The 287,725-nt window shown below is 44.9% G+C and overlaps 5 protein-coding genes and 1 long non-coding RNA gene across 20 annotated transcripts in view; 5 read left to right on the forward strand and 1 right to left on the reverse strand.

The window, feature by feature from the left end:
• Nucleotides 1–946: 946 nt before the first annotated feature.
• LOC127034206 (uncharacterized) lies at nt 947–2,405 on the reverse strand. Its single transcript, XR_007769327.1, has 3 exons — nt 2,239–2,405; nt 1,787–1,852; nt 947–1,023 (listed from the first exon to the last, which is right to left on the reverse strand). It is a non-coding gene; the product is annotated as an uncharacterized LOC127034206 (long non-coding RNA).
• Nucleotides 2,406–2,422: 17 nt separating this feature from the next.
• LOC127034204 (metallothionein) lies at nt 2,423–7,945 on the forward strand. 4 transcript variants are annotated; one of them, XM_050922807.1, is made up of 3 exons: nt 2,423–2,532; nt 6,446–6,841; nt 7,728–7,945. In XM_050922807.1, the coding sequence occupies exons 2-3, from the start codon at nt 6,742–6,744 to the stop codon at nt 7,820–7,822; spliced, it is 195 nt and encodes a 64-aa protein (XP_050778764.1). In that variant the 5' UTR covers nt 2,423–2,532; nt 6,446–6,741; the 3' UTR covers nt 7,823–7,945. The 4 variants fall into 4 exon arrangements, with proteins under 4 accessions (XP_050778764.1, XP_050778768.1, XP_050778767.1 ...); XM_050922811.1 differs by having other exon boundaries at nt 6,776–6,841; XM_050922810.1 differs by lacking the exon at nt 2,423–2,532 and having other exon boundaries at nt 5,729–6,581; nt 6,776–6,841.
• A 24,268-nt stretch (nt 7,946–32,213) lies between these two features.
• On the forward strand, nt 32,214–161,570 carry NUP93 (nucleoporin 93). 9 transcript variants are annotated; one of them, XM_050922766.1, is made up of 23 exons: nt 32,214–32,280; nt 44,032–44,249; nt 49,295–49,430; nt 108,078–108,164; nt 115,897–115,959; nt 119,122–119,250; nt 131,608–131,682; nt 134,180–134,269; nt 136,506–136,645; nt 139,625–139,757; nt 142,031–142,188; nt 144,767–144,932; nt 145,822–145,915; nt 147,006–147,197; nt 147,473–147,599; nt 147,714–147,786; nt 148,164–148,208; nt 149,003–149,119; nt 149,807–149,925; nt 152,227–152,344; nt 152,708–152,791; nt 154,737–154,865; nt 161,342–161,570. In XM_050922766.1, exons 2-23 carry the CDS (start codon nt 44,071–44,073, stop codon nt 161,450–161,452), a joined length of 2,565 nt encoding a protein of 854 aa, XP_050778723.1. In that variant the 5' UTR covers nt 32,214–32,280; nt 44,032–44,070; the 3' UTR covers nt 161,453–161,570. The 9 variants fall into 9 exon arrangements, with proteins under 9 accessions (XP_050778723.1, XP_050778725.1, XP_050778724.1 ...); XM_050922768.1 differs by having other exon boundaries at nt 32,262–32,280; nt 44,057–44,249; XM_050922767.1 differs by lacking the exon at nt 32,214–32,280 and adding an exon at nt 32,488–32,642.
• Nucleotides 161,571–186,667: 25,097 nt separating this feature from the next.
• On the forward strand, nt 186,668–229,334 carry SLC12A3 (solute carrier family 12 member 3). Of its 2 annotated transcripts, none has more exons than XM_050922763.1 (26): nt 186,668–186,967; nt 188,800–188,946; nt 192,251–192,326; nt 192,936–193,031; nt 195,241–195,380; nt 196,313–196,423; nt 197,223–197,334; nt 199,555–199,685; nt 201,403–201,487; nt 202,293–202,447; nt 203,937–204,044; nt 204,999–205,122; nt 206,678–206,779; nt 207,469–207,624; nt 208,020–208,119; nt 208,611–208,722; nt 211,557–211,697; nt 212,319–212,425; nt 214,578–214,660; nt 216,156–216,233; nt 216,722–216,823; nt 218,717–218,828; nt 220,293–220,379; nt 226,489–226,624; nt 227,417–227,484; nt 229,193–229,334. In XM_050922763.1, the coding sequence occupies exons 1-26, from the start codon at nt 186,668–186,670 to the stop codon at nt 229,332–229,334; spliced, it is 3,111 nt and encodes a 1,036-aa protein (XP_050778720.1). The 2 variants fall into 2 exon arrangements, with proteins under 2 accessions (XP_050778720.1, XP_050778721.1); XM_050922764.1 differs by having other exon boundaries at nt 216,156–216,206.
• A 14,162-nt stretch (nt 229,335–243,496) lies between these two features.
• HERPUD1 (homocysteine inducible ER protein with ubiquitin like domain 1) lies at nt 243,497–256,258 on the forward strand. Of its 2 annotated transcripts, none has more exons than XM_050922793.1 (8): nt 243,497–243,651; nt 247,325–247,402; nt 247,517–247,588; nt 249,380–249,513; nt 250,372–250,491; nt 251,049–251,387; nt 253,112–253,217; nt 254,398–256,258. In XM_050922793.1, the coding sequence occupies exons 1-8, from the start codon at nt 243,523–243,525 to the stop codon at nt 254,563–254,565; spliced, it is 1,146 nt and encodes a 381-aa protein (XP_050778750.1). In that variant the 5' UTR covers nt 243,497–243,522; the 3' UTR covers nt 254,566–256,258. The 2 variants fall into 2 exon arrangements, with proteins under 2 accessions (XP_050778750.1, XP_050778749.1); XM_050922792.1 differs by having other exon boundaries at nt 243,498–243,651; nt 247,514–247,588.
• Nucleotides 256,259–269,573: 13,315 nt separating this feature from the next.
• CETP (cholesteryl ester transfer protein) overlaps nt 269,574–287,725 on the forward strand; it is an 18,154-nt gene continuing 2 nt past the window's right edge. The window contains exons 1-16 of one of the 2 annotated variants that reach the window (XM_050922782.1): nt 269,574–269,764; nt 271,577–271,691; nt 273,505–273,639; nt 275,147–275,217; nt 278,088–278,175; nt 278,306–278,375; nt 278,929–278,989; nt 281,267–281,358; nt 282,945–283,124; nt 284,390–284,440; nt 285,012–285,179; nt 285,920–285,987; nt 286,115–286,157; nt 286,262–286,331; nt 287,321–287,406; nt 287,517–287,725. The exon at nt 287,517–287,725 is cut by the window's right edge and continues 2 nt beyond it. In XM_050922782.1, the coding sequence (XP_050778739.1) occupies nt 269,638–269,764; nt 271,577–271,691; nt 273,505–273,639; nt 275,147–275,217; nt 278,088–278,175; nt 278,306–278,375; nt 278,929–278,989; nt 281,267–281,358; nt 282,945–283,124; nt 284,390–284,440; nt 285,012–285,179; nt 285,920–285,987; nt 286,115–286,157; nt 286,262–286,331; nt 287,321–287,406; nt 287,517–287,591 (1,500 nt within the window). In that variant the 5' untranslated portion in view covers nt 269,574–269,637 and the 3' untranslated portion in view covers nt 287,592–287,725. The remainder of the gene's footprint in view (nt 269,765–271,576; nt 271,692–273,504; nt 273,640–275,146; nt 275,218–278,087; nt 278,176–278,305; nt 278,376–278,928; nt 278,990–281,266; nt 281,359–282,944; nt 283,125–284,389; nt 284,441–285,011; nt 285,180–285,919; nt 285,988–286,114; nt 286,158–286,261; nt 286,332–287,320; nt 287,407–287,516) is intronic. The other variant, XR_007769323.1, reaches the window with a different exon arrangement.

The following is a 287,725-nucleotide window of genomic DNA, read 5'->3' on the forward strand; positions in this document are numbered from 1 at the left end:
TGTTGCTGCCAACTCAGAGGGGAAGAAGGGTTACACTTGTATTGAGCAGTAACCCTTTGAGCTAGTTTTCCAGACCCGAAGACGAGCTCTGTGTAAGCCTGAAAGCTTGTCTCTCACTGACAGAAGTTTGGCCTATAAAAGATAATACCTTATCCACCTTTTCAGGGCCTTCTCTCTCATCTAGCCCCCAGCAGGATCTTCTGTCAAAGGGAGCGCCAATCCTTCCTAGGGCCCATCAGACAGATGGGTGACTTCTGGGGAGTGAGAGGCACACAGCCCCTGCCTAGCCTAGTTGCTAGGCAACCGAGCAAACTCAGCTGGGCCCAATGAGCCTTTTACAAATGGTTGTGCTTCCTGATTGGGCAGAGGAGCCAGCAGCCTGGTACTTGAGCCCAGCAGTGGCAGCAGTACAGTGATGGCTCATTGTATATCACACCCATAGCTGTACTTGCCCTGCTCCAGCTCTTTACTCCTGGATGTGTCAGTGTAGTCACTGTCTTCCTAGCTCTGGTGCTTTGCTTGGTTCTTTGACTCTGGCTTTACTGGGGGATCAGTACCTGGATCCACACTTGCCATTGCTCTGAACTGCTGCTACAACCATTACACAAGGTCCTGCTCCACCCAGGAGGCAGGCTGCCTAGGCTCCAGGAGCTTGTAGTAAGTAATGAGTCCCAAGGCTCTCACTAACGTCCATGATAGATGGGCAGCTATAACCCTAAGCAGAAGTTACTGAGAATAATCCCTAACCCTGTACAGTTATTAGTTCTGCAAACTGAAATCAGTGACTAACGTATGAATACACCAGACATTCTATTTCTCAAGTAAAGCCTTTATTTTCATTCCTCACACTCATAGTTGAACAACAATCACTGTAGGAACACAGCTTTTTTGCAGACAAATAGTCACAGGAGCACAGAAGATGTCCATTTCAGTGACAGCAGCTGCATTTCTTGGATGCTGGCTCTTTGCAGACACAGCCCTTGGCACAATTATTGCATCCAGCTGGGCAACAGGAGCAACAGCCTGAAAAAAATCAAGACAAAATTACTGGAGATGCTGGAGGAAAAACAAAAACCAAACAACCCTCCCCCATAAGAATTTTAGGAAGTTCAACATGGATGAGACAAGGTGCAAAACCATGCTGTGAACTGGACCTTATTAAATATTAAAACATCTCAGTTGTACTGTTAATATGTATTCCTCAAAGACTTCACATAAAAGTCAAGATTGGACAATCCTGGGTCATTTCCCACCTTAATATAGGTCAGAATCCTTTATCTGACTCCGTTTTGGTAAGAACACAGAGTGTATGAAAAACAAACAACTGGTTGGTGTTGGAAAGAAGTTTTTACAAATTATACTTATGGAAAGGACACGGATTCCACCTTTCAGGCCCACCCTTTGAAAATAAGTATACAGTTTAACAGATGTCCTGTTCCAGCAAAGCGCCTGCTTATCTTAAAGCATATGCTTAAATCCATCCCCATTCAGCAAATCACTTGCAGCCTGATCCAAGATCCCACTGAAATGAAAGGTAAGACTCACATTCCTTTCTATGGGCTTTGCAGCAGGCCCATAAAGCACAGCCCTAACTCCCACGGACTAAAAGTTAAGCACACGCGTAATTGTTTTGCTAAAGTCAGGGCCAGAAATTCTAGCTTCTCCATTCCAGCTTCCATTCTGCTGCCATGGAAGCCAGTGACAAAACCCTCATTCATCTCAGTCTCAGCAAGACAGGCAACTCCTTTGCGGACAAAGCATTTTTAAAGGGGGGGAAAATACTCACTCTTTTGGCAAGAGGTGCAGCTGCAGTTTTTGCATTTGCAAGAGCCAGCACAGGTACAGGAGCCACCTTGTAGACAAAGAGAGATTGAGGGGAAATGAGCATCACAACTGGACTAAAAGCAAGAGGACAATCAGCAGGCAAGAGGAGAATTGTATCACCAGCATGAAAAAAAAAAAACCCCAACAACAGGGAACGTCAATAGACAGACCATGGGAGAAATTTGGACCTCTGGGCGTTTTTTAACAGACCACTCAGTCTTTTTATTAACTTATTGTTACCATTACTGTATTCTTTTCTCTTCAGTCTGCTCCTTGAATAAGAAATTTGGACCTTGACTAAAAAATTATTCATTACCACTGATCAACAGGTTTCATCTCAGTCAGTTGCTTCCCACTGCTCCGCTAAGTATAAGTTACCTCCAGGTTATCCCTTGGTTTGAATTTTTCAGTTACCTGGATGTTACAAAAGTCACGGCAGAATCTTTTCCCCGCGCAATGAAACTATATTTGAAAGTTGCCTAAAAGCTGATTCCCACCGCTGGAAAAGGAGATTTACAAGCCAGCCCAGAGCGCTAAGGTAAACACACGTGACATTTAAACCAGGGAGCCTGGTTCGCAGGATCTAGTCACGGTGATTTCACAGCAGCCCCGGGGGAAAAGCCAGCGTCCCTCCCGGCTGCCCAGATCTTCCCCGCTGACTCCAGACAAGGAGGGTGGCCGAGCCCCGTGAGAACCCCCCACAGCAGGGTCCGTGCGTCTGTGCAGCGGGGAGGCGTCACTCACCGGTCGCGCAAGGACAGTCCTGGGGATCCATCGCTCAGTCGGTTGCTGCAGCAGCTGCTCAGGCACAGGGAAGATCAGAGGAGCGGCGAGGTTTGGAGCGGGGCTGCCGCTGCCTCCTATTTATCCCGGCGCAGGAGCGAGAGCGAGCGCAAAACCCCCACCCCCGCCAGCCCTGCACACCGGCCCCGAAACAGTAAACAAGGCTGGGCGCTGCCGGCGGGTCCTATCACTGCACAGAGCCGCCGTCCCGAGTGCCTTGCGCAGTGCTGGGGGTGCCCCGCACGGACCCCGCGCCGCGCGCAGTGTCGCGTGCAAACCCGCCCCTCCCGAGTGCATTGCGCAGTGCTGGGGGGTGTCCCGCACAGACCCCGCTCCGCGCGCAGTGTCGCGTAGAAACCCGCCCCTCTCGAGTGCATTGCGCAGTGCTGGGGGTGCTCCGCACAGACCTCGCGCTGCGTGCACTGCCGTGCACTGCCGCGTGCAAGCCCGCCCCTCCCGAGTGCATTGCGCAGTGCTGGAGGTGCCCCGCACAGACCCCGCGCTGCGTGCAGACCTGCCCCTCCCGAGTGCCTTTTACAAATGGTTGTGCTTCCTGATTGGGCAGAGGAGCCAGCAGCCTGGTACTTGAGCCCAGCAGTGGCAGCAGTACAGTGATGGCTCATTGTATATCACACCCATAGCTGTACTTGCCCTGCTCCAGCTTTTTACTCCTGGATGTGTCAGTGTAGTCACTGTCTTCCTAGCTCTGATGCTTTGCTTGGTTCTTTGACTCTGGCTTTACTGGGGGATCAGTACCTGGATTTACACTTGCCATTGCTCTGAACTGCTGCTACAACCATTAGGCAAGGTCTTGCTCCACCCAGGAGGTAGGCTGCCTAGGCTCCAGGAGCTTGTAGTAAGTTGGTAGCATGTGTATAGGACCTTTTGAGTTTTTTATAGTTTCCTTGTAGTATTTTCAAATTAATCTCCTTGCTTAGAAAGAGCTGTGTGGTAATGTATAACTGCTATAAATTAGAGCTGCTCATCTTTGGAGACTTCAAAATGCAGACACTAGGCTGTCTAGGGATATCCTAGGGTAGGCAGGGAACTGTACAGCCTGGAAATATCCTGCTCAGGAGAGAGTGAGCGATGGGCCTCCAGCCAAGAGGTGAGAGCTGAGGAGCTGGGAGCCTGGGAGGATACAGGGCAGGAATACAGGTGCAGTTGCTCTGAATGGTGACAAGGCTCCCTTAGGGGAATAGAACTGGAGGAACCCCCCTGGGACTTGGCTGTGTTGATAAAGGATTTGTTGTTGCTACAGTGCAATATTTCTTTACCCTTATCTCGCACTAGGCCTCTTCAGAGTGCTTTAAATGCATGCCCTTAATTGTAATCACTATGTGGGCAGTGGAGTAAACACAGGGCTACAGTCTGGCCTCATCTATACCCAGGTGATCCCATTGACGTCTGTCTGTCTGATCATCTGCATCCAACCGCTTCTGCTGTACAAACACTGGGGGATGTAGTGGGGTTGCACGGATGTAACAAGCCAGATTTTCTTTGTTTCTAAAGGGCTTGGTTACAATGGACTTGATATTTCTGCATGTGACCAGGTCCTGCTTGAAGCTACTGCAGCTGGTGACTCTCCCTGTATGATAGGAGGTGTCCACATTGGTGTGTCCTGCTGTAACAGATTCCCACTCATCTGCCACAGAGACCTGTCATAATTGACCATCTTTCTAATGGTCGTGCCAGGCTAGATCATCCCCTCACTTCCCCAAGCAGAGGGATAGTTTCCCCATTCCATCCCTTCTGAGCAACTTCTGGCTACCTCCCAACCTGCTGTACCAAAGGGGTAAAGGAATTTCCTCAGTGGTTCTCCCACCCTCTGGGGTTTTCTTTGCATTTCCCTGCAGGTTCTCTTTGCCCCAGCAACAGCCCTGTTAGTGGGGGGCCCTGAGGCTGAACAGGGAAAACTGACGATGGGGTGGTGGCTCAGGGAGAGCAGGCCTTAGTCTCACCTAGGCTGAGACCTTCATGCTGCCTGTGGTGGGCGGAGGGGAGGCTAAAAGTAGGAAAGGGAAGGAGGTGGAGGAAGCTGCAGTTGACAGCTGATATTGATGTTCAGAATGACTTGTAACCTCCAAGGCCTGCAGGGACCACTGGGATCATCTAGTCTGACCTAGTGTGTGAACTGCCACCCAATAATTTTTGAACCAGAGCCTATTTCACCCCCAACCTCCTAGCTTGATTTTTAAAAAGCTGTCAGAGATGGTGAATCCCCCCAGGCCCTTGGGAATGAACTGTTCCAATGGGGGTTAACCCATGCTGTTACAAACACATGCCTTGTTTCCAGTCTGAATGTGTCTGGCTTCAACTGCCAGCCATTGGCTCATGCTAGCCCTCGGTCGGCGGGGAGAGGGGTATGGTACAGTGGGGGTTCAGCCATTTTCCTGGGCTTGCCTGCCAGTGAGTCCAGCAGCACTGACTGCCCTGATGATCAACTTCATGTATCTTAAGGTACTTGAGGCCCTAACTGGAAAAAGATGAGGCCAAGCCTGCTTTTAAGGGACTGCTGCCCCCCAGGTCCTAGGCTAGGGTTTTGTAGCAGTTGCTCTGATGTCAGGAGACGGTGCAGCTCCCAGAGGGAGGCAAAGGAGCCAGCAGGGGCCGCCAGGCGGCTTACTAGTTCCCAGCGGGCGCAATGCCCCGCTGTGCCCGGCTAGCCCCGGGGCACGTGGGGAAGGGTCGCGTCCCCGCTCCCCCCGCAACCCGGCCTGGGGAGTCCAGCGCCGTGTGCGGCCCGGCGCCTCTCCCCGCACACGCGCCGCTGCGCACGGGCCCGGGAGCGCCCGAGTCACGCAGGTCGGCCGAGCCCTGGCTTTGCGCACAGACCTGCAGACCCGCTGCCGGGGCTCAGGCCGCAGCTTCCGCCCCGGGACACGTCGGGCAGGGGAGCGATCGCTGCAGGACGCTCCTCCTTCTGTGCCCTGGGTGGGACGGGCTAAGCCTGAAAGGAGGGGCACTGCGTGGGGGTGCACACAGCGCCCTGATCGGTCTGTGCGGGCACAGCACCGTCGTGCAATGCATTGGAGGGGAGGGACGGGAGGTTGCACAAAGTGCCTTGGTCGGTCTGTGTCGACACAGCACCGTCGTGCAATGCACTGGAGGGGGAGGGGGTTGCACACAGTGCCGTGGTCGGTCTGTGCGGACACAGCACCGTGCAATGCATGGGGGTGGGAGGGGGATTGCACAGAACATCGTGCAATAGATTGGGAGGTTGCACACAGAGCCCTGGTTGGTCTGTGCTGACACAGCACCCTCGTGCAATGCACTCGGTGTGTTTCGAGGACCGTGTGCAGGGCTCGCGGAGATTTTGCGCTCGCCCCTCCGCTGGGGTAAATAGGAGGCAGCGGTAGCTGCTGAGCCAAACTCTCCTCTGATCCCTGAGTCTCCCTCTGACTGAGCAGCTTGAAGGAGCCAAGCGAGCGATGGATCCCCAGGACTGTCCTTGTGCTACCAGTGAGTGACTCCTCCCCGCTGCCGGGCTGCACAAACCCTGCTCCAAGCTGCCGGGGGGGGGGGGGGGCGCAGAGGGGTTCTTCTTAGACTGGTTGGAGAGGCCACCTCTCAGTCTGTGCCAGGACTAAGCCCCAGGACCTCTAGGCTTGGCAGTTCATAGCCCTGGCATCTGTGATCTTGCTGCATCAGTTATGGATGTAAAACAATTGCTTGAGCCCTTGCACCTGTTGCATTACAAATTAAACACCGGGCAGGGCCTCTGTTTTTTCCCTCACTGGGAAACTGCCACCGGCATTGCATGCAATCAGCATGGGCAGGGGAAAGAATCTCTAGCTCTTGGAGTGACTCTGGCTTTTCCCTCTGGGCTATGAAATAGATCATGGAAACCAAACTCCCAGACTTAAATGTCCCCTGGTCTTACCCTGGCAAGGCGGGCTCTATTTAAATATCCCATAAGTGGGCCGAGTATGTCTTAAAATACCCTTTTTTCACAGAGTGAGAAGATTCTTCAGGTAACCTTTTTTTTTCTTTTTTGCAAAGATCCAGGTAACAGGAAAAAACAATGCAAATTGAATCATGGGGTAGGATGGAGCTTTGGAACTTTGTATAACATAAAAATGATGGTTGATAAAATTCTCCTTTTGGTGTCTGACCCAGTGTTCTAGTTAAACAATGTCGATGAGCTCTCCTTTTTCTATCCCCCAAGGTGGCATGTGTGGCTGTACTGGTAGTTGCAAATGCAAAAATTGTAAATGTGGATCTTGCAAAAAAAGTGAGTAGATTTTTTTTTAACTCTGATAATGTGGGTTAGATTGAAGTATTTTGACACTTTCATAACATATAAGCTGTAATTTCTTTGGAAATGGTATTGCTGAGGCACTGGGGACCCAGTGAGATGTAATCAGGTTGTTTCCAGTGTGTTGTGGGAGCAGCAAGAGTGGTGAAGAGGAGCCCAAAGTTTCAGGGCCACATTCTGCTCTGTTACTCCAGTTTAAAAGGAGAGGAACTACTCTGAAGTCAATAGATACTCTGGTTATAGGACCCCAGGCAGCAAAGCACTTAAGCATGTGCTTACTGAATTGGGGCCTTGCAAAGGAATGGCCGAGAGCAGAATTAGACCTTCATGGGACTTAATTCTGAAAGGCCCTTGGCACCTACATTAAGATGTTCTTTTAAATGCCAGGTGGGTATAGACCAGGGAGACGTATGCCATGTACAGTATTCTTTCCTCTACTAGATACGGATCACAAGGGCGGGGGGGAAACCACCACAATCAAGACATCTTCCATACGTTGCATTTCCTGAGATTCTAGAGCAGTGGTCCCCAGCCTTTTTTGTCTGGCGGGCGCCAGACGACGAGCCACGGAGGACCGTGGCGATAGACGAGCATCCGCCGAAATGCCACCGACAAGTGGCAACGTCAATAGGCGTCGCTGCCGACAAGCAGTATCATCCAGAGGCACCAGCATTTCGGCGGCGACGCCACTGGATGACACTGCTTGTCGGCGGCATTTCGGCGGGTGCTTGTCCACCGGCCAGTATGTGGGCGCACTTAGATGCCCCGGCAGGTGCCAGCATCGCGTTGGGGACCCCTGTTCTAGAGACTGCAACATCTTTGTTGCTGTCAATAAGCTCTCTTTTATTTTTATTTTGTTTAGGCTGCTGCTCCTGTTGCCCAGCTGGATGCAATAATTGTGCCAAGGGCTGTGTCTGCAAAGAGCCAGCATCCAAGAAATGCAGCTGCTGTCACTGAAATGGACATCTTCTGTGTTCCTGTGACTATTTGTATGTAAAAGAGCAGTGTTCCTACAGTGATGATTGTTGTAGAACTATGAGTGTGAGGAATGAAAATAAAGGCTTTACTTGAGAAATAGAATGTCTGGTGTATTCATACGTTAGTCACTGATTTCAGTTTGCAGAACTAATAACTGTACAGGGTTAGGGATTATTCTCAGTAACTTCTGCTTAGGGTTATAGCTGCCCATCTATCATGGGCATTAATGAGAGCCTTGGGACTAAAGCATCCATGACATAGTGTCTGCTCATGTAAGGCCTCATCTTCGGTCTAGCGCTGTAACTCTTACACTGGGAAGTGTCTTGTGATTTATTTATCTATTTATTTATTTTTGGACAATTTCCCTCCCCTCTTCAGATGGAGCAGAAGTACCTGCAATTTGTGACCTCAAAGGGAACTGCAGACTATCAGGCACGTACAACTTACACCAGCCTCACAAAAATTCTACTCGGCTAGGGTGAGGGATACATATTAAGAGTGGGTGACTTGGTTTTGTGCCTCAGTTAGTAACAATTTTATAGAGTGTGCCTTAGTCTGACATGTGTCTGGTCTTTCCTTAGCAGTGCTTCACAACAAAATACAGCCAGTATTTCAGACAAAATTGTAATTTGCAAAAGATGACTTAACCTATCACCCCTATCTTGCAAAGGGGATTCCCTGCAAAGAGGTCTTGACAGGATTGGGACCTATAGCTATGTGTGTGTAGCTCCTGGATGGTCAAGAGCTTTACCAGGTTTCTTCTTAGCTTCTTTGAATCACTCACCATTGTGGATATTTCTTTTGTTTGTCTTGGAGGGTGAGGCAAAATTCTTGAGCATTAGAACATGTGGCTGTCGATCAGAGGTGGTGCTAGCCCATTGGTGACCCTAAGCAGGAATATTTTGGCCCCCTCACAACCGATGGGGGGGCCCCCTTTAGCTGTTCAGGGCCCTAAGCAATTGCTTAGTCTACTTATGCCTAGCACAGGCTCTCAGTAGCTAACACATCTTCTGTATTGTGTACAGGGTCTCCACATTCAGAATAGACAATGCATATTGTGTGAATATTAAGGGAAAGTGCACAGTGGGGTCCTGACTTTTAATTGGAGTTACTAGGTGCAACCAGAATACCAATGACAGTTCAAATGATTCATCTCACCTCAAAATGAAGACCTGATTAAGAGCTGATAAACAGACCTGGATGGGTATGAGTCGCCCAACAGGGATTAATCCTCTGACTATCAGGGAAGTAACTCCTGGGTGGGAAAGGACAGGCAGGCTCTACACGCTTGGTCATAAGGTAACAATTTTAAATTAAAGTTTTGAGGCCTTGATCCTGCACCCAGGCACATGTTTTAACCCCCTCCTCCCTGCATAAGTCTGCCGGATTTGGGGCCTCACATTTAACCCGTGAACCTCTTCATTCCCAATGTGCAGTCTGTCATGCTTAAAGCTGCCTATGCGTCATAGGAAGCCATGGCTTTGTCCCCACAAGTATAATCTTAATTTCCTTTTTTTTTCAGAAAAGGAAAATCCTGCCACAGTATTTTAATTACACGTTTTCATTAGAAGGACATTTGAATAGCTGCCCTTAATAGTTTAAATGTATTTAAAGAGACCCACCAGTGTTTCATTACATTGGTTGCTATGCCTCATGTTGATAAAATGTGGTGAATCTTTACATTGGATGGTCTGATAAATCTGTCTAAGAATATTTTCCTACAAGGGGTAGTTTTCTATGGCTTAAACAACACAAACCGAAATAGGCTGGGTTTTGTCACAGAAATCCTGGTTGTGACAACCTATTTCTTTAGTCATAAGTACACCTAACTAGCTGTAAGATGCAGCTTGATAAACTTATGAATGGGATATATGAAGGGATTGCCTGAAATGGCCAGGGACTGGACTTCATGGACTAGAAAGGACTTTCTAGTCCTATGTTCCTCAATGATCTAGGCACAGCATCTTTGCAAGGGGTATATTAGACCTCTGTTTTGCTGTGCCCACTACTTTTGTCCTCCACTCAGTAACAAAATGACCACTGACAATGGCCGGTAGCCTTCAGGCTCGGCTTTGCTTGCACTGATTTATAGAACTTTAAATCACATTCATGATTTTTACCCATTGCCGTAAGCTGACTCTGAGGGCACATTTGTGTCCATTTTACCTATTCACTTCCATATCGCTGCAGCCCCTGCTGCTCTTAGTAGTCAAAAGAGCTGCTGCTTGGAGTATTGTACCTTGTTCATTTGGAGTGGCTTTTGTTCAGCAACCAATCGGTACAATTTCCAGTGTTAAGTGAAGCGTAAATATGTTTCCTGATGGGTGTTAGAGCTTAGTGGCTAAGAGCAGCTTCTTGATTGCACATGCTCAGCACAGCTTCAAGGGGCGAAAAATCCCAATAGGAATAAGCCAAAGATGTCTCTGTAGCCATTCCTGGAGTCATGTTCGGGAAGGATTTGCCCGTTTTTAGGAGGGGAAGGATGGGCTTGTGATTTGAAGCATAGGACAGGTAGTCAGCAGACTTGGATTTGACCACTGATGAGCTTTGCAACCTCAGGCAAATCCTTTAATTAATTTGCGTGAATCTCACATTTGGAAAACAAGGCTAATGATGTATGTTGGAGGCTTAAATAATTAACGTTGGAGATCCTTGGATGGAGGGTGTGGGAGAAATGCAAATCGCTGTTACACTAAGTGGTGGCTATTCCCGTAACAGCCGCTGCATCCGTTGTGCTGTCTTGTTTGTTTCCTCTGCCTTCATGTTTTGGTTCCTGTTTTTTGTAAGAGCTGGTGAATGTACGGCATAGAATCTCCAGCAGCAATAGAAAAGTGCTGGCTTTTTGTCCCACCACCGCTCTACAGTACATAGCTTCTGCGACCCAAGAGCGCGAGTGGCTGGCCTTGAAGCCTTTTAAAAATCCGCTCGGAACAGAACATCCAGTGTTGGAGCACTTCAGTAAATGCAGGTTGGAAAACTGAGCTGAGGGAAGAAATAGTAGGTGATGAAGCTGATTCCATTCCCGGCATGTGCAGGGGGCTTGGCTTTCCAGTGGGTATCACTTTGGTCCCTGCAGGAAGGAAACATAAGGAGAGGGGAAGTGGTTTAATAGGGATATTCCAGAAGGATTAATTCACTCTGTTGCAAAGGGATAGAATCATGGGCCGGCAGAGCACTTAAGGACAGGCTTAACGTTGAATACGCGAGTGGTACACGTGGCTTCAACAGGGCTTATAGTTAAACACATGCTTGAGGCCAAGTCTGTACTACAAAGCTTTGTTGAACTAGCTTTGCCATTTAAGGGTGTGAAAACACACACCCCCCGCCTCCACCAAGCTCTGTGTTTCACAACCTTCTTGTGCTCAGGGCCTATCCGTAAGTGTAATAGGAGTAATAGGGGTGCGGAGAAATGTCCTGTTGTGATCCAGTGCATGGGGATTGGGGAGGGATGGCCTGTCTCAACCCAATAAAGAGGTGAGGAGGTCAGGTCCTGTGCCAGGGGGGCTTAGTGCCCACCCTACAGTCACCCCCTAGGGGTACCTCCTTCAGCTACAGTCCCCTGGGGCTGGCTGGGCTCAGCTTGGCTTTCTGCTGGGGGACCAGCTGGGCCAAATTTGTGAGTGGTGTTGCGACCTGATGCATGGGGTTGCAGCGCCACTCACTCGAATTTGACCTGTTTGTCCCTCTCCCATCATTGTGGCGGCTGAGCCAAACTTGAGCGGCGCTGTGATCCCAGAGGTTATTATGCTCAGAGCTGGCAGCTGTGCCCACCCATCCCATAGAACCTGCTATGTGACGCGTTGAAACCTTGTGGGGGCCCAATTTGGGGAAAATGTTGAGAAGCTGTCTTAGCTGATGTAGCTATGCCAGCCCAAACCCCCAGGGCAGACGCAGCTTAGGGAAGAGGGCTTCGGTCAGCCGTGCTAATGTTGCTCACGGAGGTGGTGTCAATATACCTGAAGAATTCCTCCTCCTCTAGACATACACTGCGACTACATTAGGTGGCTCTGCTGATCTAGCCATACCGCTAAAGCTAGGGCCCTACCCAATTCACGGTCCGTTTTGGTCAATTTCCCAGTCAAAGGATTTTAAAAATTGTAAATTTAATGATTTCAGCTATTTAAATGTGAAATGTCATGGTGGTGTAAATGTAGGTGTCCTAATCCAAAAAGGAGTTTGTGTGTATGTGTGGGGTAATAGGGGAGTGGATTGTGGTACTGCTACACTTACTTCTGCCTTCAGAGCTGGGCAGCTGGAGAGCGGTGGCTGCTAACGGGGAGCCCAGCTCTGAAGGCAGAGCTGTCGCCAGCAGCAGCGCAGAAGTAAGCGTGTCATGGGATGGTATTGCCACCCTTACTTCTACGCTTCTGGCGGGGCACTGCCCTCAGAGCTGGGCACCTGGCCAACAACCGCTGCTCTCCAGCTGCCCAGCTCTACGGGCAGCAATGCAGAAGAAAAGGTGGCAATACAATGACCCCGCTGCAACTCCCATTTGAGTCAGGACCCCCAATTTGAGAAATGTTGATCTCCCCCATGAAATCTGTATAGTATAGGGGAAAAGCACAGAAGACCAGATTTCACGGTCCATGATGCATTTTTCATGGCCGGGAATTTGGTAGGACCACAGTGCTTTGCTGGTCCGGGCCTTGAATTGTTAACGGGGAGGCTTTAATTGCAGTTTTTCTCTAAATGACTGTAAGATGCCTATTGTCTCTCAAGGACTCCCGCTCCAATTTACTCAGTTTACAAGTTGTGTATCTCTCTGAAGTGCCACACAGCCTCCCTTAACCAACCGAAATGTATGTGTCTTCTGCACATTTTGCTACCTCTCTGATCGCTCTCCCAGATTATAATGAATATATTAAGCAACACCAGTCCTGGGTACAGAGCCCTGGAGCAGCCTGCTGTTGATCTTTTGCCAGGATGAAAACTGAGCTTTTCATTTATTCCTACTCTTTGTTTTCTGTTTCGTAGCCAGTTTCTGATCCATGACAGAACTTTGCCTCAGCCGAGGACTAGTCAGTTTCCTTGGTAGCCTCTTCTTGGAGCCTTTTTGAAAATCCAAAGAAATTTTATATCAACCTGTTCTCCTTTAGCCACTATTTTGTTGACAGGCTTAAAGAACTCTTATAGATTAGTGAAGCATGATTTTCTTTGGCAGAGTCTGTCATTTCATGTTCATGCAGAGCAGAGTGTCTCAAGTTCTTGGTTCTGAGGCCAAATTCTGTCTTAAATTATTCCCAGGGACTGGGATATACATGTAAGACTCTATATTCCCCTTAGCCCACAGCATTTTCCACTGCTGTCACTGGGAGGTGTGCAGAGAGATCAACCATGAGGGCTGGAAATTTACTTTGCTTTTTCAGTGAAAGCCAAGATTCTGATCAATCTGAATATGTCCTGTGGAGCCACATCAAGTGGGGAGGATCTGGCAAATATGCCACCCCAATCTAGAAATCTGATAACTCTGGTTGAAATGAGAATTAAAATTAATATAGACAGGACAGAAGTAATGCTCACTGGGGTCTGTGATTCTCAGGATCACCTCTAGTGCCTTTTCAAAGATAGCAACACCACTGGCTGCTGTCCAGTCCTCCAGGACAGAAGTGGATTTTAACGAGAGATTGCGTATCTTTAGTTAGCCCATCAACCAGTTCATTCTAAAGACCCTTCAGGACTGCTGGGTGTATACATCCTGGTGACTTGGGGATTGATCTAGTTCTTATTGAAGTCAATGGCAAAGTTCAGCTTGACTTCAGTGACACAGCATTATTGGCCCCTTGTCTGCACGTTAATTTATGAATGTGTCTGGCGCCTTCTCTCTTGACGCCGGGCTCTCTGACGGTGCACCCGAAAAGGGCAGGGTGAATGAAGTGGTTGAGCTGCTGACAAAAATAGATCCACAAAAAGGGAGAGGAAAAGAGACTGCAGAGGGAGGACAGCAGGGCCCTTCTGTTGTTTTTAACTCTTTAGAGTAAGCTTGCTGCCTCTTTCTCAGCATATCTGCCACTAGCAAGGGAAATGTTAGGCAAAAGTGACTGTAAGTCTTTGCTGCCACCTGGCTGTCCTTCCCTTCATCTCAACACTGCCAGCATTCCCTGCTGAGGCCCATATTAGACTCTCCCTTCCCAGAGCCAGCCTGACCACCCACCAGGAGTAAACCTGTTTGCTGTGAACTGCAGGAGAATGTGGCCTTGTGGCATAAGGGGACTAAAAAGTCAAGGGACTTGGTTAAACATTGTGTAGTGGTGGCAGGACCTTCATCATAGCCACGGCTTTAATCCAGTTAAGGAACATCTAAACCAGGGCCCCTGTGGCAGAAAATCTGACCACAAGGAGGTTGTATTGGAGGAAAGCAGCAGCAATCCACTCTCCATCCAGGGTCCTGGAGGACCAGCTGGAGAGGGACATGGCTAGGATGGGAACACAGGAATTGGATCAGACCCAAAGTCCGTCTATGGAAGGATGGGGTGAATGCATGTACTCTGCACATCCCTAGTACAGATTTAACCCGCAGGGCTGCTAGGAGCTCTTCTCCTGAGGAACCCCCAAGCAAGGGCAAAGATAGTAATGCTGCCTGCTGTTCCTAGGGTGATTCCCGCCTAGGGACTGGGCCAGATAACTGCTTGTGCCAGCAGATCTGAATTCAGCTCTAGATCTCAGCATGTGTTCTGAGCAGGGTCAGCATCTTCCATGCTGTCTAGCCACGTTACAACCAGATCCAACCACAACTAGACGTGTACCCTGACTATCAATGTTTAACTGAGGGCACCTGGGTAGAGCTCACACTGGCGAGGCGGGGACTGGAACTGTCTGTGGCTACAATAGCCCATTCCTGCCATAGGAGCTAGAACAAGATTCTCAAAGCCCAGAGCAGATCACGTGAAATTTTCTAGCAGCCCAACTCACTGGGTAAGTACGTCTAGACTGCAATAAAAACCCTGCAACATGGCCTGGGTCAGCTGATTTGGGCTCGTGGGACTGGGCCTAGGGGCTATAAAACCGCAGTGTAGACGTTCGGGCTTGGGGTGGAACTGTGAGGGGTCTCAGAGCATGGGCCCCCGCACAAAGGTCTATACGGCTATTTGTAGCCCTGCGACTCAAGCCCCATGAGCTCTGAGTCTCGGTGCTATGGGTTTTTTATGGCAGTGGAGACATACCCACTGTGGCCTTGAAGGCTTTAGCACCATAATCCCAGCTGTGCGTACACTTCGCTGCGAGAAGCAGCTGTGACTTGGCTGAATGTATTTATTTATTGGGGTGTTTCACATGCTCCTATCCCAGGATCTAGGCATCTGCACAATTGAGATTCGATACAAACTCATACGGACCAGTTCAAACTGGACATTGTGTGCTACCCCTTTAAGGGACAGGTTAGAGCTTCTGACCAGAACTGCCTGGGCAAAGTCAAGAAGCACCCTGCCTCGTCCTGGGGCTATATGTAAAAACAGGGAAAGGAAACTGAGCAAGGCAAGAGAGAGAGGAGATTAGAAGTCATGCTGGCTGGGAGGAGTTGCAGGTCCCATGATCCTGGCCTGAGCTGGGTTTTAGATACTATCTGTTTGGTTACTGACTCACAGGTCTGAGGTAAGGGCTTTTTGGATTTGATTAAACTGCTCCTTCCCAACCTGATGCCTAAGAGAAAGGCAGAAAACCTGCCTGCCTCGTAGAACCCTAAGGGAACTAGAAACACAGCGGTTTGGGGATGTTGTGGAGGCCTTAAAGGGCTTGGTTTGGTTTAGTTGGTTGGATTTTGGCCTCCCATTCTTGGATCCTAGGTACCTTTCTATGACAAAGCCTTCCCAAGCCACTGAGCCCAGCAGGAGTAAAGAGAAACTCTCCCTCTGTTTCCTTTTATACATCCCTTTCCACCCACCCTGTCCACCAAAGGAACATCCCTCCTCTAGTGTGTATTTCTATTGCAGAATATATGGTACATCTAGTAGCCATGCAGGTGATGTCTTTCCACAATCAGCTTTCCATGAGAATGACTTAGAGACCTAATGTAGGGGTCAGATTGTGAGAATCTTTTAGTTGACTTCAGTGTGTTTGGATTAGTCCCGAAGAACGAGTCAAGAAAGAACACAAGTAAAGTCTGTGTGAGAGAACACACAGTGGGGCTGGCTCTGCTGACAGTTACATCTGTTTGATATCATGAGTTATGTCAAATCAGTAGAATATACGTCAGGGTAAAAGTGGGATAAGTGGGATTAGAATCAGTCCATAGATATGAGTAGGCACTGAATGCAAAAAGCCTGTCTCTGCCGACAGCAGACTCCTTTGAGATTTAACAGTGCAGTACACAGAAATCAAAACAACAGCTGACTGCATACATGTGGCACTGCAGAATTATGTTATTACTTTGATAGTGATAAATACTTGGGAGGCATTAAGATACTGTGATAATCTAGTCAGATACACTGGTAAGAGGCCCTGCAGTACATTGCTCCACCTAGAGAGTTAAGGATGCAGAAGCAGCCTTGGTTTGGCATTTCTAAGTTTATCCATTTAACCTTAATGTCATTTGGCCATAATCTGGGGATTTTTCAACAAGATATCAATCTGCATGTCTAACTACTGAGCTTACGGATTCACAATTCAACCAGAAACAGAACAAGACAGAAGCGCCCTTCCATGTGTGACTGGAAGTTGATTTTAAGGCTGTAAAAAAGAAGTAAATCAAAAAAGGGGGGGGGAAGGATGAGTGGTTTTGACAGATTAATGGGGCTTGTGCAGGAGCCCAGAAAGAAGATTTGATGAAGTAGAAAGGCAAAGATGCCATTATGAGAGGAGAATATTTAGTTATCTTGTGATTGACTTATCATCAGTGATTGATAACCAAGCAGTGAAAGGAGGAAAGCTGCCTCAGCCCCGTTGCTTCCGTTCTCGTCTGTCTGCTTAAAATGCAGCACCCGAGGGCACAAATTTGGCGCTGGCATACATATGGTTAACGTATTGGGCTCTGATCCCGTAGTGAGCTCTGCGGAGAAAGGCCTTTGAGCCAAGCCCCAATGCCACCTATGATGCTCATTGCGGGAGTGGGCCTGGTAGCTGTTGTTACAGGCCTGTGCTTAGAGAAGCTTGTTGTAGTGCTGAGCTATAAAGCCGTGCTCCGCTTTCGACGGCAGAGGGTGTTAGCTGATGATTCGGCTGCTGACTTGCTCGCTTTTGAAAGGACTCCATTGTTCCTGTGGTAGCGGTCTGTAAGTTTGCAGTGTCACGGCTGCAGTCTCTAGTGTCTGGGCCATTGTTGTTATCTTGCCTATTGATAATATTAATTCAAAGGGGAGTTTTCATTTCTAGAGCTTTAAAATTCCTGATTCCCCTGATGCTGGGGACACAACTCAGCCAAAGGGGTGGGGTGAAATCCAAGGGGCTCGTACCCTACACCAGCCTCCAAACCCAAGCTCTGAGCATTCCCTCTGCAGCGTTGGGAGTTTGGCCATTAGTAGGAGCAGAACTGGTTCCATTGTGGAGTGTAGAAGCTACAGGCAGATGTTCCTACTGCAGCAAAACCCATCAGGCTACATTCAGCAGACAGCAACACCAGTGTAAATCTGGAATAATTCCATCACTGTGGGGACGGGGGCTGGCACCTGTGTAAACCGGAGCAAAATCTGGCCCATAGTCCATTCTTCAGATGTTCTGAAATGAAAACAGAACAAACTGGGGTGCTTGATTCAAACATTAACAACTGCGCACATGTAGTAGACAAAGGCTCCAGGGGCTCACGTGCCATTATTTATGTTAGGACCTAGTGTAAGTCATGCATGCTTTTTAAAAATAATAATAAAAAAAGAGTTACGCTGAGATAATGGAAAGTTTAAGTTCTCCAGAGAAAGCAGAGTAAGGCAAGCCAAATCCTAAAAACCTTCCATCTTTTATTTTTTTAAATGTTGGTATTTTTATTTATAACCAACACCAGGTAACTTATAAGCATGGCAGGATAAGTAGAAAGAGCCACATCTACTCTCAGGGTGCCATTTACCCCAGTGCAGGTTGGGGTGAAGGGGTGATTGAGCAAAGACTTTTCAGCCATCTTGGTGTCCTCAGGATTTGGAGCCGCTCTAGGAGCGGAAATAGCCCCATCTTAAAGTGGAGCAGCCGCTGACATGCTCTAATTTCCAGCATCCTCCCAGGAGCTGCTTGTGGGCTGCTCTGCAATCTGGAGCAGCCTAGACGCTCCATACACTTGAGAGACTCCCTTGCATGGCTTCGGCACTGGGGCTTGTGAGGCAATGTAGGGCAGCTTATGTTTGGGAGTGGAGGTGAGACAATCTCCCCCAAGGTTTATACCCCACTTAAATCCTCATAATGGGGCTTAGATGGGACTTAAGTGGCTCATAGGCTGGGACTCTGCACTGGCTGGGTTCCACCACCCCCAAAGGGAGCTCCCAGCCATTCAGCTGCCAAATAATTTGCTAAAAGAGAACCTTCCAGTCCTGCTAGTGGAGATGGTTGCACCTTTGGATCCAGGCTTGGACTGCATTCAGGCTGCAGAGCTTCTGGCTTGGGGCTGTCTGGCTCAAAGCAGAGCCGAGCTTTCTGGAGTGTCCCACATGAGTGCTCCTGCTCTTGGGTTATCCAAAATGAGAAGGCTTGGAAGAAATTTCCCCACATCTCCTCCTTTAGGAGATTTATCTCTAGCCACGTTTTATTCTTCCTGCCCAATTCCAGTTAACAATGACGTCTCCTGGGGTTACAGCTTGCACCCCTATGCGGAAAGCCTGCACAAGGTCTGTGCACCAAACTTATGCCCTATTTTGAGGACTTGTACCTATGCCTTGTGCTGCCCTTTGCACAGGTGAATTTCACTCAGCCCTTAAAGGGCCTGTGCAATATTCTCTAAAGCTGGACAGCATCCCTTCTCCTCACTGTACTCCAGAGTGGAGTGGGCTGTTAAAGCCTCCTGGGTCCTGGCGGAGTCCACTGATTTTCCAAAAGATATAGCTGTCCCATGGCCCCTGGATAATTGCCACTGTACTAGGCTTGTCGTGTCAACCATGAGATGACTACCACCAGCTAGTGCAACTCTATCAGGGAATTGTGTGAGAAAGAGAATGTGTCTCCTCCAGTTTTCAGCCCAGGAGAAGCACACAACAAGGTGTTTTCCTTGTCCCAGCTTTGTCTGCTGGAGGAGCGGGAGGAGCACCAATAGGGAACAGTGTCTAGTGTGCTGAGGGCAGCAGGCTCAGGAAACTCTCCCCACTCCTGAGCAGATCGTTTTGTTCATTGAAAAAACATGGGGAGGGTCAACTAGCAGCCTCCCCTTTTCCTTGCTCTTTTGCAGACACGCTCCGTTCCGCTGTTGAAATGAACACGGATTTCTAGATGCTGCGCCGTTAGCATCTCTGCAGCAGAGCCCAGCAATATTCGTGTACAGCCACTGCAGCTTAAACAGTTATGTCAATGTGCTGTTCACATGCAGCAATGTACAATAAAGACAGTGCTGCCCCACCACAGAAATACTCCCTTAACAAACCGGGCTGGATTCTGATTGCACTGACTCCGGTACAAATCCTGACTAACTTCAGGATTACTCTGGCTTGTGCTGGGGGCAGAATCTAGCCCCCAGTCTCTGGAAAGTGTCTCTTCAGTGGAGAGTTGCTACAGTAGAACAAAAAAACTCCAGAGTTCTGGGAACCAAGGTACAGCAGGCCCCTGGCTAATTTAAAAAGACAAAAATCTATTTCCCATTGATTATAATCGTGGGTTCTACATTTCCCCCACGTCTCTGACGTCACTGCACAGCTTCATGGTAATTGCTTTGGAACAGGCAGTTGGAAATAAAGCTCTGGGCTTGCAGACTCCTGCACAGCGAGCCCTGCAAAAGAACAGGCCAGACGTGCCGAAATCAAATAGTCCTCCAGGAGCATTAGGCCGACTCAGATACTTGGCCTGCTCCATGTTAGAAGACGATAACGTGGCACCGACCAGTCTAGGACTCTAAAAGCCCTGTTTTCGTTAGCCCCACCTTCAGAGCCACCTGTTCGCAGGGTGAAAGCAGAACCCCAGTGAGGGGAAGGAATAGATTCCTTGTCTCATCGCGCTGGAGTGCACTGGCTAGTGCTTTCAGCTGCATTCTTCTGTGCCAGAAGAACTGCCAGGAGGATGCTCTGGCCTGGCAGATCTGGACTGGATCTAGACTGTTCTCAGTGGTACCAGATGACAGAATAAGGAGTAATGGTCTCAAGTTGCAGTGAGGGAGGTTTAGGTTGGATATTAGGAAACACTATTTCACTATGAGGGTGGTGAAGCACTGGAATGGGTTCCTTAGGGAGGTGGTGGAATCTCCATCCTTAGAGGTTTTTAAGGTCAGGCTTGACAAAGCCCTGGCTGGGATGATTTAGTTTGGTGTTGGTCCTGCTTTGAGTGGGGGTTGAACTAGGTGACCTCCTGAGGTCCCTTCCAACCCTAATCTTCTACGAGTCTATGATTCTATGATGGATTCTGCTTTCCACTGCACTGATGTAAATCCGGCCCCACTCCACTGGTATCAATAGAGAAACTCTGGGTTTACACTGATGCTATTATCTCCACATAGGGTGACCATGTTGTCACAATAAAAAGTGACAAAACTTTTGTGGAAATGTTTTTTTAGAATAATAAACTTCACATTGTCACAGGGTGTCTGGCCCCTTTGAGGCAATGGGTCCAGCCCCACTTGAGCTTCACTTGTTTTCTGTCCCAGGTGGCGAACGTCATTGCAGTCAGATGGGAGGTAGATCATGTGGCTAAATCAGACCCAGGCCCGGGGATAAAAGAGAAGCCATCAGAGAGCCAAGGGAGGAGAGAACGAGCAGGCAGACAACTCTAAGGAGGCCTTTCGGCCTATGGGGAAAGGACAGAATTAAAGGGGGCCAGCGCGGAGAACATGCTTGAGGGCTGGCATTAGCCTGAGTTAACATCACAGGTCACAGAAGGAGGGCTTTGAGATTCCGCCCGAGGAGGGGGAATCTGTGGGAAATGGCCTACACAGGCCCCAGAGGAGGGCTGTGAGACCCCTGAATCCAGGGGGCACAAGGGCTAGACTTGAGGGGCTAAAGCAGGGATCAGCAACCTTTGGCACGAGGCCCATCAGGGTAAGCACCCTGGCAGGGCCAGGACGGTTTGTTTACCTGCTGTATCCACAGGATTGGCTGATCGTGGCTACCACTGGCTGCGATTCACTGTTCCAGGCCAATGGGGGCTGCGGGAATTGGCAGCCTGCACATCCCTCAGCCCGCGCCGCTTCCCGCAGCCCCCATTGTCCTGGAGCGGCGAACTGCGGACAGTGGGAGCCGCGATCAGCTGAACTTGCAGATGCGGCAGGTAAACAAACCATCCCGGCCCGCCAGGGGCTTACCCTGATGGGCCGCATGCCAAAGGTTGCCGATCCTTGGGCTGAAGAGTAATCAGTATGCTGTAAGAGACTTCATAAATTAGATGCTTCACAGGGAATTGCAGTTTAAAAGATTCTGGAAGTGACGGCTTCCAGTAGCCAGCCAGGGGAATAGAGGGCCATGTGCACAAGGGGGCATGGAGAGGGATGGTTGACTGGCTCATAAAAATGCCAAAAAAATCTTAAAACAATTAGTGTTCTGGTGTCACTCCTGCCAGCTTCTGAATCATCAATGACATGCATATTTCTTAGAGAGAACTTTCCCCAGTTACTCAGTGTCCTGAATGAGTTAATCATGAGTCACTGAACAATGTCATGAACGTTCACTTTCAGCAAAAGAACGGCTTAGGTACTATCTCCACTCATTCGACTTTTCTCCTCCATCCAAGCCCTAGTCATTACACCGAACAATCATTCTGCTGGACTCTTAGATACCATTAAACAGAGCAAATTCTATTATGTTCTGTAGTTAAAAAAAAAAAATCTAACTATGACAGTCTGTACCCCTATGTTCACTCCTTTTACAGGACTATAATGAATTTTGTACAAAGTATGCTTTGTGAGGTATCATTTGAAAATTGATAATTTGCCGACCATTACTGTCCTGTTAAAAAGTGTGGCAATATTGTATGTAAAAATATAAGATTCTACTGTATGACATTACTAAGACAGGTTCCAAGTCTGGGGAGCAGTCACAATCCAGTTTCTCAGAGGCAAAAGACTAGCCGATGCCTCAGCCAGGTGTCAACAAAATCAAATGGACCATCATCTGGTTAAGTGGACATTTTTTGGCAGGAAGGAGGGTGTGGGTGAAAAATCTACATCTTGACAAAGAAACAGCTTGGGGTTTTCATCCACACAGACTTTCTGTCTCCTCAACCTCAGCTGAAGAAGACGCCCCAAATTATCTCTTCCTTTCTCTCTACCCATGGCATCAACAGCACTTTGGATTCACTTAACTTGTTAAGTTAGGCAGTAGTCGTGTTTTACTTTTATTTTCTTGTAATCAGTTCTGACTTTTATGCCCCATCACTTGTAGTCACTTAAAATCTATCCTTCTGTAGTTAATAAACTTGTTTTACGGTTTTATCTAAACCAATGTGTTTGGACTGAAGTGTTCGGGAAACTCCATTTGGCATAACGAGATTCGTGCATGTCATTTTCTACTAATAAAATTATGGACTTTAGATGAGCTTGTATTGTCCAGGACAGAGCTGCCCAGTATGAGATGTACATTTTTGGGGAGAGTCTGGGACTAGTAATTTGCTGGTGTTGTTCTGCAGTGTAATTCAAGTGTTACTGGCTAAAGCAGTCATTCAATATAGCTGGAATAATTTACATGCTGGAGGCTGTGTGTGAGCAGCCCCGGAGTGGTAGCTCTCACAGAAAAGCAGTGAGAGAATTATGGGGACACAGCTGTTCATCGGTCCAGATTGTACCCTGCATAATGTCACAGTAATATATTGAGTGATGGAATTAAAACCAGAACTTTCAGGCATCCCTAACTATGATACTGGGGCATCACATGGAAAACCAGTACTTGATCAGTAACACTGATCTCAGGTACCTTTTGGCCCCCATTACTATCATATCTGAGCACCTCCCAATCTGTAACATATTTAGCAGACTGAGAACTGAGGCACAGAGGGGAAAATGTGTAAAAGTATCTAAATAACTTAAGGGCAGGAGCCTAGATCCCATTTTCAGAAGTCACTTTGGCTCCTAAGTGCTCAAGTCACTTTTATAAATGGTGATTAGGCTCCAAATCACTGAAGAGCTTTTGCATGCTATTCCGCCTAAGTGACTTGCCCATGGTCACACAGGAAGTCTGTGGCGGAGCAGGGAATGGAACCTGACTCTCCCAAGCCCCAGGCTAGTGCCCTAACCACTGGATCATCCTACCTTTCTTACATCACTTAGTTTCTCTGCCTCAGTTTCCCACCTGTAAAATGGGGTGGGTCTCAGTTCCCTCCGGCAGAGGGGTGTTGAGGATAAATACGTTAAAGACTGAGATGCTCATAAACTGCAGTAATGGGGGTCATATATGTACCTTACACAGCTGAGGCTTGCAGATAGCTGCACTTTGGCTACCTCTGCACAGATACATGCATGGGAATAAATATATAAGTGAAGCGTTTGGAAAGGTGGCACTTGAGAAAAAGAAGATTGTAGCCAGTTCCATGTCACTGCTACAAATCAGCCCAAGCATCATCCTCTCACTGTGTTTGCAAAAATGGCCACTAGCTGAACCATTTGTTTTCCAAGAGGCAGCAGAGTCACGTTCACTTCTATCTAGCCTTTAGGACAGCAGCAGAGCTGGCTTTACTTTGCAATGAAGCCAAGTGTCAGGAAAAGATTCCTTCTCTTTCAAGGATGCAAATGACTTTGGCAGGACATGAGGAATGTGGCCAAGGGAAGCACAGCTCCGTTGCTGCTAATCATTCTTATGTCTCATGGGTACAGAGGATGACAATCTGGAGATGACGTTTCTATTGGGCCGGGCACCAGGCAAGTGGTCAGTAGGTGGGCAAAGGTAAACTTGGCTAGACACTATATAGTGGGCAGGCCTGGCACTGAGACAGAAGAAGAAGGCCTCAGTCTTGCTCCCTCTGACATTGGCAAGAGTTTTGCCATTGGTCTCAGTGGGAGCAGGATCAGAGCCCAGGCCAGCAAGAGGAGGAATGGAATGGATCAGCCAATGTGGGCACAACACCCTACGTCATGTCAACACATTATAAAATTATTCCCATCAGTGCTATGATTCGCTCGGCAGAATAATCAAACAGGTGGGAGCCTAGTGCAAAGAAGTCTCTCGTGGTTCCAGGACTTATACCACTGTTAGTTAAGCCAGCTGAAAAGTAGGTTAATGCAGGATGTTCATGGAAGATGTAGCTATGCTAGGGCTCCCGCTGATCTAACACCAAAAGGAACTGTTTTTGTGAAGACAAGTGTAGACAAGTCTCAAATGCCCACCCTCCCAACCGCTTGCTCTCAATTGTCTTTTCAACTCTGCCAGAAACTCCTGGGTGCCAAAACTGGCTCTGGGTCCCTCTTTTTGAGAAATCGGAGCCATATTTGGCCTGAATCCATCCCAGTGCGGATAAAACATTTGGCCACTGCCCAACTATTTTTCAGGCCGGAAAATGACACTGGCAGGGACAATTAATCATTCTATTCAGAAATTCTGAACTGAGATCTTTCACTTGTAATAATTTCTGCAGAGTCCGTTCCAACAGCTCATTAGAGCTAAAAGAGCTCTAAGTTGTAACTACCAGCCTAGGCAAAAAGTTTGTAACTAGGTGCCATTGTCATTATCAGGGACATTTATTCTGTATTGAAGGATTTTCTTAATCTTTGATTTCATATTTTTTTAATTTGCCTGGATTCACTCCTAGGCTATGTCTAGGGAGCTGCACCTGTAGCCAAACTTTTGGAAGATGAGCAGTGAATGTGAAATGCTGATTGTCTGCAGAAATATTATTTGGGAGGAGGTGGATGTTTGGCCCTAATCTGTAATATTTTGGAGGAAGAAGGGTGGGTCCCATCATGTGTGGTCCTGAGCATTTCAGTTATACTGTACATGCATGTGTGGGGGTTTGTCAACACAGCAAAGAAAAACCTGTGCCAGCTGGCTCAGGCTCGGACTGTTTCATTGCTGCGTAGGCTTCTGGGCTTGGGTTGGAGCCCAAGCTCTGAGACCCATCCACCCCAACCTGAAAGTCAACACAGCAATGAAACTTCCCTGTAGCCCAAGTCAGCTGGCACGGGCCAGCTGCAGGTTCTTCTTTGCAATGTAGACAAAGTATGTCTTCCTGTGGGTAGAGGCATAGCTGGCTTATCTTTGGTGGATAGGATAACTGCTGAGGGTCTATTTTCACTAATTGCTATATTTTGATATGAGAGAGAAGGGAAAAGGGGACTGATATGAATTTTGTATTGTTGTTTTGTCTTTTAATGACAAATCTTTTCCTGCAATATAGCTCTAACACGTATGCTTGGAACTGCTAATTACATTTTTCTGTCAAAGTCTCACCACACTGATTCTTTCCTTTAATTTTTATGCCTTGCATTCAGTTAGGAAGCAGCGAATTATATGCAGTGAACAACTAATCCGACAAACTTAACTCCCTTCTTTTTGTGTGTGAATGGTCTGCAAAGACTCTGATTTTTGCAGAGACTTTCTTCATTCAAAATGATTTGATGAATGGCTCACCTAAATGCTCACAACCTAGTTGCTCTGGGTGTTTGCTATTTGGAATTTGCTGTTTGCAAGGTGTATATGATTACCTAAGTCACGTTGTTTCTTGATCCAACTCCTCCCAGACCCATAAATAACTCTCAAAATGGCCACATGTACGTTCCCTGAATGCTCATGCAAAGTAGTCTTTGGCACAAAGACCTGTCTTTTTTCTGTTTGTAAACTGCCTAGCACAGTGTCCTTCCAATCGCCCTTCTAACATTACCGTACACCTCAGAAACATAGCAGATGGTGGAAGTTCAAACAGGAGGCTGAATGCATTTCACCAGTGTTGTTTGAGAAGGATCTTGAGAATTAATTGGAGACATCGTGCAACCGAAATGGTAGTGTTGCGCTGCATGGGTCAGCGGACTATGGACTCAATAATCACACAGGGATGGCTATGGTGGTTTGGCCATGTCATCAAGCTACCTCATGGCAGGAGCACAAGGTATGTCTTAGGTTGGATTCCACCTGGAAGGAAGGGAAGGACCTATCACCATGGCCAGTGCAAGGATGTTTCACGCCCTAGGCGAAACTTCCACCTTGCGCCTCCCCCGCGGCAGCTCCCCACTCCCCACTCTCAGCCCTGAGGCACCCCACCCCAGCTCACCCCTGCCCCGCCTCCTCCCCAAGCACGCCGTGGCTGCTTCACTTCTCCCACCTCCCAGGCTTGCGGTGCCAATCAGCTTAGGCGCTGCAAGCCTGGGAGGTGGGAGAAGTGAAGCGGCCATGGTGTGCTCATGGAGGAGGCGGGGCAGGGGTGAGTTGGGGCGGGGAGTTCCCCTGCATGCTGCCCCCTCCTTACTTGCTGCAGGCAGCCCTCCCTGTGCTCCCCTGCTCCAGCTCACTCTACCTAAATGCCAGCGGTGACCGGGGCAATCAAAGATCTGGCCGCCACGGTCGCTGCTGAAGAAAATGGCGCCCCCAAAATGCCAGCATCTAGGTTGCCTAAATGGTTGCACCGGCCCTGCCTATCACAGGACAATCAAAAAGAATGTGCCCACCATGGAAACTACTTACAATGGAGTCAAACATCTTGCTCTGGACAGACAGCAGTCAGAAAAACTGCTTGCCCCATTTGCCACTAGATAGAAATGTTAAGCTAAGCTCAGCTAGCACAATGGGTCCTGGCTCATGGCTGGGATTTGTGCTATTGCAATATAAATAATAACATATACATACGCACAGGAAGGTTCGCAACACTCATTCATAATTTATTCTCGCAAATAAAATGTTGACATGAAAAGTGATGCGGAAGGGTCGTAAAGGCTGAAGTGAATTTGTGGGGTTTATGCAAACGAATTTTACTGGGCACTTCTTTTACATTATTCGCCCAGCCCTACTACCGATAATGCCCAGGCTTATTAGTATTTTGACAAGCATTCCAGCACTCATGTCATGAAACATCTGTGTTCTTTACTCATACATCTGTAACACCTATGGACAATGGGCACTGTAGAGTGGGAAACGTCAACTCAAACTTGCCTTGTTTGTAGCACAACCGTCATGTTATTCAGACAAACTTAAATACATGAATTAAGTATCTTAACACCAACACCCTTTATATGTGTCAACTTCTATTTTTATCAAGCTGGTGGATTGATCACAGTTTTGGCATCTGTCTTAAATGGGCTATCTTGATTATCACTACAAAAGTTTTTTTTCTCCTGCTGACAATAGCTCATCTTAATTAATTAGCCTTTTAGAGTTGGTAGGGGAACTCCCACCTTCTCATGGTCTTTGTGTGTGTGTATATATATATATATCTCCTCACTATATGTACCATTCTATGCATCCGATGAAGTGGGCTGTAGCCCACGAAAGCTTATGCTCAGATAAATTTCTTAGTCTCTAAGGTGCCACAAGTACTCCTGTTAGTTTTGGCATCATCATATATGGAGCTGCAGTGTGGCAAAATATAGTGCATGAGTATGTCATTCCTGACACTGGAACAACATCGCTAGGCAGAATCATGCATGACAACAGCAATGCTATGGTTACAATGCAGGAAAGGCTTGATTCTGTCCTCTCTTGCAAAAAGTCAAATTTCCATTGACAACAGTATAACTGAGGCAAACCTGGGTATACGTACAGAGAGGAATAACGGCTTCTGCTTTGCAATGTAGACATACAATTCAGGTTTTATTTTGTACAGTGCTTTTCATCCAAATTGCATCAAAACTCCTCCCAGAATCACTGTCACTAATACAATGCCAGAATTAAATCATAAAGGCCTCACAGAATCAGGTCCTAGGAATTGCTATTAGTGTTTTTATTATTACCCTGAGTTTGTTCCCATTCTTGACTCTTGCAGAGGGATTGTCTTTTTGTCATCACCAATAATTACAAAAAAAATAAATCATAAGATCCCGTGATGCATCAATCAGGGTTAATCCTTGTTAAAAATTCCCCACTTTGTTATGAAGTGTGCTATGAACTATTAGCCTGGCTGGCTGGTCCCTTCATCCCAGTAGTGCAGCAATTTAGTGGCACTGGATTTCTATATGCCCTGACCCAGAAGTGGCTCTGAGCTCACAACTCCCACTGGAGACAGTGGGAGTTCTATATGTGGAGTGGCTGCGAGATTGGGCCTGTAGATAGTATAAAATCAACTATCCTGCAAGAAGAAAAGATCTACGCTAAGTGTAACTTTATCCCCTAGAAGCAGAATGGGATAAAGGCCTGTGCGCTCTCCTTTCTTTTTTCATATTACATCTCATTGTAAAGCAACATGCTTATCTCTGAATTTGAGTTCTCCTGGGTGATTAGTATTTGTTGTCCTTGGGCTTGCCTGATGCAGGATTTGTGCTGGAAGGAGGCACTGAAAACCCTAATGAAGAGAAGTCCACATGGAGAAGAGTTTGCAGCAGCAAATGGCCCCTGTAATTCCCACGTCACTGGAAGAGCTGTAGCCAGTTGATGCAGTTCCCAAAGTGGGCATTGCGGGCTATTGGCTGTACTGATGTAGCCGTCCCACAGCTGCCTCTGCCACTGGCTTTGCTCTGGAGTTCCTGTGGAAATTAAAACTGCCATCCCTGATGGAGCCCCTGAAGAAGATATTAATTATGATTATTGCTAATGTTTATTATTGGAGTTCCTAGAGACCAACCAACAAAACAGGGAATCAAACGGAAGATGAAATTCAATGTTGGTAAATGCAAAGTGATGCACATTGGAAAACATAATCCCAACTACATGTGTGAAATGATGGGATCTAAATTAACTGTAACCACTCAAGAGAGAGATCTTAGAGTCATTGTGGATAGTTATATAGTGGATATAATGCCACTATATAAATCTGTGATACAACCATCCCTTGAATGCTCCATGCAGTTCTGGACTCCCCATCTCAAAAAAGATACATAATTGGAAAAAGTACAGAGAAAGGCAACAAAAATGATGAGGGGTATGGAACAGCTTCTGTATGAGGCAAGATTACAAAGACTGGGACTGTTCAGCTTGGAAAGGAGATGATTAAGGTGTGTGTGTGTGGGGGGGATATGATAGAGATTTATGCAATCATGACTGGTGTGGAGAAAGTGGATAAGGAAAGGTTATTTATCTCTTTGCATAACACAAGTACCAGGGGTCACCCAATGAAATTAACCGGCAGCAGGTTTAAAACAAACATAAGGAAGTACTTCATCACACAAGACACAGCCAACCTGTGCAACTCTTTACCAGAGAATGTAGTGAAGGCCAAAAGTATAACTGGGTTCAGAAAATAATTAGGTAAGTTCATGGAGGATAGACCCATCAATGGCTATTAGCCAAGAAGCTCAGAGCGGCAACACCATGCTCTGGATGTCCCTAAGCCTCTGAGTGCAAGAAGCTGAGACTGGGTGACTCATTAATTGCCCTATTCTGTTCATTCCCTCTTATGATCTGGCATTGGCCACTGTCAGAAGACAGGATACTGAGCTAGATGGACCACTGACAGTTTTTATGTGTATGTAACCAAGACTGGGGCCCCATTGTGCTAGGTGCTGGACAAGCAGAGTAGTGAAAACACTGATAGCTTTCCCCTCTGGGTGAGTTCCCCCTGGGAGGCAGCAGTCCCTGCTATCTCAGAGAGGGACAATTTGCAACTCTACACACCAGCAGGGTTGAATCAAACTCTGTGCTGGTGGGGTGGGATCATATATAGTGGAGGGTTTTTGAAAACAAGTAGCTTTACAAAGAATGGGGCGATCCCTAGGCCTGAAGGTCTGGTTACTGACTTTGCATCAAGAAGGCACAGTGCCTATGGGAATGCATGCAGTACCCTTGTATTAGGTCATCTTTGCTGACAGCCACAGAAGGGGGCAGTCACACCCCTGCCCTCAAGCAGAGTGCCCTTATGGGCCCCAATCCCCAAGGTGCATAGTGTCACCTGCAAAAGATACTAAATTGCCTTCAACTCCAATGGGAGTCGAGAGCACTTAGTACCTTGCAGAATCAGGACCAGGGAGCTCAGTGACTAAGTTGGCCCTATGCTGGGATGCCAGGAAGGATACTTTTTGTAGCATCTCCCTCACTTTGCAAACCTGTGCCAATTTAGTCCATACTAAAGGCCTGGGGTCATGGTTGGATCTTGCAGGAAAAAGGAACTGTATAAAACAAAACATAACTAACCAACCAACTAACCAAACCCCAACCTGGCAGCCTCCCATTCTAATCAAGTTGGTTGAAAGAACAATCTTCTACTCAAGGACAGACTAGCCCTGTATATTCCTTGTGTTTCCTGTAATCTTGCAAATCACCACTGTGCAATCTTTAAGGGACTGTAGAGAAAAGAAAGAAGATGGTGAGGAAAAAAAAATTCTCCGCTTACTACTATCTCTGTCCTAGACAGCTGGTATTTTGAACTAGGATGCTGGATCCAGTGTCCTTGAAGGCCAGTGTCTGATGCTGGCATTATGAATGTCAGACACCAGACGATCACGCAGCTCCATGTCACCAGTGAGGCAGACAGCATGAAACAAATCCAGATGGCAAGGTAAGAAACTACTAGGCAGCAGGGTAGGAGAGCTGTTCTCTGGCTGCCTTTTAAATAATGTTGCTGATCTTTCAACAAAAGCACTTAAAAGCCTTCAAACAAGCAGGGCCTTTACCCCTTTGCCCTCTGGCAGCAGCCAAAACCAGTAAAATGAGAGTGGGAGAAACCACTCCTGGAGGATTTGTTAGTGCTAGCAAGGAGTATAGTGCGTATCTGGAGGGAGGAAGGGGGAAGGAATCACTCTCTTCTACTCTCTTGCATGGCAATTTGAGTTCTTTGTGATTTCACATGCCACAACAGAGCATCATTAACTCTCACATTGTTAAATTAAGACAGTTAATATGCCTGGATGCCATAATCTTTAGACGCTTTATTGTAATATGCTTTTAATCCCCACCCTTGTTTACTCCTTTCTGTGTGGATTTCAGTGCCAAAATCACTACGCAGTAATCTGATATATTTGAATCTCCTAGCTGTATTCAAATGGAAGATGTTTACAGAGTAAATTCGGGATGGGGTTATGCTGGCATAAGGGGACCTGCACAGCCTCCAAATCGGGCAGCACAGGCTAGGAAGTGGGCGTGGCTAGGGCAGGGGACTAATTCAGTACTTGTCTCCGGGTAGCTTCAGCTAGATCAGCTTCCTTAGAGTCCTAGCTGTACAACAAGACTGCTCATCTCCCCAGCAGAAACCTGCAGCAACAGGGTAGTGATGGCACCACCGCTGCCCATCCTCTGAATGAATCCATACTGGGATAACTTACATCTCCCTGCAGCAGCCCTAAGGGATGTGGCCTGAGACCTGGAAAGTGTATAAATGGGCATTTTTGTTAATTGTTGCCCCCAAAGCAAACTGAACACAAATAAGAAACTGGGGCCCAAATCCTGCCAGCAGTATAGGGAAGTGAAAGTTGCACCTTGGTCCAGCCTCTCCCCATATAACAGGTGGGGTGATGAATGCTGGTAGAAAGCAGATGTTGTTTTCAGGGTCATTCTCTTGTCTTCATCTGTCAACCTAGCTACCGTTTCTCAGAAAGGTGGATTACCAGCCCAATAGGAGAAGCCCTCCTGTTGGCATCAGCAGTGTCTACACTGAAGCACTACAGCAGCAGGGCTATAGTGTGTTAATTGTAGCCAAGCCCTCACACGGGCATAAACCGGGTAACGCTGTTGCTGTCACTGTAGCACCCTGCTGTTAGGCAGGGAACCATGTTCCTCGTCTGCCTAGTGACTGCAGGCCTGGGCCCAGCTCTCAGGACTCTGCCCAGACAGCGACCCTGGGTCTGCACCTGCCTTTGGTTTTCCTTTAGTTCATTTCACTCCCTCCTGGGCACGTCCCATTCGGATTTGCCTTTCCCTGCTCGATCCCGCACGGTGAAGCTGGAGATCACAACGGCCGGGCGGGTGGGCCTTGCTGGGGGCGAGCCCAGGTGCTCCAGCTCGGTGTCTGTACAGCGCCTGGCACCGTGGTGCTGAGGCACCTCCCCGCCCAGCCCCACCAGCGACCTGGTGCCCCGGGCTGCAATTGGGGCAGGGACTAGGCCAGAGGCATCCGCCCGCTCCCACTGGTTGGGGGGGGTGTCAGGCCCCCACTGGGCTCTGCCCCGGGCCCACCCCACCTAGTTCCCTGAGGGGATCCCCGGCGCCCTGCACCAGGAGGGCGCCCCCTGCCCGGCCCTCTGGAGAGACGAGCCCGCCCCTGCCCGTGTCTCTCTCCACGCCTCTCAATAAAGTTTTGAGCGGACGGCGGTGGCGCGGGGACCGCTGGGAGATCGGCGGCTCCTCCAATCAGCGGGCGCGGCGCGGAGGAGCGAGTGCCGCTGCGGAAGGAGGCGGCAGGTAGGAGCGGGCCTGGGCCGGCGGGCACGGGCGTCCCGTGATCCTCCGCGAGCTCCCCCGCCCCCACGCTCAGGGTCCCCGCCGAGCTGTGCGGGGGGAGGCGCGGCTCCCCCTGGGGTGGCTGCGGCGCAGCCCGGGGCGCCCCCTGGCGGCGAGGCCGGTGTAGCGGCCCGGCCCGGCCCGGCCCGCCGCACGTGTGGTGCAGGCGTGGCGAGGGGCCCGCCGCTGGGCAAAGCCGGCTGCCCTTGAGCGCCCGGGGACTGTGCTAGGGGAGGCAGCCGCGTCTAGTGGCTGGAGCTCTCTGAGCCCTGCCTGGCCTTGGGGACGTTACTTAACTGCTCCGTGCCTCAGTTTCCCCACAGGTAAAGTGTGTGGGGCGAGGGGGGGGAAGCAGCGTTGTGAAGTGCTTTGAGGTAACCAGCGGGTAACTACGGCGTCAGTGCCAGATACCCTAAATCCTCGGGCTTCTCTGGCGAGTCTTCCCCATCCCACCACTAGCTCTGCCTGCCCTCTCCAAACACGCTCTGTCTAAGGGGGTGTCTGCCCAAGGAGGGTTGACGACTTCTGCTTTGTGGTGTTAATCATTTTCTCCTGTCAGATGAATGAACTTTAACATAGTCGGGCATGTATCTAGTACCCTTCGTCCTGGAAGTTTCTCACAGCTGAGATTTTTCAAAGGAGCCTAAAGGAGTTAAGCACCCAAATTCAGTGGGAATCGAGTGCCAGAATTCCCTAGGCTCCTCAGAGATTCCTGCCCAAAGTGCTTTATGCATATTTATGCAAGCAATGCACATGGATTCCTTCATCCGCTACTGACTGCAGCCCTCTCTGGGGTGGTTCATTGTGGTATTTGCTTAATACTGTAGAGGGACGCTATGTAGCCACTTAGGCTAGGATGTGCAGAAACAGTATTGCATCTAACTGAAACTCCGTTTGGGAATTTAAGTAGGTAGAATCTGAGGTGGCACTGAGCATTCTGTCTTAGGTGCTTGGTTGGCTGGTTCTTGCCCACATGGGGAGGGTCACACATCGCCATATGTGGGAGTGAGGGAAGGAATTTCCCCCCAGCTCAAATTGCTAGTGACTTGGGTGGTTTTTTTGCCTCTGCAGTGTGAGGGATGGGGTCGCTTGTCAGGTGTACCTGGGTATATCTCACTTAATCATTTCCCTGCTGTTGTGGAGGCCTTGAGCATTGGTGCACGTGAGTCCTGCTATTCTCTGCCTGAGACACATAACAGTCTTGTCACTTGTGGGCTGCAATACTTTGCTGTAATTTTGGTTGTTGGATTTAGTGTGTGGGGATGGGGGGGAGGTGGCCTGTGATGGACAGCAGGTCTACCTAGATGATCTGATGGTCCCTTCCGGCCTTGAATTCTGACTCTAATAGTCTGAATTGGACTCCTCTTGTGAAAAGTGATATGAGATCTTTAATTATCACAAATGCCCAAGATCTCTGTTTAAAATCTCTTCTGAAACACTGTTGTCAGCTGCACATTTCCCTATAACACCATGTGAGAATATTTGGTTTGTTACTGACTCGGAGGCAAGAATGTACCCTGATGAACATGTAATTGTTCTTTGGTGATATCACATCCAGTTACTGCCCCATTCTATCGCTGCCTTAACATGTAGGCTCTGGTGAGAATGCAGTGTTCAGGTCACGTGACATGATAGTTGCCAAGTAACATTTTTAAATTCAGTGTGCTCTGTTAGAGAGACATTTGGAACAGCAGAAATGGGATTGTGTACAGTATCTGGTAAATTGTACTTCAGCAAATAGTCTTTTTGATGCCTACTGTGTACAGGGCAACTCTCTTTGGATGCCTAGACTGAGTCCTGAAATAAAAACCTAAATGAAAGTAACATGTAAGATTCAGCTTTTTTTCAGGCAAAAGCTGGCTATAGTGATAAGTAGGGTTCTACCAAGTTCACAGTCCATTTTGATCAATTTCATGGCCAGAGGGATTTAAAATTCATCCCTTTCACATTTTCAGGTGTTTACATTTGAAATTTCATGGTGTTGGGTCCCAAACCAAAAAGTATCCAGAGGTGAGTCTAACCTCCTCCTTGTCCCCCTGCAGGTGAAGGACAAGTCTTGTCCCTCCCCAGCCTGGTGGGGGCTCGCAGCTAGGAGACCCCTAGCAGGGGTGCTCCTAGCAGCAAGGGGGAGATCAGATTTCACAGGGAAGTGCTTATTTCGCAGTCCATGACACATTTTTCATAGTCATGAAATTAGTAGGGTCCTAGTGAGAAGCCGAGTTGACCTTACAGCTTCAGGTTCTCCATGTGAGACATACCTGCCCAAATTGTGGCTTCTGGCCCCATATGGCTTGACAGACGCTATTGTTTCCTACCAGTGATTTCCCACTTACTTCTATTGTTCTTTGGGTCGATGACCTATCAGTACAGAAAGGATACAGGGGAAAATAAATGTTACATGAAAAATATCCCAGGTGCAGGGTTTTTATGTAAAATTAAAAAAAAAATGTGATCAGTTTGTTTTGGTCTCCCTTATTTTTCTCTGTATCTTCTATTTCCTGCTTCTGTTTTCTTTCCAGCGGGTTGGGATATGACCTTTCAACAGCTGGTACTTCTTGGCCACTTCTCAGGCGTGGCCAGCCAATTGGGCCACTAGCTTTGCTGAATCTTTCTAAACAGGATCCTCTCCATGTTATAGCTCTGATCTTTACAGGGCTGCAGCACAGAGTGATAATATGATTGTAACATTGGCCTTGGCTACACTTGAGAGTTACAGTGCTGTTGATGGCTTTGTAGAGCTGTAACTTACTCCCTGTCCACACTGGCAAGGCACATACAGTGCTGTATCTCCGTGGTTACAGCGCTGCTTGTACTCCACCTCCCCGAGAGGAATAAAGAGTATAGTGCTGCTCCTGCAGCGCTGGGATGCCAGTGTAAACAGGGAATAATCGTAGTGCGCTGTGACTGACCTCAAGAAGCTTCCCATTATCCTTTTAAGTGAAGGTTCCGCTCTTTGTTTTGTTGTGAACTCCGGGCTCCGGAGCCGCTTATCAAAAAAACAAACATAGCTCCTGTTTGCTGTGAATGAGCAGAGGCAGGGGAGCTCCCTTTGGAATGCCCACAGCTAGTGTTTGCTTGAAGAGAGGGGGAGGGAGGGGGCTTGAGGAGAGAAGCAGCGCAGTGGGAGAGGTGGTGGGGTCCGTTTCTGCGAGGCTGCTTATCTGATCTGTGAGGAAAAAAAAAGCTGCTGTTTGCTTTCAGTGAGTGAGAGAAAGGGGCTGGGGGAGAGGGTCGGAACTTGCAAGGCAGGTGTCGGAACTTGCAAGGCAGGGAGCTAACATAGTGTCGGCTCCAAAAAGCCACACTCTCTCTCCCCCATGCTCCCTGTCACACTCCACTTCCCCCCTCCCCTCTTTTTGAAAAGCACGTTGCAGCCACTTGAATGCTGGGATAGCTGTCCATAATGCACTGCTCCCAAAGCTGCTGCAGATGTGGCCACGACAGTGCGCTGGTAGCTGTCAGTGTGGCCAGACTGCAGCGCTTTCCCTACTCAGCTGTACAAAAACAGGTTTAACTCCCAGCGCTGTACAGCTGCAAGTGTAGCCATACCCATTTTTTGGTCCCATCTACACAGGCAAGGCAAAAACTCTTATAACATAGTTGGGGTGCTCTTGTGTTAAAAACTGCACCACGAGTTCATGAGCAATTGCTGTCTAGACAGCTGCTAATGTGGAATGATGAGTGCCCCGCATGGCATGATATTGTCCTCCTCTTATACCTGGGGGAGAAGAGGACAGAATTTTTAAGTCCCCTCCTTAGGCATGTTGTAGTTTTATAAGTCACCCTGAGGTTCTGCTCTGTTGTGACTGAGCCTGCTTCCCTCCTGGTTCAGTCATCATGGTAGAATTACTCCTGCTGGTTTTCTGCACCACTGTGCAATGCAGAATTTGCACAGAATTAATGTTCCCTGTAGAATTTTATTTTTTCACACAATTTGCGAGTTCTCCCCAGCGCATCCACCTGTGTCTTTCACAGGCGGCTGGGGCTCCCACTCTGAGCCCAGGTAGCTGAGGCTGACAGTGGGAGTGTGATTATATTGTGTTATTTTAACAAATAAAATATGCAGAATTTTGCAGAATTTTAAAATGTGTGCAGAATTTGTAATGTTTGGTGCAGAATTCCCCCAAGAGTATAGAATGTGAGTTTCTACTGCCTGACTTTCCAACAGAGGTAATGTCACAGTGGTATCTAAATCTTCCTTGTAGTACCCTCTGTCAGTTCAGAGAGTGGAGAGAGTTTTGATCTCCTCCAAGGTTTTTCAGAAACAAAATTAAATACTTGATGTAATCAATTTTCCATGTAGCAAAGGTTAATGGAGGGGTGTCCCAACAACCTGTGCTAGGATCAGGTACCATTTAATATATTTATTGAGGAATTGGAAAAGAGGGTGAATGATGAGGTTGCAACATTGACAGATGACAATTATTTAGGATAGCTAAGGCTAGGGAAGTCTGTGAGGAACTTCAAAGTTAGATGGCAGATGAAAGTCAATGTTGACAAATGCAAGGTAATACACATTGAAAGGAATAATTTGAAATACTCAGACACATTGCTGGATCCTAAATTAAATAATGAAGGGTAGAGAGAACATAAGTCGAGTGCACTTACTTACCCTTTCTCATAATACAAGAACAAGGGAGTATTAAATGAAACTGAAAGGCAACACGTTTGAAACTGATGGAAGGAAATTATTTTATGCCGTGCATAACTGACCTATGGAACTCATGGCTACAGGAAATCAATGAAACCAAGAGCTTAGTAGCAGTCATTGGAAGATTAGACTTTTATATGGATAAATATATATCCACAGTTAAAATAGATAGTTTTTGGCCCAGATGTTCTTAATCCTAACTGGTAACTTTTAGAAACTGAAAAAGGTGCACGTTACAGATATTTTTGCCCTCATTTGAAGCATTTGGTACTGACCACTGTTGGATACAGGATATTGGACTAGATGAATCATTGATCTGATCTAGTATGGCAGTTCCTATGTTCCTAGATGATATTTATTTTTTATCTACTGATATCTCACTTCATCCTGATGTGTTCAGTACTTGGAAGTATTCTCAAACTGGATATTTGTCGTGTTTTTAATTCTTGGGAGAGGGGGAGTTCCTTTGGCTGAAAATACCCAGCTGACTTGTGGTTTCAGCAGACCATTTCCATTTGTTGTACTCTAATTTCAAGGTGCTTTACTTTAAAATACATTTGGAACTCTGTTTAGTTTCAGGCCCTGACCTGCAATTTATACTCATGCAAAATGCTTGAAGCCTGCAGAATGGAGTTTTTACATATTGATCTTTTGGATTCTCCTTCAGCTTTCAAAAACAAATTATAGGTGCTGGGGAAAAATTGTCTGCTTAAGGGAAAACCATAAAATGAATATTTATATAGAAAACCCATTGTATATCAAAATATGCAAAACATAAAAATAGACTGGCAATCAAAAATACTAAACAAGGTTATTTTACAGATAAGAACGACCATACAGAGTCAGACCAAAGGTCCATCAAGCCCAGTATCCTGCCCTCTGACAGTGGCTGATGGCAGGTGCCCCAAAGGGAATGAACAGAGAGGTTATCGTCAAGTGGTCCATCCCCTGTCGCCCAGTCCCAGCTTCTGGCAAACAGAGGCTAGAGACACCTTTCCTGCCCATCCTGGCCAATAGCCATAGATGGACCTATCCTCCATGCATTTATCTAGAGCCCTTTTGAACCCTGTTATAGCACTGGCCTTCACATCAGCCTCTGGCAAGGAGTTTGAGAGGTTGACAGTGTGTTGCATGGAAAAAATACTTTCTTGTGTTCGTTTTAAACCTGCTACCTATTAACTTCATTTGGTGGCCACTTGTTCTTGTATTATGAGGAGTAAATAACACTCCCTTATTTACTTTCTCTAGGCCACTCATGATTTTAGCTTGCAGCTTTCAGGTTCCAGGTTGTTTGTATGTAGAAACAGTAATGCAAGAAATTCTGGTAGATGTTGAAAATCTGGGGTAATTTTTTTGTTTTGTTTTTTTACCCTCCTTCCTGCCAACCGACTTGAAGTATTTACCAGGCACTTTCTATCCAGAGGCTAGCATAGAAGATAAAGAGGGTAGAGTGGGAAGTTCCAGCTGTGAGGAGAGGGTGTTAGAATTCATGCCAAAGTGCTGTCCTGAGTCCAGGTCGGAAGGTCCTTTCTACCCCCTCACTTGTACTTTCAGAGTCCTGACTGCTGCAAGGGAAAGATGACTCTGCAACTCTGCCTCATTCTCATCCTTGTGGGTTTTTTTTAATATCTTCTTTCCCCACATGATTTTCTCTAGTTCCTAACTCTGCTGCTGATAGCTTATTTAGGACCAACAGTGTGAAATTGACCTGATTTTTGTCTCTTTCCCCACTGTTTGGATTCTGAGTAGAAGCCCTGAAACTGACCCAGACATGTCGATTTCACATTGCTGAGCTCTCAGAGCCGCAGTAGCTGAAACTGTCTTGTGGGAACTAGAGCAGCATTAGATTTATTCATGTTCACATCACATTTGAAAGAATATCTTTGCTAGATTTTTTTTTTTAAATAGAAGAATGAACTTTAATGGCTTATAGTCCTCTGTTCTCCAGTGAAAGTTTCTTGCAGGTCAGCCATGTGGGTGACTGTTTTTCAAACTCTGAGTTTTAATGTCCAACTCAAGAGTCAGGTACTTGTGCTTTATCTGTTACATTTATCTGTTTAAGAACCTTTTCCAGTAATAAAGGAATTTAATTTTTTGGCCCATATTACTCAAAGCTAATTTAATTAGATGACATAAGCCTTTCAGTATTTGAAAGATAACAGACACTGTTCACACATTTGAATATTTAAACTTTTAAATCTTTTTAAAGCCAGTTCAATAAAATATTCAGCGTGGCTATATTTGGAATACAGTAATTACAACATTCTTCATAAGACACTGTATCCATCTTCTTGAGGAGACTTCATTTTTTAATAGCAAACCATCACTGAAAATACTCTGTGTGGAGTTAGCAAACCAGTCATCATCTCTTATGGGCTCCTTTAGCCTTACTTTCAGTCAACTAATACAATCTTTGGAGTTTATTCTTGGTTTCAGAATGTCAGAGAAACGTTAAAATTTGAGTTTTATTGGACATGGGATAGTAGTTTAATGCAGCATCATCTATTGATGTTGTTTTCCAGAAGAGCTGTGCCTATCCTGGCTTTTAGCCCACGGTCGATCTGGCTTCACAGAAGTTAGTTTAATTTCTTCTGTCTGCATTTTCTTTCCCTTAGGTGTCAGTTGTTGCTCTTTCCCCAGCCAGACATGAAAATCTGCCATCATTCCGCTCCTTATTGTAGTAGCAGTTCCCATCTTGAACAGCAGCATTAAGAGTCAGACTGCAGTCTCTTGAATGCAGTAAATTCTGTCGGTGTAAAGACTATCTTCTCTGTGCTGCTGTTCTGTCTAACCATTTTAATGTTGTTGTTAGGAAAAAAGCCATTTGCTGATCATTCTCTAGATGAGTAGTGAGTTGTCATTACCACAGATTTATTATAACCACAGTTAGTTTAGTGTGTATGGTTAATATAACTCCTGTTTATTCCAGATTTACCTAAACTGATCTCTGGTTTCACAGTTTGTTGAAATGGTCCCATGTCTGAAAATTTATGGAACAAACCCTGCATGGTGTTGATACTGAGTCTGTGGCTAAAAGTGCAGGTTTGGGAGCTGTTTTACACTGCACTGACTCTTCATGCTTTTGGTTTCAGTGCTCTCTGAGAAGTTAGCTCCTGCTTATGCTGCTGGCTTTTTATCTAGGCAGTTAATGAGAAAGGGAAGTGGACCGGATCAAATCAGATCAAACTAAATTCTGTGCTATTCTTGCAGTCAGCGCCACACATGCTGCTCCCTCAGAAACTGACATTAGCAGTCTTAACTGTATGGGAGTGTGGTTATTCTGGTCACTGTCTGCTAACAGAGGCTGCTTCTGGCAGCCGAGCACAGATCTGTGCCAAGGGGAAGCAGTTCACAAGTAAACACTGAAAAGATGTCCTATACTGCATTGCAGGGCATGAAATTGCCTTTCTTCCACTGGCCTGCTAATCTTATCTAACAAATCCAGTACAAACTATCCAGTCTGGTTTGTTGGCCAGCATAAACCTGATTGCCACCGGTATCCCCACACAGTTTGGTAGCTAGCCAGCAGTGGGTGGAGAATGTTTACATGAGCCCTAATGTCTGGAAGCAGGCTATTAGTTTGTGTTGTGGTATCTGTGCAAAATAATAGTATGAAATGTTCTTGGATTCTTTTTTTTATTAACTGCATGTGTCTGAATCACTGAACATAATACTTTTAAGCAAACTCCTACCCAGATAGTGCTAAATAGTTCTCTTAGCACTGGTAACAGTGGTGCTTAGCCACAGTGATGAAACTGGATGCCTTGCAAATATAAAATCAATTCCATTCGAATTCTTGGATTTCTTTTCTGTTGCTCTGTATGTCTTAAGCAGAGGATTTTTAAAATATATTTTTGAGAGCTAAAATGTTACCTTTTACTTGTGCACTCCCTCACTCTCTTCTTACCCTCCTTGTCAGTTCATGATGATTTCACCTTAGACTGATGATCGATGGAAATCATGTGATTGCCAGGATGTACTGGATATATTCAACATCACAGAAGGTGGTTGTCTATGTGGATGTACTGGACGATAGGGCAGGAGGTAGTTTTTGGCGCTTCCCTCCTACCTGGTTGAAAGGCTCATATGCTCCCTTTTTTTTTTTTTTTTTTCTTTTTTCTGCTGCTTTGATCATTCCTCCCTCCTTTATAGGTATAAATTACTTAATTGTGATCTGACTGTGCTAATCACATATCTGTTGAACAACTGAAACTGCAGTAAAAGAAATACAAATGCATCTGCTCAAGGGAACATTTTGTAAGAAGTTCAGTCTCTTTTGGGGATGCTGAGATGTTTAAACTGTAGGCATTTTCCTTCTATAAAATAGTCCTGTTTTCACACTGGACTCATTTGCCTGTTTGTTGTTCAAATAAGCAAGTAAAATTACTTCTCATTACTCTCTTGCAACGTATTTGTGTTAAAGGATCACAGTTAATGCCATAGACCGTAGTTTGTCTCCTCCGGTTACTTAAAAAGAAAGAAAGCACGCTAACTTCTCTTCTGTGTAGGGACATTTTAAAATCCTGGCTAAAGGAGATGATTTGGAGAGGGGGGACATTTTAAGGGCTTACACCAAAGTTCAGATTTGGTTTAGGGAGGATCCCAGTTTGTGGATCTGTGCATTGAGGGTGATATGAGTTTAGGGCATTTCTCCCCTATCTTCTCCTCTGTTTGAGTTCAGGAATCAGCTGGATTTGTGGCTTCCGTGTAAGGAGAATAATTCTTGGAAGTTTGTGACCTCTATTTAGAGGACTTTTTTAAGATGGCAAAAAGAAAGTTGGCTTCTGCAAAGGACAATATCCATGCTTTGAGAATTGAGTCATAGTGAAAGACGTGGTGCCATTTTATTTGCCAGTGCCCTCTCTAGGGACACTCCTTTGTCTCACTTGTATGTCTATGCTGCAAAAAAGAACAACCACCGCCACCCCTGTGTTCCTAATTCAGGTTAGCTAACCCACGTTAGCAAACTTAGGTTAAAATAGTAGTGATGGCATGGCAGCTGTGCTTTTAACTCAGTTTAGCAGATCAAATTCAGCTCCAGCATAGGCTTATAATCAAGCTGCTAACCAGGTTAAGAACAGACCTTGTTCTTTTTTTTTTTTTTTTTTTTTTTATTTTACAGTGTAGATGTACCCTTGCTGAGAAGAATTTCAGAAATATTTTTGTTTTTGCTATACTTGGAATGCTGCAAAAGTATTTTCAAGTAAGGGTAATGATGAGATTGGGGCAGGGTGGTGGTGCGGAATGCTCTGGAAGTTCTATTATTGTTGTTTATAGGATCATGTCAAGATATACGAAATGTCTGGATGCTGTAACTTGTTTTGGGGGGTTATTGATTCATTTGGAAAAAACAAAAAAGCAGATGAGAACTAATTAGTCAGTTCCCAGAAGATTATTATGATGCTGATTCTGCATTAGAGTGATACCTTTTGTGTGTTGTACTAATTTGTCTAATGCTGAATGTTCAGCACTGGTTCACATCAGCGTTTGTACTGGTCCAGTTTCACTTTCAGTATCCTCTGCAGGTAGCATGGTCATCTTTGCACTTTGCATCAGCACTCTGCACATTGGAAAATCTTGTTTACTGAATGCTGATCATTACAAATAGTTTTAAAATAATACATCGTTCCTGTTCTGGGTCATCAGGCCTTCATGTAAGCGTGGCCACATAGACTCATAGACACACATTCTCTGCTGGGAGAAACAAGTCCATTAATTAGCTTCTGCTTTTCTCCTTTTTTTTTTTTTTCTTTTTCTTCAGACTTCTAAGTTTATTGGTTGCATGGGAGGGTTAGGTGGATATTATTTATTGTTGCTAATGAGTTAGACACATAAATCCCTTGCATTAAATGGAAAAGAAATCCCATTTATAGGTGATATCTGCAGAGCTACATCAAGTTACACCTTTATTATGCCTGTTCCTACTTCATCTTGGGTTGAAAACAGCTGTTCTGATATTTAATTCTTGTCAAACACGTTAAAGTTCAGGAACTCTAAGCTGCTGCAATTTTTAGAAGTCGGTGTACTTCTCTAGAGCAACTTTTTATCTTATGTTCGGCCTTGGGCACTCTTTGAACAATCTGTGAATCAGAAAAATATTCTGCTGCTTCAGTCTTGGTATCTTGCCTCATCCTGCACAGGGCTATCTTTCCAGGTTTGCCAGGAGCGAAGGTCAAATTTTCCAGACTTAGGTGCCTAAAAGTTAACTGAAATAAGTGGCTTGAATTTACAGAGATGCTGTGCATGTGCAGCTCCCATTATCTTGACTGTGAATTTAATGGCTGCATGAGCCTAATTTTAGGCTCCCAAGTTTGGATGTTTGAACTCTTGTCTTTCGTTAATATGAGTTTCCTTGCTGAAACTAGAAGAGGCCTTTCACACATCGATCCCTACATTCCCAGCCCTTTTTAGAAATCACTTCTGAATTCAGATTTATGTGATGCTTTAGTAACCCCATCAGTTACAGCAGGTTTGTTATAGACACACTTTATACTGTCCATTTCCTCCAAATGATCCATTCTACCTTCAATGTATGTATGTAATTTTTATTAACACTAATGAAAGTTTCCCATATGCACTGAGGGAAAACTGTATACCCTTCACGATAGAACAGCCTGTTCATATTTCTTCCATCTATGGAATTAGTGATGCATGGCTTTATATGTTTTCCTGAAAGGTTAAAATAAAAAAGAAAATTATATGCAGGTTGAAACATAAGTAGTTTAAACTCAAGACCGAATTAATACCAAATCCTTCACTTGGACAGTTGTGCCTTCTGTTCACTTCTACCTCCATATATTTTAATTAGCTATGGTACTCCATTAGACTAAGTATGTAAACCTGCACGAATAACCTCATCTTTACTAGGCAATTGCCTGTCTTAAGAGACCACTTTAAAGTATCCTTAAGATTTACAGCAGTTTGGGGTGATCTATACTGTGATTATTCTGTACTCAACAACCAATTACGGCACCCTGAGAACAGGTGTTACTGGAATCAATGAGGGATCTTTTACTTGTTTTGTCAAGCGAGTCTGTCTCTCTCTCTCTCTCTCTCCTTAGGGGTTTCTGTGTGTGTCTTGTATAGAACTGGCATTACACATGGACTCTGAAGGGTTTGGAGAACTTCTCCAGCAAGCAGAACAGCTTGCAGCTGAGACAGAGGGCACCTCTGAACTTCCTCATGTAGAACGCAACCTCCAGGAGATCCAGCAGGCCGGAGAGCGTCTGCGGTCTCGGACTCTGACCCGCACGTCGCAGGAGACCGCCGATGTCAAGGCGTAAGTACTTGGGTTTTTGAGACTCTGTTTTGAGCTAGGAATGCTGAAGAAACAGTCTGTTAGCTCATTTAATTCCTCTTGAAAACCTAATGTATTTAAAGATCTTGCAATGGAGCTGTGAACTACTTTGGGTAGAAGCTAGGAAGACTCCCGTGTCTGTAAAGATCTACACATACCTCCTACTTGTGCTGTACAAATACTGCTTTCGATGGTGGTAATTTGATAGGTATGACTGAGTCTCACCAATGGTCTCTTACCTTTTATGTGCCTCCATTTATAACATGTCACTTGATATCCCTCAGTCCCCCCCAAATCTCTTGTCTCTGCCTACCAGGAATCAGGACACACACACAAAAATACGGTCAATAATTGTGTCTTTGTAAAGACCTGCTTCATGTTTAATTTGCGTTAGGATTTCCCAGACTTTAAATCCAGACCAGACCTTCTGCAAAGGTACATGCTGCATCTTAAATGTAGCTATCTGATTAAAAGAATACAGTTTGTCTCAAAATTTTTGTGTGAAGTCTAAACGAGTTACTAAAACGCGACCCCATGCCACCCTGGGTGTTGGGCTACCTGCGATCGCCCAAGGACAAGCTGCCAACCTGCTCTGAACTGCACATTTGAAAATAGGGAGGGAGTATGGCCTTCGGGATCAAGTGTTGGACTGGGACTCTGGAGATCAGGATTCTGTTCCTGGTTCTGCAACTAACTCCCTGTGTGACCGTGCCCAAGTCACTTGATCTCTCTGAGCCTCTGTAAAATTAGGATAATGACACTGCCCTGCATCACAAGGGAATTTTGAGGATAAACGGGTTCATGTTTTTATGAAGTGCTTAGATATGACCGTGTAGGGCCCTATCAGAAGACAAATAGGTTATCTGACTGGCACCTCTGGCTTCAGGTTGAAAATGAAACCTGGTCTCAGTTCCCTTACAGATAGTACAGTCTGTAGCTGTGCCTTCAAATGCAGTCTGGTAAGAGTGCATGTGCAGTTAGCCATTTGCACTCTTCCTAATGTGGAGTCTGGGGGTAAACAGCTGAGTGGAGCTGGAGGAGAAATTTAACACTGTCAGCTGGATGGGCAAATAATTTAATTTCTACTGCTACTAAGGCAGTAACTCAGAAGCAGTAAAACTCAGGTGGGAGGCTGAGGGTATTGTCCACCTCAGGTTAGATGTCGAGATCCGTGAGTGGACATCAGATTTTTAAGTGTAAGTCAGATCAGCAACTTGTGCGCTGGGAAGTAAGGAGTTACTTTGAGTTTTGGTTGTCCTTAGTTGCTAGCTGATAGGATTTTTCCTAGTCTACTTAAGAGAATGCTCCATTCATGTTAAGAACTCTCTGTTCTTGCATTCCATGTTTCGACACTGATGTTCTCTGGCAGAAATGTGTTCTGGAAAGTGAGGGGGTTCTGAACTTTTATTTAGAAAGGACAAAGGATCTCCATTAGGCTAAAGCCTTGTTTTTTCATGACTCGCAGGCAGTCTGTTTTAAGTTGTGCTTTTTCTGATGGTCAAGAGGCTCTGTTAAAGAGCCATGCCTCAAAGTCGAATGGTTACCTGGTTAGGTTAGTGGTCAGAGTGAAAGGTGAATGTCTGCATCTTGGATGGAGTGGGCTGAAGCCTTGATTGAGGAGAAATGTGGAGCAGCCACATGGCTTATTCCAACACTTTCACCCTGCTCTGCCGGTGAGATTTCCGTTCCTTGCCTATGGCTTTGTTTGGCATAAGTATCGTTGAACCTTCAGCAGGAGAATGAGGTCACTTCCTTTATGCCACTTGGCATGTCATTGTGGCATAGTAGGCTCCACCCAAGGATTGAGAAAGAGATGTGACGTACAGTGGGATAAAACAACTTGTAATTTGGTTCATAAAATCATAGGACTGGAAGAGACCTCAAGAGGTCATCTAGTCCAGTCCCCGGCACTCACGGCAGGACTAAGTATTATCTAGACCAGGGGTTTTCAAACTCCATTGCACTGCCACCCCCTTCTGACAACAAAAAATACTTCATAACCCCAGGAGAGGGGACTGAAGCTTGAGTCCACCCAAGCCCCACTGCCTGGGTTGGGGGGCCAAAGCCTGAGCCCTACCACTTTGGGCAGGAGGCCAAAGCTGAGTCTTCAGCCCCAGGCAGGGGCCTGCAACCTGAGTCCTGCCACCCAGGGCTGAAGCCCTCAGACTTTGGTTTTGGCCCTGGACAGTGGGGCTCAGACTTTGGCCCTGGGCCCCAGCAAATCTAAGCCGGCCCTGGCGACCTCATTCAAATGGGATCCCGACCCACAGTTTGAGAACCACTGATCTAGACCATCCCTGACGAGTGTTTGTGTAAGCTGCTCTTATAAATCTCCAATGATGGAGTTTCCACAACCTGCCTAGGCAATTTATTCCAGTGCTTAACCACCCTGACAGGAAGATTTTCCTAATGTTCAATCTGAACTTCGCTTGCTGCAATTTAAGCCTGTTGCTTCTTGTCCTACTCTCAGAGGTTAAGAAGAACAAATTTTCTCCCTTCTCCTTGTAACAACCTTTTATGTACTCGAAAACTGGTATCATGTCCCCTCTGCCTTCTCTTCTCCTGACTAAACAAACCCAGTATTTTTCAATCTTCCCTCATAGGTAGGGCCCTACCTATATTTCAGGGCGTTAAACAACGAAACGTGAAATAAGCCCTTCCCTGTGAAATCTGATCTCCCTCGTGCTGCTGGGAGTGTCCCAGCCGCTGGCTTCTAACTGCGAGCCCCAGCCAGGCTGGGGAGGGACAAGACTTCTGTGCTGCCTTCAGAGTCCAGCAGGGGGAGCATCAAGAGGTGGATCTGATTCCCACCAACCCCAACTCCCCTCCTGCTCCCCAGAGCAGCCATGCAGGGGAAGAGCAAGTCCTGTCTCTCCCCAGCCTGTCTGGGACTCACAGCCCACCTCTGAAGGCAGCACAGAAGTCAAGGTGTTAATCCCGTGACTCCCCTACAACTGGCTTGTGACCCCCACCCCCTTCTCCCACAACCCTCTTTTGAGTTGGGTCCCCCATAGTTACGACACTGTGAAATTGAGATTTAAACTTCTGAAACCATGAAATTTACCAATGTTTCAAATCCTAGGGCTGTGAAATTGACCAGAATGGCTCCTGAATGTGGTAGGGCTCTACTCATAGGTTGTGTTTTCTAGACCTTTAATGATTTTTGTTGCTTTTCTCTGGACTTTCTCCAATTTGTCCACATCTTTCTTGAAATATGGCGCCCAGAACTGGACACAATACTCCAGCTGAGGCCTAATTAGCCCGAGTAGGGCGGAAGAATTACTTCTTGTGTCTTGCTTACAATACTCCTGCTAATACATCCTAGAATATGTTTGCTTTTTTGCAACAGTGTTACATTGTTGACTTCTATTTAGGTGATGATCCACTATGATTCCCAGATTTCTGTCTGCAGTACTCCTTCCTAGGCAGTCATTTCCCATTTTGTTTGTGTGCAAATGATTGTTTCTTTCTAAGCGGAGTACTTTGCATTTGTCCTTATTGAATTTCATCTTATTTACTTCAGACCATTTCTCCAGTTTGTCCAGATCATTTTGAATTTTAATCCTATCCTCCAAAGCACTTGCAACTCCTCCCTGCTTGCCATTGTCTGCAAAGTTTATCAGTGTACTCTCTATGCCATTATCTAAATCATTGATGAAGATATTGAACAGAACTGGACCCAGATCTGATCTCTGCGAGACCCCGCTCGTTATGCCCTTCCAGCTTGACTGTGAATCACTGATAACAGGTTTCCAAACAGTTATGCACCCACCTTATAGTAGCTCCATCTAGGTTGTATTTCCCCAGTTTGTTTATGAGAAGGTCATGCGAGACAATATCAAAAGCCTTAATAAAGTCGAGATATACCACATCTATCACTTCCCCCCCCTTTCCACAAGGCTTGTTACCCTGTCAAAGAAAGCTATTAGGTTGGTTTGACTACTATTCCACCATTTTTTCTGTTATCCCTAGAATATCTGATTTCACTTCCTGCTCCAGTATTTCTAGTTCCTCTGTTTTGTTACCCAGACTCCTTGCATTGGTATACAAACATCTTAGTTGTTTCTGCTTGGCTTTGCCCAGATTCCTCACCTGAGGTACAGTCATTCTACTGCCAGTATCGCCTACCTGACTGTTAGCTTCATTGGTACTGGCACTGTTATTTCGTCTTAATGCCCATTCTCCTACCCACTACTGTTCCTTTCTCCATTGCTGTACACTTTCTCTCTCAATTTTTTCCTCCTGGTCAATATTAGAATTAGGCGTGGAGATTGCATGAGCATGTCTCAACCATTTCCCCAAGTTCCTGGTTTAAAACTCTGTCCTTATCCCCTCCTCTTTCCCACATTCCACATCCTTCCTGTCTTGCCCAATGTATGAATCCATTGCTCATGTTATTTTAGAGGCAAATTGCATAGGCAGCTCTAGAAGGAAGGGGGAGGGAAGGGGCGGATCAGGTTGTGGTTTGCTGGGGTGATTGATTCTCTTTGCCCTTCGCTTTCTACTGAGGAGGAGGCATGCAGTATAGTGTAAGGGAATTTGGAAAGATGTGGGCGGGCGAAGAGGGAAAGAGATGATCAGGGCAGACAGAATTACTGGTAAGTAATTATTTTCCACTCAAAGGCTGGATAGAAGAAAATGCTGAAACTTTGAGTGACCAATGTATTCTTCTGCAGAGCCACCATTTAAATCAGAGTGCAGTATTCTGTTCTGGAAATGGCACTAAGTTACCAAGGTGCTTTAGAATTGTTACAAATGGAACGATTTGACAGCTGTCCCCTCCTGCAATAGGCAATGAGAATAGCATTAATTTAACAAGGGAGATTCTTTTCACATCTTTTCAGGGCTGATAATACTGGATGTTACAGCTTTACAGGTATGTGTGTCCTGGGTTTGATGTAACAAGAGAGAAACTTCTTTCTCTCTACGTCCACTGATCTAAATATTTGAACTCCAGATTTTTTTCCAGAGATATTAAAAGTATCTTTATCTGTTTAATACCAATTTTCTCTTCTTCCCCTATACAGATCTGTTCTTCTTGGGTCCAAAGGGCTTGACATATCCCATATCTCTCAGCGGCTGGAGAGTCTTAGTGCAGTCACTACATTTGAGCCCCTTGAGCCTGTGAAGGACACTGACATACAGGTAAGAGCAATCTGTGACGTACAGGTTATTTACACTCTTCCGACAAATAATTGGTGTTTGTGGGGGTTTTTAATCCAAGCTCTTCTAAGACAGGCAGTTGCGGAAGCATTCTTGCCTTGTGTTTTGCTTCCTGGCAAGGTGAAGCACAAAGCAAAGAATACCATGCAGTCAAAAACCTAGCTGGAAAGATTTTGGGGTTAGGTTTTGGATGAGGTGGTAGGTCTCTATCTGTTTTGCAAACCTGGATAGTAGTGGGCTATCCCTCCCTTCTAGCTTTTAGACCTTTCTTGTGTTTTGGGTGGATGAACTCATGGTGATTCACTCAATAATTTTAAGTGATTGGTTTTAGGGGGGCAGCTTTTTTCTCAGTCAAGCCAGCTATAGGGGGAGCAAGTAGCCTTTTTTCTTGTAAATTATGTTCTGTATTGCAGATCTTTTAATTGTGAGACATTGTCCTATTGATAAGCTTACATGCCATGTTTCCTGCTTTTGATCACAGTTTGATTTAGTTTATCTATTTTTGCTGTAAATCACCTTTGCAGCATATAGCTAGTCTCCAGCATCTTAAGGGTTACTAGTTCGATGGTTTTAAATGTGACTTGTTTTGTGATGATCTTCTTTTCGTCTTGTATTAGTTGCCTGCGTTATTAGACTAACTTTAATAGTACTGCTGTTTCTAGCACTGAGAAGAAAACTGCAGGGTTAATGACTCAGTTAAGAGCTTGTTAGCTGTGGATCTGTAAGTTTTGAGAAGATATGAATGGAGCTCGTCTTACTTTCTGTTTAATGATTTAGAGGGTTATCCTCATCTTCTGCTGGTATACAGATAATAAAGGATATCTAGAAGGGTATGAGCCCTCATGGTTCAGGATATTGGCCAATCTCTACTGGAGCTGTAGGCTGCTGACCTATCTTCCCAGCCCACGAAAGACTAAAGCTACCCCCACAAGTCTGTCTAAGCTTTCAGAGCACAGTTTTCTTTTTCAAATGCAGTAGAACCCCATTTATCCAAGCATTCATTATCTGGCTCTCCGTATTAACTGAACCAGGTGGTAGGGGTCAGGTTGGCCATTCTCCCGTTTAGCCAGATTTTTGATGATCTGATCTGGCCCCTGTCCCAAATAGATTGGATAGTTGGGGTTCCACTGTATAAAGCTTGTAAAGTAACAAAAGGTTATTCCCCTGATGAAGGCAGGCTACAGGGTCCCAGAAGCTTTTCCTTTTGTGCGTTTCTCTCCTGCTTCAGGGTCAGCCAAACAGGATCTAGGCTGCTTCCCACAGCTCTCCTTAGCTGGGCTCTTTGAGCCTCTTATATGAATCCCCTGATCCTTCTCAGCTGGATCTGAGTATTGAAGAGGACTGGCTGCCCCCAACCCCGTATAAGGGCAGACCACCCTGTTGTTACAGGGAGTTAGAAGGAAACTTTTCCTGGGGACACATTAGCTCCTCTGCCTACTGCAGGGGTTCTTGCACATTATCTGAAATAGCTGGTATTGGCCACTGTCCGAGGCAGGGTACTGGGCTAGATGGATCACTGGTCAGATCCAGTCTGGTGATTCGTATGTCCTCAAATTAACGTCTGCAAAGCAGTATTTGTGTGTATGAACAGCTCTAGACAAATTTCTATATAATCTGATTCCTTGTTGATATGACACTTTGTTCCTCCTCACCCTCTAGCTGTTCCTACTGTTTTCCCCCCTCCCCCCACCCCCCGGAAGATTTTGCCACTCTTTCTCAGAAGAAGGTTAGCAGGCCCGGGAGATCTATTGCATGATCATAGGGTGATAGCTTTTACTGCTGCTCACTTTTTTATTTGAATTTTATTTTATTCATTTGTTCCAGTTTCTGATATCTTTTATTACGATTTATTAAACTTACTAGATGTCTTTCTTGACCCCAGTCCATCTAGCTTTTTGCAAGAGCGCTTCTTCCTTTTTACATCTAGATTTACTGTAACTATATTCTTTTTTGATTTTGGGCCGGATGGATTTGATTTAAATCACTAGTCAGGAAGACTTGATTTAATCATAGATTTCTACATAAAAGTGCATTCTTGTTGGTTGTTATAACCTTAATACATATTCGTCACAACTCAGAGATGTAGGTTTCATTTTTAGAAGGTATACACAATACATTTTTTAAAGGGATTTATTTTGAAAACTTTTCAGTTTAGTTTTACAACTATATCAGAAAATGATTGTTTGGTTATTTCATTTACCAAAGGTAATTGAAGCAGATATGTATGAAGTCATTTGGAGGTGAACCATCTCCTATTCAACAGGTTAATCATTAATATTTGGAGGATTTTCTTGCCTTGCTGTATTAGGAGGAGAACATCACTGGACAGACATTTAAATTGTTTTATTTAACTAATACAACAATGTTATGTATTCTGGATTTTTTTCTTCAACAGCAAACATATAATATTTTAACAAAACAAGCATATGAATTTTTGAATTTAGTTAAACATTCAAGTTTTTTAAAATCAGGTTTGTTTTTGTTAAAATGACTATTGGGGAGGGGAGGCTCAGTGGTTTGAGCATTGGCCTGCTAAACCCAGGGTTGTGAGTTCAATCCTTGAGGAGGCCATTTAGGGATCTGGGACAAAAATCTGTCTGGGGATTTGAGCAGGGGGTTGGACTAGATGAATCCTCCTGAAGTCCCTTCCAACCCTTGTATTCTTTGATTGCTCACCTCTATTATTTATTTATTAACAGAAAAAATATTTTAAACAAGCATGTTACGTCTGGAGACACAAAGGCACAGTTGGAGAACTGCAAAACTAAGCATCTCTGATGGTATCTTCTAGACTGAGCACTGAGTCCCATTGGGTAGATGGAAATATTAACCTAAATCTATACAGAAGCCCCTGGAACCCCATAAAATTGGTTCCCTAATTCATGAACTATTGGAACATTATTAGCAAAACTTTTTTCTTAAACATTACATGACTATATTGTCTCCTACTATAGAATTAGAATTTATAATCTGTATCCCATGATGAAATATTTTGAGCCATAATGTATCTTAATTAAAACTATATTTAGATAGGTTTTTTCCTCAAAAAGCATTTTATTAAAAAATATGATTTAAATAATTTTTTTTTTAAATCATTGATTTTTATCCACCCTGATTTTGGGTGTCTGTCCTTTCTTGTTTAAGAGTACAGTACACAATCTTGCTGTAGATTCTCAACCCCCTAGCAGTAGCGCTAAAAAAACTTTTTTGTTTCCAAGCTGTTTGGGTACATGGGCCAAATGTTGCCATTTATTTTTCATCCTCTGATAAATCAAGATTGACATGCATAATATTTCTTTCTATTTTACCAAAACAACTTTAAGGTTTTCAGCAATCTGGTTTCTACCAAATCGCAAGGTCTCCTCAATAGGAGGGTTATTTGATATTGTTAATCAAATGCTCCTTCTAGTTTCAATTTTTTTTTTTTTTTTTGGTGTCTGAGGCCTCACACCCAAGCTTTCAGTCTTGAATCTTTCTTCACAGATGACTGCCAGCAAAAATATATAAATTAAATAAATCGGTGATCTAAAACAGGAAGCATGACAATATTCCTGGTTTTGTGTGATTTTTACAGACACAAGGGAGCTTCAGGGCTCTGCCCTTAGTCTCCTTATTGTTCAACTTCAATTTAATACAGGCACAAGGGTTTTCAGTATTTTGTGCAGGTTTGCAGGACATCATCCTCTGCTTTGTCTGAGGACATTTGCAGTCACATCTCAAGCTGTCTGGCTGATGTTGACAATTGTCTGTATCTGAAAATACCTACTCAGAATATAGACAAGGCTTTGCTCTTGTCTGTAGGTCTCAGTACACAGATGTCAGCAATAGCATCTGGTTCTCTGAGAGAAATTTTTATCAAGGTTTTACCCAGGGCAAGAGATCCTGGGTCTGTATGCCTCTGGTTATCCTTTGCCTGCCATGTTAGTTCTGTTAAGTCATGTAGGTTTTACTTGCTTGTTTGTTATTTTAGACAAAAGCTCCTGGTATTGGACCAAAGCTTTAGTAGTATTTTGACCTGATGGTTGTGACAGTCTTTTTGCTGGTTTGGCTGCTTCTTTAGAAGCCTAGTGGTCATTTAGAATCTTTTTGCTCTTTTAGGGTCGCATTACACCATGTTACTTAGCCCTGGTCTACATGGGGGGGAATCAGTCTAAGTTATGCAGTTTCAGCTACGTGAATAACGTAGCTGAAGTCAACATACTTAGATCTTCTTACCGTGGTGTCTTCACTGCAGTAAGTCGACGGCTGACTCTTCCCCCGTCGACTCTGCCTGCGCTTCTCACCAAGCTGGAGTGCAGGAGTTAACGGGAGAGCGCTCGGGAGTCAATTTATCGCATCTAGACTACACGCGATACATTGATCCCTGCTGGATCGATCGCTGCCCGCCGATCTGGCAGGTATTGTAGACATCCCTTTGGTAGTATTCTATTCTGTGAGTTGCCCCATTTTGCTCAGTGAGTGGACTAATATGCAAGTTAAGGAATCAAGAGCAGCAGAATCTGGCTCACTCTGTCATTCCTCTAATTACCCCATTATTTTACAGTTACACTGGTTACTCTGGAAATGGATAGATAAGTAGGTTTTAATGTTGAGGGGGCAAGTGTTTGTCTTGTACAGCACTGAGCATGTGGATAGCACTCAACGACCACTATTCATAGTGTATTTTAACAATAAAAACTTCTACTCCAAATAATTTGTACGACTTCAGTTCAGATTTATCTTTGCCGACTTCCTTTGACCTAAGGCTACATCTACACTGGAGGTGTAAATTCCAGCACAGGAAAGCATATACATGGGCACCTTGATTGAGCTGTCATGCTGAACGTAGCTGTGGCTTAAGTACGTACCTGGGATCTCAAACAGGATTGTGCAGCTCACCCATACCGTTGTGTCTATGCTGCTGTTCGATCAAACCTAGCATGTCTACATCTACCTGAACTGGAAGTTACGCCTCCAGCTGTGGTGTAGAAGTACCCTAATTGTCCTTTCTTGGTTCCTTTTTCTTTGCATTCTCTAGACACCGAGGCGTTGTGCACGCTACATAGGCTCTGCCAATGCAGCTGTAGTGGTACAGCTATACTGCAGAGCCCTCTAGTGTGGATGCAGTGTATGTCCACAGGAGGAGGAGGAGTTCTGCCAGCATAGTAACACCACCTTCCCCATGGATGTTAGCTCTGCCAACGAAAGCCGTCTTCTGTCAGCATAGCTGAGTCTTCACTGGCGTTTTTGCTGGCATAGGTATGTCGGTTAGGGGTATAGTTTCTTCACACCCCTCACTCACTCAGCTATACGAACAAAACTTCATAGTGTAGACCCCGCCTGAGCTTTTGCACTCTTAACCATATTTAGAGCAAGCATTTGCCAGGCACTTACAATTCTAGTTACTATTTCTTCGGTGGCAGCAAAATGTGACTGGCACGCTGCATTTGGTACTGTTGTCTGCTGATGCACCTCGCATTGCAGGAGTGGGGGTAATCTTTGGGGAGGCACACCAGATCTGATCTCCAGCCATTCTTCATTGTTGCCGCTTAGACTAGGGTTTTAAAGAATATTTTTAAAAATTATCTGTTATGAATTTTAGGCCAGTGCTAGATATAAATCCAGTCAAAGCTTCCTGCACAGGAAATTACTGTGCACTCTTACATCTTTTCCATGCATAGCACCATAGAGAAAATTTTCCGGGCCCTATAAGAGAAAAATAACCTTTGTCTCCTGCCACTTTATTTAAGCCTCTCAGGTTTTTAAGCTCTTTTGCCTAAATTATTGACTTATTTTCTTCCTGTCTTCTTGTGTTGCAGTGCTAGTGTTCTGTAAGTGGGCAGCATGGAGAGATTAGTCTAGCTGATTTCTCTAATGAAGGCTCTCTGCAATGCTGACTGATTCCAGCAAATTTCTGTTTCCTGTAGACAGAATGGAACGCAAAAGGGAAAGACAACAGAAGGAGGGTCTTGGGGGGATGGAGGGGGGACAGGCCTATAAACCTAGTGTCTTGAGTGGCTCAAAAAGTGTGAGAACCCAGGATTTCAACTTATTGGCAACCTTGCCCTATTTAGATAATTAGCAGAGTGTCTTTCTATGCTGAGCCCATTTTATACTGTACTCTTTAGTGCTGACTACAGAGAGGTGCATCAGATTGGGTCTCAATCAATTACCTGAATTATTTATCAGTAATAAAATGTAGATGACTTGTTCATAAAAGGGATTAGTCCGGGAAAGTCTCATACTAGAGTAGTTGGCTGGAAAACTTCTAATAAAGATTCTAGATTCCTGGCACATAGATGCAAGAATTTTTTTCCGCATATTTTAGAAATAACTGTGTTAAATTTTGTAGAGGAAAGATAGTTTGCACATTCATTCATTCACAGCTTACAACATACAAGCTAAGATCCTGGTGTTACAGCTGCTTGTGTCCAGACAGCTCTGTGGGTGTCACTTAAGTCAATGTGCAAGTGAAGTAGCATGTGTGCTTGGACCCAGCTGCAGAAATGGGGCTTCATTTGTATCTCCTAAGTCAGAGTTCGGCAACCTTTCGGAAGTGCTGTGCCGAGTCTTCATTTACTCACTCTAATTTAAGGTTTCGCGTGCCAGTAACACATTTTAATCTTTTTAGAAGGTCTCTTTCTATAAGTCTATAATATATAACTAAACTATTGTTGTATGGAAAGTAAATACGGTTTTTAAAATGTTTAAGGAGCTTCATTTAAAATTAAATTAAAATGCAGAGTCCCCCGGACCGGTGGCCAGGATCCAGGCAGTGTGAGTGTCACTGAAAATCAGCTTGCGTGCCGCCTTCGGCACATATGCCATAGGTTGCCTATCCCTATCCTAAGTGATTACAAACATTGTGACAGATAAAAGCAAGGGGCTTTGTGTCTTCTGTATTGTTACATGTGGTGCAATATGCATAGGCTTAGCAGAATTCAGTTTTGATTTTTTTTATCATTTCATGGCTAGTATTGATGTTTATTTTTAAGCATTTGTTTATCAATTTAAATTTTCGTAATTACACAAAATTTGGTTTTAAGCATTCCCTCTCCCCCCGCCCCCATTTATCAGTATAAATTTTCACACTTGCGGGAAATTACGTATGGAGGGGTTAGACAACAATTCTTTAATGACAACAGACATTGAGATTCAAAAATTCAAAGCTTTATAACCATTAAAACACACATTTTCAACATCTCATGTCAAATTAGACAATGTAAATAATCTTAAAACAAACTCAAGTTCTTAAGCAGCATTTTTTTAAGCTCTTCTTATCTGTAAACGTATAATTGTCAATGGAAATTTTTTTTGTTGGTTTGTGTGTGTATGATGAAATTGACGTTTACTGACATTAACCTATAAATATCTGATCCTTCCATGCCTTAATATGCAGTGTCATACTCTGGTATTAAATCACTATGATTTCTAGACCAGTGGTTTAAAAAATCTTCTGGATTGACCCACAAGTCTACTTGTTTTTATGTGTGAGCACAAGAGCTGTGATACAACCATTGGAAATGTGCAACTCCCACATTTAGAGCCTGAGCCAACTCCCAGTGAAGTCAATGAAAAGACTCCTATGGATGTTGAATTGGGGCCTCTATAAAATACAACTGTTCTAACTGCTTAGAAAATGTTGGGTGAAATCCTAGCTCCATGAAAGCCCGTGCGAGTTTTGCCTTTGCCTTCACTGGGGCCAGGATTTCATCATTTTATTTGAGGGCCTGATCCTGCGTTCCTGATTCAGGCAAAACTACCATTGGAAGTTTATTTTGTTTTATTTATCTTTACTTATTTACTAGGGTAGATCTTTAAAAATCCAAATACCTCAAGTCAATAGGAGTTTTGTCTGAATGAAGACTGCAGGATTAGGCCTTAAATTTATCCGAATAGCAACTGAATATGACCAAAATTAATTATCTTGGATATTTTGAGGGTTTTTTTATTACCATAGGTTTTCTATCCATGATTGTGACATTAACAAAAAAAACACAGTAATTTTGAGGTAGCATTGTCTCCCCAAACCCTTAAACCAGGGAAATAAAACATACTTCTTGTGGTTTCAGTGGCTGAAATCTTGATAACATTCAGGCAGTGAGTTTTTTTGTTTTGTTTTGTTTTTTTTATGATGATGAACATTTTATACTTTGATAGAGTAACTAAAAGCAAGCTTTTTAAATGGAAACACACTGCCACAGACTTAAAGGGGCAACCTCAAGTTCTGTTTACCCTCCATTCTTTGCATCACCTTAGCCTGAAAATGCATGATTCCTCCTACAGATTTTGTCCTTCTCCATTTGCCAAACATGGATTTTTTTTTCCCCATCAATTTTAATGGAGCTTGAAATTAACATAGCTTCTTTTTTTTTTGTAGTTTCCTTGTTTGCCCCAATCGATGTTGCCTGTACAACTGTGGGGACCTTTTACCTATTGCAGAGCCAGTGGCGAGAGCACAAGGGCAAAGTCCCCTGCTTTGGTTATGTAGGGTCAGTTGGTCGATTTCTCCCTGATCCCCATTATCTTCAGGAGAAATAGGTTACAAGAAAGTGTAATGATGGCTGCAGAATTTTTAAAATGTTGCAGAAATGCCAGACTTTGAAAATGATGTCCCTCGATGGTAGTCTTGTTCAGTTACAATCAATGCATGAAGTTTACCCCAAAGGCCAAACCCTACTTGGTTAAGCAGTCCTATTAATTTCAAGTAGGATTGCATATGGACAGATAAAAGAGAAGATAAACATCCAGATAATAAAATGTGGCCAAAGGCAGTTTAACACGATAAAGGGAAAGGTGGAGAAGTGGAATTAATTTCTGACATGCAGCAGTTGATTTTTGCAGTACAATCTGGAAGTGCATTCAGAGTGAGGCGATTGGGGCACCCTTTGAAATATAAATAACATAAAAGAATGCAGAAATCTCTTCCACCTCAGAACTGGAGCAGGGAGTTTCCCCGATGTATCTTAGTAAAACCAAATTAAATAAAAATCTTTGTGGGGGGGAGGGATAGCTCAGTGGTTTGAGCATTGGCCTGCTAAACCTAGGGTTGTGAGTTCAATTCTTGAGGGGGCCATTTGGGGATTGGTCCTGCTTTGAGCAGGGAGTTGGACTAGATGATCTCCTGAGGTCCCTTCCAACCCTAATAATCTATGATTCTATGAAATCCCATGGCCAGCAGCAGAATAGAAATATCTCAGTGAGTACAACAAGAATACAATAGTTATCTGTGAGTGGCATAGCTTCATGGCTTGCAGTCTTCACCAGGTGGTTGGGGGGATAATTAGCTAGCTCTGTTAATATCCTGCCAGTACTTGGTCTTTCAGTTTGTGTCTCTGAATCACTAGATTGGCTGTTTGTCAAGTGTTTATTTAGTCAAGTCTTCCAAAGACCCTTGGCAATAGAAAATCAGTTGGCGTGTGATAATCAAAGATGGTACTGAAGAGTGCAGGGGATGCTCATTCATTGTCCTGTGAAAGATATGTAATCAGTTGCTCCTTGCTTCCTTTGGCTGTGATGCGAGTGCTGAATAGCATCATGTAGCAGGAAACAGAGTAAATTGTTAATACAATTTTCCCACTTGGTACTTTGTCCACTCCATAGTTTACACACAAACAGCAGTTTCTCCCACTTCTTATTAGTGATTTAATAACACAGGACTGTGGTGAAATCTAAATTACTAAGACTTTATTACTTTTACAAAATAGACTGCAGTACATTTAGTAGTAGACTGTGTAATATGAAGCATTATCAGTAGTTTAAACTACACTCATCGCGTGAATTAGCAGAGTGCATTATTTCTGTTCTTTTGATGCTCTACATGCTAATTCACAAAACAGAATAATTGGCAATTGGTCTCCCAGTTCCGCATGTGAAGTAGTATGGTTCTAGAGAGTGGCTTCTCAAGCCGGGGATTTGAAACACATCCAGGAAAGTCATGGCCATCCTTTTTATTTTATTTTATGGCTAGATTGAAAGACCCAAATCTACTGAAGAGATGTTCTGAAACTTTATCAGTGCTAATATGATGTCACAGTATGGGGAAAAAGTAGAGAACCATTGTTGTAGTATATATACCTGTCTGATGCATTTAAATTCTACTGCCTACTAGTGTATTCTTATAGCTCCTGTATGCTCAACTCAGATGGTTTTTGTTTGTCTCAGACAGATAGTACGGTAGGCTTAAAAAACATTTTTAAATTGAGGTTGAATATTGGGTCTTAACGCTTGGTTTTGCCCCTCTTTTACTTTGGCTGAGGGTACTGCACAACTATAATGCGCTCGTTGAAGATTTTGCTTATCGCTCCCCATGTTGCGGCACTCTTCATCTGAAGATCGAACACCTCTAGGAGGTAGGTGAGGGAAATAGAGATCGCTTCTCCCATTGTTGAAATGCAGCCACCTCTAGAGTAGTGTGTGAAAGCTGTTTAACCCCTCACAGCAACACTAATCAACCATTTAAAACACCACATGCAGAGGGAATCTAGGATGGCAGAATATAATTATCTGAGTTAGAATGACCCAGGTGACAGACTTCTCCTCTTGCAAAAAGTGCTAGGGGATCATTAGTGATCCCAAGACCTTGGCATAACATCTTACCAGAAATACAGCATTTCTAGCAGCTCAGTTCCTCCTCATACTATGCTGGAGCATTAATTGGGCCCTGAGCAATTCTTGTTCGCCAAGTATTGTACTAACTACTGACCTAGCTAACATCAACTTAACATGCAAATAAACTATTAGAATCTATGCTTGTGCAGTGCAGGGAAAGCGTAGCTGCCCTATTTCATCAATAAGATCATAGAAATAGAACATCTGTAAGAAGATGCAATATTTTAGACAGGTTCCTGAAATCTGGCAACTTCAGCTTCTTCCATGTATAGCCTGTAACAGCAATTACTCTGGTTCAAGGGACCTATTGATTTTTAGGCTCAGAATGTAGTTTTCTGAACCGTCAATCAGTTTTGTTTTGTAAAACATTGATGCTTCCATGAATTTTGAAAAGAAAACCTTGAAGACAGTGACTTTATCAGGGTGGATTTTAGGGTTCCCCAGCAGCTGTTTGCAGCCAGGATGCAAAAGCTTTGTGCTAGTGAGCAGGAACTTGACAGGGGAAACGGAGTATAAACAAAAGTGAAACAGACTGCTCTCTTCGCCGTATCTGAGCTTAGAGAAATGGAAAACGTGAAGAACATTAATGACCAAAAAAAAAAATTTCTAAAATATCATCTAAGCTCTTGTTAATAACAAAGGGAATACATCTTGTTTTCAGACACATATGGAATTTTTAACCTGAGGGTCCCCAAAAGCACAAATATCACTTTCTTTCATGGAAACAAAAATGGTAAATAAACATGGATGCTTTGGGCTCTAATTCAGGAGCTAAACTTGGTTCATGGTCATGCATAAGTACAGTAGTGCTGCTTCTCTTAGGTGGAAGCAGCTTCTCAGTCCCAGTGCATTATAATGACCAAAGTATAGCAATGGATTGATAGATTTCACGGAGACACACTCTCAAGGTTGTTGGGTCTAAACTTGAACATTTACCTGCTTTGATCAGGCATAATTCTTCAGTCCTTACTCTTCAAATGGAAGAACTAAATGAAACTGTAGGGAAATTTTCCACACACCATGAAAAGCTTATGCTGACTTTCCTGAGATGAGCCTGTGAAATTTCATGGGGAGCAGGGGAGTGGTTTGAACGTATGGCTTACATTTATAATGGGAAGCCAGCTACAATCTTAACTATGTTGTTTTAATTCAATTCTTGTTGGTTTGCAGCAGTGCTTAGAGGTCCCAACTAAGGTCAGGCCTCATAGCGCTAGGTGCTGTATCAAAAACAAGAGTCAGTCCTTATCCTGAAGAGTTTTTGTAAATTGAGTAGACCAGACAAAGAAAGACCAGGCTACAGAAAGAATTAAGTCCATTTTAGAGTTGAGGAACTGAGGCACAGAGAGATTTAGGTCTGGATTTTTAAAGGTATTTAGTCATTGCTGTCCTCAGTGTTTCAACGGCTAAATCTCATTTCAAAAAGGGATTTTGGCACTGAAGAGCCAAAATCCCATTGACAGTCACTTTGGAAAATGGCATGTAACCATGTAACTCACTCAGACTTGGCAACACTGAGTTAAGCAATGCCCAAATACTCTTAGAAATCTGGGTACAAGTCACTTGCACAGTGAGTCTGTGGCTGAGATGGAAATTGAACTCAAATCTCTTGTGCTCTAATCACAAGTCCATCCTTCTGCTCCAGCTTTCCCCTGGTATAGAGTGGTAGCATGGTTTAAGTGTGAGGCTGAGTGTGAAGAACTTTGGAGTTGTGCTCTCCACTCAGCCACTAATTCTTTCATGGAGAATCACTGAGCCTCTCCACATTCCCCTCCAGTGGAAGGGGGATAAATACCGTCATGCTGTGTGGAGTGGTGGCAGTCTCAGGTCAAACTGTCAGAGAACAGATCAGACTACCCAAACTGGTGGCATATTCTATAATTAGATTTCACCATGCCAGTAATAAACGTGAGCTCACTACACCAGTCTTGCCATCGATTCACAGTCCCTGTTAAGCTCTCCATTCAATCTTACTGCCCAAACTGGCTTTTGTGATAAAAGGTTATTGAAACCAAAAAGCACATTACATTAGGTTTCTCCCAATTCCGAAGGAGCAGCCACTTACTCCATGTCAATAGATACTACAGATATCTCACCAAAGACAACCTGAAAGCAAGTTTCTTTAGTAAACTAACTAAAGAGTTATGAGCTGCAAAAAGAAATGAGTTAGTGAGAGGTAAATACATTAACAAATGAGTCAAAGTTTGTAATGATAGCAGAGATGTAGTAATCCGCCAGTCTCCAAAAGTCTTTGGAGATCACTGTCCACTTATTTCGTAACTCCTCCCCTGCTAAAATCAAAACTGTCCAGAGATACAGGATTGTTCCAAGGGTTCATTTTTACAGCGGTTCTCCCCGAAAGCAGTCTGTCAAGCGTTCCCATTGCAGCAGAGGTCTGTAAATTTCCCATTGTTGAATGCAACATCCATGCTTTGAAGTTAGCATGCTTCTCATTTGCAGTTCTAAGGCTACAGTCCTGATATGCCTCTATCATATCCCCCCTTAGTTGTCTCGGTTCCAAGATGAAAAGTCCCGCTTTTATTAATCTCTCCTCATATGGAAGCTGTTCCATACGCCTAATAATTTTTGTTGCCCTTTTCTGAACCTTTTCCATTTCTAATATACTGTTTCTGAGATGGGGTGACCAGAACTACATGCGGTATTCAAGATGTGGGAGTACCATGGCTTTACATAGCGGCATTATGATATTTACTGTTTTATAATCTGTCCCTTTCCTAATGATTCCAGTATTGTTAGCTTTTTTTTGATTGCCGCTGCATATTGAGCAGATGTTTTCAGAGAACTATTCACAATGACGCCGAAGATTTTTCTTGAGTGTTAACAGCTAATTTAGAACCCATCGTTTCGTTTGTTTAACTGGGATTCTATTTTTCAATATGCATTACTTTGCATTTATCAACATTGAATTTCATCTGCCATTTTGCTGCCCAGTCACACAGTTTTGCGAGATTTCTTTGTAAATTTTGCAGTCTGCTTTGGACTTAAGTATCTTGAGTAATTTTGTATCATCTGCAATCTTTGCAACCTCACTATTTGCCCCTTTTTCCGGATCATTTGTGAATGTTGAACAGCGCTGGTCCCAGTGCAGATCCCTGGGGAACACCACTATTTACTTCTCTCCATTATGAAAACTGATAATTTATTCCTGCCTTTTGTTTTCTGTCTTTTAACCAGTTACTGATCCATGAGAGGACCTTCTCTCTTATCCCATGACTGCTTACTTTTCTTAAGAGCTTTTGATTAGGGATCTTGCCAAAGGCTTTCTGAAAGTCCAAGTACTCTATATCCACTGGTCACCCTTGTCCACACGTTTATTGACTCCCTCAAAGAATTCTAATAGATTGGTGAGGCATGATTTCCCTTTACAGAAACTGTGTTAATTCTTCTCCACAAGTTATGTTCATCTGTGTGTCTGATAATTGTGCTGTTAGTATAGTTCCAGTCAATTTTCCTGGTACTTCAGTTAGGTTTACTGCCCGGTGAGTGCCATGATCACTTCTGAAGCCTTTTTAAAAAACAGGTGTCATGTCAGTTTCTATACCTGTTGGAGGATAGCTAATTTAAGTGTTGGGTTAGACACCACAGTTAGTAGTTCTGTAGTTGCATATTTGAGTTCCTTCAGACCCCTTGGGTGAATACCATCTGATCCTGGTGACTTTTTACTGCTTACTTTATTAATTTGGCCTGCGAGAGGATTTGACTTCCAAATTTTAAACAATTTCCTTTTGCCTCTAACTGCTTCTTTTACTCTGTTTAGCCATGGTGACCTTTTTTTGGTCCTCTCACTGTTTTTTTTAAATGTGGGGTATACGTTTAATTTGAGCCTCTATTATGGTGTTTTTAAAAAGTTCTGTGCAGCTTGCAGGCATTTCACTCTTGTGACTGTTCCTTTTAACTAGCTTTGTTGTTTTTGTGTAGTTCCCCTTTCTGAAGCTAAATGTTCCTGTGATGGCCTTCTTTGGTATTATCCCCTAAAGGATGTTAAATTTTTAATTTATATTATGGTTGCTATTACCGAGCGGTTCAATTATATTCTCCTCTTTGACTAGATCCTTTGCTCCACTTAGGGTAAATCAAGAATTGTCTTTCCCTTTGTGAGTTCTAGGACTAGCTGCTCTGAGAACCAGCCATTAATGGTGTCTAGAAACAATATCTCTGCATCCCATCCTGAGGTGACATGTACCCAGTCAATATGAGGGTAGTCCCCCGCCCCCATTACTAAGTTTTCTATTTCTATAGCCCCTCTAATCTCCTGGAGCATTTCCCATCACCATTCGGTCAGCTGGTCAGTAGTATATTCCTGCTGTACTACTCTTATTACTCAAGCATTGAATTTTTATCCATAGAGAGCCTATGGTACAGTTAGAGTCATTTGAGATTTTTACTCTATTTGACTCAGCTTTCTTTCACATATAGTGCCACACCCCCACCAGCACGATCTACTCTATCATTCCTGTATATTTTGTACTCTGGTATTACCACGTCCCATTTATTGTCATCGTTCTACCAAGTTTTTGTGATGCCTATCATATCAATATCATCATGGGAGCCTCATTGGCTCTCAAAGCACTGTCCAAAGGGTAAGTGTCATTATCCCCGTTTTACAGGTGAGAGAACTGAGTCCGTGCCTTTTTACCTTTTTTAATTTTATTTTCTTGGTACCGAGTCTGTGTGGTTCACAAACAGCATTGAACTCAGGGCCGTTTCTCTCCCACAAAGCTGCTCACCAGAGCTGTTACAGAAACCTGCAGTAGCTTCAGCTCTCAAACTATGATTAATATTAAACCTTTTCAAACCAGCTCATTTACTCTGAAGATACTCAATTCATGAATTCCACTGATTTGTTTGATTTACTTGTCTGGGAGAGGCCACAGGTACAATGTTATGTATGTCTGCTTCTCCATCCAGTCTGTAGTAATTAGCTATATTGACTGCTTTTCAAAGTCTTACTTCTAGGCATCACTAGCCTCTACTTTAAAATGATCACTAACTAACAAGGGTAAAGGCTTTCAGAGGTCTCCACAACCATTTGAGTTCAAACTGGTAAAACAATTCAGTTTCCCAAGCATAATGGCACCTGAAATCTCTGGAGTATACAGACAAAACCCAGGGTGCTTGGATGTGGACATACATTTTCCAGCTTTCTACTGGAGAACAGAGAGAATCGAGCTGAGCCTTAGTCAGGGAGTGGGGCTGTCAGGAAGGCCAAGGCTTTATAAAGCAGTGAGCAAGCGACCAGGGAGCTTTGTGAACAGGAGCCGCTAACAGGCAGTTTCGAGAGGAAGTTTGGAAGGGGAGTGGGAAGGGGGTGAGGTACACTTGTTGTTCTTTAAAACCTTTAAACTAAACTATAATAAAATCATCTTGATTTAAACAAATACCCTATCATTAACTTAGGTAGCTGTAGGAGAGAATGCAGGCAGAAGCCCAGCAGCAAAGTGGGGGCTATCTTGTTTATTTCGCTCAGTGTAGCATATATGATTACCTGCCCTGTGAGTGAGTGGTGTATGTGTGCATTCGGTGCAAGGAGCTCCTGGCCCTCAGAGACCACGTATGGGCTTTGGAGGCCAAGGTGGTGGAACTGGAGGAGCTAAGGGAAGCACAGAGGTATGTTGATGAGATTTTCTGGGACACTGTAGATTTATCTTACCTCCGATCAGGCAGCCCCTGCACTGTTAAGGAGGATGAAAGCCTCAGGGAAGGAGAGCAGTCAACGGGAGCAGAGGGAAATCTTCCCATAGTTGGGACCCTTCTTCCAGATTATGTTGGGGTATCCTCTTGCACTGAGGTTACCTCTCCAGGGGAGGGAACTCCAGTCATTAGGAAAAGGCAGGTGTTAGTAATGGGAGATTTGATCATTAGAAACAGATAGCTGGGTTTGTGATGACCAGGAGAACCGTAATGTCACTTGCCTGCGTGGTGTGAAGGTTGCAGATCTCTCGAGGCATCTTGATAGACTTGTGTGTAGTGCTGGGGAGGAGCCGGTGGTTGTGGTACGTGTAGGTACCAATGACATAGGGAAGGGTAGGAGAGACATCCTAAAGGCCAAATTTAGGCTTCTAGGAAAGAGACTGAAATCCAGGACCTCTATGGTAGCATTCTCAGAAATGCTTCCAGTCCCATGCACAAGGCCAGGTAGGCAGGCAGAGCTTCAGATTCTTAATGTGTGGATGAGACAATAGTGTAGAGAGGAAGGGTTTAGATTTATTAGGAACTGGGGAAACTTTTGGGATAGGGGAAGCCTATACAGGAAGGATGGGCTCCACTTAAACCAAAGTGGATCCAGACTGTTGGCACTTAAGTTTGCAGAGCAGTTTTTAAACTAAGAGATGAGGGAAAACCGATTGCTGCAGCGGAGCACGTGGGTGGGACAGAGACTTCTCTTAGAGGAGAGTCTATTGATAGAGATTCTCTAGGTTTTAGTCAGGAGGAGAGGATGGAAGAGGATAAAGTATGGGCCAGATCAGACAAGAAACATTCACATAAAAAAGAATCTGAAACATCAGAAAAGGGCAAACACATAAACAGTGACAAGTTTTTAAAGTGCTTGTACACAAATGCTAGAAGTCTAAATAATAAGATGGGTGAACTAGAGTGCCTCATGTTAAAGGAGGATATTGATATAATAGGCATCACAGAAACCTGGTGGAGTGAGGACAATCAATGGGGGACAGTTGTTCTGGGGTACAAAATATATTGGAAGGACAGAACAGGTCGTGCGGGGGTGGGATGGGGGAGTGAAACTATATGTGAAAGAAAATGTAGAATCAAATGAAGTATAAATCTTAAATGAATCCACATGTTCCATAGAATCTCTATGGATAGTAATTCCATGCTCTAAAAAGAATATAACATTAGGGATCTATTATCGACCACCTGACCAGGACAGTGATAGTGACGATGAAATGCTAAGGAAGATTAGAGAGGCTATCAAAATAAAGAACTCAACAATAGTGGGGGATTTCAATTATCCCCATATTGACTGGGTGCATGTCACCTCAAGACGAAATGCAGAGACAAAATTTCTCAATACTTTAAATGACTGCTTCTTATGAGTTCCTGTACCAGCTGCTACAAGGGGAGAGGCAGTTCTCGATTTAGTCCTGAGTGGAACGCAGGATCTGGTTCACGAAGTAACTCTAAGAGGACTGCTTGGAAATAGTGACCATAATATAACAACATTTAACATTACTATGGTAGGAAGAACACCTCAACAGCCAAACACTGTGGCATTTAATTTCAGAAAGGGGAACTATGCAAAAATGAGGAGGTTAGTTAAATGGAAATTAAAAGGTACAGTGCATAGAGTGAAATCCCTGCAGGCTGCATGGACATTTTCAAAGACACCATAATAGAGGCCCAACTTAAATGTATACCCCAAATTAAAAAACACAGTAAAAGAACTAAAATAGAGTCACTGTGGCTTAACAACCATGTAAAAGAAGCAATGAGAGATAAAAAGGCTTCTTTTAAAAAGTGGAGGTCAGATCCTAGTGAGGTAAATAGAAAGGAGCATAAACTCTGCCAAATTAAGTGTAAAAATGTAATAAGGAAAGCCAAAAAGGAGTTTGAAGAACTGCTAGCCAAAAACTCAAAAGGTAATAACAAAATGTTTAAGTACATCAGAAGCAGGAAGCCTGCTAAACAACCAGTGGGGCCCCGGGACGATTGAGATACAAAAGGAGCACTTAAAGATGATGAAGTCATTGCAGAGAAATTAAATGAATTCTTTGCTTCAATCTTCATGGCTGAGGATATTAGGGAGATTCCCAAACCTGAGCCGTCCTTTGTAGGTGACAACTCTGAGGAACTGTCACAGACTGAAGTGTCACTAGAGGAGGTTTTGAAATTAATTGATAAACTTAACAGTAATAAGTCACTGGGACCAGATGGGATTCACCCCAAGAGTTCTGAAAGAACTCAAATGTGAAATTGCAGAACTGTTAACTATAGTTTGTAACCGGTCCTTTAAATCAGTTTCTGTACCCAGTGACTGGAAGATAGCTAATGTAACGCCAGTATTTTAAAACAACTAGAGGTGATCTCGGCAATTACACACCGCTAAGTCTAACATCAGTGCTGGTCAAATTAATTGAAACAATAGTAAAGAATAAAATTGTCAGGACACATAGAAGAACATAAATTATTGGGCAAAAGTCAGCGTGGTTTCTGTAAAGGAAAATTGTGTCTTACTAATCTGTTAGAGTTCTTTTAAGGGGTCAACAAACGTGGATAAGGGGGATCAAGTGAACATAGTGTACTTAGATTTCCAAAAAGCCCTTGACAAGGTCCCTCACCAAAGGCTCTTACGTAAATTAAGCTGTCATGGGATAAGACGGAAGATCCTATCATGGATTGAGAACTGGTTAAAAGACAGGGAACAAAGGGTAGGAATTAATGGTAAATTCTCAGAATGGAGAGGGGTAACTAGTGGTGTTTCCCAAGGGTCAGTCCTAGGACCAATCCTATTCAATTTATTCATAAATGATCTGGAGAAAGGGGCAAACAGTGAGGTGGCAAAGTCTGCAGATGATACTAAACTGCTTAAGATAGTTAAGACCAAAGCAGACTGTGAAGAACTTCAAAAAGATCTCACAAAACTAAGTGGTTGGGCAACAAAATGACAAATGAAATTTAATGTGGATAAATGTAAAGTAATGCACATTGGAAAAATTAACCCCAACTATACATACAATATGATGGGGGCTAATTTAGCTACAACTAATCAGGAAAGAGATCTTGGAGTCATCATGGCTAGTTCTCTGAAGACATCCACGCAGTGTGCAGCGGCGGTCAAAAAAGCAAACAGGATGTTAGGAATCATTAAAAAAAGGATAGAGAATATGATGGAGAATATCTTATTGCTCTTATATAAATGCATGGTACTCCCACATCTTGAATACTGCATACAGATGTGGTCTCCTCATCTCAAAAAAGACATACTGGCACTAGAAAAGTTTCAGAGAATGGCAACTAAAATGATTAGGGGTTTGGAATGGATCCCATATGAAGAGAGATTAAAGAGGCTTGGACTTTTCAGCTTGGAAGAGAGGAGGCTAAGGGGGGATATGATAGAGGTATATAAAATCGTGAGTGGTGTGGAGAACGTGAATAAGGAAAAGTTATTTATTTGTTCCCATAATGTAAGAACTAGAGGCCACCAAATGAAATTAATGGGCAGCAGGTTTAAAACAAACAAAAGGAAGTTCTTCACACAGTGACAGTCAACCTGTGGAACTCCTTGCCTGAGGAGATTGTGAAGGCCAGGACTACAACAGGGTTTAAAAGAGAACTAGATAAATTCCTAGAGGTTAAGTCCATTAATGGCTATTAGCCAGGATGGGTAAGGAATGGTGTCCCTAGCCTCTGTTTGTCAGAGGGTGAAGATGGATGGCAGGAGAGACATCACTTGATCATTACCTGTTAGGTTCATCCCTCTGGGGCACCTGGCATTGGCTGCTGTCGGTAGACAGGATACTGGGCTGGATGGACCTTTTGTTTGACCCAGTATGGCCATTCTTATGTTCTTATGAGCCCACCTTTATCACTCCCCCCCAAGCCCAGGCCCCCTAAGGCAAATCACACTCTTCCTAAGGTGGATCTATTTAGCTCATTCAGTTGTGTCCTGGCGAGCTGTGTTCTCACCCCTGTACCCTATTTCCCTCCTCTTTTCCAGCCCCTCCTTGTATGGCTGTCCCCTCTTCTTTTCTCATCCCTTCTCTCTCTTCCATTTTGTAGTTCTTAGACTCACCCACACTCATTCCCATTGCTTTCCATGTTCAGTTCCATGATTCCTCCCTTCTCTCTATTCTTCATAATATATGATGTAGCTACATTGTGGCCATCAGTAGGTTATTTATTAACATGGAGCTAGATCAGATGCTGTGAAAACAGATGCTGCTGCTGCTGCAAACTTCCTCTTCTGTTTGTTTTCCTTATTAACCTTTCATGTCTGTCATGGTCTACAGAAATTTAGGGGAGCCCTAACTAGGAATTCATGTATATCTATTGACACATTGTTTCTCAGCAAGCAGGTATTCTGTGCTTAAAACAAAAAACCTATGCTTGAATTTGAATTGCATTTCAAGAGTTTGAACTTAGCTGGAACAATGTTTATATCAAGCCTATCAACCATAGTGGCGTGGGAAACTTAGAAAAGTGAGAGTTTTAAAACATCAATTTGGCAGCCTTGCTAAATTTTAAAGGTGATTATGTGAGATGCTTCCTTTTTCCTTTTTAAAATGAAAGCTACATTTCTAGCAGTTGTGGTTGTGAAGAAAAGCTTGAAAACGTGACCAGAGAGCCTCTGAAACTAAAGGTACACAAAAAGAACCCTGAATTAATTTTTGTAATCTTGTGGGTTTTTTATTTATTTTATTTTATTTTTAAATCAGACTCAGATTCCGGGGGGGCCTGACTCATGGTTTATGAATATGTGGGATTGGCAGTATTGAGTTTGAGTCAAGGTAGGGACTGGCATTAGCTGGAACCATGTTTAACATAGGAATTGCCATATTGGAACAGACCTGCGGTTTATTTAGAACAGTATCCTGTCTCTGACAGTGGCCAGTTGCAAGAGCCTCAGAGGAAGGGGTAAGAACCCTGCAGTGCACAGATGTGTAGTCATCTGCTCCCTTTGTCAGGTCTAATAGGTAGTTTGGTTTAAGCCCTAGAGTATGAGGTTTGATGTCCCTTCCACAATTTTTTGTCATCATTAATTCTGGATATGCTCGATTATCTATAGAAATGTTCTATTCCGTTTTGATCCTGCTAAATTTTTGGCCTCAACGACTTCCTGTGGCAGTGAGTTCTACATTGCCATATTGTGCAAAAAAAAAAAAAATCCCTTTATCCATTTTGAATTTTTGCCACCTTTTAATTTAATTGAATGTCTCCTGGTTCTTCTGTTACGAGACAGGGAGAACAGATGTTTCTGATCTACTTTCTAATTATTTTATAGGCCTTTATGCTCTCCCCAATAAACCCAGTCTTTTCAATCTCTCTTCATATGAGGAGTTTTTTATTTTTTGTAGGTCTTTGACCATTTTTGTCATCTCTTTTGTTCTGCTATGTCCTTTTTGAGATGGGGTAACCATTACTGCACATTGTATTCCAGCTGAAGCCCCACCATTTACTTTTTGATAGACTGAAGTCCCGCAAAACAAAAACGTAGTCTAAAACTGAAAATGGTAATAGTTGGCTGAAGATTTGATTCTTATCTTAGGTGAGTGGGTGTGTGCAGGTGGGAATGTCATACTGCATTTTGAAAAGTTGTCTGCTCTGAATGCGTTTGGAATCATCAAGATTCTTCAGACTTGATTCTAATATATAGAAAGAGAAGCAGAAAAGAGATTTCCAAACAGAAAAGGGGGCGGGGGGGGGGGGGGTAGAAACAGCATTGCAATGAGATGTGTGAGACATATCTACAAATCCTCTTGACAGTAATTGATTTTGCCTGCTATGGGTTACCATATAAGTCTGATGAAACATTTGTTATTTCTTTCCTCTTCTGCCCTGAGGCTTGTAACTGAAAATGGCATGTTTGAACTCTTTTACTCTGTCTGTTAAATAGTTACAAGAAGCTGAAAGGCTTTGGTAAATCTGGAACCAGCACTAATTCAGCAATGCAAGGGACCCTCTGTGACCCTGACTAACAGACAGCCCTCCCACCCACATCTCAGCAAATGCCAAGCTGTGGAAGTGTGATGCAAAGAAGACTTAACTCTGGAATGATGCTGTGAGACTCCCTAATATATATATTTTTTGCATACAAATAGCACTGTCATATTTATCTTATTAGTCCATGCCCAGCCCAACTCCTAATTTAGTCTGTTCAAAATTAAAGATGGCATATCCAGTAGATTTTAAATGCGTTTATAATGATAAGAAGAGAGATGATTACTGAGGCCCGGCTGCTTTAGTAATGCCATATATCAACATTGTATCTTCTCTTCTATTTTCATTTTACTGTTTGACTTGAGGTTTAAGTGTTTTGGCTTCACATTTGCTGGTAGGATGAAGTGCTTAATAGTATTGCACATAATTTATTAGCGATATACTGTACTGTATTTTTGTTGCTTCTCTGGGGTTAAATCCACATGGGAGACATCCTGCCCTCTATGCTTTTTAAAGGCATCTTCCCCCACCCCATTAGTTAGGACAAGTTCTTATCTTCTCAGAGTCTCTTCTTACAAGTTTGTTTATAAAATATATCCAAGCTTGCAGATTAGCTCTCATAACTGATTGAAGGACTCTGGCTGCTTACCATTTCTAGAACTGCGAAGAACTGAGAAAATAAATAAACATCTATGTCAAGATTGTTTCCCCTTGTCTTAGAAAGATGACAATTCAACCTTTGAGTTGCCCATTTAAAATTTCTGGCTGAGGATCTATTCTATATCTCTTCTGCTCAATAGGAGTTTCCTCTTACGAGTAGCAGCAAGTAGGAAAGGCAACCAGTCAAGTGGTTAGGTTCTGTGATTTTTGTGCACTATAGAGAGAGAAATCTGATTGACCTTCTCTACCCCGTGTCCCGTGTGCATGGAAAGTCTTGATGGATATGAGGCTAGTCTCCATATAGCGATCCACAGCAGTGCCTTTGCCAGGAGTTACCTGCTTTTGGCTCTCCTCGGTCAAATGAGGTAGGCCACCACAGTCGAGTTGTCGGTCCTTATGAGAACATGCTTTCCTCTTGCACTGTGTTTAGAAAGCTAGCAAAGCCAAGCTGATGGCCTCAAGCTTGTGTATAACTATCCTGCTCACAGACCACGCTCCTTGCAGCAGTAATGATTCCATGTGGGTTTCTCAGTCCTTAAGATTTGGATTGATTATGTATCCTCAAAGCCAATTGTCAACATATGGTGTGAAGCATATCCCCCTTTCAACAAAGCTCAGCTGCTCCTGCTAGCCTGACTTCGGTAAATATTCTTGGCAAAAGCTACAGCTCCGAAAAGCTGAGTCTGGTACTGAAAATACCAGCTCAGCATAAAGCAGCAATACCCATGAAGGGAAGGAGCCATTAGGGCGTGGAGATGTATGTCCTTCAGAGCCACAGACACTGTGATACCTCCCAAGTCCATTGCTGTCATTGTGAAATGTGGATGCTTGAAGTGCAAACTCTGGTGCCATCTCTTCTTCAGTGACAATTCTTGGAATAAACTCCTTGAAGTCTCTGGCATCTCGGCGCTTGCTGTCTGGATGTATAGCAAGTGGGCAGTGGATTGTCTGAACAGCATGCTCCTGACCTGGGATGAGGGAAGGTAAGAGAACTGTGGATTACTGGAGGAATTTGAGGACAAAACATTGGGGAGATAATAGCATGGAAGATAATATTGATTTGATGGGACACAAAGAAAGAGGCTAGTTTTACTGAAGGAGAGAGAGATTTGTCCAGCCTGTCAGATTTGCAAAAGAATGGATTCCTTTCTCCGTAAAGCTTAGCTTCATGTCTGTCCTTTATCAGCAATGTACCCAGTGAAAAGTGAGGCTTAGGCCTGGTCTACATACACAAGTTTTGCTGGCATAGCTATGTCAGTTAGGAGTGTGGAGGAGAAAAAAATCCACACCTCTAACCAACATAAGCTATGTTGGAAAAAGTCTTAGCATAGACACAGCTATATCAGCTCAAAAGTCCTTATGCCCATGTAATCCTTTTGATTCGGGGAACTCCACGAGGAGGGTTTGCCAGTATAGCTATTCTAGTATAGCTGTATCAGCAAAGCCTTTCTAGTGTAGACAAAGCCTTCGATCCCTTAGTCTGAGAGGCCAAATGAAAAAGGGACACTTCACCTAGTAATCAGAGACGTCTGAAGTCTTCTCCCAAATCTTAGAGGCACTGAATGGAAGGAGGACATTCTAAACTGCTCTAGAGAACTGCGTAGCCTCGAAAGCAAGGATTTGATTCTCTGCTCACCTACAGCTGTATTATTCCATTGACTCCTAGGGAGTTACTGCCAGTTTACTGACTGTAAGTGAAAGGGGCCGGCCTGACAAATTTGCCTGACAGCCCCCTGAGCAGATTTAGAGGTGGTCAGTTTGGCCGTGGGCATGGCACAGACTGTTGCCATTGTTTTCAACACAGAACTATTGATAGAAAGGGTCCTCTCTTGCTTCCTTTCTGCTAGGGACAGAGAGAGTCCATATTTTACTGAGGGCTTTCAAATTGCATAGCAGGAAAAAAACACTGCTAGGAAGTTTCCCCCATGACACCCTCTGGGATTGAAGCTCAGACTTAGAGAATACATCTTCTTCTGAAAGGAAATGCACAGAGGCTGACCATGGAAAGAAAGACCATGGAGAACCGCTGCCTTACCACATTGTCTGTTTCTTCCTGATCCAAGCTCCCAAAGTCTCTTGACCTGGCAAGGCCCCTCTTAAGAGCAAGGAAGACCTTTTTTCATATGCTTTCCTAAAGTCTCTGCACTCTGCATATTGCGAAGTCCAGAAGATGTTCACTGCCTTGTGCAGGGCCATGGGTATGTCATCCTGAAGAGCCAAAGTACGGCTCTAAAAGATCTTATAAAAGTTTCTGCTCTTAGCACTCACAATGTTCAGTAGGATCTTCTTTTCTGGTCTGCTGGCAACTGAAAACAGATCTTTCCTTTTAATCCTCTTGTGAGATCTCCCTGTGGCTCCCTGGAGCCTGGAGCACGTTCTCCAGAGTTCATATGAACTTCTCCTTAAAGTCTTTAGAATCAGAAAAGGAGCTCAGGTTGATGAGGAATGAGGAGAAAGAAGCATCACAGGAAATGTAAATACTTTTGCCTGGGTTGCATTTTCTGCTTGTTGCCATCTGGAGCTCTGAAAACTCTGTCTGTGTTGATCATGCAAGGCAGAGAAAATAAATTAAAAGGGAATAGGATAATTTGTTCTCAGAACATATTTGATGCAAAAGTTCTAATCTGTGGAGCTGAAAACTGCAGATGTCTACATAGGCTATGTTCTCATATAGTTAAGATTTTTTCTTAGTCTCTTTCATTGGCATAGGAGGCAATTGTTTGCATGGTTGCACCCATTTTCCTTCTGACGTTCCAAGCTGATAAAAGGAAAACGATCAGGGATGGCATCCTGTGCCTATTTGCCTTATATAAAATGCATGCAATAGACAGTGAAATTGGATCGCTGTCACGTGTCTAAATAACAGAAGGTTTTCTGGCGGGACTCTTTTTTTTTTTTTTTTTTCATTTTTTTTTCCACCTAGCATTGCAACTCTTCTTTCTATGTGAGTTGACATATGTGCAGTTAATGCAATTCCATGTGGAGTATGGAATTCTATTAAAGACTCAGGAGACAGAGATCCAATAAGCTATTTGCTTTTGGGCACTGGTGGGTAGGACATCAGAATGCAGACAAAGCAATTATTCTGGAGGTTGCTGAATTAAGCTGCTCCATTTTGTATGTCTCCAAATAGCCCCATTTCCCCATCTGTTTCCACAGTTGCAGTACCAGACCCGCCCTGGTCCAGCAATGTAGGATAAACTGTTCACCAGGCTTCACAGAGTGGGTCAACAGCTTTACCAACTAATCAAATAGTACACCATATCTTATGGTAGCCCCGATGGCTATGCTGATCCAGAGGCTCCCTCCTGGCCATATAGAGTAATGCTGATGGGCCCCTGGCCAGGTGTAGGCTTTTGGCTTGTCTCGCAGCCTGTGCCCACTGCCATGGCCGTATCTTTTAGACCCTTTCTCCAGAGCACTGATCTATTAATTCAACCAGATGTTCATAAAGTAACACACAACTCTTAACCAAAGCAGGCTGCCGAGACCCAAGAGCCTTAGTCACAGGAGCCAACCTTTCTCCTGCAGCCTCATCTTCAACTCTGCCTCTCAACCAAGGGAGCACCTGCCCCTTTCCCAGCAGGGTCTGATAATCAAACAGGGCTAGCGGGCCCCAGGCTGCTTGGCCGACAAAGGGGCAGACACCAGGATGCACCAGGTGTGTGACAGTGACTGTTTTGGATCCCTGAAGATGATATAATACTAACATTCATATTAATAGTATGGGGCACTGTGTTCGTATTAGACTTTCCCTTACGGAAAATGCCTTCTGTATATATTAAGTCCTATGTGCTCACTTTCATGACTAATATGTTATTGCTTGTTACTCTTGTTAACCCTGAAGAGCTAACACAGCCAAGAAGAATTAATCTGGATTCTGTTCCTTATTATACATCATTATTAAACCACTGAAGGGTTTGCATAGGTGTTACCAAGAACCTTTATCACTGTAGAACCTTTATTACTGTTGGCATTAGAAGGAAAACACCAGCTGGACTGTCAGATCTCATGTCAAGTTTTCAGAGCTGGAAGTTGGGGGGAAGAAATGTCTCTTTACTTGTAAACTGAACCCATTTGATAGAGGATCATTGACAGTAAGCATAGAACACTCCACGGTGTCATTTTACAGTCAGTTGTTAGTGTAAACTTTGTTTAAGTCTCTGATCAAGATAAGGCCAGAACTGAAATAAGACACGTTCCAGTTTTGGGCATAACTGCATTGGCAAAGCTGTGATTTTTTTGGTGGGGGTGGTGTGGGGTGGGAAGTAGGGTGGTTAGGGCTGGAATAGCAGCGAGTGATGGAAGTCCAGATGGAGGGGCACTGATATGGTGGCTGTATTGGGGTTCCAAGACTGTAGCAATTCAGCATTAAGTTAAATTGTTAGAACTTGGGAGTGAAGGGTGGTGCTGGAGGAGGGGCAAAGCTTGTTGCATTTTTCTCATTCTAGCTGAGGCATTTAAGTTCCATTAAATATTAAATTAACAATTTAAAAAAAATACAGAAAAGAAATAAGGTAAATCCTGATATTTTACAAAGGTTTTAGGGGAACATCTGCAACCTTCATAAAGTCAATGGTTGATGTTAAAAAACCAAACACTTTTTCTATACTAATATCAGATAACCTACGGATTCAGATATATTTGGCATTTAGAAAATCGAGGCACATCTCTTTCGATCTGTCTCTTAAAAAAAATGCCACTTTCTGATCTGACAAGATATCCCATTCTCTGTTCTTTAGAAAGGTCTAATAATAGATAGAGTCTTACCATTATTTTATAGCACACAGTCCATTGTGAGAATGGATAAAATGGAACACAAAGTATTGGGCTTCTTATGCCAAAGGTTATAAATTAGAAATAAAAATTGGTGATGTATTAGAGGTACTCCTCTCATGTCAGGAATTTGGAACAAAGCCTCCATGAATAGAGAAGGATATAAGATTTCAGCACTTCAGATTTATCCATTAGTATTTGCTGACCGAAAGCAGCACATTCAGAACAAATGAGTAAACTATTGTCAGATATGTTCTGGACAAGCAGGTAATGGCAGGTTCTTTGTTTTCACAGAGGCTCCGCAAGATATAAGACAATAGAAGATGTCAATTATAGACTTTGAAAGTAACAGGTTGAAGTAGGTTCCAAGAGCATTCTGGAACAAGAATGCCAATCCAAATATTTATGTAGTGTTTTAGTGTGTCAATTCAAATATGGACTCAGTGCTGTCCAATATCACTGAACTATACAGCCTGACCAGAACCCCATGATGTTTTTATTTATTGAGAGAGGAGGCAGCATTCTGTAGTGGTTAAATCTCAGGATTAGAAGTCATAAAGTTTTAAGGCCAAAAGGGACCACCATATTGTCAGAATTGGGTTCTAATTCTGTTTTCAAAATCCACTTCATTTGTGACCTTAAGCTAGACTATTACAGTACTTTTCCACGCCTCAATTTTTCTAACTGTAAAAGGGGATAATGCTTCCCATATGGATCTCTGACTTTTGTTTCCTAGTGTTATAAAGTGTTTTGGGGTCCTCTGGTGGAAGGTAGTATGAAAGTATTAAATATCTCTTCTCTTTATTGTCATTCAGAACCTGTTTAGTTACCACAAATGTGTTTTTAATATTCAGCAGTATTCTTATAAATCCTAATATACTTAAAATACTGGACAAAAATGAACTTGCTTCTCCTCATAAGTTGACTATCTGGCTTACTGCTCATAAGTGCTTTTACTCTTGTCAGCCCCATGTATTTATTTTTGGAGTGTGATGTTTACAGCAGTGGGGGAGCTTCTTCATTGACCTGAAAAAACAAATTGGCAGTTTCAGTCTAGTTCCTAGAGAATAATGTGTCTACATCATGGCAGAATGTTTCAAATCGCAACCAACCTGGGCTGCCTCTGAGTCAGCAACCTATGGCTTGTCTTCGCTGCGGAGTTACTCAAATTATGACTGTTACCTGTAACTTGAGTCTTGTCCACACACAAACACCCTTAACTTCAGTGTTTTGGTGCTTTTTACTTGAGTTGACTGGATGTCAAAGGGTATAAGCTACCGCTTGAGTTAGCAGAGCATGTTACCGGCTAACACAGTCACTCTGTGCTGCTAATGCAATCACTTCTGTGTGCGTTGTTTTGCAGTGTGGTTGAACGTACTCGAGTGAGGCTAACTTGAGAGGAGTTATCTTGAGCAGCAAAGTCCTTTGTGGCAAACCCTTTGTATCCCATTACCAAGGTGTTGAGGAATTCTATCCCAGCTTGCAACTTTTGTAATGGAACCTGTGGTATAAAACTACCTCTGTGAACGGCTTCACAAAACCCACAACTGACCCTTCTGAAAAGACAAGGGCACTGCACATGTCCATAGAAACTTGGTTTCAACAACATCACAATGTCTTGCCTCCTAACTTCCTCAACTCCAGAAGTTCACTGTTAGAGATTGGGCATTAATTTTTTCCATTGGTGAGAATGTAATGTGTCAGCAGACAAGAGTGAATGTATAGATGCTAGAACCTTTTGAGCACAAGGGAGAAAATGGCAAATTCAGCCAGGGGATTTGCAGGAGCTATAAGGTATACTTGACAAGGCATGGTGAAGCTCTCTTGCAGTGGATTGAATGAGGCTGTGGGGAGGAGAATGATCACTTGGGGTATGCTTCTGCTTTCTCATGGTTTCACCATATTGGCTTAAGAGCCACAATGATTTTTTTCTGAAAAACATGGTTTAACCCAACATGTCTCCAAAGAAAAAACACTCTCTAAGCTTAGTAAACAATTGTTTTATGCTGTGCAGTTGTACAATGGACTCTCTTAAAAAGGGAGGATTCCCCCAGTAGTTCAGTGGCATGTGGATAGGAGATCTAAAATAAAAGCTAGATTTAAGGCATTCATTCTGTTACAAGTAGGGAATGAATGGTGTGTTACACTCCTCCTTTCCTGGAAGTCCAACATCCTGCCACTGATTTGGGTGCTAGTTTTTCCACATTGGTCCAGAACGTTGAGTTGCCTGGTTACCATTGTGACGAGGCCATATAGACAATACCAAAATAAGCCTGGATTCAACTCTAAATCATAGCAGACTTCATGTATGCGGATGCAAGCTTTTTTTGCTCGTCTTTTGGTTGAGATTTTTTTTTTTTTTTAGAGAGATAGAGTCTGAACCAAGCACTCAATTCTCAGTAACTTGCTTTTTCTTTTGTTTAGTGTTGCTGCTCTACCTGCTCAACTGCCAGCTTAATTTACTGTCTGAAATTCTATCCTTTTTATTTCTTTGGCGTAAGCTGTCCTGCAGTTACAGAATCAAAAATTGCTGTGCAGTATTAGAGCACTATTTGGGTTAGGAATTTAAGATAAATCTGTTTTGGTAGCTGCGAAAATAAGTTGTATTTCAGTCCCTTCTTGATACACTGTTGTTGTTTTACGTTGGGAGTTGTGGATGACAGAGAGAAGGATGAAGCCAGCAGCAATTTTAAAGAGTACATCACATTTTTACTGTAATACTAAAGTATTGATTGTTGACTTATTTGTAGGCTTAATGCAGAATCATTTCCTTACTTAGTGTCTGAATAGCCATTATGCTGTTGGCTCAATGCCAGAACGTTGAAATCCTGCATTTTATAATATAATTTGGCCATCCAAGAGTTCTAATGTGGTTTTCATTTTAAAAAGTGGACATGCCTTGAGTTACCATGATTTAGTATTTGACTTCTACATACTGGTAAGAATCTCTATAATAAGAGTTTTGTATTGGTCCATGAAAACTAGTTATCAAGTGGTAGAAAGCATGAAACCATTCAAATCGGACTCTTCAAGATGCACGGTGCTCATGAGCTTTTTGACAGACATTGGGGGAAGTGTAGGAATGTTGTCTCATTGTTTGCTTTTACTCCTCCCTCAGTCTGTCTGTATCTATTGTCTTATACTTAGATTACATGCTTTGTGGCAGGGACTGTGTTTTTGTACAGTGTCCAGCACTGCGGGGTCCTGGTTCGTGATGGGCTCCTACGCACGATAGTACAAATAATAAATAATTATTACTTTGGCATTATTTTTCTCTTTTTATAGAAAACTTTTTTTTTATATTGGCCTTTCCCTTTGTTCACAGTTTTTTAAAAGATCCTCTTGAATTAAAGGTTAATAGCCTTGCATACAAAAACAGATGTTGATCGTCTCTTCCTAACTCAGCTCAGCTCAGCTGCGATTTCCAGCGCTCCTTTCTCATGTGGAATTTAAAACCATTGATTCCTTGCTAAGTCTCTTGAGGGTCTGATCCCTACGTATTGTATTAAGCTACCTAAGAGTATTTCTTGTTCTGCATGGTCCATTCAGAAGCTCGGGGAGTCAGGCTGCTTAGACCATCTTCTCGGTTACAGAACCAAGAAATTCAAGCTCTTTAAAAATATATGTAACCTAGGACCAGATCTTGCAATACTTACTCAAATGGGTAATTTCATCCATAATTATTCATATCCACAAGGGCTGCAGGCTTGAGCCTATAGTTCAGGGGTGGGCAAACTTTTTGGCCAGAGGGCCACATCAGGTTTCGGAAATTGTATGGAGGGCTGGTTAGGGGAGGGGGTTGTGGTCCAACCCCCCACTTTCTATCTGCACGCCCCTCCCCCGACTCCTGTCCCATCCAACTCCCCCTGTTCCCTGACGTAACCCCCTCCGGACTCCTGCCCCAGCCACACACCCCCACTCCCTGTCCCCTGACCACCCCCAGACCCTTGCCCCTGACTGCCCCCTGCCGCCCCATCCAACCCCTCCTCTCATTCCTGACGGCCCCCCCAGGATCCCTGCCCCATCCAACCACCACTTCTCCCTGTCCCCTGATTGCTCCCCGCCACTCCATCCAACCCCTCCTCTCATTCCTAACTGTCCCCCCGGGACCCCTGCCCCATTCAACACCCCTGTTCCCCGCCCTCTGACTGCCCCAACCCCTGTCCAAACCCCCACCCCCTGACCACTCCCACTTCTCCCTGAACTCCCCTGCCTGCAGAGGAGGGATAGCTCAGTGGTTTGAGCACTGACCTGCTAAACCCAGGGTTGTGAGTTCAATCCTTGAGGGGGCCATTTAGGGAACTAGGGTAAAAATCTTTTTGGGGATTGGTGCTGCTTTGAGCAGGGGGTTGGACTAGATGACCTCCTGAGGTCCCTTCCAACCTTGATATTCTGTGATTCTATCCAACCCTTCTGCTCCCTGCCCCCTTACCACACTGCCTGGCGCACCGGTGGCTGGCGGCGCCATCACCGCACAGCTCAGAGCACCAGGTCAGGCCAGGCTCTGGAGCTGCGCTGCCCCAGGAGCTCTCAGCCCCGCTGCCCAGAGCATTGTGCTGGCGGCAGAGCGAGCAAGCTGAAGTTGCGGGGGAGGAGCTGAGGGCTAGCCTCCTGGGCCAGGAACTCGGGGGCCGGGCAGGATGGTCTCGCGGGCTGTAGTTTGCCCACCTCTGCTATAGTTCATACGTTAGGATTAGAAGCAAATACAGGAAGTTAAAGGAGAGTGCAGTTTAACCTTCAGCAGCTAAGACCACAGCTCTGTATGGTACCACGTGTGAGATAACAGTGTGGGAGTTTCTGTGTACTGAAATATCAGGAACCAAGAATTTTCCCTCCGGCAATTATCATGTGTTTTATTGAAACTTTTTCACTCAGACTTCTAGCCAAGACTTACTGCAGTCCATTTCCTGCCATTTCAGCTTTCCATTAAATTATAGTATTTTAGAAGGTAGAGTTATCACCTGTTAGACCGTGCCTTTTAAAAAGGAAATGAGCAGCTTATGCTGGCCAAAAAGCTTATGATTTTCTCCCAGTGGGACCTAATAGTAGTCGTTCAAACTTTAAAGTGAAAGTCAATTTGAGCCAGCAATGCTATCAACTGAAACTTATGCTGACAACATCTATGTTGAAATTGACTTTTCCTAATACTGAGGATGACCTGGGAGAAATTTTTATTGCAAATCCTTATGCCCTCTTTCCTCCTTCCCTATCTTTCTAGCCATGAAGATACAGTATTTTTATTTTTAAATGGTCAGCCCCTCTGATTGTCCTGTGCAAAGGTAGCCTTTCATGTTTTCCAACTTTCCTGCCAAGGAATATAAGGATATCTGAGAAAAACAGGCCGTCTACTGTTTAAATGTTCTCTTCTCCCTGGTCTACACTACGAGTTTAGGTCGAATTTAGCAGCGTTACATCGATTTAACCCTGCACCCGTTCACACTATGAAGTCGTTTTTTGACTTAAAGGACTCTTAAAATCGAATTTCTGTACTCCTCCCCCGACAAGGGGATTAGTGCTGAAATCACCTGGGTCGAATTTGGGGTAGTGTGGTCTCAATTTGACGGTATTGGCCTTCGGGAGCTATCCCAGAGTGCTCCATTGTGACTGCTCTGGACAGCACTCTCAACTCCGATGCACTGGCTAGGTAGACAGGAAAAGACCCGCAAACTTTTGAATCTCATTTCCTGTTTGGCCAGCATGGTAATTTGCAGGTGAGTGCAGATCTCATCAGCAAAGGTGACCAGGATGGAGTCTCAGAATTCCAAAAGAGTCCCAGCATGGATCGAACAGGAGGTACGGGATCTGATCGCTGTATAGGGAGATAAATCCGTGCTATCAGAACTCCGTTCCAAAAGACGAAATGCCCAAATATTTGAAAAAATCTCCAAGGGAATGAAGGACAGAGGCTATAACAGGGACCCGCAGCAGTGCTGCCTGAAACATAAGGAGCTGAGGCAAGCCTACCAAAAAACGAGAGAGGCAAACAGCCACTCCGGGTCAGAGCCCCAGACATGCCGCTTCTGTGATGAGCTGCATGCCATTCTAGGAGGTGCCCCTACAACTACCCCACCCCTGTGCTTTGACTTTTTTAGGGGGGTGGGATAGCTCAGTGGTTTGAGCATTGGCCTGCTAAACCCAGGGTTGTAAGTTCAATCCTCAAGGGGGCTACTTAGTGATCTGGGGCAAAAATTGGTCCCGCTAGTGAAGGCAGGGGACTGGACTCGATGACTGTTCAAGGTCCCTTCCAGTTCTAGGAGATTGGTATATCTGCTATTATTATATTTTACTCCATCAATGGAGTAGCTCACTACAGGGGTGCGGGTTTTGGGGACGAGGAAGGGAGCTCACAGCAAGCAAGCGGAGAAACAGTTTTCCCCGACAGCCAGGAACTGCTTGCCCTGGAGTCAGTAGCCACCGAACCCACCCAAGGCTGCCTCCTGGACTCTGAAGGCAGAGAAGGGATCTCTGGTGAGTGTATCTTTGTAAATATTATACACGGTTTAAAAGCAAGCGTGTTTAATGATTAATTTTCCCTGGCATTCGCGGCCAGTACAGCTACTGGAAAGGTCTGTTAACACGTTTGGGGATGGAGTGGTAATCTTCCAGGGACATCTCCATAAAGCTCTCCTGGATGTACTCCCAAGGCCTTTGCAAAAGGCTTCTGGGGAGGGCAACCTTATTCCATCCTCCATGGTAGGACACTTTACCACACCAGGTCAGTAGCACGTAGTCTGGAATCATTGCATAACACCGCGTATGGTCCCGGTGATTGCTTGCATTCACACAACATCTGTTCTTTATCTTTCTGTGCTCTCCTCAGGAGAGTGATATCATTCATGGTCACCTGGATGAAATAGAGTGATTTTTATTAAGGGGACGTTCAGAGGTGCCCATTCCTGCTGGGCTGTTTGCCTGTGGCTGAACAGAAATGTTCCCCACTGTTATCCACGTGGTGGGGGGCGGGGTGAAGCAAACATCCCAGAGAATTGGGTGTGTGTGGGGAGGGGAGGGGAGTTAGTTGGGTTTGTGCTGCACGTTAACCCGAAAACTGCAACCCCTCCTTTTAAATTGCCAACCCATTTTCAATAGTCTACCCATTGTTCTCTAAAATGTCTTTTTAGCTACCATGCTCCCTTTTTTTTTCCTCCACTATCTGCAAATCTTTCAACGCTCACACTATCTTCTCCTTCCCAGAGGCTAGTGACTATTAGAAGGCAAAAAAAATGCACTCGCGATGAAATGTTCTCTGAGATCATGCAGTCCTTCCACACTGAAAGAGCCCAGCAGAATGTGTGGAGCAGACAATGTCAGAGTCCAGGAAAGCACAATACGAACATGAGGACAGGTAGGGGGCTGAAGATAATAAGTGGCGGGCTGAAGATGATAGATGGAGTTAGCTTGGTGACAGAAGGCAAGAGGCAATGCTGAGGCTACTGGAGGAACAAACTGATATGCTCCGGCGTATGGTTGAGGTTCAGGAAAGGCAGCATGAGCACAGACCACCGCTACGGCCCCTGTGTAACCAATCTCCCTCCTCCCCAAGTTCCATAGCCTGCTTACCCAGATGCCCAAGAACGCGGTGGGGGGACCTGTGGGCACCCAACCATTTCACACCAGAGGACCGCCCAAGCAACAGAAAGCTGGCATTCAATACATTTTAAAGTGCAGTGTGGCCTTGTCCTTCCCTCCTCCTCTACCCCACCTGGTACTTCCTTCCTCCCCGACCTCTCCCAGGCTATCTTGGCAGTTATCCCCGTATTTGTGTGATGAATTAATAAAGAATGCTTGAATGTGAAGCAACAGTGACTTTATTGCCTCTGCAAGCGGTGATCGAAGGTGGGAGGAGAGGGTGGTTAGCTTACAAGGAAGTAGAGTGAACCAAGGGGGATGTGTTTCATCAAGGAGAAACAAACAGAACTTTCATGCTGTAGCCTGGCCAGTCTCAAAACTGGTTTTCAAAGCTTCTCTGATGTGCATCGCGCCCTCCTGTACTCTGCTAACCGCCTGACGTCTGGCTGAGTGTAATCAGTGGCCAGGCAATTTGCCTCAACCTCCCACCCTGCCATAAACGTCTTCCCCTTACTCTCACAGAGATTGTGGAGCGCACAGCAAGCAGTAATAACAATGGAAATATTGGTTTTGCTGAGGTCTATCTGAGTCAGTAAACTGCGCCAGCACTCTTTTAAACATCCAAATGCACATTCTACCGCCATTCTGCACTTGCTCAGCCTATAGTTGAACAGCTCCTGACTACTGTCCAGGCTGCCTGTGTATGGCTTCATGAGCCATGGCATTAAGGGGTAGGCTGTGTCCCCAAGGATAATTATAGGCATTTCAACATCCCCAATGGTTATTTTATGGTCTGGAAAGAAAGTCCCTTGTTGCAGCTTTTGAAACAGACCAGAGTTCCCGAGGATGCGAGAGTCATGTACCTTTTCTGGCCATCCCATGTTGATGTTGGTGAAACATCCCTTTTTATCCACCAGTGCTTGCAGCACTATTGAAAAGTACCCCTTTCGGTTTATGTACTCGCAGCCTTGGTGCTCCAGTGCCAGGATAGGGACATGGGTTCAATCGCCCCACCACAGTTAGGAAATCCCATTGCAGCAAAGCCATCCACTATGACCTGCACATTTCCCAGAGTCACCACCCTTGATAGCAGCAGCTCTTCGATTGCGTTGGCTACTTGGATCACAGCAGCCCCCACAGTAGATTTGCCCACTCCAAATTGATGCCTGAGTGACTGGTAGCCCTATGGAAGCTTGCAACGCCAGACAGCTATCGCCACTCCCTTGTGAACTGTATTCTTGGTATTCTTGCACTTCAGGGAAGGGGAAAGCAAGTCACAAAGTTCCATGAAAGTGCCCTTACGCATGTGAAAGTTTTGCAGTCACTGAGAATTGTCCCAGATCTGAAACACTATGCGGTCCCACCAGTCTGTGCTTGTTTCCCGGGCCCGGAATCGGCGTTCCAAGGCATGAACCTGCCCCATTAACACCATGATGTTCACATTGCTGGGGCCCGTACTTTGAGAGAAGTCTGTGTCCGTGTCCTTATCACTCTCATCACCGCGCGGCCGTTACCTCCCCGCCTAGTTTTGCTTTTGCTGGTTCTGATTCTGCATATACTGCAGGATAATGTGCGTGGTGTTTACAGTGCTCATAATTGCGGTGGTGATCTGAGCGGGCTCCATGCTTGCGGTGCTATGGCATCTGCACTGGAAAAAGGTACGAAACGATTGTCTGCTGTTGCTCTGACGGAGGGAGGGGCGACTTGGCTTACAGGGAATTAAAATCAACACGAGGGGAGGGTTTGCATCAAGCAGAAACACACACACAACTGTCGCACGGAATGACCTTCTCAAGGATTGAACTCAAAACTTTGGGTTTAAAAGGCCAATGCTCAAACCACTGAGCTATCCCTCCCCCTGCTATTCAGGGAGGGCGGGAGGGAGGGAGCAAATGAATAAAAATGAATACAAAACAAATCTGGTCTCTCTCTTGTTTTGATCCACTCCATCTCTCTTAGGCTGGCAGGAGACGGTGCAGTATGACTGCAGGCAGGACTGAATCTCCATGAGATGAAGCTTAAAAAGAGAATGACCTGGAGTCACTCCCATTTATGTCCAGGTACCCCTGACAGACCTCACCGAGGTCTTCCAGGAGCACCCAGGTCTGCCCAGGCACCCTGACCGATCTCACCGAGGTTGGCTAAAAGAGCACCCAGGAGACGACGACGACGGCTACCAGTCATAATGCACCGTCTGCTGCCAAAAGGAAATGAGCTGCTGCTGTGTAGCAATGCAGTGCCATGTCTACCAGCACCCAGGAGACGTACGATGAGCTGAGCAGGCTCCATGTTTGCCATGGTATGGCGTCTGCACGGGTAATCCAGGAAATAAGGCTCGAAACAATTGTCTGCCGTTGCTTTCATGGAGGGAGGGAGGCAGGGATGGCCTGACGACATGACAAAGCCGTGGCTGGGATGATTTAGTTGGGGACTGGTCCTGCTTTGAGCAGGGGATTGGACTAGATGACCTCCTGAGGTCCCTTTCAACCCTGATATTCTATGAGTCTATGTACCCAGAACCACTTGCGACAATGTTTTTGACCCATCAGGCATTGGGAGCTCAGCCCAGAATTCCAATGGTCAGCGGAGACTGCGGGAACTGTGGGATAGCTACCACAGTGCAACGGCCCGGAAGTCAATGCTAGCATCATTACTGTGGATGCACTCCGCCGAGTTAACGGTCTTGGACTGGGGGCACGCGCAATTGACTGACTATATAAAATCGATTTCTAAAAAATCGATTTCTATAAATTTGACCTAATTTCGTAGTGTAGATATACCCTTCCTTTTGTTGTTTGATGCCTAGCTACTCTAGGCTCCTGTTGTTGTTACGGTTTGATTGTAGATCTCTTTCCGTTGGCTTTCTGGTATGTAAGGGATAGAGAGAGACTGCAATTATGAAACAATTTGGAGATGATGAATCTTCTTGTCATTTCCATATTTAATGGAAAGGAGAGACTCTATCAAGTTGTTCTTTAGATATTAAGTCCATCATTATTAGTATGGCATAGGGTACATAATTTTTAAGTACTCTGTCACACTCTCTCCATTGATTCTGCTATGGCCATAGTTAAGGCTAAGTTTTTGTCACAGTTATTTTTGGTAAAAGTCAGAGACAGGTCACAGGCAATAAAGAAAAAAATCACGGAAGCCCATGACCTGTCTCTGACTTTTACTAAGAATATCTGACACAATGGGAAGCCACTGGGCAGCTGTGGGGCCGGCTTGGAGCTCCAAGCCTTACTCCACCCGCGGCTCAGAGCTGTGGGGGGTCCCCCTGCCGCCAGCGGGGGCCAGGGAGCTGCAGGGGTCCTCCTGCCACCTATAGTGGCTTGGAACTCGGGGGGGCCACACCACCTCAGGTGGCGGTGATACCCCGCAGCACCCTGCAGCACCCTGCCCCCACAGGAGGTGGTGGGACCCTGCAACTCCCAGCTGCCATGGGCAGAAGTCACGGAGGTCTTTGGAAGTTACGGAATCCGTGACTTCCATGACAAAACTGTAGCCTTAGCCATAGTCCCTGTATACCTGACTTTAATCAGAGCTTAGTTTTAGAAGCTAGAAAAGAGAGAGGGCATTACCATATAATATTTTAATTTATAGAGTGGCAACTACTATTTATAGACTTTAAATAATTGCAATGCCAATGCCAATTTAAGTTGACCTGTTCTACTTTTTTAGATTCTTGCAATTGCAAGAGATGATAAACTATCTCTTTACAGGGGGGGGAAATTAATAGGTGTCCCAGAAGGCCTGGAAGTGACAGGATTTGATTGCATTCCTCGAACGCTTAATACCTAAGGCTCTCAAATTAGATAGCAAAGAGGATCTGTTGAAAGAATCCATGGACTTGCAAGAAAGGCCTTTCCTGACAATGAAGGATGCAGGGTGACAATTATTTTGGGAGTGTTAGACTACTTCAGCAGCTGGAGGATCCTGGTTGCAGCAAATAATATTAAGGATATTTTAAAAAGAAATAAATAAAATATTTCCCTTCGCTACAGCTCACCCATGCCCAAGTGAACCTGGACAAAAATTAATATGGCCAACAGGGAACTGGTCCCAAATCAATGTCTAGTTAGTTATTGCATTATGTCTCAATTGGCTACTTATGTATTTTTCATGAAGAGGTTGGAGTGACTTTGTAATGGCCATATTACTGAAGCCTGATCTATGTAGTGGTCCAAAAGAAATGTATTCTTCCAGAATAGTGTATGGATGTTGATTGACCCAGACTCAATTTAAAAATATCCACAGGCATCTGTTATTGATCAAATTATGATTTAGAAAGGAATATATTTCAGGGAAGTCTCTCTAAATTATACATCATGTTGCTATATGGCTCAGTTCAATGGGATACATGTAAGGGAGATTCAAGTTCATGACTGAATCTAAATTGACTACAATATTAGATATATATCTGGGTATTAAACATTATATGATGAAACTGTAGTTTTTACTTTCCAGACCTGATATACTTCACTATTCAAGATAAGATCCAGATGTTCAAACTGTAGATGTGTGGTCAGCATTTAAGAAGTCTGGGTGTCTCGAGTAGAGGGCCAGTGGCTGGCCCAATATCCTTACTAGGTTACCTGCCATTAGTTGATCTATCTGGGCCTTAAGCATAACCTTAATCAGTAAAGGGATATTTGCATAGGATCCTTTCTGTTGGATTCCTTTTTGATGGACTTGTTGCAACATACTCCCCATTTGCACTGTGCTCTGAGCCTGCATTATAGCAAGGCCCTGAATGGTAGTTGGAGTCTCTTGTAGTCTTTGGAGGAAAAATAAGTAATATTTAGGGGGGTTATTTTGCATGACATTTAAATTATATAAAGTTGCCTGAAAATCTATTGAGATGTGAGCAGTGCAGTTGTGATTGGATCTTTATGCTGCCCCCTTGTAGATGTTAAATGGATATCTTTCTAAGCGCAACACTTTGGTAGTGTAACACTCTGGTTGTTATAGAGTGTTTGTGTATGCCTTGATCTTTGTGGCAGTAGTTGCAATTGATGAAGATACTGGCTTGACAGCTGTGGAGAATGAAGTCCTCAGTTTATCCCAGCCCAGGTACTGCGCAGATGGAACCGTGCAACCTTTCCCTCTCTGCCATTGCTCCTCAATCCTGACCACTTATCATGCACATTCAGTCTTTTTGGTTCTTCTTGGAGCCAACAGAAATGCCAGTTAGTGTCAATTTCTCTGGTGGTTTTAGCATAGACACTTGTCCACTAGGAGCTGAACCAAGATCAGTAACACTTTTTGCCGAAACCATTGATGGGCCTTTAGATGTTAATAGCTTTTAGTCACTACTGATCTAGTTTGTGTTTTGAGCTGGTGACCTCCAATTGAAAGATGCTCTATCCTTTTGCTATTCCTCTGAGGCAGCCCATGTTCCTTCTTGAGAGAGCTTGTCTTTGTCTTTATCTGTGCACTTGACAAGGTTGTCTCTTTGTGAAAGACTAATCCCTGTTTTGTATGTCTATGCACATTGCCTAAAATGAAAGCCTCCGTGTACTCTCCTCATCTGCCTGGAATGAGTTCTTGGTCCTCTTCTAAACTGGCAGATTGCAGCTCAGTTTTCTGTGAGCTTCTCTTATCTAGGGGTGAGTGAGGGGGATGAAATAATGAATTTTCCATATTTGCTTCCTTACCTGTGTGCTTGGAGGTTGTGTGTCTTCTCGGGTTCGACTTTTCCCTTGGTATTTGTTGCGTCTAGAAGAGTGCCTGCACCAGCAGAGCCACTGGTCTTACAAGACACGCAGCTTTGCCACCCTGTACCATGCCTGATGGCAGAACTGCGCCCTGAGATTTGTCACCTCCCAAATCTATTCACTACACCCTAACGATCTGTCCTCCTCCTTGCCTTTCTGAAAGATCCCCTGTGTAGAACAGGGGCTCTCAGACTTTTGTACTGGTGACCCCTTTCACCCAAAAAGCCTCTGAGTGCGACCCCTCTTACACCTTAAAAACACTTTTGTATCTATTTAACACCATTATAAATGCTTGAGGCAAAGCGGGGCTTGGGATGGAGGCTGACAGCTAGTGACCCCCCATGTAATAACCTTGCAACCCCCTGAGGGGTCCCAACCCCCAGTTTGAGAGCCCCTGGTGTAAACGCCTGGCTGCACTGGCATTGGTTAACTTGCGCACCCTACAGGCAAAGACACAAACTAGAAGGGTAGAGTGGGAAAGATTGAAGCATGTGCATGCAAGAGAAGTGATACCGCCAATTAAACCACTAGTTTTAAAACCTCTTCACCTTAAAATTTGATATCCTAACTGCCACAGATTCCCAGGGTCTGGTCTGAGCCCCAGTCTGTAACCAGTCCCTTGGGAGTGACCCCTGTATTATGCCGAGCCCCAACGATCCATATTGTAACACAGGGCAGGCCCGTGGTCTCCATGACTCTGAAACTGGGCCTATGGACACCAGCCATCCTTGAATCAGGTAACACTTTTGTTAGTCACCTGGCCTACAGAATCAGGAAGTTCTTACTGTAGCATAGAGAAGCAAAGGTTAAGTCACAGTCCATACTAGCCAGTGTCAGGGCTCCTCTCAGTCATACTACTGTGAAAACCATTTTGGTCCTGTCTATCTGCCTCTCAGTTCCAGGTAAGAGCACTCCTTTGTCTCTCTGAGCCCCACTTCTTATCCCCTCATAGCTCACACGTTCAGCCTGCCCGAGTTTCTCATTGTTAGGTGTCAGTTGCTCAGTTGTTGCTTTCCCATTTTCTTTGAGGATCCTCCATTGATATAGGTTGCCTCAGGATGGACCTTAAGGATCCTTTCGTATCACCCCAGGCAATTAGGTGACACAAACACCTTGTGCCTCCTGCTTTGACCAGGAGCAGCACTTTAATCCTTCTGCACCCACTGGGTTGCAATGCCAGGGTGATAGATATAGAGTCATACAGATAGTTCATAAAAAATATTACAATACAATTTCCACATTTGTCAGACACGCCACTTTTGGAAAGGATTCAAGGGCAGGGAGCGCCATCCATCAACTAAAATGTAAAGACCTTTTTCTATTGTTTCTTTCTATTGAAACCCAAGAGACACACATTTTTACTTCCTCTCTGGAAGGTGAATTCTATCCTATATTCCTATCCCTACTCAAAGGAGACAGTTCTGGATTGGGCGTAGGAGAGGAAAGGAAGATCTCCTCCACATTGTTTAGTGTCTCTCAGTTAATTTGTAGTGGCAATCATAGATTTTTTTTTTCATATTTGTCTTCTGATTCTGAGACAACACATGCATAAAAATGGTGTTTGAAGGAGAAATGATAGGCTGTTTTCAGACTGTGTTGCCAGCAATTTCATGATGATCTCTCATCAGAAATTGCAATGTTGTGGTTTATGAGGAGGAATCAAGTGTCTCCGCCAACATCTGCAGGAATTCTTTGCTTAGTTGTTACAGGTATTTGGTGCGTATGGTTACCATCTCTAACTTCCCCCTTTGGAGAGGATGTGAGAACAAACTGTACATGATAGATCAAGGGTAGGCAACCTATGGCACACGTGCCGAAGGCAGAACGCAAGCTGATTTTCAGTGGCATTCACACTGCCTGGGTCCTGGCCACTGGTCCGGTAGGCTCTGCATTTTAATTTAATTTAATTTTTAACATTTTAAAAACCTTATTTACTTTACATACAACAATAGTTTAGTTATATATTATAGACTTCTAGAAAGAGACCTTCTAAAAAGGTTTAAATGTATTACTGGCACGCAAAACCTTAAATTAGAGTGACTAAATGAAGACTTGGCACAGCACTTCTGAAAGGTTGCCGACCCCTGTGATAGATGATAGTCATGGCGGTTGAATGCATTACTGGAGGGTGCTCAGGTACTGCGGTAACGACTGCAGTGTAAGAACCTATATAGAATAGAATTAACTTAAATTAAACCCACCTGCACACCAATCTGGATTTCTAGTGAGCTTTCACATGTAAAATTCAAGTTGGCTCTACAAGGCAAGTGTGTGTGTTTTGAAGTGCCTGAACCCCATGAGTGGATTAAGCACCTTATTTCTGGTGTCAGCATTTCAATCCTAATACATGCGGATGGATCAAACACACGTTTCTTTAATGCTCGTGACAGTAAATTGTTTGTTTTTATTTGACTCCCCTTCAGAAGAAATATTTTTTCCAAAAGGCTCGCAAACCTTGGTCCTCTCCGCTATAAAGTATTAAACTATACAATGGATTATCTCTCCCCACCCCAAAAATTAAAAACTCCAAACAAATCTGGGAACTAATGAAACATGCTAAACTCCACCATTCAGTCACACTGTTTTTTATTGCAGCTCATCGCCTTCCATTTAGATTATAAACTCTTCAGATTGGAGATGTTGTCTTCATACCTGCCTGAAAAATGTGAATCTGTGGTGAATCAAGCCCTATGTTATTCTTTTTCAATCTTCAGCTAGTACTGATCATGCAGAAGAAGCTGGTAGAAGCATAACCGTTATCTGTTCTGAAAATTCAGGGACTGTGTGTGAGGTGATAGAAAAGGGGCATTAATAATTACATTCTGGCTAATCAGTAGAAAGATGATGATTGCTGGTAGCTGATGCTTTCCTACTTCCAATGAAGTTAATAATTCATTGTTGGACTGTGTCAAAGAGTGCTCCTAAATCAGGTCGTTTAGTGGATTATGGACATCAGAGAGCTATCACTAGGAGTTAGAGCTGAAAGATGGACTTGTTTTTTTGACAGTCATTAACTTGATTTGGGTCTCTAGAAGATACTTGGTTAACTGCATTGGTTCTATGCTCGTTTGAATGTACAGCAGTGAAGGGTGCTGGATTTAACTTCTCATGGAAATCTATTAACTGTTGTAGTGGCTAAAATAAAAATACTGAAATTAGGGAAAGTGTGTGTGGCCACCCAGCTGTATTTGAACATCATAATTATATCTCTGGGTTAGGAGGACTTTGCATACGGTGATGCTGAGGTGGCAATTTTATAAAAGAGCTCTTTAAGCATGGACTTCATTGGATTTCCATAGTGAACCTCCTAGTGAGAGTGCACTGCTAGGAGAGAGATTCCAATTTGGTCACATCAACATGTGCAGCCCTCTGCAAGTGGGATTGATGTTCAGGGCTTGTATGTAAAAAAGGGGTAATGTTCTGAATTTTAAAAATTTAAAATGTTCCTCTGCATAATTATAACTCACACCATTCACTAGTGCTGCATGAGGAAGGGATTTCCAGACAGCGTTTAATGGTACAAACACCGGACTTCTTTCTTTTAAATGAGCATAGACATGTTTTAAACATGCCTAGAATCTACAGCAAACTAGCTGTTTGGCTTAGGGTTAATTGTTTTTAAGGTGATTATTCTTTTTAATGCTGGGGGTGGAAAGTGGTTTGAATATGCATGGCACATTATAATGTTGATAATAATATCCTAGTAGACATTTAACAGTCGCTTTGGGTAAATGGACACTTGTTACTCTTTGTTTAAATGATTACAATTGCATTGTCAGTGGATGCTGAGAGCATGGGTAATATCCTCAGTTCTTTGTTAAAAAGGCTCTAATTAAAACCAGTTCCTGCTCTCGTCTCTTGTATAAATATGGACGTGCAGTAGTTCAGCTGACCTGGGTGCAAGTTCTCTCTTCAGTCTGACAAACTGTGCTGCTAATTGGCGTGTGGGGCATGGATGGCAGGAACAGCACGGCTAGTGTTAGTGCTAATCCTTATTACTAGTCTAGGAAGGGGAGGTTTTCCCCCTCCTGTCTGCCCCTTGGGGCTGTCACTATCTGCAAACTCAAAGGAGAATTCTTACCCCATCTGCCTAATCATAAAAGCAGCACACACTGACTGCTGTTGGGAGGCGTAGGGGGGTCTCCTAATGCCATGTGCACTATCCCCTGGACTCTTGTCTGGAACAGGCTTCAGAGAAGAGTTTGTACCTAAATGCAGAACTCCTTCATGCCATGTTATCAGACGGCAGTTTTGATTCTTGGGTTTGCTGTTTTTCGTGAGAGAGGTGTAGGGGCTCAAGCTCTGGTCTGGGAACCAGTAAATTGAGCTCCAATCTTAGCTCTGGCACTGACTCTTCTATAGCCTTAAACATGCCACTTCCTAACTTTATCAAGCACCGCCAAGCCCTCGCTTCCCTCCGGTGAATGAGGTGCAACGGTGATACACATTTATCCTAGTTCAAATTTGGTTCTGCACCGTTCTCATGTGAATGCACATGTAGGATGCAAAACAGGGTATTAACGTGGTGTTGACATTCCTTTCTCCTAGGTGTCCTTTTATTCTAATGTGCTCAACGTGACTCCTGCACTCTCAGCCCCTTTTATAAATCCCTGCACATCAAGAGGATGACAAGTGTTTCTCTGCAGTTCTGCTAACATGGGCAGTCCATTGGGTGGGTACTGCTGCCCTCTTTCTAAAGAGACCTAGAATGTCACTAATACTGGATAATCAGTCTCCACCAACCTGGTAGAGGAAGGGGGAGAGAGAATTCCTTCAGTCACTCACCAAAACCAGTGTGATAGTGAAGTTAGATTAGCATTGGATTAGCCGGGAAAAAGATTTTCGGGAAGGAAGCTACCTGCCACTGTTTTAACTGACTGCCAACAATGCCCATGATTGTCACTGGCTAATGCTCATTGCTAATAGCAGACACCGTAGATGTAGAAGCTCATATGTGAGCTAATATAAGAAAAGATCCAGGAGAGCTTTTCATGCTCATTTCCCCACACAAGACTCTCTCAAGTGAAAGATATGAAGCACAGATTTCTGTGAAGCCCCAGTGATTGTATAGTAGGTTGCTTTAAGGGAGTTACTTGAATTTAAGGCAGGAAGTGGCAGCAGCTTCTGTTTTTCTGTTTGTATTGAAAGAAACTGTCCCTTTGTCCACAGAGATGTAACTGTGCGTTTGAGAGGTAGGAAGTCTTTTGTGTGGTCTGATGAAGAGAGAACGCGCACACAGAAGCGAAAAGAAGATGGGAAGTGAAAGTAACACAAAGAGTGGGCTGTTCATATAATGTCCAGAATTTAAAAGTCTGCTTGACCTGCATGGGATTTCCTGCCTCATAGGGTGAAGTCAGTTGAATTCCTGAGAGAGACACCTCTTCCCTCACTCCATCTCTCTGATAGGCAGGTTAACATTTAGTTGTCCTATTGGAATATAGTTGTGTATGCCGATTGTCCAAATGACTGTGATGTGCACTTCACAGATTCTTAAAATAGATCATTAAAAATTGTTCATAACCTTTTCTGTACTATTTTTGCTTACTCTCTCTTCGGGACATGGTGCATTATACTAGGATTTGCATAACTCCCCTTGCCACTGGCCCCACAACCCTTGACAGTCATTTCCTACCTGCCCCTACAGTAGCTGACCTTATGTCCAGTAAGGATTGAGAGGCACGCTGACTGAATATTTCTACTGAAGTGATCACAAGTGAAGCAATCACCAGGCTTCAGATTTTACCGCTTCTTTGGGATGAAGTTCACATCCCTCAGAGCTATTGCTTTCAGATAGCTGCAACCTTGGGAAAACAACAGTGCATTGAGTTACATTGCATTACATTACAGTCCTAGATTCCAAGGCCAGAAGGGACCACTGTGACCATCAAGTCTGACCTCCTGTGTAGCACAGGCCATAAAATTTCTTCCAAATAATTCCTAGAGCAGGTCGTTGAGAAAAACATTCAGTCCTTATTTAAAAATTGTCAGTGATGGAGAATCTACCATGATCCTTAGTAAACTGTTGCAATGGTCAAGTACCCCCACTGTCAAAAATTTACACTTTATTAAGTAGGCTTTCTTTGCAACCATGAGAGCTAGAAATGAAACATTTGTAAAATAAAAGCTTAGATGTAACACACAGCTCTGCAGCATTTACGTGGCCAAGAAGTAACAGAAAACCTCTGCAGCCAAGATCATGGCTCTGTGTTAGTTGCTGCACAGATGCATAATAATAGGCAGCCCCTACCCCTTACAATCTGAATAATACCTTTTCTTCCTTCATGCATGTGGCTAGACAGTGAAAGCAATCAGTGTGCCCAACACATGTGATACTATACCATCTAATTGTGAAGAGTAGGCTAGGCAGGTGGCAAGCCTTTCAAAAATACTATATGTCTGGGTTGGGGCTGCAGTACTCTAGACTACATTTCTTTCCTACTCCTGAGAAAGGATGAGCTGCTGATGTGTGCAGAACTAGCAAGAGTCCCTCAGTTACTGAGTCACTTGGAATAAAGAGGAGAAATAAATGAACTAGATTATATCTATGAAAATATTTTAAAAGTTTCCTTTTCCTTTCCCTTCCTCTCCCAAAATGGATTCTGCCCAACCTCCGAGGCAGTTTGTCAATAGCTTTTCCTTAAATGGTACTGACTGGGGGATTTCCCTTTAAGAACATCAGCATGTTGAACCCTGTTTTTATCCATGCAACTTCTGGTTTGAGGCTCCAGCTTCTCAGTACAGTAGTTATTTGATCAGAAACAAGGAGAGTTTACTTTTTGCATTGCTAAAGGAAAATCCCCCGTGGATTACTCTTCCCTTGTAGAAATCTGAGTCAAAGCTCAAGTTTGCTCATTTCAAAGCACAAATACAGAGCCTTGAAGAGACAGCTTGGCCACTTGTGAAGTTCCCTATACTGTGAAGCCTCTGAGTTAGCCTTACAGGTGCCCAGTGTTGCCTCTCAAATTGATAAGTCTGACTCACAAAGCACATTCTGCAAATATAGTGGCTATTAAGTGACATAGCCGCCAAAACAGATAGTACAGTGTTAATTCAGAGATCCAGTTTTCTTCGCTGCCTAGAAATAAACTGTACATCTCTCTGGTGCTGCTGTTTTTGTTAACACTCTGTTGCTCAATGAGGGTTGTTTTTCATTAATAAAACAATGGAAATAGTGAATTGGTTTGATGTTGATGTCGGTGCTGCGTATGAACTTGGCGTTAACGTGCATTAAAATGGTGCTTTGTTAGTTCTTCATACTTCCAAAAAAAAAAATAAAGCTCAGATGTCCGAGAGTCTCGGATTTTTTGTGAGCAAATATGAAGTTTGCATTTGGTTGGCAAAATTTCTGCATGGTGAAGTGTGATTAGAGCAGGGTTATGTTGAAAAGCTTGAAAATTCAGAGTTCTGTGCACCCACAAATTGTTAATGGTGGAGGGAGCTGAATCATTATGGGTTGTGTGTGTTAAATGTGCAGTTTGAGTGTGCATCTAGCCGTCTGATAACGGTACGCTCACAAATTGTAAAGCACTTCATCATGGTGGTGTGTTTTGGAGATCAACAAATACATTCCTTAGTTCTTTGGTGCTTCTGATTTTTTTTCTTTAAGATGGAGGTGGTTCCTTTCTCGATTTTTCTATGGCTTTCTGCACTGTAATGATGGCACCATCACCTGACTGCTGGAATATACTGGCCTGACTTTAATCATCGAGTGACTGGCTCTTAACATGGTTTCATCTCTGCTGTTTTACATCCCTTCCTGTAATTGCATGATTGCTTGCAGCATTGAATTTCTATTGGTGACAATGAAAGACACATTGAGATTTTACATAACCTTTTACTTTTCATTGGATGTTTAAGGTGTATGTGAAAGAGTAATACTTTAAAAAAAATCACCTTCTATAAGCAGCATGTTTTATCCTTCAGATTCATCATAACAATATTATATATTTAAATATGTGGAAAAATGGTAGTTAAGCTAAATGTATGTTAATAAAGGGTCTTCATTTTCATGTCGCTGACAGCTTTGTTGGGCTGTATATGCCTGCAATGCAATAACCTCTGCTCAAAGCTACAATTAAGTCCAAAGGTTAATTTAAACAGTATCTAAATCTTTAACCACCAAATAACCCAAACAGAAAAAAACAATAGAGACTCAAGGCTCTTTTTAATTAAAAAAAAATGACACCAGTTAGTACACTGTTCAATTAAATGAACAAAATATGTTATTTCAACCTATTCTGCAAGTCTAAAATGGCAGAAGCTCTCTGTATAAAATCTAACTACCACTTTTTTCAGCCTCATGGTATGTGCAAATTCATGCTGCTCAGTTAAGGGAATAGCTTCACAACTGGTGTTACAATCTGTGGCCTCAGCACTGCATCACAATGCAGCAAATGCATTTTCCACATTAACTAAACATGACAGCTGAAACGATTATTAACCATGCAAGATGTCGGAAGTCATCAAAAATTCACATCAGAGTAATTGCAGTGGCTTGGGGGGAAAAAAAAAACATTAGAATCTTTCCCCTTCCCTGGATATTGTTCCTCCCCCGTCTTAAATCTTACATGGTACAGTCCATTAACAATAAAATATCCTTCTGTAACCTATAAACTGCTACTCTCATCAGTTACTGGTTTCAGACTGATGCTTTCCTTAGAATTTGAATAAAGCACCACTGAAAAATTATATAGATGCTTTATGGGCAGTGGTATACAGCAGTTGAGGCAGCTGCTTTCTCATTGTCTTGCTGGACTCTTCGCTATCTCAGCCATTTCAGGACTTGCAGGCTTTTTTTTTTTTAAGATGAAAAAACTTGAGCATTAATACAGAAAGAGACAGCTGTATAAGCCCATATTTTAGGCATTTGAAGTATTGCAGCCACAGCCAGTGTTAACAGGTTTGTAACTCCTCGGTTCTGTGATCTACAGGTAGGATTGTCTATATTTAAAATATATATAAAAATTAAGGTTTAAAAACTTACTGTTTAATAGGCTGACAGTTGTTTTTTAAAGTTTCGTATCATAATTTTTCTTGTGGATGTTGCCATAGTTTGTTTAAAATTTGTAGGTGAGGAATTGTGAACAGGTGGATCATTTCGGAGGACTAGCCTTCTAATCAAAGAGAACCCTTAAGATCTATGCCTTTCTCGTCTTATAGTATCCTTTAGATCAGCTCTAGGGTGGGGCAGAGTGGTGTCGGCTTTTGGATCTTGATTGTTGCCTTTTAAAGATTCTCTTTGACATTGCAGCTTTTGTTTGAATTTAATCAGAAATATAGTAGTATAACTTCTTGCATATGTTTATTACTGTTTTTCTCACGGACAAGATGAAACATCTACCAAAGTATTTTTAAAAAGATAAGACATTGTTTATAATATGGCTTCCTAAGTTATCACCATGGTAGAAAAATACATATATACACATCAGTTATGGAAAACTTGCTAGATCACCTCTGTTTCTACATATGCACTACTGATTTATTTAGAAGACACATTAAACCTTATTTTGGGGAAAGATTTCAAATCTGGCATAGAAATTACAATCATTTAAAGAGGCTCTAATACAAAATATTTCCCATTTTCAGTAGCCAAGTAATATACTTGACAATATTGTCTTTGTGCTAGTTATTTAACTGAAGAACATAAAGAAACTTACATAGATTCTCTCAATTTTAGATTCACTCCTCCCCTTCAGGTAATAGGGTGTGGGAGAACAGGGTTAAACTTCCAAAATCATTGGAATAGAAACCACTCAGGGAACAAAAATTTATATATTATATGTGTGTATATATATATATCTTAGGGGCCTGGATTAGTTGGGTGACTATCAGCTGATTGTTACTCTAAAATCCACAGACTCTCAAACAGCATGCTAATTAGCAACTGTCTGCCTGTCTTTGGAAGGGGAAACGAAAGTATAGCGCTTCCTTGCTTAGGCTGTATTCATCCTTCACAGTGAGAAGTGGATTAATCAAATGTGCCATGTTGGGACCATAACTGTGCTTACGAAGTAAAGGCAATAGAGAATTATTAGCCCACTTTGGAGATTCATCTCTGAGTATCAAGGTGTATAACATGACATGTCCGGCATCCTTTCTATTGTTAAGTGTGAAATGTGTGAACTGTTCTGCAAAGAGAAATGTTGAAGGACTGACCTTGCTTGACCAAAAAGTTCTATGTCTAAGCAAGATGACTTTGTTTTAAGGAAGTCTCACCCCAGAAACAGTAGAGCAAGAAATGGACTCCTTAGATAAGACAATGGAAATGTGTGATTTGCATGTGTGAAAAGATGGAGGAAGCCATCACCACTGACCCTGTGTGGGAGATGGTTCAATTATCCTTGCAGTTGGTACAGTGTTGCAAATTATTTTCCTTTGTCTGAAGTGGGTGGGAGCCAGAGTTCAACTGAGCTTTGTAAATTAATGTATGGAAAATATCGAAGGCACCGTTTTAAACAATTAGCACTAGCTCTGTTATAATAGAACTCTGTCTGAAATCTAGTGGCGGCAGCCAGAGTTGGCATATTGTTTGCATTAAAGTCCTGAAGCTGATGTGCCTTGTTAGTGTAACACACAAATAATGCTTGTACATCAGGAGAGTTCCTTAGCAAGGGTGGAGTATAATCGGGAGAAAAATGGAAGCCTTTTGTCTACAGTGTGTACTTACCAGACTGGTGTAATGGTCTAAGTATAAAAAGTTTAAATCACAGGCATATACCATACATAGGTAAAGTAGATTTGAAAATAAATAACATTTTAATGAAAATGTATGAATGATTGCAGTAGGAAATGATTAAAGATATGCTTTTATCACCATGCATTGTAATATATAACCATTCAAATAATAATTGTATAATTATAACAGGCTTATTCTTACTGACATCTGTATTTTTTTTCTTGTAATGATCAGCAATTTAATCTTTCATAAATAATGTAAATGATTAGCTTATGGAATGTATCGGTAATGTGGTATGAAAACATCATTTTTTAAAGGCTACGAGATGCTTAAATTTAGTATTTAAAGATATCGTGGTACATTTTAATTTCCTTCCTCAAAATAGCTTTGTCTCCACTATGGAAAGAGGATTTCTGTATTTTCCGAGGGAAATGCTGCCATGTTGGAATTACTTAGAGTGTTAACCGAGTATCTCTGATTATTTAAAATATTTTGGAATAATGGACGAACTGGTCCCGGTTTATTTTCTGACTTGTCTGGATGATTTTACTAATGTTTCCTAAATGCTTATTTAAGAGTGCATAACTTCAGAACTGTTGATTGTTTCAAAACACAGTTTTGTATAAATTGTGCTATAGAACGCTTGTAGTTCTTGAAACTGAAATAAATATAACCTTGCCTCTTTTTTTGTAGCTTTATCCAGCTTATCGGTGTACGAGCAAAATAAAGTAGATTTTACTTTTATAAGGTTTTCTTTTGCATGTGGGGTTGTTTAGTTTCAAATTACTGTAAAAATGTTGCAGTAAATAGCATTGTGAAAGTGCTGCAATAACTGAACCCGTCTGTGCTCTGATTCTGTATTGGCATCCTGCTTTAACGTGGTTATCATATTTACAATGCTGGCAGTATTTCAAGGTCTCTCTGAACCAGGCGTTGTCCCTCTGTCAATGGGTGTTGCTGCGCACAAGCAATGAGCGCTTAAAATATGGATAGATGGTGGAAGGCTCTCACTTCAACCTTTTTATTCAAGAAGAGAGGTTACTAGTACTTGCAAGGATTGTGCAGGAAACAGGTACGTGTGGATTGCTGTAACACATTGAGAGCAGGGTGTTTAGAATCCTTGCATATGAATTGGTTGGAGAATGGGAAGTGTGTCAAACTCAAAGCATTAAGCTAGCTAGATAAAGGGGCAAGAGTGGGAGAGAATACAGATCTTTCCATTAGATTTTACATAAAATATTTAGTTTAATTTTAAGATGTAACTTTTTTTATATCCCTAAAACTGTGGAAGAATATGTATGCAAATACTGATCAGTTTCTAAAAAGCTGCAGACACACATGTATTGTACAGCAGCGGTAGGCTTCGTATGCTAAAGTAAAACAAGCAGCTCATCCTAGAAGAATACAGGCTCTATAGCAGAGGTAGTGAGTGGCAGGGGCTAAGAACGAAGGAAGGATTGCATTAAAATGTGGGAAATGGCGTGGAGGGGATTGATTAAGTGTTAATTAACGGACTGTTTGTCTAATACACTGTTTCTCTTGACAGTGTTCCAGGAGAGACATGTAATAATCTAAGAGTGGTCAATCTTTTATTAATCAAATTGGCAGGTTAGCACTCGAATTCTAACTATATTTTCGAAAGAAACTAGTTTTCTATCTGCAGTTTCAGTGAGTTCTTGTGTCTGGCGACGCGTTAATGATAGTGCTGAGTAAGATTGTCACAGATATTGTTAATAGATCGAGTGCTTATCTCCTCTGTGCCTTGTTTCGTTTTCCTTGCACGCCCATTTTGTCTAAGGATTCTTAATGGAACCTGGAGGGAAATTTGTCTGCCTGCATGGCGGCTACACACTCCCTCTGTTCCCCTACATTTATAAGTCTGTCCTTTGGTGCTGACAGATTTCCAGTGACTGGTTTCTCAGTTCAAACCATCTCTCAAGGCTCCTGACCCAGCCCATCAGTGCAGAGAATTGAGGTGTGGTCCTCTGGGGTAACAGAGTTGAGCTTTCCTGCCCTTTAGATGCAAGAACATGGCCCTAGCGGCAATTAAAAAGGAAAAAGTACAAATTGTGCTTGTCACCAGATTATCTGAGCATAGGTTCATGCTAGAGGAGAGAGCACACAGCTTCGTTTTCTGGAAAATTGTGTAGTAACTACGGCACTAAAATGGCAGCAGATGTAGTAATAAAATGGCGTCATCGGTAAAATGAGTTTTGGTGGCCTGATTCAGGGCGTTCCTCGGCTTGGTTTGAGGAAGAGATGTCAAGTGTTACTCTGTGGTGCTAGTTATGACTGGCACTTTTTAAGACCAGGCAAGAACACCGAGTCATTTTGATCTTCATTTAACCCCAGTGTCCCATTTAAAGGAATGGTGTTGGAAGAAGCTGGAATAGTAGCTTACCAGAATAGATGATCTGAAATGATCTTTCTGTATTACATTACATTGCTTCCTTATTGCCGTTTGTAGAAGATAGCACTTTGGATCCCAAAGCCTTTAGAGAGAAATACATGATAATTTTGTGTATTTCAAGCAAAACTGCTGGTTCCTAAGAACAGCCGAAGTACAGTGTTTTATTATGATTCTAGGTACTATGGTGCATACACACTTTTGTAGATTTGCAATAATGTTTCATTGTTTGTACCATTTTTTTTATCAGGATGCTAACACGGGTGCATTTTTAAGGCAAGAGATACAATAGCTCCTATTGATGGTTCTGAACAAAATCCCAGAGCAGACTCATTCTCTGCATTTAAAAATGTTGTTGAAAACGGAATAAAAGACATTCACTAGTAGATTATAAAATGGGAGAATTATCTAGGATTGTGGTTTGATAAGATTAGTCACCACCTCAACTTCTGGTGTGTATAGTTCATTCACTTCTGTCTAGAGCGGATGCCATTGCTAATGGTGAAACATCTTGTGCCAAATTGCTTTGGATGAATCAGTCTCTTATGCTCAACCAATCTATCAGGGTGGGTCTATCTCTCATTTCAAAGAATTGTATTGTGAGCAATGCTATAAATACAATGTTGCCCTTTAACCAAAATGTCAAATTATAATTGTTTGCTTTCACTAATACTAATGGGAGTTGTGGATGCAATTATTTTTATTCTTGTTTTTGAGTATATTGTACCAGTGTTGTTAGCAAGCTGAGCTAGCACATTTGGGATGAACAGAATGACCAACTATTACACTATCTTAAACAATGTACAAGAGATCAGTCACTTGGGTTCTCTTGTTTAGCTTTTGAACTTTCCATCTGGAAAGGTGACTGCCTTCTTTCTCTACCCTTTTCTCCCTTCTTTGCCATGACATCTAAATAGATCAGGGTTCTTAGTAACATTACATCTTGTTTATTATTTATACAGTGAACAGAGTCTGTCGGGTGCTTGATAGAACAAATAAGACTTAGTCCCCAATGCCAAAGTGCTTATGGTTTAATTGTAGACATGACACAGAAAGTGAGAGTATGAGGATATCTAACAGTGGAGAGGGGAGGAATAGGAGAAGGGAGGTTAATGCTTTTAATACTTGTGCATATCATGTCAGTGACTGTCGTAAAAGCTGATGCACACAGAGGGATTCTGCAGCATTTCCTGCAATCTATCATTTAAAGAGGCACAGTCTCAGGCAATTTGCCCCACATGTAGGTTTTATAAAAGTAGCATCATACAAAATCTAACACCAATAGAAATGTTTGTGACTCAAAAAAAAATTCCTATAGAAACAGTCTTTTAACTACACATTCCCCTATGCTGTCTGCATTTCAACCACGTCAACGTTGGGAAGGTGTCTTAGAACCCGAAAGCAAAATTGGCTGGTACACAAAAGTGAAACTGACTATTCTGACTTCATGATAATGAAGTGGGAAAAAACAGCAGAAATATTTTAAAAAAAAGATTTTAAAAATTTCAGTTTGAGTGTGTTACAAGTAATAATACAGGTAAGGATATGTTTTGTTAACAATATGATTTTTTAAAACCTGATAGAGTCCCTTTTTAAGATTAAAAATGTGTTCAATTTTATAATTAGGTTTGGGATTATTAAAACCTCACAAACTCCTGTGGTGTCGGTAAAATAAGACTACAAAACAATGTGAATTGAAACATTTCTGTGGATTTCCATGTGTTGTTAGGGAATGAAGAAAATTGTAAATATCATTTAATGTGATAGAGTAGGAGGTTGCAATAGAGCAAAAGAGTACACCATACAAAATGATATTGAATTAGAAGAAACCAAAATCAAGCTGAGGCTCATTTTCCTATGCCAATAGTGATGATCTCTGCTCAGAAATAATCAGCATGAGCATCACTGCATAGCAGGAATATAGTTATATTTTGTGACTCCAGTGTAAGTGACTGACACTATGTACCAGCAGGGTATGTAGATGGTAAATGCTATTTATATTCACTGTGTACACTTCTCACTTTCCTAGGTGGCTCTGTGCAGCAAATATATTTTGGAGAACCAGCATTTGTCGCATATGGCACAGTGGAGTTGTTTAATATCAGTAGAGAATATTAAGTGCGTATCTGTGCTGAAAGATCGTCTAGTGGCTAAAGCACAGGACTGGGAGTTAGGAGCTGTGGGTTCTAATTCTGGCTCTGCCAATACACACTTATCTCCTTCACAAAGATAATGTAAAGATTAATAATGGACCATCACTTTGAGATCCTTCTGGAGATGGAAGGTGGTAGAAGAGTGTGAAATATAGTTAGTCTGTTAGCTGACAGACAGTTGACATTACTCAACCTAGTGAGTTCAATTGTTGTGTGCCTTGCGGCCATTGTAAACCTTCTTTTGCTGCCTTCTTAGTCACTCAACCTTGTCTACTTTGTCTATTTGACATGTGGACTTACATTTCTTTTCCAATTCTGAGTTCTTTGAAAGTTACCAAGAATGAGAAGTATGATTGAATTGGTCCATCCTCCCTGAAAATGTGGTCATTACCTGCCTCTTCTAAATCCAGTGTACTGTAGTTCACCATTGTCAGTCTGTGTGAAACAGTTAGTCTAAGTGTAATCCCTTTCCCCCTGGTCTTTCATTTCTTTATAGTCTTTACGAGTGACTATTTGTTCAGTGACCTTGTTGCTAGCAGTGGACACGCCTGCATGTGTGTAAAATTCCTAGAGCCGTCCTATGTGCAGAGTTGTGAGTTGTGGAGTTTTACTCTGACTCTCGGGGCGATGGAACGAGAGTGTTTTCAGCAATCCTGCCTCACTGTATCAATCCCCATATGGTGATCTCCTATCCTATCTTATACCCGCTGTAGACTTTGTGGGCCAAATTTTCAAAAACTAGTCTCTGGTGTTGTAGGTGCAACTGCAGGAACGGTGATAGGCTACAGATGTCTGGTCTACCTGATTTGTGGGTGCACTTGTTGCGTGTATTTAAAAAGCCAGTAGAGGCATTCCATGATTTGTACCTGTAATTGATAGAGGGCACAAAGTTAGTAAGCATTAGCAGAATAGACCATAGAAGGAACCTTTTCCCGTAGCTCCTCCACTCTTATCAAGATGATGCCAATTCATATTTCTTATCTTTACCTTTGAGGCATTATGTCTGTCAGGGGAGAACATTTCACGTCTCCATTTGTCAGATCCAAATGGTTTCATCAAGAGCCAAAGATCATGCACCATCTGCCCTACTCTAGTGGCAAAGACATCAAGAGAATCGGCAAACTTCAAGAGAAACTATTCTTTTTCAGCAGTTTCAAGAGCTTTCCTTGCTGTAGCTAAAAGTAGTAATGACATTACTGCAACAGAACCCAGCATAGCTGCATCTGAAAACTGTTTCTAGCACAGATCAGATTGTCTAAAGTGGTTAAAACAGTCCTAACAAAGATGTCTCACTGCAGGCACTAATCTACAGCATGGAGCAATTTGCTTGTAAATATTTGCCGTAGGCTCACTGTGTAACACAGAGATTAAAGGCTGCATTTAAAATTGAGCACTACATCAATGATACCCTGACAGAAGGGCAGAGAGGTCCTGCTCCACCTGATGCCATGTTTTAAAGCTAAAGTTGCAACCTGCGGCTTGAAAACAGCATGCAGCATCCTTGAACAGCCTTTTTGGCAAATGGCAGATACCCCTTTTTTAGTTTTGCAACGTATACTGCCCCCTGCTGAGTTTGAGCAGTTAGTTCTATGCATAACTACCCAGCAAGAAATTGTGCCGCTACTAAAAATATGTTACTGTGGGTATATGTCAGCTCTCTGTACAGCGTTTTGTTTCTGTAGGAGTAATTTCTGTGGTCCTCTTCATCTGTAGTAAATTAACGCGTATTAAAATTTATATTAAAGTAGCCTTGCAAAATTCAACTTGCTTGAAGCAGTGTATTGCATAGTTTTGCTTTGCTTTAAAAAAAGGTAAGTAATGTACCTTTAGGACCATCCCTGTGACCAGAATGATTGAGTGGTGTTTGTGTCGGAGTTGGTACATTTTCATGACTTAATGTGTTTGAAATACTAACCACTGCAAAACGCATGTTATTCTCTGACCTCCAATTTAAAATGAATTAAATATGACCCCCATCCCATGATGCTCTTAGATATGGTGGCGGTGGGGAACTGGTTGCCAATCTCTAAGAATGCAGCCAAAAGAGCAATAAATCTCCCTTGAGCAGACTATTTGAATTTATCAGTGCAGCATTCTGTGTAGTGATTATTGACCCTTACGTTTTATCCCCTTAAACTTCAACATGTTAACTCCCTTTGATGCTGAGTAGCTGATTCCTGACCGTGGGGAAATATGAATATTTCCAGTGTGCTCTGCTGCCTTTTTTTTTTTTTCCAGCTCAGTCAATAATGGAAATCTCTTCCCACTTCAGAAATTCCTGTAGGATTTCCTAGCATAAACATAATGACAGGGAACTAATGCTTATTTGCAGTTTGACAAGCTCAGCTGCCTTGCTGAAACTCTGCCAACTTTCCATTCTGCTAAGCCCTAAAGTGCCAACTTTATCCTTCACCTCTCATTGAGTGCTAGCTTTTATCTTGTCTAATTTAAGGGTAGAAGAGGTAGGTCTCCTTTCGGTTCTCCATTGAGAACATCTGTTCTGCCACTGAGCCAAGGACATGTTCCCTCCACAAAGACCAACTCATTTGCAAGGTACATGTTTGTTGAACAATTTATACTCAAGGCATTGCTCTGTACAGTGGGGCTAGCCCTGTTCTACCTTCCTCCTTCACTTATCTATGCATTCTAACTTATGACTTGACCATCCGCTCCTTACTTGCACTCAACTTCTAGTGCCCACTAATGCTACTTTCAGACTTAAGTGGGAGCTTGTTGTGAGTAAGGACTTCTGGATTGGGTCCTTGTCAGTGGTATCTACTTTTGCACCATCATAATCCTTCCATCTAAAATTCCGTAAGAGGAAAATCAGTTGTATAAAGCTTGCTGGGTCTTTCAGTCTCAGGCAGCAGATCCTAGGATTGCTGCCATGATACTTTGGAAAAAACAGTATATCTCATATGCATGCCAAAATCTGTACCTGCGTCCAAAATCTACGCACAAGCTGAATCTTCCTACTGTGGAACTTCAGAGTTATGAACACCAGAGTTACAAACTGACAGATCTATCACACACCTCATTTGGAACTGGAAGTATGCAATCTGGCAGCAGTAGAGACAAAAAAACTAAAAAGCAAATATTGTACAGAGTTAAATGTAAACTACTAAAAAAAAGGAAAGTTTTTAAAAAAAAAATATTTGACAAGGTAAGGAAACTGTTTCTGTGCTTGTTTCATGTAAATTAAGATGGTGAAAAGCAGTATTTTTCTTTGCATATTAAAATTTCAAAGCTGTATTAAGTCAATGTTCAGTTGTAAACTTTTGAAAGAAAAACCAAAATGTTTTGTTTAGAGCTACAAAGATTTCAGAGTTACGACCTGCATTCCCGAAGTGTTTGTAACTCTGAGTGTCTACTGGGTTTGTTTTGCTCTTATATCAGCCACAACACAAAAAAACCCTCAAAAGAGCTGCAAAAACTCCCAAAGAACGTGTGATCTCAGAAATATGAGAGGAGCCTGAGCAAAGCCCGAGTACTACATATGCTACTCTGGAAAGTTCTCATCTTCCGCAGAGGCACGGAATTACTTTTAGGGGCATGGCCACACCGTATCATGTTACTTCGAGCTCATCTGTCATACAAACAGCAAAGGTGTAACCAATAATGATAGACAGTAAGGCCTCTTGTTGTTTCAATAACCTCCAGGCAGTTTTGCTGTATATTACATGTTTCCAGACTGAGCTATCCTGGAAAGTAAAGCATGTCAAGGCATACCAATGCTAGGAATATATTCAAAGAGTTATCTGACTCTTTCTTAACTAAAGTAAACCACTGCAAATAGAAATAATTATAAATAAAATGAGATGCTTCATCTGGAGCTTCCATCACCAATATATAGAGGCCACCACTGAAGAGTGACTTTGTTGCCCACTATATAACTTTCTCTCCCACTGTTTACCTGAAGAAATTTCAGTGTACTCAAAATCCAGTTATTTTAAGAATCTATAACTGGCCGAAAGCTACTGGTTTAACCCAGTTGGGAGGGGAAAAAAGGTCACAAACTGTTTAGTTTATTTTCTCCTTTCTTCCCATGCCAGTGAAAAAGGAAACTTTGCCATCCCATAAAAGGTCCCAGTTCACTGAGCTGGCAACATTTGCGTCCTCAGAGGGCTGGAGCAAATATTAAAAGTATGGCCTGTTTGGTGGAAGTAATTAAGATCTTTCCATCAGCTAGGTGAGAATCTACTAACCTTATTTATTGCAGTAAATGAAAGAGACTTTCAGTCCTTTATCCGAAGGAGACCACTGAGAGACACCTGCCGTTTCTCAGCAATAATTAATTTTTTACTGAAACTCTTTCTTTCTGGGATTCAAACGTGAGCAGGAAGGTGCTGACTCCAGTCATTTCAGCCTTCCTGTCAGACAATGAAGGCAATAAAACTAACAGACATCAAATGATTTCAAGCTTTGAGAGAGTAATCAAATGGCATAGATGGTCAAGCTTTATATCTTCTTGGAGTTCTAGCTGTAAAAATAACCTCTTACGCCACCTCCTTAGAGATAATGCCTTACAAACCAAGGTTCAGGGTTTTTTGTTTTGTTTTTTGTTTTTTGTAAATTCTAGAAAAATCTCATTTTACTGTCAGTTATTATGGTAGAAGAGCTTACTTTACCTAGGAAAGTGGTCAGCGTGCCTTAGAATAGATCATGTCGTCTCCACCCTGAAGTCTTATCCAGCTCTCATGTTTAATTTACAAGTTAACTTTTAGGACAGGATTAGAGATTCTTTTTGATCAGAGACCGTAACTACATTACTCTGTAAAGTGGACAGAAGTGAGGCTGGATTATTATAGGCAGGGCTGAGCACTGCATACTATTAAGGTAGTCCAGCACTTCCCATTATAAGACCCTGTTTTCAGAAACTTATAAACATGCTGAACTTTAATAATTTGGGCTGAATTTTTCTGTGCCATATGTCTGCCTTAGGCACATTGTTTTTCTTTGAAAATGTCAGCCAAAATGGTTCAGCCATTTCTGAGAATGAGAGTAGAGAAGATACATTAGTGTGGCACATTAAAAAATTCTGGCAACTTTTTCTTTGAATAGATCTAGCGCCCTCACCTCAGGGACCTGAAATTTGGCAGGGTGCTGGCCTTGGTGTCATGGATGTGCCTTTTGCCATCTGCATGAAAATTTACCCAGAGCTGGCCAAGTTATGAGCCTTAGAAAAATTGCAGTTTGCGCATGCTCAGTAGAGACTTGTTAGAGCTTCACAGCTAAATTCCCTGAAGAATCCATCCATCCTGAACTGGGTATTCTGCAGCCTGGTGCTGCAGGCAGGGCCGGCTCTAGCAATTTCGCCGCCCCAAGCACGGTGGCATGCCTTGGGGGGCGCTCTGCCGCCCGCCAGTCCCGCGGCTCCGGTGGACCTGCTGCAGGCACTTCTGTGGACGGTCCGCTGGTCTTGCGGCTCCGGTGGACCTCCCGCAGGCATTTCTGTGGACGGACAGCTGATCCCGCGGCTCCGGTGGAGCTGCCATAGGTGTGTCTAAGGCAGGTCCATCGGAGCCGCCTGCCACCCTCCCAGCAACCGGCAGATTGCCCCCCGCGGCGTGCTGCCCCAAGCACGCACTTGGTGCGCTGTGCCCTGGAGCTGGCCCTGGCTGCAGGGAACTGAGCAGGACTTTCCCTACAAATGCAGCTCTGGGCTGCTGAGGGCTGGGCATTAGAACTCAGATCAGGGAGAGTATATTTCTTGTGCTGTCATGATCCCCATGCTCACACGCAGGCAGTGAGGAGGAGGAGGAGGAAGCTACCTGGTACAGATGCAGACGGGACAAAAGCTGGACACGGGGAGGGGCTGGTATTGGAGGATGAAGGAGACTGGGACTGGCTGGGGAAAAGGCTGAGATTGGAATGACAAACATAAGTATTGGAGACTGGGACTGGTAGGGTGAGGGGAATGGGAAAATAGTATGAGGAGCTGGGGTGGGGAAGAGAGGACAGGGACAGGACAGAAAAGGTCTATACCCACTAGAGGGCACCCTTCTCCAGAGTCTGGAATGGAACCCAAGATTCCAGTGTCTTACTATTCCTCTGCTGTCTGCAAATATCTGTGAAACCTGTTGGCAGTGTGTGTCATCCCCCTTAAATGTTGGCTCTCATAGAAGAGAACCTATTGCTGGTATCAGTTATGCTGTTAGCTCACGTGGAAGAGACCTCTGCAGTAGATCGAAAGGTTCCAACCCTGCTGACGACCCATGTGGGTGTCAAATTTGCAACATTATGGAATTTCTGTTCTCCATTTTGCTTGTTTTAAAATTCCACGAAACTGTTCACACACAAACTATGTTAAAAGAATATTATTAAGGTTGCAAAGTCAAGCACTCAAAAACAATCTTAATCATCCCCTTTGTGTGTATGCATTGTGATATAATCTTGAATTACATGATCACATGGTATTTTTTCCAGAGGACCACTGTCTGATTCAGCCCACTGGATGGAAATGCCCTGGAGGATGAATCAAGGTTGTGTAGTGAAGGAGTCTGTTGTCCTTAGGGTCCCTGCTTCTTTTTGTTGCAGAAGTTGCAAGGTGTGTCGTGAATGAGGCAGAGGATTGCAGGAAGTCAAAGCATGATCTCATAGTTAAGGCAGCTGAATGCTGCCCATGAGAACTGGATTCTATCCCTGCCTCTGCCACAACATTCCTGTGTGATGCTAGTCAAGTCACTTAAACATAACGTTTCACAGGTTGTCACGAGTTGTGTGTTCCTCTTTTTCTAAGGCGCTGACTTGGTATGCTGGGGTCTGATTTGCAGAAGGCTGGGCACTCACAGCTGTGACTGACATCAGTGGGAGCTGTGCTTTGCACATATAAAGTGTAATGTAATGCTATGTACTCTGAATTATCTGGTCCTAGGGGTCTCAAATTGACACATAAAATTAGTGAAAACTTGATCTGAAAATCGGTGTGCCTCACTTCCCCAGCTGTAAAATTGGTATAATGCCACCCCTTCATCTCACAGGAGTGTTGTGAAAATAAATGAATTAATATTTATGGAGTGCATCTCTCTCCGCCTGCCCCACTCACATCCCAATCCTGCCACCCTCCCTGGTTCCAGAGAGAATTTTCCTCAAAGCAGATATATGCAAATATTAATCTGTGCTTAAAACAGAAAACCTTATGCCACTAGGTGGCAATGTAATCAACATATAAGGAATTAGTAGTAGTAGTAGTAGTAGCTGGTCATCCTTTACATTTTTAATGTATGCCAGTTCTGGTTACAGACCCATCTATAACAAGTGCCAGGACTTATTTTTGTTAAAACAAAGCATGAATTAAGTAGCTGGGATTAATTCCAAAGCAGCTGCTGGAAACTCCCCCTTCAGAAGCAGAATGATTAGCTTCCGTGGTTGTCATGTTCCAGACCTGAAGTTTAACATGAGGTACATCTTCATTTTAAATCAATCTGTTTTCTTAGGACAGGCATTGCGAGGTTTGTTCCAGGTTTTTAAATCAATAGAACCATATAGTCCAAGCCAGAAAGGATCATTATGGCCATCTAGTTTGCATAATGCAGGCCACAGAATTTCACTCAAACTCTTCATCAGGCCCACAACCTCTGGCTGAGCTAGAGCATATCTTTTAGAAGACTTTCAGTCTTGGTTTTAAAACTTCATGGCAGAGAATCTACTGTATCCTCAGGTAAACTGTTCCATTGGTTAATTACCCTCACCGTTAAAAAAATTGCACCTTATTTCTTAGCCAGGTATATGAGCAGTCATCCCATCTCTCACCTCACCTCCCTTGGGGACAATATTCTGGGCTCTGCTCATATCACAGTAACCGCTTTCCCCCGTGAAATCAATGATCTCCTCCCTTCTGCGCTGATGGCTCTTCTCAGGGGAGTTGCAGACTTAGTACAGGCCCTGGACATCTGAGTTCACGGAGCTCACAGTGAAAGGAGGAGAGTTGAGCTTTACTCAGTGAGGTGAGGAGAGTGTAATTCTTCTCCATTACATCATGATACAGCTCCGTCTGCCACTCCTCGAAGAGAGTTCATTCGTCACAGGAGAAATAGACAGCAACCGCATCAAGAGTCACAGGGACCTGGGATCTCTAGGGTTACACTCAGCACCTTCAGCTTCCATCCCAGCTCTGGGTCTCGGAGGGAGGGTTTTCTCTGTGAAAAATGAACAGCAGTAACATATGGCACAGGAGGCATGTGACATTCTTTGTAATATCAGCATCCTCCTGGCAGGTATGCTGGACGAAGAGCTTGATATCCTAAAGGCCCTGCTTGTTAAAGACGAGCATTATTGCTCAGAAGGTGCTTAAATTTAAGAGAGAAGCGCTCAAGGAATGACTCCCTGAAGATACCAGCAAACTACCTTGATTAGAGATGTTGAGGGGGGGGTGTTAGCGGAGGAGCCAGTCAAAGATTCAGTCCTGCCCCAGTCTGTAGGGGACTAGGGCAGTCACTGACAGCTTTAGTGATTAGTCTCCAACCCTATAGTTCAAAGGCAGCACACAAGGATCATCTGTCTTGATTTATCTTTAGAATTTGAAATTCATCCTTTCTGGGTGCTCAATTTTATTTTAAAAAAATCATTCAATAAAGGCAAAACATACATCACCTGCATAGGCTGTCTGTGTAATGTTGTCGTCAAGTGGCTGGGGCACAGAGAATAGGAACCCTATTATTGTCAGCTAAAGAGTTCTCTAGTTGCTAAACCGGTTCAGGCCTGGATTTTGGGGGGAACTGAAAAACAAGGCTTCACATTCAGGTTACCTCTGTATGTATGACTTGTATAGCAATTGTCTGACGGTAATACATACACTTGTTACGGTGTGCACACATGTACAGTGCTCTGGATCTGTAGCGCCAGTGTGTGACTAATCACCCAGAGTCAGTGCCATGTTTGTATTAAAATGCACCCACCCAAATAAAAAACATAGCACTCGAGATTGTATAAAAATGTCCTCCACTCTGTCACATTGCTCACAGCTTTGCTTGTGTAGGACCTATGGCAGATACCCTCTGTTAAGGGCTTAAATGTGTGAAACTGAGTGCTGTGCTATCCCATGGAAGTCAGTGAGAGTTGAGGAAGTTCAGCACTCCTCAGGAGCCCATCAGCACTAATATGGGAATAAGGAGTGGTACTGATTGTCTGTAAGATCTGTGGGGCAGGGACCATCTGTTTGGGGTATGTGTGTGCAGTTCATAACACAGTTGGACTCAGATTCCTGGTTGGGACCACTAGGTGCTGCCACTACCACATATTCTTTTGATTAGTGCATATAACATCAAAGGTACAACATGCTGAACTCCCAACTCTTAATCTGAGAGCTTTATTCAATTAACGCACAGAGCTTTAAGGTATTCCTATTTTACCAGTCATTGTAATAGATATTTTTAGGGAAAATGAAAGTTGATAGGTAGCTTTTTTGTTTATTTTTAAGGCTTACTAATGAGTTGACTCCAAGTCCAGGGATAGCAAACCTGGATGTTTTGGTAATTGGAGATGCATTGCAGCAAAGTTACAAAATAAAGATATGTGAATTCTGCTCTAATAATTCTAGTAATTCTAATAATTCTGCGTCTTGGTTGGTCTTAGTGCCTGCTTCTGAAGGTAATGAGTGAGATCCACCCCAAATCTTTAAAATACTCTTCATAAGCAAGAACATGTTATAACACAAAAATAACATGCAGGTGCTGGCAAGGTATTAACTGCAATGGCTTGCATGTTTTGCTAATTTAGACTAGCCATGTATGAGTAAAAAATCATCTGAATAGTTTTTTTAAAAATCCCCTTTTTATGATGTGCTGAGAGGAAGGAGGGAAGAGATTGCAAACTTTTTAGAGTGTTTTTCAACTGTTTAGTCATTTTACCCATTTGCAATTAATTTCCTTAAGCTTGTATTCATGCTTTCCAGTTGGCCTCTAAAACTCTGCCCTTTCTTGAAGCTGTGAAGTCCAAACCTTCTTTACTTACTAGGGTGCAACAATCTTATCTTAGCTAGAGCTTTAACCCCGGTTCCCTCAAATGGAGAGCGAGAGGAAGCAGTTGCTGGGACGCAGAAGAGAATAGAAGCTGAACACTAGGATTTAATGCATATTAAAACGGGATTAATGTATTTTCATTTTCACGTTGAGCTTTATGGGCATCTTACTGTACCTTGAGTGAAATAAAATGACCTTTAAACTCCTCAGGGGTGGATTGGGGAGAAAGTTTCTAGCACTTCTTAAAGTTGAAAGAGCTGAGTAGTGCAGTTTGCATCTGATGTAAGGCTGATTTTCAACTGAAACTGTATTTCTCCTTTCCATAGGGATTCCTGAAGAATGAAAAAGATAATGCTTTGCTGTCAGCCATTGAAGAGTCCAGGAAAAGAGTAAGTTGGAAAGGAGTATTAACAAAAAACAAACAAAAAAAATCCTGAAGGACATTTCTACAAATTAAATGCTATATTTGAGAAACAGACCAAATTTAAGAGCTTTTTGATTCTTTTCACAGTGTATGGAACAATTACAAATGGCTAGTACTACTTATTCCTTGCTCTATGAATAGAGTAGAATTTGTTTTGGTGTACATAGCCTTTGAAACAGTAGTTTCAGAAAGTCCTTGCAGTATAATGAGTTTGATTCTGAGAATGTGGTAATTCTGTTAATGAGTGGGTTAGCCATTATGGGTTTGACAATAGATCTGAGACACACACAACACAGAGTATTGGACGTTAGAACCTCTTTATTAAAGTGGCAACATCCTCTTGGACTAACAGACGTTGTGGAGCATGAGCTTTCGTGGGTGAATACCTACTTCCTCAGATGCATGTCATCCTCTTTGTGACACCTCTTTGTGACACCAAGAAACACTCTGATCCTTACTTCTTAAGAAATGTCTTGGGGAGGGAGCAGACCCCCAAAATGATAACTTTCCATAAAAGGACAATATGCAGTGAATTTGCTATAAGCATGTCTCAATTTACATGTGCATATGATGAGTTGTGATGTTCTATACATACAGTGAGTACTTGTGTTCAGAGTCCAGCAAGAAATCATGCTATGAGATTTAACTATTGTGTACATATAACATTCAAAGCATCCTTATTAAATGGTTTGCTTTTAGTGGGTAAATATTCAGAGCTAAATTCTTTTTATATAAAAATGATATACGCTGAAGCTGTATGCAAAAATATTGCAGCACTGTGTTTCCATATACACACAAACACTTGTTTTAAAACCTAATTGGTATTTCTGTTTAATCATAAAGGTAGTGACACCACAGTGAAAATATGGAGCCTAGCTGGATCCAGTCTTGACTATATAAGAGTATTTAATATTTTACAATAAGAAAGAAACACAAATCTCATGATCTGCTTATATGCAGGAACCACAATTAAATGTTTGCTGTCAAATGCCATGGCCTTTTATGAAGTCATATATACTGATGTATGTTTTTTCCAATTGACGACAGTATCCTAACATTGGGCCATAATGAGATGGAAAAAAATGAGTGCAGCCAACCAAAACATTTAGTCATGCACCACAGTGCAAAATTGTGGGTGTATGTGAAAGAGAGAGTTGGATGCGGGAAAGGAAGTGAGATCGGGGTAGTCAATAGGCGGACGGGCCAAATCTGGACTGCCAGATGCTTTTGAACGGACCCTGAAGTCTCTTTATTTACTTATTATCATTATTGTTATTATTTTTATATTATTTTCTCTAGACCTTGACTATACCTTGACCAAGAAAATAATAGATTACGCCTAATCTAAAATAATCTCCTCTCTATCGGGAGCTAATGGAGATGTTAGGATATTTCCTGTCTCATTTGTTCGGGGCTACTTGTCACCATCACACCAATAATGAATGGGACTGCAATGAAGCGGCATCTCTTCTCTAGTGCTGTTGCTGAACGAATAGTGAGCAAACTCCTTTCCTTCCATGAGTTTAAAAGTCATATCTGAAGGGCTCAGTCTCTCAGCAGTTCTGTCATTTTAGAGGTAAACTATCTTTGTTTTGAAGATAAGGTGGTCCCGTTTACTTCCCTGAATTTTGGAAAGGCTGAGAGATTGGGGCAACGTAGGGACTTACCCTGAAAGGTGCTGAGCATGAACTCCATGTGAGTTGTAAGCGTTTAGCACTTTCAGACCGTAAATCATCACTTTCCATGCCTCACCAGGGCCTATTTGTGTTTCTTACAACATTCCATGGCTCCTTCAACACCTACCCACAGTCCAGTGCACCATGTTGCATACTGTTGTCCTGGTCAAGGTTAAGGTGGGCTGCCTTCAGCGTCTGTGAGCTACACTCCTGAATGGGATGCTGCCACGGCACTCCCAGCCTGGCAAGCAGATAACAGAAAGTGGGAAGTGTTTTTGCTTTGAAACCTAGCTCACTGAAATCCAATGCCACTTCTGTCCTGGAATCCAACCTCCTACCCCACAAGAAGAGTCAATTAAGTCCTAAAGTATCTCTTCTTGCAGCTTCTAGGTCTTCAGCAGACCAAGTGGTTGTTCTGTTATCCTCTGCAGTGATTCCCCCCCCCACCCCAAGCAGATGGATTACAGTCCCTGCACTCTCTGTGTTGTTTATAAGACGGAGGCCCTAGTCAGGATCAGGGCCCCATTGTTCTAGGCACTGTACAAACACATACTATGCCACTTAGATATCCCGAATTTTGATCTCTCTTCCCTAGTTTTTTCTTCCTAAATTCTTTAGGGGTGAAGTAATAATACAGTGAAACCTTTATTTTAACAGAGCTGCCCAAGAGCCCACCAAAACTAGTTGCCTAATAGAGAGGCTGGTCTTTTCAGTGTAGATGGAACAAATTTGACCTGGAAACCTTCCATGCAGAAAGTGAATACACAAGGCAATTCCAAATGCTCCTCTAAACTAAAAGTGGAGCAGATGTTGAAGACTGATTCCCTTACTTCTATTTAATTGGACAATCTGATACAAAATTAAACCTGTAGTTAAGATTAGAAGAAATATTTTCCTCTCTTGGTACAGCAGGTCTGTGGACAAATACTACATCATCTGTATTTCTCCTCCAGACTTTTTGACAGCAGAAGCTGCAGTTGATACCAGCTGCTGAAAGTTGGGAGTTCAACCAGTTCCCTGTAGTGTGTCTGGTAGAGATGGAATGAACCTCAGATCGCTTTGTGTGTTGCATCAGTAATGTACATCTTTGAATGCAAACCTATTAATGTTATTTGTATTACAGTAGTGCCTAGCGGCTCCAACCAGGAGCAGGGCTCGTTTGTACAAGGCACTCATTTTACAGAGCTAGACGTGTTAAAATGCCTTTGTTTTGCTAGCCCTTTGCTTGTGTTTGAATCATCAAAAACCTGAACGATAATACCTTCTAAATTATTTACTGCTGGACATTGGCTCTCTCAGTATTTGTTAAACTAGTTAATGTTTTTTTCTTTTGATTCCTGTCTGTGCTTTACTTACAGCAGAACTAATTAGTGGTTATAATTGATATTGTCCTTTAAAGATTGTTTGGGGTTTCTGTGTGTTCCTTAGCTTTAATTTTTCTCTGCTAATAGACCTTTGGTATGGCTGAAGAGTACCACCGAGAATCAATGCTGGTCGAATGGGAACAGGTGAAACAAAGGATCCTTCATACGCTACTTGCTTCAGGAGAAGATGCTCTTGACTTTACCCAGGAAAATGAGGTATTTCTGAAATTTGATAAACATTGCATATGGTTCTATATACAGTACACTCACAGCTAACATTCCAGTGTTGCTGAATTCAATCGGGATTATTTTACAGATATGATTGTATGAAAAAAGAGAGGTAGTGGTATTTAGTTAAAATCGCTAATGAATTCTAAAGTGACCAGGACTTTTTAAAATAATTTTTGTTTACTGAGTGATTTGTACAATAGAACACTTATTGTTATTCCAATTTATTATGCAACAGCTTACACAGGTTGGAACTTGTTAGACACATTGATCCCATCAACACCACTGGGGAGACAGCTCCACGGCAGCTCTGGTGACATCATTGTAACTGTCTGGGTGTAACTGTGGGTAGTGTCTAATCCTTACTCTTACCCTGTATCTCTCCAATATCATCTTGTACCAGCCTAAACAGATGGTATTCCTTCTACCTGCAGGGGCGGTACAGCTATGTTCACTTGTTTGATTTGGGATGGGCTGACTTGGAGAAATCAAATGAACAGGGAAGTGTGGGAGTGTGATTTGGGTCAGGAGGGTTTTATCCTCCAAATGTCTCTGTGCTGAGACCAGTTTAACTGCAAGCTGCCTCTAATTCACATGCTTCAAACAGCAAATGTCACAACTTGGGCTCCTATTGAAGGTGCCATTTTCTACAGAGGTTGGTGTTTTATGCTTCTGAGACCTCATCTGTATGTTTGTTCAATGCAAATTAATTAAAATGAATAAAAGAGTAACAAAATCATTTAAGGAAACCTGGATACATGCTTATGTGCAAATAAAAAAAAATTACCTAGTATATTCTTTTTTTCAAGAACTTGACATTGTGAGCAGAACAGCACACAGCTGAGCGCAAAGCTGTGGTAACACTACTTCTTTTGTGCTGGGAGCACCAGGCCAAACTGTGTCCCTGGAGTGTGCAGTTACATCCCAGCCCACTAGCCCCTGTTCCATGCAAAACTATAACCTTGAAGAGGAGAAGCAGCGTATTACTGTGCTTAAAAGCCTGAAAACAGTCCCAGTTTTTTAGCCTTGCTTTTTTTCCCTCCTTTCTTCTGTAGAGCTGCTGCTCATTGGAGCAGTTGATGGCACTGCAAACTGTGGGGTATTATTTTTTTAAAAAATACTTGTGTTAATGGGCTATGGTCTGTATGGGGATTTGGAAATAATTAAAAGTCATTAATGAAATGTTCCTCTTTGATTGCTGATGTCTTAAATATAGGTTAATCCAGTTAATACATTTCTTTTTATGGAAACACCCTCCCCCTGGAAGGTATTTTACTGGTGCTTTACTGTGGCTTCCCAGCAGGCTGTCCAGCTTTGCTGTATTAGGAATGGCAAATAATGCAAGCTAAAGTAATTTAGAACTAGGCAAGACCATCCCATTGTCTACAGACTCCCACGTCGCAAGACTCAGAAGCTATTTTGGTATCTTCCAGCATCTTAATTTTGTTTGTGTGTGTGTATGAGAGAGATATTTAAAGTTTTCTTTTGCTTTTCTTTGAAGCATCGCTATTGGCTGCTGGCAAAAGCTGGATGCTGTAATTAGTAGCCCAACGGACTGCTCTGATTATGGCAAATCTTGTCTTCCAACGTCTGATATCAAAATGGACACTAACTTCATCCAGGGCACTTAAGACAGAGTGACATATGGGTGGAAAGAGATTTCCCCTAGTGATTTTTATGAATGAGTTTTATAGAATGATAGTGCAGATCCAGTCTCTATACTCCACTCTCCCCTTCAAAGCTCTTGTGATTTCAATGTGTCATTTCAAGAGCATTTAAGATCCTTGATATATTCCAGTCCTTGCCTTGAGAAGTCAAAGGTCTGAGAGGTTTGAAATGCATCTACTGTGTTAAAAGCCGGTTATCTAACCTCCCCACAGCAGGCTGTTCTTCTAAAGCCTTGTTCCATTCAAATACGTTTTGTGGGTGTGTGACACAAACAGACCCAGCGTGTAGAATATAGCAGAGACTTAATTGATATCCTTTGGAGATGCAGAATCAGTTGAAAAGGCACAGCTCCAAACACAGCAGGAGGCAAGCCAACCAGTGAGCCAGTTCTCAGGCTTTGGGCAAGCCAATTTGGGCAGATTGAAATACCAATACATTACTCATGGAAATAAGACCAATTAACAGGCAAAGCTTACAATTCAAAGAAGCCAGCACAGGACTTGCTTCTGAATCCTCCCTCCCCGTGCCAACTATTTCTCCCAAAAAACATGTTGCATGGGAAATAGGAGGAGATCTTGGGTTTTGTGTTACCCATCTAAACCTGGTTGCATGTTCCAGAACTGCTCATGTAATCGGGCCAGTTCACATTAGCTCTTAGGCTTTTCTTTTGGCCTGTCATTCTGAGCTGCTGCTTTCTGGTCTATCCAGATCCTCCCTTCCTGTTGTAAAGCTTTGCTGTCAAGCTGCCTGTTCCTGCAGTGACGAAGAGGTACCACTGCTCTAAATCTTCTTTCTGCCCTGTATAGCATGCCTTCACATTCCCTGAGTTCTAGGACTTCATGATACTTTCAGGCAGCACTGCACAAAAATGTGAGTATTTTGATAGCTGTTCTCCCAGCTGGGTCTCCTGCGCAGTAATATACTGTGTCTACTGGCCAAGCCATTTGGAGCTCTGACAAAATGTCTGCCCAGGTTTCTGCTTACAAATGTTCATATGCATATGAGGCTGATGAATAATGCATCTTTATAAGCATGCAGTTTGGTGCACAGGTGAAAGTAAATCCTCGGCTGAGTACAAATGAAGGAAGAATCCTTTGAAAAGGCAGCATTGTTGAGCAAAATTAATTTTAAAAGAGAAGCGTGATGAGAGTGCTGTCTAATGGCAATTTTTGGAAATGGATACTTTTGAAAATAAATATTGCAGTCCCAGAAAAATCTTTTTAAAGACCTAAATTCTTGGCAGGAAGAAACAAATGAATCATGAAAGCAGAACAAACCATTTAAATCAGAGGACACTACATAAACATAAGGGTGTGGATGTGCATATATAGATTTCTCCAATTCATCCAACACACATTCTCCCTGTATTTCTTTTCCTGCTACTGTTGCATTTAAGATAACATAATATGTGTTGCCTTATCAACTGCTAGTCTGTCTGTCTTCTTCTATAATCTCCACCCTTTTAAATATTTGATCGCCTCTGCCTTCCTGCCTGAAGAAACCTAAATGACCCCCTTTCCCCATTTCACAGTAGAAATAGCTCTGTGAGGTTGCTGGTTATAAAACAACAGCTTGCACTGTGCTCTGTTGTTCCATTTTGGGGCAGGGAGTGACAAATGCCCTTTTCCATGTTAACTCATTGACTTTAGTGTCCGCTTCTTAAAATGATCCTAAAAGTGCTGTCTTCAATTTCCAGTTCAGTTACACAAGGTAATGCTGCTGTTCTTCTTTGAGTGCTTGCTCATGTCGATTCCAAGTAGGTGTGTACGCACCGCCGGCATGGTCGTCGGAAGGTTTTTCCCCTAGCGGTACCTGTTGGGTCGGCTGTGAAGCCCCCTGGAGTCACACTTTCGTTGTGGTGTATATAGGTCCCTGCCGACCCGCCGCTTCCTCAGTTCCTTCTTACCACCTGTGACAGTCGTTGGAGCAGCTCTTCTCTTGCTACGGCAAGCCATCCCCTAGTGGACTTTTCTTGTTGTACTTGTAAATAGTTGAAAACTTAGTATTAGTTAATTCCAGTAGTCCATAGTTAGTTTAGATAAGTTTTAGTTGGGGGTTTTCCGCTCCATCACGTTTCCCCTCCCAGAGTCTGGGGCATGCCTCGGTCTTAGAGGTTCAAACCGTGTGGATCCTGTCCGAAGCCTTTACCAAAGGGAGACTCGCACAACTCCTGCTTAAAATGTTTGAGAGAAGCCTGTTAGACTGAGCAGTGGAAAATCTTCAGAGGCCTCTACCCAAGGACTAAGAAGGAGAGGGAGTTTAGACTGAAATTGCGGCTCATGGAGTCTGCCCTTCGTCCGACCCCAAGCCCAGCACTTGGGTATAGCATGCGCTGGCCTCGGTAAGAGAGGCCGTGGCACCGAGAAAGGACTTGGGCTCCAGGGACCCTCGGCATTGCCATTCCCTGGCACCAAACATTACTTCCAGTGCTAGTGCCCGGCACCGCTCCCATTTGCCAATCCCGCACAAAATAAAGTAGACCAACAGAAAGGCAGCTATTGCTTATGATGCCATGGCCACCGCAGTGGCAGGCACTGGCTCAATGGCCCTTCTGGACCCCATGGGCCTACCGCCAACCCCCAGGGCCAGGGTCCAGATCCTTGCCGGTGGTTTCAGAGACATGGGTCTCTCCATAATGGTCATCTTTATCCCGGGAACCTCTGTGAGGCCAAGAGATTGGCATGCAGGCTGGCACTGAGACCGGGGACGGTACCGAGACGATCACGAGCCCGGAAACCAGCACTGCTTCCTGCACCATGCAGGTCATTTGAGTGCAGGGAGATCAACGCGAGCCAGAAGTCAGAAAGACCTGATGCCTCCTTGGGTATCTCCCTCATCCTCCCCTGATGAAGCAGTGGCAGGCATATCCACCAGCTGCCAGCCATGGACAACAGAGCCCACAAAGAGTTGCTCAGAATTTGGGTATGCAGGCAGAGGAGGTGTTATAGGAGACTGACCCCATAGTTGACATTCTCATGCCTGAAGGTCTCTCAGGGATGGCTTTGCCCCTCATTAAGACATAACACTGCTAAAGTGTTGTGGCACATGCCCACCTCTCTTCCCTCCATGGCCAAAGGTGTGGGGAGGAAGTATTTTGTGCCTTCAAAAGAGTATGAGTACCTAGCCGGGCACACTCGGGGTGGAGGCTGCCAACCGAAAGGAAAGGTAAGGACAACTGGGACCAACTCCTAAGTCCAAGGAGGTGAAGAAGCTGGATTTCTTTGGTAGGAAGGTGTATTCTACCAGGGGGCTCCAGCTTCACGTTGCCAACCAGCAGGCAGTCGTTAGCTGCTACAGTTTCAACTCTTGGAACATGTCCAAATTCAAGGAGCTACTGCCAGCGGACTCCCGCTTGGAGTTTTCTGCTGTCCTCAAGGAAGGCAAGGTAGTTGCGAGGATCTCCTTACAGGCTTCTGTAGAATCAGCAGACTCAACAACCTGGACTATGTCGACAGCCGTAGCCATAAGAAGGAGCTCGTGGCTTCAGGTGTCGGGATTACCGCACAAAGTCCAGCAGACAATTCAAGAATTGCCGTTCCACTGAGGGCTTTTCTTGGTGCAAACAGACTCTAAGCTCCACAGCCTGAAAGACTCACGGCCACTGTGAAGTCCCTGGGGCTTCATATGCCAGCCCCCCAGAGGAAGCCACAGCCTGCCCTTGGCTTCTATCCTGCTCCCCCTAGACGGGACTATAGCAGGAAGCAGGGCAGGAGTAGTAGATGGAGACCCTCTCAGTCCTCCTCTAACCAGGGCCACGGTTCAGCAAAGCAGCCCTCAGTCTCCAAGCCAAACTTTTGAAGGTGTGCATGGGGGCGATGCACCAGTTCAGGTCCCAGATCCTTCCCCTTCTTTCATGAATTGTCTATCCCGTTTCTACCATGCTTCAGCACAAATCACCTCAGGCCAATGGGTCTTGAGCACGGTAGAATTGGGATATTCTCTTCAATTCTGTTCCCTCCCTCCTTCCTCGTCCCTCTTCAGGGACCCTTCTCACAAGCAACTCCTCATGCAGGAGGTGCAATTGCTCCTACTACTCAAGGCAATAGAGGAAGTCCCTCTAGAGTTCAGGGGCAGGGCATTCTATTCCCGGTATTTCCAAATCCCGAAGGCCAAGGGTGGACTCATACCTGTTTTAGACCTGCAAAACCTCAACAGATTCATGAAGAAGATAAAGTTCCACCTGGTCTCCCTGGCTTCCATTGTCGCCTGCCTGGATCCGGGGACTGGTACGCCACCCTCGACTTGAAGAACGCTTACTTTCACATGTCTATAGTCCTGTCCCACAGATGGTTCCTCCACTTTGTGGTCAACAACACTCACTATCAGTTTACGGTTCCCCTCTCGAGGTCTCTGGTCCCAAGCTGAACTTTTGCTTCACATCAGTGTCAGGAGGGTTGGCCTTGCTTGCCAGATATTTCAAACCCATCTGCAGAGTAGATGGGTATCAGAATTGACAGATGTTACAACAGCGATGTTCTATATAGACAAACAGGGTGGTGCTCACTCCTCTCCCCTGTGTCAGGATGCCCTCATGCTGTGGGACTTCTACATTGTCCACTCCATACATCTGCAGGCATCGCACCTTCTGGGCTCTCAGAACGAACTGGCCGATCATCTCAGCAGGTCCTTTCACAACCACGAGTGGTCCCTCCACCCTGATGTCATAATCAACATCCTCCAGAGGTGAGGATTTCTCCATCTAGAGCTGTTTGCAACATGGATCAACAGGAAGTGTCAGCAGTTCTGTTCCTTCCTGAATCACAGCCCTGGTTCGTTCGCAGATGCCTTTCTCTTCCCTTGGAAGGGACACCTGCTGTACTCATTCCCGCCTTTCCCGCTTGTGCACAAGCTCCTGCAGAAGGTCAGAAGAGAGGGACCATCGCTGTCTTTATAGCGCCAGCATGGCCATGTCAGCACAGGTTTACCACGCTTCTAGACCTGTCAGTGGACAGACCTATAACACAGCCCGTAATCCTGGACTTGATCACGCAGGGCCACGGCCACCTCCAGCATCCCAATCTAGAGTCTCTCCACCTTACAGCATGGAATCTCTGTGGCTAAACCCCTTGGAGCTTGCATGCTCAGACTCCGTTAGGGAAGTTCTCCTTGGCAGCAGAAAACCATCCACTCGAGCCACTTATCTGGCTAAGTGGAAGAGATTCTCAGTCTGGTTTCTGCAAAAAGACACTCGGTCATTACAGTCATTGATTCCCATTATCCTGGACTATTTACTACACCTGAAACAGCGGGGCTTGGCAGTGTCATCAATAAAGGTGCACCTGTCCACCATCTCGGCTTGCCATCCCGGTTCTGCTGGCTGGTCAGTATTCGCTAACCCCATGGTTGGCCTCTTCCTCGAAGGACTAGGTAGGCTGTACTCTCACATAAGACAGCCAATCCTGCCCCCACCCCCACCCCCACAGTGGGATGTCAGCCTGGTGCTGTCAAGGCTGATAGGCCAGCCCTCCTTTTGAGCCCCTAGCAATTTGCTCTCTCCTCTGCCACTTGCAGGAAAAATATTTTTAGTGGCCATAACTTCTGCCAGGAGGGTGTCTGAGCTTAAAGCCTTAACGTCAGAGTCCCCTTATACTTTTTTTTTAAACAGGACAAGGTACAGTTGTGGCCACATCCAGCTTCCGCCCCCCCCCCCCGGCAGTTTCACAATTTCACGCTAATCAGGACATTTTTCTTCCAGTTTTCTTCCCTAAGCCACATGCTAGTAACTGGGAATGGATGCTCCACTCCCTGGATGTCAGATGAGCATTAACTTTTTACATTGAAAGGATGAAGCCATTTTGAAAGTCGACACAGCTCTTCGTTGCAATTGTTGAGCAGATGAGGGGGTTCCCAGTGTCATCCCAAAGGATCTTGTCGTGGATCATGGCTTGTATCAGGATGTGCTACGACCTAGCAAAGATACCTGCGCCAGCATTGACAACGCACTCCACAAGGGCACAAGCTTACTCGGCAGCGTTCCTGGTTCAGGTACCCATTCAGGACATCTGCAGGGCAGCAAGGTGGTCATCAGTCCACACCTCTACATCGCACTACGCCATTACTCAGCAGGCTAGAGACGATGCAGCATTTGGCAGAGTGGTGCTGCAGTCTGCGACTTTGTAAACTCTGACCCCTCCTCCTGGGAACTGCTTGGGAGTCACCTACTTGGAATCAACATGAGCAAGCACTCAAAGGAAAAAAAATACAAAACGGTTGCCTACCTCTTGTAACTGTTGTTCTTCGAGATGTGTTGTTCATGTCCGTTCCAAGGACTGCCCGCCTATCCCTCTGTTGGAGTACTCCAGCAAGAAGGAACTGAGGAGGTGGCAGGTCGGCAGGGACCTATATACACCACCGAGAAGGTATGACTTCAGGAGGCAGCACAGCCGACCCGATGGGTACTGCTAGGGGATAAACCTTCTGATGACAGCATGTGGTGCGCACACATCTGTTTGGAATGGACTTAAGCAACATATCTCGAAGAACAGTTACGAAAGGTAGGTCATCATTTTTTCCATCACATTCACTCAGCCACAAAAATTCCATGGAACAACCTGATTTAAAAAGAATCCAGAGACCTAGCTGGAATTCAAATCTAAAGTGGCAAAACAGGGAACTAAACCTGCTCCTGAAGCTCTTCTAATAAGAAGTGAAAGGTAGGATGTGGGAATGCAAAAGGAAGGGGAACAACAATTTTGTAAACTCCTGGAATTCTTTTTGTGTGTTGCTGAAAGGTGGAGACAATGGATATTTAAAGAACGTACTGTCACTCTAGCAGTTCTCATCTCTGGCAGATTGTTAATAAAAATTATTTTCAAAACCATAAAGGTTATGATAAAGTTAAAACTGGAGGAAAGAAAATTAGACATGTTTTAAAAAAAATCCCTGTAACAGTTGCTTGCTAGTTTAAAATGCATTTTAAATTCAGATGTTAACTTGTGCATTTCAGCCTGTCAGTCATACAGCCTTGTAGAGTAGCAACCACATATATGTTCAGTGCTGCAAAAGGATAGTGGAGGAGAAAGAAATCAGATTCAGAGATGAAGGCCTCAATCTTTATATTTGTGGCATTCAGGCATTGACTGAAAAGTGACATTAAGTCACAACGAACCCACCCACCCCCAGCTTGTGTTAGCAGTTGAGATCTCATCAGTGAATAATGAGGGAGTCCATAATTTAGCATTTCTTTAAATAGTTCTGCAATTTATCTGGCACAGCAGAGGGAGAGACTGCAAAGCACCATTTCTGCCTTCACCTCTGTTTCCCAGGAAACCTGCTTTAACAGCTTCTTTGTTCTTCAGAACAAAGCTTTTGTCGTTATTTAGGTGGGTTTAGAGGAATACCTATCAGCTGATTTGGCACTGGAAGAAGCGTAGAAACACTTTTAAATATCGGGATCCATTAGGAATGACCATTATAGATTTTTAAAATGTAAGTTGATTGGTATATAATGTGTTTTTTAAACATGTGTTTTTAGTTTGAGGAAATTATTAGTCTTTGTACTTAAATTCACCAGCCTTTAATTATTTATAATCTCATGGGCATGTTTTTCATAGTCTAAGTATCTCCATGTTTTATATAATTCTTCACTGCACTGTTGCCAAGAAGTGAAAACAGCAAGTAAATCCATGTCTACTATTCTGCATAATGTCTCTAAAAATGATGGTCCAAATTTAGCTCAATATTATTTGAGCCAAGGGGTTGCAAAACACCAATGTTCAGAGCTTCTGATAAGTTTCTGGGTGGAATTCCTGGTTCTGGGACCCTATTAGCTAACAGACAGCTTCTCTCCCTTCGCTATACTACTGACCTTGTATTTAGTTATTTAGATTTAAGTGCAAGAATGCACCTGTCCAAAGCTCTTAAGCTCTTCCCCAATTTACAGTCACAATCCATACAGGACGATATACCCAGCAATGTAACAGAGCCGGAACTCAACAAAAGTTATATAAGCTTAACCAGCCTTCGAGTCAAAGCAGAAAAATATACCCCAGTCGTTCCATAAGGCTCCTGCAAATAGCCATTGCCATGTGCCTGGAAGATCAATAGATTTGGGCCATTTTAGACTAAAGTTGGGGAGACAAGGAGCCCTTGTAAAGAACTTCTTGCCAACTGTTCCCTCTCAGCTATACTCGGGGGCGTCCAGTTTAAAAATCTCCACTGACAGAAGCTGTGGCATTAACACACACAGAGATACACTCTGATATGCAGAACCCAGGCCATTTAAGGACATAGGTACTGCCATACTGGACCATGGCAGAATTGATCTAATCCAATGTACTGTATCTGACAGTGGCAATACCAGGTGCTTCAGAGGAAGATGCAAGAAAACCCTAAGTGGTAATTATGGAATATCGTGCCCATAGGTGAAAAGTGGTACCTAGAGTTTTGACTAGGTGCCAGAGAAATCAAAACCAACAAATCAATCAGCTAAATTTCATTTCCAAGTCGCTGCTGACGTAAGAAATGATTCCAGCACACACACACTGGGAAGGAAACCAAAAAAGCCACGTTAACATAAATCCTTGTTAAAATCAGAGGGGGAAATCAGTATTTTGTCAAATACAAAGGGACAAAACTGGGAGGGAAAGGTTTTAAAAAATTATTTTCAAGTATCTGCTTGACACTATTTTAATAGTAGCAGGTAATAAACTTGGCAGTGTGATTTTAATACTGTGTCTTTTTAAGTCTTATGATTTTTCTGGTGTGAAATATTGATTTTAAACAAATGCAGTAACAAAATATAATAATGTCCAATTTGTGAGGGGAGAGTTAAATAGAGATCCCTTGTGAACGCAGCAAAAATGAGAAGCTCTGTCTAGTTTCAGATGCTGAATAAAAGTGTTATTTAACGGAAGATGGATATTATATTGCAATTAATCGCAGTAAGTGCTGCCAAAGCACAACAAATTTCAACACATCTGAAGGTAGCTTGACTGGACTAAACAAGATGTGAAAAGAAAACCCATCCTGGAGCTGACTTCAAACAAAGACTGTTTAAAGATAAAGACTTGCTTAGACAGACAGGCATGGCAAGCTGAGCCCTTCCAGTCATGGATGTAACATGTCATTAAGCAGTGTCTTGAGGTGATCTGATCTACATACAAGACTATTAACACTCTGTATAGGTTACAAATAGGGAAAATAAGACATTTGACAATATTGATAAAGTGAAGCCCAGTAGATAATGGCTGGGGTCCAGCCAGCCATAACTGGCTTTAACATTAACATGCTTATTTTAAAAACTATCCAGCCCTACATGCTCTTTATCAGAATAAGTAATTCCAATTTAGAGGCCGTATAGGTGGACATGTGTTTTACTTTATAAATAATTATAAGGGAATACTGTGCAAAGGATAACTGGCATTAAAAAAATGGGTCCTTCTACCAAACAGGAGGAGATGTTAACAAACATATTTTGAATTGGAGGGAACTGTATTTTGGTTGGTAAAATCCAAACACCTGCTCTGTCTTGATCAAGTATGTCCCGTTGGAAATAGCTTCTTTCCAGTAGCATTGAGCATTCACATTTAGCCATGGCTGTACAAACAAACGGGCCCGCAATTTTGTGGGGGCCATTTGACAATGCAGCCTTATCACACCACAGTAGAATGGATTTAGTTTATTCCACCTTTAAACGAAGAACAGAATATTAACACAGAGATGTTGTGGTGAGCTATCCCCCAGTACCAAGCCAGTATGTCTCAAGCCTAGGTCACCTTTCTGGATGAGAAAATGGTTTATTCTCCAGGTCCAATCACCCACTGACCTCTCTCTGCTAAGGTTACCAACAATGGAGAGTCACCTTTGGTAGGTAGCGTAATGTTCTTATTCCTTTGTGAGTCTCAATACATTTTAGTGGGGCAAAATAGGAACGTAAGAATTGCCACATAGGATGGAGCCAATGGTCCTTCAAGTTCAATTTCTTGTCTCTGACTGAAGCCAATATCAAATGCTTTGCAGGAAGGTATGCAGCATTGTAATAAACCATAAGCAGAGAAATAATTATAAAATGCCTTCTGAGGGGGTTCCTTCCTAATCGGAAAAAGCGAATGGTTGGTTTGTGTGCTGAGCCAGGAAGGCTTCTGTTCTTTTATACATTTAACATTAAGTTTACATGGTACTAAGCTTAGAATAGAGTAGTTCGGTGACATTGAGTGTGGATTTCTACATGTGAAGAATTCAGCAATAGGTTGCTATGTTTTATCTCTTGAGCAGCGGTGGCTCCAGGCACCAGTGCTCCAAGTGCTGGTGCCTGGGGCGGCAAGCCGTAGTGGGTGCCCTGCCGGTCCTTGCGAGGGCGGCAGTCAGGCAGCCTTCGACAGCTTACCTGCGGGAGGTCCTCCGGTCCCATGGCTTTGGTGGCAATTTGGCGGCGGGTACGCCGAAGCCACAGGACCGGCAGACACCCAGCACGCAAGCTGCCGAAGGCAGCCTGTCTGCCATGCTTGAGGCAGCAAAAAAGCTAGAGCCGCCTCTGCTCTTGAGCATGTCTGGCCTGCAAGCAGTTTTACATTCCCTATCTTGTGAATAGGTAAGTGGTAGAAACAAACACATTGGAGTAGTTTGACCTGTTTGGTGTGGGGCATCACAAAGAGGCTGAACCAAAAACCCGTGCTAAAGAGCTGCTATATTTGAACGACAGACTCCTTAATCACTACTGTGTTTCTTGTTCAACAGCCCAGTTTCATCAGTGAGTTGGGTCCTCCAGGTCGAAGCTCTTTGGATAGCGTGGAGATGGCCTATGCCCGACAAGTGAGTATGCTGAAAGGGGATAACAAATCATTGCCAATGTGTCTTAGCCACGACAGACATGAGAGAGCAAAATGGGAGAAGCGCTGAGTGAGTGAAAAGAGGTACGTCAGGACAGGGATGACAGCAGCTGGCTGAGATTAAAATGCAGTCAAGAAAAGACAAGAAACTTAGCCTGACTTTTTTCTCAAAAATGTGCTTCTCTATCTACTGCATCTAAAGGTGATGTTGATACCATGTGTAATTATCCAGATCATTCATGGTTGTATAGTAAATGGAAACTTTTTTATCCTTTTTATGTGCGACTTTCCAAACTCATGTTAAAATGTCAAAGTATTCAAACCAAGACTCTACCTTCTTGTAGTTTTTCAGATTTCAAAGGCACCCTTTGTGATTGGGGAGGTGGCGGTGGGGAAAGAGATTCAAATATTTATTATGGCAGTTGTCAAGTTATATCCAGTTTGAACTGGTCACTTATGAGGAACCACAGAACATCAGGGCTGAATTAGAAGGCTGCATTGGAACTGATCTGAAAAATTTCAGGAGAAGATATTAAATCTATTCATAATCATGAGCAATTTCCTTTTATATTTAAAGACTAAGGTTCTGATTACCAGTAATGTTGGAAGCAAAATAAAAGACGAGGACTTGATTTTCAGAATTGCACACGCAAAACTGTGCACCCAGTTCCTTGCACTGAATTACCAGGTTTACATGAATAAATCAGGTATTTGTGCAGACAGATGGCTAGTTACACATCTGTTTTGCCATTTCTGTATGCAGTCATAGTAACTGTGTACAGAATTAGTTACACACTGATAAACATGTTTTTTAAAATTGGGGCTGAAATACCTCTGTTCACTTAGTATCAGTTCTGATTCTGTTCTATTTGTTGTTAATCCATAATTAATTATTTGGCTCGCATCTACACTGTAGAACTACGGTGCTGAAGCCCTCATACAGTAGGTTCAAACCATGTTTTTAGATTACAGGAAAATCATTCCTCATTTTTCTGGAATAGACTTAGTTTACTCTCATAACCCATGAATATAGGAATACTTCTAAATTCAGTAACTAAGAAACTATCAGATCCCCTACTGCAAAAACCAAGGACCTGAATTTTAAAGATACTAGCACCTTCAGCTGCTGTGGATTTCAATGGAAGTTTAGGGTGCTCGGCACCTCTAAAAATCAGATTATTGTTACAAACTGTCTCAGGATGGTGTCAGTAGCTATTTAATAAAACTACAGTGAAGTTCTTTTTAATACGGGATAAAAGAATTGTTCCATGCAGCAGCCCAGAACCATTCACAAGAGCACAGTGAGGTTCAGTTTAAATGGCTGTCCAGTAATGGAACAGTTCAGAAGCCAAGCCCACTGCTGTAGTGGTAGAGGAATGCATTACCATCGCGAGGAGCAGTTTGGATCCTGAGCACAGTTTCTTTCATCTAGGCTAGGAACGCTGAGGAGACAGTAGTATATCCAGCTGCCGGAGAGTAGGGGGAGCCTTTTACCAGTCGCCAACACTCCCTTCTAGGTAAATGCCTAGAAGGTTTTCACAGGGAACTCTAATTAGCTCTTTTACCTGGAAGAGAAGGTTTTTGGGCTGGGAATGAAGGAAAATGTTGCAAAGTAGTAGCTAAAATAAGATCAAGATTTTTAAAAATAGGTGTTAGGCTCCTAAATCCTTAATCAGGCACCTAAAAGAGTCTGCTGAAGTCACCTCTGAATGGATGTGCCCTAATGAGGGTTTAGGAGCAATTTTTGAAAATCTTCACCTAACATCTAATACACAAATAACTGAACTGTAATGGAAAATCGATCTGTTCAATGCATATATTTCTCCATGCGCCAATTACAGTCCTCAGTCCTTAAAAATTCCAAGAAGAGAGGGCAATGTTAGAGCAGCTTGGTCAATGTACAGTGGAATTCACTCTGCCGGGCAGATAATCTTTTGCAGGACTGGAGGAATTTTAAGGCTGTAGGATGGTTATGAAAGGAATACTTTTTTCTCTTGCAACACAGCTTCATTTAACAAGTTTCTGCTGTACAGGTTGCTCTGGGTCACTGCTGCCACTAAGGGACTTAATATTATGGTTTCCAGAATTCTGTTCCTGTCTCTTCAACAGAAATGAGTGGTGTACAGTGAAATGTCACTCTGGCAGTCATATATCTGCCAGCACTTTTCCCTCCTACGTTGCAGTTAGTCTAACATAGCAACCAGTGCAAAACTCTGCCATGCAGAACAACTGAATAACTGTATCATTCCTGACATTCAGGCAGGGCTGGGGCTGTGGTAGTGTTATGGAGGTGCATTTCATGTTGCTGCCCATCCCTCCCCTTCTGTCCTGGATAGAAGGCAGCTGATGTGGGAAGAAAACTGGCTAGAGACCCTGAAGGTCATCCAGTCTTGAAGCCTGTTTCAAATTCTGCTGCTGTAGCAGGGTGGAGGAAAGAACCATATGCATTGTGAAAATTGCTCACTTTTGATATATTTCAGATTTATATTTATAATGAGAAGATAGTGAACGGACATCTGCAGCCTAACCTGGTAGACTTTTGTGTTGCTGTTGCTGAACAGGATGATAAGGTGATGCCAATAAGATAACATAGGGAGATTTACTTAATCTACTTTCAGCTGTGATTAGCAGCCTGCTGATATTTACAAAAATGTACTGATACCACAAGAAAAAATTGCATTGATTTACAGAAAATAATGAGCCAGGAATGCAGTCGTCTTCAGTACAGCAGAGTCCATGTGGTAAGCTCTGGGACTGAAATTCTGTTTACAATGAGGTAGAAAAAAACGCCCTGTTTCATTGCATTGTGATCCTTAGAAACAAGTATTTCACTTTAAATGTGTCTTGCTTTAAAAACAGGACCCCGTGATATCCACATGTGCCATTGTTTACATGTACTTTCAAAGAGTTTGTGAATGAAAGGGCTAATTTTCAGATCTGAATGATGGAAAATGTAGGTTGGTCCCCAATAATAATACTGGCTTGTGTTTAAACCCAAGCGCCAACTAAACAGCCTCACAGTGGCTTTAAATCAACATGAAATCTGCTTTTCCTGTTTCACTCCTTCAGCTGAATTGCTAGGATAGCAGACTCCTTGAAATATATTGTGCTGTGAATTTAATTCATGAAGTCTCAGCTTTGTTCCAGATTGTGCCACCTATCTGGGAAACCCCTCCATCTTCTTGCTGGCCCGTGGCAGTCTCTAAAGGTGCTATTGCAAAATAACACTGCTTTTGGACTTGCTGCTGTTTTTCCTTTTCTTGTTTTCCTGCCACAATGTTTCATATTACAGTAACACCTCATAGTTCCCATAAGCACCAGGCATGCATTGTGCTAGGCATGCTCCAAATGCACAGCTGGACATAGTACCTGAGTCAGAGACCTTCATTGTATAATTTAGTAATTCTAACCTTTTACTGAATATTGCAGCTCTTTTGTATTCTTTTTCTGTACTTATGGATTATTTTATTTTTGTGTAAGTTATCCTTTTTTAAAAACAAAATCCTTGAAGAAACTACCAGTTGGATAGATATCTTGCAGGTGATGAAAGAGCCTGATTCTGCTCTCAATTACATTGGTGTAGTCAGGAATGACTCCATTGCAATGGAAAAGCAGAGTCTCGCTCAGAGAGCTTTCAGACGAAAGAATAGCAGGGAAGGACTTTTATCAAGAAGGATAAAATAAAAAGGTGCAAAGATGTTTTTATTGTTGTTGTTTTCCATATGTCAGTGTCCTTCAGACAACTGTTCTCGATGAGGTGGGTGTAAGCTTAAAGCAGAAGGTGTTGTAAGGACAGAGGTTGAATGCGTGTGTGACTCACGCTTGGGGGAAGAAAGGAAGCTCTAGATCAGTACAAGTGATAGTGACTACCTTACTTCTAACACTCCCCTGCTTTCCTCCAAAACAAATGCACAGACTATGGAGAGCTGTAGGAAGAGGACAGGGAAACGACTAATACTGGAAAGTAAAGCCTGTGCCGAGGTTGCCAAGCCAGGTGTCCAAAATTTCTTGGCCGTCTAACAAACCTAACTGACTTTGAAAGTACACCTGTAATTGAGATCTAACGGACTCTGAGGGCTTTGAGCAATTCTGTATTCATTTTAACGGAGACAACTCAAGGAGTTTCAGTGCTCTTGTCACATTGAAGTATCGTGGGTGAAATTCCAACCTCATTAGAGTCGATGGCAAAACTCCCATTGATTTCAGTATGGTCAGGCTTTCTTCTCATGTGTCTTACTATCTTACCTGTGTGTATTGATAACTTAATCCACATGAGCATTTAGAACTAGGCTCCAGGGTCTCAACATTTTTCAGAATGTGGATCACATCTGAACAAAGAGAGGGTCTTGTGGATACATCCCCTCTTGTTTGTGATTCCATAACTTCACAGGGCAACTACAGCAATTGTTTATCCGGAAACTATGACTAGGAAAGTATTTGTTTAGAGTGATATAATGACTGGAAACAAGGAAGCAGAGTCCCCAAACAGTTCTCTGAAAGCCATAGTCAGTCTGTGGACCACAGGCAGGCAAAATCTTTGCAGGCAAATGCTCCTTTAAAGGGGAGTGATGCAGAGAATGTTGGGAACATGATTATCAGCCTAACTCTGGCATGTGTCCTGTCACCTGCACTCATTCTGTCAGGCAGACAGAGATGGCTTACCCTGATGTGTGCTTCTAATGTCTTCGTTATAAGTCTTGCCTAGTTATAACTTAACCTTTTTTATGTAAACACTCATACTGCTCAGGCTAGGTAAATCCCTAATGGCTGTAATAATCACTGTTGTATGAACGGGTTCATTTCTAGAATATCTCCGATATGTGGGCCATGGTTAAACTAATGACAGAGGTATTGCTGGTTCCTGCAAGCGATGCGTTGAAAGTCCGGACCAACATGGAGGTGCGCATGGAGTTTGTAAGGCAGGCTCTGCGTTACCTAGAACAAAGGTAAGGCAAACATAATGGAGAAACGCATCCTTGAGAGTTCCTAAGTAATTACATACAGCAGCAGCTTTCCTGTGTCTCCACTGGTATTCTCTAAATAGATACATGCACACGCTGAAGGTTAATGAATAAGACGGGACAACCTAATTCTGTCTTCAGAAATGCCAGTTCCCATCATGCTGCTGCTCTGCAGGGCTGAGAGCAGCCACTGGGATAGAGAACTATTCCAGTTTTGAAAAAATTCTTGAGTCCGTTGGGAGACTGTTTTGAAGACCTAACCACTCTTTATTATTCCTTTCCTGTCACTCTTTATGTACTTGCCACAGTGGCAAACAGGTGCTCGACATAATACAACTAATTGAAATAGATAATTTATCCCCGTCTAAAAAAAAAAAAAAAAAGGCTCCCTCTTCTTCATTCCCTTCGGGATGCTAATGACATGGAGATACTAGAAACTAGAGCTGGGTGAAAGTGGGGAGCATGCTTTGCTGAAAAGTTCTGTAAATGCAATTCTCCTTCCTTTTCATGCAGTGACCATGAACATTTTTGTGTGTGAAATTGCAGGAGACTGCAGCTGAAACGTATGGAAAGGGGCGAGGGAGGGAATTCTTCCATAACTCCATGCTTGTGAGACTGCAAAAGGAGCTAGACGTGGCCTGGTTTCTGTTGGGTGTGTTTGCAGTAGAAGTCTTGCAATGTTTAAGTTTGCCATGAACAAACCCACTACTGTGTTTGTTCCTAATGATTATGAAGCCTGTTGTTCTCCCACCTGCCTCTCCAAGTTACTGTGTGAAAACACCGGTAAATCAATAGCCAGCGTTTTGTCAGTTTGCTTGTAGGGAAGAGGGCCATAGAGAGTCTGATGGAATTTCGGCCAGGCAGGCCAGACCCAGATCATCAGTCCCAGCAAATATCACAAACTGTCAGAGCTTGAACAAGGTGTTACGTGCATAGAACAACTGCAGCAGCAGGTAGAATGCCCACGAAGTTAGGATTCGATACAAGATTCCACTGACTGCTTGTTGAGCATTACAAAAGCTGAACTGTTTGTTGCATGCGTAATCACAGAGCTGACTGTGAGAGTGTCCTTCCTTCCAACAGCTGCCATTAGCTGGAAAGTATTATCGTAGAGAGCAACCAATAGATATAACCTACTCCAGTTTTGTGTAGGGGTTGCTGAGGCACTGGGGCCTGAGGCAGTATGTTGGGATGAGGTGTTTTCCCCCTCCCATCATAGCCTCCTTCTGACCACGAACAGTTGGTTGCCAGGCCTCATCAGTATGCTGTCGCTCATTATCACTCATGGGCTTCATGGCAGCATGCCCATCTGTTTCCAGATGAATTGACACATCAGAAGAATCCTCTCCTGCAAATTCTTTAGCATTAGCGATGCACAACAGGCCAATTCGGATCTTAATCCAGTTCGCTGAGTATCCAGCTTGGTAAATGATCACAGCCACATTAATTGCAAGCATAAAGCAGGCATGCAGTTGCATACACATTTTTGTCTCGCACGGTTTTTGAAATGAGACCCTTCAGGCTTACTATTTTTAAAGCCCAACTAATATGCTTTGCAGCATTAAATTTTATTTGCCTTGAATTGGCCTACTGGCAAAGCAGACCCTTATGAGAGTGAACTTTCCCTGCTGGAGTCATCACGCCCCACCACCCCTTCAGGTATGCCTTCGGTAAACTGAAGTCACTCACAGCTGGCCTTGTGTCAGGTCATTTACAGCAGACAGCTGTGGTCTTAAACCCCGAGGACACATACTTAACTCAATCATAACTCTAGAGTTCCTGTGAGGTGCCACTCTGATACTTTACTGAATGTAGCATAGCTTTTCACACATGCATTTCAGTCTCACATATTAGTCTTCTAGCCTGTTTTTTTGTAGCTTGCACACTAGCTAGAAGGCTGTTGAATTTCATTAGTTCATTATTGGCTGAAGGAAAAACAGGAACTTGTCTGTCCAAGCCATCCATATAGTGTTGCTACCGTTTTTTAACTGATATTCTGGCCCATTCCCTGTAGTTTCGGTACATGGTGAGTTTTTTATTAGCTTGTCTTGGTGAATTACTTTCACTGCTTCCTGTAGGTGTTCTCAGATCCACTTTCAGTGTGTAGAGATTTTACATCTAAATTCTCTTTTTCCCCTGTGGTTCCCTTATGATAAGTCAATGTCTCTGAAGGCCCTACTTAATTTGTAGTATGGTGGAAATTGCAGATCCCGCAATATTAGGCATCCATCGCAGTTTTGATTTTAATTTTCTTGCTGTGCACACTCCACAATTTTGCATATATTTTGAGGTTTGCAACACACTCTTTTTTTTTTCTCCATTAGTCCACTAGAACCCCATTTATCTGAGCTGACAATGGCGGGGCTCCGGCTGTCACTTCCACGCATTAGTGACTGATATAGTTGCAGCAAAATTTCTGGTTCTCAAAAAAAAAAAAAAAAAAAATTAGCTGACATAACATAATACTTGAGTGTTTATATTGTTCCAGCAAATATCTCTTAAACAAATAGGTTTAATCTGGCTTTTCCAAATTATTTCCAAAGGTCAATTATTACTTTTCCACAATTTTTCACCTCTTGTCCTCAACTCACAATTATTTGACGAGCATCTCGCCATTCAAGTAGGGTCTTATTTATCATTTCTCCATCACAGAGATGCTGAGAGCATGCATATGGCATTTTAAATGTTATTTTGTGCTAGTTAGCATCATTAGATGGAAATGTCTTTTGCTAGCATGAGCGTTGAACTGTAGTGCACTGTGAACTTCAAAATGTACAATTTCTCAATGATTTCCACATACAAACATCTACATTAAGGAACATAACTCCATGGATTATGTTGCCCCTGCAATAGTGTTTGCACTTCATAGTAATTCAGTCAAAGATAGGTGGCTCTGTTGACCAGGAAAAGTCATGGACTTTTTGCAGAGCTTGTGTTTTACTTTATTAAAATGCTTTTTTACAGTTACAAGGATTATACTTTGGCGACAGTCTTTGGAAACTTACACCAAGCTCAATTGGGTGGAATACCTGGGACCTACCAACTTGTCTGCAGTTTCCTTAATATCAAACTCCCAGCACCTGTCCCTGGTCTCCAGGTATGTGCAGTACTGTTACTTATGCAGCCAAAGTGCTATTGCACACTTCCTTCACACTAGTGTAGGCAAGATGCCAGTGCAACCCCCTGATGATTTTATTTTATTTAGATTGCATTAGGCAGTGCTCTCTTTTTCAAACCCCCTCCTGAATAACAGTAACAGTTCATTGGTAAAATGGAGTATAATAGATAGAAATCACTTGACTTGCTTTGAAACAGTTACAAAATGGTGATTTTCTATATTTAAGCCTTAGAATTAAGCATGTTAGAATTTACTCTTAAAAGAGCATTCAAATATATCCAACTGTTTAAGATAGAAAAAATCATACAGCTGTAGTTTTAAAGGGCTAAATTTAAACATATAAAAAGCAGTTTTCTTTTTGCTGCTGCAGAGTGCAGGTGCAAGTAATTTGGGGCATGACTTTGCACCCATAATGCTGTACTGGCACATTTGCTGCTATTGAGATGTCTAACTACTGAACCTGAAGCACAGGCAGAAATCAAGTGTTCAGCAGTCTAACCCAAACCAGCTCCACCCACCCATAACTGTAAGTGCAAAGTTGTGCCAACAGTTACATGAACTGCAAAATTGTAGGTGCAACTAGGGAGGCTGGGTTGAGACTCTGTCAAAAATTAAATGAAAGATTTGCAAATACAGACAATTGGAAACAAAATAGTTGAAATTCAGCTCATTCTTTGCTGACCTGCTGAGACCCAAGTTTAATGTTTTTTCCCACCAGTAACAGCATCACTAATACTTTATGGCCTAATCCAAACAAAGCCCTTTGTAACAACTTCCACTGACTTAACTGGGCTTTGGATCAGCCCCTGAATGGAGAGCAGGAAATGCAATTCCCTAATCTGTTATCAGTGCTAGAGAATAGCCTCAATTTTTGCAACTGGAACTTTTTCTGCAGCTGACAAGTTTCTGAGATCACCTTTTAAATAAAATCCGAATAACTGACAATAATTGGAAAGGAGACTCTCTCTTTACAGAATTACCTCCTATTGAAGTAATAGTCCTAAGTGAACCCTTTTTTATACTTATGGCTTCCATATGCTAAAGCTTTGTATCCGCTTGAAGTTGGAATTCATTTTACGGTTTTTGTTTGGTCCCTGTCTGTAGCTGGGTGTATCTTCTCCCCAGCCAGGTCCCCTTCCGAGCGAGAATGAACCTCAGCGCTCCAAATAACCCAGTAGAAGTAAAAGAATGTGGCTAGTGGGTGATTTGTAGGAGCTCAGATAGAGACTCATGATGGCTGCCAGCCACATGAAATCATTTATAGGTATATGGATGAGCAAAAAGCTTAGCACATCACTCATTATAGCCAATAAAAATATTTATTCTTTCCATCACCAAGCCCTTGGGAGCTTCTGTGCCTGTTCTCTTAACCGAATTGCGTGGGCTCAAAGATGTGGTGATCTTAGCTGTGGAGTGCTTCTGTAGAAAGGTACAAAAAAGCAGTTCAATGGAGCATTTGAACCTGCCGTTCTGTACCTATTGGCTAGCTACTGTGCAGTGGGAAGATTCTGAATGCCTCTTTCCTGTGAGAGAGAGATGGTGTGTGAGGGATCAGCTTTTGTTGGACCAACTTCTGTTGGTGAGAGAGGCAAGCTTGGTCCAAGAAAAGACATTATCTCACCCACCTTGTCTTTCTAACATCCTGGGACTGACACAGCTCTAATAATTCTGTTTCCTATTGGAAGATAGGTGAGGCCTTTCCAGTTCCAGGCCTAGAAGTGCCAAAATAAATAGTGAGCAAAGAGAGTAGATCAGTATCCAGAACCAGGTTACTGACTCAAATCCCACTCCTGTTCCTGCCCAGTCGTCGTCTTATGTTCCTCCCATGGGGACTAAGCATGTCACTACTTATGTGATTGGGTTCCATAGACCTGGCTGGTTTATGCTTTTTCCCAGCAGAGTAAAGTGGTCAGTGCAAGTCCCCGGGAAAAAAAAATGTATAGATGCTACTAGTATGATTGAGTTCTCGTCCAGAGGGGAAAATGCGGGGGAGAGGGAACTAAAAGCAGGATATTCTTTAATATCCACAGACAGGCACAGCTTCCCCAGAACTTAAATCAAGTGGGCCTGATCCTGCATTTTTGTTACACAAATGGAATTCTGCCTGAAGTCAATGGAGCACTGAGTGTGAGGGAGAACTTGAGTATTTTACTGAAACGAAATGAACTAGGTGGTTGACGCGTATAAAGAAAAATAAATCAAAGTATTGTGCAAGCTGTTGTTCTATTGTAAAAGTCTTCCTTTATTTCCAGGATGGGGAGGTGGAAGGCCATCCTGTTTGGGCGTTGATTTACTATTGCATGCGCTGCGGAGATTTAATCGCCGCTTTGCACGTGGTGAATCGGGCACAGCACCAGCTGGGGGAATTTAAAACCTGGTTCCAGGAGTATATCCATAGTAAAGATAAAAGGTATTGTGAGCTGGGAAAAATCTATCTGCAGTGAAAAATCACTGTGGAGTAAGGTTTAGTGCTTTGGGAGGAAAATGAAAGCCTGAGGTCTCGTGTTGTGAAAATGGCTGGCTAATGTGTGCATGGCCTATTTAATTTACACGTAAGAAGTTTTCACATTTTTAGTACATGGCTTTAAAGTCTAGCATTTTTTAGATCAGGGTAGGATATTGGACTTGATAGATCAAAGATCTGATCTGCTATCATAAACTCTGTATTTTACTCTTTGCTGTGACTGTTTTCACATGACTAGCCATGCAGCAAAGGAAACTGGTATTTTTTACAGGATGAACCAGGCCTTGTAAAGGGATTCAAGCCTCAGATCTGACCTATGCCTGTTCTCCCTCTCATCTACCCCCCCCCTTCCCCATCACTTCACAGAGTGCAGGTGGCTTAGAGCTAGTCCTGCTGAAATTTGTGAGAAGTAATCTGGTCTCTGAGAGCAGAGAAGAGTGTCCCTGTGTTGGGATGCTATCCAGGACCTGGGGAATTGAGGGCATTGGGAAACCAGGCACAGGTCAGCCTCACCCCTTAGGGTATGTCTACACTGCAACTAGACACCCGCAGCTAGCCCGTGCCAACCGACTGGGGCTTGCAGGGCTCGGGCTGCGTGGCTGTTTCATTGCAGTGTAGACTTCCGGGGTTGGGCTGGAGCCTGGGCTCTAGGACCCTCCCACCTCTCAGGGTTCCAGAGCCCAGGCTCCAGCTAGAGCCTGAACGTCTGCACCACAATTTTATAGCCCCACAGCCCGAGCCCCATGAGGCCAAGTTAGCTGACCCAGGCCAGCCATGGGTCTCTTATTGCAGTGTAGACGTACCCTCTGTGTCTCACTCCCCCTTGTGACAGAATTATTACGACAAACTAAGGCCTCAGTCCTGCAAATGCATTGAGCACAGTGGGACTAGTTGTGTGAGTAAAATTACTCAAGTGCATACGTTCTTGCAGGATCCAGGTCTAAAAGAATAAATATGAAAAATGCTACAAATGCCATTAGTCAAATTCTATATTTGTTTCTTGCCTAATGTAGATTGATTCATAGGCTAGTCTGACTCTCCTAACATCTGAAACGGTGCACATTATAGCATGACTGTTCCAGAATCCTTGGCGAAGAATCTATCATTGGTTCTACTGCAAACATTTTAATATTATATGTTATAATTGATTTTGTCTGACTTTATTACAGCTATAAAAATGTGCTCTGGCTACAGACTTGACAAACAAGAGAGCGCATTTCATTTTTATTGGTTTGACTCTAGGTTTTTCTCCAAGGAAAACATGTCATAGAACACATTGTGATAATATTTAACGATAAAGATGAAACAGTGCTCCTCATAAAGGGTTTGATGCAACAAATCCTTCCTTTCTTGAGTAATGTTTACTCACCCGAGTATTCCCATTGACCTGTGTGACTGATAATTAAGTGAGAGAGGTGATGTAGCCTCAGGTCCAAATAGTTGATACCCATGTAGCGCGATATAAACTCATTCTTTAAACTGCTCGCTCTAATTTTCCATTTTGGTGTTTTTTCAAAAGTCTTTCCATTCATCATCGTGTGTGTGTATGTGTTAGCTAATTTGAAGGGGACAAAAGTGTTTTTTACATGTTATGCAAATGACATTAGCATTACTAGGGCTGCAGGTTTGCCATGGTGGTTTCTCTGTTTGCCTGTAATTTCTGCATGGGAATACTCTGTGTGGGTTGTCCCACTGGCCCTGTGTGGAAGGGTATTGAAGATGGAGCCCACCCCGCACTCACGCCACAGAGTTGGCTCCTGTGTCCCTTTGGGTCTACCTCCCCACCCTGAGTGTTGCAAGCTGGTGTATGGGGTCACAGTGCCACTCAGGTTTGGCCCTGCCACCCCTCTGTCACAACTGTTGGGAGAGGTGGAAAGTGCCTGGGCCCTCTATCATGATGAAAGGGTGGCCAGGGCAAACCTGAGCAGCGCTGTAACCCCGTATGCCAGGTCACAACTCCCGGCATAGGAAGCCAGGCACAGCCCAAGGTGACTGCGAGGGAGGGCTAACTCTCCAGTGCCCCCCTCCCCTCCTTGGGCCCTTACCAGGCCAGGATTAGGGCTTCAGAGTCAGGGTGGAGAGTACTGCTGCAGGTGGTCAGCGTCCCCTCGGTGTGGCGAGGAGGAGGCAATGGCCATGGTGGAGGAGGGCGACACTGGAGTGCTGGGATTTTGAAGAGGTATAGTTGAATTCCGTTTGTCAGGGCATTTTTTATCAAAACTCACGGAGCATTCACTAAACCCATAATTTTTACTAAAGTTACCCTGACCACTCCATGATTTTTCCCCATGACAAATCTGCAGCTCTAATGCTTATTTATCTATTTATTTGCAATTGTAAGTGGTAAGTTCAAGGATTGCCTTGCAATATGTTTCCCAATAAGACATTTACATGCATTTCATTCGTCCCTCTCAACCTGTACCCTGCATGTGTTTATCTGTTTCAATGTGTTTTAAGAGGGAGAAGGTTGGAATTTGTAGGTGTTCTGAGGCTTCTTGTATAATCATTTGATTTTATTTTTTAGATTGTCCCCTACCACTGAAAACAAACTTCGCCTCCATTACAGACGAGCCCTGAGGAACAATACAGACCCGTACAAAAGAGCCGTTTATTGTATCATAGGCCGGTGTGACATTGCTGATAACCAGAGTGAAGTTGCTGACAAAACAGAAGATTATCTTTGGCTAAAGGTAAGTGTGATTTCTGTACTAGGATTCAATAGGCCACATCCTCAGCTGGTGTAAATCAGCATTGGTCCACTGACTTCAGCGATCTTCACCGAGGTTCACTAGATGAGGATCTGACCTCCATGTACTTACAGCTGTTGGAAGGTGAGGAAGGGTGACTCTTCCTCCAGCGTTACACAGAGTTATTTTACCTTCCAGTACATTCCAATCTTAGGTCTTTCTGCTGCATTAAAATGACATGGTTTAGGGCTGTTGTGGTGGCAAAATGGTGGCAGAAACCTGCCCCAACTCCAGTCTGTCATTTCCTGTGCCACCAGAGCTGACATTAGCGTGAAGTCAGCTTACTTGTCCTCTGTGGGAAGAGAGTGGTTCTCTTCACTCAACAGTAATTCCCTTCAGCTGATTAAGAAGCATAACTAACTTGTTGCAAAGAGGTCCTTTACAGTTCATCCTTCCTGGATTTAACTTGGCTGAAATGTTGCCCTGGGAATTGAGAGGAGAAGAAAATGTGAATACCTGTCTACAGTGATGGGGGTTCCACGGAGGGAATATGTGTAAATACTGGTCATTTGGGTATTTTCTCCTCCTATATGGAAGCCACGGAATTAGAATAGCGAGTTTGCTGTGTAAATGCAAAATATCATCATTATTATTATCGTGGTTTGTGCCCCATGGATTTCATTTGATTGCATGCGTAACTGTGAAGAAATCCTAAGGGATGTCAAGATGGAATTCTGCTATTCTTCTTTCTCCTATCTTCATGCTCCAGCAATTGATCTAACTTAGGTCCATTTTCTGACCATTAGTCAGCTCCTGGAAGAGCACTTTTCAATTGCCTCCATCATGCAGGAGAAAGTTACTTAAAAATCTGTTTCTCCTTTTTTGTGTTTAGCTGAACCAGGTGTGTTTTGATGATGATGGTACCAGCTCCCCCCAGGACAGGTTAACGTTATCGCAATTCCAGAAACAACTGCTTGAAGACTATGGTAAGGGAGCTTTTGTGGGACTAACTCTTCTGCTGGGATTCAGCCTTTGCTTAAAGCACTTTCTACTTCTTATGTAAACTCTAAAATCCAGTTAGACATTTCAGCTTACTTCTGAGTCTCTGAGAGCCCTCAGATACAGTTACTCCCTGAGAGGAATAGCAGATTTCATAAGAACTGCTGAATGGTTCATATGCCTTTTTAACAGTCCAGGTAATTAACACCCATATGCTACCCAGAGCCGGAGTCCCTTGCGTTGTGTCCGTTACAAATTGTAGATTGGTTTCTCTCTTCCTGGATCTGCTAAACTCTTCTAGTAGAACTGCCAGTTACTGGAATCAAAGGAAGAAAATGGAGTCTCTCTCCGTCTCAGAAATGTCTTTCTTTCCAACATCTGTCTGAACACTTCAGCCCCTGAGTTACTGCCCGTAGGTTACCATACCAAGTTACTCACTGAAGCCTCAAACTAGTGAATATGGCAGGAGCTTGGCTATATAAATTGTGGTCATTTCCACTCTGGAAGGTTTTGGGAGTGGGCGAGCGACAAGGTGAGAGCATCCAGTTCCTCCCCCGGAAGCCTGTATTCAAAATTCACCTGGTCGTTCTGACTGCTGAAATAATATAGGGCTTGATTCTCCACTGCCCTGCACTTGTGTCATTGCACCCTTGTACAGGGAGTGCAGAGAGAGTGTAAACTGCTACCAGTGCTGCGAGTGGGTGGAGAATTCTGATTTGGTGGTGTTTTGCACTTGCTTTGCACAGGGGTAAATGTTGACACAAGGTTCAGGACAGTGGAGAATCTGTCCCCATCGAGGCACCTTGGTCAGGAGGAAGAAGAGGGACTCCTTTCAGGATGAGTAACTGTGTTCCCTTCTGCTGAATACATCATTCTGCTGCAACCTTTCATGATATACCTGCAGTGGGCAATTACAGATAAGCCAGAGATGTATGATTAGATATTCTGTTTTGTCTTGTGTTTACTTCCACGTGGAGTGAGTAAACAATAGTGATGTACTGCGACAGGAGGCACCTGCTGTCACAGATCCCAGTTGCAAAATCATCTTCACTCACATGGGTATGTTTCTTTCCTCAGGCGAATCGCATTTTGCAGTGAATCAGCAGCCTCTTCTCTACTTCCAAGTATTGTTCTTGACAGCACAGTTTGAAGCTGCAATTGCTTTTCTCTTCCGGATGGAGCGCTTGCGTTGTCATGCTGTTCACATTGCTTTGGTCCTCTTTGAGTTAAAGCTGCTCCTGAAATCTTCTGGGCAGAGTGCACAGCTGTGTAAGTCCTGCATGCTTCCCGCTACCATTAAGCCCTGGCCTTTACCCTGGAGAGGCTGCGGGTGGACATATCCATCCTAAGCCATTATTTGAACCAGCAGTGAAGCATGCCAGCATTCCCTAAGGGTTAACCATGTGGGTCTGTTTAGATATTCAGAGAGTGAGTGAATGTCTTGGATGAAACACTGCTTCGATCTTTAGGTTAATGTATGATGGTGCCAAAATGTCTGATGCTAAGAAATCTTGTTTTGGTCCACGTTATTTCCAATATCCCAGTAAGTCACGAAGCCGGCGACCCTCCCGGCATGAGGCGCCTTAATTTTGTTCGCCTTTTGATGCTCTACACCCGTAAATTTGAGTCAACGGACCCAAGGGAAGCACTGCAGTATTTTTACTTTCTCAGGTAGGAGCCTGCATCTAAAATTCAGCAGCATGGTTGTATTACTTTAGTAATAACTATAAAAGATCTGTCAAACACACTGATTTTTTTTTCTTTTGTTTTGTTTGTATTTTGCAGGAATGAGAAGGATAGCCAAGGGGAGAGCATGTTCTTGCGTTGTGTTAGTGAGCTAGTAATCGAGAGCAGAGAGGTATGTTTGGGTAACCGCTTTCTCCCTTCCTCACTTAAAGTGAAATTCATCCCTTTATGGAAGGCCAATTCAAGGCCTTTTGCGCTACTTATGCCAAATGGGCGTGAGACATCTAATTTCTCTCATGATCTGTTTCTCTCTCATTACGTGCATGGATCAATGGAGAACAGGCCATATGACCATATGTTTGGTGTTGGTTTAGTATAGCACCAAAAGTGTTTGCATTTTTATGTACTTATTTTAAATAAAAATCTTGGCTTCACTGAGTGCTCTGTTTGTGGTATACTCAGGACTGAAACTTTAGGCTACTACCAAGTGTGTTGCAGTAGATATGCAGTTAATTTCCTTTCTTTCTTATTTTGTGTGTGTGCCTGCAGTTCGATATGATTCTGGGGAAGCTGGAGAATGATGGCAGTAGGAAGGTGAGTTGATAGCGTTTTGTATAGATATGATACGATATGTATCTCATTCTCGGGGTGGGGGTGTGCGCGCACACACAAGATGATTTTCCAGTTATTCTCGAGCCTATTTCTGGCTTTCCTGCATTTTTTTTTCACAGCTAATCTAATACCGTAGTTGCATGCAGACTATTGCTGTGAGCACAAAGTCATTTTGCAAAATGATCAGTGAGCTGTGTAAATGTGAAGGGGTGATGGTTGGCAAGGAGGAAGGCAAATTACAAGGGGTCTAGGATGAAAAGAGGATGTAGTTAAAGTATGTATCTAAAGAGACAAGGCATAGGGTGAAATCCTGGCTCTCTTGAATTCGGTGGCAAAATTCTCAGCTGACTTCAGTTAGACCAGGATTTCATCTATTCTGTAATCAACAGCCAAGATTTTGGCATTGGATTTAGGTTTTGGGTTAAAGAAGATTTACATAATAAACGAGTGGCTGCGCCCATAAATGGTCTGTGAATTTTTTTTTCTGTTGTTAATGTGGAATATACATATACACTCATTTGCTTCACATCTCGGTCATTTTGAATAAATTAGAAACAGCTGATATCTCAGTGCTCACTCCCCAGTTGGAGAACTTCTTCTCTTACAAGAGCTCTTTCTATTTTTAATGTGGCCTTCTTGTTTGTTCCCATGGAATTGTGCAGTCCATTCTAACCACAATCTGACATTGCCTTGATAGAATATTCCAGGAATTTAAAAACTGTCTGATTTCAAATGCTTTCCCCCCCTCTTCCTCCCCATTTGTCTTGTCTCATTAGCCAGGAGTGATAGACAAGTTTACTAGTGACACAAAACCTATTATTAACAAAGTTGCTTCAGCGGCAGAAAATAAAGGATTATTTGAAGAAGCTGCAAAACTTTACGACCTTGCAAAGGTAAATGTGTTCTCATAGCTGCCATCCATATCTACCTATTTCATCTTATTTTAAAATACATCAGCATTGATTTTGAAGGTTATTTTAATCTCAGAACGTGAACTTTCTTAATAATATTAAGCTCAAATCTTGTTCATCGCATTCTATAGTTGTTCCATTGGCTTTACTGAGCTGACTCATGAGTAAAGCAAAGAGGACTTTGATCTTAACATCCAACCCATACTGGGATTTAGCTATATGGTCCTTAAGCAGTCTAGGTTCCTGATCGATATATACAATCCACATTTCAAATAATTGTTTCCAAGAGTAAGATTGTTCTGGCCAACAAAGCAATTTACCCAGTGTGTGTTCTTCATATTTAATTGAAATAGCATTTGGAAACAAGGTTAAAACAATAGGGCCTTTATTGCTGTAGGTCCACTTATTTTGCTATTGAAATATATCCAAAGTGAAAGAGAATGGTGCAGTAACCAGCTGTTTAATAGGGAATGGAATGCCATGTGATTTTCCAATTTTCTGATCTAACAGATGACTATCTAACTGGGCACTCAGTTATTACCTGTCTCTACTCTCGATGGGGAGACGCTCAGCACCACAGGATCAGGCCGTTTTACATTTTTTCACAAGGTGCAATAGCCAAGCTCTGTAACATTGCCTTTTCTTTCATGTATTTTTATTATTCAACAGAATCCAGATAAGGTATTAGAACTGATGAATAAATTACTCAGTCCCGTGGTTCCACAGATCAGCACCCCCCAGTCTAACAAAGAGAGGCTGAAGAATATGGCACATTCCATTGCAGAGAGGTAAGACTGGAAGTTGGATCTCTGAGACTGCGAAGTGACTAGAGTGTACCTGACCATTCCAGTTCAGGTTCCTACACCTCTGACAGTCAGTACACTGTGGGTTTTCTTGACCTTGTCATGCTGGCTTGCTCAGTGTCCTCATTGATGTTTTCAATGGAGAAGGGGCTGAACTTGCCCTGCTCTGTTTTAATTACTGTATATTACACACACAGAAAATGTAATCTCATGTTCCTGGTCAGATGAATTTGACAGAAGCAAGATATATTACCCTTGGTCAGATCAGAAAAGGAGACTTGCAATATTACTGGAAAGGAAGGAGGATGGCAGAGAGAGAGAGATAATCTAGACAGCAATAAATATAATTAATTGTACATTTTAGAAAGAGAATTTTCAATAAAATTTCCCTAGGCAAATTAGTTAGTAGTGATTGTTAGTTAGTGGTAGTGCAACCCACTAACTTAAAGTTGAATTAAGAATGAACTTTAATGACTGGGGCTGTTCTGAGAGAATTGGAGACCAGAGGGAAGTGTTGGAGGTTAGCATCCTGAAAACTTTCTTTTCCAAGAACCAGGTTTGTTTCATTGCTGTTTTAATACAATAGCATTTGGATTAAAAAGACAACAGATTTAAACTCAAAACGGATAAGGCCGTTTTACAGAAGATGAAGTGAACCAGTGGGGCTTGCTGCCACGAGATGTTGTTGAGATTAAGAGCATTATAGGAATCCGAAAAGAAAGATGTTTATATGAACAGGAAGATTGTCATTTCCCGTTACAGTACACTAATTGTGACAAACCATTATAAGGGACTTCAGCCTTCATGCACCACCAACTTTCTGGGGTTCACAGTAACTGCTCTCATGGGTCTGTTGTTGCAAAATAGTCCCGTTTTTACATCTTCCTTTGAAACATCTGATGGGGGCTGTTGTAAGAGACAGGATATTATACGTCATGCTTCTGATGAAGTATGGGAATTCCTGTGTTTCAGTAAAGGAAAATCCTGGTACTTTTAGAAAACTTATTAATTCTTACCATAGTACCTTCTGATGTGCAAAAAATAAATAAAATAAAATAAGCAAATTTCCAAGCATTTCTGTCTTTTAAAATGAGAAAACATATAAATGATGTGTTGAGTTTTAGCCTGATATCTTTGACTTTCTTTACTGAAAAATGACATTTTCAGGTCACTATTTCAATCTATCCTATCTCCTGAGAGTGAGGGTTAAAACGAGAGTGAAAATTAGTACTATATTGACTTACTATGATATATCACTCAGCAGTCGTCAAGGAGTATGAAGCCTATGGTTAGAATTTATGTCTAACAGAGTCTACAGTATCACTTTAATGGCTAGTTTCAGTCTCTATGAGGGGGATTATTAAACATGACTTTTTCTATAGTACTGCTTTATAGCCACACCATCACTGGCCAGATCAGCCACTTCTGCTTTTTCTCCCCACCCTGTGCTTCCTAATGTTCAGGACACGTGACTGGGCCATCGGTTTCTTTTTTCCCATTTAATGATTGTAGAGGGCTTTTCTTCAGCTTATGTATTGTGGACAATGTTTTAGTGACACAAGCAGCACTTGAGCCAGTGATCACTTTCTTGCATCGTTTCACGGGAATGGAGGACGTGCCATATACAGAACAGACCAAATGTCCATCTAGTTTGGTATTCTGTCCCAAAGAATGGCTAATGCAGGATGCATCAGAGGACGGACGGTTCAAAGTCTATATAATGCACTTGAGCAACTGCACTGTACTACTGGAGTGGGGAAGAGAGCCAGATCCTGTTGGCAATCTGTTCAGACTGTAAAGAATGAGGATTGGTAGCCTTTGTATTTCTGTTCTAGATAGTGTAGCTAGAAATAATATTTATAAGTGTCTAACCTTTTTTTAAGTCTTACTAAGGTATTTGCCTGAATATCCCAAGGCAGCAAGTTTCACAGATAACTATGCTGTATAAACAGTATTTTAAAGATGCTTATACAACACCTGCCCATCAGATAAATAGGATTCCAGTTTCCATGGCCAGCTGTCACTTGCATATGGAAACGTTAGCAATGTAAATGTAAATACACGTTTTATTTGTGAGTAAGAATTAGGAGTGAGAGAAATAATTAAAGTGAGCCAAGGAGAAAGCCACCAGAAACTCTGTTATGGTTAAGAGAAATGAAAGCTGGTAGATGCCGTTGTCTTTTTGCTTCAAGCCTGAACTTCCAAGGAATTGCAGGTTAGGGACTCATGTCTATAAGTGGATGCCATTTTGCACAGTACAATTATAAACACTTTTTTTTCTTTCAGGTATAAAGCTCAAGGGATAAGTACAAAGAAATCCATTGACTCCACATTCTACCTTCTGTTAGACTTGATCACATTTTTTGATGAATATCATGCCGGTCACATTGACAGGGCCTTTGATGTAAGTTCCATTTGAAGCACAGACTTACCGATGCCCTTGCAAACCCAAAGAATTTCATGTAACACCACTTAAAACAATAAAAAAGTGTCATGGGATCTTACACTGAATGAGTTAAAAGGTGCAGTGATGATACAGGAATTTAAAAAGTGTGTTTCTTTCCTGTAATCTGATCATCGGGAAGATTTTTTTCTTGAGACAGTTTGTAGCCCCGGAACAAAATGTTCATACTACATCAATGAATGGATAAGCGGTAAAATGCTGTCTAATAGAGTAATGAGATACAATTCAGTTACCTAATAGAGTTCTTTGCAAACATTTCAAAATTACAAACCTGTTATTTAGCCTACTCTTCTTTTTTTGTAGATTATTGAACATCTAAAACTCGTGCCCCTGAGCCAAGACTGTGTGGAAGAGAGGGTGGCTGCCTTCAGAAATTTCAGCGATGAAGTAAGCAACGCCCTATGCCTTCAACCTTTTGCTATTTCTGTCTTGCCAGAGAAGTGGAAGAGCCCTGTAGTTTTGCTGTTTTATAGTTTGTAACGGGAAATATTATTGATCAGGTCCAGATTAATTCTATGTTCCAGTCTTTGAGCACGACATTTTCCATTACACCACTAGGGCTCCTCCATGCAGCATTAAGATCAGACACTAGAAACCTCAGAACTTAGTAACCAATTTTGTGGAACAGGATCTGTTTGGAATCTTCCGCACCATGTTTTGTGAGTTCTAACACCAAATTCAGAAAAAGTATTTGAAAAGTTTCAACATTTTTATTGAATTGGGCCCTCGATGCTTTCAACAGCCACTCAGCATGTGAGGGAACGTGGGTTTCTTTCCTTCCAAACTAAAGGAAATTATAACTGGTTTGCAGGCTGCAGCAATTACCCTGGGAGATTGTCCATTGAAATTGACGTTCCAGGGGCAAAGCCTCCTTAGCACTTACTTTTGAACCTTATATCAAATGTTAGATGTAATCTTAAAATATATTAAAGAGGATTTTTAATAGCATAATTGTTTTTTGCTGCTAAGTGAACTTACCAATGAAAGGCTTGTGAATGAATGAATGACATTTCCCTTCAAGCCTTAGAATTTATTGATTCCTTCCTGATTTATACATATGGTAGACTGTTGCCCTAAAGTCACTTCCCTGTAATCAAACTGCCTTAGATTCTAACAGGTGCAAATCCAGTTGAAGAATTTAACATTGTGGGTCTTGGATGAGTTTACAAGCAAGGAGTCATCTTCAAAGTACTAGCTGAGGTGGTAAAAGAAGGATTTTCCTACCATTTATTTGATCATGATGGTTAGTGGTAGGATGAAGCATCTTGATCAGCCTTTATTGTGCTTTCTGTTGTCTTAGCACAAAAAGTAGTATCCAAATGACCACCATGCCCGTAGCTAACACTACAGAATTTTAGAAAAAAAAAACAAACACCCCTCTGCTGCAGCATAATTGATGGTATTAGCGGTGGGGAATTTTCTAACATTCCATAACATGTGCATGGCCCATCCGTAAAGCATCCTCTATGTCTACCTACTACTAACAAACAACCACAGCCTTTTGACCTAAGGGATCAGTATTTAAAAGAGAAGAGTGTCTGGAACCATTTGAAAGCAATCTCTTCAGTGTAATACCCGGTTTCTAATACTGGCGGGGAGAGAGAGCTCAATGGTTGGAGCAGTGGCCTGCTAAACCCAGGGTTGTGAGTTCAATCCTTGAGGGGGCCATTTAGAGATCTGGGGCAAAAATCTGTCTGGGGATTGGTCCTGCTTTGAGCAGGGGGCTGGACTAGGTGACCTCCTGAAGTCCTCTCCAACCCTGATATTCTATGAATAGTGGTTCCCTTTGTTGGCCTTTCAAGTCCAGTTCAGTTGATCTCACACCAACATTTTAAGAAGATGTCTTGTGCCCATGCTGACATGACAGCATTGCTGTCATCTCTTGACACTGTTTGGAGCAGTGAATCATACAGTACTAAGAATGAAAAAGGTACTGATTTCAGTTTCACTCTTCATGTCCTAGATTTGTAAATCAAGTCTATAGTGTCTTCATGGAAAACTTGGAAATCTGTCCTGTTTAGAAGCAGTTCTGCTGATGTCATCAACGTTTTTCTTCCCTCCAATTTCATTTCTTTGGATATTTGCCATAAATCAGCATATTTTATTTCTTCAGAGTCCATATTCTGCTGCTGCTCATTCCCCACCTGAAGTCACAATCCTCTATTCATTATGACCCAGTCATCTTCAAATCAAGTTAATTATGAGGTGGCATTTCTCAACACATCCTGTATAAACAACAGATAGCGCTCAGCTTTCTGACCTCTTATACTAACAATAATGACTCCAGGTTGACCTGCTCTTCATTCCCTTGTGTTCTTTTTTCTTTGCATAGATCAGACACAATTTATCTGAGGTCCTTCTTGCGACCATGAATATTTTGTTCACGCAATACAAGAGGATGAAAGGTACAAGCCCTGCCACTCCTGCAAGACCCCAGCGTGTAATGGAGGATAGAGATTCGGTAAGGTTATAGTCCTTATCATCCATCAGTGATGTTTGCTGAATGCTTTCTTCCTTTGTTTTGAGATTTTGGGTCTCAAATGCGTGTAACAATGAACCTCAAGTGGTCACTATCTTAGACTGACTTGTTATTCACTTACAAGACAGCTTGCTTAGGGCATGTCTACACTGCAGTTAACCGAGGATCTTAGCGGTTTTTAGTCTGTGATCCACACACAAAAACCTCTCATCCGGGTTTGGAGGCGCTTTAAGCCTCGGTTACCTGACCTAGCTGAGGACGTGGGTTAGAACATAAGCACTGTGTTGACTAAGGCTTGAGCCCGCCCAGTTTGTAGTGAGGATGCAGGCTTTAAAAAAAGGGTCAGGACAAAGATTCAGGGGGGCTCAACCCTTTAATGTTGGGAAAGAATGTCATTGTAAATCACACTGCCCTAATTTTAAAAAGGAGTTACATCCTTATCAAGAAAAAAGTGTAATTAAATTTGCCTGTTGGTGGGATCTTTCTTAGCTATTATCCCATAACTAATGCACTGAATCCCAATGATTGATGCAGTGGATTTGACTGTTACACTGTTCACTGTTAAGAACCTGACTCCCTCGCCTCCTGTCATTTAGGTTAGTGCTTTATCTCTGATGTTGCAAAACAGATTTCTAGATCTTGTTTCCATTTTCACCTGGGTGGGGTGAGGTGAGCGGGTAGGAGTTTTGAGACCCCCACGATCCCAAACTTCCACACCAAGGAAACATGGAAGGACATTAGGAACGTTTAGAAATTACTCAAGGGCAGCAAAATAAACCTCCAGTATGTGTCACTGCAGGAACGGACTTTAAACCGAACAAAAGAGTTTTCAGTATTACTGATTGTGACTGGGACCAAACCTGAAGTCTTTACTCAAGTAAATCTCCCATGGATAGGCCTGAGTAAGGAGTACAGGAACTCGGCCTTTAATTTAACTGGTTAGGGGAAAGCATAAGTTCCCCTTTTTAGAGTTAATAGCTCAGGTCATAGCCAGCTTTATGTCATGCATTTATCACATACTAGGCAAATACTATAGCTTGACTTGCACATTTCAGTATTGGAGAGAACCTTTTCCACAATAGATACATTTAAAAGAGAGTGAAGTTTACATTTGTTAAAAACCAAGGTGATAAAGTACCTTTTTGTTTTGATGTACCATCTATACTTGTATAGGTCATTTAACTACAAAACCCTGCCTTGCAATAACAGTCGTAACCTAGACTGGCAGAAGCAAGGAAGGACTTTTAGCAGTCGGGCCGTCACATCACTTTTAACTTACTCTTACGTGAAGTGGTCTCAGAATAATGCAAGATAATATCTGTGATATGTGCTCCCAGTACTGGCATAAGGGTGGAGGAGTGGCAGCTTTGCTTGTAAGTTAAGCCTGCTCCTTCAACTCCATGTGTTTTTTGTTCATGTTTCACGGTGTTGTGCCATATTGTGTAGGTTCTATTTTCTGCCTTCTCCACTCAGGTATAACTCCATAAGTCCCATTGCAGGGTGCATGGTTGGTCAGGGATAATAAAGCTGATCATTGATAGGATTAGCTGCTAGCTAGCAGGGCTTTGCATAGAAGGAAACGAGTATGTTTTCCAGAGCCATTCTAATGTCAGCTTCTTTGCGGTGAAGGTGTTTAATGAGCAGCCTGTGCATTCCTATGTTGTTGCAGTTGTGGACAGCTGCTGATTGTTTTCCTTGTTTAAAAATCCTTTTAACTTTTATATTTCAGGCATGAAAGCTTCTTACTTGGCTTTCTAGCCTCGTTGTGGCATCTTAGATATTTGGTGGTGATCAAAGGCACAACTGGATTTCTGTTTCAATACTATCCCATTTCTGTGCAACAGGAGCCTACTATTAGACATTGCAGTGGGCAGTGTGGCTGCCGTGCCCTGTTCAGTGGAGTCACTTGTGGGAAAAGAGGACAGTAGTGCTGATCATAACTCCACAAGACTTAAGACATCTCCCTCCTGTGGAATTAGTTACATTTGCTGGGGGATGTAAAAAAACCCACAAAACTATGGCCACCATCCTCCCCTTACTTCTGCAAAGAAGAGCTCAGACCCACAGATTTGACCCTTGGGGCATGGAAGGAGAGGTAGTTAATGGCTCTCTAGCGTGCTTCCCTTTCTCCTTACCATGCAGAAACCCCCCAGATGGCTCTGTGGCATTCCAGTTTTGCTGTTGTTGGAGTGCTTATTTGGGGGGAGGGAGGGTGGAGAATGAGAGAAGGAAGGGGCCTTGCTCCAGCAAAATCTTCCCCCACCTAAATCAGCAGGGGAAGCCAACATGAATTCCTGTAGAGCACTTCCTCCTCTGCACATTTGGAAAATATAAACACCCCAACACCCCCGGGAGAGGGGAGAGATTCTAGGGGAAGGTCCTGGCAGCATGGCTCTTGTCAGCATTTTCCAGGGGACTCAGCAAGATGAGGAGAGGCTAGGCCGCAGTACAGAGTCCAAGGTTATTCACAGAGATGTCTGTTACCTTCATCAGATCTCTAGAGATCTGCAACTGCCTCCTGGAGCCCTTTAGCGTCTTCGGTGGTAGGGGACCCCTCCTCTCTTCAGGAGAACCAACAGGAAATGTCACAAGTAGCACTTCTTGCCTTTTCCAGTCCCCATGCAGGTTATTCCTGTTCAGGGGAGAATGGGACTCTGGGTTAGAAGACCATAATTCTCTTAATCGCCACTTAAATGTGCCCATTGGTGCCAAACAGGGCCACTAGGGTGACCATCTTGAGCCATATTCCAGCAACATCAGGGAGAGTTGTATAGGATCCATACAGAGCACACAGCAGTGGGATGTATAAGAATACCGCCAGTGGTGGGACACATGCACTGTTTTGCTTTGTCAATCTTCCTGCTTCCATTAAAATAATAATAATCATCTCTGGCTTTCCTAATGCCGGTTGAAACCAAGCTACCTCTTAAAATATGTTTTAAATAGCCAGGTTTTTAAGTAGAGCAATTTTTAGGAATTTATTTACTGATGAAATTAATTGGCATAGTGGATTAAGAAACAAAATCCTATCCAGCCAGACCTGGCCTGTTTGCCAAGTTTCAGTCCGATACAGATTACAGCAAGCCAAATTACGTTCTGGAAAAACATGCTTTTAATGGCAGCGGCAGCTAAAACCTAATTAACACGTCACTGCCATGTAATACACTCGCCCAGTGATTTGCTATTAACTTTCGGGACAGCTGAAGGGCATTCTCCTGGCAGAGGAAATGTGAAGTGAAAAAGCCACAGGGCTCTTTTTGTTTGCAGTTTTATTTCAAAGCACAAGTGAAAGTTGTGTTGTGTTTCGTTGATTTCTTCCTGAATGATCATTAAGTAATTACAACCAATGGAACACCAACATCTCTAGGCATCTTTTAACCTTCTCTGAAAACCTCCACGCCATACTGCTGGGGATCAGAATGGCTTTTTAAAAATACGTTGGCTCCCATATCACCAGTGAAAAGATAAGGGGGACAGTAAATTCACTTACTTTAAAGAGGTCACTGTTTATTCCCTGCTCCTCAGCTTTACTGTTCTTCATCATCATAATTTCTTGCCTTTTTGTAAAGCGCTTTCGTCTCAAAGAATCACACCGCAAACATGTGATTTACAGACGTAACCGATTCAGTTCTGCTTGGCGAGCACTTCGCCCACCACTGAAATGCAGCCCACCTGTGGGGCAGAATGTGACTGCACAGCAACTGTACACAAGAGCTTAGGGAGAGCTTAAAAGGAAAATGTTGATGGTGGGAGGAAGTGCAGGGGTGAGTCAGAGTCTGTGTACAGAAAGTTGTCCACTGATTTGGGATTTGGCTAGGTTACTAGGGTTAATATCCCATATCTCACTTCATAATTTTCCTGCCGTTGCAGGGGCCTCAGGCATTGGTAGCAACTTGCTCCCTCCTGTTCTCTTCCTGAGGACTGAAACGCCTTAGGGTATGTCTGCCCTGCAGTGTCAACCCAGGGTTAGTGTGACTCGAGGCAGCTGACCCACGTTAGGGAACCCTGGCTTTGAGCATCTACATTGTATTTAAACCCTGTGTTAAGAATTTTCTGACCCATCCTTGAACCTAGGGCTCTGGTGTCCACAATGCAGTGCACAGACCTGAGTCAAAGTAACTCTGTCCCACAGTCTCTAGTGCTCCCCCTGCCCCCCAAAGAATGGGTGGTCTAGCCCTAGGACTGTGCTGCACATTATCAGGAAGCAGCTGGCTTGGCAAAAGGCTTGATGGGTTCGTTCTCCATTGCAAAGCCAGGAAGCGCTCTGATAATGTGCTTGCAAGTTGGTGATCGGAACGCAGTGGGTTAACGCTGACCTGAGCTGTTGTCCTGGCTTCCATTTTCAGCAGAGTGGATTGCAGGTTGTTGGGATAGAGCAGGCTAAAGATGTTGTCCCATGGAATTGTGGGATATTTCCAGCTCACTCCTGGGACCTGAGTCAAGTGGAGCTGTGTCCACGCTGCAAAGCAATAGAGCTCAGACTCTGGGTCTCGGCTTAACTCGAGCTTGGAACCTCCAGCCCTCTAGAGTCTTGGGACCTGGGTCCGAGCCCTGTGTAGGTGCAATTGCAGTGTAGACACAAGGGAAGTTAGGCTTGAGCCTGGGCTCCAGCATGGGCTTACGTTTCAGTGTAGACATACCCTCAGTGAAACCCAGGTTATTGGACTCAACACAGGACTAACTGGATGAAATTTAATGGCCTCTGATATACAGGAGGTCAGGCTAGATGATCTGATGGTCCCTTCTGGCCTTAAACTCTATGAAATATACTAAATAACCTACTGTCTGATAAATTGCAATGGGATCTGAGTGACTGCAGATCTGTAGAACCTTGGCCTTGCATCTCCCTTGAGCGGTCACCTCCAGCAGTGTATTGCTGCTGCACTGATTCAACACTGACTCAGAGGGAAGAGTGCCCCCATTGACTCACTAGCAGCACCGCTTGCAGCATGTAGGTGTTCTTAGAGGTCTCTCATCCAAATCCTTATTTAGCCCAACCTTGCTGAACTTCTGAGGGATGACCAAGAGGATTGCAGCACCAGATCACAATGTGATGATGTATTGCAGCTGTGCCGTCTGGTTTTGTGTAGTGCCATCTCTTTAGAAAACAGCGCTGGAGGGGTTTATACACGTGCTATTTATATAACATAAGTGGAATAAAATGACATTTGAGCTCAGTATTAAATGAAAATTATTTAGTATTTTCCTATATTATTAATCCAATTTTTCTTAAATTTGAGACACTGGATTTATGCATTAGCCAAATGTGGATGCCCTTATTAAATTACATGCAACCAGGTTCTGTTTCCATTGGCCAAATAACCTGTTTAATATTGTACTGAAAAGGGATGATCTTGCCCAGACGGGTGCAGGGGTGCCGTTGTTACTGAGTCCAGCTACAATAGGGTTCAATAACTGCGGTTCGTAAATCCCTGTAATCTGATTCATTCTGCCCTTGATTAACCATTGATATGCCCTCAACAGTCCATGGTTGCTTCAATTTCCCAATTCATCCAGCAGACTGAAGAATGATCTTGAGTCCCATTATGTCTCTAAACAGAGACTTTTCAGTATAACAATTTAAGGATACTTCATGTTTAGGAGGAAGACCTTACTGCAGGCTAACAAAAGCCTCAGTTTTCAGCCTCTGATTTATTATGCACAGAATATGGGTAACCTAACCATGTAATCTGGAAACATTCTCAAGATATCCGAGTTGGGTTTTATACATTTAAGTTTTTTAATTCAGGAAATTTTTTAAAAATTGTTTTAGAATCTGCAGCTGCAACATGGCCACCTTCACGCACATGTCGTATTTTCTGTTACAGTATAGGGTGTTAACATTAAATTAATACCTTTGTAGGCCTGATTCTCAGTTACATTCACTGCTGTGGCAGAGTAAAGGCACTTTAAAAGGGGTATAACCCATTCTGCCAGTGTGGTGTAAGGGCCTTAGGGTAATAGAGAATGAAGACCCTAAATGTATGGGTAGTGTGACTAACTTCAGGATCAGTACTTTTGTATTTCCTCTCATTTGTGCTTTAAAGTGTCAATTGTCACATTGCATTGATGTGATTTTTTTTTTTAATTTCTTAGTCTTTTAAAAGAGAGAAGAATTTTGATACAGCGATGGAAATCAGTGAGATTGTTCTTGCAGCAGGGTAGTACTCTGTTGCTGAAAAAGCCTTTTTGGGGGAAATTTTACATCAATAGGATTTTTAAATGAATGGGTGACTTAACATACTTTTGACATTCACAAATGAAAATAATTGGATTTCCTTGCTAACTGTGGAGAAGCATTGTCAGAAGAGTAACAGTGTGAAAGACAGATTATCTGTTCCTGTTTGATTTGGGAGTGTTTCATAAATGAATCTGTAAATGAACCACTGTTCAGAGTTGTGTGGTGTTTCGATGGACCCAATTTAAAGTAACTGGTACTTTATTTTTTTATTTCTTAGCAACTCCGGTCCCAAGCTCGTGCACTGATAACATTTGCTGGGATGATCCCCTACAGAACGTCAGGAGACACGAATGCAAGACTGGTGCAGATGGAAGTCCTTATGAATTAGCACAGATGCTTTCAGTTAGAACTGTAGCATCATCTCCTTCCTGTCATTAGTTCTTTAAGGGCCCAATATCATTTTGTATCCTGTATGTTTGTCGATGAAAATAAATTTCTTTGGTTTATATTTGTTTTTGACATCTTTTTATTTTCACTGATTTGTATTTTTTTATTCATTTTTTTTTTTAAATTGCTTTATAGAAAAACATGCTTTAAGTAAATGGGCCATACAGAGAGAACTTTTATTTTAAAAGAGGTCAATAAACTACTGTATAGTACAATCAGGAAGTGACAGATGAAGCTTTTAATGGCAATGCCGTTTTCTCTGAATTGACCATTTAATAACCACACAGCTTAGAAATCTTAACCTTTTGGGGTTTCTTTGAAAAATGAAGGTAATTTAAAAGTTGAAAAGCTGTGTATGTACTTTGCATTACGTAAGAGATGCTGTACAAAACATACATTGTTCTCTCGTTAATAACTATATACCTTTATATGCTGCAGTTCAGCTTTACGTAGAACAGGTAGGCTTGGCCGAACTAGATTTTTATTTTTTTTATAGTTTTGTTGAAAAATATCAATGTTTATTTTTTGTATTTTTAATTTTTATCGATTTAAATTTTCACAGTTGCAGGACATTGAGTTTTAAGCACATTTTTCCATTTCTACCTATTTTAAATGTTCACAGTTGCAGAAAATTATGGGGGGTGGTGTCAGACAATAATTATTTAATGACCTCAGATATTGCAATTTAAAAAAATCAAAGCTTTCTAACACAAATTGTCAACATCCCTTCAAAATGTACAAAGTAAATATCCTTAAACTATAATAAGTTCTCAAGCAGCATTTTCCTTACTTTGCCTATCTGTAAATTTAGATAATCAATGGAAATATTTTTTTTCATGGGTTAGTGTGTATGGTGAAATTTGATGTTTACCGACATTTTACTGATAAAAATCTAATCCTTCCAAGCCTACGGATAAGTAGCATAAATTGACCCTTCAGAGGAGGTTTAAAATATGAGGCCAGATTCTGAGCTCACGTACGCTGGTGGAGATCCAATCTAACTACTCTGAAGTCTTTGCAGGAATCAGTGAGGTTTCCAAAGAAAAATAGAAACTATTGTAACTGATTCAAAAGGATGATATTTCAGGAAAAGATTTGAACAGATGAGTCTCACTAAATACCAGCTACTTTTTAGCCAGTCAAGACTTCAGGTTGCCATGACACACTGTACAATTTACCCCCAAGATAGAATGCTAGAGATCTGAAAGAGGAAGACCAAAATGTTCAAATGTGGGTGTCTGACGCAGGGTACAGTTTTTCAGTGGTAGCAAGTACCCACAATTCCCACTGTCATCACTGAGAGTTCTGGGTGCTTAACACCTTTGAAAATCAGTGTCTCAGTGTGGATTTTAGGTGACTAAACTTAGGCACCCAAGTTTGAAAATGTTGACTGAAGTGTCATCAGGAAGGCCCAGAGATTGGATTGTATGAAAACTCTCTGTCCAAAATACACTTGTATGTAGCTGCCTATCCATCTTAAAAATAGAATGGGACGGATACTAGCTCTTAGCCTTTTTGCTCCTGGTCCTCCATAGCACATGCTGTGTAGCTTTTCGGATCATGGAAATGTCAGGACATATATGGTTAGAAGCACAGGAGGTGTGTTTCAAAGGCCTGGTCTACACTGGGGGCAGGTGTCGATGTAAAATACGCAACTTCAGCTACGGGAATAGCGTAGCTGAAGTTGACATATCTTATTTCAACTTACCTCCCGTCCTCACAGCGTGGGATCGATGGCCGCAGCTCCCCCGTCGACTCCACTTCTGGAGTGGAGTTCCAGAGTCAACGGGAGTGCATTCGGGGATCGATATATCACGTCTAGACGAGATGCGATATATCTATCCCCAATAGATCGATCGCTACCCGCCGATGCGGCGGGTAGTCTGGACGTACCCAAGGAGACGATCCAACAGTCAAGAGGTAAATACACAGAATAGTACCAGCTTTCCCATCTCAGTGCCCAGGATGGGAAGAACTGGTTTCCCATTTTGTATCACTGTGTATGATTTGTAATGTGTGTAGAGGGATATATAAACACACTGCTAGTTGCTGTTCTGAATGATTTACAAACTGTTGGGTCAAATTTTCCTAACTACCTTTTACCAAGCCTTTGTTATGCCTAATTTTGTCAACTTTTCTTCACTTGACAAGAAACCACAAGACAGCACTTGGGGGGAACTTAGTCCTGGGGAATGCTGGACTGTGGCACTAACCTGTTAGAAAGATGACTCTTACATTTGTAGTGCTATACAGATGATCAATACCAGTATGTGGTGCTCTACAAAATATGACATGCTCTCTGGCCTGAAGAGTGTAAAGTGTAAGAGAGGACAGGAGGAGGCATAAGATGAGAGCACAGGTAAGGGAGGGGATGTTGAGATACCTAAATGTTATTGGGGGCTTGTCTACACTTCCCGGGGGATTGACGCATGGCAGATACATCGATGGTAGATGGTAGAGCATCTCCTATTGACATAGCATAGTGTGGACCCCGCAGTACGTAGATCTAAGCTACGTTTACTTGAGTCACACTACTAACGTAACTCAAATTGCGTAGCTTAGATTGACTTTCACACATAGTGTAGACAAGGCCTGGAGGGATGTATTGGAGTGATCCTATGTACCAGCTAACTGCCTGCATCATGATTTCATAATGAAAAAAATCATACTAATTCAACATGAAAATCTCCCGTCTTTAATATATCTGGTATGTTCGGGCATTTCCTGATATGACCCACTTCACCGCTTAGTCTGATCTGCTAACGAGCACAGGGCTGAAAACGACATGAGAGAGTGGGGCGTCTTTTCTAAAGCCGGCTGTTTAAAAATCATTGACCGAATTATTTCACTTGTGTTTTTTCAGGTGAGGTCCAGTCCCCTCTCTCTTCCTTCCCCAGTTCTCCACCTGTCTGTACGTCAGCAAGTGCACTGACAGGACGTCCTAAGTCGTTACCTTATAACACCCTATGTAACAGGACCCGAGGAACCATGCCTTGTCCTCAGGCAGCACAGGAACTGCTCCCTCTCCGAAGAGATCGCCTTGAGAGGACCAGGCCTTTTTCCTGAAGGGCCTGCTTGTTTATAATTCCACCCCCTTGGTTATTTGCATTGGTGCAGCTTTATGGTGGGATGGAAGACTTCCCAATGCTTGTTTTTATTACTGTAGTTTCCAATACATGTTTATCTTGGTGGCTTGTGTGTTACCTGTTCCCACTCTGGTTAGCTAGTAAGCCATGTTATTTTACTGGTGTAATTTTGTTCATGAATTTGGATGATTAAAGGACTCTTGGTCCTATGCACAGCTGATGATTGTTTTTTCAAACCTGCTCTATTAGGATATTGTTGCAGAGGCATCCAGTAGATATGGGGAAGTGGTAGATGTGATATGTTTTGATTTTAGTGAGGATTTTGACCCAGTGCCAGGTGACAGTCTCCTAAGCAAAGTAGGGAAATGTGGTCTAGATGAAATTACTATAAAGTGGGTGCACAACTGGCTAAAAGACCTTAGTCAAACAGTAGTTATCAATGGTTTGCTGTCAAACGGGGAGGATGCATCTACTGGGGGTCCCAGAGAGATCAGTTCTGGTACTGTTCAATATTTTCATTAATGGATAATGGAATGCAGAGTATGCTTAGAAAATCTGTGGATGGCACCAGCTGGGAGGGGTTGCAAGCACTCTAGAGGCCAGGAATAGAATTCAAAATGACCTTGGCAAGTTAGAAAAATTGGTCTCAAATTCAATAAAGACAAGTGCATTTTTAGGAAGGAAAAACCAAATGCACAGTTACAAAATGGGAAGTAACTGGCTAGATGGTAGTCCTGCTGAAAGGGATTTGGGGATTATAGTGGATCACAAATTGAAAATGAGTCAACAATGTGATGCAGTTGCTAAAAGGCTAATATGATTCTGGGGTGTATTAACAAGAGTGTCTCATATTGTCCCATTCAACTTAGGACTGGTGAGGCCTCGGCTGGAGTACTGTGCTCAATTCTGGGTACCACACTTTAGGAAAGATGTGGACAATTTGGAGAGAGTCCAGAGGAGAGCAACAAAAATGATCAAAGCTTTAGAAAACTTGACCTGTGAGAAAAGGTTAAAAAAAATGGGTATGTTTAGTCTTGAGAAAAGACTGAGAAGAGGATCTGATAAGTCTTCAAATATGTTAAGGGCTGTTATAAAGAGGATGGTGATCAATTGTTCTCCTTGTCCCTAGAAGGTAAGTAATGGGATTGATCTGCAGCAAGCGGGACTCAGGTTAGAAATTAGGAAAAACTCTTTAACTATCAGGATAGTTCGGCTCTGGGACAGGCTTCCAAGGGAGGTTGTGGAATCCCCGTCACTGTAAGTTTTTTAAGAAGAAGTTGGACAAACAGGGATGGTCTAGGTTTACTTGGTCTTGCCTCAGTGAAGGAGACTGGACTTGATGACTTTTCGGATCCCTTCCAGCTCTACATGGCTATGATCTCACAGCCTGAACATAAAATAATTACCAAAAACCAGACCCATTGAAGCAAACCTCATTTTAAGCTGCTCCTTCCGTGACATGGTGGCTGTAACTCCTACCTCTTCTTAAGCAAAAGCTGGGTTGAAACAGGGATGCCTTGTGCTGTGCTTTAACAGCCCACAAGCCCTGTCTCTAGGGAACTGACAGGGAAATGGATCCCATAGATGAAGACCCTTGGCTAAGAAACATGTTGCTAACCCTGGAAAGCTCCATCCTAGCACTCAACACTAGCAGAGTTCTAGTTGGTTCAGGGCATAGGCAATTTGGGACACCTTGATGAATAAAGTGCCAGTGAAATAACACTGTTGTGTTACATGCTAGGTTTACAGGTTTCAAAGTAGCTCAGCTTTAGTCTTTCTTCCTTGGCGATCTTGCCCATAGTCCAGCTTAAATCCTCGAACGTAGTGGGGTAACCTCATCCCACGAACATGTTGCTCTTTTTGTAAATCTTTTCTTGCAGGAGGCTAGCAGACCATCATGGATGTCCATACCAAGGGTGGTTTTGCCCACGTTTCCAGATCCCACCTTCCTCCAGTCAGGGATTGATATTGTTGGGGGGGGGGGCTGCATAGACATAAGTGGAGGGCTTTTGTTTTCCATTCCCTTTGCTTTCCATGGGCCCAGTAGTTCTCAAGGAAGGGAAAAGCACCTCCCGGTCTCTTCTCCTGTCTGAGCCCAGTGCAGGTGGTGCTAATTTCTGTGCCTTGTCTACTGTGCCATATTCTGTACCTAGTAAATCCACCTCTGTTCTTTCACAAATAAGTGCTTTGCTGCATATGGCTGGGCTTTAGCTGCTTTGCTGAATCAGGGCCCTAGTGACTCCCCATCTGTTACTCTGCTGCATCTGCTGTAAACATTTGAGATTAAATAAGTCTTATTGGTTACAAGTTTATTCTTGGAGAAGTGGGAAGCTTTCAATTTGTGCTCCCTTGGGATTCTGCCATGTAGAAAAGAAATTCTTTCTGCTTTATTCAGATGACCTATTTTCAGTTTTTTCTTAAGAAGCTCCAAATACACACATTTTATTGCATTTCTCTCTGCCCCTTGCCCTGGTTTCTGTTTGTTACAGCTGCGTTCAGCTGCCCTTGGCATAAAATGTGTTTGCCTCTGTGCCATTGCTCCCAGGCTTCTTAAAGTGTTCAATTTACTCTCTAGTTTTTGAGTTTTTAGCCAGGAGACATGGTTGGTTGGTTTGTAACATTAATTCCCTTCAGAGCTTTTTTTGTAACCTGCCCAGAAATACTGTCACTGCCGAAGCTCTTTTCCCTTCCACGCATTTTGTTGAGTTGGTTGGGTTTTTTTTTTACTCTTCCAGTCTAGTTGCTCTGCACAGCATCTTCTCAAATATAGTCCTCTCCTTTTCCGAGATACGGTAATCAGTGCTCTGGGTGAGGTCTGGTCTCAGCTGGTAAAACATGAGATTATTCATCACAGGGTGGGGATCGAAGCCACGTATTGGGCGTGGCGCTCTTCTAACTTCTGTGATTCTATCTGTATCCAGTAGGGAACAATCCGGTGCTGGCACAGAGATGGTCTGGATTGATCGAATAACCCTTTCCCATCTCTGTTCTGATACTGACTGGTGCCTTTCAAAGGCACAATACCAGCTCTCCCCTAAAGAGTAAACCAGCCATTGTTCAAGGTACTATTATGATGCTCTAGTTCTCCACCAGTCTGGTAAACTTCAGGCCCATGATGTTTGGGGCAACACCAACCAAAGGCCTGGTCCTACCAACTGAGTTAGACTGATCTTTTTCAATGGTCCTTGTAACCCAATGTCCTAACAAAGGTGTTGTGGGCGGGGTGGTGACAAGCAAGTCTCATTCAGCAATGGAGAGAGCATGACTGTCTAAAAAAATAAAACCTGAGAAACGAAGAGTAAAGGGGGGACCTGGTAAATGTTGCACTATGTTAAGGGCTGTTATAGAGAGGATGGTGATCAGTTGCTCTCCATGTCCACTGAAGATAGAAAGAGAAATTGAGATTTAGGTTAGATATTAGGGAAAACTTTCTAACAATAAAGATATGAGAATACTGGAATAGGCTTTCAAGGGAGGTCATGGAATCACCTTTCTAGGAAACCATATTGCATGAAGGGCCTTAGTCTAAAGGGTACAAACTTCCATTGGCCAAAGCATTTCTCTGAAACTATTGCCAGATCCTTTGAGTGAACTAAAGTACAGTTACTCTCCGGAAAGTGACTGGGGGGTGTCATTTTTTTCCGTGAATGAGCCAAGTTTTCTGCCGCTGTAAATTGGCGAAATGCCACTGGAGTCAATGAATCTCTGCTCATTTGTCTTGGAGAAGAGCGTTTGCCCCAGCGATCCCCGGTAACGTTTGCTCAGGGTATAAGTGAAAGGACGAGGTTTGGGGTTTTGTTCAACTGTCAACACTGCAAACTAAAGCTGGAATCTGACAATACCGTGAGGTTCTTTCTGGCTCTGTGCCTCATCCCCAGCCATAAAGATTCTCCAGTTGGAACTTAAGTTAACCGTTCCAAGGAGGGCTCCTCAATATTCAGTAGCATGCAGCTCGTGCTCTTAGCTGTGTTAGAGCTGCAGTGGTGGTGGGGTAAAAAAAAGGACATCTTTCTATTGAAGTAAGTAGATCTGACTAACGACAAACAGGGAGCAGAGTTGTTGAGTACGAAAGTGCCATTGCACACGTCACATTTCTGGTCGTAACATCTCTTTAATGAAACATCTGTCAGTATCTTTACTTCAGTATAACAGGTCTTCTAGCTTTATGGACTTAGTTAATTGACAAATGGGTATACAGTGGACTAGACCGCTACCTCTGAGCGGGCATGTGTTTAAGGACATTTTAAACTATATTTTTTGCAGGGGAAGGCTGATGGGTTTACATAGAGGTAACATTTTTTAGCAGCAAAGCTAAAAATCATCACTGTCTATTTCTAGCATGTGTTGCTTGCCCAGTAAAAGAACAGTTAAAATGTAAATAGCCTTTTTTCAGGTTTTTTCCCCCCTCAGCATTTGTTTGAACTAGGTAAGGAGTGTTTGCTGTTGCTACATAAGCTAAACCGTGAGTTACTTCCGGCTGTCAAGATCTCTGGCCTGCAGTTATTCCTCCGGCTGGCTGCGTGCAGTTTGTGGCTAACCTGCCGGCCATCATTGCCTTTCAGATGCCTCTCCGGGAACTGCACTGAGATTAGCCTTGGGCTGTAAGGAGAAACCTTTGCATGAGCTGGAGTTGAACTGGACAGCCGCGCTTTGTGAGAACTCTTTGCCTTGTGCCAGTGAGGAGAGTCTGCTTAAACACATTTCCAGGACATCTTCCTGCGTTTTCCCATGAGGTCTGCAGATCAGTTTCTTTATCTAATTTTTTTTTTTTTTAAATGACAATGCCGATGTCGACCTCATAGTGGGTATTTGTGTAAAAGTGTTCCCAGGTGGGATCCTGGTGCTTTCCATCAAGTATATTGTGCTCAAATACTACGGAGGTAGGGGCCATTAGGACTACTTAGCACTTCTCAATTAAAGGCCCAGTCTGCAGCCCACTGATGTCAATATGTTCCCCATTGATTCAGGCTCTATGTGCAGGAATATAGGCTCCAATTCAGCAAAGCATTTAAACGTGATTTGTCCATTGATTTCAATGCTTATGTGCTCTGCTGAATCTGGGTTTTGATGCTGTTTCTGCTTTGTGAGCAGCCTGGCACTAACGAACGCACGTGCTGGCAGGAATGCAGAACAAGAAAACGTAGCTTGGATAATCAGTTCCATTATGTTTTTTAAAATACCTGTGTCCTTTTTGAAGAAGTCAATAGCTATCTTATATTCTGTTCTGTTCTATTATAGGAGTGTCCCTTACAGCTGTCTGATGGAGCCACAAGAGAACTGGGTTGGTATGTCCTGATGTTGCAGCAGCAGGGGATAAGATTGCATTGCAGCATGATAATGTTTTCACCTCCTTAGTTCTTCTCTTTCACCACAATCCTGGTTGCTGAGAGGAAATGGGTGTAAGCTCCTTTCCTGCCTGGGACTGGAGATGTTGGTAAATCGATCCTGACAGATCTGTTTGCTCGGTGCTGTCCACGCTGTCTGATACAAGTATATTTGGCAGACCTATGGGAGCCAATCAGGCACACTGATTCTGGTAACACTTACAGCGTACATCGGGTGTCAGTGGTGTTACGCTGCCTCTCTGCCAATGTAAGTGAGACAAGAATCCAGTTTATAGGCGTCACAACGCCAGTGAAGGGCCCTGAAGGACAATCTGTAACTCACTTACCAGCCACCAAAGGAGAAACACGTATTTAAAATATAAATGTTTGTTGGTTTCTGAGTGAGTTGCTACGCTGGTGTAATTCTCAAAGTCTGTCCATCTGGCCACATTTACACTACCACTTACGTCGCTCAGGGGTATGAAAAAACCCTACACCCCGAACAACACAAATTTTGCTGGCATAAGTGATAGTGTGCACAGTGATGTTGGTGGGAGATCTTCTCACGCCAGCAAAGCTACTGCTGCTCATTGAGGTGGTTTTATTTTACTGCCGGGAGAGCTCTCTCCTGTTGTTATAGAGTGGCTGACAATAGCCTGTGTCAGTATCTACTACTACTAAAAAAACTAGCTTCTGGGTTTAATGCCTGGCTCCCTGTTGAATACAGTTTTCAGTTCAAGGTCTTTGTCCTCCTCTTCAGCACTTTCAATCTGGACAGGATTCATGAGCGAGATGAGAGGCTGCCTCTCCGTCCACCATGATGCTGACCTCTCACGACAGCTTTGTTCCACTGGCACAGTAAAAACCTCAGCCTCTAGTGTGACACCTGCAAGCACACGAGTGGGACCCATGCTATGGGTTTGTCCCTTGCCTGAGATAAGAGAAACCACCCGGCTCTCTGCTTTCAGAATGAAATGCAAAATTCATTTCTGTGATTAAGCTTTCCCTCAATATGCTGTGTACCCCCCTCATGCCAACCCCCCTCCCTCAAAAAAGAACCCCACCACCTTCCAACTAATCAAGCTATTTCTCTACAGGCTGGGAGGGAAGAAAAAGAGGTGGTGGTGGTGGTTAGATTTATTTTTAAATACCTGGGGAGACGGGTGCTCAGGTCCTGCTGAAATGCGAGTTGCCATCTAATTCTGTTCTATTCTATTCAGACCCTCATCCCTCTGCTGTCTGAATGGGCCCTGGGTGGTCATGGAAGTTGGGCCACTTTTGCTTGCCCTGTAAGATATTCAGAAACTGGCCGAACAACCCCTGTATTTTCCCTTTTCAGACTTCCCTGCAGTTTCAGACATCCAGTTCCACTGTGTTTTTTCAATGCTAAGGCCCTGCTCGTATGTTGTTGTAATGCAATGCCTCTCCGTTCCAGTGCAGTAATTTCTTCTTGCCTGGCGTGCACCAGAGGAGATGAAAACATATCAATTAAAACCTTGTCCCAATTGTTAACAGCTCAGAGGAATAAACTCTGCTGGCAGAACATTAAAAAGAAGCTGTAGATAAAGCACCGAAACATTTCTCTTTTTAAACTAGATTAAGGTTCATTTGTCTTGTTTAACAGCCAGAATGGACCACAGAAGCAGCATGAAGTGAACAAAGGCCCCCAGAGCAGAAGTTTGTTGGCATCTCTTAACTCTGTGAATAGAGGCTTGTTCTGCTGGACACGCTGCTTGAATGAACTAGGTGTAGCATTTATCCCTTGATTAGAGTCACTGAGATGGATTGCCTTGACTCCGTTCCCTGGCATGCAGCCCAATCAAGTGGGTGGGTTGCTCGTCGGTGAATTCTACTGCTGTGTTTTGTCGGTTTGATGCCACTGGGTTGCTGCTATGTGGAGTAGAAGCCAGCATTTAGAAAGGCTTTAGCTGGGCCAGTGCAAATGTTTTTCCCTTCTGCAACAAAGGCTGGCTCCAGAACTGCTTTGCTATTGTAAGAAACGACCCCACAGCAGGAGGTGCTGAGTGGTGAGATGCCAGCTCAAGGCAAAGGGGTACAATAGCTGTGGGGGGTTGGCACCAGTAAGCTGTGACCGGAGGGGGGTTATTGAAAGGTTTCTGCAATCTGCTTTAGTGCTGTTCTGCTCCACCTAACTGAGAAGCTGTTTGCAGAAGTGGAGAAGAGTCCTGGAGTCACAGGATGGCGTAAGGTATTGTTGCTGCAGCTGGTGTTGTGAATCAGGCCGACAACAAGCTCATCCTACTATCCGGCTATTTCACTACACCAGGGTTGCATCATACCACTCAGCTTCGCTACGCGCCAGGAATCCTGCTTCCCTCCACCGTTGCTGCGAGTGCTCTCGTTCTACACCACTTGGATCCCACTTCAATGTACAACTCTCATGTCCTTGGAAAAAGCTGATGCCTGTTGTTTAAATACGTTGTAAAATAAAGCCCTTCCCTACAAGGTGTGTGAGATTTCCTGATCTGGAGCTCTTATGGATGGAAGTTGATGAACTTGCGGGAGTGAAATTCTGAAGTTTTGGATGAATGATAGCAGAGTGGAGCCGAGTGATCCCTGCTGATCATGAGTGACTCCCAATGCAATTTAGTTAGGTACAGTTTTAGGGAAAGGTTTTAGTTCCGTTTGTGAGCCCCGAGGTTGTGTTTTAATTGGACGGCTCTAGCTCTTTTAAAAACATCCTTCTGTGCACCTTAGTATCAGAGCCGCCCGGGGGGCAATTTGCCCCAGGCCACACAGGGGCCCCACGAGAATATAGTATTCTATAGTATTGCAACTTTTTTTATGGAAGGGGCCCCCGAAATTGCTTTGCCCCAGGCCCCCTGAATCCTCTGGACGGCCCTGCTTAGTATTAGCACTTGACGGTGCTAAGAGGGAGTAGTCCTGCTTCTGTTTCAAGCTGTCAGTTGCCTCGTGGGCCAGAAAGGCATTTTGCCTTGGACCAAAGGAAGCAGCATGAAGCGAACAAAGGCCCTGGAGTAGAGGTTTGTTGGCATCTCTTAACTCCGTGAATAGAGGCTTGTTCTACTGGACACGCTGCTTAAATGAACTGGGTGTAGCATTTATCCCTTGATTGGAGTCACTGAAATGTATTGCCCTGATTTTGTTCCCTAGCATGCACCCCAATAATGTCCATGGGTTGGTCCTCAAGGAGCTGCTGAATGGAATTCTACTGTTGTTTTTTGAGTCACTTAATCACCTTAAGTAGTATTTTCCACTGCACAGAAGATATTGGGTCTGATCCAATCATCTGCTCCAGGAGAGTAACGTTCTAAGGGTTTTGGCTGCGTAACATTTTCTAATTGGGAACTGTAGGGAAGCCTCGTGCTCCCCGTCCCATACAGCATGCCTACCTGGGCCAGTGCTGTTCAGGGGGAGAGATTGCCACCTCTGCTGTGCATGGCAGGGTGATGGAACCCTTCCCCTACCCTCTGTGTCAGCTCCCCTGAAGACACTGATTTGTGTGGGTCCCTGGAGGAGGCACCTCTGCAGCAGTCGTCCCCAGTGTTCAGTGTCCACAGCCACTTCCAAGCAGCGTAATTAAAAGGGGATTGTATTAGCCAGTTGTCAGAAGAAAGACGGCGGGCAATAACTGTACTGAGATGGATGCTCTGATAAGCACTGCTGGGTAGGTACAAAGCATGGGGCTGGAACCTCACAGGGCAGCAAACGACAGTGTCTCTGATTGAAAGGCTGCCTTCTGATGAATCATTCTGCAGCTCAGGGAAGAAGCCCTTGTTAGCTCTGGGTCATGGGCCCCAGAAAGGGTCAGGACATTGAGTAAGTCACTGCCTTTCTTCCATAGGGCCTAGGTTCCCAGTGCTAAGTCTCCAACACTCAGCTCCTGGGGGATTTGTCTCTCTCAGAGGCTGGTCTCTTCCAAACCCATGGCAAAGAGAAGTGAGCATCCCTCGGGGGGGTTCCCCCAAGACCTCTTCCACTTGGTTCCCCAAGAACCACAGATCCCAAGTTACAGGGCAAACCTCTTTCTTATCTATATTTACACATTATATTGCATTCACTGGACATTGCATCACATGCTTTGGGATTGGTTGCCCTCTGTAGGAACCAATCCCTGTACAACATGTTCTGGCTGTGCACTACTTACTCTTTACCTCACCTTACGTTCCAGGCATATCTCATCCATTGTAAATGGTTCCCTCCCTGGATGTTCACCTTTATCTTAGCTAGTGTAGTTGTTCTGTTTTTAGCCTGCTGATCCATTTAGCTCCCTACTGTCTCCCAAGAAATGAGGCCTCACCCATGTCAAGCCAGACCTCCACCCTTACTAACTCGCAGCTGGGACCAGCTATCATATGCAGCTAGAAATGGCAGAGTCCAGAATCAAACTGGTGCATAGCTTAAGATCAACGTTCAGCATTCACATAAGTTTACTCTCAGGCAGGCTCGGCATTTGTCCCAGAAACCCCTAGTGAAGGAATTGCCGTAGTGTTCTTAAGAAGAAATTATACATGTGTACCATCAATGTGAAGTTTAAATGATTATTCAGTTTTCATGATCATAGCCCCTACGAGCCCTCATCACAGACCAGGAGCCCGTTGTGCTAGGATGGTGCTATACAAACCCAGAACACAGAATCCCTGCCCCCAGGGATTTACAGTCTTGCTATAAAGCCAGATTTATTTAGTTTGAAATAAGAATTTAACATGGAGGGACAGATAACTCAGTGGTTTGAGCATTGGCCTGCTAAACCTAGGGTTGTGAGTTCAATCCTTGAGGGGGCCATTTCAAGACCTGGGGCAAAAATCTGTCTGGGGATTGGACTAGATGATGTCCTGAGGTCCCTTCCAACCTTGAGATTCTGTAATAGGGGTGTCTAGAATAAAATATGTATGTTGATGGACCTGGTTTCTTACAGTGATCTAAAAAAAAGTTACAGTTTGAAGTGACTGAGTGGTTATTACACATCTTGACATAAATAAGCCAGAATACACCATGCTGTGACTACTCAGGGATACATGGTTTGTGCTTCCTAGGGAGCAAAATATTCTGTTTGGTTCCTATACCATGCCCATCCCCTTGGCACCTGAGCTTCCTCCAGTAATGTGTTTGGTGCCATGACGAGCATCAGCCCTATGGACTGCAGCCTTGGAGTAATTTAGAGTGATTAGCCATTAGCTCCTGTTAGTTACTATTTCCATAATAATACTGCTGTTGGGGTAGCTAGATGGTCACGAAGCTTCTGAACAGGCCCGTGGAGGTGATGCTATGCTCAGCCAAGGACTAACCCTAATGCCTGCCCAGTGCAAGGTCTCTGGATGGTAGCACATGTGAGTTGGCAAGGGACGGGGCAAACAGCTGCCAGGTGCAGCTTATACTCTCTGCATATTTCCTAGGAGCCCGAGCTGCTAAGGACAGAGCAGACGGACCCAGCAGGTGAGTGAGGCGCCCCATTCAGACACATCACTGGGTTTAAATCTCTCCTCAGCGAGGTGTCCTGGTTAAGCACTTCTGTATGAAGTAGAACATTCTCCATACCAGTGGTAGCGAACAGGGCAGGTGCTTTGTGGGAAGGGTGTGGTCTGCAAGCTGGGGAGCCTGGACTGAATTCCCACCTCTGCTACAAACCACGGGCAAGTCACAGTCTCTCAGTGCCTCAGTTCCGTGTACGTAAAACTCTGACAATAACACTCCTCCCCTTCATTGCTTAGGACGCGAGCTCCTTGGGGCAGTGAGCATCTCCCACTATGTGAACAAACTGCACTTAGCACAAGACAGTCCTCATCTTGGATGGGTACTCTAGGTGCCGCTGGAATACAAACTACTATTTAAATGTGGGTCATTGCAGGTCCTGGTTATGATTCATCTCAGGAACCTGCTCTATCTATTGTCACCCCCCTGAGCGATCGGTTTCCCGCTCCAGATGCATAATTTCTGTTGCTAATCATCTCATTTCTTGCAGCTTTTCCTGCCCTTTGTCATGCTGTAGCATTTTGGATGCTAGCCCACATTGCCTCGGTTTCCCCTGTCATTGCCTCCCTCCCTCGGAAACTGTTCCTTTCCTCCCTCACAGATTGTGGGGGTCTCTGCCTGTTATAACTGGACAGCTATCCTGAAGGCACGTTCACATGATGCAGTGTTTTACCTGGAAAGGGTTTTGTATACTTTAATTTCCCTGTGATTGCCGTGTGTCTTACATGTAATGCTTGCTGAGAGATTTGCAGGTTAGACACTGGAAAGGACCCCCAAGCCCCAGACAGTTTCCCTCCTTATCTTTGTTTAGTACTGGAGAGTTGTGGCTATTTTGTATTTACTGGAGACAGACCCAATCCAGGAAGCCTGGATCCTGAGCTGCACCGACAGGATGGACTTGTGGTTACTGCCCTGGACTGGACCTCAGGCAATCTGACTTCAGTTTACCAGCTCTGCCACAGGCTGTCGGTGACCTTGGGCAAGTCATTTAATCAGAAAACGGGATAGTTCTCCTTTTGGTGTATCTAGTGAGAGTGCATTGGGGCAGGAACCCTCTCTCACCATATGTACGTACAGCTCCCAGCACAAATAAGTCTCCTAAACTGGTCAAACACTGAAAAAATTGAGAAAAATCTAAAGATTCTGGAAATCTTTTCTTTTTTGGAAAAAGAACCATTTTTATTTAAATCATAAAGTCATTACCAAGCTGTTGAGCAGCTGTATTGACAGCTGTTACGGCAGTACTCTAGAGTGTCTCAGGCATGTCTCAAGCACTAGCTTCAAGTTCTTTGTTGAACTGAGGCCTTAAACAGAAAGAATTAAAGAGTCAGCAGTGTGCCCTTGTTGCCAAGAAGGCTAACAGCATTTTGGGCTGTATAAGTAGGGGCATTGCCAGCAGATCGAGAGATGTGATCATTCCCCTCTATTCAATGTTGATGAGGCCTCATCTGGAGTACTGTGTCCAGTTTTGGGCCCCACACTACAAGAAGGATGTGGAAAACTTGGAAAGAGTCCAGTGGAGGGCAACAAGAATGATTAGGGGTCTGGAGCACATGACTTATGAGGAGAGGCTGAGGGAACTGGGATTGTTTAGTCTGCAGAAGAGAAGAATGAGGGGGGATTTGATAGCAGCTTTCAACTACCTGAAAGGGGGTTCTAAAGAGGATGGATCTAGACTGTGATGACAGAACAAGGAGTAATGGTCTCAAGTTGCAGTGGGAGAGGTTTAGGTTGGATATTAGGAAAAACTTTTTCACTCAGAGTGGTGAAGCACTGGAATGGGTTACCTAGGGAGGTGGTGGAATCTCCTTCCTTAGAGGTTTTTAAGGTCAGGCTTGACAAAGCCCTGGCTGGGATGATTTAGTTGGGAATTTGGTCCTGCTTTGAGCAGGGGGTTGGACTAGATGACCTCCTGAGGTCCCTTCCAATCCTGATATTCTATGATTCTATGAAAGATCACATCTCACTGTCCAGCACCCCAAGGGAAAGCCTCTCAGCTGAGTTAGGGGATGAGGCCTGCCATGAAACCTGAAGTTTTATACAGTTTGAAGCCACAAAGCACCATTGGATCATGTAGTCCAACCGAGAAGGAGATGAATTTACCCTAGGGCAGGGGTTGGCATCCTTTCAGAAGTGGTGTGCCGAGTCTTCATTTATTCACTCTAATGTAAGATTTTGCATGCCAGTCATAAATTTTAACATTTGTAGAAGGTCTCTATAAGTCTATAATATATAACTAAGCTACTGTTGTATGTGAAATAAATAAGGTTTTAAAAATGTTTAAGAAGCTTCATTTAAAATTAAATTAAAATTAGAGCCTCTCCCGGGCCGGTGGCCAGGACCCAGGCAGTGTGAGTGCCACTGAAAATCAGCTCGTATGCTGCGTTTGGCACACGTGCCATAGGTTGTCTACCCCTGCCTTAGGGTGTGTACTGGACTAAACCCCATCCTTCCAGCTAGAATTTGGGAGATTTTTTTTAGTTGAAACAGCTGAACAAAAGTATGCCCAAGTGCCTGATGCAAGTGAACTCCACCAGCACTGGGGTTTGATCGGGCAAGGTACCAAGTATTCTGGCTCTGATTCTGTAAGGCACTTAAACACATGCTTAAATTTAATCACCTGCTTAACATTAACCACCTGCTTAAGTGCCTTGCTGGTGCGGGTCTGCAGTGCTCTGCATGGTGCAGATTGGGCCTATGGAGCAGTTGACTGTTGATTAATGACACCCCTTTCAATGACAACTGATTTATTCCTCCTTGCCTTGAGGGTGGCTGCAAGTTGGGGCTGTTATCTGTTAGTATTCCCTTGTGGCCAGAGGGGAAGCTGCCTTCCCTGATTCCATCCTTTGCATGCCACCGCGCCCATTTCTGTTTGTCAAGTCCTTGTTTCAAGCCGCCCTTCTGGCCAGGTCCTTAGTAGTCTCTGTCCCTTGCAGGCTAATGGAGGGCCAATCAGAACAGAGCCGTAGCCCACGGGACATCCTCAGGGCCATACAGGTTGTATTAGCTGCGGCCCACATAACATATTGTGGGCCATATATGTGGCCCAAAGTGGTAAACAGGCTGAGAACCACTGTTCTAGGAGATTAGACAGCCTTCCATCTAGAGCGTTGAGAGCCGACTCTATGCTCCTCAGCTGGGGTTTGGGGGAACCCAGGCCCACCCATGCCACTGGGGTCCAACTCAGGGTCCTTGTTTGGAACAGTACCTAGCCCGAGCCACCTCCTGCCGCTCCTTCTTCCCCAGCCACCTGCGCTGCTCCTCCCTCCTGGGAGCAGTGGTTGGGCAGGTAGCTTCTCCCCAGCCTGCTGGAGGGACCTTTCTCCTCAGGCTCTCCCCTCTGACTGCCATCCTTACACCTTAATCATGCTCAGGTGCTTCCCTGCCCTATGGGCTGCCTCCTCCTTGCTCAGCGGGTTAACTTCTCCCAGGTGAACCAAACCAGCCCCTGACCATGTGCAGTGGTTCTAGCTGTGGGTATCACACAGGGATAATACATGCGGATGGTCAGACACCCGGCAGCAGAGAGCTAGGGCTGGAGAGGGCTTAGCCCCCACTCAGATCTGAGCCAGCCCAGTGTCAGAGCACAGCACAGCTCAGCAGGCATAGCCCCACCTCAGATGGTGCCCAGATGTGGTGCTGAACTGCCCGGCAGCAGGACAAGCAGGCGGAGACCCTGGAGCCCAGGGCGTGGGGCGAGACTGTGTCCACAGGGCCCTGGCATGGTGCTGCAGGCAGAGTCTGCCCCGGTGAGCTAGCCCTGTCCCTGGTGTGCAGGCGGTGAGTCCATCCCTCCCTGGGGCCTGTGAGGGGGGCTGGGGCTCGTGCCAGTGTGAGAGGGAGGAGCGGGGACAGGGGTGCAGAGCAGGGAGTCAGCCACAGCTACTGGCACTGCCGCACAGCTCCCTGCACTCCCCCAGACTCCTACCCAAATCCCCCCAATAGATCCTCAAATCATCCCCCTCCGACAGCCTCCCACCCACCCCCTGCCATAAACTGCCTAATAACCATCCTGCCCCCACCCAGCTCCTCCACCCCTCCAGACCCTGCTTAAACCCCCCACCCACCTGCGAATAAACTCAAACCCTCCTACTGCCATGGCCCCCTGCCCATCCCCCTCCCCCACCACACCAACCGCATTTCCTCAAACCCACCCCTTGTGACACTCTCCCAAAAAACCCCAATGAAACACCCCCCTACCAAAACCCTCCCTCCGCTCCCCAAAGCCCCACATCCCCACCCCCAAACCTTTCCTTGCCACTGCCCCCCATTCCCCAGTAAACCCACCTCTTAAAAGCTCCCCCATCCCTCACCAGCCCCAACCCGCTTCCCTCCCTCCAACCTTCTGCTTCAGCATGTTTCCCCCACCACCACTGCACCCCTTATTCCCCTCAGGGCCCTTCTGTTGTCCCCAGCATCCAAGTCCAATCAGTCTGAATAGATCAGCACAAATGTCCCCAACTCCTGGCCGCACCAACTTATTGCTCCAGCCTCATATAGCTTGCCCAGGAACCTCCCCATAGGGCCCCTCACTTCTTTAGCTCTGGCATCAGCGTCCTATCTTCACTTTGGAGCGTTACCCGGGGCTGGTGAAGTTTTCCCTCCTCTCATTGTCTTCTTGGGGTGATCAGATGACTAGACACCCACACCCACACCCGGGGGCACCTGCCACAGCAAATCGGTGAGCGAGGAGAGCCAAAGGGCCGGCGTGGGACCCTGCGGGACAGAAGCCGCCATTGTGGGCTGAATGTGGTGCAGGCTCGTGCTCCACTCCTCACCCGAGGCCTGCCCTCCGCACCGGCCCAGGCTAGAGACAGTGACCCCACATGCACACCAGAGAGTAGGGCCTGTTTTACTCAGCCCCCTGCATTTTCCACCGCCGCTTATGGTTGGATAGCTTCTTGCCTGCACAGCTTTGGGAACCCGAGTCCCTTCTCTTTCTCCTCCCAAGCCCAGCTAGCTGGCAGCACTGGCTTCCCTTCCGCTGGAGGAGATGGACGACGGGAGGGTAAAACTTAAACTGTCAGGCTGAGAGTCAGTGGACTTCAGATTCGGGCATCCACCCTTGGCCTGAGCATTTCAGAACCTTCATCAGCTCCCACCAGAAAGAAGGGGACCACATGGATGCACAGTAACTTTACAGACAGGTGGCTGGTTTGCAAGGCTCCAAAAATGTCCAAAGGGGACGAGTGTGCTGGCGCAGGTTAGTGTTGCGTTACGCAGGGTCTTGTGGGGTGGGTTGTGTAACCTTTACCCAAGCGAGGGAGTGCTTCCCAAAGTGAGTAAGCTCATTGCTGTCAGGTGGCCTGCTCACATGAGTAAGAGCTCACCCACGGGAGCAAGAGGTGCATAATCTAGCTCTCTGCAGGCCAGTACATAAAACAATACAACCTATACAGAAATAACCCCCAGTAAAAGGAAGGCAGGTGAAACCTTTAATGCGAATACAAAAGATCGCCGGAGGCACTCCAGAGAACAGACTGAATTTTCCATTAACCTGCCAGCGTACACAGGGCTGAATTTCAAATGGCTTTTCTGGTGTCACACTCAAACTTTATTACCTGACTTCTATTTGCTGTCTTGAGAGATCTTATCTGTAACTGCTTTTAAATTGACACGTGACTTCAGAGAACAAGCCTCCCAGTGTTCAGTCCCTGGAAGAGCCCCCCGCAGCTGCACACCAGCATACACCCACCTCTGTGCTGTTCAGAAGTTCCGTTTGATCAGACGAGATCAGTGTTTAGGCCTCGATTCAGGCAGCCCGTCCCTATTCAGGACAGCGCTTGAGAACATGCTTGTCTTTTAAGTGCACGCTTACATTCCATTAAAGTCAACTTGAAATTTAGGAGTGGTGTCCCTCATTGAAGCCATTAGAACCTGAGCCTGGCTTTGGGGGCTTTCCTGAGTAGGAAAGGAATTAAGCCTGCACTAAGATGGCTTTCTGAATTGGGGCCATAATCTCTGGATCTTTTAAGATGTGTTTCTAGAAATGGAGCCCCAATCCCTGCCTGGGGCCCTTTAGGGATACTGCAATACAAATAATAACATCCAATTACCTTAGCATCTCTGTAGTGTATTCGATCTGGGCCCTATCCTAACTGGTGCTGAATAGCCACAGTGTACCCAGGAGTCCGGGAACTGCAGCTATTCTACTCCCTTAAGGCATGAGTCCTTTACACAAAGTAAATAATCCAGTCCCTGCTGGGTATGTTCACTTCTCAGTGCACCTGGGTGATGCCTGTTAGCCCCGATAGGAATTCCAAAGGCTTCAAGCATCGGTTATACAGAAGCCCATTTGAAAGGCAATTTGGGGTTCTGGATGGCTCAGAGGATTCTTAATGGTCTGTGTCAGGGTTAGGCAACCTATGGCATGCGTACTGAAGGTGGCATACAAGCTGATTTTCAGTGGCACTCACACTACTTGGGTCCTGGCCACCGATCCGGGGGGCTCTGCATTTTAATTTAATTTCAAATGAAGCTTCTTAAACATTTAAAAATCCTTATTTCCTTTACATACAACAATAGTTTAGTTATGCATTATAGACTTATAGAAAGAAACCTTCTAGAAATGTTAACAAGTATTACTGGCAAGCGCAACCTTAAATTAGAGTGAATAAATGAAGACTAGGCACATCCCTTCTGAAAGGTTTCCAACCCCTGGTCTACGTGGTCTTTCACCTCTAGGTCACTCACTTGAGGCCAGGCTAGGCCAGGACTCATTACCATAAGAAGGGTGTTTGATGCCCTATGTGGAATGGGTTCGTTGACTGCTGTCCACATCACTAATTAGCTCTTGCTAATGGGCACTCTTGATGCCAGTCTCATTCTCGAGGCGAACCCCTGGGTAAGGTGTATAGGTTGCTCTTCCTGTGTGAGGTCTGGGCTCTGCATGCTGAGGTGGGAGCACATCAGTGGAACCCCATGGAGAAATCTCGCACTGCTGCCACCTCTAGTACTATACCTGTTTTGTGGACTAGGGGAAAACAAATCTTCCCAGTGGCACTACCGCTCTGAGTCAGCAAAGCACTCGAAACATGAGCAATCCCATCCCTATCAAACAAGGCACCAAAGTACCTGCTTAGGTCAAGTCCTTGAAGTTAAGCAGGCACTTAAATACATTGGTGAACTGGGGCTTAATTTCTCACAGTGGTTTCATTATTTGCATTGTGGTCGTGCCTGGAGACCCCATCATACACATGTGTGATAAGACAGTCCCTGCTTTACAATCTGAGCATAAAGTATGACAAATCGGGGGGGCAGGGGAGTGTGATCACATGATCATGATTGGGGAATAAGCCCCAATCTCAGCTTATGACAATGTGGTGCTTCATGGCAGCTCCTCCCATGCATAAGGGGCAGCATGGGAGAAAGCCCAAAGAGACTTGATGGATGGGTGCTAAGGGCTAACGCCGCTGGCATAGAAGCAGCAGCATCTGGCTGCAAGTTAGAGTTGACAGACCGTGAGGCCAAGCCAGGGAGAGTCTTAAAAGTAAAGGCAAGTAATTTGTGTCTGTGGTGAAGAAGGAGCCAGTGGAAGAATGCAATGAGGGGGGATTAATTGGAAGATAACATCAATATCTGGTTGGTTCATTGTGTCCCCATCACACAATTGCTGTATCCTTTTGTATGGTGTGATACGAGCAGCTCAGGGAGATGGTGCAGGTTAGGAGCTAGGCATTTTGGCAGAGTTCTATGAAAGGCGCTTGCATAATGCTTTCCTGCACTAGTGCTGCCTCAAGTCTATACATGTATCCTGGATTTTCATGATCTCTAATGCCCCAGCTCAGCGAGGTACCAGAGCATTTACCCAACTTTCACCACTCTTATCTGGTTCAGCTGGTGTCTCCAGGTTTTGATAGAGACCTTTGTGGAAGTCATGGCGATTTGTCTCATGAGCTCTCATACTTTCACCCAAAGGCCAGGAGAGTTTAACTTCTGTTTTTTAAAAAAAATCACTTCTCCCAAGCGGTTATGAGGCATTGACGTTAGCAAAAACAAAGTTTTCAACTATTTGACTTTAAAATCCCTTTCCCTGCTGCTGTTCAGCTTTCAGTCTCTTGAGATGGTAACTTCCCTAGCTCTCCAGTCACCAGAAAGTCCCCCAGGATAGACAAGATCTCGATTTATAATGATTAAAAAAACAAGTTTTTTTTCACAGAAACACTTCAGGTTTTCTCTTTATATCATACAGAAGGAAAATGAGCATAAAGCCCATTATTTCCCTGTGCAGGCCACCTTCCTAGTGTTTTTCAGGCAACAGCGAAAAAATAGGTTTGGTAAAATGTTCCATTTTTATACCATACCTGTTTGCCAAATCCAGCTATTTGCACACCACACGGAGATCCATATTCTTGTCTTTACAGAGTAATCGCTCCAGGTTATACACTACACACACGTTTTTGTCCGCTCTTTAAAAAAAACACAACACCCTAGCATTTGAGATACACTATAAAATATAACCCCCCCACACCCCAAGGGCCCTGGAATGTGCACATGGGATCCTGGTGATGGCGCGTGGATGAAGAATGTGCTCGTATACACAGTGTTTGTCAGCTGCTTGATCACATGCAGTTCTAAAAAATCTGGCCCTGTGCTCACTAGAGGGAGCATAACTGTCCCGTGATCTAAATGCCTAACTCTTAGGTATCTGCCCATCCCTCGGAAAATGGCCCAATAGCTAGGGGACCAACCAGGGATTCAGGGAGAGCTGAGTCCAATTCCTGCTCTTCTGCAGACTCCCTGAGTGACCTCACTTTGGGCGAGTCATTTAGTCCTTCTGTGCCTCAGTTCTCCATCTGTAAAATGGGGGCAATAGCACTGCCCTACCTCACCAGCTTACTGTGAGGACTGAAGATTGTTAGTTGCTTAGGCACTGGGGTAATGGGAGCACCCTAGGTGACTACCTAGATCGCTTAATGGGTTGCACTGGCCCTGGGTAATGGGAGCCAGAGGTAGACAAGTTCACAGCTTTGCCCCCAGGCCCTGCACATGAGTGGAGAATGCTGTGTATATTAATCAGACAGATCATTCATGGGTGCCTCCCACCCCCAGTGCTGAGATGAGAACTGCAGTGCTACAGCCCCATGTTCCTGGACTCCAGCATGCACAGAGTGCTGCTCTCCCATTTCCCACACATACAAAGAGCCATGGCCACAAACAACTCTACCCCACATCTACAATTTCCCTCTGCTCAGACAAGAGCCTAGAAGTGGCTGAGTTCCTCCCGTGAGGTACTGCACACTCTGAGCTCCCCCTGAATCAATAGGAGTTGAAGGCACTCAGCACCTTGCCATGTGAGGTCTCTCATCTCATGTCAGCCTCCTCTCTGCTCCTTCCCACAGTCTTGCTGGTGTTGGCAGAGGAGTTTTCTTCTCTGCCTCTCCTGTCATCTGGAGCACTCTCCCTGTATCCCCCTCACATAGATTAATAGATTCTAGGGCTGGAAGGGACCTCGAGAGGTCATTGAGTCTAGTCCCCTGCCCTCGTGGCAGGACCAAATACTGTCTAGACCATCCCTGATAGACATTTATCTAACCTACTCTTAAATATCTCCAGAGATGGAGATTCCACAACTTCCCTAGGCAATTTATTCCAGTGTTTAACCACCCTGACAGTTAGGAACTTTTTCCTAATGTCCAACCTAAACCTCCCTTGCTGCAGTTCAAGCCCATTGCTTCTTGTTTTATCATTGGAGGCTAAGGTGAACAAGTTTTCTCCCTCCTCCTTATGACACCCTTTTAGATACTTGAAAACTGCTATCATGTCCCCTCTCAGTCTTCTCTTTTCCATACTAAACAAACCCAATTCTTTCAGCCTTCCTTCATAGGTCATGTTTTCAAGACATTAATCATTCTTGTTGCTCTTCTCTGGACCCTCTCCAATTTCTCCACATCTTTCTTGAAATGCGGTGCCCAGAACTGGACACAATACTCCAGTTGAGGTCTAACCAGCGCAGAGTAGAGCAGAAGAATGACTTCTCGCGTCTTGCTCACAACACACCTGTTAATGCATCCCAGAATCACCTTTGCTTTTTTTGCAACAGCATCACACTGTTGACTCATATTTAGTTTGTGGTCCACTATAACCCCTAGATCCCTTTCTGCCATACTCTTTCCTAGACAGTCTCTTCCCATTCTGTATGTCTGAAACTGATTGTTCCTTCCTAAGTGGACCACTTTGCATTTGTCTTTGTTAAACTTCATCCTGTTTACCTCAGACCATTTCTCCAATTTGTCCAGATCATTTTGAATTATGACCCCATCCTCCAAAGCAGTTGCAATCCCTCCTAGTTTGGTATCATCTGCAAACTTACTAAGCAAACTTTCTATGCCAATATCTAATTCATTGATAAAGATATTGAACAGAGCCAGTCCCCAAACAGACCCCTGCGGAACCCCACTTGTTATACCTTTCCAGCAGGATTGGGAACCATTAATAACTACTCTCTGAGTACGGTTATCCAGCCAGTTATGCACCCACCTTACAGTAGCCCCATCTAAGCTGATGGATACATTTCTTTTCTCCCTGAGCCATCATTTAAATCCCCTCTCTCTTTCTCTTTTTCTGGTTTTATTTAACTCTATGAGTTCCCTATTCCACATTCAAAGGCCTTTGAGATCCCTGGTGTGTAGAGAAGGTGTTGACTAAGCTAAAATTACACTGTAAGTAGCTGAATCTGACACAGTGTGTTGCATGAAGTTACATGACCTAACAGAAAGCACTTTCCTTTCCACATCTCCACCACAGTCTAGCTGGTTCCTGTCTGGCAGGCTTAAACTCAGCAGCTGTACTTGAAAGCCTCTGAGCTGCATGGGCAGTGACCAGAAAAACCCGATATGCTTCCTCTGTAGCCATTTTACAGAGGCCATTCAGGCTGGGGCAATACTCCTGAGAGAGATGTGTTGTTTTTGTTTTTACCTATCAAACTGTAGCAGGAACAGAATGTACCTGGTTAGGCTGCAGGGGGAATATAACTCCACATTCTCCCACTGATCTGTCCTTGGGACTTAATCTCCAATCTGTTATCGCAGCCCCAATCAGGCACTGGGAGTCAGCGATTCGGGTAACAGGCATTTTGATACCCCCTCAGGCTGTTCTTTTCCACGACCAGCTCTGTGTGGTTCAAGCCAATTAGTTTTCCCCATGAGTAATTGATTAAGTGGCGGCCAGTTGGTTCGTTCTGGTTTTGCTGTGTATAAAGTCTCCATATGCTCCTGTGTGCCACCTATAGTATAGCAGCCTCTCCATCGCTTGACCAAGAGAGACCCAGGCAGAGAGGAGAGCAGGGATAAAATGGCGGAGTTGCCCGCCACAGAATTAACTGACTTGGCTCATGCCAGTGGCAGGTTCACCATTAGCACCCTGATCAGCACCGAGGACAGCGGCAAACCTCACTATGGACAGCCTGACACTGTCACCTATGAGGCTACCCATCCCAGCCACCTCACCCACAGCAGCACTTACTACATGAGGACCTTTGGCTACAACACAGTGGATGTTGTGCCGACTTACGAACATTACGCCAACACGAAGGTGGCAGGTGAAACCAGTAAAGTTAGGCCCACGCTGGAAGATCTACATTCTTTCTTGAAGGTAAGCTATGTAGGATGACTGTCTAGCATCGAGTTACTTGAGCAGTGCTGTAGTCTGTGTGTAGCAAATACTCTTTCTGTGCTTATCTCTGTCCCTGCAGAAGAAATGTAGACTTTGAAATGAGTCTTCTGCAAACACAGGTCATAGAAAGATTCGCTGAATAACTGTGAACCATGGGTGGAAAGCGTGATCTGTTCTTAATCTGTCTACTAACAAGCAACAAAGGTGAAATCTGATGCTTTAAGTCACAGCAAATGGTTCTCCAACTCTATTGTGAGATCTTTGCCCATGAATCTGCCTCATAAATGGTGGTGTAGGGTTATGTTTCCTTGTCCCATGCTTTTCTTTCCTGGGGGATAAAAAGAATGCTGCTGAAGTCTCTCTGCACAGTTATGGTCATTTACCTGGACCTTGTAGCAAACAGAGGTATGCTTGTGGTTTTACATTTTCAAGGGAAATTAGCGGTGCTGAAAGTTCCTGGCTTGTTGGACCTAGAGACTCAAATCCTGTATTTATCCAGCAAACAGACTGACTATGGGCAGGGCATGTTTTCCCTAAACTGCCCCCACTATTGTACCCCTTACTTAGGGGGGGAAGAGGGCTGCAGGGTCTGTAAAATCTCTGGCCTAGCTAGTATCTATCTGCATCCCAACCCAGAACCCCCTTCTCTGTTGCCAAAGCTCTTAAGAAAGTAGTCATGGAGGTTCAGTAATTTCAAACAAGGTGTTTCAAGTTCTCTTACTCTAGCTATTGGGAAGGGGTGTACCAGCATTACACAGACCCAAGCAGTAAAAACTTCAGGGCTGTGTGACATGGGCAGTGCGCATCCTATTGCGAAGCACTCTGTTGTCGTGATCTAGGTCACAGGCCTCCTCCACTGGGGCCGTTTGCTATCTCAGCATTCCATGGATGAGCTGAAGATGGACTCGCTTCTCCGCAGCCTATAGTCAACAAGCTCCTGGGGCTCATTGAAACCTGCCATCGTCTTGCCCCCATGCCCGGAGATATTTGTGTTGTCCTTAACACTGCTGATGAAAGCTCCTTTTGAGGCATCCTGTGAACAGTGTTTTTCCCATGCTTCCCACCGCCTTTACTAAGGGCCGGGTTTTTTAAAGGATTTCAGCACCTACAGATGCAAATAGCTGCTTAAGGGGGATTTCAAAAGCACCTAGGCACCTAAATCCCACTGAAAACACTTGCATCTTTAAGCACCTAAATACCTTTAAAAATCTGGTCTTTAGCCTCTATTCCCCATCTGTAAAATGAGGATAACAGCACTTCCCAGCCTCCCAGGATTGTGTGAAGATAAATGCACTAAAGATGGTGAGGTACTCAGATCCCATAGTGATGAGGGCCATGTCAGTCCTTAAGACAGACAGATTGTGAAAATCTCACCCATAGTTCCTTATATTTTCACAGCACTGTACAAATATTAATTAACTGTGAAGCAAAAAACCCAAAGTCTCCAGTCCCCAGATCTGCGACGACTGATGAAAACCACTATATACAAGCTAGGTATTATTGTTATTTGCAAGTTCTGATTTACAGTATTTGAAGAAGAAACAGGAGTACATATCTACTTGTGTGGTGGTGTGATTCATTATTTGTATGATGATGCTGTGAACTGAAATCGGGGTCTCGTGCTCAGTGGTGTACAGACACCTACTGAGAGACAGGTCCTTGTCTCTAGCACAACATTCCTGCTTACCTCTAGGATTAAAAATTTCAAAGGGAGGGTTGAAAATTGACAAGTTCTAATATGTTCCCAGACATCTTCCTTTCTGTCCCACCTCTATGCCCTGTTGTGACTTGATTTCTCTCTGCTTTCTCAGTTGGACAATAGCCATCTCCACAACCCAGTGTACGAACCGCAGAAAAGTAACGGCCTGAGTGATGAAACGACTGAGGAAGATGGCAGTGAGGGTGGGGAAAAGCCTCAGGGCGAGCCTGTCCGATTTGGATGGGTGAAAGGGGTGATGGTAAGTTTTTGGGTTGTTGTTTGTTTGTTTTTTTTTGCTGCGTACAGACCAGAAGGAAGTGTAATCGGAGATCTTGGGTCCTATGCTGGCAGCAATTCATGTACAGCATGGTCTTGCCACCTTCACTCTCCCCGAGTTGTAAATCACTCCTAAAGCCATCCCATTGACTTCAATGGACCCATACACAGGGTGATGGCTTGGGTTTGAAAATCAGGGCAGAACTTTTCTTCTCCCTGGGTTCAGTGTATAATCTAGCTTGTTTTAGTGTGACAGATTGATGCAATCCTGATGCCTCATATGCCGTTATATTAAGCCACATGATGGCAGGAAAGTTCAAACTTGACAAATGGCAGGTGCTGTAGGTAGGGAGGAAGGATGGTCCAGGGGCAAGGGGATCAGTCTAGGATCAATCTGTTTCAATCTTGTGTTCTGCTGCAGGCATTCTGTGTGTTACAGAGCCACCCTGTGCCTCAGTTTCTCACCTGTGAAATGGAGATAATAGCACTTTACTTGGTGTGAGTTTAAGTACATTAAAGACCGTGAGATGCTCGAACACTAGGGTGACAGGGAAAGTAGAAGACAGATTTGAAGAAACATCTGAATAATTCTTGAGCATTACTAGGTTTTAACCTGACTGCATCCACTGGGTATCTTTGCAGCAAGCTCAGGGAGGTCTTTGCTCAAGGTGCTGGAAAAACAATCAAACAAATGGCTAGGAGGCATAAGGAATGGGATGAGAAATCATACTGAAAATACGTTCATTTCATTATATGTCGATCAGATGCCCTCCCTTGAAATATTCTGTTCAGTTCTGGTCACCCTATTTCAGGCAGCACACAACAGAAAGAGTGGGGAGTGGGGCGGGTCAAAGACCAGTGATAAAATAACAAGGGGAATAAGGTGGTTTCCTAATGAAGGGAGATTGAATTGGGACTGTTATCTTAGAGATGAGACAGATCAGAGGGATGTGATATAAGTATACACCATAATGAATGGTCTAGAGATGGTAGATGAGACATTTCTATTAACCCTCTCTAATAATTAAGGCTAGGTTTTAATCATGGGTACTTTTAGTGAAAGTCATGGACAGGTCATGGGCAGTAAAGAAAAATTCATGGCCCATGACCTGTCCATGACTTTTACTATATACCCTGACTAAAATGCAGTGGGGGATGTGGCTCTGGGGGAGCGCCATGGGTTCTGGGTGGGTGCGGGTGCTGGGTAGGAGTGCAGCCTGGGGAAGTGCCGTGGGTGCTCAGGGGAGGTGTGGCCTGGGGGAGGTGCCATGGGTTCTGGAGACGGTGGGGAGCAGCCTGGGGGGATGTCTTAGGTGCTAGGAGGTGGCTAGTCTGGGGGGGTGCTGTGGGTGCTATGGGGGTGGGATTGGCAGGGTTGGGGCAGGCTTCTTACCCGGGTCCTAGCTCCACATACTGCCTCCACTCCGCCCTGCCCCAAGCCCTGGTTCTGAAGCTCCCATTGACTGGGAACCGAGACCAATGGGAGCTGCGGGTGTGGTGCTTGTGGGCAGAGGCAGCCCGTGGAGCTGGGAGCTGAGGGAGGGGAGTTCCTGTCACCCTTCCAGGGAGTTCCCCCCAGGTAAGCACTGCCCTGCATCCCAATCCCCAGCCCTGAGCCCCCCCACTCCTGCTACGACTGGCCCAGGGCCTGCCTGAGCTGCTCAGGTGGCTCCTGGGCCAGGCTGCTGCAGAAGTCTTGGTGGTCATGGAATCTGTGATTTTCCGTGACCTCCGTGACAAACTCGGAGCCTTACTAATAATACAAGAATGAAAGAAACATTCAACAAAATGGAAAAGTGACATATTCAGAAAACAATACAAATAAATGCTTTTTTTTTTAACACAGAATGCACAATGATCCTGTGGAACTCATTGCCACAAGGTATCAGAGGTAGCGTATCCAGGTAGAGAGGAAACATGATCCTGTGCTCAAGGCATTAGGCTGGTCCCTGAGAGACTCAGGTTCAATCCTCTGCTCCACCACAGACTTCCTGTGTGATTTTTGGGGAAGGGACTTAGGCTACATCTACATCTCACGTTAGGGGTGCTATTCCCCTGCTTGTGTACGTGTCTTTGCACTAGCTCTGCTCAAGCTGGCGTGAGTACAAATAGCAGTGCAGCTGTGGTAGCATGTGTAGTAGAGGAGTGAAGGCATGGATGAGCCATACCGAGTACAGACTCACCAGCTTCAGGTTAATCGATTCCAAGGCCAGCTGGGGCTATTGTTCTCATATGGTCTTAATGCCTGTATAACAAAGGCCAAAGAACGTCTATAAAATAATTCCTGGAGCAGATCTTTTAGAAAACACATCCAATCTTCATTTTAAAATGGCCAGTGAAGAACATCCACTAGGCCCCAAGTAAATTGTTCCAGCGATTAATGACCACCACTCTTAAAAACGTACGCCTTATTCCTCAGTCTGAATGCTTGGCTGGGTGGGTACGTGTTCTGCGCAGCTCAGCTGTGTTGCCACTGCCAGGGCTATCGTGGCTACATTGGTACATATACTCAAGCTTGCCTTACTCATGAGCTGGGAAGTCACATCCCGAGCTTGCCGTATAGATGTAGCCTTCATCTCTCTGTGCCTGTGTTCTCCAGCTGCAATGGGGGGGTAATAGCAATAGGCCTGGCCTACCTCAGAGTGGTGTTGTGAGAGTAAATATACTGAAAGATTGTGATGTGCTCAGCTATGGCCCTGGGGGTTATAGAAATACCTAACACAGAGTGATCACTGAGGCTGAGAGCTTAGCAGGATTCCGAACAGGATGCAGTGTTGCCAAGTGGACAGGGCACTGGACTAGGATTCATGAGACCTGGGCTCCATTCCTGGTTTTGTTGCTGGGAGGCTGGGAGCAAGTCGTGTCCCTGCCCTGTGCCTCAGTTTCCCCATCTGTAAAATGGGAGATGATGAGCCTGGCCTCCTTTGCAAAACTCTTTGAGATCTACTGATGACAAGTGCTAGATAAGAGCTAGATGGTGACATGGATAACATGGACACCATAGAGTTGCAATAGGATGGATTTAAAAACTTCTAGAAGGGAAATGAAGCCTCACACTTCAGGGCTTAAACCAGCCTCTAACTGATGAGGTTAGGAGGAAAACTTCCTGTGGACAGGTCACTCCACTTCATGGGTCTCAAGCTTTTGGCACTGACCACTATTGCAGGTAAGATATTGGACTTGAGGAGCGGTGGGTCTGAGCTGGCAATTCTGCCGTTTCTCTATTCACGCATACTGTCAGCTATGCAGATGATCACATGAGATTAACGTTGCTGTTTTCCTTCTAGATTCGATGTATGCTGAACATCTGGGGTGTGATTCTCTATTTGCGATTGTCCTGGATCACTGCACAGGCAGGAATTGGTAGGTGCATCTCCATTCTCTATAGTTACCAGCAACAATTATATTTGATAGATGTTGTCTCACTGGAAGCCCTGACAGAGTGGCTGGCACTATTCAAGACACAATGAAAATAGTCCCTCACTTCCACGATATCCTTGGGCCCAATTTTTAAAGGTGTTCAGGGGGTGCTGTGCCCCCATTACAAAGCCTAACTGATCTAGGAGCCTAAATCTCATTTTCTGAAGTTATTTGGGCACTTAGGAGCCCAAATCCCATTGACTGAGGGATTTAGTTCCTAAATCTTTTTTGAAAATAAGACATAGGCTCCTAAATCTATTAGTTGTTGCAACATTTAGCTCAGCAACACTTAAATACCTTTAAAAATCTGGGTTTGGTGTCTATGGGACAGCAAGGGAGAAGATGGGATAGGGATATAGACACAGGCAGATGCAATATAGAAATTGGGCTCAGAAGAGGACATGGTCCCTTATAGACATCCTGGAAGAAGTGGATTGAGGGGAAGGATGACTTTATGGATCAATGTACAGGATGCCAAGGAAAAGGGTCAGAGATGGTGGTATTGCTTTCTTCACCAGGCAACAAAGTGAAACTAATTCCTCTTCTCTGCAGCACTCACATGGCTGATTATCTTGATGTCTGTGACGGTGACAAGCATCACAGGCTTGTCCATCTCAGCCATCTCCACCAACGGCAAAGTGAAATCAGGTAATGCTTGGGTCCCATTTTCCTTCTGAGGGCTCTCATCACCCACTGCACACTCCCGCTCCCACCGAGTCCCTCGCATTCTGGTACTTTACATGCTGTACTTGGATACAGCTCTGGTAAATGCCACTGAAAAGAGAGATGAAAAAGACCTCTTAGGCTATGTAATGTCCCGCTCATCTCTCTGCCCAGTACAGGACTATTCCCTATATAGTGCTTGATGCATCTCAAGAAAGTCTAGGGACTCTGCTTACCAAAAGATCACAAGCTTCCAGTAGGACGGTGGGCAAAATACCTGGATGTATTAATAGAGAGTATTGAGCAGGATCAGGGAGTAGATATTACCTCTGCATACATCAGAGGGGAGACCACTGCTGGAATACGGTGTCCGGTTTTGGTGTCCATACTTTCAAAAGGATGTTAAAAAACTGGAGTGGGTTCAGAGAAGAGCTTCAAGAATTCATTTGTGGGCTGCAAAACATGCCTTGTAGTGAGAGACTTAAGAAGCTCAATCTAATTAGCTTATCAAAGAGGAGGTGAGAAGGTGATTTAATCATGGCCTATAAGTACTTACAGGGGAGAAGATATCTGACATGAGGGGGATCTTTAGTCTAACAGGCAAAGGCATAACAGCATCCCAGAGCTGGAAGCTGAAGGCAGCAAAGCTCAAACTGGAAATAAGAGGCCACTTTTCAAGAGCGATGGTGACTAACCATTAGAGCAGCTCACCAAGAGATGTGGTGGATTCTCCATCGCTTGGAATCTTTAAGTCAAAGCTTGATGCCTTTCTAAAGGATATGCTGTAATTCAACCACAAGTTACTGGGTTCAGAATTGATTCAGGAATCACTGGATCAAACCAGGGGCGCAACAGGAATTTTCCTAAGGAGGGAGCTCTGGTTCCTTAATAAGTAGCAGAGATCAGGTTCCAAAAGGCACATGTGTGCATGGGGTTCCCCCTTTGCATTTCCAAGCACCACATATAGATCCTCACCAAGCTGCCATCTCTCCTTCTGGAGGCAGTGTAAGGAGATGAGGACTTGGGAAGCCAGGAGCTGGGAATGGGGGCAGTGTCTCTGATGGGAGGGGAGAGATCTTGGCTGGCCCTGGTCTCTCCTGGGAGAGGAGAGGAGGAAGAGGTCCCAGGTGGCACCGGTCTCTCTCAGCAGACCCAGTCTCTCTGGTTGAAGGGGAAGGGTGACAGGTCCCAGGCAGTCCCTCTCACCTTGGATATGGGGAAGAAGTGATAGAAGCTGTCAGCGACTGGCTGGAGGGGAGATGTCTCCTCCTGAGGCTCTGGCCCCCCGGAATCCCCTGACCCAGCTCCCTGAGTCTCAGAACTCTGGGCTGCCATCTCCTCAAGCAACCTCCTCTATCTCTTCTGCTTCCGGACCCACTCTGGCAGGAGAGAGAGCAGCTCAGCAAGGACATTCACATGACTTGTAGTGGAGTCTCTGGCCAAAGGGGGCAGTCCAGAGTGAAACTGAAATATGAAATCTCTGACGTGTTAAATAAAGATTCAGTCTGTTTTTGTCTTATCAACACCTAGTTCCCTCATGCCAATTTCTCAAGGGTTTGCTCTTGTCTAGTTCTAACTCTCCCTTCAAACTCTTCCTTCTCCTAGACAGGGATTCTTTAGGAGCACAAAAACAACAAGGAGTCCGGTGGCACCTTAAAGACTAACAGATTTATTTGGGCATAAGTTTTCATGGGTAAAAAAACCCCACTTCTCTAATGGTATCTGAAGAAATGGGTTTTTTACCCACAAAAGCTTATGCCCAAATAAATCTGTTAGTCTTTAGGGTGCCACTGGACTCTTTGTTGTTTTTGTGGATACAGACTAACACGGTTACCCCCTGATTTAGGAGCACACAATTAATGCTTTTTTAATTAGAGATGGGTCTGACCCAAAACCCCAGATCCAGACTTGCCTGAACTTTGATGTTCAGATCCTGATAAATGGACTGTAAAATGTTGAGCCTTTTCTCCTATCTCCCTGTGCCATTGTCACTCACCATACATACAGTGCATGGATGTAGGTAGGCATCTGCAACACAGGCCATAGTGTCCTACTTGTCATTAGTTTGTGAGGAGGACAAAAAGTCATTAAGGGCATTATTTGGTTCCTGAATATCTGAGATCACCTCAGGTACTGCAATGTTGATCCTGCATGTGAAGTATTTAAACAATGGAATGTTTCTGGCATGTGTTAGGTGGCACGTATTTCCTTATCTCAAGAAGCCTCGGTCCAGAGCTGGGTGGTTCCATCGGTCTCATATTTGCCTTTGCGAATGCCGTGGCGGTGGCGATGCACACAGTGGGATTTGCGGAAACTGTGCGCGATCTGCTCCAGGTGAGGAATCAGAGTTGTTTCATGGTGCCCCTCCCTGCCCACCGATCTCATCCGCAAGGACTTGTCCCATGTCAACATTTAAGTCCTTCTTAAAGGCCAACTTCTGCCATGCTGCCAACAGTGAATCTAGTTGTACAAAAAAATCTGTATTTGTTCTTCCTCTTTCCCCTCAACTTGTCTGTCATAAAACTTTTTGCTCTTTACATGCCATTGCAAGTGCATTAATTACAAGCAAATTAATAATCAATAGTTGACCCGTGATTAGGAATTAATCACTTATAGCCACTGGTTAGTTATCAATACTCAAATCAATAACCGACAATTAATAATCAACAGCAATCAATCACCATGGAAATCATGCTCGTTAGAGATGTCATTGACCTAGTTGCTTTTCCACTCCACATGTTTGCCAGTTCAGGCTTGTTCCATACAGCCTCCTCCTGTCTGGTATGAAACTGGAAATTGTTTTTTTTAATTATTAATTTTGTTTAAAGATCATTTTAAAGCTGTTTATTTAGGAAGTATAAATAACTTTACAGATCCATACCTTAAACACACCCCAAATTACATAGACCCATCCATTCAAGCAGTGCTCCGTGGAACTTTGGTAAGACACAGTCCCGGCATTGAAGAACTCAGCCAATGGTATGGCCATAATGTTTTAATGTAAAATAAAAGTCTAGAAAAATGCCTGGCAGACCAGATTTAAGGTAACCGCCAACTGAAATGCCTTAGCTGGTTGAATGTTGGTGCAAAAGAATGATGGGTTTATAGGCCCTTTCATTCTCTGTTGGTTTTGAATAAGAAGAGGAATTTAAAAGTATATAAAGACAGAGGGAAGTGAAGGAATTGGATGCTGTCTGTATGGTCAGGGTCAACTCTGCCATCAGCTTCCAGAACTGCAGACTGCTGACTTGGGTTTCCTTTCCCAGGAACATAACTCGCCTATTGTAGACCCCACAAATGACATCCGCATCATAGGGGTCATCACGGTGACAGTGCTACTTGGGATTTCCTTGGCCGGAATGGAATGGGAAGCAAAGGTAATGGTCTCAGTTGTTAGGATGAATCTACGAATTTCCATACCACAACACATCCATGGTCCAGCTAGCCCAGTATGCTGCCTCCAACAGCAGCCAATGCCAGTTGCTTCAGGGAATAGTGGAGCCAAACCCTCCCTCCAATAATGCACCTAACTGCAAGATTCTTACCACCAGGAAAATTCTTCCTGACTCTCCCTGATGATTGGTTTTTGCCCTGCAGCATAAGCATTGTCAGCCCAGATATAACTTTCTTCTGACTGTTGAAAGTGTGGAATCTGTTCTCATTCATACGAATATCCAAATCTCTCTTGAAACTTATCACCGCATTTGCCTCAGTGCTGTCCTTTGTCTGGTTCATTTGTTCAGATGCTGCTGTTTGCCTCCTTTGACTAGCCACAAAAGTCTGCTGGCCAAGGAACAGACAAACACAGACTCAAGGTTCATGCTGCATCTTGTATTACAGGTCTAGCCAGAACTGATGCTTAGCTCAGCCTGTTAGGTTGGTTGAGATCCATCTGTCCCCAAGTTTAGGAGGGGCAGGAAGCGTGGTACGGAGAAAATATTGGGTTGCTCCTTTTCACCAACTAGCATTAGGGTATAAGCAGCATTGCAGCTTGGAAGGAATGCACAGGCTACTTACCCTGACCTACTAGTCACAAGGGCAGAATGTTGCTCCAGAGGGGCCTGTTTGCAGCTTCACGGTTGCCTGCCTGTGCTTTTCACTCCACCCCCTTGTACAGCGTTTGCAGCAGGTACTCAGCCAGAAGATTGTTCAGCTGGATTCTTTTGGTTCTCTCAGGCACAGGTGCTGTTCTTCATAGTCATCATGATTTCCTTCTTAAATTACATAGTGGGGACGGTGATTCCAGCCTCCGAGGAGAAGCAGGCAAAAGGATTCTTCAGTTACCGAGGTAGGTTCCAGCGTTGGTGAGAGGCAGGAGTTTGAGGGGAACTCTTACTAATTCTCATGGATGGCTGGGAGAGCCGGCGTGAATGACTGATGATTGCAGGTAAGCAAACAAACAGTGAAAAAGGAAGACAAACACATCCCCTAATGGAAGAGGAAGGACGGTTCAGTGGTTAGGGAAGCACCCTGGAACTGGGAAGGCTCAGGTTCAAATTCTTGCTTGGCATCAGACTTCCTGTGTGATCTCATGCAACTTGTCTCTGTGCCTCAATCCCCACCTGTACAATGGGGGGTTGTGAGGACAAAGACATTAAAAGATTGTGAGGCATTTGGGTACTAAGGTGGGGGGGAGGGCAGATAAGCATATAAGCTGGCTAGAATGTATTTTCAGTCAGTTTACTGTATCAGTTGGAATTTAGTTCTAAGGATTATGGTGGAACGGGAACAAGACTACAGTTAAGTTTGCACCAGAGTTTTCTGTTCCACGGGACTCTTAATTATGATAATGTGCGAGTAAATGTTCTCCGGTACATGTCACAAAACAAGGACGTCTTGGTGCTCGGAGATCTCACCATAATCTCTGCTGTTCCATTTCAGTGGAGAGGGCCTGGTTAGTTTTGTGTGGATTATGTGGCTTTTGGATTATAGAATCATAGAAGATTAGGGTTGGAAGAGATCTCAGGAGGTCATCTAGTCCAATACCCTGCTCAAAGCAGGACCAACACCAACTGAATCATCCCAGCCAGGGCTTTGTTCTACTGTGCCAGCATGATTATGGTTTATTTACAAATGTAGATGAATGCTCTAATACAGTGTTGAACTGAACATTTCCATATGGTCACTTTGTTCTCAGTGTCCTGGCAGTTAGTGGATAGTAGGGCAGCATGTAACAGAAATGTATCTCGTTCTGCTCTGTTATGTGCCTGCAAGGAAAACAGCCTCTCATGTTAAGCGCCCGCTCTGGCCTACTTGTTTGGAGTAAGAGCGGTGTGCAGGGCCGCCCAGAGGATTCAGGGGGCCTAGGACAGAATAAGGCTTCCACGGAGACAATGACACTTTCCTGATTGTTCTGCTGAACGTTTGCAAGATGCTGGAGGCCCCTAAGGATCTACATCCAAGGGCAGAGAGGTGAATGCTCTTGTAGTGTGTATGAGATGGACCAGGCCCGTGTGGCAGGGGACCCAGCCCAGTACATGTTTCAGCCCAGGACTGTGCAAACCACTTCGGACTCTCATTCTGAGTGAAGAGTGGGAGACCACTGGGACCGTAGACTTCTTTTGGGTGTCATTTACCTAGCATGCAAGTACTGCATGTGCCTCATTTTTGTAAGTGCTCAGCATCCACAGATCCCATTGATTTCACTCCCGGGGATAAAATATGCTGGCATATGTCTTAATTACCATTTGATTTTTGACATAAGAAGGATCAAAATGATTCAGCCGAATGTGGCTGTTTGTTGCTGTCAAACAGAAGGCCCATTTATTTCCAGAGAAAGGGCTTATCATTGAGAGAGCTCGATGGATCAATGGATGTAACTGTTGTGATAATTAAGGCTGTGATGAAATGCTTCCCTTTCATTTAGTGAGTTACTCCATTCCTGCTGGAATCATTCTAACCCCCTGGAGCAAAAGCTCCAGACAGGCAGTGGCCGAATAATTTTTCAGACCTAGAAGCATCTTTAATTTGGATTCTGCCCTGTCCACTTTAAGACCCGACGCTATAACAGATTGAGGGGTAAAAATACCAAACAAGAAGTTAGCTCATGACGCTTCCTTTCCCAGCCCTCCTTAGACTTTGTGTTGTCTGTGTAGACCTTGATTTCACAATCAGATTGGCATGGGCAGATCCATACACCTGAGCAGGAACCCAGGCCCAAATTTGTAAAGGTATTTAGGCACTTTTGAAAATGGAATGTAATTCTTTAAATCACTTAGGTCTTGCTTTTAAATACCTTTAAAAAACTGGACACGTCTAGGCAAACCCACTGATCTGCTTGCAAAATCAGAGCCTTGGACTGTAAACTCTGATCTAACTCCATGACAAGAAAGCACCTATCACGTTTTAGGGTGCCGTATAAATAACAATAGAATGCTGCAAGGTCGCCTCTCAATAGCGGTTTGAAACACTGCAGCTACTGTTTCAACCATTGCCTTTAAAATGAAAGAAATGTGATTAAAATGATCCAATAGATTGGAATTGATAGAAAAATATTTTTCTCCTTCAGCTGATATTTTTGCTCAGAACTTTGTGCCAAATTGGCGCGGACCAGATGGCACCTTCTTTGGTTTGTTTTCCATTTTCTTTCCATCAGCGACTGGCATCTTGGCTGGAGCCAACATTTCAGGTGATTTGAAGGTAGGTTTTTACCACTCCTAGCCAATGCAGCATCACAAGGGCAAGCTGCACAGGTTGTGTGCTATAGGCAGGAATGAAGTTGTGTTAATCAAGCTCTGTGTGTCAGAAACGGGCAAACTGCAGAGTCGGCAAAACTTCCTTGATTGGCTTTTGATTTTGTAAATCCAAGAGCAGGCCTGGTTTGGATCCAGGTCCTGCTTTACTTGGATAAGTTTTTGGTCTATCTCTGTTTTAGACATGGCCAAAATATTTGTATTTTCAAAACATTTTATCTAAATTTTGAAAGAACAGTAAAAAATAATTTTTAAAAAATCACAAATGTTTTATTCGTTTTTCGAGCGGCGATGGAACTGGTTGAAGTTTTAAAAATTTTAACACAGAATTCCAAGAAATGTTCCCGGATATATATGTTTTACTGCATTTCCAGCTAACTCTGCTCAATAGGTTCTTAGGTCCTGATCCTGCTCTGTATGGGTGGCACCTATCCCCCATGTAGATGCTCAGTTACATTAGTTCAGGGGTCCGATGCCCAAAGGTTCTTGCAGGATGGAGGCATTAGATTGCACAGTGGTGGATGCACTACAAGACTCTACATAGAATAGAATTGAATTGAATTAATACTGGGCTACCTACATTTATTACACAAAGACGGTTGATCTGATTTGGATAAATCAGTTGCCCAAGCAATAAACTGAACTATGTTTGAGGTTAGAGAAAGTTTGGTAAGCTTTGTTTCTTCATTTCCACAGGACTCTGCCCTTCCTGCCTGGGGCATGAGTGCCAAAATCATGTGAGGAAGACCGTTCTTGCAGAAGTGTTGAGCTAGCTGCAGATTAAAAATGATTGGAAATCTCTCCCAAGAGTTTGGGCTCAGGAGAGTCCCAGTTCATTTTGCATCCCAAAGAAATGTCAGATAGTTTGACTGCAAGCATCCAAATCGAATCAGTTATAGATGGGCCCAACATGCCGATTTGGACTGGCACACCAAACACTCCGGAGTTCAGAAGGTGTTTGGATCCATGGGTTTGGGTTGCATGATACATGGAATCCCAGCCCTTCTTAAAGAGGAGGTGCTGATTAAAGACAAGAGCAACAAACTATAGACACAAACTGGCTTCTGCACAGCCCAACTCCCAACTTTGTCTTCCTTATTCACCAGAGACCACACCCTCCCTTGTAATGACATATTTATAAAGTTCAAATTTAGGGCCATTTCTGGCACCTTGGATCCTTACGAGGTTTGTCCAGCCTGGCAGCTGTTTAGCTGATTTTATAGCTCCTATCTTGTCCCCGAGGCTTTACCTTACTTTAAACCTTAGTTCCTCCTGTACCATTGACACATTGGGCCGTCCAGTTCCTCTGTTGATCAGAGTCGCTCGCTAGTTCTTCCCAGATGAGGCCAGTGCATATGCTATCCTCTGTCACTGTCACTTTAAGTAGATTAAAACAACATTCAGTGCGACACACTCAGATTTCCAACACACCAACCCATTAATCCCACTTCACCTCCAAACATCTAGCAGCAAAAGTGGGCTTTGCAGAGTGCCCAGCAGGTTAAGAAATCCAGACTCTGGACAGTGCAAGTATCAGGTTGAAAGATGTCCTCGGTTTTTGAGTATCTCGGAGTGTTTTCTCTTCTCTATAGCTACAAAAATGAAAGATAATTTTGTGGTGCCTACAGAATGCTGCTGTGTAACTCTGTGGTTCCCTTGCTTAGGATCCAGCTATAGCCATTCCCAAAGGCACTCTGATGGCTATATTCTGGACTACAATATCCTATCTGGCTATTTCTGCTACAATTGGTAAGTAACATGCATAGACTTAATCAATGGAGGTGATGAGGAAGTGACATATGATGAAATGTCCTTGGTTAATTAAATGCTTTCATGTTCATTAGGGACGGGGAAATTCTCATTATCAGGAATCCTGAGACACAGAGCACTTTGATTAAGTCTGGCTCAGATATCCATTCTGATTCTGGGTACCAGAAGAGGTGCAGAGCAGAGGGGATTTAAACAGTCAAAAAACAGACTAATAAAATTATAGTTTGATTTTTTTAAAAAAATCTCATGATTTTTTGAGATCTGACTCAGGAACTTTGACCTCTTGAGGTTGGCAACACTGCAAGTGTCTCCAAAGAATTCAACCCAGGTTTGACACCGGGCCCAATATGTACTATCCACGGTACAGGACCTTGGGAGCTTTAGTTAGTGCTGGTTGGAAGCCTGTGCAGTGTGGACATGTCTGATACAGCTGAAAGTTACTTTAAAAACAAAACAAGCTAATTCCAGGAGCAGCCAGAAACTTGGGACACTGGGCAAAATGAATGGGCAGTCTGTGATAGCCGCTGTCTTGGTTGGCACAGTGGAGATTGGAGGTCGCTGGTTCAGAGGGCAAAGCATAAGCGGCTACAGCTTGAGCTAAAGCTTTCTAGATGGGGACTGTGACAGACTTATCTCCTCTGTGGATCAGCACAGAAAGGCACCTGTAAGACACACTCCATAGTGGGTTACAATTACATGGGGGCCTTTATTAAAGCACATCTGGGCATCATGCATTGTATTGGAAAAGACAGATGGGTAGTGAATGGGAGCGGTTCCCTCCTAGGTGCTTGTGTGGTACGTGATGCCTCTGGGAGCGTGAATGACTCCATTCCTGTTGGCTCTCTGGGCTGCGAAGGACTTGCTTGTGACTATGGCTGGAACTTCACGGAGTGTGCTCAGAAGCAGAGCTGTCACTATGGACTCAGCAATTATTACCAGGTACTGTCACTCTGGTGCTCTCAGCAGCACGGCTTAGAAGGCTCAAAGTGGGTTGGTCACTTTGGCCTGGGTGTGGGAAACCATAAAATATCCATGAATGAGCTAGACGATGGCATGGACTGCACGCTCAGCAAGTTTGCAGATGACACTAAACTGGGAGGAGTGGTAGATACGCTGGAGGGTAGGGATAGGATACAGAGGGACCTAGACAAATTAGAGGATTGGGCCAGAAGAACCTCTGATGACGTTCAACAAGGACAAATGCAGAGTCCTGCACTTAGGACAGAAGAATCCCATGCACTGCTACATACTAGGGACCGAATGGCTAGGAAGCAGTTCTGCAGAAAAGGACCTAGGGGTTACAGTGGACGAGAAGCTGGATATGAGTCAACAGTGTGCCCTTATTGCCAAGAAGGCATTTTGGGCTGTATAAGTAGGGGCATTGCCAGCAGATCGAGGGATGAGATCTTTCCCCTCTATTCGGCATTGGTGAGGCCTCATCTGGAGTACTGTGTCCAGTTTTGGGCCCCACGCTACAAGAAGGATGTGGAAAAATTGGAAAGAGTCCAGCGGAGAGCAACAAAAATGATTAGGGGGCTGGAGCACATGACTTATGAGGAGAGGCTGAGGGAACTGGGATTATTTAGTCTGCAGAAGAGAAGAGTTAGGGGGGAATTGATAGCAGCTTTCAACTACCTGAAAGGGGGTTCCAAAGAGGATAGATCTAGACTGTTCTCAGTGGTACCTGATGACAGAACAAGAAGTAATGGTCTCAAGTTGCATTGGGGGAGGTTTAGGTTGGATATTAGGAAAAACTTTTTCACTCAGAGAGTGGTGAAGCACTGGAATGTGTTACCTAGGGAGGTGGTAGAATCTCCTTCCTTAGAGGTTTTTAAGGTCAGCTTGACAAAGCCCTGGCTGGGATGATTTAGTTGGTGTTGGTCCTGCTTTGAGCAGGGGGTTGGACTAAATGACCTCCTGAGATCCCTTCCAACCCTGATATTCCATGATTCTATGAATGCAGCCAGTAGCCACTGAGGGTGATAGGACAGTTGCCTGAATTGCTGCTTTCTTTTAAAAAAATAACTTGCAACAAATGAGGAAAGGGTCTTACAGAAAACGGGCTCTTTATCCACAGCACTCTGATTCATTCCCAGAGCATCCTGTGACGTGAATGAGGTGGGGCCTGTGGGGGGAAAAATAGCATGTGACCATGTATTTAACGACTGTATTATAATGAATATGCACTAGAGGACTGAGTTAAGGTTGCACAGGCAGCCTGAATACTGGCACTTCCTACCTTCTGAGTGCTTGACTTTGCAATCTTAATAAAGTTCTTTTGGCGTAGGGTGTTTTTGGCTGTAATAAGCTGTGCTCTGAGGAGCTCTGAGTGGTGGCTGTCAGAGTCTGAAGCTTCCAGGGGGAGGAGCCCAGGCTGTAAGATCACTCCAGCATCACCCTTGCCTGTCTCCTCCTGTTTTTTCTGTAGACTATGAGCATGGTATCTGGATTTGCCCCCCTGATCACGGCTGGAATCTTCGGGGCCACCCTCTCTTCTGCTTTGGCCTGCCTGGTCTCAGCACCCAAAGTCTTCCAGGTGAGATGGTGGCATGCTCAGGGGACCACGAAAACATCTACAGTGTTGTCTTTCATGTATACAGTAAACACGAGTCCACGACATTTCAGAGCCATAATTACAGGCCGAGTGTCCACCACGCGTAGCCACTGTGAGTTCTATAACAAGCTGAATAACCACCATGGTTGGGCCTCACAATGCATCACTGGTAGGGTGACCAGATAGCAACTGTGAAAAAATGGGAGAGGGGCTGGGGGGCAATAGCAGCTATATAAGAAAAAGTCCCCCAAAACGGGACTGTCTCTATAAAAACGGGACATCTGGTCACCCTAATCACTGGGAATTACCAGTTTTCTGGACAGATTCTTTTGATACTCTTCATGCTTCTGGGGTTTTTGCCCGGAGCTTTGTTCCACCTGATCCCATCATGCAGTGCAGCCCACGAGCTGGGGGATATGCACATTTCTACTTTTTCATGCTAATCCTAATGGGACAGATTCTGTCCTGTCACTCCCATGCAGCTTCTTTCCTTTCAATGGGCTTGCAAGAGTATCAAGGAGGCAGAATATGGCCCATTGCTTTTGTTCATTTTATGAATTAGGATAATTAAGGCGACATCCCCTGACCTTTCCATAGTGCCATCCGAGGTGGCAATACCTCATCAGGTAGGATTGCTACCACTGATACTGCGATCCAAGTCAGAGTTATTACAGTTAGCGTTTCCAAAGTAAAGGGGACCTGATAGTAGGAACAGGCAAACTGGTTCTAAAAATATATCAGGCCTCTAGGGTGGGGGACAAATTCTGTTCTCACACTGTTGTAAATCTGGAGTAAGTCCACTCAAGAACCAGGCTATACGCTGAGCCGGTGAAAGTGCTTGGAACTGAATCGTGCGTCAGTCGACCCTCGCTCTCAGCTCTAACCACTAGTCCGCAGTGCCTGTCAAGTCTAGATGACATCTCTTTTCCTCCACAGTGCCTGTGCAAGGACCAGCTCTACCCTCTGATCGGCTTCTTTGGGAAGGGCTATGGGAAGAATGAGGAGCCCATCAGGGGTTACATGCTGACCTACATCATAGCAGTGGGGTTCATTCTTATTGGTAAGTGCCTTGGATTTGATAGGCTGCAAGCTCCAGTAGCTAGTTTTCTCTCCTTTTTTTTCTACAGGTTGATTAATGATCAGTGTGGTGCCACATGGCTGTTTCTTTGTCAAACCAAATTCCTGCCTTTGTTAACTGCTTCCACCGTGGTATGAAAAATGGCTGCAGGTTTCCTACACAGGAGGCCAGAAGATAAAATTATATTATTCCAAAGGATGGGCACAAAGTAGATTGTGAGAGCCTAATTCTGCCCTCACTTACCCAGTTGGCTAGTCTGGAGCAGAGTTACTCCATATTTACGCCCAGGTGAGGGGAGATCGGGCCCAGAGTTTGTTCCAGGAAGGTAAGAAATAAGTCAAATCTAAGCGAGTTCTGTCATTCGCTCAGCAAGAAGATTCCAACGGCTACTTCTCCAGTTGCACTGAAACCTGAACAGCCAAATTGGTGCTGAGCATCATTCCCTCCCACAGAGCGCAGCAGAGCATGTGTTAAACCACTAAGCCACTGCTGCTTTTTTAACTGGCGTTTGATCTTGACGGAAGGGGCTAATCCTTCCCCATGTGCATTTTAATATTACGGGGAGAGTCCTTCCATAACACATACACAGGGAAAGAGAGAGCTGGACATAGAACCCATATCCAATAGCTCTTTGATATCATGTTGATAGACATCTTGGAAGTCTCAATGAGAGCTGGATAGGGTGACCAGATGTCCCGATATTTAACCCTTTGTCCTGCATTCCGATCAACGTATGATCGGGACACCATTTGTCCTGATATTCAGGTAAGGAGGCAAGAGGGAGGGAGGCGCCGACTCCGTGGTGCTCCAGGGTTGGAGAAAAATTGCAACCAAGCTCCCCCCTCCTTCTCCCTTACCCCCCCCCCCGCAGTGCTTCCCAGTGCCTAGCAGCTGTTTGGTGGTGCTTAGCACTTTCTAGGAGGGAGAGGGAAGAGCGGGGATGTGGCACACTCAGGAGAGGAGATGGAGAAGAGGCAGGGTGGGGCAGGCCTTGGGGAAGGAGGTGGAATGGGGGCAAAGTGAAGGTGGATGCTTGGGCGGGAAGAGGCAGGGAGTGGGCGAGCACCCACCGGCAGAGGGGAAGCCGGTGCCATAGGGATGAGTGGCGGGTGGGTGGGCGGGGGGGTGAAGAGGTGAGTGGTGGGCGAGGAGGGAGAAGAGGTGAGCAGAGGGTGGGTGGTCAGGGGGGGTGAGTAGGCAAGCAATGGGTGGGGGACTGAGGAGGGACACAGCAAGCCAGCAGGGGACCGGGGGATGAGGAAGGGCATGGGGGATGCAAGCGGGGAGGGAGTGGGACCTGAGGCAGAGTGGGGGCAAAGCCTGGGAGGAACGAGGGTGGACTGTGGGCAGGGCTGACAGCACCCCAATGTGTCTCGATATTTTAGTGTTGTGATCTGGTCACCCTATAGCTGGAACAATCAGCCAGGGCTTTCGGTTTCTTCTTGATTTTCACCTCTCTCCCATTCTCAGAGACTTAAGTTGGCCAGGGTGTAGCAAATGCACTAATGATCCATCCCTCTCTTTCCCATCCCTGTAGCGGAATTGAACACTATTGCCCCAATCATCTCCAACTTTTTCCTGTGCTCGTACGCACTCATCAATTTCAGCTGTTTCCATGCCTCCATCACCAACTCGCCGGGTGAGTGATCGCTATGCTGGTGCTTGGTAGCTACACCTGTCTTGTTGGCTGGGAGGTAGTGTCAGGGGTCTCTGAGCTTTACAAGGCTGGAGGGTCACTCTCTGCAGCAGAGTAAGGTGTGAGACCTAGCCCAATGGCTTCATAAGTAAGAAGCTCTTTGAGCTGAACAAGGTGATATGCTTGGAGGATCCATAGTGAGTAGAAGATGAGGAGTATCTTCAATTCCAAAAACAGAGCATCTCTGGGTGGGGGCGGTTGGGTACCGGTGTCTGCTCCTACTCTGAGGGATGTCAGGTTCTTTCTCCACCCTGCCTTTGTCTCCGAGGGTTACAAAGAAAGCATGATCCACTGATACAGGCACTAGCCTAGGACTTGGGAGATGTGGGGTTGCTTCCCTACTCTGCCACATACTTCCTGTGTGACCTTGGGCCAGTCACTTAGCCTCGATATGCCTCATCTGTACAGTAGGCATAACTGCCTTGCCTCCCGGGGTGTGGTGAGGATAAACACATTCAAGATTGTAAGGTGCTCGGGTGCGGTGGTGATGGAGGCCAGACAAATATCTAAGATCGATAGGGTGCCCCTGTTCTACTCTTTCTCCTCAGAAGCTGACGGACCCCTCCCCCAGGTGTGAGGGAAGAAATTGGCCATGTGAGTGATGAATGTATTTTTGTGTAATGTCCACGCAGGATGGAGACCATCCTTTAGGTATTACAGCAAGTGGGCTGCGCTTTTCGGTGCCGTCATCTCTGTCGTGATCATGTTTCTATTGACCTGGTGGGCAGCCTTGATAGCCATTGGCATCATTGTCTTCTTACTGGGATATGTGCTCTACAAAAAGCCTGGTAAGTAACAGGGGCTGCTCATTCTTAAGCAGACAGTGGCGCTGGTGAAAATGCCAGGCTGAGAGATCTGAAGTTATTGGTTTCAGAGCAGGGCAGCATCAATGCAAGATTCTGCTGCACTCTTTCCTGCCAATGTGCTCTGCCAGGTCAGTCCACAATCAGCTGGGAGAGAGGTTTCTATGACACGGCCAAGCCTGCAGTAGTAACTGAACCCAAACTCAAATCCTCCAACTAAACAAACCAAGGTGTTTACAAACAAACAAACAGCCAGGCTCTCTGGAGCAACCCTACAATAACAAAGCAGCAGGTGCCCGCCTGCCCAGTGCATTGCCAGCATCACTCCTATTTCTGTTTTTAAATGCTCTAATACGTTCCGAATGATTATTCCTCTCCAGAAGTGAACTGGGGCTCGTCTGTGCAGGCAGGTTCGTACAACTTGGCCCTGAACTATTCCGTGGGACTCAATGAAGTCAACGAGCACATTAAGAACTACAGGCAAGTAATAGTGCTGTGTGGAGGATGATGGCAAGGGAACATTACCCTCATCCCTAAACACAGAAGGGGCCCATGTATTTGAATAATTCCCCCAAGTTCCCCTCAAAGGCATAACCAGCCAACTGAACCCCAAATGAGACTCAGCTGAGCTTGAGTAAATTTGTTTAAATTTCTGCTCCTCTCTGCACCTCTGGGTTGCAGCCTGAGCCAGGGCCGGAAGGACAGCAGAGGAGGAGAGTTTTCATGGTCTTTTCCGCCCAGCTAGACCCAGGAAGTCCTTGCAAGGAAGCCTGAGAACTCCAGACCTGTTGTGTACTTCCTGGAGGATCTGATAATTGGTAGTGAAGGACCCAAGCACCCAAAAGATACTGCTTAGATTGCGTGGTTGCCATTAGCAGTACAGGGGCGTAGTGATCAAATTCCTACCAGAAGATCTCAGCAGTGACTTCTTTTCTATAAGTTACCAGCCTTCTTTTCTTCTTCCTCTCCAGACCCCAGTGCCTGGTGTTAACGGGCCCTCCGAACTTCCGCCCAGCCCTGGTGGATTTTGTGGGCACTTTTACCAAAAACCTCAGTTTGATGATTTGCGGGAATGTGCTGATAGTAAGTATTCTCGGTTCAACTGCCCTCCATAAAAGTGCAAGGTGGGGTAGGATGCAGGTATCTACACCAACCCTAATCTGAGCATCTGTTTGCTGCCAGTACAAAAGGAGCAGGCTGTAGGATATACTCCCTGGAAGGGCCCTGAAAAATAATATCCAGGGTTGTTAAATGCATGGGACTGACTTTCCTAGTCCTTATGTACCCCCATGCAAACTGCGGGTCTTTGTTTCCCTCTGGTGGCGAGGCCACCTAAGAGAGTCATGAGGCTGATATTCTCACCAGCTAAGGAGCTTAGATCATGTGGTAGAGATGTACGTTTTCAGTTTTGAAGGTCCTGGGTTCAACCTCATTAACGACCAAGGAGTTGGTTCAGTTTGAGTTTTGCCAGAGTGAGGATTTCAGGATTTGGTGCCCTGACTTTTGAGGAGTTAGCACATAGCAGAACTTTGCAGGTTAGTAGTCTACCGCTGCTGAGTGAACCAGCACCTATGCTGTCATACCCCTCTGTCACAATGCAGCTTGCAAAACCCTCAACATAGTACATGAGAGCTGGAGAGAAAGCATTCTTGGCTGAGGGGTTTACTTCTGGCACGAGCTTCCTAAGGAAATTAGGGTAATCCAGAGTCGGGGCACCCTGAGGCCAAGATAAAGACTCAGAGCATACCAGCCTGATGACAAAAAAACAAAAATATTCTCAGGCAGAGCCTCCTTTAACTAGGGCGAGAAACTCCGTGAAGACCACTAGGAATCTCATCATGGAGATATCTGGGAGTCACTTACATACTGTGGTCTTCTTCTTTCATCTGGTTTAAAACCGGCACTGTTGGATATGCAAGTCTAGGTTAGTGAACCAATGGATTGGTTCAAGTGATGTGGAGTAGATGGCAGAGATCTCACCAGGATACGATGGTTTGGGATGCTGTTTGAGGAGGTGTTCCGTAGTCTGAAGTCCATTTCTGCAGTCACAGATAGGATTGTGTTTCAGTCCCCAAAAGCAGATGCATCTGTCATATGTTGTGGGAGGCAGCTAAAAATTGATCATATTTTCTATGGGAATGAAAAGCCACAGGGTTCTTTGGTTGGATCCTTGATGAAGTGTTTGACTGGGATGTTGGCGTCCTTCCACCTTGCTCACTGTGATGATGGATCATATAGAAGACTTGGAGGTAGATAGACAAGACAGATTCTTTCTCATGTACCTGTGATTTAAAAATATATTTCTAGGCACTGTTAAATGACCAAAAAAAAGTAAAGCCATTTGTGTTGCAAAGATCACAGCCTATTTAAACAATATTGGTGACAAACTACAACGTTGTCATGGGCTAATGGCTTCCTGCTGCAGATGAATTGCCAATGTGAAGATCAGGCATTGCTTTTGAAAGGGGACATTGATCAGAGGATAACAGTCTGTCCCAATGACTTCATTTCTTCCAGATCAAATGGCTGATGTAGATGTATTCATTTTTGCCTGAGGTATAGCAGACTGACAATTGCTCACACAGAGCCTGATCAATGGGAGTATAATCAGTACAAGATAATCTTGCAGCAAAGGCACCAAAATGAGGCTCTATGGTCAATTTCTGGCTGTGTGTGACCTTGGGCAAACCAACTGAGGCTGGGATTTTCAAAGCTGGATGGGTACATGAATATGGATCTGTGCACATAAAAGTCCTTCTTTAAAAGCAACCAATGAAACCTGCTACCAGGCCATATCATGAGGGCCTTTCACAGATTTTACCAGGTCCTGTGCCACATAAAACTTCATTGGTATCAGTGCGATTTTGGCAGAGGCAGGACTGAAATCTGGTATTTAAAGTTCACAGAAGTTTTGCCAGAGATTTCAGTGGGAGACAGAATCAGGACCTGAGTCAGGACTTCAGGATTTGGCCCTATAAAATTGTCATTGGCTTACAATTATTTTTAACTTTATTTTAGACACAGACGCAGTGAGCCCTGTGGAGCCAATATTATTGTAAAGTGTGTGTGGCATGGAGAACATGTATTCCAAATCACTCTGCAGTGTGATGAGGATTAATTGAACTTTTGCATAATGGTGTCATGGAAAAAGTATAGCAAGGGCAACACAAATATCTAAGGAGACGGAACAGCTTCCATGTGCGGAGAGATTAAAAAGACTGTTCAATTTGGGAAAGAGGCGACTAAAGCGGGATATGGTAGAGGTCTATAAAATCACGACTGGTGTGGAGAAAGTAAACAAGAACCACTTAACATCAGAACCAGAGATCACCCAGTGAAATTAATAAGCAGCAGGTTTAAAACAAGCACAAGGAAGTATTTCTTCACACAACACACAGTCACCCTATGGAACTCAATGCCAGGGGATGCTGTGCAGGCCAAAAGTATAACTGGGTTAAAAAAATAACTAAATACGATCATGGAGGATAGGTTCATCAATAGCTATTAGCCAAGTTGTGCAGGGGTGCAAGCCCATGCTCTGGGTGTCCCTAGACCTGTGACTGCCAGAAGCTGGGACTAGATGGAAGGGTATGGATCACTCGATAAACTACCTTATTATTTTCATTTCCTCTGAAGCAGCCGGCACCAGCCACTGTCGGAAGGCAGGACACTGGGCAAGATGGAGTATCGGTCTGATCTAGTACTGCCGTTCTTATGTCATCCCACATTTCCAGGGTCTAAGTTTGGATCTCATCTATGATTCAGGAGACTGCAGGAAATAGAGCTGCTTGGTGTGAAGTGAAGCATATTATTTTATGGGGATAAACTTAAAACCATCAGCTAAAAATGGTTTGCATGTCGCAAACAAGCTGAGCCTTAATGCTACTGTTGTGTCCTTTCCTCCCACACAATAACAGGGACCATGCAAGCAGAAGATGTCAGAATCCAGGCTCACCTCCAACGGTCATATAAAGTGGCTGACCAAGAGAAAGATCAAAGCTTTCTATACGGACGTGGTAGCTGATGACTTGAGAAGTGGAGTCAAAACACTTATGCAGGTAAAACCCTAAACTGGATATTGAATCATGAAGGAACTGCAGTCCCTTGCTGTAAATCTTGCATCAAGGAATTCTTTAATGTTTCTTACAAGGGGCCTTCGACCCTTCCACTGAGAAGGGGTCAGTGTTGTTGGGGCCAGCGTGATTTGCTAAGGGATGGATTATGACTTGGAGAACATGCCTGTCCAAGGGAGTAAGGGGGGAGTAAAAACTCTTCTGGTTCCTCTTCATGGGCTAGCCAGCGCCCTTCACTCCATCGCAGGAGCAGGTGGACAGGGAATGAGTGGACCCTTGGCTCCAACCCCCCTACTCACCGGCCAGTGTTATAATTTGCTACTGACCTATTCCACTGGCATATGATCCCCATCCCCCCTGGGGCAAGGAGGAGTTAAGATTCAGAGGGATGTCTCTGAGACACAGTACCTCCTGGGACTGCTCCTGGCATGATGTAGTTTACACACTACTCCTTGCTCAGAACTGGGCCTAGAGGGCACCATCGAGCAGCTCAGGGGTTATTGGACTATCTGGGCATGTGATGATACCTTCAGATGAAATAAATGCATGTGTGGTAGGGATGTATATATAGTCCTATTAACGCTGAAAAACTATCTATTAACCAAGGCATCCGGTCTTGGGAAGATGAAACCCAATATCCTGGTGATTGGGTACAAGAAGAACTGGCAGACAGCTCACCCTAGGATGGTGGAGGAGTACACTGGAATCCTGCAGTAAGTTGGGAAGCTGGTTGATGGTAACATTGCCTGCTTAATTTGCTCCCAGTTAAACAGTAGAGAGTTCTGGGTGAACTAGGGGACGCTCAGGAAGGAGTAAGGTGTTGTATAACTAGCCTACTCTTGTGGCTATCCATCTTCGTGAATACACTGCAAAGTTTGAATCAGCAGCTTCCACTGGCTCTCAGTTTCATAGAATCATAGAAGATTAGGGTTTGAAGAAACCTCAGGAGGTCATCTAGTCCCACCCCTTGCTCAAAGCAGGACCACCCCCAACTAAATCATCCCAGCCAGGGCTTTGTCAAGCCGAGCCTTAAAACCTCTAAGGATGGAGATTCCACCACCTCCCTAGGGAACCCATTCCAGTGCTTCACCACCCTCCTAGTGAAATAAGGAGTGAAATTCAAGAGTTTAACCTCTGAAAACTTAGCAAGGCTGTTGCAGCCACTGGTCAGCAAGATGTGTTTTGGTGGGTGTTTACACTACTGCCAGTCTAGGGTGACCAGACAGCAAATGTGAAAAATCGGGATGGGGGTGGGGGGTAATAGAAGCCTATATAAGAAAAAGACCCCAAAATCAGGACTGTCCCTAAAAAATTGGGACATCTGGTCACCCTATACCAGTCTCTCACTGCAGAGGGGAAGGAGGGGCTTGAGGCTAAAGCAAGGGACTGGGGAGTCAAGAGGTTGGGATGGAGGTCTGGTTTATATTCCTGGCTTCCTGTGTGACCTCTGGGAGGTCATTCAGTCTCTCTGTGCCCCAGCTTCTCCCTCTGTAAAGGGGGATAAGAACCTGACCTGACCCTGAGTTGTGACTTTCTTTAGAAGGGCAAAGCATTATTACCGTGATTGTTTTTATTAGCATGTGTTAAATTACGTGGATTTCAACCATCACAGTTTAGCTTCACCTCAGACCTCTCAATTGCTCTGCCCATTATTGCATCCATACACTGACTCCATCTCTCCAGCTGCCTTGACCGCATCTGATAGACAAAGGAAATTCCAGTGATGCATCTGCTTTGGCTTTGTTCCAGTTAAGGGCTGACAAGTGTTTGCATCAGTAGCATGTCCAGGCACGTGAGGGAAGAGCATCTGACCCACTCTGTGCTCTGACCAATCCTGCCCACCCACTCCATAGGTGGAGAGGACCCTGGATGCAGCACAAAAATGACAATTCCATTGCATCAAGGGTGCCATGGAGCAGTGGTTTCTGGAAGCTCATTATGATCTGTAAAGATCCATAGGCCACACTCCCCCCCTGCTTCCAGTGTGGCAGGATAACGCAGCCACTGTGGTACTGGGGACTGTGCCTTTAAGGGCTGAGCTTCCCAGACAGAGTCTGGGTGGGGCACTGGGAAGCTCTTAGTAGGCACAGCCAGTCAGGCTGTCCTTACCCATATGCAAAGTACGCTGCTGTGTAGGGACCCAGAAAATTTGGGGCACCAAATTTCCTTGTGCCCTGCGCAGCTACATGCTGCTCCAGCCCCTGCTCTGGCTCTTGCCCAGGGCCCCACCTCCACTGCCCTGAGGAGTGCACCAGGGCCAGGCCTGCACTCACCGGCCCCAGCAGCGCCACCGGTGAGTGATGCCCCTGCCCTCCAAGCCCTCTCCTGCAGAGGTCTGCCCCCTGCACCTGCTGCGGGGCTGCGTTGGGCCCCAGAATAGCTAGGGACGGCCCGGCAGCCAGTTGGAACTGGACACAAAATAAAGCAGAGCAGGGATGCAAGCCTTAAGCACTGAGTGATCACTGAACACGGCCTCCACCACAGCCCTGAGACTGAAGTCAGTAGCTCTTACACTGCTCTGTGCTGGAGCAGGGAGGCTTCATTTCTCTGGGCTCTCTCTGAGACTCCTCAAGCTGTAGCCTGGCCACCTAGGATGTGTGCCAGGGGCAGGATTTGCTCCGTAGTAACCTCAGTTACAATGATCACACCAATGCCCTTTGCTTAGCTTTCAAAGGCATTCCTCACTGGACAGGCTCAGAGGTCAGGTTTATTGGGTGTCTTGTCTCCACCAGTGACCAATGTCAGATGCTGCATAAGATGGCCAGCATACTGAGCTAAAGGGCCATCCCCTCTGAGCCTGTTCCTATGGTCCCATGGAATGCAAAGAATGTCAGCGCTAAGTACGCGTTCTCTCTCTCATTCCAGTGATGCGTTTGACTTCAAGTATGGAATATGCTTAATGAGAATGAAGGAAGGGCTGAATGTTTCCAGAATGATGCAGGCTCACAGTAAGTGTCTATTGAGGCCACACCTGCAGGCGCTGCACCAGCTGCGGCTGTGGTGAGACTGTTAGATCCCTAGCCTCAAGCAGCAGTGAGTGCACACTGGCATATCAGTTAAATGGATGAACACAATAAGTCAAACCCACTTTCCCTTTGCAGATCAGTAACGTGCCTCTATTTTTAATCATTAAACAAGGTGTCAAATATTTCCCTCTGCAAGAGAAAGGACTTTAACAGAGAACTTTGTACGTGGCCAGAATCCTTCTGACTCCCCACATTCTTCCAGTTACTGCAACTGAACGTGCTAGTCTTCACTTCCAGCCCTAAATCATTTCATGGCATTGCTCTGTTCCACCCGAGAGGCTGCTACCCAGCATCTCAGTGGGGAAATGAAGTGCATAACACATTTCTGGGTCGTTTCAAAGTGCCCCCTAGCCAGCGGCTCGTTGGGCTGACATGGTGAAAGTATGTCAGTTTCATAGTCAATGGCACACAAGGGAGTGGTACTGCCAGCATCATGTCTGATGGCCTTTGACACCCCTGTCCCAATGGATCAGGTACCCATTTTGCTGCTGTGTGAACTGGAGGTGGCCTTTCAGTGTGAGATCGTGTAAGACAAACCAACAGCCTGCAGGACTCTAGACAAGCCCTTGAACAACACAGTCACCCTACCTCTCCACAAATTTCTGGGTGAGATTGCAAAATTCAGAGCCTGCTTTATGGGGCTCCAACATCTGAGACCAGCCTGGCCACTTGGTTCTCCTTTAATTCATCACTATACCCACAAAGAGTGATGAAAGGCTATAGAATGAATTGCCAGTGTCATTCCAGCAAATTACTCACAGGATGACCATTTGCTCCCATGCAGGGGGCTCGCACAGAGTCTGTGCACCACTTAAGACTCGCTTGAATAGTGCCCGGGCCTTGTGCTTTGCCTTGGGGTAAATTCACCATTGTGAACAGCAGTCCTATGCCATGCACATCTCTGAAATAACAACGAGCTCCTCATGAGACGCTGTAACACCTCCTCTGCCCAGGGTGCACCAGAGTTCCCAGGCCTGACAGAAGCTGACTTTGTCTGGCTACAGTCAATTAACTTCTGCTTTTTAACATACTTTAAATCTTTGTTAGGTTCAGTGCAGTTTGGCTAAGGATGAAGTTCACTATCGTGCAAAAGGCTGGTATGAGTCTATGGACCATTTAAGTCTTCAATGTAGGGCTTAAGTGGTGCCTATTCTTTGTGCTGGCTCTCGGTGCAGAAATTTTCCCCCCTAAACTAGCACGCATGCAGCAAAATTTAACGCTGCAGCTATTAAATGCAAACATTTTCTAAACTTGCTTTAACCTTTCTGTTCAGGATGTTTTTAAAGTTATACTGAACATTGAACCTACATTCATTTTAATTGAATTTAGACCATAATCGTTTTCTAAGTGAAAAGAAACTTCCATTGTTTTGTCTTTCACATCTCCATTGCCTTTATTCTTCTCATCTGTTTTGCAGTTAACCTAGTGTTTGACCCAGCAGAAGACCGTAAAGAGAATGGAACAAATGGTGTGCTACCCACTGTGACCGGCACATGTTAGTTCTAACCACATTCATCTTTGTAATATGAAACGCTCCAACATGTAGTGAAAAATAACCATGTTCTACCTTGTCAGGGCCAACTAGCTGAATGATTTCTGGCTACTAGTTACACAGGGACCTTGGCTGCGAAGTCCAGATCTGAACTTCCCTTAAGTTTGGTGGTGTCCAGATCTGGGAGCTGGGTTTGTTCCGTTGTAAGTAAAGGTTCCAGCTGCAGAATTGGGTCAGTAGGGCTTGGGGATGTTTGGATCAAGGGTTTTGTCCAACCAAATACAAAAATATGTTTCAGCTACTAAGCTTTGCTCTGGATCAAACATTTACAGGATGTGGCCTAGAGTAGAGAGCATTTTGCTGTAGCCTGCAGGGAAGTTTATGGCTCAAAATAGGAAGGGCCTGCCACCTGCTGCAGAGAGTTGGAAGAACAGCACATGTCAGATTCCAGGACCTGTCTCTCACGCTGTGGGTTCTTTTCCCCTTGCTAGTGGATCCTGATGCGCTTACCGCGGAACAGCAAGCAAGCACCATCTTCCAGACTGAACAGGGCAAGAAGACTATCGACATCTACTGGCTCTTTGATGATGGAGGTGACCTTTGACCTTAATAAATACATCCAGCCTGCACACAGATTTAGGACTTGTTTATCTCATTATGTCCACTCCACCCTCCATTCAGCTCATGAATGAGACCAGTCTCTGAAGGTTTTCCTCAATGGAGCTGGATCTCAAGCCACTGCTGGGCAGTGACCTCTTCAGCTCTGCTCACCCCCATGCAATCACCCGTCAGTCATTCCTCAGCAGTGTCAGGGTCTAGTTCTCATAAGGGCAGTTCCTACCCATTCATTTCCAGCTTTCCACAGGGTGAAGCCTTTCTCAGCAGTGTCCACCCTGCAGTGTCAGTTACCCCCAGATCATTGTGCTGCTTCTGTACAGTGCTGTTAAGTTCCACCATAACCTTGCCCTACCAGGCCAGTGTGACCTACTGAGGACATAGCCTGAGATTCCCAAAGGCGACTAAGAGAGGTAGGTGCCCAACTCCCATTGAAACCAATGGGATTTGGGTGCCTCAACTCTCTTAGACTCTTTTTGCAAATCTCACTCATACTCTCTTAGCAAAATCTCTCCTGCACTGCCCTTTCCACCAGGGCTGATGTTAGCACAGCAGGACGCATTTAATATAATAGTTTTGAACAGAAAGGTGAGCCGCAAACCTCCTAACCCCGTTCCAGTCTCGCGTTTCCTTTGCAGCAGTCAACAGGAGCGCTGGCTCCAGAGACTTGCTTCTGTTAATCAAGTTTGTTACGGGAGCACCTAGGGACAAACCGAGATTGGGGTTCCGTGGTGCAAGGCACGGTACAGACATAGAGCAGTAGGCTGTCCCTGCCCAAAAGGGTTGCAATCTAAATAGGCAAGACAGACCCGGGGTAGTGGAAAGGAATACAATCTACAAGCAGAGCAATCAATGTGGTGATAGCCAATGGAGTATTTGTTCCATGATTTCCTACCCCCAAGAGTGTTAGGCAGGAGGAATCAGCTAAATGGAAAGACAAGAGAAGGGAGAGGAGCGAGGGGAACAGAACAGAGGAAAACTCTGAGGGGAGGAAGGTCTGAGGGTCAGCTGTGGAGTGAAGCTGAGGTGAATTACTATATTATTAGGGCTGTCCATTAATCGCAGTTAATGCATGCGATTAACGCAAACCAAATTAACTAGATTAAAAAATATAGTTGCGATTAACTGCAGTTTTAATCGCATTGTTAAACAATACCAGAATACCAATTATATTTATTATAAATATTTTGGGATTTTTTCTACATTTTAAAATATATTGATTACAATTACAACACAGAATACAAAGCATACAGTGCTCAGTTTATATTATTATTTTTTATTCTGAATATTTGCACTGTAAAAAAGCAAAAAGAAATAGTATTTTTCAATTCCCCTCAAACAAATCTGCTCAGTCCTACTTCTTGTTCAGCCAATCGCTGTTTACATTAATGAGAGAGAACGCTTCTTATTTACAATGTAGCCTGAAAGTCAGAACCAGTGTTCGCAATGCACTGTTGTAGCCAATGTGCAAGGTATTTACATGCCAGATATGCTAAACCTTACTAGCCCCTTCATGGTTCGACTTGTAGGCTCTAAAGTTTTACATTGTTTTTGAGTCCAGTTATGTTAAAAAAATAATTCTACATTTGTAAGTTGCACTTTCATGATAAAGAGATCACATTACACTATTTGCATGAGTCTCCTTTTCTGGGACCCCAGAGATCTGGCAATGCAGTGTGTGATTTTAGCTGGGGACATTTAATAGTAAACAGAGCAGTACACTAGAAAATACATCCCGGGGTGCAATCTCACATTGATAGGGGGTTGGGCTGGCAAGCACACGGGGTCTTCTCTATCTCTGATTCAGAATGTTAACTAGTTGTTTGGTCTCCAAAAGTAAGAACCAGTCCCTGTGCTCTTCCCTGCGGCAGGTCTGACGCTCCTGATTCCGTTCCTCCTCAATCGCAAGAAGAGGTGGGGCAAGTGCAAAACCCGGGTGTTTGTTGGTGGGCAGATCCACAGGATGGATGAAGAGAGGAAGGCGTGAGTGCATTACTGAGCATTGATCAAATAGAGCTTGGGAGACCATTAGCTACCACTAATCCCATCGATAATTCAGAGTCACTTCTGTTACGATTTTCTGTACCCAAAGAGCCTAGTGTAGCCAATAGGTGTCTTTCCATTGACTTCAGTGGGCCTTGCATCAACTCTGTATATTCAGTCTGGATAGCGTGTATTTTGGATTAACTGACATAACTAAGGAAGAAAGAACAAAAGCAAAGTCTCCAGGGGAGAGCCCAATCTGTGTGGCTCTGCTTGAAATGAACTCAACTGCCCAAAATGGCAGCTTGCCTCAGCAGATTCCTTGAAATGCAAAGGCACAGCACACAGAAGACACATTAATAAGTTACCTGCCACCTACCCCACAGGTTGGACTATCTCACAGATTTGTTGCATTTTGGGGGGATTTAAGTCTGGAATTTTGCTGTTTACCCAACAGTCTTCTCTTCATTTTAGAAATGTCAGAATCTTTTTTGTTTTGTTTTGTTTTGACCATTTTTAAAATTATATTTCTTCTGCATGATATGCCATGGTGCTGGTCATCAGTTTGTGTAAATCAGCATAATTCCATTCCAGCTAACTGAGCTATGTTGATTTATATCATCGGAGGATCTGCCCCATTTGTTTGTTTGTCTGTTTATTTTAAAATGACATTGTGTTTGTGGGAAAATGTATTGAGAGGGCACAAGGGTTCAGAATAAAAAATGCAAATATGATTTTTTAAAATGCAAACCCTAGGGCCATGGAAATGAAATTCCCACTGGTAAGAGGCCTGAACTAGATGGCTCATGAACTTACAGGAGCTGAACACAGAAAGAGTTGTCAGCAGTAATTGGGAAAGTAGTCGAATGCCACCCTGCACTATCTTACTACAGAAGATATGGTAGTTGGGTGATATTGTTAAATACTCAGTGGACCAGAAAAAGAGAAATTGGCCACACCATGAAAGCTCCCCCTGCCCCCTCCTGGTTCTGACTTTTCACCTGGAATATGACTGTGCTAATACTTACTACCTGGCTAAATTCTTACTACCATGAGTAGATTTCAGTGGACCACTCAGAGTAGTAAACACTGGGCCTAGTGTTTGCAGGGCTTGATAAGCAGACAGATATATATAATAATGCTTTTCTTTAGCATTTTTCATCAGTAGAGCTCAAAGCGCTTCACAAAAGATGTCAGTAGCAATATCATCATTTTACAGGGGGAAACTGAGGCACAGAAAGGCAAATTGACTTACCCATGGTTACTCAGCAGGCCAGTGGCAGAGCTATGACTAGAACCCAGGCCTCCTGAGTCCCAGGTTAGTGCTCTAGCCACTACACAACACTGCTTCACTTGATTCTTAAATGTTCAGAGAGTTTCTAGGAATCCTGGAATGGTCAGTAAAGTATTGAGCAGGAAAAAACGAGTAGATTTTTTTAAAAATCCCCTTTTTCTCTCTTGCAGGATTGTGTCTCTATTGAGCAAGTTCCGACTTGGGTTCCATGAGGTGCATGTCCTTCCAGACATTAACCAGAAACCACGCCCTGAACAGTACGTTATTTCTATAGTTTTTGTCGTTGCCTCTTTCACTCTCTAGACGTGGTTCCTGTGTGTATGTGACTGTGTGTACATCAAGTGGAACCTACGAGTTCTTCTTGTCCCTAATCCGTCGCATGCTTTGATTAGGGGCTCAGCTTCTACCAGATGGGGAATGTGAAGGTTGGGGGCAGAAAAGGAGAAAACTACACTTGTAACCCAGGCATTTTCTACATTTTTAAGTGAATTTCATGCAGAGGAAAGGTGCCAGGCCTGGAGACTGGTGTTTTGTCTTTAGCCAAAGAAAATCAGTGTTACCAACTATCACGATTGCAGGACAAGTCTAACGATGCTTGGTGTTTTATGCAAAGCCAGCTCCCAGAGTCATATTATTATGGAAGAACTTCAGCTTTCATGTAAAGGGAAAAAGTAAGTTCCCAGCCCCCCTGTGTACAGAGAACACTTTGAAAACATGCTCCCTAAAGGCTCTAACAGTTGAAAGCAAATGAAAAGAACCCAGCATTGATTATTTTTTTAAAATCTCATAATTTTAATCAAATCTTGTGATTTTTTTGGCACCTGACACATGACTGGGGTTGGCAGGACTGGACCATTCAGAGTACAGACAGAGGAAGGTCAAGATTATTCAATGCTTCCCAAACAATGTGTCACAACTTTGGTTCGGAAGTCATCACCACAGGAAAATGGGATGAATGGATGACTAGAGGACATAGAAGGATGAATAGACACCGTCAGAGTAACTTCCACATAAGCCTGTTCATTTCATAGAATCATAGACTATCAGGGTTGGAAGGGACCTCAGGAGGTATCTAGTCCCACCCTCTGCTCAAAGCAGGACCAATCCCCAACTAAATCATCCCAGCCAGGGCTTTGTCAAGTTGGGCCTTTAAAACCTCTAAGGATGGAGATTCCACCACCTCCCTAGGTAACCCATTCCAGTGCTTCACCACCCTCCTAGTGAAAAAGTGTTTCCTAATATCCAACCTAATCCTCCCCCATTGCAACTTGAGACCATTGCTCCTTGTTCTGTCATCTGCCACCACATAGAAGAGCCGAGCTCCATCTTCTTTGGAACCCCCTTCAGGTAGTTGAAGGCTTCTTTAAATCCCCCCTCACTCTTCTCTTCTGCAGACTAAATAAGCCAAGTTCACTCAACCTATCCTCCTAAGTCATGTGTCCCAGACCCCTGATAATTTTCGTTGCCCTCCGCTGGACTGTCTCCAATTTGTCCACATCCCTTCTGTAGTGGGGGGACCAGAACTGGATGCAGTACTCCATTTGTGGCCTCACCAGTGCCAAATAAAGGGGAATAATCACCTCCCTCAATCTGCTGACAATGCTTCTACTAACGCAGCCCAATATGCCGTTAGCCTCCTTGGCAACAAGGGCACACTGCTGACTCATATCCAGCTTCTCATCCACTGTAATCCCCAGGTCCTTTTCTGCAGAACTGCTGCTTAGCCAGTGGGTCCCCAGCCTGTAGCAGTGCATGGGATTCTTCCGTCCTAAGTGCAAGACTCTGCACTTGTCTTTGTTGAACCTCATCAGATTTCTTTTGGCCCAATCCTCCAATTTGACTAGGTCACTCTGGACCCTATCCCTACCCTCCAGCATATCTACCTCTCCTCCCAGCTTAGTGTCATTCACAAACTTGCTGAGGGTGTAATCCATCCCTTCATCCAGATCATTAATAAAGATGTAGAACAAAACTGGCTCCAGGGCCGACCCCTGGGGCACTCCGCTTGATACCAGCTGCCAACTGAACATTGAGCAGTTGATCACTACCCGTTGAGGCCAACAATCTAGCCAGCTTTCTAGCCACCTTATAGTCCATTCATCCAATCCATACTTTTTTTAACTTGCTGGCAAGAATACTGTGGGAGACTGTATCCAAAACTTTGCTAAAGTCAAGATATATCACATCCACTGCTTTCCCCCTATTCTCAGAGCCAATTATCTCATCATACAAGGCAATTAGTTTGGTCTGGCATGACTTGCCCTTGATGAATCCATATTGACTGTTCCTGGTCATGATAGCAGTTTTCAGGTATCTAAAAGGGTGTCATCAGGAGGAGGGAGAAAACTTGTTCACCTTAGCCTCCAATGATAGAACAAGAAGCAATGGGCTTAAACTGCAGCAAGGGAGATTTAGGTTGGACATTAGGAAAAAGTTCCTAACTGTCAGGGTATTTAAACACTGGAATAGATTGCCTAGGGAAGTTGTGGAATCTCCATCTCTGGAGATATTTAAGAGTAGGTTAGATAAATGTCTATTAGGGATGGTCTAGACAGTATTTGGTCCTGCCATGAGGGCAGGGGACTGGACTCGATGACCTCTCGAGGTCCCTTCCAGTCCTAGAGTCTATGAGTCTATGGTCACCTTCCTCTCCTCCAAGTGCTTCAAAATGGTTTCCTTAAGGACCTGCGCCATGATTTTTCCAGGGATGGAGGTGAGGCTGACCAGTCTGTAGTTCCCCAGGTTCTCCTCCTTCCCTTTTTTAAACGTGAGCACTATATTTGCCTTTTTCCAAACGCCTGGGACCTCCCCCGATCGCCATGAGTTTTCAAAGATAATGGCCAATGGCTCTGCAATCAGATCAGCCAGTTCGCTCAGCACCCTCGGATGCATTAGATCTGGACTTATGGACTTGTGCATGTTCAGCTTTTCTAAATAGTCCTTAACCTGTTCTTTCACCACTGAGGACTGCTCACCTCCTCCCCATACTGTGCTGCCCAGAACAGCAGTGTGGGAGCTGACCTTGTCTGTGAAGACCAAGGCAAAAAAACCATAAGAGTACATCAGCTTTTTCCACATCATCTGTCACTAGGTTGCCTCCTCCATTCATTAAGGGTCCCAACTTTCACTGAACTTTTTCTTGTTGCTAACATACCTGTGGAAACCCTTCTTGTTACCCTCCACAGCCCTTGCCAGCTGCAACTCCAGTTGTGTTTTGGCCTTCCTGATTACACCCCTGCATGCTTGAGCAATACTTTTATACTCCTCCCTAGTCATCTGTACAAGTTTCCACTTCTTGTCAGCTTCCTTTTTGTGTTTAAGCTCACCGAAGGTTTCACTGTTAAGCCAAGCTGGTCACCTGCCATATCTGCTATTCTTTCTGCACAGTGGGATGGTTTGTTCCTGTGCCCTCAATAAGTCTTCTTTAAAATACAGCCAGGACTCCTTCCCCTCATGTTAGCCCCCCAGGGAATCCTGCCCATCAGTTCCCTAAGGGAGTCAAAGTCTGCTTTTCTGAAGTCCAGGGTCCATATTTTGCTACTCTCCTTTCTTCCTTTTGTGAGGATCTTGAACTCAACCATCTCATGGTTACTGCTGCCCAGGTTGTCACCCACTTCTTCTTCCCCTACCAATTCTTCCCTGTTTGTAAGCAGTAGGTCAAGAGGAGAACGGCCCCTGGTTGGTTCCTCCAGTAGCTGCACCAGGAAGTTATCCCAACACTCTCTAAAAACTTCCTGGATTGTCCATGCACTGCTGTGTTGCTCTCCCAGCAGATGTCAGGGTGATTGAAGTCCCCCATTAGAACCAGGGTCAGTGTTCTGGAAACTTCAGTTAATTGTCCAAAGAAAGCCTCGTCTACCTCATCCTCCTGGTCCAGTGGTCTATAGCACACTCCCGTCACGATATCACCCTTGTTGCTCTTGCTTCTAAACTTAACCCAAAGAGTCTCAACAGGCTTTTCTCCAGTTTCATACTGGAGCTCTGAGCAATCATACAGCTCTCTTACATACAGTGCAACTCCTCCACCTTTCCTCCCCTGCCTGTCCTTCCTGAACAGCTTATACCCATCCATGACAGTGCTCCAGTCATGTGAGTTACCCCACCAAGTCTCTGTTATTCCAATCACGTCATAGTCCTTGACTGTGCCAGGACTTCCAATTCTTCCTGCTTGTTTCCCAGGCTTTTTGCGTTTGTGTACATGCACCTAAGAAAACTAGCCGATTGCCCTGCTTTCTCAGCATGAATCAGGAGCCCCCCTCCCCCTTGCACCCTCCTCCTTGTGTTTCCTTCTGGTATCCCACTTCCCCACTTACCTCAGGGCTTAAGTCACCATCCCCCCGCGAACCTAGTTTAAAGCCCTCCTCACTAGGTTAGCAAGTCTGCCTGTGAAGATACGCTTCCCTCTCTTCGCATCCCATCTCTTCCTAGCAATCCTTCTTCCCAGAACAACATCCCATGGTCAAAGAATCCAAAGCCCTCTCTCTGACACCTGCATAACCACTCATTTACCTCTACAATTCGATGGTCCCTGCTTGGGCCTTTTCCTTCAACAGGGAGGATGGACAAGAACACGATTTGTGCCTCAAACTCCTTTATCTTTCTTCCCAGAGCCATGTAGTCTGCAGTGACCTGCTCAAGCTTATTCTTGGCAGTATCACTGGTGCCCACGTGGAGAAGTAGGAAGGGGTACCGGTCCGAAGGGTTGATCAGTCTTGGCAGACACTCCGTCACATCCTGAATTCTAGCCTCAGGCAAGCAGCACACTTCTTGAGTCTCTCAGTCTGGTCGGCAGATGAATGACTCTGTTCCCCTCCGTCCCTGACCACCACCACTCGTATCCTCCTCTTGGAAGTGGTGGTCATGGAACCCCCATCCTATCCCCAAGGCAATGCATCTCATGCCTTCTGGTCGATGGGGTCTCTTTCTGATCCCTTTCCTCAGAGGGCTCTTCCAAATCATTCTCCATAGTAATACCTGTGCAGAGAGCCTGAAAATGGTTTCTTACCTTGCATAGGGGGTACATAGGTTCTCCTGAAGTAGCCAACAAAGGGACTGATCTGTGAACAGAGGAATTAAGTTTCCAGGGCAGTTGATCTAAGCTGGCTGGAAAATGGAAATCCCTTCTCACGAAACATTTCACATTTAAAAACAAAAATTCATCCTGGATTGGGATGAAAAGTTCAAAACGTAAAATTTTTCACAGCCAGAGATTTCCAGAAAAACTCCATCTTGGAAGAACTGAAAGGGAAAGAAGTACAGAACTGTAGCAGACAGTGAAATCGGCAAGACCCTTTTAGGTGGACAGCCATCATTTTGGTTTTCCTAATGGAAAAATGGAATTTTTTCAGCAAAATAAAAGAAAAATTTAGATTTTGTGAAAAGGGCTTTTTCATCAGAAGATCATTAGAACGTAAGAATGGCCATACTGGGTTAGACGTATGGTCCATCTAGCCCAGCATACTGTCCCTGATAGTGGCTGGTACCAAAGCTTCAGGGGGAGTGTACAGAACAGGGCAATTTTGAAGAAATTCCACCCAGCTCATCCCCTCCCATCTTCTGGCAGTCAGAGGTCTAGAGTCACCCCAAGTGAGAGGTTACATCCCTGACCATCTTGGTTAATATGTCCATGAACAGCTATCCTCCATCAACAGCTATCCTCCATGAACTTATCCAGGTTTTTTTTTTAACCCAGTTATACATTTAGTCATTGTAACATCCCATGGCAATGAGTTCCACAGGTTAATTTGTGTGTTATGTGAAAAAGTATTTCCTGTTGTGTGTATTAAATCTGCTGCCCATTAATTTCATTGGGTGACCTCATGTTTTTATATTGTAGGAAAGTGTAGATAATACTTCTCTATTCACTTTTTCCACACCATTTGTGCTTTTATAGACCTCTGTTATATGCCCATTTAGTCGCCACTTTTTCTAAGCTGAACAGCCTTGATCTTTTTAGTCTCTCCTCATATGGCAGCCGTTCCAGACCCTTAATTGTCTTTGTTGCCCTTATGTGAACCAGTTCCAGTTGTGTGATATCCTTTATGAAATGGGGAAACCAGAACTGCACATAGTATTCGATATTTTCTGTCTTATTTTCTATCCCTTTCCTAATGGTTCCTAATATACAGTTAGCTTTCTTGATCACCGCTGTGCATTGAGCTGAAGTTTTCAGGGAACTATCCATGATGACTCAGACCTGATCAGTTCTCTTGTTGATCCAGGATCTCTCTTCAGAAGACAGAAACAAATAGCAGTTGCCATCTTTCTAATGGGAGCCCCCAGCATGCTCATAAACCCTAACAGCATTGATCCAGTACAGCAAATGTCAGGACAGAGCTCCAATCCTATCATGCTCTTTGTATGCAGCATCAAGAGATTTGATGACCTGATCGCCCCCTTCAGGCTGAACGATGGGTTTAAGGACGAGGCCGTGGTGAATGAAATGAGGAGTGACTGCCCCTGGAAGATTTCTGATGAGGAGGTTAATAAAAGCAAAGTGAAGGTAGGGACATTACCACTGCTATTGGGAGATTTCAACAGCTGGGGAAGGGAGAATACCTAGGAATTATTATGTAAAGGATTTTCCTGACCTAATCCATGATTCAGAAAGCTTTTCTTGCTTCCAGGCTTTTCCAGGATCCCAATCCTGTAAGGTGCTCTGAGCAACTCCTGTGGGTTGCTGAGCACCCTCCACTCCCAGTGAAATCATTACAAGGCAATAGCATTCAGCGCCTTACAGGATTGGGCCCGTAATGATTTGGGGGCCCTCTTGGCTCAATCCTGCACCCCCTGATGTCAATGGAAGTGTTGTCATTGACTTCACCGGGTGCAGACCGGACCCTTCGTAGATTTCTGCTGCTGTGGAGAACAGAGTGAGCTGCAGAGGGTTTTTTTATGGTGATTCCATGCTGAAGCAATAGGCAGGACCAAAGGGTTTGGAAGGAAACGGCTCTCAGGAGAGGTTAAGAGAGAGGCAGCATGTTCAGCTGGAGATGAGGTCAGCAGGCAGATCTGGCTGACTTTAGGAATGCCCCGTGCCGGTAGCTAGGGGCCTCACCAGTAACCAGGGTGAGGTTCAACCTTAATTCCAGGGGACAATCCCGAGTTCCACAGATCTCTTCTCTGTTTGGCAAATGATCACAGCCCTGCAGCGTGTACTCAGGACTCACTGAAGTCAATGGATTGACTCCTGCTGGGGACAGTGGGTGTTGGATCAGGGAAATCTGTGGGCATTCCAGGGGGACGCTGCCTGACTTACTTGGTGCTGATGTGATTTCTACTTTTTGCTCCTTAGTCACTTCGACAAGTGAGACTGAATGAGATCTTGTTGGATTACTCACGGGATGCTGCTCTCATAGTCATGTAAGTAACAGCAGCCCCCATAGTGATCAGGGTCTGCAATGCGCCTCTTATATATTGTCTTCTTCAGCAAGTCAGTGTATTTAGGGGCTGTTTTTGTTCTTGGAGAGATTACTATAGAAATAGTCTCTTCAGTCTTCTCCCTTCTACATAATAACAACTAAGCAGACACTACCAATCCAGGTATGCCCCCAAGTATACCCCCTTAAAGAATCATAGAATATCTGAGTTGGAAGGGACCTCAGGAGGTATCTAGTCCAACCTCCTGCTCGAAGCAGGACCAATCCCCAACTAAATCATCCCCGCCAGGGCTTTGTCAAGCCTGACCTTAAAAACCTCTAAACCTTCTATGCAGCATCTGCAGAAAAGCCCACATAAAAATACTAGTCTTCTACAGTGATGGACTAACACACTATGAGTGATGTTATTATAGGAGGTAGGGCTCAGGACCATTACTATAGCGTAATGCAATATTTTTTTAATTTGTTTGTATGATAGTGCAGCGGTTTGGAGCAGACCCTAATTGCGCAGATTGGATAATTGCTCCACTGATGATACACTCTCCAACTAGATGGCCAGCTTCTCTGCTGCTCTAGAAGAAGGGAAGGGGTCACAAAACAGCTGGTTGCAGCTCCCTGATTCAGGCTGGCTCCATGCTGGAACCAGTCCTGGCATAATTTAGAGCAGCCTCGAGGCTGCTTTAAACTACACCAGTTGTTAGAAGCCCCTAAAAGGGCTAATCTCAGGCTCAGAATAGCTGGAATGCAACAACACTCCAGTTATATTGGCTATGCCAAGGTGGTGTGTGGGAGTTGTGTAGGAGTGCACTACTCTAGGTCTGTGCCAGCTGATGACTCCACATGGCAGGAATTCTCAGCTAGGGAGATTGACCTGCTTTCTGGCCCCTGTTTCACCTCCCGAGTGGTGCAAAAGGGCTGGATTTCACATGAAAATCTGGCCAATAAGACCTATTGGGAGATCCCCAGGCCAGTTTTCTAATCAACTTTCTTCTAAAGACTGAAGAGACTGTTTCTATAGGTTTGGACGCTACATTCCTATGGCGATAGACAGGTGAGCAGGTGTCCCTGTGTCAGTGATGCCAAGTTAGATTTTGACTCTCGTGAGGCTGTCATTCATTCAGAAATTCTTTTCGACCCTCCAGACAGTGTTGGTCACATGTGACACAGAAAGCTCAGCTCCTCTCCTGTCAAGACCAGCTGACTGAATTCACTTAACTTTCTTCTGGTCCGACTCCTTGCCCTGATTGTAAGAACTATAAGTCACTAGCACTGAACTCACCCCACAGCCTGTAGTCACCAGCCACCTAGTGACCAGCTGAGGAAACACAGCTCTCCATTTACGAATGCCTGACATGACACAAACTATTCATGGCACTGAATCTTAAACAGGGGCTGCTTATGGAAACATCTACAGCACAAGGACCGCTCATAGGGCGAGTCAAGTTTCTCTCTTCTGCTCAGTTCCTCTGCTACCACAGATAGCACAAATAAAGCAGAATTCAAAGTGAACAGGAATCAGTGTTGTGGACACAGAAAGTTGGTGGCACACAGTGTATGAGGTGGATCTATATTCTGCAAATCTGTATGGACTCGTCACAGAGGGAATAATACTCTTCCAAGGCAAAAACAGATGCAGGGTTTTTCTCCTCCCCACTTCATACCTCTCTTGTTTTTGTTCTTTTCCTTTCCAGAACCTTGCCAATAGGCAGAAAGGGGCGATGCCCCAGCTCCCTCTATATGGCCTGGCTAGAAACCCTCTCACAAGACCTGAGACCCCCAGTTATTCTGACCAGAGGAAACCAAGAAAATGTTCTGACGTTTTACTGCCAATAGAATGTGGTTGACTACACGGTAGGTCGGGATGTGAATTTTTCAGGCCAGGTTTTGGCCTTGGAATGAACTCTTCCGGTTTTTTGGGTGCTAGTCACTGGTAAAAGCAAACTCTCCTGGTTTCAGCTGATGGCAGCAATTGATAAAGGATTACTGATGGGAAATGACTAACACTGGGGTTATACCAACTCTGCCCTCCCCTTCTGAAAACTGATCTTGCTGATCCTAGCCTTTGCATGTCCTAGGAGCACCTTAATACCACCACATGCCAACTGTTGTATGAGGGGGATAATGTGTTCCTGAGTTCTGTTACGTAAATTCCTGGGTGGGATCTATTGGGCAACGCAGAGGATGCAGTAAGGGGGAGAAGTCAGATCTTTTACGGGAGATTTTCAAAGCTGCCTAAAAGATCTGGATACCCAAATGAACTAGGCTTCCAGGTCCCCCAGATATCATCTGTCCCATTTATTTCCCATTAATTTGCTGAAAATGACCCTGTGATTCCAATCAGAAAGTGACTGCTGGGGGTTAGAACCTGAGAAATTCATCAAAGATCCTAGTCCCAATCATACAGTAGCTGTATGCTCCTTTATCAGTGAAGGAAAGAGGGAGGTGAGAAGAGAAAGGGGGTGGGGGAAAACAGGAAGAAAAAATAATAGGGACGGAATTGGCCTTAGAATTTGGGGGAAGGAAAGGGAGACCCCACTGTGTTACAATCCTGCATTGCAGCGTAGAGGTTTGTGCCAATGACCACGCATTGCTCCAGGATGTTCTGCTGCTGTGTTAGCACATATTGTGCCTCCTTTGTCCCCACAAAAGAAACTGCACTGTTAAAAATCTGAACTGTGCCATCCTCATGATACTCTGTAAGTCAGGTTTGCTGATCCTTATTAAAGCTGAGGAAACGGAAGCAGAGAGGTTAAGTGAGTGGCCCAAGGCCACATTGTGAGTCACTAGCAGAGCTAGAATTAGAACTCCACACTCTGACTCCCAGCCATTCCCTCATTTCTGCTGGCCACTCTGCCTCCCTCATTATTATAGCCATTTTACAGCTGGCAATGCGGAAAGAGGTGATGTGATCTGCCAAAGGTCACACAACAGGTCAGTGGCAGACTTTGGGTCTCCTGATCCCCAGGCCAGTTTTCTAATCAACTTTCTTCTAAGATACTGTCAGAGGCAGATTTTGTTCAGAGTGAATGCTATGGGGAATGTGCTCCCCATAGGGTTTGACAGTGATACTGCCCTCCTCCTTGGTCGTGTTTGTTTCAATGACCTACCCTCACCCCAATCAAACATTAGCTAGAGCCCTCGTCTGCCTTCCTTAGACCCCCCACAGAACCCTGGCTGGGGGTAAAAGAGACATGCCACCCTGCAGTCCTCTCTTCTATTTAAAAAGGGTGTTAAGCTTGTAAAATCCATAAGCCTGTTGGGTGAAGGAAAGTGGCTGCCCAGGTGTGAAGCGGGGGGAAATGAGTGGCCCACATTGGCAACTGATGCTCATTGTCTTCTACCATTTCCTTCCAGAGTGACATCTTTGCGTCGTCGTGAGCTGTAGCTCTGTCTGATGCTCTGGTGGCATTGCCTCACATGGCCGGGCTGTCAGCACCTCAGCCTAAGGCTGTGTGAAAGTTCTTGCTCCCACTTGTTCAGTTCTGCCAGCAGCAGCAGAGTGGGAGCACTGGTGAAGAGAGGGGTAACCTTGCTCAGGGCAGGGCAGCATGATATGATGCTTTAAACCCTGGCAAGTGCTGGTGCCTGTCTGCACTAGTGCTCCCATGTTTGCAGGGGCGGCTCCAGGCCCCAGCACGCCAAGCGTGTGCTTGGGGCGGCAAGCCGCGGGGGGCGCTCTGCCGGCACTGGGAGGGCGGCAGGCAGACTGCCTTCGGTGGCTTGCCTGCGGAGGGTCGCTGGTACTGCAGCTTTGGAGGGCCTCCCGCAGGCAAGCTGCCGAAGGCAGTCTGCCTGCCATGCTTGGGACAGCAAAATGCCTAGAGCCGCCCCTGCATGTTTGAAACCATCCGTGAAACTGAACCGGTGTGCCCTAGTGTCAGCAAAGCTTAGGTCACCCTGACCTTGGCATCAGTACCAGGCTCAGATTTTCACAATGCCCCATGGATTGTTTTCAGCCATGTGTGACATGGGCAGCACAAATGAACTTCTCTCCAGTGCTGAGCCCGAGGCTGGTGTTTTCCCATTCAGAGCTGCTTCAGTAAACTCTTCCATTGTGGAGAAAAATCCCCCCATCCCAGTACTTCAGAGACATGAGTGACAGAGGCAGCTAGGTCAATTCATCTCGTGTCTTTGTGATGGTGAGAGGTGCTGGGTTGACCTGGAGACTGCAGTCCTCTCTGACCTCAGAACAGATAAAGTCTGGGCAGCAGCAATAGAAGCTTTCCACATGCTGTGTCTTAATTCAGACCAGCTGTCGTGGTTCGGTTTCCTTGACCCTTTAAATCATTGGCCTTTCTGCTGAGATAGTCATCGTTAAAACCAGTTAGAATATGGAACAGCCTTTTCCACCACTGCATCATAAAGCCAGAGATAGGCAGGGCTCGATCCTGCCAGGTGCTGTGTGCTCTAATCCCCATCCAGCAAAGCGCTGAAGCATGTTAACAGGGTGACTCCCATGCTTAAAGCCAAGCATGTGCTTTAGTGATATGCTGGACCAATGCTAGGGAGCTTAGCGCTGCATCAAAGCATGATGTGCTAAGTGCTAAGCAAAGTGCTATTTGCAGTGCATACATCTGCTAATGTGGGCAAAGTCATTGAATCGGGTGCTAATTCTTCAGGAGAGAGGGAGGTTTGTGAGGTGCCAGAGAGGATGCGCTGCTATGTTCAGCTCCCAGCCTGCTTGCTCCTCCTCAGTGTCAGCCAACTACAATGCTGCTGGTCACAGGATCTGTTTTCCTCTTTAAACATCAGCTACCAGCAGGGCAGCTGGCCCTAGGCTCTGTTTTGAGGCCCCAGTGATAAACTTCAGGTCCAGGAGTCAGGTGCAATGCTCTCTCCAAGTGCAACTGAGAGCACAAACTGCTCTGCCCTCTACAAATATTTCCACCCCTCCCTCCCCAATTCACAGTAGGACTAACAGCCACCACAGAAGTCCTGAGCTAGGACTGGCTGTTTAAGTTCCCGAGACTTCTCCTCAAACCACTCCATCATCTGGTCTTTTTTTCTGATTGAGGAAAAGTCACATGCACTTATCAATAGAGTTTATCTGTAGCAAGCAGCAAAGAGTCCTGTGGCACTTTATAGACTAACAGACATATTGGAGCATGAGCTTTAGTGGGTGAATACCCACTTTGTCGGATGCATCCGACGAAGTGGGCATTCACCCACGAAAGCTCATGCTCCAATAAATACATCTGTTAGTGTATAAGGTACCACACGACTCTTTGCTGCTTTTACAGATCCAGACTAGCACGACACGGCTACCCCTCTGATACTATCTGTAGCAAACAATCCTCAGAGGATAAAACGTCCTTTCAGTACATGAGGACAAACAAGGACACCTATTCCCAAAATACATAGCAGATGTACAAGCATTTATATCTGGTGCATACCACAGAAGACTCCAGCCAACATTAATATGCTCCCATCCCGTCCACTGTGCATATAATGCATTGTAGCAGTGGAGAAATGCCAGCAGGTTTTGCATCTGTTGTTCTGGCAGGGTCTGGTGCCACTTTGAGTCACGTGTCCTGGTCTGTGGGAAGCTTGCTTCCAATGATGAGCTTGGTGAGGCTGGGGGGCTGTTTGAAGGCCAGCAATGGAACCCTACAGACAGCCATAGGCCTGGTCTACACTGGGCGGGGGGGAGGAAGCGGTGTCGATGTAAGATATGCAATTTCAGCTACAGGAATAGCGTAGCTGAAGTCGACGTATCTTATTTTGACTTACCTCCCATCCTCACAGCATGGGATCGATGGCCGCGGCTCCCCCCGTCGACTCCGCTTCTGCCTCTCACACTGGTAGAGTTTCAGAGTTGATGGGAGCGCGTTCGGGGATCGATTTATCACGTCTAGATGAAATGCAATAAATCAATCCCTGATAGATCGTTCGCTACCTGCTGATCTGGCGGGTAGTGTGGACGTATCCATAGACAAGAAACTCATGGATCATGACATCTACCTTCATAAACCCAGTAACCACCCCAAACAATCAAGAAATCTGTGATCTACAGCCAGGCACTCAGATACCACAGAATATGCTCTGAGGAGAAATTCCAGGATACACAACTGAACACCACCTTCACCAAACAAGGCTGCTCCACCAGAGAAGTAGATCACATCATGGAACAGGTCACCCAAAGACCCCAAGAGAAACTAGTTCAATATGAGGGAGAAAAACCTCTTACCACACACCCCTCGTTGACACCTGCCACCCCACACTGGAACCCATATGGGGTATTATTAAACAATTACAACCCATCCTCAATGAGGACCATATCCTGAAAGAAATGTTTCCCAACTCCCTTCGTCTAGCCTTCAAACAGCCCCCCAACCTTGCCAAACTCATCATCAGATGCAAGCTTCCCACAGACCAGGACCTAAGAACTTAAAGTGGTGTTCAGACCCTGCCATAGCAACAGATGCAAAACCTGCAGACGTATCTCCACTGCTACAACGATCAACACCCTCCCACAGCACACCTTTCATAATCCATGGGTCCTCCTTCATATGCCTGTCACAACATGTGGTATACCTCATACAGTGCAATAAATGTCCCCAGTAACAACTCTGTGGATGAAACCCAAGACAATCACCATGCTCTTGAGTGAACTCACACAGAAACATGATAAAAGACAAAACTCGTGGGTGCACACTTTTCACACAACAGTCACTCCATTTCTGACCTCTCAGTCATCCTCCTCAGAGGAAACCTGCACAACACTGTCAAAACAGGAGTCTGGGAACTTAAATTCATAACTTTGCTAGACACTAAAAATCATGGTCTTAATGAAGATAGTGGATTTATGGCTGATTACAACAATCTGTGACCCACTAGCCCCACTTTTTTGCCCTTGGACTCCAGGGGTGTTAACTGGCCACCTCCCATTGAATGGTCTCTTACAATATATGTTAACGACGCACGCTAAACAATCTGTTCCACCTTGTATTTAGCTGTGACACTGAGTCCCTTCCCAGAACTGAAGAAGAGCAGTGGAAGAGCTCAAAAACATGTCTCTTTCACCAAGAGAAGTTGGTCCAATAAAAGATTTGAACTCACCCACCTCGTCTCTCTAATATCCTGGGACCGGCATTGCTACAACAAGACCACAGACCTTATTTCTGGCATTTCCTCACTTTTGAGGGCTCGACTTTGCAATTTTAACCTTCTTTAAAGTGTGTGTGTGTGTTGTAAATAATAATAATAAGTAAAATAATGATAATGATTCTTCCATGCCTCATGGTGTGCTTTGAGACTGAATTCTTTACTGTTTGCAAAGCACTTTGAGATCTTTGGGTTGAAAGCCTTATGCAAGTGCAAAGTAACCTGGATGTTATAGGGCAGTCCCAATTCTGGCAATATCCCTTTGTCTTTAATTAGGCTTTTGCTGAATTACAATTGTCTGATTGCCCTGTACTTTTGAAAAGGGAACATCTTTTATTTTCAGGGGTTAGGATCTTGCATTAGCAGGAGTGTTGAAAGCAAGCTGATAATTTCGCCCATGGGACTTAATTCTGATGGGTTTTACACCAGTAAACACTGTTGACTTCAGTGATTTCATCTTGATTTACTCCGGTGTAATTGAAATCAGAATAAGGCCAAGAAACTGCAGTTGTATCACAATAAGCCTGGATTTCTGATCCATAAAGGCCCTTGTATTTTTGAACACCGGAGTCAATTGTACATTAGGGCATTTTGGTCACATGCTAGTCACCCCATGTTTGCTAAGTTCCTTCCAAGCATGCAGTACCACAGAACAAAGATGAAACTAAGTACAGAATAATCACTGATGATACATATTCTTGCCTTAGCTCAAAGTGCTCAGGATCATCAACCTCTGGGACTGGCACAGACGCAGCCAGATTTTCAGATGTGCCTACTCATGGATCCCTCCATTCCTGGGAGCCCATCTTTCGGCAGTTGGGGCTTGATGTTCAAAGCAACTGAGCACCCACAACCTGAGATGTCTCAAGTTGGGCACCTAGAATCAGCAGCCACTTTTGAAAATGTTGGCCTCAGCCACTTTTTTGCAGAGTCAAAGGACTAGTTCCTGTTCGCTCCTTTCCCCTACCTTGGCATCTGTTGAGGATGGGATAGAAAAAGGTTGAATGTAGCGTAGCTGCCTATAATTTTTGTGACGACAATACTTTCAGACTCTTCGGAGACTGCAGCTGTATGCAGTAACGTATTCAAATAGATGCATTAGGCTTGCAGCCTGGGAAATGCCAATGCTCCAGGAATTAATGAGAATAACACTTTGCTCTTACACGGCACTTTATATTTTCAAAGAGCTTTACAGGTGTTAATTGATCTTTCATGGATGCAGCGTGGATTGTTTCCTGGGCAAAACTCTACCTGACACTGACAACTGGACTGCTGCAGATGTCCTCATCATGCAGGACTTGATTGTGAGAGGCCCTTCCGTGGGTGCTTGGGGTGGGGAAGATGGAGGGCATGAGGAGCTTTTCCCCATCTTGCATGCCCCATCCAAGAACTAATCGCAGGCTCAGATAATCACAGACTCTCTCTGTGCAACTCTAGGAGTCCACATTGTCCCAAGGGGATAGGCAGTGGGGAGGAAGAGGTGGGACCATGGCTCTTCCCCACCTCCTACACTGGATCACAGAAGAGACCAGCCGTTCTGGAGAACCAGGCTGCTCTGCTTAGTAGGGAATGCAAGAAGAAATTGTGTCTGAATCCCTCCCCAAGCCCAGCATGGGGCAGTGCAGCTCCGTATTGCCTCTCTACTCAGGCCGGTAACCCGGTGACGTGATCTAGCCCTTAAAGAAATTCTACAACCGATATAAATCAGTTTAACTGAGAATCCCTCCCTCCCATATCTCAGTTCTTTGGAACTTGTGGAAGCAGCAAAGAGTCAGCCCCAGGATTAATTTGTTTAAAATATAACAGAATTATATAAAGTCCAAGTGCATCATTCCCTTCACCCTGCACCTGATCACAGCCTTTGAAAAATGCATCTGCCACCAAGAGGAGCAAATAATCAGTGGACATTTAGGCCTCCTTTCTAATCACAAGGCAGAAGAGCATGCTTTGGAGACTGCAGGACCCAGTGTGCTAGAAAGCACAGATGTTTGAACAAACACCCTGCAGAATCAGGGACATACACCTAACTCACCAGCTGACTGAACAGGGTGTCGCTCTAACACAGCTTCACGCTTCCTGGAGCTCACAGCTCTTTCTTTGGGATCTGACTGATCTAATAAAAAGCCACAGTTCCATCTGCAGCTGGACATGGTGAGACCCATTCTGTTGGTTGTTGCTGCGTGCTTTAGGAGCGCTGCCTTGTGGTGTGGTGTGGAAAAGGGAGAGCTGATTTTTTATAGATATCCATTTAAACAAAAACTTAGAAAACACCAGCTGCCAGCCACAGAGGCTATGTTTTCCCTTCTCTAAGGTCTAAACCATTGTGTGAAGGCTTGAATCCAACCCCTGGGATCCTTATATAGTGGAACTGGAAGGACATTTTTTTCCTACCAGCATTGAGTTCGTCCTTGTGTCCTTTACCAGCCAGCCAGATTCATGGCTTTCCGTGCCTTTGGCCACTAGCCCTCACTGATGCTTAAGCTGTGGCCTTTTCTACCATTGCCAGGTCAGGAATCTGTATCATCCAAAAAGACTAAAATGCCATTCTGCTGTACACATCCATATGATCTGGTTAGATTCAACTCTGGTTCCAAATTGACTTCTAGTTGTGGAGATGGTCACAGGAATTCTGTAGCAAAGAAAGGGTTTGGTAATGCACAGCAGTATGAAAGCAGTCTTTGGGCTCTGGGAAAAAACAGAAAGGTTTGGTTGCTACATTTAGTACTTTCCTGTTGACTTTGTGACCCAAGACATGATTGTTTGGGCATATGAGGGCATGGAGCATGCTCAGCTGCAGAGCATTCCCAAGACACAGTTCCCCAAGGCATAGAAATTCCGGGGTTGAGCCACAACACTGCCGAAATGGACATGTGCTCAGTCCCTGTGGGACATATCCTGAGCATGCCTTTGTCATATGCTCTGAGTGATAATGGCCTGGCTGTCCATATTATTTACACATTAATAGCCAACCACATCTTCCTTACACTTTTGCTGAGTCTGCTTGTGAACAGCTAGATCGCACAGCCGACACCTCTGGATAGGGTGACCAGACGTCCCGATTTTATAGGGACTGTCTTGATATTTACTTGTTTGTCCCGCTTCCCAATCGATGTTCAGTCAAGATGGGAATTGTCCCGATATTTTGCCCTCTGGTTCACAGGCAGAGGGGGCTCGCACCTCCCCCGCCCCAACTCCACCCCTCCCTCCCCCATTGGATCCCCCCCCAACCCCCACCCTGGCCACACCCCCAGCCTCACCCCCTCACTGCCCTATTGGATTCCTTCCCAAATTCCTGCCCTGGCCCCGCCTCTTCCCCAAGCCAGCCGCATTTCACTTCCTCATGCTTCCCCCTCATCCTGATATTTCACGTCTCTCATCTGGTCACCCTACCTCTGGGGGACTTTATTACAGACATTGTCCGGAGCTGTGACGTTTGGATCTCCAGCCATCTTTTCCAAAGAAGGAAAGGCTGCACCGGAGGCAATCCTATGGAGAATGAGAGGATGTGTTACACACTCAGAAGCTATCCAGGAGAAAGGACCCTGTGCCACCAGTAACAATCAGAAGGAGTGGGAAAAGCCTACAAGAGCAGAGCTAACTCAAGGAGGAGGAGGACAGAGTGAGAGGAGAGACACCAGGGTGAATTGGAAAAGGAGTCACCATGGGGAGGTGACCCCCCAAATCCCCAGGGGTGTTGCCTTGGAGGAGAAGGAGAACTCATGGGATGCTTGCAGTCCATATATAATAACAATAGAGCCATACAGAATAAGAACCCTAAAGAATAATAAGCCAGCCCTGCTCCTTTCCTTCCCTCCATAGAAAATACAGTGCTTCTAAACCCATCAATACATCCTCTGTGCGTGGCTTTAGGATGGAGTTATCCCACTACTCCTGTGCTGTGCTGCATCTCCTGACTGGTGGCAATGTGGAACAAATTGCAGAGTGAGAGGCAGGGCTATTATTTCATGCAATGAGAAGGTCTGAGGGGTCCCCAATATCCTACTCCCATGATTTGGCGAGTTCCTGACTCCCCTCTGCCCAAGAACCTGCCCAGCGAAAGGAAACACACTGAATCGTGGGAGGTTCCAAATTATATTCCAAACTGTCCCGGAAACATTTAGGGCAGGGGCGGGGCAGGAGCAAGGCAGGGATCTGGCCTAGGCAAGCACTGAACCCTCTGTCCCTCAAACTTATGTTCAAATTTAATCTTGATTGCAGAAAAGGCACAATGACTTCAATTGTTTGCATAGTTCATAGGTCAGTGGAAAGCTGAAAACAGTGTAGAGGAAATGACAGGCACTTATTGAAACCACACAGGAAACTCTGACAATAAACTTGGGACTAATCTCTTCAAATCCCAAAGCCTCTACAATAGTCACCCCGCCCACAAGATCCACTCCTAACATTTGGATGGTCCTGTGTGCCAACACCACATTGTAAAAATCTTGCTTTGGGCCTTTACATGTATGCCCCTTGAAATTCGTGATCATATTGGTCTCTCCTGCCAGACCCTCTTCCACTTGAAGCCAGAAGGTAGGTGTTAGGGAAGCTCAGACAGTTACACCAGGAACAAAGCCAGAGCAGCAGCTAGTTCTGCTAGAGGTTTAGGGCAAAATCCTCAGTAGATGTTAACTGTCCTAGCTTCATTGACTTCTATTTGCACCACCTGAGGATCAGGTTCTTGGGTTGCATCACTGCAGCTTTTTCCTCCTTACTTCCCAGGAGAGGGCATGGAGTCCAACTACTGATCAGGACTGGAGAAGTCAAAACCTTCCTGCTTATGGGAGAGGCTGGCGGAAACTTATTAGCTGGTTGACACGGCAGAGCGAATAAAGAACAGCAGCTCTCCTACAGCGGCTAGACTGATCCTGCTGCTTTGGTACCCCTGGATGGTGCTATATAATGCAGAGCATCCACTTGCATCCTTTGTCTCCAGAAGCTATTCTGCTAAAGACTGATCAGCTGTGGACGGGTCATGGAATTGGGATGAGGCTCAACTGATTTCACTCTAATTTTATTTTCTAATTTTTTTTCTGAGTAGGATCGTGCCCCAATGATAGAACCACCTCCCTCTGGAACCTCGTAGAGGAGTGCAGTAGACATTTAGGGCAGGGACTGGGTTTGTCCAGGATAAGACATTGTAGCTCACCTTGCCTTAGTACCCAAAATGACAAGCGTCCAAATGTATGCAGTGTTGGTGTAGCCGTGTTGGTCCCAGGACATTAGAGAGGCAAAGCGGGTGAGGTAATAGCTTTTATTGGGGCAACTTCTGTTGGTGAGAGAGACAAGCTTTCCAGCTTACACAGACTGGAAAGAGAGTTCTGTGTAAGCTTGCAGGCTTGTCTCTCTCACTAACAGAAGTTGGTCCAATAAAAGTTGTTACCTCACCCTCCTTGTCTTGCTAATCCTGCAAATGACACACACATGAGAGACAAGTGTAAGTACCGGCTGTGAACTGATTGTGCCTCAGGGCAACCGTCTCCAGCTGCCAGAGAAAACTGAGCACCTAATGAAATGGGCAAAAAATAAATACTTTGTGCTAGAAAATAAAACTGATCTCTTGTTTTGTTAATTTTTTTAACCACACTGCAGCCACGATCCAGTTCACATTAATGGGAGTTTTACCATTGATGCCAGTGGAGGAAAGAGGGTTCAGAAGAAAACTACAGCTGGGGACAAAAAATGGGAAAGAGACTCTACACTAAACAGCATCAGATCAGGGAGGTTCTCCTTGACTTTTAGGACTTAATGGCACTTTACCTTGAACGTAAGAGAAGAGCCAAGCAATTGTGCTTCGGGTATCTGCAAACTATGGATCTATCAGAATCTGTCAGAGATCCAGTGGGAACTGGACATCCCTGTTTCCAGGGCAACTGAGTCAAGATCCAGAGATCTGGGCCTAGTGGACTGAAAGGAGATGATACAGCAGAGGATTGTCAGTTTATTGGTTGTTCGGGGTTTGTGGAGGGTTGCAGGGAGGGTTAGATGAAACAATTCAATTCAATGAGACGTTTTTGGGATGACAAGATACACATGTGTTGCTAAAGTGTAAGACAAATGTCAGACCCTTCAGGTGTCTGTTGGGGCAGGTATGACCCAGCCGGTGTGGGGTCGCGCTCTCTTTGGGGGTCCATTTGTTATTGCTGTCCATACCCAATCTGGTGTCAGGATGGTTAGTGGTGCAGTGCCATTTCTCTCCTGTCTTTCAGGGCCAGGCACAATTTTTCCTCACTGCTTTTTGCTGAGACACCTTCTATAATTTCCCAAATTTGAGAAAATCTGTCTCTTGCAGTTGTATTTGAGACATTGGAGCAGAAAGCATCTCTCTGTCTAAGTCTCTCTGTCTCAGTCCAGTTGCTTCTCTCTAGGGTTAGACTGTAGTGTAGACATACTCTGAGACTGTAAACTGTTTCAGGTAGGGACTATCTCTTTATTAAATGTTTGTACAGTGCCCAGCACATGGGGGTATAGGCACTAATGCAATACAAATAGAGAAGTAACTTACTCAGACATGGTTGAGTTCTCTTTCCTTACATTATTTTTGTATGCAGCATAGTTGTATCCATGTCAGTCCCAGGATATGAGAGAGAGAAGGTGGGTAAGATAATATCTTTTACTGGACCAATTTCTACTGGTTAGAGAGACAAGCTTTCGAGCCACATAGAGCTCTTCTTCGGGACTGAGAAAGGTACTCCAAGCATCACAGCCAAATGCAAGGTGGACAGATAGTTTAGCAAAAGTAATTAGTCTATATTCGAAGGGACCATTCAAGGTAGAGTGGCCCATTAATACCTCTGCAGTCACAGGACAAAAAGATATGGGTTGGTTAGTGTGTTACAGATTGTTGTAATAAACGATAAATCCAGTGTCTCTGTTCAGTCCATGATTTTTAGCCTCAAGCAGAGTTATGAATTTAAGCTCCCAGGCTCGTCTTTTGAAAGTGTTGCGCAGGTTTCCTTTGAGGATGAAGACTGAGAGGTCAGACATAGAGTGATCGCTTTGTGAAAAATGATCACCCCCAAGTGATGGGTTTTTTTGTCTTTCATCATTTTTTGTGTGAGTTCATTCAAGAGCACAGTGATTGGTTTCACCCATATAGTTGTTATTGAGGCATTTAGTGAGCTGGATGAGGAACCCCACACGTTATGACAGGCTTGCATAGGATCCATGGATCTTGAAAAAAGGTTTGGGGGTGGGGTGTTGATCATTGTAGCAGTGGAGCTATGATTGCAGGTCTTGCCTCTATTGTTCTGGTAGAGTCTGGGGCATTTAAGTCTGTGTGTCCTTGACCATGGGGAGCTTGCATCTGATGATAAGCTTGGGGAGGTTGGGGGGTTGCTTGAAGGCCAGAAGTGGAGGGAGGGAGTTCAGGAATGATTTCTTGCAGGATGGGGACTCTATCAAATATGGGTTGCAGTTGTTCAATGATGTCCTGTATGGGTTCCAGGGTGGGGTGACAGGTGACAAGTAGGTATATGTGGTCACAGGGGTGTTATTTCTGTACTGAAGCAATGGTACCTAGAGCAGCGTTTCTCAAACTGAGGTCTGCCAGGGTACTCTGGGGGTCCACAGGCCCCGCTGATCAACTCCTCTCCCTCCCTCCCTCTCAACTCCTCCCCCTCCCTCTCAGTGCCACCTGCACGCCACAGAACAGCTGTTCAGCAGTGTGCAGGAAGCGCTGTGAGGGAGGGGAGGAGCGGGGACAGGGTGTGCTCAGGGGAAGGGTCGTGAAGAGGCAGGGAAGAAGAGGGGCTGGGGTGAAGCGGGGGTGGGGCCTTGAGGGGAAGACCTGGGCCTGAGCGGCTGATGCTTGGGGGGTGGGGGAGGGGACTCATAAACATTTTTTAAACCAAAACGGGAGTCCTCAGGTTACTAAAGTTTGAGAACCGCTGGCCTAGGGGGGCTGGCTGAGCTCTGGATCCCATTATTTTTAGTATTGTACAAATACATAGGAGACAGTCCCCTGTCCCCTAGAGAACTTGGAATCTAACTAGACAAGACAGACAAAGGGTGGGAGAAAGGAATTCCTTTCTTCCCTTCCACAGCACCTTGGGCTAAATCACAATCCGCAAGAATTTGACAGTCACGGGATGCTTTATCTGTTTGCTCCTGAAGGGGTGGCCCTACAAGGGCCACGACCACCTGAGCCCACACAAGGGCAAGCAGGGGCGACTCTGTATTGTGGCACTGTAAGCACGGCAGTCAGGCGGCTTTCAGGGGCTTGCTTGCGGAAGGTCCACCGGTAACGCGGATTTGGCGGCATGCCTGCGGGAGGTCCACTGGTAACGCAGATTTGGTGGCATGCCTGTGGGAAGTCCACTGGTAACGCGGATTTGGCGGCATGCCTGCGGGAGGTCAACTGGTAACGCGGATTTGATGACATGCCTGTGGGAGGTCTGCCAGTCCCACGCCTGCAGCGTACCTGCCACCAAATTGCTGCCGAAGCCACAGCCGACCAGCGGACCTCCTGCAGGCATGCCACCAAAGGCAGCCTGCCTGCCCCCCCTCATGGCGACCTGCAGGCCCCCTGCAGCGACTTGTGGCCCCAGGCACACGCTTGCTGCTCTAGTGCCTGGAGCCACAGTGAAGGGCAAGGGAGGCTGCCCTGCTGTCACTCTACCCCATGGCGACAGCAGGAGTGGCTCTTTTACCCCAGCCCAGCTGGGCACCTCCTAAGTAGCCACCCTGCCTCCTAGCCCCGCCCCTTCCCTAAGCCCCACCCTCTGTCACCATCTATCCGGATGTGCGCTCTGATAGGCCCACGTATTGACACGCTCACCACAAGGAGCCAATCCGCTGCAGCCACAGCGCACTGGCGACCAGGGGGCGGAGCGAGAGGCGGTGAGGGGATAAAAGGGGCCGTGGGTCGCTGACAGCCGCTCGCTGTCCAGTCCCCGCCCGAAGGCTGCTGAGCTCCATGGAGCCCTTCGACCTGCTCGTGCGGAGCCCCACGCAGCGGCACCCGGACCTGCGCCTGCGCGGCGAGCCCGGCTGGACCGTGCGGCAGCTCAAGGCCCGGCTGCGCCGCCTGCACCCGGAGGAGCCGGTGAGGAGCGAACCCCGCGGGCCGGACCCGGGCCCCTTCCCGGGCCGCTCCCCGCCTCGTCTGCGGCTCCCCGCCCCAGCGGGCCGGGGGAGGCCTCGAGCCCCAGCCCGGGGCCGCCCCGCGTTCCTCACCCCCGGCCGGGGAGGGGGGCAGCGGGCGCCGGGGTGACTACAGGGGCGGGGGGGAGGGGTTAGCGAAGCAGTGAGGGGAGCGGGGTGACTGCGGGGGGGGGTAGCGAAGCAGTGAGGGGAGCGGGGTGACTGCGGGGGGCGGGGGGAGCGAAGCGGTGAGGGGAGCGGGGCCCACCACGTTCCTGGCCCCTGCCCGGGGCTGCGACATCCGCTCTCCGGTGAGCGCCTTTACCGGGCCCGCTGCGGGCTTCCCTGGGGAGACGCGTGTTTCCTCAGCCCGGGGAGTCCTGACCCCTCCGGGGGGCGTGTGGGGGTGTCGCGCGGTTGCTGTAGGGTGGGGTCCTGGGGCTGTCACCCTTCAGCGGCGGCTGCAGGCCAAGGACCTAGCGCTGAAGTCAAGGTGGCAAAACTGCCTCCCCCGCTTGCGACAGCCTGTTGGGTCAGGACCCTGCACTTACAGCACCCTGACATTTCAGCTTCCAATCGCTGAAATCGTTAATGTCATGATTTTTAAATTCCCATGACTGTGAAATTGACCGAAATGGGCTGTGAATTTGGTAGGGCCCTAACAAGGAGAGTCCCTACTTGGGAGGCTTCCAGGAGTGGACGTGCCTGCGTGTGTTACAACAGAGCTGTTGTCATTTCTATTGCATAAGCTACTTTGCCTCCCTCTTAAATACATAAATAAAACACACTGATTACAGCAGCCTTGGCTGTAAAGGTTGCACTATTTAACAGGAGGTGGAAGTGTTCATGCAGTGTCCTTGTAGCTTTGCAGGTACCAGGGTTTTAGAAGTACAAGCTGAGTGAGGTAAAACTTTGTGTTGAACCAACTTCAGTTGGTGAGGGAGACAAACTCTCCAGCTTACACAGAGCTGAAGAACCTTCAGGACCTGAAGAAGAGCTCTGTGTAAGCTTGAAACAAGTCTTCACCAGCAGAAGCTGGTCTAATAAAATATATTACATCACCCACTTTCTGTCTGTTGAAGTGTTCAGAGGTTCAGGGAACTTCAGCATCTATTTCATGTCTTTTTTTAAAGTTTGATAATGTGAAGCAAAAAAAGCTCCCTCCCCTCCCCTGCCCCCCCCCCCAAGATTCCAGAACACCTGCTTCTGCATGGTTGGCTAGTTGCAAATGTTGCAGTGCAAGGCCAAATAGTTTGTAAATATGTTATGGAAATCAGTTAGAATACAGAAGCGAAACTTCTTCAGAATATGGGGAAATTGTTTGGGGTTTTTTGCTTTTTCTTCCTGTTCGGCTACCATTTAATGTTGATGTGGCATACTAGCTTGTTGGATGCTGAAGTAGTTTGTATTTGGATTCTTAGTTTTCCCCCCAGTGGTAACACTTTCTTGTGAAGTGGCAGTATAGGCAAAGTAAAAACAGAAGTTAAGTTAGTGTTCCGGGCAAGACATGAGAAAGGGAGGCAGTAGGCATGCACTGGGCTTTCAAGCAGGGTGGCTTGATTTAAATCAGTTTTAATCTGTCAGTCAGCAAGCAGGAAACCTTGATTTTAAGCAATAGATTTTAATTGTGGTTTTGCACTCTAATCACTCTTCTAAAAAGGTTGATTCTCTTTGATAACCAACCTGTTGATTTGTAACTAAATACAGGCTTTGCACCAAGTCTTCTGTTCTTTTGCTAAGGATACCATACATATGTATTTAAGCGATTATATGCATTAACTTTTTCTTTAGTTTCTTTTTTGCTTGTTAGGAAATGTTGAATGATGCATTTTGTTTTTTTTAAACTTGTGATTTGTGTCAAGCTCTGCTTAGATGCAGATTCAAATTCAACTGAAATACACATGCTATTTAAAATTAAATTTTAATTGTGCTGGAAACACAAATTCAAATAGCTTTGATTTTAAAACAGATTTTTATTAAACAAAGAAAGTACTCTCTCTAGTAGTGAATTTAACCTGATTACTTCTATTGACACTGTCCTTCAAGATTTTATAACTTGGGCCTGGTCTACCCTGGGTGAGGGGGATCGATCTAAGTTAAGCAACTTCAGCTACGTAAATAACGTAGCTGAAGTGGACGTACTTACATCTGCTTACTGCGGGCGTCTTCACTATGGTGACTCAACTGCTGCCGCTCCCCTGTTGACTCTGCCTGTGCCTCTTGCTGAGCTGGAGTAGAGGAGTGGATGGGAGAGAGCTCGGGGGTCAATTATCGCATCTAGTTTAGATGCGATAAATCAATCCCTGCTGGATCGATCACTGTCCTTTGATCCAATGGGTAGTGTAGACATACCCTTAGATCTCATCCTCTCTCAACTAGTTTTTATTCATAGACTTGAAGAGGAAAACAAGTTTTCCTGCCTTTTCAACTCCCAATTTCTAACTTTGAATGAACTGATGATTAAACTGAAGTAGGTGAATAGACTGAAATGATTATATTCTCTCTGCACCTGTGGAAGAGGCTACTGCTGTCAAACTATTTTAGCACTTCAGTAGACTCTAGTTCCAGGTGTTTAGACAGTGACTTCCAGCTTTCAGTATCTTGAATTTCTTAACTCTTGGCAGCAAACATGTATTGCTTAAGACATTTTTTTATTTAAATGTCAATAGATTATAAATTTAGGCCTTAACTTAGGTTTTAAATTTCAAATTTAATTTTAAAAGGGTTTATTCTTTAGAACTAAACCTGCTTATTTAATTTAAATGAAGAAAATCTGATTTATTTAAATCTGTTTCTATCCACCTTGCTTTCAAGTGCCAGATGATGGACAATCTGAGCAAATTCCCTGCATGTTGTGAAGATGTGCTGCTGTGGAAAATGCTATCTTTCTGCTTAATGCCCAGTGTCAGTGGAAGCCTAGAGGTCTTCATATGCTGCTTTGGGGTTTTAAAATGGCATCCATCAGAATTAGTCAGATATATTATTTATGTAACAATCATGTAAGACTGGTTTTTAATAGTGGTGGTAGGACTCTTGCTTTGTAGGTTGGCAGAGCTGACCTTTTCCTGTAGGAAGGGGAACGTAGGCTCTCTTGCTCTGGGGCAACTCCCAGTGACTGTGTCCTCAAACTGCAGGAGGATTTCTGTGTAAACAACTGCTCAGATTTACTGGGTGGGAGACCGTGTGAATTGTCACAAGATTACAAAGTGCCTGCATGCTGCTCAGGTTGGTCAATATCCCAAAGCTCTGCTTTAAGGAGTGTAGAGAGGTTCCTTTTTGCCAGGATTGTGGTGGGGACAGCAAATGTTGGGTTTCTTGCCTGTACTACAAAATTAGTCACTTCATATGTCGGAGCATCTGTTTTATCCTCATTCTGTATACATTGTCTAAATTTCTATGGTATTACAAATTTTGCATACAAGTAATTGACTGAATTGATAGAGATGCACACAACTTCTGTTCAGCTAGGGAGGGGATGGGGGAGTAGGATTTCTAATTGGTGTATCTGACAGCAGCGTTTGACCTCTGGTGTTTATCAGTCAGCTTTTACATACACAGCTTTTCTTATGTGAAGCTAACCTTTTTTTCTGGCATTTAACAGATTACTAATCAGTATATTTTGTCTTCTCTGAAAGCCTGAAGAGGACCAGAAGCTGATTTATTCTGGGAAGCTGCTGCTTGACCACCTTTATTTGAGAGATGTGCTGCCCAAGGTATGGTAATTATATGTTTGTGGTAGCTGCGCTGCAGTATCAAGTGAGGTCAAATAAAGTTTTAATAGATAAAACAAAATGATTATCAAATGTCTTGACTTTTTATTTTAGCAGGAGAAGTTTCATGCTCTTCATCTGGTGTACCATTCAAAGACTCTGTCAAAAATGAAAGAGACCAATGCAAAGGTATGTTAAATTTAGACTTCCTTCCTGCATTAGATACGGAAAGGATCAGCACAAATCTCTGGAATGTGAACTAGTTTTTTAATTACTGTATGTTTACAAAGGTTGATGTCAAAGCAGGGTGGTAAACCTCGTGTGTTATGGCAGCATTCCTTCAGAGTTGTAATAGGCCTGGGGGAAGGAGCACTTACATATTTGGAATGAGTACTGTAATCACAGAGCAAGGATTGTTTAAAAGTTTCACAACTGATGGCACCTGTGGAGCTCAAAAGCTTATTTTTCACCAACAGAAGTTGGTTCACCCACTTTGTGTCTAACTTGTCAAACCTCAGTTTCTAATTAACTCAAGTTTATGCAAACATTACTGCCAGAGGGGGGCGAAATGTTTAATCGAATGTAATTTAGATCCATTAAATAGCTAGTGACCCCTCATATTGCAGACTCTTCAGGCAATGATGGAGACAATGGCTGGGCTTTATGCAAAGGTTGAAATTGTGTTTCCTGTTCCCCCATGATTACTAAGTCCAATCACACTAGTGGTTATGCTCTTTAGAGGGAGAGGGAAGTGATTACCGTTTGAATAGAGAGTGCCCATATGAATTTTGCTGGGATTTACTTTGGCAACAGAACTTCAAAAACATGGCAGAGGAACTTGAAACTAAAAACAAGCATTAGAATTTCAATTTAATATGTATTGATTTAGTACACAATACCATATATCACAGTATTTTATTTCTGAATTGAAGTTAAGTGATTAACTAGTGCACAAGCTTCATGTCTGAAGGCATAAATTTCCACCCTTCTTTAAATCAAAAGTGAACTGCATACAGTACGTCCTAATTCCAGTTGGATATTTGTCATAACGCACATGGCAGAGATCCTTGGAACTAGAAATGCTCGGGTATTGCATTTTGAATAAGGTCTATTGTCCTGGTTCTGTAGAGCAGTTTGCAGAGCAGCCACCCACACGCTGCTATAACTTAAGACTTATTTCATAAACTCCAAAATTAGATAACACATTTTAAAAAATTCTCATACTAGTACACTTAGGAGGAGAGATGATCTTTGCTCTTAACGGGGACCTGCAAAAGTATTAAAGGAAAAAAAAAGCTAACAACAAAAAGCTAAAGACCCAAGGAAGCTTAACATTTTTTATTCCTCTTTTATATATTTAAAAAAAAAAATCTTGTCTAAACACACCACTTATACCATTTTAACCATAGCGGTGTAGTTAAAGTGGTCCAGTGATCTAGTATGGATAGATGCATTTATACTAGTATAAAAATGCTTATACTGGTATAACTTACTCTTCTGTGGGAATGGAATAGTTAAAGCAGTACAGCTTGTGTTTAGACCAGCACAAAGTTACCCCAGTTTACGTTGTTGCAGCTTTGCGTAGACAAGTCTGACTTTTCCAGTTGTCATTTTTATCCAGTGCAGGATCTGTTTCTAATCCAAAAAAACCGATAAGCAAACCAAAACTTTAAAAAAGCATACTCAGACCTTTGCATATCAAGAGATGATTGAGGGGCAGGGGAAAGAATCACAAAACTATCTTCCTTTCCAGGTTACCTTTAAAGGAGTGTTAAAAATAAAATATGTATGGAAGGACTGGTTATAACAATGGCTGACTATTAATTGGTAATGTGGTAATGCCCATTGTCACAGATCTGTACAAATGCACAGCAGTTTGGTGAAACTTCAAGAGAACATTCAGTGCATCCTCTTAGCTTTGCAACAGAAGACTTTTCTCAGATACTGTTCTGAGTCAGCTCCAATATTAACTGTATTTAGATTGACGAAACCAATCAACAGCCAAAGACTGTTTCAGGACCTGGTCAAGATCCTTGTACAGTTTCTTCAAATGATGGCTTGAGACAGAGGGAGACTTCCTGCAACCAACTTTCTACAGGGGAAGCCAATACTAGGTAAATATGCCACACATGCTGATAACTTTCTGAAAATGTTGACCATTCATGTTCAACTATGTTTGTTTTTGGTTTTTTTGCCATACTGTGTTGCCATACTTAATGTTGTAAATGTCAGTGGACTATAAGCCATGTATACTATTCTTCTGGCTATTTAAGTGGACACTGAAGGGGTTAAATGGATGCATGCCTCTCCAACTGGGGGGGAAGTTATTTCTAGTGTTACATGTGGAAAAGTGGAATTGCTGTTACATTTTCATGGAAATATGAACCTAGGAGTTTCTCTGTTGATCCAAAATTCTTATGCAGGTAGCCCCTACAATTGATTTCTCCTTTGTTAGGAGATACTTTCTCCCAGGAATTGCTATTTGTCTCCACTATTGAGCTTCTGACAGTTAGATTGAGTGGGCTTGCTTTTCTCTGAGATCATAGTACTACTTTCTGGAACATTAACCTTAAGCATTGCCATTTTGTTTGTTTGAATAGACCTGAACTGAAATTAAAAGCTGAATATCAGATCATTTAATAAGAAATATGGTACTTGCGATGCAGTGGTAGTAAGACTATCTTCCTGTTCTTCCCCCCTCCCCCCCCGGTTTCACAACAGCATATTTTTGGGATGAAATATAGATTTCTGCATTCATGTTCTAATAATGATTTCAGTATTTCAAGCCTAGATTTAAGGTAGGATATACTGAAAGTGTGTGGTATATGATGCTTTACCCATTATAAGATACAAGCAAACAGCTTTTGCGATGCTGTCTTTTTTAATAATTGTACAAGTAGGGAAAGACTTGGGGAAGTGGGCCTGCCTAGTCTTTTGTAAACAAACATCCTGTGTTTTACCCTTTCGATAAGGATTGACACTGCTCAGCATCCCCATGGTGTGGCTCCTGGGTACTCTGCGTATACCACTTACAACATACTACAGATGTCCTGGTTTCAGCAGATGTATGCAAGACAGTACTACATGCAATAGTAAGTTTTGTTTTTGTTTCCTACTCTCCTTGGGAGCCTTGAAATGTTCTAACTGTTTCTTAATGAGGGGAATTTTTTTCCTTCCCTCAGGTGTCACGTAGTTGAAAGGCATGTTACTTAGCCTTTAGGATTCAAATGTCTGATGTAAATGTAAATGCTGTCTGTGGCTCTTAAAATGTAATTCAGTTTAGTTTTACTTGCAACTTTATGCCTCGATAAAGCTAAGTGCTGCAAAACTTGATATGGTTACCCAGCCTGCTACAGGGTCTAAGTACTGAGGTTTTGAAAGATTTCAACAGTGGAGTACTGAAAAATAAACTCTTCATATTCCAACTTTACAAAGATGGATGTTATCCTATTTTACAGAAGGTGAAACTGACCCACAACGTTGAACTTATCCCATCATGTGGCATGTCATTGGCATAAACAGGGCTGATTTCTGTCACAATTTGCTGCTTCCTAGTTGCACATGAATCTAAGATTAACAAGTTTTTATGCCTGCCTTATTATCCTTTGCAGAGCTTGGCAAAGTCTTACTGCTGTTATCTTCTTTTCAGCTTGGCTGCTGTTTCTGCTGATAGATCACCTACTCAGAGGTCACAAGAGATACCAGTGGCACCAGTTGCAGCTCCAGCCCCTCTTCCAGATGCATTTCCTGCACAAAACCTGCCTGGAAACCATAATGCCCCTCCTCAGCCTAATGCAGGGGCCAATCAGAATTTGCAAATGAATGCCCAGGGGGGTCCTCTCATGGAAGAGGAGGAGGAGATGAATCGAGATTGGTTGGACTGGCTTTATTCAGCAACCCTGTTCTTAGTTTTTGTCAACATTATCTACTTCTACTCCAGCCTCAGCAGGTTCCTCATGGTTATGGGCGGCACAGTTCTGATGTACCTGTAAGCATGCGTGTCTCATGAAGTAAACATTTCAGTGTTGACTTATTATTCAGGTGACTGCTCTTTGGAGCAGTTTGTCTGCACTGATAGTCTTTTTGTTGTAATCAAGTCTCTTACAGCTCATCAATGCATCAGTTGTATTAGTTTAACTATAGTCATATAGTTAAAGCAATACAAACCCCTAGTGAGGGATGCATTCATAGTGATATAAGTGCTTTTACATGTGTAACTATCCCATATGGGATAGGAAGGTGCTAGACTAGGATAAGTCACCTTTATATTGGTATAACTGTAGCCACACAAGGGTTTATATCTGTATCACTGTAAGAAATCACATTCCTAGCCAAAATAATTGATGATACTTTTCAGTGTTGAGCAGGTGTTTCACAGGATCAGCAAATCTCCTGCTGTAATCTTAGCTCAACATTTTTGGGGGAATTCTTTAAAGTCAAAGTTACAATAAAACATTAACGCACTACATCATACACTACTGGTTCAGGTTAATATTCCAAGAACATGGCTAACACTTTGGCGCAGTCGTCTGCGACCATGTCTTTGGTAGGGGAATTGATCCCATACCTTCATAAAAGATGTGGCTAAGCATTTTTACCATGGTTGTTTACTACTTGTAAACATGCAAAACTAATTTGAATGCAGTGTAATCTGTCATAAACAGATAGCTAAGGGTTAATGTCTTTCACCTGTAAAGGGTTAACAAACAGTGACCTGCAACACCTGACCAGAGGACCAATCAGGAGACAAAATACTTTCAAATCTCAGTGGAGGGAAGCCTCTCAGAGTCCAGAGAGAACAAAGCAAAAATCCTTAGCCACTTTCTTGACTAGAAAAAATGCAACCAGTCAAACTGAGGAGTTTTGCTCTGACCAATTTTTTGCTCTAAATGGGGAGGTAATTTGTAGTACTTCCCAATCTCTGCCCATTTGTGAAGCTGCTCAAATCTGTTGTGCTGATCTTCAAATAATTGTCATCCTCCTCCTCCTTTACATGCTTGGATCAGTTGTGACATCAGTGTAGACACTTTAAATTGCCACAAGTAGGCTTAAGAGTTAACACATTCAAACAGAAGCAGTCCACACATAGCGTTATTTCAGGCTGTCTGCAGACTGAGGAAGTCAGCACTGGATTACATCGCATTAGTATATCTTCAGAGCCACAAGAGCAGAACATTTTAGAAGTTTACATTTTTGGCATACAAGATGCAGCCACTAGAGAGGGGAAGGGATTAGTTTGCCAAATGGCCACACGTTGCCCTGTTATGAGCCTTCTTTGTGAGCCACACAGGATGAGGGAGCAATGCCGGCATCCCAACTTCAGTTATCCCGTTAGGACAGGGCAGGTGTAGGGAAATCCAAGGTATGGTGGTACATGCTGCTGCTTTAGAAAGGAGCACTCTATCCTAGTTCTCATGCTACAAACTGCAGCATCTGCTCTAGCCCATAGGCTGTGATGGAGCAGCCTATATAGAGCTGGTTCCACTGCTGCCTCTTGAATGCAATTCTGTGCCTTGCTGCCATACTGCTGAGGGGTAGGGATTGTGGCGGAGAAGGTTTTTGGGAGCCTTCCTCCAGCACCTCAACAAATCAGCGTTTATCCCAGTGTCTTGAGCAAACTGTTTACTCTTGTGTGCATATTAGTCTTTTGCTAGGCCTGAAGTGTAGCAGGGCAGGAGTAACCTTTAGCTAACTGGAGTTCTTGTCTTCCAGGCACCACGCTGGCTGGTTTCCATTTAGACGACAGCCAGTTCACCCTCTTCCAAACAATGCTCTTCCCCAAGCTGTGATAAACCAGGACCAAAACAATAACTTACAGGTATGGGCTCAATATTTGACATACAACAGTGAGAAATCCCGGGAAAGGATTTAGTTTCCATTTTCTAAACACTTGTATCACTCTAGATGAATAGTGTTCTCTACAAAATCTTCTGCTGGAAACTTCTTTTCCTGGTAAAATAATATCTGAACTAGCCTTCTTTTCTCACCAAGTCCTAGAGTTCAAGGCTAGAAGGATCACAGATCCTCTAGTCTGACCACCTGTATTTTACAGGCCACCAACACCACTCAGCCACTCGCATGCTAAACCCAACTGAAATTAGACCAAAATATTAACAGCCTCCAGGAGACTAAATTTATTATGTGCCACAGGCAAAGAACCTGCTCTGGCTGGTTGTTACCACTGTAATATGTACTGATACTTTTGCTTTCATAGAAATCGAAGTATCTTTCCTGTCATATGTTAGAAATATATTTGGTTTTAATACTTAACCCTGGCAATCTCCTGGTATTTTATAGTTGATGCATTTTGTTCCAGAAAATCCCCACTTGGCCAAGGGCTACTGTGGCTGTTAGCAGTGTAACAAGCTCAAAAGTTTTCATATTTTGAGAAGAGGCGAATATTTGCAGTGCTTGTTAACACTAAACTACTGCAGCAGATGTTAACAGTCCCACCATAATCTGTCTCTACAAGTGAACAGCTCTCATAACTGCAGATAAAACTTTGATGTGTATGAGTCTTAATCTGGTATGGAGGGTTGTACATAGTGTTTCTCTCTGTATATGCCATTAATGGGACATGTTCAAGTTGGCCTTTTCATTTGATCTTAGTACTTGGTGTGGAATTGTGCTTTTGGTGCTGATCAATTTACAGCTAGAACGTCAAAATATTTTTGAGATTCAGCAGCTTGTTTTGGTATATCAAATGCATCATTCCCACTTGTAAATGTGTTCTAAAATAGTTTTATTTAGCACAGGACAGTATTGGCCCTGGTGGCAATGGTGGGTGGCTTTACTGTGTCTTAGCTGGGTTGAGCTGTAATTCTGGGACAATGGGTAATAAAGAAACAAAATACTGCAGTATAATCAGGACTGTTAATGAGTCCTTTACGTTGTTCCGTTGAAAGGAATTAAAATAGCTTGTTTTAGAAAGGAATCTGGCTTTTAGAATTTAGTCATCTTAAAACTGTCCCCACTTATGAGATACTTTATATTGGCAGGAGGAAAATGTAGGTGGAGAAGCTGAACCTGAGGCTGTTTCTGAGGAAGGAGAAGCTTTACCAGAAAATCAGCAGGACAGTCCTTCATTTATGAACACAGCCTGGCTTTTCTTCAAGACTTTCTTTGCATCACTGCTGCCAGAAGGGCCTCCAGCCGTGGCCAACTAACTGCTTTTGATATGGACGTACTAGCCCATCTGTAACTCCAGTAGATTACTCTTCTGTATACCTGACTAGTCTGGACACCAACTCCAAAGTTAAAATGACAAGTATCAGTGGGATTTCCCCATCTTATGGCAACTAAGCAACCTGAAAGCTGCAAGAAGCCTTAAACCTTTACAGCATATAGACTAAAATGTACTGTGCTTTCCATGTCTTCATTCCAAAGAACTTCAGTGTGCTGTATAGCAGGCATTAAATTAGAGGGCCTAGCATTGTACAGCAGTGCCCTAAATGCACAGACAGTAAGCAGGTGTTTCGGAGATGTAAGAGAAGCAGATTGCTTCTACCAGTGCTATTTGATTCCTGTTGGAATGTTTCAAATGTTGTTTAAATTACACTGCGTGTAGTATCTCGTATATAAAACAAGGAACTGCTGTTAAGTATTGGCAGACATTTCTAGGGAAGACTTATCCTTAATTGCTTAAAGGAATGCAGTGCTTAATCTTAAAAGAAAATGAAGACAAATCATGTTTTCTCTGTAAATTTCCTGTGGAAGACGTACTGTGTGATACAGTAATTACCTACTTTGTCAGAAAATGAAAGATAAACAAGTACACCAAATGATCTGGTTATCAAAGGCATCAGCTGAGTTACAGGGTGAATTTCAAGTTGTGAAAATCCAGGTGTTTTTAAAAATCATTTAAAGATTCCTTTTTCTGACTTGTACATCCCAAAGCTTCATTCATCTAGAATTTAGTTGCACTGTGCATCTTGTAACCGCTTCCAGGATGCTCAATTTAAGTAGCCTAGAGGTTCTGTATTCAATCCATCTAATTTTCTGTAATGTTAGACCAATGCCACAATCACTTTCTTGCTGTCAACTTGAACTCAGGAGGGCCTGTTACCTTTTGTTAGCCAGAACTTTCCGAATCCCAGAAGTTCATGACAAACGGCTACATTCCTTTTGAGATCTGCTTGCTGGGATGCAAGAGCCTAGTGGACGCTTTTCTGTACAACATTGCTCCAGAACAATTTTCACTGTACTCATTTCTTCCTTCCTGGTGTTTCCTTTAACTTCTAATATTTTCAAGGGCTTTGTTTTCGAAAACAATCAGTTGTGTGCAGACTTGACTACAATCGGAAAACTGCCCTGTGCAAATGGATGGTATGCACCTAACTTGCTGTCTGCACACCCAGTCACTAATTGCATGTATAGATGAACAGAGCCTTTGCACATTTTCAAAACTAGACTTACTCCTCAACAGCCTATAACTTTGTTTCCCACTGTGCCTTGGATGGCTTCTCTGTGAACAAACAAAAGAAGTTGAAGTTACAATAGTCAGACAACTTGTAGCTGCTCCTAGTACTGTAGGCATTCAGGAAGTTGGCCTGACATATGAGGCTCCTTTTGACACATGCATGGGTTTGCAATGCATTGTTCTAGCTCAGGGATAATGTTTTTACTGCAAAGTAAACATCTGGGGTTTTTTGTGTGCAGGGGGGCGGAGAGAATATTGTGCAATTAACATCTGTCAATAATGCTACTGGTAGATGGAAAAACTGCATTATAAAGCTTTAAAGCAAATGTCTTCTCATGCAAATGTGCATTAACTTGTTCTGTACAGTTGACCATGTAATTACTTAATCTGAAATTCTTAATCCTGTTCTTTCCACATATTACACCTACCCATTAAGCATGGTTTAATGTTTGTCACTGTTTTATCTACTGCAGTTAAGCTTTTATTTATTCCTTCTCATAACAAATTAGCTTGAGATAAATCCTTCACCACTGCATAATAGAGTTCCTGTTCCAGAAACTTGCAACCTCCGTGGGAAGCTGCACTCCTATAAATCTGCTGAGGTGGCAGTGAAGAAGGTTAAGTAAAGTAATACACCCTCTAACACATCCTTTTTAAAGCATGATCATCTGTAGCTTTGAGAGGAGGGAGAAGTCGCCAAGCTTATTGTTACAATGTAATGTGCCTGAAAAAACCTTGACAGCCTTGTTTCATCTGTATATAATATTGCAGTAAGGCAAAGGCCCAATTAATCATTATTTGCTTGGAAAGACTATGCATGGTGGAAAACGTTGATTTCACTAAACAAACTGCTGGAAAAATATTTCCATTGATAACTGAACCTTTCAGATGGAAAGGATAAAACACAGCTTTAACTTAAACTTTCCCCTTTCTGTGCATAAAACATCTAGTGCCATTTCTCTTAAAACAGCTGTCTCTGCTGTTACTGGAGCTGGTGCTCCAGGCAATTGTGCAGTATTCATTACATGAAAAGTTGAGGAAGAATCAGCCTTAAGCATCCCAAATTGATTTGATCAAATTGTCTGCCCCATCCTCCTCAGTTTCCTGCAACTGAAAGTTTTAAAGTGAAAAGAACTATCTAGTGGAATTATAATCAGAATTTGCCAAGCTTATGCCAACTTGAACTCTAGTGTATCAGCTGACAGTCCATCTCCTGAAAAGTACAACCCAACAAACCCTCACTGATAAGGGTGGGGTGGGGGGGAGAGAGGATGCAGTTAAATGTATAAGTTGATTAACATGATGTATTCATATCAATTTTTCCCCATCCATCAAACCCTCATGGATTGATTTTTTTTTCTATGGGGATTGTCTCAGGTGTTTTGAAGGAAAAAGAGGGTGGGGGCCAGGCTAAAGAGTTCTGGGAGGACAGCCCATGTGTAGGGCAGTGAGCCAAGCAACATATAAAAGATGCCGAGAGGCTAATAAATGGGCGGTGGAGGAGCAAGGTAAGACTGTGAGACAGGTCTGGAGGGGCTGAGTAGTAAAGGTCCTAGAAGTTTGATGGAGTGAAAGGGGGGAGCTAGTGGCAGGATTGAACAGAGGGGTACAGTTGTGGAGGAGGCTTAGTAATTAGAAGTGGGGTAGGGGAGAAGGGTAGTGCAGAGGTTACTGCACTGACGCGTTGGGGAGCTTTGGCAGCAGAAAAATGAATTGATTGTGGAGGAAGAAGCAGAAGGATGTGAAAACTGCCTGGTTGAGGAAGGGAGAAGTTGAAGATGAGTCATAAATTTATGGGCAAAACTTTTTTATACATAATTTAGGCTTTACTGAGTCATCCAACAACAAGCTGTTCAATGATAACTTCTCGCTTTATATGTCTGTCTTACCAACTCTATTTCAACTATTGAAACAAACAGCAGCTCAGGCATGCAGCTTTTCAACTAGCTGCCTGGATGCAGGCTAACACCATAGAAAACTACACCTGTGAAAGTACAAAAGTTGTAAATAGGGGGATTGCCTACAAGGTGGCAGAGCAGCAAAGAGTCCTGTGGCACCTTATAAACTAACAGACGTCTTGGAGCATGAGCTTTCGTGGGTGAATACCCACTTCTTCAGATGCATGTCGCATCTGAAGGTGGCAGAGTGAGTGACCTGCTTTCCATGGTGCTCTGCCCTCCCCAGTCTTTCACTACTTTGCCGGCAGGGACATCCTAAATTCTGGGTTCTAAAATTATCTCAAGCTTTTGTCTTTCCACCTATTTTAAAGTGGTAGTTCAGTTTTACACACTCGCTAAATTAATGCAATCAAAATACTGGTGCTAGCCTGGGCTGCTCCCTATGGCACAGGAACGAGGAATTTAAAATCAGACTGACTGCTGCTCAGGCCCAGTAACTGCTCCTAGCTAATGACTGAGGGTGGTCACAGAATCATTTCCTCTCCACTCCTGCTGCTTGTAACATTTTTGTCCCTACCCTGGGATTGAGAGGGAAGAGCCTCAGCTGGTGGGAATTGTCATCCTATGGGAGCTCAGACATTTTTCTCCAGCTGAGGATAAATCATTGGGGATGATCCAGGCCCAGCGTGGTTTAATTTTTACTGGATCCTTTAGGGAAAGGCCACACTCAGTTTATGAGCAGGTACTAGAATTTTCAGTCAGGGATGTAAAAGTGAGCTCCGTTTCCCTTTGAATTTAAGGCATTGCTACTGTGCTCATCACTGGAATATCTAGTCCCCATGAAAAATCCTGCTGAGGTTTTATATCTCTAGATAGCAGAGAACAGCTCTACTCTGACATGCAATTTTATAAAATGGGATAATCAGATCCCCCAGCCCCCTGAGTGCCTGTATCAGAGACAAAAGTACATTTCTATTGCTTTTTAATCTCTTTAGCCCTGAAGAAACCTCTCATCAAAGAGAGGCAGCTGGATTCTATTCCTTATTGTGTCTCATCAGCATGATTGTTTACTAAGTTCCAATCAGTTTCACCTCTGCAAACCTATTGACAGCACTAGGACTGGAAAGGTGTTTCTGAGCATAATTTAGCCTTTCTTAGTGGTGCTTAGAAGAACACAGCCTTCTCTCAGCTGAGGTTTGCAGAAGTACTAGTCAGGAACTAAACTTCATTTTTCCCTAGAAGTGAGAACACGAGAGATGATAACTATGTGTATCTTATGTTGCCGTTTGTACAGAGGCATGTTGTCAAACAGGGCTGCCCTCTAAAGTCTAATCTGAAAAACTTTTTCATAGTGAACTACTTCAATTTCTGTGTGTCTCACTCAGAAGGGTGAAAAACCAGGTGGTCTGAACCTGGATGTCTAAGGAGGCTGTGGGCTTTTTTCATCTGATGTTTAGTTGATTGACCACTTCTTCCTGTTGTGTTTTGCCCCCTTAATGAACACTTTAAGCAGGCTGCCCCTGCTGAGCAGATGACTCAAGCCAGAGAATGTGTTAATTTGGCCGGAGGAGTGTTACTAAAATTTGATGATTCTCTAATCCACCTACTTTCACTTAAACCTGAAGAAAGTTGGATGCTTGAAAGCTCCTGCCTCTGTTGAAGAATTCAGTCATGGATTTAAAATGCTGAGCAGTGCTAGCCCCAAGGATTCAGAAATCCTGGGTCAGACTTCCCCAAATCATAAGACTGGCTTGAGAATCATGAGAGTTTAAAAACAATAAACGCTGAGTTCTTTTCATGGGAGAGTCTAATAGAATCCCAGGCCTCCCAGAGCTTGAGCTTTAAGGAAAGCCCCAAGGCTTGGGATAAAATCATAAATTGGCCGCACTGGACAGTTGGCTAGTAAATTCCTTGGCCTAGGTGGAGTCTCCTTGGAGTTTCAAAAGGCCACACCCTGCTCCAGTGCTGAATCTTTGACAAGCCAAAATAGGCAGGATTTTCCCTGCAGCTATGAGCCCAGCTCCCTTCCACGGCTTCCAAAAGCGGAACGGGAGTGAAAACCTGAATGGGAGCATAGCCTGGGGGTAAGTGATTATAAGTCACTTTGATCTGTGGGCTTCCACCCTGCTCAGCACGGACAAAAGCTGTTCTTCCCCCTGTGTCCCAACTCTGCAGCGTCCTGCTGCCGTCCTCTCCCAGTGGCTCCAGCTCAGGCCCTCTTATTGCTTTGTCCCTCTCATCTTGTGGGATGGGGTTGCTCCTCTGTGCCAGGTGCTAGTAGGAAAAGTAACCAAGAGGCTGGGGGTTGACAAAGCAGGGGTTGGGGGGGCTTTAGAGATGCCTCCTGTGAGTTGCCTTTTCCTATCATTGCTCTCCAGGTCAGACTTGCTACTGGGGATTGGGAGAGTATTCAAAAGTGTTTGCCCTGCAAACAGCAGCTCTTGTGCACCGTGATCGCACTATTGTGTACAGGGCTGGGCCAGGGTTTGCAGGAGGATTCTTTGGGACACATTTAATCTTCAATATCATGCAGCTGGGGTGGAGACTGTGATCTCTGGGCCATTACTGGCCTCTTGCTGTAGGTGAGGCAGGGTCCAGCTGCTTCTCCTGAGGTCTGTGAAAAGCCACTAATATAGTCAAGGCTTTTTCAAGGCCCTGTTCTCCATATAAGCAGGTGGGGGAAGGCGAGGCAGTTTTGTATGCTTAGGTATAGCCCTTTACACACTCCATGCTTCACAACGGGCATCCTGTGCTGTAGGGAAATATTATTATTCCCATTTTACAGGTGGGAAAACGAAGGCAGAGAGGGGAAGTGACTTGACTAAGGCCGCAGAGGGAAGTGTCACAGCTGGGATTAACATTCAGGAGTCACTTCTCAGCCTTGGGTAATCAAGCTGCCTCTCATCCTGTGCTGCTTTACGAAACAGCTGCCTCACCTGCTGGGAGGAAGTGTCTAGAGCAGTGGTTGTCAGACTGTGGGTGGGGACCCAAAGTGGGGCTGAAACTGAAGCCTGAGGGGCTCAGGTTACAGGCCCCTGCCTGGGGCTGCAACCCTTGAGCTTTGGCTCTGTCCTCCCCCACTCGGGGTGTTGGGGCTTGGGTGGGCTCAGTCCCCCCTCCTGGGGTCATGTGGAAATTTTTGTTGTCAGAAGGGGGTCGCGGTGTGGTGACGTCTGAGACCCCCTGGTCTAGAGCATGGTTAATTCCCTCCCACGGCTGCAAGCTGGGCTCCCCTTTCATGGCGCTCAAAGCCCTGGCTGTCACAGGGATCCTGACAGTTTCAGGGATCTCCATAAAGAAATGGCCGGAGAGTTAGACTAGCAGGGACACCTCGACTAGGGCTTCAGAATCAAGAGCCAGATCTCCTGTCCCCACTGGGGTATTTGGAGCTCCAACCCCCCTCGCTGATAACCCTGTTCTTCTGGCCCGCAGCTGGGGTGGACACTGCTAACTCCCACCCATACTAGTATAAAGGTCAGAGCCAGGCATACTGTGCAGGGCACCAGAGATGCTACTTTGAAAACATTCACATTCCATGTGAGATGCGGAGCCGTGGACAATGGGTCGGCACATGTGGGGAACTGTACCTTTAAGGGGCTCTGGCAAGAGCCGGTTGGACATGATTGTTGTGAGCTTCCCTAGAACATTAAGCGATGCTGGCTGTTTAGGACGCAGACCATGACCGCAGTGGAGTGCTTTCTGCTCCCGTGGCTCAGAGCGATCACTGAACACCACAGCACTCCCTGATCCGCTTTTCCTCGGAGGAGGGAGCAGACCCAGCAATGGTGGGATGTGTCCAGCTGCCTCCGACGCTGCTTGTGGGTGAGTATTCTGATCACCCAGCATCCTTGCACCTTCCATAAGCGAGGCTTGTCTAGTCTGGCTTTGCTGGTGGGCTCAGCCCTCCCCCATCTCCCCAGCCCCGCAGCAGTAACAAAAGGAGCGCTGAGGTGAGGAATGGAGGGCCAGAGAAACTGGAGGGGGAGAGAGCAGCGGATCACGGAGTCCCTACCACTGCTGGCCCCCAGAGCTGACGACCATCTCAGGAATCAGATGCAGTGTAGCAATGAGAGGATTGCTCCGATGTACAGAATTTAGAGCAATGGAGCCAACAGGATAACCAAACAGTCTGTGTATACATCCACGCCAGTGGCCTGACAGGTGACCAAGCCCCAGGCAATGAACTGCGCGTTCACACACAAATGTCTTTCGGATGAGACGTTACAAAGCCAATTCTCACCTCCAACACACTATAGAGACACTAAATGCATTAGCCCCCCCTTTCCCCTTGGAGGAGTGTGATTATCCCTAGTTTACTGTTGGGGAAACTGGCACAGAGGGTAATTGATGTGCCCGAAGTCAAAATGCAGATCGGTGATGGCGTCAGGCTCGGCGTCCCATTCCAAGGCCCTTACCCTCCCTGCTGGGCAACTCGCTTTAGTTGGTGCAGGCAGCCTGTAGAAGTGGAAGCGTGATCTTGTGGTTAAAACCCTGGGCTGGGACTCGAGATCTAGCTCCAAATCTTGACTCTGCTGCAGTATCCTTGGGCGACCTTGGGCAGTCACTTAATCGCTCTCTGCCTCAGTTTCCCTTCTGTGAACTTGGATGATATTTCACTTCTCCCACTTGTGTCTATTTAGTTGACAAGACATCCTGCTAGGGGGCAGGGACTGTCTTGCACTATGTGTATGTGCAGCACCTAACACAAGAGGACCCTGATCTTGGTTAGGGCTTCTAAATTCTACTGTGATATAAGCCCTCGACAGCTGCAGGCCCCCTGTGTCCCTATCCCATACTGTCCGCTTGCCCACTCATGCCAGTGGCACAGCGTTGGAGGGACCAAATGCTGATTTCATTTTGCTTGTCCAGCCCCACTGGAGCAAAGGCAGCTGAGTGGGCGTAACTGAGAACAGAGCAGGGACTGGATCCGATGCTTCCATTGTGTGGCTTGGCAATGGCCAGAGCACGTGGGGAGGGGCGGGGAGAGGAGAGAAGTGTTGTACCAGCTGCAGCTCTGCGTTCCAGCCTCCTGTTGTTGCATTCGGAAAAGCTCTGGCCTCCCAGTTCCTGCAGGTCAGCGCCCGCTAGTGAACCTGTAACTGTACAAGAAGCTTTCTGAGGCCAAGGCCGTTGCCAGCTCAGGCTGCCTGTTATTAAAAACAGCCAAGGACTAATACACTAAAGCAGGTTTAAAAGGCAGCAGGGAACAGGCCAGCGAGCCAGGCTAGCAAGACGTACACAAACTACGCTGTCAAGTCCCGGGTTGGTGCCCTAACCAGTGGACCTTCCTTCCTCTCAAACAGCTGCTCCTGAGCTTTCTCTTGGAGCTGGAGGACTGGAGACGAGGACTCCAGAAAGACCAAGAGTCTGAAATCTGAGCCACTGAAAGGGGTTGTACGAGATGTTTTTATTAAAGCCTCATCAGGTCTCCCGGAACGCTAGGGAGGAAGATCATTGCTAAAGATTCAACTGCTTTGTCCTCCCATGTAAGAGCTGAGAAAGGTCCCACTCCAGTTCCCTGAGTCTTCCAGAAAGTGCTTCAGCAAAACAAGAGACTTGCAATTCCTGGCGTGGCTGAGGTCTGAAGACCTGCCCTTGGCACGTACCGAGTTCACATCTGGGCACAAGTCTAGAATAACGTTGCAGTTCCCTTGGAAGATGCTTCCCCCCTCCCCCGGAAGGGTCAATGCCCCTGGGACACAAGACTCGAAAACTGGTGCTGGGTTCTGTGATTTACACCCCCCAGTACTAGCGTGAGTGAACCTAGCTCAGTGCATTCATTGCAGATGAACCCCCCTACCCAGTGGCAAGGGCTATGCAGCCGATCTCTTTCTGTATCTGTTTTTATACCAGGCGTTTGTAATGTTGTGCCCCTGAGTGGGTTGTTGGCAGCGGGAATTAAACCTGGAACTTCTGGTTCTTGCAGCATGAGCCTCTGTTGCCTGAGCTAGAAGACCCAGCTCTGTTCCAAGGCTTGTCAACGTCCAGGTGTCCCAGACACCCCCCGGAGGAGTGGGTGGGTGGTATGGGCTCCCCTCCTCACCCTGGTGTCTCAGCACTTCCAGAATCCTGCCACACAGCTCCAGTGGGACGGCTCTTTCACACAGCAGTGTGCAGCTGATGTCTGTGGCCATCACTTGGCTTTGCAGAGGGAGAGGGTTCTGATTAGCACGCCAGTCGTGAGAGCAAGTACAATGCAACCCCATCGTTAGTAAGAATGTGAGGTCCTGGCTAGCCAGGCATTCCAGGAACCCAGCACGACTTTCCTTATCATTGAATGGCTGTGGTCTTCTCTGATCATAATTTCCCTTTGCAGGGCAATGACCGCGAATACCTCCATACCAGAGGCTATTCACTTTTTCAACTCAGGATATCTTTACAGAAAAACAAGCAGACTAGATTCCCTTTGGGCCTGCACCACCTTTGACATCCGAGACACAGGAATTCCCCCAAAGGAAATTCTGTTCCATTTACAAACTCCAGCAAGGAAAATCCGGACCAATCAAACGGACCAGGATTCAAAAAGTTAGCACCAGAAGCGTGAGAGATCTGCTGTTTGGGAAGAGAAGTGAAACTGACCCCTTCACTCCCCAGTAGGCGTACTAGGTTCTAGCCGTGGTAATGAGATTGATTCCTGCAGTGTCACTGGGACAAAATGTCTTTCACTGCACTGCGTGCTCCATAGCACACTGTTGTATGCTAAGTGAAGTCATTCCTGGATGTTATAGGCATGTGCCATATGGACTTAGGTCCCTGGCTTTTGGCACTTAAATCCAAAAACTTTTGGTCTCAGTAACTTGCCCCAAGTCACTGTCCCAGCCAGTGAATAGAGCTCAGGAATGCTTGGCTCCCAGTCCTGTGCTCAAACCTGTAGATCACCTCTCTCTGTTATTGTTGTGGTTAATCTGAGCTGTTATTAGGGTGACCAGTGTCACGGAGTCACCGGGCGATGCTCTGGAACTGCTCCCCACCAAGCCAGTCAGGACTTTGGGGAGCCTCCTCTCCCTTGGAGCAGACTTGTTCAGGGCAAGAAGCTCACACAGCTTCACCTCCTGGGTCTCTCCTTGGAGCATTCAGCATCCTCTGCCCCTCCGTGCGCTTCCCACAGCGAGTCCACCCCAGCGGGGTCCTGGGGAAGCCACCGGGTCCTGCACCCCCACTTTGCAGTCAGACGTGACTCTCAGCCAGCCAGTAAAACAGAGGTTTATTCGATGACAGGAACAGGGTCTAAAACAGAGCTTGTAGATACAGTGAACCGGACCCCTCGGCCGGGTCCATTCTGGGGGGCAGTGAGCCAGACCCGCAGGTCTGCCCTCCACCCTTGACCCCAGCCAGCTCCAGACTAACTACCACTCCCAGCCCCTCCTCTCTCCTCAGCCCCTTTCCCGGGCCAGGAGGTCACCTGATCCCTTTGTCTCCAACACCTTCAGCTGGCACCTTTGCAGAGGAGGGGCCCAGGCCATCAGTTGCTAGGAGACAGAGTGTCAGGCATTTAGGTGCACTGGCCCTTTGCTCTGCCAGATACTTAAGAACTGCCATGGGGACACTGAGGCACCAACACAGTATTCAGAGAAAACATTAAGAACTTTCCCAGTTCGTCACATCTCTCCCCCCTTCGAGACCGAACTGAGCGAGGTCACTCCAGCCAGTGACCTGGGGAAGTTCGAACCCACCAACGTTCCCATGGATGCCCCAGCATCTCTCCCATTCCTTGGTGTGAGTTACACCAGGACAGTCCAGTCTCACGCCCTCCCTTAGATCGGGTGTGCTTGATGGCACTTGCAGGCCGCATGTAGGAAGGTTTATGCGGCTTGAACCCTTTTGCTACCCCAATACCTCTGGGGTTCAAACTGGGATGGGGTCTTCTCCCAGCACTTAAGAGCCCCCCTCTTGGCCTTGGCCAGCTTTGGGCTTGGGCAGCTGCTTCCCACTTTGTGGCCCAGACACAACACCTTTGCCGTCCCCCCTTACACTTTCCAGCTTTTAAGGTCAGTCCCACCTCCTTGAGGCAGCCCAGCCCCCTCTTTACCTGGGACACCTGTTCCTCCCAGGTCTGGCTAAAGATGCACACGTTATCAGTGTCTGCCAGGGCCAAGTTCTCCATCGCCCTCTGCTTGTCTAGAATCTCCCCAGGCCTAGGCATGGGGTCGGCATTGGACACTGTGATGGCTTTAAGCTTCTGATAGCCCCCATAAAACCAGATCATCCTGTCTCCCTTGGGGATCAGCCCCACGGGTGAGGCCCATGGGCTGTAAAATGGCTGGATCCCATCTAAAGCCAGCAGGTCCTTGACCTCTCTCTCCAAGTTCTGGGCTGCTTTCCCAGTGACTCTGAATGGGGAACACCTGATGGGGAGATTGGCTCCCACCTCAGGGAAGAGATCCCCCAGGGGGTCTTCCCCCTTCTCCTCCCAATCCTTCCTTTCCGGGTCCAGGGGTCCCCTCACTCTCCTCCCATCCAGCAGCTTGAACGGGAAGAACCCTGTGGATTCCTGGGGCACCACCAGCTGCCTTCCGATTTCCCCCAGTTCTACTTCCCCTTTGGGAGCCCATTCCCGGTACAGGAATCCCTTCTCCTGCAGGACTCTGTCCCTGCAGCCTTCCCCAAGGGGGTTTGCAGTGCTGTGGCCAGCAAGTTCCCTCAGCTTCTCCAAGGAGGGATCCCTCTGCAGCTCGGTCTGGGATTCAGCGGCTGGGGCAGGGAGTGGGACCTGCTCCCCTTCGCTGGCTGGGCCTGGGGTCGCAGCCCCCCTGAGCCCTGTCCCTGGTAGCTCCCTCCCTGCTGTGTAATCACTTCCCAGCAGCGCGTCTGGACCAGGCAAACCTGTTTGGCAGCTGACCTGCCCTGCCCGGGTGTCCCCCCACTCAGCTGGGATCTCAGCTGCCCCCGTGCTCAGCACTGCCCTTGCTGTCCCAGTGGGGCCAGGCAGCGAGCTCTTTGCTCTGGTCACAGCATCAGAGCCAGCGTGAGCCCCCACTCCGGTGTGCAGGGGGGCAGGGAGCATCTCTCCCTCCCATTCAGCCCCAGGGGGCTGGTTATAGGTAGGCAGGTATCCTGAGCCCTGCAGCCCCTCCCCCCTGCCAGCCAGGTCATTTGCATTTTCACTGACCATTTCCATCCTAGCCAATTGGTTCCCTGGATTTGAATTCAAACCCTCAGCCGTTACAGGAGCGGGGCCTGGATCCTGTCCCATGGGGAGACAGTCACCCCCCAACAGGGCCTCCCAGCCGATATCCTGGAGAACCCCAACGACCAGCCAGCCCAACCCCTCCTGGGTCTGCACAGGGATCTGGGACATAGGCAGGGCGAGGGGCTTCACCCCAGGGAACTTCACCCAGGTCCCACAGTCCCTCAGCATCTGGGGCTGCACCACCACAGTTCTCTCTGTCCCAGGGTCTCGCCCCCGCAGGCGTGTTTCCCCACTAACCCCTGGGCAGCCCCCTATGTCTCTCTGATCCACCATCACCAGTCCACGCTGCTGCTGCTTCTCCTGCAGCTTTTCCTCGGGCTCTTGCTCTCTCTCACGGTCCTCTTGCTCTCTCGGGCTCTGCTCCCATCCCATCCATCTCCAATCTCCTGATAGGGAACCCAATCGTGAAGACCCTCGTCTGATTGGGGACCAGACTCCCGGGGATGCCTGGCTGATGCTCCAGCTGCTCTCAGATCCTCTTGTAGCCCCATCTGGGCCAGGAATCTGCTCCTCAGAGCGGTCCTTTTCCTCCAACTGCACGATTAACTGTGCCTTGGTGAATTTCCCCATGCGTAACCCTCTCTTTGTGCACAGGATCACAATGTCCTTCTCAAGGAGATGGTGATAGGCCATCACTTCACCGTTCCCAAGTGGCTCTGGACTCACAGGCCTGTGTGCTCTTGGCTCCCCCATGGTTTCCAGGAAGAACCCCTGGTGTGCCAGCCCTTCTCGTGATCACCACCTCTTTGCCAGGGTCGAGCTGCAGACTCCTCCGCCCCTGGGACTGCTCCTGCAATCCCCCGGGGAACCCTGCTACTGCAAAAATCCTTCTCTCTCCCAGGGTCGAGCGGCAAGCTCCTCCGCCCCTGAGACTGCTGGCTGCAGTCCTCAGGGGGACTCTGTTACTCCAACAGTCCTTCTCGCTGGTCACACACTCCCAGAGGTTAACCGCCCCCTGAAACCGTCCCACTCTGAGCCTTCAGCATGCCTGGTCCTCATTATCCCTCCTTTGTTTTACTGCTCCCCAGTCACTTACTGCAAGCAGCGCCATTCACGGGGTGCAGTACATCCCACCTCTGCCACCAGTTGTCACGGAGTCACCGGGCGATGCTCTGGAACTGCTCCCCACCAAGCCAGGCAGGACTTTGGGGAGCCTCCTCTCCCTTGGAGCAGACTTGTTCAGGGCAAGAAGCTCACACGGCTTCACCTCCTGGGTCTCTCCTTGGAGCATTCAGCATCCTCTGCCCCTCCGTGCGCTTCCCACAGCGAGTCCACCCCAGCGGGGTCCTGGGGAAGCCACCGGGTTCCGCACCCCCACTTTGCAGTCAGACGTGACTCTCAGCCAGCCAGTAAAACAGAGGTTTATTCGATGACAGGAACAGGGTCTAAAACAGAGCTTGTAGATACAGCGAACCGGACCCCTCGGCTGGGTCCATTCTGGGGGGCAGTGAGCCAGACCCGCAGGTCTGCCCTCCACCCTTGACCCCAGCCAGCTCCAGACTAACAACCCCTCCCAGCCCCTCCTCTCTCCTCAGCCCCTTTCCCGGGCCAGGAGGTCACCTGATCCCTTTGTCTCCAACACCTTCAGCTGGCACCTTTGCAGAGGAGGGGCCCAGGCCATCAGTTGCTAGGAGACAGAGTGTCAGGCATTTAGGTGCACTGGCCCTTTGCTCTGCCAGATACTTAAGAACTGCCATGGGGACACTGAGGCACCAACACAGTATTCAGAGAAAACATTAAGAACTTTCCCAGTTCGTCACAACCAGATGTCCCGATTTTATAGGGACAGTCCCAATTTTTGGGTCTTTTTCTTATATAGGCTCCTATTACCCCCCTATGCTGATTTTTTCACATTTGCTCTCTGGTCACCCTAACTGCTGCGCTAATCCTCCCAACGCCAGAGACCAATTATCATTCCCGTTTTAGAGATAGGAACACAGAGGCACAAAGAGACGTGCCCAAACCACACAGTGAGTCATCGACAGAGCTGGAGCTCGAATTCAGTAGCATATAACACTAGGGTGAGCAGACAGCATGTGTGAAAAATCGGACGGGGTGTGTGTGGGGGGTGTAATAGGAGCCTATATAAGAAAAAGACCCAAATATCACCCTATATGACATTCCGATTCAAGGGTTTTGTTCAATCGTCCAGAGAATGCTGCCTCCCGTGAAGAGTGTGACCAAACCGCATTTCAGCATAAGTGCACCATGTGATGTGGAGGGGGTGATGGGGCAGGGGGCACCGGTGAAGGGGAGGCCTTTTGAATCCGGATTGTACCTTTTGAAAAGCGCTTAGGATGGAAGGTGCTACCCGAGGACAAAGCCAACTCATAGCTGTAAAATAAGGATTCTCTCTCTTCTAAGGGCAAACTGTAAAGAGGTGATGGGTAAACCTCTAAACTATCCCCCTGAATGCTTGTCCACAGGGCTGATCCAGGTCTCATACCAGCATAACTCCACTGGCTGCAGGGTGTTATTCTGGATTTACAGCAGTCTTGGGGAAAGAATTCGGCCTGTCTAAACCTACTGCCTCTTCTGGGCTGAAGGCAGAGCGGTGGCTCTGTGAGGGTTAAGGAAGCCATAGGAAAATCAGGAAATGTGTGATGACTGGGATAAGTAAGGGAAGTGGCTCATGTCCTGTCTAGAAAGAGCTGTGTTTGGGGGGAAAGGAGCTGGCGCTGCAGCAGGGACTCGGTCAGCCAGTCCTTCCTTGGGATCATCCGCCTAGAGAATGATGGCTGGGCTCTTCGTGATCCCGCTAGCGCTTATCAGCGCGGCAGTGGCTTGTACGTTTGAGGAGTCGTCCTTGAACCTCACTGGGATCGTCTGCAGAATGACCAAGCCAGCGGCATTAGTGTGTAAGTCTCTGCTTTCTTGGGCTATATTCGCCCCGGGGAAGGCAGGCGGCGGGCACCGCAGGCGGCTACGAGTACATCAGTGCTGCTCCGTCCCTGTTTCCCCAACTAGCTGTATTTATAGTTAAGCCTTTGCAATCAGCCTGTGGGACCGTACTATTAAGTATCCCATTGAAATGGGACGTGCTATGCTGTACCAGACTGCTGGTCCAATGAGGCAGCAGTAGCCTCCCGCATTAGCCAATGACTGATGCTTCAGAGTCAATTGTGTGATGCTGTCCTTTGGGAGCAAATTCCTTCCTGACCACTCTGCCACCCAGTCCGTGCCCTGAAGCAATAGATTTATTTGTCATTTTATATCAGTGGTTCTCAAACTTTTGTACCGGTGACCCCTTTCACACAGCAAGCCTCCGAGTGTGATTTCCACCCCCTTCTGAATTAAAAACTTTTTTTATATATTTAACACCATTATAAATGCTGGAGGCATAGCGGGGCTTGGAGTGGAAGCTGACAGCTCGTGACTCCCCCCCCCATAATAACCTCATGACCCCCTGAGGGGTCCTGACCCCCAGTTGGAGAAACCCTGTTTTATATCTATACTCACACCATTTAATGACCATTATAAACTTAGCTTTCATCGCTACAGCTGTTGTTGGGGGCCATGAAATTATCCAGACCTTTTTAAAAAACCACTTTTGTAACAGTAATTGATGTGGGGACGTATGGTCTAGTGGTTAAAGCAGCAGTGTGAGAGTCAGGTGGGCTGTGTTTGATTCCAAGCTCTGCCATGCACCAAAGGCAAATCACGTAACGTCTCCGTGCCTCGGTTTCTCAGTGGAGGGAGCAACGTTTCTTTGTTGCATTAGCGGTTTTTCTAAAGGGGTTTGAGATCCTCAGATGAAAGGCGCTAGTACTTAATTTTAAATACTCCAGCCTTAGTAATGAAGGGGAGAGTGAAAACTAATCAGTCTGTTCTTGGTTCCCTGTTCCATAATACAAGCATAAGAAGACAGATGATGAATTTGATGGCTGGTATATTTAGAAGCAAGAGAAGGAAATAGTACTTTATACCACTTAAATTCTGCCTGAGACACACTCTGTGGCTAGAATTTGAAAGGGGATGGGTAATGTTATGGCTGTTAATAACATTTTGTAGCTGTGCAGGCCATGATCATGAGCCTAGTAATTTCACCTCACTCTCCAGGGTATACCGAGATCAACTGCAAGAGTCAGGAACGATTGTTTAGCCTCGTGTGCAGAGCTGCACACCTGGCTAGGTGCATTAGGCTGTTTGGTTACCTGCCACGGAGGAAGGATCAAATGATCTTGGCCATGCTGTCGTGGGACAACCAGACATGATGGACCAATGGTCTCATCTGCTGTGGAAACTCTTCTGTCCTTTTGCATTGTGTCTGGTGGTTGGCAACGGCCTTATAGCAAAGCACTGGAACTCAGGAGTGAGACCTCAGGAGTGAGATCCATCGCTCTGAGCTCAGTTGATCAGATTTGTGCTGGATGGGGAGGATCATTAAACTCTCTTCATGACCTGGTCTCATTGTGAAATCTGGGCTGAAGGCCCTGGGAGCACGGGTCAGACACAGGGAGGTTCTATCCCTCTGACCTTCCCCTGCGCAACACGCTCAAGTCAGCGTTTTATCATGAAGCTAATGGGAGCTGATGCCTGCATGGATGGGTGCCAGGGGCCAAGCAAAACTGTATGGCTTTTAATGCTATTAACAAGAGGCGCTGATCTGATTTTGAAACGCAGCTGAATTGTGCTTTATCGTTTGTCTTCTCCCTTTGTTCTGCTTGCAGTGAACCAGCAAACAGCTCAGGTGATCCAAGCAGCATTCAGACATGCCACCTACCCCGATATCAGTGGGGAAAAGTCCATGGCGTTTCTTGGCAAAGTGACCTACGGGTTAATGAAGTAAGTACAACTGCGCTTTCTAAACTCCCTTTTGTGCCATGAAATGCGGCAGGCCTATGGATAAGGTCCTGGATGTGCCTAGGAAGAAGGTTTGAAGGGGAGATTCAAATGTGCTCAGTCTGAAATCATGGATGGGAGAACGAGGCCCCCTTCTGCTCCTTTCCACGTGCAAGTATTTGGCCTCTGCCATTGGATAAGTCACTTGCAGCTCGAGATCTAACAACCTGCCAGGGCTGTTTGTGAGCTGTTTCACTTACATCATTGGCAGAGAGCGAAGAGAATGGGGGAAGGTGTCCCAAGGTTCAGGTGACTGAAATGACTCAGGGGGGTGACTGAACTCATTGATTGACATGTGGCACTGTTTAAACAGCTGGCCAACCCCCACATGGCGTCCGCTGCCTGCAGATCTGCATGTAGCAATTCAGTAACTGCACCACGGACTGCGTCTGCTCTGGGGGCTTGGAGAACAGGTGGGTTTCAAAGCACTGCCCATGTCCCCGGACTCTAAGTCACGCAGTTCACAAGAAGATCTGAACTTTCCCAAAGTACGTCGGACCAGGGCCCATCTCTGTCATTAACTGTTGCCCACCTAAATGTCCTGTGCTGCTTGAACTGGTGCCGGATTCTTTGCTACGTGGTGGTGCGGTGTTTCTGTGCGGAGCTACTTGTGTAGCGCTGCGTCCCTGGGTGGATTGACCTGCCACCTCTGTGTCTTAAAGCACAGGCCTCTGCAGGTACAGCTACACAGCAAGCAGGCAGCAAGAAACAAACAAGCCCACCCACAGCAGCAAGTCTCAGAGTGTGGATCAGCTGATTTGGGCTCATGCTGCAGGGCTAGAAAATAACCATGCAGACATTCAGCCTTGGGCTGGAGCCAGGGCTCTGAAACCTGGCAGGGCTCTCAAGTTCCAGCCCTAGCTCGAACATCTACATCAGGGGTTGGCAACCTTTCAGAAGTGCTGTGCCGAGTCTTCATTTATTCACTCTGATTTAAGGTTTTGCGTGCCAGTCATACATTTTAATGTTTTTAGAAGGTTTCTTTCTATAAGTCTATATTATATAACTGAACTATTGTTGTATGTAAAGTAAATAAGGTTTTTAAAATGTTTAAGAAGCTTCATTTAAAATGCAGAGTCCCCCGGACTAGTGGTCAGGACCCAGGCAGTGTGAGTGCCACTGAAAATCAGCTTGTGTGCTGCCTTTGGCACCTGTGCCATAGGTTGCCTACCCCTGATCTACATGCTGTTTTCAGCCCCAAGGCGGTGACCTGGGGCTCTGATGCACTGCTATGGGGTGGTTGCTGTGTAGGGCTGACTGACTGATTGAGCTAAATGACACACTGTTGGCTGATACAGCTGAATCAGGTTTATCAATCGCTAAATGTGGCCTAGCCACCACCAGAGGGTGCCAGAGGGCCACCCATGGGCACGGGTTACAGTTTCAAAGGTGGATGAGGCAATTCCTGCTTATAGTAGGGTGCTGAGTGTGTAACCACTTTGGGATGAAAGATGCTGTATTTGATTATGTTAACTTGTCATTAGTGATCATTCATACAAGTCAGCCAAAGCAGCTGTAAGAACACAAGACTATATATTATTTTTTATTACTCACACGACCAAGAAGAAATGCAATGCAACAAAACAACTTTATGTCGCGTCTCTCCTAGAAATTGTCCCAGCGAATGTACAGAGTTCAGTACAATTACAAGGTTAGCAAGAAACAATAACCGAGAGAGCGCCAACGGAGAAAAGAGACACATTCAGGTCCCACCGGGCATTCTGAATGTATCCACCCTTTTCGTTTTCTTCTTTAGCATACAGATCAATGACTTGTCCATAGAAAACAGTGAGGTCGATTTTAAGGAAGACGATGCCATAGACATTGCAATTCAGAATGTGACAGCATCCTTCAAAGGGACCCTGAGTTATGGCTACACCGGGGCTTGGTTGTAAGTATGTAGGAACCCAGGAACTGCCAGACTGGATCAGTCCCAGGTACATTTAATCCAGTAGCATGTCTCTGCCAGCAGTAAGAAGCCCAGCAGTGGACAGATGTGGGGTAATCTGCCCCCACATGCTGGTCTCTAATAGTTAGTGACTGTGCTTCAAAGTTTAATATCTTTCCCAACATTATTATTATGTATCATTATTCATTATAACTGGATATTCTTGACATCCAGATAAATCTCCAATCCCTTTTGGAACTGTGCTAAGTTTTAGTCCCTAGCAGCTTCATGTGGCAGTGAGTTCCGCCATCTGATTATGTGTCATGTGCAAAAGTATTTCCATCTCCTGGTTTTGAATCTTGATCTTGTGTTATGAGACAACAACAACAATCCCCAACCTGCCTTGTTTGTCCCACTCATTATTGTATAACCGTATATCCTATCCCCATTATTTGTCTCCTTTCTAAGGTAAACAAGCCCAGACTTTTCCTAAAGGATTCTCAAAACATCCTGAATCCATTTAATCCTAGTTGGCAATGAGAAGGAGCAGATGGAGGGAGGGTGGGGAAGGTGAGAGAGCTACACAGACAAGTGAGGGGGCCAGGTCTGAGCTCTGAATAGTACATCAGTGTGGTGGTTCTATTCAGGGCCGGTGCAAGGAAGTTTCACGCCCTAGAGGAAACTTTCATCTTGCGTCCCCCCAGCCCTGCAGCAGCTCCCCGCCCCCCCCTCCACCCTGAGGTCCCCCCCCCGCAGCAGCTCCCCACCCCCCGTGGAAGCTCCCCACCCCGTGGCCCGGGGTGCCCTGCGATACCTCCCCACCCTAGCTCACATCTGCTCCGCGTCCTCTCCGAGCACGCTGTCCTGCTCTAATTCTCCTCCCAGGCTTGCGGTGCCAAACAGCTAATTGGCACTGCAAGCCTGGGAGGTGGGAGAAGAAAAGCAGCGACTGCGCGGTGGAACCCCCGGGCTGCCAGCGGCGCGCTGACCCAGGGGAACCCCTGGGCTGCTGGCGGCACACTGACCCAGCGGAACCCCTGGGCTGCCGGTGGCAGCTCAGATTCCCTCTCCCTCCCAGGGCACCGGCAGCTCAAACACTTAAAAAAAAATTGGGGGGCGCCGCTTTTTGGCATCCCCAAATCTTGGCATCCTAGGCAACCGCCTAGTCTGCCTAAATGGTAGCACCAGCCCTGGTTCTAGTCTTGATGTGACATCAACTAGCAATTTGCAGTGCAAAGAAACCCAGGGAGTGAATACGAGAGAAGGACACACATTCTGAAACCTGAATTCTGGGTTATGTTTTTTTTAAAACAAGAGTTGCAATTTCATGCCCTCTTTATTCAAGGGGGAAATGGCTAATAAAGACAGAAACAGAGCTAGTCCTACATAGTCCATCTAATGTCTTCAAGGTGTTTAGAAGGCACCTATTGCCATTGCGGTCTATGTGCCAGCACTGGGCTTCTAGTTCTGTGACAGATACGGCTGCCGAGTGTTCTCCATTCTCTTACAGTGTGAAACTCACCCACTCCATTGATTTTGAAATCGAATCCTCAATTGATCTCCAGATCAACGCCAAACTGAGTAAGTAGCAGCACAGCCTGGAATACAGCGTCCTTACCTGCAGCTGGATTAACTTTGCTGAGCCCAAGGCACCGTTCGTTACCTCTCCTGCCATGCAGTGCAATGTGTTTTTGCTTTGAGAAGCTTACATGGCCCTTTTGTTGCTTATCTCTAAGGCCTGGTCTACACTGAGGGGTTCGATGTAAGATACGCAACTTCAGCTACGGGAATAGCGTAGCTGAAGTCGACGTATCTTACTTCGACTTGCCTCCCATCCTCACGGCGCAGGATCGACGGCTGCGGCTCCCCCCGTCAACTCTGCTACCCCTGCTCGCCTTGGTGGAGTTTCACAGTCGATGGGAATGCGTTCAGGGATTGATGTATTGCGTCTAGATGAAACGCGATATATCGATCTCTAATAAATTGATCGCTACCCGCCGATCCAGCAGGTAGTCTGGACATACCCTTAGAGTAGCAGCGAGTGGCCAATCTGAGATCCAGGCCCCATTGGGCTGGGCGGTTACAGACAGGCAGCGAGAGACAGTTCCTGCACTTGAAGCTAACAGTCTAACTAGGCAAGGCAGGCACAACGTAGGAGAGAGGAATCCCATTTTACAGAGGGGGAACTGAGGTACAGAGAGATTAAAGGGACAGGTTATCCACTAGTGTCAATTGTTTTGATGGAGCTACGTGGATTTACATTGCTGGACAGCTGAGAATTGGGCTGGATCTCGAGGCCAAGGCCATTGCTCTATCCGCAGACCAGCTCTCTTCTCTATTTTGCAGTTTAGGATAACAAAAAACCTCACAAACCCAGGGGTGAGTTGCACAAAGTTGTGTCAGTTGCGCGGTTTGATCCAGGGAAGCAGAACTTCACAAGGGCATCTTCATTTTCAGCGAGGTCCTGTTCTATAGCCTGTTTCTGAGTGCCGTATAATATATAACATAAAGTGACTGGCTTTATGAAAAATGAGTCAATGGCTTATCCCAGACTGGGCTTTAGATTCCTTGCTGGCTTCCGCATTCTCTCACTAGACCAAACAGAAGCATCTATTGCTGGTGGGAGGGAGTTGGTTATTTCTTTGGCTTCGCTGCTCTAAAGACCCTTGGGTGCAATAACAGCATGACGCATGTGACAACAGTGTGTCATATTTGCAGAGCCCTGCCTGAGCCGATTATCCCTTGCAGCACGTCATTTATCCACAGGAAAAGCAAGGCAGAGCGAGGGGAAGGGAACAGGACCAAGATATTGCAGCCAGTCAGTGCAGAACTAGAAGCCAGAAGTTCTTGGTGAAACTGCCTGCCGGTCGTCTCAGTCATCAGAGGATTGACAGGAGCCTTTTGCATGCAGTGGTTTGCAAGCTAACTGCAGTGCAGCCAGCATTGCAGAGTGCATGGAATGAATGATTTGCAAACCTGTTCCCCACAGTGCATTGGTTTGGGCTGGGAGGCTGGGGGAAGAAGTATGTTTAAAAATCGCGTTCCATGTAGAAAATGTCTGGTGGAGGAAATACCTTTTTTTGGTTGTGATGGGGAGTCGCAAATAATGTTACATGGGAGTTGCTTTGAAGTCAGAGAGGAGCGAGATCCTGGCAGAAAGTGCCAGAGTTGTTTAGATTTGCTAGTTCTCTTGGAGAGGAAGCCGAGTGCTCCAGCTCTCAAAGCACTGCCTGACAATGGGCAGGCGTTCACCCCATAGTACAGAGGGGCAAACAGGCACATAGACATGAAGTGACTTGAGTTAGTGGGCAGAGTTGAGATACGGGTAACATTTTCAAAAGCATCCAAGTGATTTAGGTGCCTAAGTCCCACTGACTTTTAATACCACTTCGTGGATATCTACTCTACGAGTGCTACAGCAGTGTAGCTACAGCGCTTCTGCTCCGTTCCTGTAGTGTAGCCACTTGCTCTGATGATGGGAGGGGTTCTCCTGTTGTTAATCCACCTGCGGGAGAGGCAATAGCTTGGCTGACAGAAGAATTCTTCTGTTGATCTAGCAGCGTCTACGCCAGGGCTTAGATCGGCTTAACTAGGGGCATGAATTTTTCAGGTACTTGAGCAACGTAGCTAGGTCAACCCAACTTTTAGTTGTAGACCAGACCAGACATCAGACTCCTAAGTGCCTTTGTTTCCTTTGGAAAATGAGACTCAGGTTGTGAAGCCAGCTTGGGATTGCAGCCCTGAGCAGAGCCAGGGCCGCCCAGAGGATTCAGGGGGCCTGGGGTTTTCGGCAGTGGAGGGGCCCCACTTCAGCGATAATTCTGCAGCGGGGGGGTCCTTCTGCTCCTAGACCCGCCGCCAAAGTGCCCCAAAGGCCCACGGTGGGGGGGCCCCGCTGCTGAAGACCCGGAGCAGAAGAAGCTCTGAGGGCCCAGGCCCGTGAGAGTTTTCCAGGGCCCCTGGAGCGAGTGAAGGACCCCACTCCAGGGGCCCCGAAAAACTCTCGTGGGGGCTTCTGCGGGGCCCGGAGCCTGGGGCAAATTGGCCCTCTTGCCTCTCGCCCCTCCACCCCCCTCCCCCCGGGAGGCCCTGAGCAGAGCAATGCGTCTGAAATACCTTTGAAAATCTGGGCCTGGGATGCTTTTAAAAATTTGACCCCCAGTGCTCTCATTTCCTGGTTCCTGCCTCCCTGTCTTAATCCCAAATAAGTCCCCCATAAACCTACTGAGCTTGGTACACATGCAATGTTTGCCCCTTTGTAGCCTCAGACCCTAAGTTCTTCCACGCCTCAGTATGGTGCAGTTAAAAGATCCATTTCCCTCTAGTCACCCGGGGTCTCTGATTCCCCCTGTTTTCTCCTGTACTCGCTCCAGCTAGCACAGGCGCCCTGTTTATTTCGCTTGTCAGCTGCACGGGGTTTATAATCCACATTTGTTTTTTGTGCTGTGCAGCGTGTGCAAAGGGCTGGGTGGCGGCCGATACCTCGGATTGTTACCTGATCTTCCATAAGCTGACGCTCCATCTCCAAGGAGACAAACAGTGAGTTCCTCTTCAAGCAGTGCATCATTGTGCACATGGCAGCTTGCCCGGCCCATCACTACGGTCCCCACGGGCTTTCGATCCCATTGGGCGCCCCTCACATTTCTGTAACGATATTTCTTCTCCGCAGGCCAGGGTGGCTGAAACAGCTCTTCACAGACTTCATTTCCTTTACTTTGAAGCTCGTTCTAAAAGGCCAGGTAAGAAACTCAAATGACTAGATGACAGAAAAGCAGAGGCTGCGTCTTATGTCTACAAAGTGCCCTATAAGCCTCTGGCCTGATCCTGCAAAGATGTAGCCACCTACTTAACTTTATGCACTCTGAGGAGTCCCAGTGAAACTTAGAGGCTGGTCTGGGGGCTAAGTGGAGTACTCTGGACCTGGGCTGCCAGGAATATAGGGTTGAGTCCCAGTTCTAGACCCTGGTATCCTGGGACAGCAGGGTTTTAGCAACAAGCTGACAGACATGGAGCATCCTGCCTTGCTTAGCAGCAACCTCTTAGTGCTAGTATCCAAAAAGAGGGTAATGTCAGACGCTTGAGGGTCACATTTAAAAAGCAGGAGGCTGATGTTAATCTCCCAGTGGTGTAAATCAGGAGTGACTCCAGTGGTGTTATACCAGTGCAAAACTGGCATGAGCGAGATCACACCGAGGCCTCGGAGGCTGCAAGACTTGGGTTTGGACACATGGCAACGCCAGGGATTTTTTGGCCCACACGAATGCATTCCATTTTTTTCCTTTTCTCTTGTAGGTGTGTAATGAAATTAACTCTCTGGCTCAGCTGCTGGCAGATTTTATACAGGACAGAGCAGGTAAGTGTTGTGCCCATTTTCTCTTCCCTGTTTTCCTCCTTTCTTAGACGCAATCCACTAAGGCTGAGCTAGACCCAAAGGAGACAATGACCCTGTCCCTGTGAAACGGGGATCGAGACATGGCCATGGTAGGGGAAGCCGCACCAAAAGTGCACTAATCGGAATCCCTCCCTGTGCAGTGGGGGGGTTGGGGAAAGAAACTACGCAGGCTGGAGATAGAGGGTCCATCTACCCTGCAGTCGTGGGGCGGGACTTCCACTTGTGTGGGGTGGATATACTCAAGCTAGCTTTTATCCAGCTAGGGGTCAGTGTGGGCTGTGCAAGCCATTCCTGGCCCCTGGGCAATTACTCAGGGCTAGTCTACACTCGGAAAGCTACAGAGCCATGGTGGCACTTCGGTTTAGCTACTTACTACAGTGACATGAGAGCTTCTCCCCTCACTGTAGTTAACCCACCTCCCTGAGAAGTGGTAGATAGGTTGATGGAGGAATGATACCTAGTACTGGGTAGGTTGGCTTAATGGCGTTGCTGGGGGTGGGGGATTTTTCACACCCCTGAGCGATGTAGCTGGGGTGACCTAACGTCTGAGTGTACACCTGGCTTCAGGCAGGTAGTACCCGAGTTAGCTAGATCAAAGCTAACTTGGGCATGTCTACAGTGGTTTCAGAGTCGATCTGCTCTGAGTTAAAACAGGAGGAGGGAGTGTTGTAGAGATTCCAAAGAGATGCTCAAGTCCATCGGGTAAGTAAGATTTCATTAGAAGTGCCTGCGTGAGACTTGGGGCTGGATTTTTTCAAAGGCCTGCAAATTACTTCAGAGCACAAATCCCAGTGGAAGTCAGTAGGGCCCGTTCACCTACGTCACTTCCCCAGAAGTGACCTCTCAGACTGCAGGCAGAAGGGCAAACTGTCCAGGCTGTCCGGTGCCTCAGAGATCCCATGAACGTAAGCCCAGCAGGAGCCTCTCTTCAGTTGTCCTCATTTTCACACAACGGGCCCCACGCCAATGACACTGTTCTTTAACAACCAGGATTTTCCCAGCAGACCTTGCTCCTTTTTTCACCAGGGCCATTTTGCATGAGAAAGGACAGTTTCTCACGTTGGTGAATAGGAGGACAAGTCATGCGTGGAGACAAGCAGGATTGATGCCTCTGAAACACACTCCAGCTTTTGACATGCTGGGAACCATGTCTGGAAACACACCAGAGTGTGATTTTTGTGGTGGGGGGAGACAGAGGAAAAAAGTCAGGGCGTCATGACTGGGTGATTTGCTGAATGTGAGGAAAATGGAGTTTTGTGCCAGTGTTGTCAATAGTGGGATTCTTTTTGCACCGTTCTCCTAGCCAGTCCTATTTCTGGGCCACTTTAGTGCTGTCTGATATACTGACCCAGGTCCTGCCCCATGGACTTGCTACATCTTCTTTCAAGTGCCAACATTGCCATTAAACGCTGGCACTTAACGGTGGTGCCATGAGAGCAGCCATGGAACGGTATCAGCAAAGCCATAAGAACCAGCTCACAGCTGTCTGTACACTGAACTGATGTGGCATGTGTGGGCATCACCATCAGAACGTTCCCCCCAGACTGCCCTCGCTTGAAATCACTTCTGGGCTTCCGGCACCTGAAAGCGCCTTAGAGGTTTGTCATTATGAGAACCAAACAGAAATTGACAAATGAAATGTTCATTGCAGCCATTGAAAATGACATCCCAGTTTGCCAGGGGCTCCTCCCTTAAGATGAAATATTGACCACAGCTCCAGGCAGGTTTAAAAGCTTTAGGTGCCGTCCTGTAGGAAAATATTTGCCAAGGGGGAAAAAATACTCAATAGAACTTGTGTTCCTGAGTCACGTAAATGTGCTTGAAAATCCCTCCCTTCCTGGTTGGCCTACATGCTCAGACACCACAGGGATGGATAAATAATATTTATTAGATTAGTTAGATAGTGAGTGACCTTAAACTAAAGTATGAAGCCTGAGAGACTGAAGCCATTCATGTCCATCTATCTAAAGTTTTTCTATTGCATTCCTGTCACTTTGGAATGCAAGGATTGAGAATTATTAGCCTTGTTTTACAAGTGGGAAAACCGAGGCACAGAAGATCCGTGGCAGAGATACTAATAGAACCCAGGTGTACTGACTCCTAGTGCTGTGCTATATTATCTTCCTCTAGTCTGCAGGAGTTAATGTTAGTGTTCTAAATGGACTTCGTATATTCTGGCCTCGATCATGTGAAATTGCACAGTCAGTAAAATGAGTGGTTTTTTCTATCTTTCTGCAGCAAATTTCCTCCAGGATGGGCCTATAGGAGTAGATATTTCACTGGCATCGTTTCCGGTAATAAAGGCAAACTACATGGAATCGCATCATAAGGTAAAGTAATTTTTTTTGGCGGGGGGACAAATAAGTGGGCGGGCATTTCATACTAATTTCTTCCCAGTCCCACTCCTGGAGTGGAGATGGCTAGAAGGCAGAGATGTCTAACCGTTAGAGCAAGGGTTAAGGAAGGAAGACTCCAGAGCTCTCCTGCTGGTTCTGATTCATTATATAATTGAAGTCACTTGGAATACCAGGGTTGGAAGGGACCTCAGGAGGTCATTTAATCCAACTGCCTGCTTAAAGCAGGACCTATCCCCAGACAGATTTTTGCCCCAGATCCCTAAGTGGCCCCCTTAAGGATTGAACTCACAACCCTGGGTTTAGCAGGCCAATGCTCCAACCACTGAGCTATCCCTCCCCCTGACTGATTCTTTGCCTCAGTTTCCCCACCTGTGAAATAGCGATGATAAATCCCCTCTCCCTAGGGTGCAGTGAGCTGTAAGAGCCCCAGATTAAAGGCGTTCTAGAAGGACAGAGTATCTTTTTTTCAGGACTAGTGTTTTAGAAGGCAAGTGATGGAAAGATTTGCAGACTGGCTCTTATTTGATCCGGGCTGGCTCTCACCTGTCCTTACTGGGAACGCTGTTGACAAGGGACATACAAAGTGACGCTCGGGTTCAGTTAAAGCAACTCAAACCCTCAGGAATTAGAAAGGTCTTCGGTAAACTCTGCACATACAGGGGTCAAATTCTCCACGCCCCCCCCAGCCAGCACCATGGTCCACCTGAACTGATCTCTCGAGGACTCCCTCAGCGTGGGGTGAGTCTCCACATAGGATGGCTAGCTAGGCACAAGAGGGTGCAGCTGAAGCATTATTGGGCTCTTGCAGTCCCTACCTGGCATAACAGTCCCTTGTGGTTTCAACCAGCGGCTGTGATTTAGAATGGTCCTTGGACTGCTCTCATCTATGCTGAGGACGGGGCCAGCATAGACTCATCCCTAAAATCAGGGAGCTGCAACTGGCTTCTTAGCTCCACCATGCCCCTTTGGGATTAGCTATCCACCCTCACTACACCCTGCATGTATCAGGGGTGGCAGAGCATCTTGCCCAGGCTGCATAGTGCACCGTCTTCCATCCGTGTCTGGCTTGGCTTATCCTGTCTGACTTTGATAAACGCAACTAGCCCTTTGTGTCGCAAACCAAGTGTGACGTGGCCAGGTGAGGACAGCTGGCTAATTGGTGGTAGGGTGACCAGATGTCCTGATTTTATCGGAACTGTCCCGATATTTATTTACTTGTTTGTCCAGCATCCCGACCGATGTTTGGTGGGGACACAAATTGTCCCGATATTTTGCCTTCTGGGGCACAGGCGGAGGGGGCTCCGCCCCTCCCTCCCCCATTGGATCCCTCCCCAAATTCCTGCCCTGGCCCCATCTCTTCCCCAAGCACGCCGCATTCCTTCTCCTCCCCCACCAATTTTTCCTATGCTCTGGCGGCTCTTGGTGGGTTATTGGTTTTTTTTGTTGTTGTTGTTGCTCCACTGGACCCGTCCCCCATGCTCTGCATCCTGATATTTCACGTCTCTCATCTGGTCACCCTAATTGGTGGTCACCAGCAATCCACTCTCTTTCATTTGAAGGGTCTGCTTTTGTACAAGAACTATTCAGTTGTCTTCAATGACTCCATGTTTGCTCCATCTCTGCTCTCCGAGTCCAGGATGCTATACTTCTGGTTTTCAGACCAGGTCCTGAACTCTCTGGCCTTGGCAGCTTTCCTGGATGAACGTCTGGTGTTAACGATCACAGGGGAAGAGTTAAGGGTAACTATTACATGGTTATTTTAACCTTTTCTCTCACTCATATAGTATTTTGAAGCCCTCCCCCCCTCACTTTGGAGCGAAGGTAAAAATTCTCAGAGCATTCATTTGCTGTGCAATCTGGTTCCAAAAGAAAGGAATGTATAGTGAGATACAGCCTACAGTGTGATCACGGTCAGAGAAGTGGCACCTTCTCAGATGTCCATACCAGCTCCCTGTGTTGGTTGATGAGTCCTATCTATTAATCCCCTGCAGACCCCAAAGAGCTATGGGAAAGCAAAGTGGATTCTATTTTGTTTCATGGTAACAACACACTCAGCATATTTTCTGGATTGCGGAGTCTTTGACATGAGCCTAGCTGGATTTTCAGATCCTGGGGCTAAGTCTGTGGTGCAGGTATAACACTGGTCCTATGGGAGGGTTGTCAGCAGTGGGGACTGAAAGTGAGAACTTGGGATCTAAAGTCTTAGCTGTTAACCAAGGCTGTATCAGCAGCATCAGCCGCTGGCTGTGGGTGACAGTGCCCACACTGAGTGGGTTACGCTGGCAGATAGAAAATTAATCTTTTGACTTATAAAGTGAGCAAAATATGCTATGGGATCGTTAGGAGAAAATGAAATCTGCAACCTCACAATGTCTTACCTGGCTCTAACCACATCTTAAGACTGAAAAAAGAAATCCTCAGAAAACAAACCACTGTGGGTCTTGTTTTCCCAGCAGTACTGCAGAAGAGAAGGTGTTACAAGAGCTGAAATACCAGCTTGCACCAAGCTTAGTTCTGAGTAGACAAGAGCACTTGATTTATTGCAGCTTAGAACTGGTGCTGGGCTTGGGCTGTGCTTAGGAGAATGACTGTGATGAAGAGGAAAAATCCAGTGGGGTGAAACCAGCAGCAGCTGGAGTGAAAAAGCACAGACGGAGAGACGGGGGTAGGAGAAGGGGTTGACAGAACAATTTGCTGATGATGGGGAACAATGCATTGTAATTTATCCTACTTTTAATGAGAGCAAAACCGGAGCCTGGGTCAGTGGTAGCAAAGATCTCCAGCCACACACTGTTCCGGTGGTTCGTTGGTTCAAGATAGACCATTGCTCTGTGGTCTCCAGGGTCTGCCCCTAGTGTTACATATTTATTCAGCCACATTTTAGAATTTCTTGGGAGTTGCCCTCAAGCTACGGGCCCTCTTTGGTCCCCCCAGCTCTGGTGACACATTGGGAACACATTGTGCTCAAGCCAACTCATAATTTCCTTGTTGTTGTTCTTTGAAGGAGATGTTTGAAATGGAAGACACGGAGGCTCATCAAGGGATTGTGCAAGAGGTAACCACAGAGCCAGTTCAGAGCTAACCTTATGGACCGCGGCAATGTTGTTTATTCACTTTACCATTTTATATTCCATTTAAAGAAAAACAGAAGGAACGCCCTTCCTGAGCTAGAAGGCAATGACCCAACCGGAGGTCAACATCTGCCCTGATTCTCCCCTGCCACACGGAACCACTGGGGGTGGGGGCAGGCTGGAACACAGTGGCTCTTTCAGTTTGGGGCTGGGTGATTTGCCACTATTCAGCATCTTGGGTCCTTCCCCCTCCCCACCATCTCTAGGATGCTGGGGGCAAGGGATGCAGAGCCTTCTTCACCCCTTGGGCTGGAGTAGCATCTGGAGAGCTGCAGCGGGGAGTGGATTTCTCCAACCCCCATCCCTGCATAGTTCCTCCAGTGTCCCAATTGAATTACTGGGGCTGGTTGGGGCAGGGGCCAGTGAGAAGAACCTGAGGCTATAAGAGGGATGCTGTGTGTTGCGTGATCCGCGTAAATTAAGAAATCAAGTACCATGCACCTCAGAAAAGTCTTGAGCACTTAGCTGGTATCCTGTCCCCCTTATGTCCTACAGATTTTTCAAGGCACATCTTATGATGACTCTCTGGCTAAGATCTGGAGTCTCACCCCTCCCCAAATTATCCTCCAGCCTGAAGGGACAATTGTGAAGTCATCTGTTGCCGTGGAACTCAGCATTTTTTCCCAAGGAGCAGAGCCCACCGTGGTGTTATATTTTGAGAAGGTCAGTTGCTTATTCAGTTAATCTAGGTTGCAAACTCCTTGGGGCGGGGGGGACTATGTCTCACACTAGGCGCGGCATTGCATCACGAATGCTGTTAGTGCTCAACCAATAAAACCAAGAATAGCTTTAAAGTTAGGTCATTCCGTTGACGTTGTTTGGAAAGTAAATGACTGCTGGAGGGGCACACAAATAGCAATCTGAAGTTGTTAGTTTCTCACACCCTCGCTCCCCTGTTCTCTCTATCTCTTGGGATTTGTCCTCACTAGACAGTTAACATGGATTTGTCCTCGCTGGCCAGTATAGCTTGGGTGTTCCTCGACCTCCATCCACACATGCAAACCTGGAACATGAGGTTTTTTCTAGAGAGTCCTGTGGAAAAGGGTTCTGTAGTGCGTTATATTAATGCTGACTCTGTGAGCCATACACATCTCTGATGTGTAATTCCATTGGCTTTATCAGAACTACACCAGAGCCCTGTGCATCCGGGAATGAGACTTTAAGTGTTTGGTCAGTGTTGTGTATTAAGCCTGTATAGTACAGGCTTAATAAATAACGCTTATTAGGCACGTACCTCATTAATCAAGTCACAGAATTTCAGTTTCCAAAGCTTCTAGTAACCAGGGACTTAACAGGATGTTACCATGCTTAACTGGCAAAAGGGAACGATGGTGATTTTCTTCCTCCGACAAATCTGGTGATGAAACCAGACAGAGCATGTGACTGTCTCTTTCTCTTCACAGGAAGTCACTGTCACAATCCAGTCCGCGTATGTAGAAAAGAAACTGGTTTTGCATCTCGCTGACTCTGTGTAGGTATCGGTGTCTGTTGTGCATTGCACTGGTCTCTTAACTTGCCTGTGCTAGCTGCAAGGAAAGAAGGCTTTTTCAGATATTTCTCACTGACTTTATCTTTTCTTGGTTAATATTTCCCTACAGAATAGAGCCTAAAGTTTTTAAATGTGCTTTGAAGAGAGCTGGGGTAAGTAGAGAGCATTTAATCTCCAGGGAAGACCTTGCTAACTTAGGGGTCATTATAGATCTCTGCAGTTGCTGTTTTTTTCTGTAAATGTGTTTGATTTTCAGGATGACAGATCTCTAAGGCACTTCCTGCAGAAAATCATCTCAGTTGCGGGAATCCCAGAAGTGATTTCAAGTGAGTTTATGCTCCGGAGAAAGTTCTGGCAGAACACGCAACATCAGTTGTGTTTTCAAACAGCCGTTTGAAGTGGCTGCAAGTTGTTTCTAATTGTTCCTTAGTTGCTGTTCAGAAATGAGTTGTTTTCCATGGAAAATTCTGACTTTTTGGTAAAAAATCAAAAATTGAAATATTTTGATTTGGAAATGCTGCATGGGAGTTGTAGTTTGGGTGCTTCCTCTGAGGTTGGATTACACTGACCATGATGCACCCTTTCTCTTCTTAGTGCAGAGAAGTGGTGCATCATGGCAGCCCCTAGCTGTAGTGCATCATGGGAGATGCTCTAAACCCCCTTGGCCTCTATGGAAAATCTTCCATCTAGTGACCATGGACCCAGTACATGGGGCAGTACCTGCTACAGTATCTGAGGCAGCACTAACGTGGTTAAATAATTGTAAAGTGACCAGTAGAGTGGTGTGAAGAAAGTCACATCATTGGCAAACCTGGCACAAAACTGAGATCCCCTTAGATTCAGTGTATCACTGATTGATTCATGATGCACTTCCATCAGACTCACGAACAAAAAAATCACACTCTGGTGTATTTCATTTGTTCATGTTTTCTAGCACTTCAAAAGCTCCGTGGTGCATGTGTGTGTTTCAAAGGCACAAACTAATGTTCATCCCCATGTGGGATCCACTTTCCTATTCACCAAGATGGAAAAACTGTCTTCCCTTGTGCAACTGAAAAGTGGCCCTGGTGAAAAGAGGATCAAGGCCCAGTGCACAAATGTTGGTGCTTAAAAGCAGTGGCATTGTGGAAACGGGCCCATTGTGTGAAAATAGGGACAATTGAAGTTCATGGGATCTCAGAGGTACCACACCCAGCATGGGAAGTTTGCCCTTCTACTACGCAGTCAAACAGTCTCACCAAATGCGTTTATTGTCGAGGGAATAGCAAACCACAGTTAGTAGGCCTATAACTGGATGGTTGTATTGGTTTTATAGGGATCGAGCCAGCTTTAACATCTCTGATGAACAGCAAAGGACTCAATCTATTTGAAATTAAAAATCCTGAGATCATCACAAAGGAGGTAAGTCAACTTACATCCACTTCTATGTACAGAACACTGTAAGCTTCTTGTTGTAAATGTGGCGTGAGCTAGTATAACTAGTGTCTCTCTCTCTCTCTCTCTTTTTGTAGGGATACCTAATTATACAGCTGGACTTTGACTTCCCACACCATTTGCTTGTAGATTTTCTTAAGAAAACATTATAGAAGGAATCCGTTCGTAAAGGAGTGTTGGAATTGACTGCACAAATAGAAAGAATGCATGTGACTCAATGAAATTATGTCCTTTTTTGGGGTCAACTTCCCTATATTCCAGCCATTAAAAGAGATATTGATTTTAG

Source organism: Gopherus flavomarginatus, chromosome 14 (genome assembly GCF_025201925.1).
Source record: "Gopherus flavomarginatus isolate rGopFla2 chromosome 14, rGopFla2.mat.asm, whole genome shotgun sequence".
NCBI classification, from domain to species: Eukaryota; Metazoa; Chordata; order Testudines; family Testudinidae; genus Gopherus; species Gopherus flavomarginatus.

Coding starts and splice junctions, on each gene's coding strand:
- LOC127034204 (XM_050922807.1), top strand. CDS start 6,742: ATGTCGATGAGCTCTCCTTTTTCTATCCCCCAAGGTGGCATGTGTGGC. Junction 6,842..7,727: donor ATGTGGATCTTGCAAAAAAA/GTGAGTAGATTT, acceptor TATTTTGTTTAG/GCTGCTGCTCCTGTTGCCCA.
- NUP93 (XM_050922766.1), top strand. CDS start 44,071: ATGGACTCTGAAGGGTTTGGAGAACTTCTCCAGCAAGCAGAACAGCTT. Junction 49,431..108,077: donor AGGTAAGAGCAATCTGTGAC/GTACAGGTTATT, acceptor TAGAAGAGGTAG/GTCTCCTTTCGGTTCTCCAT. Junction 147,787..148,163: donor TAGTAATCGAGAGCAGAGAG/GTATGTTTGGGT, acceptor GTGTGCCTGCAG/TTCGATATGATTCTGGGGAA.
- SLC12A3 (XM_050922763.1), top strand. CDS start 186,668: ATGGCGGAGTTGCCCGCCACAGAATTAACTGACTTGGCTCATGCCAGT. Junction 208,723..211,556: donor TTTGCGGGAATGTGCTGATA/GTAAGTATTCTC, acceptor ACACAATAACAG/GGACCATGCAAGCAGAAGAT. Junction 216,234..216,721: donor ACCCACTGTGACCGGCACAT/GTTAGTTCTAAC, acceptor TCCCCTTGCTAG/TGGATCCTGATGCGCTTACC.
- HERPUD1 (XM_050922792.1), top strand. CDS start 243,523: ATGGAGCCCTTCGACCTGCTCGTGCGGAGCCCCACGCAGCGGCACCCG. Junction 247,403..247,513: donor TGAGAGATGTGCTGCCCAAG/GTATGGTAATTA, acceptor TTTTTATTTTAG/CAGGAGAAGTTTCATGCTCT. Junction 249,514..250,371: donor ACAGGGGAAGCCAATACTAG/GTAAATATGCCA, acceptor CCTTTCGATAAG/GATTGACACTGCTCAGCATC.